This window comes from Grampus griseus, assembly GCF_964374135.1.
Source record: "Grampus griseus genome assembly, chromosome: 4".
In the NCBI taxonomy this organism is placed as follows: domain Eukaryota; kingdom Metazoa; phylum Chordata; class Mammalia; order Artiodactyla; family Delphinidae; genus Grampus; species Grampus griseus.
In genome coordinates, this window is record NC_138997.1 from 144,023,923 (window position 1) to 144,306,895 (window position 282,973).

Here is a 282,973-nt window from a genome sequence, read left to right on the forward strand (position 1 = left end):
TGGATCTCCAGGGACCTGGGTTTCCTTGCCAGGAGAGACCTCACCAGACAGGGGGTGGGGGGTGGGGGCACCGCAGCTGCTGATTTTGCAGGAAGCACCTCCTCACCAGACTTGCAGCTGGCCTGGACCCTGGAGGTCCCCACCCATGCAGATGCAGGGGGAGGGGTGGTCTGCCCCCCATTTCATTTGTTCCCGAAGGCTGGGGCCCCTGCAGTTTCTCCCTTCCACCCCAGTCTCTGCTGTGTGCAGGGGGCAGTGGGTGCTGGCTTCTCCCCTGGGTGAAACCTGGTCTCCCAAGACTTCCATCCGAAGCCAAAGGGAGCTCCCACCCAGGTCCCACCCACACTGACCTTTCCCATCCTTTAGATGGGTCTCCGCGCCCATGGCCCAGGGCTCCACCAGGGAGGCAGCAGAGCCAGTCACCTCCAAACGCCCCTGGGCCTGCCCCCACTTCTCAAAGGCAGCTTCTCCTCGGAGCTGCATGCTCCCATCCCTGCAGTAGCAGCCGGACGCCGGCTTCACAAACCCCAGGGGCCCAGAGAGACCACTTTGCAGGGACCTTCCCAGACCCAGGTGCCTGTCCCATGTTGAAGTCCAGCCTCCAGGTGTTGGGGGGACCACGAATGATGCTTTCTCACACCCCAGACCTGCTTCTAGGGGAAGTTGGGAGGGGACAAGGAAGAAGTCCTCCCCCAGCCCCGTTGGTGACCTGTGACCATTTCCTCTCCCCAAGCAGAGAACTCCTGGCCACATTCGCATGTGAGCTGTGACCCTCCGAGGAGCCGCTGAGAACTCAAAGCCATCACCATGGAGTTCGTGATGAAACAGGCCCTGGGAGGTAGGGAGAGGGGGGCACCCTGCACACCCAGCAGCACGCAGACACACGGGGTCTCACGCAGCACGTGATCACCGTTGGACTTCACCACACAGTCCCCGCAATCACACCTACAGGCTCCCTCTGGACCGGGGATGGGGGCTGGGGCGGGGGGACGAACAGGGAGGGGCCAAAGGCGGTGCGTCCTGAATCCCCTGGCCAGCTTTGGGGGTGGGGGAGGATGCATGCCAGTGCACTGTGTCCGGGCGGAGCCCCCCAGGTGGCCCTGAGCAACAGTACCTCTGTCGGCCTTGGGAGGACACCCCAGGGCGCACCAGGGGTCAATCCCACTGGTCAGATCCGGTGGCCCCCCACGGGGACTTTGCTTCTGATGCGCAGGGGTGCAGGAGGCCGCAGAGTGGCCACAGCAGGCAGAGTGGGGGTAAGGAGCAGAGCTGGACCTGTGGCCTCCAGCGAGGACTTTGCAGTGTCACGAGGGAGGGGCCCCAGCGTGCACAGGCAGGTAGCTTGTGTGTACCCACCTGCGTCCCCACCTCCCCGCCCCCGTGAAGGCAGTGCAGCCTCTTTGTGTGTTGGGCGAGGGGACCCCCCTTCCAGCCCTGCTGCTGCTTTTGAAAGGAATCCTGTGCCTCCTTGGGTCAAGGCCATCAGCACAGCCGGAGAGCCTGGCCCAGGAGAGGAAGATGATGTAGGACAGTGAGCTGAGACCCTGGCCCAGGAGGTGGGCGGGGGAGCGGATCGAGGTCCGCACTGGCACAGTTGCATCCTGGTCAGCCTGGCCCACGGGGCCGGCCCTGTGCACCCTGGCTCCCCTGGTGCAGCGCCAGCTCTGGGAGCTCCCTGTGATGGGAGCCGGCGGCCGCTGCCTGATTCTGCCATTAGAGATGTCTTCCTCGTGTGACGGGACCACCCCGGGATCATACGTGGCCTCTGTGGGTCACACCCTGACCTGACGCCTTTCACAGCCGGGCACGTGTCATGTGATGCATGACAGGGCCACCTCTTGGCAGGAGTGATGGGGAGCTTTTCACCAGAGGTGGGGCACCATGGGGGCTCTGGTGCTAGGAACGAGGGGCAGGATAGAGGGGCCAGTGCCACCGTGCCCAGGACAGGAACCCCGCGGGTGGGCTTGTCTCCTGGAGAGTGACTGCATTTCCACTCAACACAGATTAAATGGAAAGACGTCTGGGCCTGGCCCGGGGCCACATTTCCTGAGACTTCATGGTCAAGGGTAGGCTGCGGGTTGCGTCTAATCATAATGGTTACGTCACTGGAACGTGATTCAGGGACAAAAGCAGCAGGAGGCACCAGGAGGGACCCAGGTTCCACGCAGCCGGTCCCAGGCTGTTACAGATAATTAATCAGGTGGCTAATTCGGGCCCCGAGGTGGGCTTGCAAGAAACGGAAATATCTGATTTCGCTGTCTGCGTGGCTGAAATCAGCTGGGTAATTGCCTGCCTGGATTCCCTTTGTTCCGTGTCAGCCCAAAGTTTCTCCTGCGGCAGTGACAGGGCGGCTTCACCAGTGACGTGGGAGCCTGGGCGCCGCCAGCGGAGGCCCCTCGGGCAGCAGCTACTCCCTGGGGCCCCAGACCCGGCGTTCCCCCGAACTCCCACCCCGTTCGCACCCCAGTGCTGCTGGGGGCAGGGGCTGCTCCAGGTGAGGCCTTGCTTTCTGGTGCCGTGTTTTCTCTCCCCCTGGTGGGAGTCATTTTGGTCTCTCGGGATGAGTGTGGGTGAGAGACAGACAGACGGAGACCAGGAGATGATTCCAAGAGGGGCCAGAGCCCCGGACACGGAGGCGGGACGAACCCCGGACGCCGTCCAGAGACAGGCTAACTCAGAGGGGATACGGCCAGAGACAGACCGAGAAAAAGACGAAGGGAAATGCCTCGGACACTGGAGTCACAGAGATGTGGGGAAACGGGACTGGAGGGAGGTGGATGCAGGAGCAGGGCAGCGGGAGCCAGGCTGCGGGGATCAGGCAGGGAAGGCGGCTGGGGGCTTGGAGGCTCAGAACAGGACAGCCGAGGAAAACATGGAAAAGACAGGGTGGCCGAGACGGAGACTGGGGAACCCGGGGAATCAGGTCAGGAAGTATAAATGCAGGACAGAGAGACAGACAGAGGGACAGACAAAGAGATGTAGACAGAGACAGATTGACACAGAGAGACATAGAGGGACAGACAGGGAGAAACAGACAGAGAGGGAGACAGAGAGAGACAGACAAACAGAGAGACAGAGAAACAGACACAGGGAGACAGACAGTGACAGACATAGACATACACAGACAGAGACAAACAGACAGGCAGACAGAGAGGCACACAGAGACAGGGATGTATTAGAAACAAACTGAGAAATAGAGTCAGGGCCAGAAGCAGAGACACATCCACACACACGCACACTCAGAGCAAGGCTCACAGCGGAAATGAGGGGAGAGACAGGCCTGGAGGGAGCCCCGGGCAGGCCTTGCCGCGCTGGGGACGAGACTCCATGTGGCCTAATTAGGCCGGGCCATCTGCCTGGCCCTGCCTCTCAGGCAGGCCCTTTGTTGGGGCAGAGGTTTCCAGGTGACTGCCTGGTGGGGAGAGCAGCTGCAGGACTCAGGATTCCCACATCACACAGACAGACAGACGGGGCGCCCACAGCCCCCCAGACGCATGCCTGTGTCTGCCCAGCCTTGTCCACTCTGGGGCTCTTAGGAGGAGCCCAGTCTGGGACCTGCCTGGGACCTGCAGGGCCGTGGACAGGTGCACGCCCTCCACACCTCTGGCCCCCACCTGTCTGGCCCTGACGTGTTCACCCCCCCTCCAGCACCCTTGAGCGCGGAGCGTTCTGGGGAGGGCTGACGGGGCTTGTCCGGGGCACACACGCCTCTCACTCCCTCAGTCATCTGGCCTCTGCTCTTCCAACAGCCTCTGTCCCGTCCATCCTGCTTGTCTGTACGATCTGGGCACCACGAGGCAGGGCTGGGCCGTGGGCAAGCCGGCTGTGTGCCGGTGCTGCGGGACAAACGGGAACGCGCGGGGTCAGGGAGAGCCAGTTCACACTTGGATGGCCGTGAGTCCCAGGCGAGCCCTGCCCGTGACCCTCTGTAGGCACCTGCCTGCCCCGTGTCTGCAGCTCGGCCCGTACGGGGGCCCCTGCCCTGCCGGCGGGCTTCTGACTCTGCCGCTGTGGCTGCCACGGGGCCCTGCTGAGGGCCCTCTCCTCCACTGGCCTGTCTGGTCGGACACAGAGCCCACCTCTCTGGGGACCACAGGTCACGTGGGAGCCGGCACAGACCTCGGGGCACCTACTGCTGGAGGGAAGGGAAGTGGGGGCTGATGCGGAGGTGTCACGTCGTGGTGACGAGGGGCCGCGGGGGGCAGTGCGGGCAGGCCGGGGAGGGCCGCTGGGAGGGGCCGGCAGGTGGGCTGCAAGCTAAGGGCATGGGGGCGGGGGCTGGCCGCGGCCCGGCTGTGGGTGGTGAACAGGGGGACTCAGGTGCTGACACATCAGCTGTCCTGCCTGTCACGTCTCAGCAAGGCCAGCGGCCCCAAACCCTGACTTCACGCAGACTCCCGGCTTCGAGCTGCTCCTCTGAGGGCAGGTGGGTGGCGTGGGCCACAGAGGAAGGGACGGTGAGATGGCAGGGTCTGCGCGGACGCCCGGCCTCTGGGCCCCTGGAGTGGACACTGGAGGGCTCTGCTCAGGGCCCACCTCTCTCTCTCCCTCTCTCGACGCAGCCCGCGTGGGACCGGGCGGGGCCCCTGGAGTGTCTGCTCTTAGGGCCTGAGTTCTCCGTGGACTGACGGGGCGCCTGGGTTCCTTCAGACTCAGAAGACGTGATCCCTGGGAGGTGGCTCTGTCGGCGCCTGCCCTGAGGCCGGGGAGCTGGGGGCACTCAGGGCTGGCCAGGGAGCATTCTTCTGAGGCCAAGTGGTCGAGGAAAGTGAACAGCTATGGGCAAACTTGTTCTCCCCGAGAGAAACGTCCTGGAGGACTTGACAGGTGTTGGGCCTCCTGAGGTCCATCAACACACCCTGACGTTTAACTGAGCCAGCGTTCCGTCCCCAAGAGAAGAAAACATTGACGCACGGTCACGTGATGCTTGGGAGCTTGTCTGCGGCAAAGTGGCCTTGAGCCAGGGCCAGGCGCTCCGCCGCGTCTGCACAGATCTGGGACTCAGGGTCCTCCAGGGTGTAATTTGAAGAAACTGTCTTCCCCCCAGACCAGGAAGTGGCGATGGCCCCGGAGCTATATTTGCCTCGTGGACAGGAGCGTGGGCAGTTGGCGGGGTGGCATGGTCCCTGTAGACGCTCGCCAGACTAAATCAGGAGCAGTGTGTCTATTTTGGCCCAAGTGACCCGGTTCGTAGCTGTCTGTCCCATTGTTCCGCTCAGTGTGGCGTGTTCTGTGTCTGGAACACGCTTAGGTCCTCCGGGCTGGTGAGGGGGAGGGGAGGGTTTCCTGGAGGAGGGCATGTCCGAGGTGGGCTCCAAGGAGGAGTGGACGGACTGGGACCCAGTACACGCAAAGGTCCAGGGGCTGTAGGGGCTGGGACGGGCTTGGAGGGCAGCCCAGTGCCCAAGCCTAAGCTCAGGTCTGCCTGGCCACACCCAGGGGCTCGGTCAGTGTGGATGGTGTCCTGCGGAGAGTCGGCCCTGGGCCCGTCCTGCGGGCGGGGAGGCTGACCTGGGCGCGGCTGAGAGGCTGCCCTCTCTCCAGAAGCGGGAGGGCAGGGGGCCCGTGCCTGGTGCGTGGGGAGGGCGAGGGAACGACCAGCCGCTGTCCTGAGGCCGGCACGTCTGCGCGTGTGTGGGCGGCAGGAGCTCCAGCACCCAGACCTGCGTGGAGGGAGGGAAGGTGCTCTACTGACACCCCCCGGGGAGAGCCTGGGCCGGGGGCCTCCACACCTTGCTGGTGGTGGGCTGTGCGCTCTTGGCCGGGACACCTAGGGGGTCTCGTGGGGATCAGTTCCCAGATGTTTAGGGGCCACAGGGACCAGATCCAGGAGAAGGGAGGGCAGTGCCCTCTGTGAGCCAGGAGCCCTGGGCAGGGGAGCCCCCCTCGGGGCCAGCACCTCCCCCGCCTCTGGGCTGTTGGGGGCCTCTTTCCTCTTCCCTGCTGCCAACTCTGCAGCGCCCAGCTGAGGCCTGTGTGCAGCTGCGTTTGGGGGGCCCAGAACCGGGGCTCCCGAGGTCTCTGCCGGTCAGACGTGCTTCTGCCCCGACCCTCCCTTGCCTCGCCTCCTAGGACCTCAGGTCAGGGCCGCAGAGGCAGTCCTGTCCCGGCCCCCGGTGTCCGCCCATGGGACTCTACATCGAGGGCGAGGCCGGGCGTCCCCATCCTGTCCCAGACCCAGGTCCTGAGGCCTGAGCTGGCCGCACAGGCTCCCCCGCCCTGTCTGTCTGTTTCAGGGCTCACTCTGCTTATCAGGGGCCTCCCACATGCCCAGGGCTGCTCTGCTGGGACACAGGCCGGGGGAGGCCAGGCTTTCTGGCATCGGGTAGGCTGAGCGTCACAAGGTGAGCTGTACTGCAGGGAAAGGAGCAGATTGGGAGGGAAACTCTAGAATTCTGCACTGGGGAGAATGCTTTTGACTCAGATTACAGAGAACCAGACAGAGAGTGATTTGAATCGGTTTGTTTTTTTCACATGATGAGGTGTCAGGAAGTGGTTCAGCTGCTCAGCGGTACCATCAGGGACCTGGCTCTGGCTCTCATTGTGCTACGGTCATCCTAGTGGAGCGTTCCGCTTGCTCCTCGCCGCCGCAAAGTGGCTGCTGCTGCTCCGGCGTCACGTACAGTCAGGGGAGGACGAAGGAGACAATCCCTTTGTCTGCTTGGCGAGTGTGTCTGTGGAATCTCGTAGATGGTTTCCATTTATGTGTCATGGGCAGGAAGGTCTGGGAAGGTGAGGGCCAAGGAGGCACATCACCCTCCAAACAAGGCAGCTTGCATCAGCTTGGGAAACCTGGGTTTCTAGGTGCAGGAGCCCCGGACCACGAGCTCTCAGAGGGCAGAGGTGCCTCCTCCTTCCCCTGCTCGCTCTTGAGAGCCGGGCTCCTCCTCCACAGGTGGCTGGCAAATACTTGAAGATAAAATACCAATTTTCACTCAGAATGGGCTGCCCAGATGCCATGTTGGATCGAGAAAGTGCTGGCTTACTTCATGGGGCTCAGTGAAGACGCTTCTTACCCCTTGTCTCGTAGAGAAAACTGCCTGTTCTCCCGAAGCCCTGGACAGCCCTTCCCTCGGGAGAGGGCACTCCTGGTGGTTCAGCCGCCACTCAGTTGGAAACGCTTTAGCCCCAACCAGGGAGTAAACTGCATATAACGCGCTTCAGCGCATGAAGTCATTTCTTTTTTGCCTTGGTTGGCGAGGACTTCTGGTTGGGATTAAAGCGCGTGTTTGAATAGTTCCTGCGTGACGAGCTCTCAGGAACCTTGTGCTGACATGGGAGGCTGCCGGGCTGGCTCCGGGTCGCCCTGCATTTGATGCTGGGACATTTTACAGAGTGGGCAGGGACCGAATGAAAACCTCAGAGCCAGCATCAAGTCCAGGCAAATCCCAGTGCTGACAAGTTTCAGAGACCTCAGCCTCGTGAACCCAAACCCAGCTCAAGACGGATCAGGGGAGGGGGCTCCCGGCAGCTGCAAGCGGCCCCTCCCTAAGGCGGCCCCCTCAGGGCTCCTGCCCCTCGTGGCAGAGGAGAGGAGAACGGGGTCCTTCCGAGGCTCCTGCCGTTGGCTGCCGACTGCTCAGAGCCCCGGATCCTGTCTGGGCGGGGGGCGGGGGCTCTGGCTGGGGTCCGTCCGGAGCCTCCTCCTGGCCTCTGCCTGTGCTCTGGGCTCCGTGCAGATCAGCTTTCCAGCTTTGCCCGCACTTTTCTCGTCTCCTGGACAGGGCAGAACGTGGCTTCTCTCGCCCCGCCGGGGTCAGTCAGGACCTCCGGCTGCTTCTTAGGGGGGCGGCCCCGTGGGTCCCTTTTGGTCCCCTGGACTAGACCATGAGCTGTAGTGTCCTTGGGGGCCAGTGGGAGGCTTAGGGTACTGGGTGCCGAGTTCTGAGGGTGCTGCCTGCTGAGTGCTGCGGGTGCTGTGCGTTGGATTCTGACTGCTAGTTCTGGGTGCTGAGTGCTGGGTGCTGGGTGCTGGGTGCCAGTGCAGACTGAGCCTCAGAAGGTCGAGGACTCCTGGGGTCGGGCAGCTGGCCGGAGCAGCCCCAGGGCTGCATCCTTTGGTGCTAATGGCCGCTCCTGACATTCCCCGGGGAAAGCCGTGGCCGTGTCCGAGTGGAAACATCAGAACTGCCTGCTGAGCTCTGCTTCCTCGGCTGGGAGGTGGGCTTCACCAGGAGGGTGCTGGCCACCGCGTGCGCCCCCGGCCGCCTCAGCCCCGGGCGTCTGCCTTTACCCTCTGGGCCCCTGCGGCCCAAGAGCTGGCGGGAAGGCCACAGGTGCAGGGCCTCTTGGGGGAGGAAGAAGTGCAAGGGCCGCGGGCGGGAGGAGGAAGCAGGGAGGACAGAAACAGTTTAACAGAAGCTGAGGGCGGAGCCCCAGCAAGCTGCCAGCCTCGGGCCCCGGAGGGTGTTTGGGGCCGAGGACCACCTTGCACTTAGCGTCCTTCAGAAGGAAGCCTCTGGAAATGGGTCTGCTCTGCGCCTGGCCCACGGGCTGCTGTCTGCCAACACCCTGCTGGCGGGGTCCGCCCTGCACAGGAGCAGACGCGGCCGGGTCCCTGAGGCCCCACACAGTAGCACCCCGATGGCCCCCTGCTTCGCTGTCCCACCGCAGCTGTGCATCGGGCTGTGGTCAAGGGGGTCTGTGCGCCTGGCACCAGGCCTGCGTGGAGGTGGCTAGGAGGGGCTGCTGGGGGGCAGCAGCTCGTGAGCTTCTGCTCCCGCCCCAGGTGGCCTCAGGGCCCAGGCCCTCCCCCGGCAGACTGGGCAGCGGGTGAGCGCAGGGGAGCTGGGGTCCAGGCGCGAGGAAGCCGGAGGCCGCGCCACCTGTCTCAGATCCTGGTTCTGTTTGGACTCGCTAATCGGCATTTTCATCTCGCCTCTGTCTCCACGTGTCCCCTCCTGAAGCCAAGACCAGACGTGCCACCTGGCACCTGGCTCAGCGGGCAGGGACAGCGGCGGCCTGGGGCCTCTCCCCGACGGGTGTGGAACATCTGACCGGTGCCCAAGACCAGCAAAAGAGGTTTTCCAGGCCACAGAAGCAGGAGGAGCATCACAGAAGATGCAGGCAGAGCGGGCAGGGGTCTGATTTAGTCAAGACTAGAGCGGGGGCCTTCCACGTGACCAGCCAGCCGGCCAGCCCCCCGGCCGTGCCCCTGGGCCGGCTTCAGGAGGCGAGGCTGCCAGGCCTGGGGCCAGAGCATGGTGGTCAGCAGGGTGAGACAGGGCCCATGCCTTGGGCCTCCCCTCCCCGAGGGCTGGGCAGAGACGCTCCGGAGGGGGTGGGCTCTGTCTGCCGGCTAGGATGAGGCAGAAAGTCCACTCGCCCGCCTCCGGTCCCTTCGGAGCTTGGCCAGCGGGTGGGAGTGCGGCTGGACAGGCGTTTGGAAGCCGGGCCCCGGGGCGGTGGATGATGGACAGTGGATGGTGGCGAGACAGGTTTGGCTGCCCCTTGGACGCTGGTCTACTCCTTGGCCCGGGGTGTCGAGGAGACTCCGACGCAGGCCAGGCAGGCGGTGCCCGCGGACCCCGGCCACAGGCCCCTCAGGCCAAGCACCTCCACAGGGCAGCGGGGGGGGGGGCGTCTTTGAGGGGCTTCGCTGTGCAAGAACATTAACTGTTGAATGTGTATCATCACAATTAACATCTGATCTAACTTGTGTCACCTTGACTTTCACCTTTTTTAAATGCTTCCTTGCTAGTTCACGTATTTAATCTTAATACATGGACTAAATTTTCTTTTTAAAAACCTTCTGCAGTGTTTTGGAACCCGCACGCCCTTTGAAAACATTATTCAAGCTCTAATTGTTGCCGTCACGGGCGACACTGTGTGTTTCGAGCTCTCGCCAAGTCCTTCCGGCGGTTCTGTGAGCTCCTCTGTCCGGCCTTCACCCACACCCGCCTCTGTTCTTTGTGATTCCGATCTGGAGGCTTGGTATTACCGTCGATGTTTTCTTAATACATAAACTTTTTTTTTTTTGCGGCACGCGGGCCTCTCACTGCTGTGGCCTCTCCCGTTGCGGAGCACAGGCTCCGGACGCGCAGGCTCAGTGGCCGTGGCTCACGGGCCCAGCCGCCCCGCGGCATGTGGGATCTTCCCGGACCGGGGCACGAACCCGCGTCCCCTGCATCGGCAGGCGGACTCTCAACCACTGCGCCACCAGGGAAGCCCCCATAGACATATTTTTATCTTTGCATTCAATTTGATGAGGTATTTATCCACGTTTATTTTTTAACATGAAAGTGGGTTTTTTTTTTCCTACCATGAAACTAATAAATGTTCATTGTAAGGAATTGCAATAATACAGAAAACATAAAGAAGTGATATGGAAAATTGAGACACCACGTTGCTTTCAAACTCATTTGCTAGAATCACTCATTACTTATGTGAAATAATATTATTTTTTTCCAGGAGAAATGCCTTCAGACCTGTTTCTAATTTTAAAAGACTCTGCAAAGTTCTTTACGCTGTCCATTTATTAGAACTGGCTCGGGGCTCAGCTGGCTGTGCCAAAGCTGGGGGCCGAGGATCAGCCTGCCACGGTGACTGTGGCTTAAAACAGCTTTAGACAGAAAACGCGGGACAGCGTCATTTCCTGACAGCAGCCCTTTGAACAGTGCGTGTTTCAGGGAAGTTTCTGTCTGCTGTGTAGACAGGTTTAGACGAAACTCGCCCTTTGGGTGATGAGCTACAGAATCAGTACAGACTTAACTCCAAGTTCCAGGAACAGTTTGTAAATATTTGCCCACCTTCCTCCCATCCTCCTGGCAGAGGTGGGGCTGCAGGTATAACTCGAATCCAGACCCAAGGAGCCCGTTGGAACGGAAAGTACCAGCAAGGAGCGGTCCTTGTGGACGCGTCCCCGCTGTTCCTCAGTAATGCGCTCGTGGATCATCTCAGACACTCCGCTGGTCTCCTGGAATGGGTGGGGGCCCTGAGCTGGGACAGACCTCCTGCCCCTCCCCCCATGTCCCCTCGGCAACAGGCGCCTTGACGACGCTCTTTGCTCCTGAACCTGTGGTTTGCCCTGAGTTAACGTGTCTGGACGCGGGCACATTCCACCCCATCAGCACTGTGCGCTGTCCCCGCCTGACGGAAGAGGCCCCTCTCCTCTCTCCTCTCCTGCTGGGCCTTTGGGAACTTTCCAACAGAGGGTGCGCGGGAGGGCCATGGAGTCTATTCTGCCTTGGGGCATAGCTGCCAGTTGGGCTGGGTATAAAGTTGTAGATTTTAAAGAACTTCCTCCTTGGAATTTTGAAGCCTCTTTTCAGTTGTCTTGCAGGTTCTAAAGTTGCTATTAAGTCACATGCTGCTCTCACTTCCAGTACTTTCTACATGACCAGTTTGCTTTTCTCTCTGGAGGCTTTTACAGTTTCCTCTTTGACTTGGCATTTTGAAATTTCAAACTCTCAGGACCTTGCTGTGGGTCTTCTTTCACCCCCTGCGGGTGCACTTCCTCGGCCCGGGGACAGGGCTCTGGCTGCCTGCTTGCTGAGCCCTCACCTGACCCTCTCAGCTCTGGGCCGCTCTGCTCTGATTCTCTGTGTCCTTCTGTTTTCTTTCCCGTTGTTCATCTCCTTATCTTTTGTTCTACTTCCTGGGATATTTCCTTCATTTCATTTTCTAACTCTTCAGCTGAACTTTTCATTTCTGCATTTACATTTTTAACTTCCAAAATCTCTTCCATGCATTCTGAACGCCCTCCCTTTCAAGGGTTCCCCTGGCCCTTGTACTGTCTCCTCTGAGCACCCTTGCCTGTCTGGGTGCCGCCTTCATGCTGGGGGCTCTCCGGGTGAGTTCTGAAAGCCTGGCTGAGGTCCTGCCTGCTGTGGGGGACTTCTGGCTTACCTGTGGGAGAAACACGTGGGAAGCTGGCTTTTATGTTTGGAGAGCCCCAGATGGTAGCATCTTTCGGTCTTGTTGGGAGGCGTGGCTCCATTTCTCCAGAAACAGATTCTGCGTGGCTGGATGGTGGGTTTCGTGAGCAGGGCAGTGGGTGGGGGCTTGGCGAGGTCCCCAGTTTCGGGAAACAGAGAGCCCCTTGACCCCTGTCTGTAGGTGGATGCGTCACCTCTGCCCCCACAGTGCCTGAGACTGGTCTGAGCCTGGAGGGGCTCTGGTTCAGTTTCTCCAGCGAAATGGGTTTTTGATTCCCCCTTGCCCCTTGGGTGGTGGGTCCCCAGGGCGTGGAGCGCAGGTGCCCCTCGTGCAGACCTCAGCCCCTCCCCCAGGACCTAGCGCCTCTGATACCAGAGTCGGCCTGGGTTCTGCCTGCACGTGAGCTGTGCAGCGGTCTCTCCCCCTGTTCTTGCTTGGGTGCCCCCTGCACGTCTACTCTCCATTTCCCCAAATTGGATACCTCGGCCACCTTGTTCTCTCCTCTCCTGTCTGTTTGTCCTCGTGGAATTATACTTTCACATTTCCTCGCTCCAGTTTTAGCGGGGCTGTGGAAAGCGGTTTAGATAAGCACGTGCGTTCGATCCAGCATGTTTCACTAGAGCTCGGTACCATCAGCTGTTAGACCTCCTGGAATTAGGACATGGAGCACAGGGTTAGCTGGAGTGAGCCCGCCGGGTGTCGAGAAGACCAGTGCAGGCAGACCTCAGAGATATTGCGGGTTTGGTGGCAGACCACCGCAATAAAGAGTGTCGTAATAAAGTGAGCCGTGGGAATGTTTTGGTCTCCCAGTACAAATAAAAGATGTGTTTACACTACAGTGTCGTCTGTTAAGTGTGCAATAGCATTATGTCTAAAGAAAGATACATCAAGTGTACATATCTTGATTAAAAAATTTTACTGCTAAAAAATGCTAACCATCATCTGAGCCTTCAGTGAGTCATAATCTTTTTTGCTGGTAGAGGGTGTGAAACATTGTGAGAATTACCAGAATGTGACAAGAGACATGAAGTGAGTACATGCTATCGAAAACATGGCGCCAACAGTCTTGCTTGACGCGGGGTTGCCACAGACCTTCAGTCTGTGAAAAACACAGTATCTGTAAAGGACCACAAAGCAAATCGCAGAAAAACGAGGTACGGTGACATTAGGACAAGTGGTATTACGGCATCTGGTATTAGGACAGCTGGTTAGGATGCTCGGTATTAGGGTAAGTAGTATTGCAGCGTCTAGTGTTGGGCTGCCTGGAGTTAGGATGTCTGGTATTATTAGGATGCCTGGGGTTAGGACGCCTGGTGTTAGGACGCCTGACATCGGGACATCTGGTATTAAGATGCCTGTCATTGCACTTGAATGAATTCACTACCATTGACTTAACCAGTACCGAATGTTGTGCATCACACATCCAGCCTGTTTACACTCATAAACAGTGTTGCACTGGGCATTCCTGCACTTACATCCTGTCAATCAATATATATTTATTGAGTTCTTAACCATAAGCCAGACACACAGACGGAGAGTCTGCATCTGATGAAGCATACATTCTAGTGTCGGAAACAGAGAAACAAAACCCAGGTCCATAAACAGTAAACGTGAGGCCTCAAGAGGTGGCGCATGGGACAGAAGTCAAGCAGGAGCCTTGTCTTTCAGGCGTGTCCTTGTGCTCAGGCGGCAGTGCTGTGGCCGCAGAGGGTGGCCTTCAGGAAACCACGATATCCTCGTGTTTTGGGTTTTTTTAATTAATTTTTATTGGAGTGTAGTTGCTTTACAGTGTTGCATTAGTTTCTGCCGTACAGCAAAGTGAATCAGCCATACGTATACATATATCCCCTCTTTTTAAAAAAATTTCTTTATTTTATGTCTTTATTTTTGGCTGCGTTGGGTCTTTGTTGCTGCGCGCGGGCTTTCTCTAGTTGTGGCGAGAGGGGGCTACTCTTCCTTGCGGTGCGTGGGCTTCTCGTTGCGGTGGCTTCTCTTGTTGTGGAGCACAGGCTCTAGGCGCGCGGACTTCAGTAGTTGTGGCGCACAGGGTCAGTAGTTGTGGTGCACGGGCTTAGCTGCTCCGCAGAGTGTGGGATCTTCCCGGACCAGGGATCGAACCCATGTCCCCTGCTGGCAGGCGGATTCTTAGTCACTGCGCCAGCAGGGAAGTCCTTATCCCCTCTTTTTTGGATTTCCTTCCCATTTAGGTCAGCGCAGAGCACTGCGTAGAGCTCGCTGAGCTATACAGTAGGTCCTCATTGGTTATCTATTTTATACATGGTATTAATAGCGCGCGATGTCTTTGTTGACGTGAATACGATACGGCAGAAGGATGTGCACGGCTAATCTGCCACACGTTTCCAAACTGCCCTCTAAGTAGATCTCGCTAAAATATGCCGCGGCCAGGCTCCATCGTGCAGATCGCACACACGCTCCCCAACATGGGTTTTGTCAAACTGTTGCCGATGGGTGGAGAAAGTTGGTCTCAGTTTTAATTACATTTTGGGGACAACAGTGTGATTTAGCATCTTCCATTCACTCAGCAAAATTTTTGAACACCCAGTATTTGCCATTATCATGATTTCTACGTTTTAGGTGAATGTTCTGTTATTTACCGTTCCACGCTTGCCGTTTGCCATTTAACTCTGTGATGTTCTAGATACTCTCGCCGTGCGTGTGTATGTAGTCAGCGCTGTCGGTCCTTCCTCGTTACGCTGTGTTTTCCCGCTTCTCTGCACGCCTGGAACATTTGCACTGGACGCCACACATTGTGAGTTCGTTCGCCCGGTCGCTGCTGGCATTTCTGTTTTCCTAAATATACGCACTTTGCTCAGTATGCGATCAGCTTATTTAGGGACAGTTTGATTCTTTCCTTTCTTGTCTTTAAGCTTTGTTAGGTGGGAGCAGAGCCATGTTTAGTCAGGATACTTTTCCCCACAACCGAGGTCGTCCCTTCTTCTTATTCTCAGGGATGCCTGGTGATCTGTGGCTTCTTCTGCTCTTCCTCTTGGGAGCCTTCTCGTAAAAGGCGGAGATGCTGGATTGGGTAGAAAATCAAGACCCAACTCTATGAGGCCTATAGGGAACCCCCCTGAAATATGAAGGCACAAATAAGGGAAAAATAAAAAGATGGAAAAAGAGAAGCCATGTTAATATTAATCAAAAGAAGCCTGGAGGGGCCACATCAGTGTCAGACAGAGATTTCAGAGCAAAGGTTGTGACCAAGGGTGAAGACGGCCCTATCCCCGTGAGAAAGGAGCCGTTAATCAAGAGGACACCACAGTCCCGACCATTTCTACGAGTAATAACTGAGCTTCAAGACGTGTGAGGCAGGACCGGCAGAACTTAGAAGAGAAACAGACAACCTGCAGGTTCGGGTGGCGACGCTCAGGACGCACAGACCTGAGCAGACTGCCAACCGGCCTGGCCGACTGACTCTACAGACACTTCAGATGACACTCACAGCTCACAGAGCATCCACCCAGATAGACCTTCTTCTTGCAGACACTTCAGATGACACTCACAGCTCACAGAGCATCCACCCAGATAGACCTTCTTCTTGCAGACACTTCAGATGACTGACACTCACAGCTCACAGAGCATCCACCCAGATAGACCTTCTTCTTGCAGACACTTCAGATGACACTCACAGAGCACTTACCCACATAGACCTTCTTCTTGGCCACAAAACCAGTCTCAATAAACGTAGATGATTCCAGCCATGCAGAATGTGTTTTCTGTCCACACTGGGACGAAACAAGAAGCACACAACAGAAAGATATCTGGGAAATCCCCCCAATATTTGGAAACTAAACAACCCATGGGGCCAAGAAGGGATTAAGACGGAAATTAGAAATTATTGTAAACTGAATGGAAATTAAAAAACGGTAATTTGTGGGATTCAGGAAAGTCATGTTTAGAGGGAAATTTATATCACTAAACACCTCAATAGAAATGAAGAAAAGTCTCAAATGATGAACTTCAACTTCTTTTCTTAAAAATATTTATTTATTTATATTTTATTTGGCTGTGTCGGGTCTTAGTTGTGGCGTGTGGGATCTAGTTCCCCGACCAAGGATTGAACCCAGGCCCCCTGCACTAGGAGTGCGGAGTCCCAGCCACTGGACCACCAGGAAAGTCCCTTAACTTCAACTTCTAACATCTGAAACTAGGAAAAGAAAATCAAACAAAACCCAAAATAAGTAGAAGAAAGGAAATAAAGATCAAAATAGAAATTAATGAAATGGGGGTGGGGATGAACAAAGTTAGTTAAGAAGATTAATAAAATTGGACTTGTATCCAGAATACCAATTACCATTCAATAATAAGATCAACAACCCAATCAAGAAATGGGCAGAAGGGGCTTCCCTAGTGGTGCAGTGGTTAACAATCCGCCTGCCAATGTGGGGGACACGGGTTCAAGCCCCGGTCCGGGAAGATCCCACATGCCACGGAGCAACTAAGCCCGTGTGCCACAACTACTGAGCCTGTGCTCTAGAGCCCTCGAGCCACAACTACTGAGCCCGCATGCCACAACTACTGAAGCCTGCGCACCTAGAGCCCGTGCTCTGCAACGAGAGAAGCCACCGCAATGAGAAGCCCGTGCACCGCAACGAAGGGTAGCCCCTGCTGACCGCAGCTAGAGGAAGCCCACGTGCAGCAACGAAGACCCAATGCAGCCAATAAATAAATGAATAAAATCTATTAAATATATATATATATATATCTCATGCACATGACTTTAAAGAAAAAAAGAGAAAGAAAGAAATGGGCAGGAGCTCAAGGAGGTGGACCATAGCCCTCAGCTCAAATTGGGAGATCGAGGTGGCAGGTCACAACGAGAGCATGACCTAGATGGGATGGGAAGGGATGGGAAGGGCACTGCCTCCCCTGGGGTCCTCCTCCCCAAACCCATCACCCAGTCGAATCAAGAGAAAAACATCAGACAAATCCTAATTGAGAGACAAACAAAATTCCCGCAAAGCGCTCGTCAAAGCTGGCCAGGTCATCAAACAAGGAAAGTCTGAGAAATTGTCGCATCCCAGAGGCGCCTAAGGAGATGTGACGACTGATGTATACGGTCCCTGGATGGGATCCCGGAACAGAGAGGGAACCGCAGGCAGACACTGTGGAAATCGGTTAGTAACAACGTTCTTGACGTGGGCTCCTCGACTGTGACAGTTGCGCTACTCTAACGTTACGTGTTTGCGGGGCACGTGGGAACTCTCTGTACTGCCTCTCTTCATAATTGTTCTGTAAATCTAAGATTGTTCTAAAATAAAAAGTGCATTTTTGAAAGTGTGCAAACGATTTGAATAGGGATTCTGTCAAAAAAGATATAAAAATAGCTACTAAGCACATAAAAAGATGCTTCACATCCCTGTTAGGAGAGAAAGGCAGCGGCTGCCTCGCCCTGCCGTGGCGGTTAGAACTTCAGGGGCACCTGGGAGCACGTGCTGGCGGGAACGCGGAGCAATGGGGCCCCGTACGCGCTGCTGGGAGTTTAAAACGGCACAACTACTTTGGAGAACAGTTGGCAGTTCCTGAAAAGTGGAACCTCGGTTTGCCACACAACTCGGTGCCCACTCGTGGGTATCCCCGCACGACAAATGAGGCAGGCGCACACACAAGACTGTCTGCGCGGCCTTATCCACAAAGACCAAACTGGAAGCAACCCCGCGTCCGTTACCGGTGACCGGACACACCCTCGGTGCCCACCCTCTCAGCCCTGAAGGGGAAGGAACGGTGGGCACTCAGCAAAGCACCACCTCGGTGAACAGCCAGCCCCGTCCCGCGATGGCCGCCTGTGCTGTGACTGTGTTTATATAAGATTCTGGGGAGTGACCTGCAGGCACAGAAAGGAGGTCAGCGGTCGTCTGCACGTGGTTTGGTGGGAGGAATTACACGGGGCCACCAGGAACCTCGGGGGGACGGATGTGCCCAGTGTCCTGACTGCGGTGGTGGCTTCACGGACGTGCACGTTTGTCTAATTGCGTGATTTATACCATGGCCGCTACGCCTCCATTAAGCGGCTTTAAGATGGGTTGTGTTACCGAGGACGCCTGCCGTTGGGATGGTCAAGTGTGTGGACCACGGTGCCTGAGGCCGGTTTCCAGGCGGGCCGGGGCCAGCTAGAGCTTCAGCCCCTGCCCTCGTGCCTGCGGGGCGGCCCCCTCAGCTCAACACCCTCCACAGGAGAGGAAGGGAGAGGCCGTGCGGGACCCTGGGCGGGGGCTGGGAACAGGCACACGGTCCCTGCCGCACCAGGCGGGCTGGGGGCCCCCAACAGCGTCGGCACATAACTGCTTTCTGATCGGGCCACCTTTGCATCCCTAAAATGAACCTTTTCTGTAGAATTCTGTAAGAAATGCCAACCTTCAGTCCCATCTCTGGCTTAGCATTTGGCACTGCTGTTTCCGTGGGAGCCTGGCCCGCCCCAGCCGAGTTTTGGCATCTTCTTGTGCTGATTTCACAGAAATAACCGGGAGGATTTCCTTCTTTTCCTCCCTTCCAAGAACATTCTAAATATCGTAAGAATTATCTGTTTCTTGACTGTTTGAAAGAATGCATCTGCGAATTCTTAGGCTCAGTTCTGAGTTTTTGACAACATTTTTTAGAAAATCTACTTCACGCAGGTTTTCAAGTGTATGGATAGAGTGTAAAGATGTTACTTGATCATTCTAACATCTAACGTCTAATGCAGATGTTTCTCCCTCACTTTTTCCTGAATTCGCATATCTTTGTGCCCTTTTCCGTCCCCTCGACCCGAGCAGGTGCCTGTCCACGTCCACGGAGTTTGAAGCTTTGGGGCGGTGCCCTTGCTGTCGGCTGAGCTCGCCTCCCCCTGCCCCCCCACCACAGGCCGGAGCCCAGGTGTGAGGCCCGGGCCCCAGGGGTTTTGCAGGCTGGCTGCCCCGAAGATCTCACTAGATCTTGCATCGCATGGTACTCAAGCTCCCAGAAATGCAGCGACTGTAGTTTCACTCGTGTTTTCTAACGCATAAGAGAAACTTCACGTCTGTAGGGTTGGGAGGAGGGCTTTTGTTCCCAGTTTCCCTGTTTGTCGTGCTGTCTGCTTTCCTGACGCCATCAGACACTCGGTCTCATTCCTACTTTGAAAACATGTTGAGGTTGTCTCTGCAGCCTGACATGTTTTTTTTGAGACATGGGATTATAAATTGATTTAAATTTTCTCTTTTCTTATTGTGATAAAACGTACATGACATAAAACTTGCCGTTTTAACTATTTTAGCTATTTTTGGGGGGAGTGGGGCTGCATTGGGCTTCGTTGCTGTGCGTGGGCTTCCTCTAGTTGCGGCGAGCAGGGGCGACTCTTCGTTGCCATGCGCGGGCTTCTCATTGTGGTGGCTTCTCTTGTTGCAGAGCATGGGCTCTAGAGCGCAGGCTCGGTAGTCGTGGTGCACAGGCTTAGTTGCTCCACGGCATGTGGGATCTTCCCGGACCAGGGCTCGAACCCATGTCCCCTGCACTGGCAGGCGGATTCTTAACCACTGCGCCACCAGGGAAGTCCCTTAACTATTCTTAAGTGTACAGTTCAGTGGCATTAAGTACATTCACGTTGCTGTGCAGCCGTCAACATCCGTTTCCAGAACTTTTCAGTCTTCGCAAACTGAGGCTCTGTCCCCGTGAAGCACTGACCGCCCCCGGCTCCCACCATCCACTTTCTGTCTCTCTGATTTTGCCTACTTTAGGGACCTCATGTAAGTGGAATCGTACAGTATTTGTCCTGTTGTGTCTGGCTTGTTTCATTTCGCATGATATTTTTAAAGTTCACCGCATTGTAGCGTGTGTCAGAATTGCGTTCCTTTTAAAGGCTGCATGGTATTCCATCGTATGGATGGACCACATTTTGTTTATCCGTCATCTGTCGGTGGGCATTTGGGTTATTGTGATGCTGCTGCTGTGAGCACGGGGTACATACATCTCCTTTCAATTCTCTCAGTGTTCCTGCTTTCAGTTCTTTTGAGTTTATACCCCAAAGTGGATTTGCTGGATCCTATAGTAATTCTATATTTAATTTTTTGAGGAACCTCCATACTGCTTTCCACGCAGCTGCACCATTTTAAGTTCCCACCAGCAGTGCACAGGCCTCCAGTTTCTCCACATCCTGGCCGACACTTGTTCCCTGGGTTGGTTTTGGTTTGTTTGGGTTTTAAGTGATGGCCATGATGATGACTGTGAGGGGAGCCTCTTCAGGCTGTGGACGAACATTCGATTGCTCTTTGTGAACGTTCCATGAGTCTGAAAAAAACACGGGCTGTGGTTTTTAGGATCTAGGTTTGGCATGAACCTGGTTTGTAACCTGCCAATCTGTTTTCTGTCTTTAGATAATCATAAAAACGTACACAGGGATTTTTTCTCCTTGTCTGCACTTGGCCCTCGTAGCGTATGGTGGAACCTCCCGCCCGCGGCCGCCTGGGACTCCCGGACATGGGGGCATCGTGGCCACGTGGTCCTGTGCCCTAGAGGTCAGCTCGTCTCCAGCCATTTGCAGGGGCTGCAACCGAAACAAACAGGCCAAGTCAGCGGCCTCAGCACCGGCTCCTCCAGGGACGGGTGTGGTTCATTGGGATGGATGTAGGGAGGGGCCGGCAGGGTGGGTGGGTGAGTGGATTCTGAATGCGCTTGAGTGTGACTGCGGCCCAGCCCACTGGGAGCACACCCCCGCCAGACTCCGGGGGCACCTTCCTGGGCTCCCCAGCAATAGACATGGTCGCATTTAAAACATCTCCAGGGCTTCCCCGGTGGCGCAGTGGTTAAGAATCCACCTGCCAGTGCACAGGACACGGGTTCAAGCCCTGGTCTGGGAAGATCCCACATGCCGTGGAGCAGCTAAGCCCATGTGCCACAGCTACTGAGCCTGTGCTCTAGAGCCCGCGGGCCACAACTACTGAGCCCATGTGCCACAACTACTGAAGCCCACGCACCTAGAGCCCGTGCTCCGCAACAAGAGAAGCCACCGCAATGAGAAGCCCGCACACAGCAACAAAGAGTAACTCCCGCTCGCCGCAAATAGAGAAAGCCTGTGCACAGCAATGAAGACCCAACACAGCCAAAAATAAATAAATAAAATAATTTAAAAAAAAATTTAAAAGAAACAACATCTCCAGTCAATGATCTTCTCACTGTTACTCTCCAGGTGTTTCCAGGACCCACAGCAGGGATGCCATTTCCCATCCGTAAGGCACCTGGATCAGATCTCCTCTGGCATTTATTCTGCCACGTGAACCCTAACTTTATCTAAACCCCCAAAAAAGAAAAAAGAAAGAATCATTGGAGTTTCCGTTGGAAGCGTAACCCAGGTTGTGTACAATCGTATATTAACTTTGGAGGGACTGGCATCTTCATGACACTGAGCCAGCCCGTCAGGAAGCTCAAGAGTCTGTGCAAAGCCATCACATTTAAGGAGATATTTTCTACGTGCAGGTGCCATAGGTCTCTTTGTTAAACGTATTCCAATTTTCTACATTTATAATTATCGTAAATGGACCATTGTTTCCATTTATGTTTCTAGCTTGTTATTGGTAGTATGAGGCAAATTTTAAAAATTATTTATCTATAAATATTGCACTTAGTCATTCTGCCACATTCCATCATTGGTTCTGTTTGGTTTTCACTGGAGTGTCATGAGTTTTTTAGGTATATGGTCATGTCACCAGCAAAAGAGGTGGGTGCGGAGAGAGAATTTGATATCTCCTTTTATAGTGTAATACCCCTTAATTTTTCTCCTTATGAAATTCAGTAGACCCTCCAAAACAATTTTTTAAAGGTAATAATGAAGTTCCTAAACTTTCTCTTTTTCTTCTTTAAAATTAAAGGCTATAACTTTTCCTCCAGAAACAGTTTTAGCCGCGGATCCCAGCTTAGCCGTGGATCCCAGCTTAGCCGCGGATCCCAGCTTAGCCGTGGATCCCAGTTTAGCCACATGGATCCCAGCTTAGCCGTGGATCCCAGTTTAGCCACATGGATCCCAGTTTAGCCGTGGATCCCAGTTTAGACAGAAAGTGCTTATTTTTCTTTGCTTTCTAGAGTTTTTACAATTTCAGTTTTATTTCCCCTTCAACTTAAGGGTTAATCAGGGACATGTTTCTAAAACTCAAACTTGTAAAGTTACGGGTTTGGTCATCTTTTCATTACTTGGATCTGGCCGGGTGACGACCGGGGAAGACGGCCTGTATCACACGTCTCATTGCCCGTTTGTTAGGGCTTTAGATCAGTTTGGGTGTGATGTGATTGACGCCGGGTGAGCACTGCCTGGGTAAAGTGCGTTTCCCTGGGTTCTGACTGTTGCACGGCCTCTTGGCCACCCGCAGCCCCCCACCTGCCCTGGGCCCCGGGCAACGCTGGCGTGTTTGCGGTCGCCATACACGGATTTGTACTTCTGCCGACATAAGTGAAGTCATAGGATTTGTGCCTGGCGTTTTCACTCAGCGTAAAGGTTTTGCGATTCCTCCACACTGCCGAGAGCATCAGTGCCCTCGGGTGGGCGGACCAGCCTTCGTGTGTCCGTTCACCTCCTGACGGGCGTTGAGGGGCCTCTCTTTTGGGGCTGTTACAGATTGGGCTGCACATGCCATTCCCACTGCGTCTCCATTTCTCTGGGTAGGTGCCGAGGAGTGGGACTGCGGTGGAGGTGCACGTTTAATTATAGGAAACTGTCCAACTGCCGTCCCAAGCGGCTACACCCCCGCCGTCCTGCCGGCCACGGGCGAGGGTCCTGGGTCCCCCCCAGCTTCCGAGCACATGCTTGGTCTTTCTCATCGTAGACATCGTGTGGGCGCCTGGTGGTCCCGCTTTGTGAGCTCAGTCTGCACCCTAACGGCCGAGCGTGTTGATCGCTCTTTGTAAGAGCAGGCACGTCTTTTCAGGTCCTTACTTGCCACCTATGTCTCTTCTCTGGTAAAATGTCTATTCAGAGCTTCTGTTTTTAAAATCAGGTGGTTTGTGTTCTTGTCCTTGAGTTCATTATGTATTCCGGTTATAAGAGCTTATCAGACGTATCGTCTGCAAATATATTCTCACAGTCTTGCCTTTTCTTTCTTTTTTCTTTAACAGTGTCTTTTGAAGAACAAGTTTTTTGTTGATGAAGTCCAGTGTATCAGTTTTTCTTTTAAGGCTCATGCTTTTTGTCACCTGTGTAAGGAATCTTTGCCTAGGTCAAGGTCACCAAGATTTTCTTTTCTGCTTTCTTCTAGAAGTTGTATAATGTTAGCTTTTCCATTAGGTCTGTTACTGAGCTTTGTATAAGGTGTGAGGTTAGGGAAGACATTTATGAGTTTGTTTGTGCATTTGCGTAGCAATATCTCATTGTTTTAGTACCGCTTGTGAAAAGGCTATCCTTTCTTCACTGAATAATCTTTGCAACTTTGTCAAAAACTCACTTGACCATATATGGGTCTATTTCTGGACTGTCTATTCCATTCCATGGGTCCACATGTCACTTCTCCTGTCAGTACCGTACTGTCTGGATTATATAGACCTTGGAAGCAAGCAGGGTGAGTCCTCTAAAGTTGTTCTCCTTTTGCAGAATTGTTTTGTCTGTTCCAGGCCTTTTGCCATTTCCATATAAACTTTAGAGTGAGCCGGTAAATTCGTTCAAAAAAGCCTATTTGCATTTTGTTTGGGATTGCACCGAATCCAGTGTTCGGGAAAACTGATCTCATAGCAGTGCTGAGCCCATGAACGTGGTGTATCTCTGTTTGTTTAGGCCGTTTCAGGTTTCTCTCAACAATTCTATAGTCTTAGGTAAAACAGACTTGCACATCTATTAACAATATAGTCATAGATTTTTATGTTTTTGTCAGCATTGCTAATGGAATTGTTTTTATTACTTTTCTTTTTAATAAATTTATTTACTTATTTTGGGCTGCGTTGGGTCTTCGCTGCTGTGTGCGGGCCCCCTCTAGTTGTGGTGAGCAGGGCCCGCTTTATTTTGGGGTCATATTCAGATTGATAATCAATAAAAATTTGTGGTGTTACGTGAGAGTCTAGTTTCATGCTTCTCACAAGGAGCTCAGTCACCCCAGGGAAATATGGCTCTCGTCTCCAGGGTTCTGAGGCCCCTCCTGTCACTGGCCACGTGTCCGAGCCCCGTGTCTGTGTGTCTGTGGGTCTACAGGCAGTCTGTCCACTCGGTCACTCTGCCTCCCTCCCCTGCAGAACTGCGCGCTGTGCCCCACGCATGGCGGCCCCTCCTGGCAGGAGGCTCGCCTCGTCTGCTTCTCCCTGCGGTGTCTCCTGACCAGGGGCCTTTGCATTTCTTTATGCAGCACTCTTCACTTGCCAATTGTCACAGAATTTCCTTTCTAGCTCTTTTTTTTTTCTTTTAAATTTATTTCTGGCTGTGTTGGGTCTTCGTTTCTGTGCGAGGGCTTTCTCCAGTTGTGGCAAGCGGGGGCCACTCTTCACCGTGGTGCACGGGCCTCTCACTGTTGCGGCCCTCTTGTTGCGGAGCACAGGCTCCAGACGCGGAGGCTCAGTAGTTGTGGCTCACGGGCCCAGCCGCTCCGCGGCATGTGGGATCCTCCCAGACCAGGGCTCGAACCCGTGTCCCCTGCATTGGCAGGCGGATTCTCAACCACTGCGCCACCAGGGAAGCCCCCCTTTCTAGCTCTTGAGAGTCTGAGTGCGACTGCACAGATCTGTGACTCAGTTTGTGGAGAACAGACATTACATTACGGAGTCTCCCCATCCGTAAGCCTGACAATTATCTTTCTTTCTTTAGGTGTTTTTTAGTTTTTCATTAAATTTCATAATTTTTCCCATAGTTTTATTTCAAGTTTAAAAAGTAGTTTTCTCTTTTAAAAAGTTGACTTTAGTCTAAACGCAACATGGTGCCCTGGATTGGATCCTGGAACAGAAAAGGACATTAGTGGAGAAGGTGGCGGCGTCTGAATACGGCCTGTGGTTTGGCCGATGGCAGAGTGTAGGTCATTTTCGCTTTGATGAACGTACCAGGGTCAACACGGGGTGATGGTGGCCACTGGCGCTCAGGAGCCCTTGGACTACCTGCGTGACTCTTCTGTAAACCTAAAATTATTTCCAAATGAAGTTTTAGGGATCAGCTTTAATTTACGTACTGTTTAAATAGACATCGTTTCCATCACGTATGAGGCAGCATAATCGGATGCAGCGAAGGTGGTGAACGCTGAGAAGGGTTTTGACCACAGGGGCCACCAGTGCACACACGGAGTCCCAGGAAAACCTGTCTAGAAAGACCCTGGGTTGGGAGCAAGTAGGAGGAGGTTCGGGAATTCAGCACAAGGAAGAACGGCAGGTGCGAAGGCCCTGAGGTAGGAACATCGCAGCCCCTCACTCCACGTCGCCCCCCAGCAGGCCTGCAGAGAAATCTTAGCATCTTCATCTCCTACAGAGTCGGGGTGGGTATTACGTCAGGGAGGGAGGAGAACCTGGGGGCCGTGGACTGAGGGACGGCGCAGAGCTGCGGCAGGCGGAGGCCAGGGCAGGCCCGGGCCAGCTCCTGTCCACCATCCACAGGCCGGTGTGTGGGCAGACCCCATCTCCTCCTGTGCGGGCACCCCGCGAACGCTGTTCTAGAAAGTTCTCCCTAGCTGTTGGGTTTCTGCGTAACACGCACCCAAGTGTGGGACCTGCTCCAGGGTTAGAGAGGTGCCGCCACCTCATCCTGCACTGAGGTCGTCCCCGGGGCTTTGACCGTCAAGGAGGGCTGGGACCCGCCGCCCCTGCCCCGGCGCCCCCCTCCCCACTAGTCACCAGCAAGGTGAGGCTCCGAGAAGAGCTAGGGCAGGGGTGGGGTCGGCCCCTGTGCCCACACCTCTACGTGGCCGGCACGGCCGGCTGCGGGACCCCCGCCTGGGATTCGGGAGGCTTGGGCTGCGGCTCTCGGTCCAGCCTTGGGCACCGCGTGGGGACGGTGCGGGGGCCGCGTGCGGAGGCGGGGTCGGGCGAAGGGCGGGGCCACGGGGGAGGGCCCGCAGCGTCGGTGCCGATCTTGGTGCCTGGCGTCCACACCGCGGTCGAGTGAGCGTTGGTGCCCCGCCCTGGCCGTGGAGAGACCATCGGCCTCCAGAGTCCCCTCCGTGTGCTGGGGTAGCTCTCAGCCTCCGGGGGTCAGCCCGGCGCTCCAGTGGGGGCAGGGCCAGACCCCTGGTCTGGGGTGGGGCTCCTGGTGTGCAGAGCTCAGCACACAGCGGGTGCTCAGTAAACGCCTGTTGGACCACTAGGCCCAGAGCCACACAGCACGTTGGAGGAGCAGGTCTGGGGCCCCAGACCACCCAGGCAGGGAGGCCCCTCCAGCCCCCACCCCAGCCTCCACCCACTTTCCCTCTTGGGAGAGAGATGTAGACGAGACTGGTTCACCCACCTCTGCCTTAAGATGCCAGTACTCTCCAGGGGGCAGAAGGAGCTATCGGTCACTCTCACTTTAGTGTGAACGAGCTTGTTCAGGGGGGATTTGTGTAGAAGCTGGGCCGCCGGACAGGGAGGCTGGGAAGGTTGCAGCTGCTCGCGGACTGGGGCTTGTCCCTGCTTGCCCCACAGCCCGCCGGGGACGGCGGCCCCAGAGGTGGGGAGATGCCAGCCCCTCATCCAGGGAGCGATGAGACGGTGTATCAGCAGCCCTGCTCATGACCAGTTTCTTGAGCCACTGGCTTGAAATCTCCTTTGCAGAATTCTGCAGACGTGGGTGGAAACTGACGCGAGGCTCTTGGTTTTCTGTTAGCATCTGTATCTGTGCCATCGGCCGAGCCCCATCCAGGCGGGCTCCCCGTCCCTGCAGTGACTGTGGTGGCAACTACCCTGCGACGCTGTAGTAGTTTCAGCAGCTAGGAAGGCCCACGTGGTGCAGGTGTGGCCCGGCCCGACGGGGAGGTCTAGTTTTCAGCCCAGAGCACTCAACCAGAAGTTGCCCCCTTCCCACCAAGTGGTTCCCTCTGCCCACACGGGGCAGGGGTGTCACTCCCGAGGAACGGGCAGATGCGTCATTGGTGCAGGTGTCTCAGGGCAGGGAGTCTCTCCAGGTTCCGTGCTGCACGGACCTGTGCAGCCTCAGAACAGAACAGGAGTCCCCGCAGCGCTGAGGACAGCGCAGTGGAGACTCCGAGAGAAGCGGGCAGGACAGAGCCGGGCCTCGAAGCCAGGGCGGGGAAGGGGGCACCCCTGGGTATGGGCGTAGAGGGCTGGTGGCGTCAGCAGCCACACACCCACCTCGCGGCTCGTTCCCGAGGCGCAGACTCAGCTAGCCTTGGGCCGCGCTTGGGAGGGACCATCACAGGATGAGAGGGCAGAGGCAGGACCTGCAGAGACCGGTGGCTGGAGAGGCGGGGGACAGGACGGCGGTCACAGGGCAGCAACCTGGCCCGGGGTCCACTCAGGAGCGTGGCTGGTTCCCAGGGGGTGTGCAGGGGTGACGGGGCGCTGGCCTCACACCTATTGGCCATGTGTGGGTATGTGCTGGGCGCTTCTGGGGGACTGGCCGCAGGGGCTGAGGTCGGCTGACCCGCAGCGCTAACCCCTGCGCTCCCCTCCCCATGACGCCCGTGCATCCGGGTGCAGTGGGGCTGGGGCCACCGCGGGCCAGGACCACGCTCTGAGGCAGTAATTACGCATCTCTGTCCCGGGGGCCGAGCCAGAGAGGCATCCGAGGAGGTGTTTGTTGTCGCCTGTGAGTCAGGAGCTCGCGAGGAAAGTGCAGCTGGCGAGGCAGAGAAGTTATGGCCTTGGGGCTGCCACATGCAGCCGCCAGCAGCCCTGCACAGTGACCGAGAGCCCGCCAGACGCCTGTCGCCTGTCCCCGGCGCCTCAGCTCACACAGCCGTGCACTCAGCCACGCTGCCACGTTGGGGAGGCTGAGCCTCTGCTGCACTCGGGCCCGGAGAAGACGCACGCGCGCGCACACACACACACACACGCACAGCTGCCCTCAGACACTGGCAGACACACACGCTCCACCCCAGGAGCTCACGCACACGCAGCCGCGGCCCAGAGGCCTGAGGCTGCCGCCCTGCTGGACGGGAGCCAGGCAGGGAGAGGGCGGGCCCTGCCTGACTGCCGCCTCCCTGTGCCCAGGGGCCACCAAGGACATGGGCAAGATGCTCGGGGGCGACGAGGAGAAGGACCCTGACGCCGCCAAGAAGGAGGAGGAGCGGCAGGAAGCGCTGCGGCAGGAGGAGGAGGAGCGCAAGGCCAAGTATGCCAAGATGGAGGCCGAGCGCGAGGTCATGCGCCAGGGCATCCGCGACAAGGTGCGCGCGCGGGGGGGTGCGGTGCTGCCGCCGGGGGCCCCCTCGCCCCCTCCTCTGCAGCTCTAGAGCAGACCCTGGGGTGGTCCGGCGGGAGGGGCACAGGCCGCCGGGGTCACCGCACCCCAGGGTGCACGCCAGCCACACGGGCTCACCGGGACGGGGCTCACTCTGCGCGGCCCCGAGTCCTTCCTGGGCCTGATGGCAGGGACCCGGTCCCATGCTCCCGGGCTCCTCACACGGGGTCAACCCTAGCCCAGCTCTTCCTGTTGCCGACCCCGGGGCTGCCCCAGAGGACCCGGCGGGGGTCCGCCCGGAGGCGGGGGCAGCGCAGCGCAGTCAGGGGCTGGCCCACAGGCAGGCCCTGGGTCGGTGGGTCGTCATGGGCGGGGGAGGCACCTCACCACCCCTGGGTGGGCCTCAAGCAGGGAGTTGGGGGAGCGGACCTGCGAGCTGTGAGGTCTGGTTGGGGGCTGGCTGCAAGCTGGAGGCCACGACCTTTTCCAGAACCATCTGGGCGACCTTCCCCTGTGCGTGAGGGCAGTGAGAGCATCGTTCCAGGTGCGGAAACCGAGGCCCAGAGCAGGGGTGGGTGTATGAGGCTGAGTCGGCAGCTAGGCCACAGGTGGGCTGTGCCCCAGGGGCGTGTCCACCGCCCAGCCTCAGTTGCCCATCCAGCGCCTGGGTCAGAAGGGCTGGAGAGGCCGGGAGAGGGCAAGTGTGGGGCAGCAGCTCTGGCCTTGTCCGGAGTGGGCTGGGCTGGGCGCCAGGTGGAGGACAGGAGCCCTCCCTAGGAGCCCAGGGCGTCCCTGAGCCACGTGGCGTCCCAAGGTCCACACCATCTCGGGGCTCGCCCGCCGCCCTTGGCCCCGCACAGGCCAGGCCCCTCCGTCGAAGGCGCTCGGTTCCAGTCACTGGGTCCTGGGGCCCAGGTGGGGAGCTCAGTTTGGGGGATGCTGCTTCGCTTGCTTCTGTCCTGGCCCCTCACCCCGACACCCCCGTCTCTGGGCCCGAGGGAAGCGCTCCCAGACATTGGGCATGAAATCTGTGGGTAGGGGGCCAGGTGGGGGCGGTGGGGGCCTCCTGAGGGCATCTCCACAGTCCCCAGCCCTAGGGGGACCAGCCAAGGTGCCCGGGCTTCGGGGCGGGACGGCTCAGACCGCAGAGCCCTCCCACCTACTTGGTGTCTCAGCACCTCAGCCTGACGCAGAAGCTGAGGTGGGGGCACAGGCGGGGCGCCTGCAGGTCTCTGAGCCCACAAGGGGTCCCCCACATTGATGGGGGCCACTCACCGTGATGTTCCCCCCACTGGTCACTGGGCACCTTTCCTGGGACCTGCAGAAAGTTCGAGTTGATTTTGCTGGGATGGCAGCTCGTGAGCCCCCCACCCCCAGGACCAACCCTGCTGCCGTCCTGACTTGAGGACTCAAGGCTTTTTGAGCTGTTTGCGGAAGAGCCAGGAAGTGGATCAGACAGCAGAGCCGGCCAGACCCCACTCGGGCTGTGCTGGGGGACATCAGCGTAGCCATCGGGAAATGGAGGACAGGGCTGGGGGGAGTCAGAGGATAGAGAGACAGAGATACAGACAGAAACAGAGAGACAGAGACAGAGTGAGAGCCGCCCAGGCAGAGTATCTTCTGAGACGGGAGTAATGGGGGGTAGCCCCGAGGGTGGGACAGAGACCGAGAGATGGCGGGGAAGGATGGGGAGGTCCGTCTGTCCACTGTCCATCTGTGTTCAGCCAGCCTGCCAGCCATGGCTTGGCCCCAGGTGGACACCTAGTGGGGAATCCTGGGGGGTGAACTTATTCATCCCAGCCCTCGAGCCCCCAAAACAGGTCCCAGTGTGTGGCCAGGTCGGAGCCCCCTGGGGGTGTGGCGCTGTGGGCACGGCTTCCCCAGCCTCCCCCCTTGTGAGCCAGCTGCCCGGTGAGCCCTGCCCCAAGCCTCGGGAGCTGTCCAGGAGCTCAGGTATGCATGTAGGTTGGGGCCACGGCTCAGCCAGGGTGGGGGTGGGGGCAGGCGCTGACAGTGTGGGTTTCTGTGCATAACACACTCCGCTCGTTTTGCCTTTAATAGGAAAGGCCCTTCTGTCCCTCCTCTCTCCACACCCGCCAGTGGCCCCCATTTCTCCCAGGGCCCCAGCCCTACGTGTGCGGTGACCTCTCCCCGCCCCCAACGGGGCTCCCACTGCCCCAGGGCCTTTGCATGGCTGACTGCTCCTCTCTGGAGCCCCCTGAGGCTCCTCCCCCCGCCCCCACTCCTTGCCTGTTTCATTTTGCTCTGCACCTGCCTTCGCCTGTGGCGCTCATGCTTTTTACGTGTGAGCTGTTCATTGTCCTGCCCTCACGGGGAGGACGGGAGCTTTGCCGGCCTGCACCTGCGCTGGGATGCTGAGCTAGCAGTGAGTGAATGAGTGTGTGAGTGTGTGAGTGTGTGAGTGAGTGAATGAGTGTGTGAGTGAGTGATGAGTGAGTGAATAGGCATCAGCTCCAGGGTCCTCTTCGTCCTCTGGGACATCTAGTGGGACTTAAAGGTCACAGAGTGAGTCCCAGTGGAAGTGGGGATGTGCCCCGCCCTGAGGGCAGCTGAGGTCCTGCGGCTCCATGTGAGGCCAGGGGGCAGGGTGACCCTCACCCACCCCCACCCCCAGCCAGGGACGGGCGATGGATCATGTGCTCCCCGTCCTCAGGACCCCAGCTTCCGGGGCGGCCACATGGAAGGCTGCACCCCTTGGCAGAGCCCCAGGGCCCTCCAGCCTGTGCCCCGTGGGTCCCCTGGGCAGGGGTCCTGCTTCCCCAGACGAGCACCCCGCCATCTGGGGCCCGCGTTGGGCGGGTGAGCGCCTTCGCTTCTGAACCGCCTGCACGGGCCCCGGGCTGCTTCTATAGCCCCCGCCAACCCCCAGACCCGCCGTGGCTCCACCAGCCGCAGCGGCAGGCGTCATCCCACCGGGCCCGGGCCTGCTTCCTGCGCACATCCGGGGTCTGATCTGGGCCGCCCAGGGGCCGGGGTGGTGTCCACCGAGTCCAGTGGCCAGGGCAGGGGTCAGAGCCGGCCCCCGCCCCGCGCACTGGCTGGGCCCAGGTTTCCTCACCGTCCCTGCCAGAGCAGCTCTCCTGCTGTCGGGGGTTTAGGCGGGACTAGTGCGCCAGGGCCCGTTCCTGGAGGGCGGCCTGCAGGGACGGTGTGGGGTGTGTTGGGGAGCACACAGACGCCTGCTGGGGCCCCCCGACCAGCACAGAGCTGAGTCCGCCGGGTGGGGGCCTTTCCTGGGTGACTGCAGAGCTAACCAAGGCGGTGGCCACTGGGCCAGGCCTGGGAGTGTGCAGGGAAGAGGGCGATGGTGAGCTGCCCCCACTCGTGGGTCAGAGGCAGCTCAGGACAGGCCTGCCACATTCTGGATGCTGGAGCCCCAGGAGCCCCAGGTGCCCCCTGGCGATGCAGGGTGCAGGCCAGAGCACACCCCTAGCCCCGGCTGTCCTGACTCTGACGGGAGCTCAGCGCCTGGCGCCCCTGCCCACCGACCCCTCCCCCTCCCCACGCCCCCAGGCCCTGCCCCCGCGAAGTCCGCGGGACACCCGTGTCCTCAGAGACCTTCTCCACCCGGTGTGCTTAGGCAGCTCTCTGCTGCCCTCCTGCTCCCCACAGGTGGGAACCCTGGCCTTCAGGTGTGGCTCGCCCAGTGGCCCTCGCTGGCCCCGGGGCTCCTGGTGCCGTGTCTGCCTACCCACTCCCAGACCTCAAGGCTGGTCAGAGAAGAGGGTACAGAGCTGCATGGCACGGGATCCCATCGAGCTGCGCCGTACAGGGCCCCATCGGGTCGGGGCGGGGGCTCCATCAGATGGGGGCCGAGGGGCCAGGCCGGGGTCACGCGTCGTCCGGGCGCCCGGCTCCCCAGGCGACCTCGTCTGCATTCCGGACTTACCATCTCAGGCGCCGGCAGGCGCTGAGCTGCGCGGGTCCAGGTTGGAGGGGAGGCTGGCCCACCTGCGTCATTTGCATACGCTCTTCCTGATTTGCATACCCACCTTCTGGTTTGCGCACGCACTGCCAGGTTTGGTGCTTCCTGCTGCCCACGTTCCGCAGCCTCGAGCCACAACCACCCTCAAGCCAGCGCCGAGCTGGTGGGTCCGAGTCGGTCCGGCCCCCACATCCCAGGTTTATGCTGAGAGTAACAGGTGTGGGCACATACGGATTCCCACCGGTAAGGAGTACGGCATTGCCCAGGGTGCCGGCCGCCCTGGGCTCCCTCCCGGCCACGGGGTGTGTGGTGGGGCCCTGCCGTCTCAGTGGCTGGGGAGGATGGGGGGTGTCCAAACCGGCTCGCAGCCAGACCACATCAGAGTCAGGCTCTGGCGGCACCCCAGAGAGTAAGGTGGCCCTCAGGTGTGCCCAGAGTGGCGTTAGCCTCGGAATGAGCCTCTGGAGCAGCTGGGTTGGGGCCTGGAGTCTCCTTCCTGGACCCTAGAGGGGAGGACCTGACACAGGTCCCTTCCCAACCCCGAGTCAGGGACGCCCCTCTGCTCGACCACATACCGCATGTTCCCGCTCTTACGTGTGTGCCACTGTCACCCGCCCGTTCCGCCAGCACCGTGTGTTCCCCTGAGCATGTGCACCTTTGCTGTGAGTGTGTGTGGGCTTTGGCCACCACAGCCCCCCGTGGTGAGGAGGTCGCGGCAGGTGTGGTGACCCGGGAGGAGGGCTGTGCTCCTAGGGCCAGTCCACCCGAGTGGCTGCAGTCTGGTCGGCTTGTCGCACTCTCCATCCTGAGCTGACCTGACGGTGCTCAGTGCGGAGGCCCTCTGGGTAGCGTGCCGCTGCTCAGAATATACCCTGGTGCCCTACGCCCCCCACCCCGCACGGAGACCCTCTCCCCGCTCCTGGCTCTTGTTCACGGTGCACAGGGGCCTTCAGGCTGCCTGGAGCCCCTGCTGAAGAAGGGTAGACAGACCCGTCATCCCTGCCGCCTCTGGCTGAGGGGACCCAGGCTGCGCTCTGGTCACCGGTGGGCCGAGAGCATGGCCTCCCTCTTCAGACTCTGCTGAACGTGGGCCTTGCCTCCGCCATGCCTGAAGCCATCCGCAGCCTCGAGGGAGGAGGTGGGTGCAGAGGTTTCCCTCAGTAAGCTGGGGAGTGGGACACAGCCAGCCCCCACCCCCCAACCTGGAAACAGAGGGAAGGGTCTTCTTGGAGGGCCAGGGTGCCCTTCCCCCACACACACCCCCACACCTGCCACAAGCACCAGAAGCAGAGCCCACCGCTTCTTCCAGGAGGGGCTGGTGAGGAGAGATGGCCGGGCATGGGGGATCCTCCCCAGGGCCAGCAGTCCTGCACTGTGTGCTCCCCAGGAGGGTTCTGTCTGTCAGTAACGGATAATCCACCATCGCTGACACCCACACGTGCTCCCCAATGCTTCCTCTTTACCTCATCAGTGCTTCTGCTCCCAGACATTCCCTAATGTGTGAGCCAGGACCGCAGACCTGGCCAAGGGGCACCCCTCTCCCCAGCCTGGGAGGGTCCTGAGCTCTGCCCCCCAGATGGGCGACCTGCCCCCCAACACACCAGGCCAGCTTGGTCCCACCAGGTTCCCAGCAGCCCTAGGGCAGGAGGCGTTTCCCTGGTCTCATGGCCGCATGGCCGCAGGCGCACGCGCATCAGTGCTCTGTTCATCCGGGAGGGCTGGTGAGGACGCTGATGGGCCTGGCGGAGTAGGGGTTCGTCTCCTAGAAACTTACTTCCTCAGTTCTGGAGGCTAGAAGCCCAAAATCAAGGTGTCAGCAGGGCTGTGCTCCCTCTGAAACCTGAGGGGGAGAATTCTTCTCTCTTCCGGTTTCTGGGGGCTTCCGGCAATGCATGTGTCCTTGGCTTGTGACAACGTCGTTCCGAACCCTTTCTCCGTTTTCACCTTCTACTCTGCGCATCCTTTTCTTTCTCTTATAGGGAAACTCTCTTTGGATTTAGGGCCCAGGAAGAGCTCATCTCTATTCTTACCTAAGTATATCTGCAAAGACCCTATTTCCAAATAAGGTCACATTCTGAGGTTCCAGGTGACATGAATTTTGGGGGGACACCATTCAATCCACTGATGAGAGGAGATGTGGGAGAGGGCTCAGGGCAGAGACACACGCAGGAAACCAGAATTGGGGGCGCTCAGCAGTGCCCAGGGGTGTTGCTGAGGTCACACCTAGATGGGGTTCCAGGACATCCACCTGGAAGTGACCGCCGGACACGGAGCATGCAGTGACCCCCCAGGGACTGGGGTCTTGGTGGCATCCGGGGGTACTTGGCCAGGCAGGAGGGTGTGGCCACATGTCGCTGGACCGAGGATCTGGGCTGCGTGGGGCCCGCCACCCACAGAACACCGGCTTCTCCACCGCTGTGGGCAGGCGTTCTGCCCCGGCTCCCTCCGCTCCGGGACCGCAGCCCAAGGCGGGCTGAGGACTGCGGCCGCTTCCCCGGAAGGCGGGACCGCGGGGGGCGGGGCCAGGGTGGGGCGGGGCCACGGCCAGCGCCCCGCCCCCACGGAGAACCGCGACTTTCGTCGTCCCCCTCCCCCGCTCCCTCTCCCGCGGTTCCACCCTCAGCGGGGTCCCCCGTCCAGGCTCCCGCCGTCGCCCCCGCCCCTCCCGGCAGCCTCCGGGGTGGGGACCGCCCCTGCCGGGGCTCTTGGTGGTCGTCCGCTCCCGCACACGCCTTTCTCAGCCGCAGGTGCTGCCTCCAGAGGCCCCTCGGCCGATCCCGCCAGCGCAGGGTGGGTCTAGCCCGCCCGGGTCCCGAGAGCGCCCCTCCCGGGGCTGGGACCCGGGGCCGGGACCTGCCCGCCTGAGCCCGCCCGCCCTGTCCCCCGCAGTACGGCATCAAGAAGAAGGAGGAACGCGAGGCCGAGGCCCAGGCCGCCATGGAGGCCAGCGCGGAGGGCAGCCTGACGCGGCCCAAGAAGGCCATCCCGCCGGGCTGCGGGGACGAGCCGGAGGCAGAGGAGGAGAGCATCCTGGACACGGTCATCAAGTACCTGCCCGGGCCGCTGCAGGACATATTCAAGAAGTAACGCCCCTGGAGCTGGACAGGAGCCCGGAGCCCCGCCCCCTCGCCCACCCCCGTCCTGCCCTCCGCGGAGGCGCCTGAAGGGATGTCGGGAGCAGAGTGCAGCCCCCCAACGCCAATATAAGCCATAGCCCTAGGTCTATCCGCCTGCCTGGCCCCCTCAAGCCTGGGGAGCCTCCGCCCGCCTCTCACCCCATCCCCGCACCGCGATCGCCACCGCCTCCGAGGGAGGGGCGCCCGGCCCCCCCACGGCCCCCGCGGTCCGGGCTGCAGGCCCCGGGGACTAGCCCACGGGCTCCTCCGGCAGCGGGTGGATTGGACCTGCCCCAGAGCCTGGGAAGCCCCTTCTCGCTCCTCCCTTCACCGCCCACCCAGCAGGGCCCGTTGCCAGGGACACCAAAAGGGCCGGCCCTGCGTTGGTGGGCGCCTGTCGGGCTCACACTCGGAAGCACAGCCATAGTACGGGGCGCGGTCGTGAGGCCGGGGTGGGGGCTGGGAGGGGCGAGCAGCTGGCGCCTGGGGCTCAACCCCCGCGGTCAGCCTGGACCCCAAGCCCTACCCCGCACCGACGCCCGGGTTGCTGAATCTGCCGTCCACCGCTCCCCATCTGCACCCCTTCCCTTCTTCGTCCACCTGTGTCTGTCCTCCGGCCCCCTCCTCGGGAAGGCTTTGCTTCTTAGGACTGCTGTGGCCCGTTCTCCTCTCCACGAAGGGAGAGAAAGCGATAGGCTTAGGGGGACACTCTCAGACCCCCGTCCTTCACACACCCCTGTCGCTCAAGCTCTTCGGCGTCCGTGAGCAGCCCAGCTGAGCCCGGCACACTCCCCTCCCTGGTTGGCACCTCCTGTACCCTCCGAGGCTGCTCGGGGGACACCCTGCCCTCACCCTCCGAACACCCACACCTTCACCCAGAACCGGGGAGGAGGCCCAGAGCCCTGTGGGCCGAGCGCTGTGCACCGGCAGGAGGGTGTGGCGCGGAAGGCCGGCCCCGCTCCCTGCAGGCCCTCGAGGGGGTCGTCCCAGCCGCAGAGCCCGCCCGGTTGGACGGAAACGACCGCGGACCTCCCAGCTCCCCCGTGGCCTCTGCCCTTGTGTAATTTGCATCACAATATGTCGAATCTCAGGTAAATGAGGTCTTCTGTGTTTGAGGAGTTTTATCTCGACAGAAAGCCCATCACCTCGGTCCCTGGGGCCCTTTCTGTCCACATCTAAAGTTCATCGTGTCCAGTGTTGCGGGCCCGGGGCGCGGCCCTCCCCAGCTCCTTAGAGAAGCCATAACGACTAGACGGCAATACCGACCCCTGGCGCCCACCCCCACCATCCCCCGCCGTCCGCGCTGCGCCCCGACACCTCCCGGTTCCTCGTCTTTTTTAAACGCCTGTTTTCACACTTTAAAAAGCCAGCTCTGAGCAGACAGGGCGTCGTCTCGTAGAAACCCCGCATCCTGTCCCCAGCGCGTGGGGCGCCCAAGCCGCCGAGCTTAGTGTAGACCGTGGATGTCCTCTGTCCGTCTGTCCCGGCGCCTGCGCTTCCTCCTGCATGTCGGGGGCAGCTGCGTGTGTTCTCTCTGGATGGAATCACAGCCAATAAACACCACAGTGATTTAATGTGTGTGGCCATTCCCTCCGGAGCCCTGATTTCCCTGGGAGGCGATGGGGATGGAGGGTGCAGCCGGGGTCATGGCGGGAGGGCCGGGATGCACACCCTTTGGGCCCTGTTGGACGACCCCCACTAACCCCTGCACCCGGCCAGATGGGAACACCTTCCCCTTTTGCTGGGGCCGCTGCAGGGGCTCCCCGCCGCCCTTTCTCCCTAAGGAAGTCCCGGCCAGAGCCATCTCCCCTTGAAATGCAGCCCGGCCCCTTCCTCAGCGCCCCCTCCCCCCAAGTCTCCCACCTGCAGCACAGGCCCCATCCCTGGCCTTTCCTGCCCCACAGCTATACCGGGCCCTGGGGCCCAGGTCCCACTGTGCTGGCCACACCTTGGGCCCAGCGGGGAGCTGAGGCTCAGCCCTGGGGTCCTGCCCATCGTTGGTCTGGTGGTACCATCCCTCCTCCCTGTGCCCTCAGGGAGGCATCTGTGTCCCACACCTGCCTGTCGAGGCTGAGGCCTAACGAGGTGCCCGTGGGACCTGCTGGCTCTGAAGCCTGGCCCGGGGTACCCCGACCCCACCCCGAGATGCCACGGCCACGTGTGTCCCCAGAAAGGCCTTGTTTGACCTCCATTTCTGGGGGCCTCTCTCCAGGAAAGTGGTATCTGTGACCTTCCTCACACTGCTGGCTGAGAACGCCCGGGAGCCTTCCAGCAGAACCTGCCCAGTCTCAGCAAACAGAAAGGACACCCCTGTCCCCTTCCCCACCCCCATTCCTCTTCCCCTCCCCACCGAGCTGTGCCCAGAATACTGCCCTGGACCCATTGCCCCTTTGCCTCTGCCTCGGAACTCGGACAGAAGCCTGTGTAGCCAACTCTGGCTTTGGGATCTGTGAGCCACCGCCCCCAGCATAGCTCCTCTCAGGAGGGCACCCCAAGCAGGCCCCATCATCAGTCCCCACCCCCAGCCTGGCCTGGACTCATCTCAGTCTTGAGCAATGAGCCAGGTGTGCCGGTGACCTGGATCGCCTTCCCTTGGGACCCCAGCCAGCCCTTCCTCAGTGCCTGTTGGGGCAGACCCCTTGGGTGCCAGGTCCCAGGACTCCAGGGAGAGGCACTCGCTCACTTCAGGCTTGCTGAGCCCCCGTGCTGTGCAGAGCTTTGTTCTAGGCACCGGGGGTAATTGAGGTCCCTTCCTCCCGGGACTGATTGCTCCAGTGGCCAGATGATAAACACATAATAAGTCAGGTGGTGGTTTCTTCCGTGTAGGAAACTGAGCAGGATAAGGTGGCAGAGAGGATGGTAGGGTAGCTGTTTCACCCCCGAGGAGGTGACATGCGCAGACAGGCCCCAACGAAGAAAGGAGGGAGCCCCGTGGGCCTCTGGTGGGAGCGCATTCCAGGCAGGGAACAGCAGCGCCAGGGCCCTGAGGCAGGAGCCAGCTGGGCACTTCAGAGTGGCACTAGGGCTCCGCCGACCGTGCCCTTGCCCCTGGGCTGGCTTTAGGACCACACTGCCTCTTCACAGGGTCTCCTTCCTTTCAGAAGTTAACTCTATTTTGACAAAGCAGAGCCCGCTTTGATACTCGGCCCCCCAGAGACGTCCTGCACTGCGCAGCAGGCGGGTCCTCGCCCTGGTCCCTGTGGGCAGCCAGCCCGGGGCAGCACTCTGCCTGGGTTTGTTGTCTCTCCTCTCAGGCGCCCTGCACTCGCCCAGCTGTACGATCACCAGCCACTTAACCATCAAGGCTGTCACGACACATTTTTAAAGATCTGGCAATAAAGGGCCATCTTGTCTAGTTGTGCTAATCTGCAGCTAGACAATCCTGCCGTCCACAATCGCAGCCAGCGGGGCTCGGTGAACCCTGGGTCTGGGCCACCTGTCCACACAACTGAGAATCTGCTCCACTCCTGCCTCAGCCGGTTCCCGTCAGGTCCGAAGGGAGGGGTAGCGTCTCGGGTGAAGGGTGGGTCTCTTGGAGCCGGGCTCGCGCTCGGGCCGAGGGGCGGGGTTGAGGAAGTCGAACTGGGGAGCTTGGCTTGGACAGGACTGGGGCGGGGGTGGGAGTCAGGCTGGGGGGCGGGACCTGGGGCGGGATCGGAGACGGGATTGGGGGGGCGGGCTGGGCCGGGACTGGAGGCGGGGTTTGAGGGGGAGCTCAAGCCGGGGGGCTCGGCTGGGGGCGGGATCGGAGGCGGGATGCGGGAAGCCAGGATGAGAGGCCGAGCTGGAGGCGGGACTGGGGATTGGCTCGGGCTGCTGCAATGCCTGCCAGTGTCGGTCAACATCTACGTGGCCCGGAGGATGGAAGGGCCTCAAGGCAGGACCCAGCCCAGTGCCACTAGACCTGGGCGCTGAGTCGAGGCGTCGGGGCCACGCGCGGACCCCTGGCGTCCCCCGCCCCCGTCCCGGCCCCGCCCCCGCCCTGGACGGCCTGAGCCAATCAGCGCGTGCCGGATCAGGCCGCTGCGATTGGCTCCGAGAGGGTCACGTGGCAGAAGCCTGTTTAATCGGAGCCCGGGAGACGCCAAAGCAGGAGGGGTGGTTCGCGGCAGGTCTGGGACTGTCCTCGGGCTCGATACCCGAGTGTCGTCCCTGTTGCCCCCCCACCCCACCCCGCGCGTCCTCCGAGCCCTCCCCGGGCCAGGCTGAGCTGCGGCAAAAAGGGGAACGCCCGTGTCCCAGAGGACCGCCAGCTGGGGTGGAGGGCAGCGAGGTCCAGGCGGGGCACTGACCCAGTGCTTACGAGGCCCCGCGCTGGAGAGGAGACGCGCCCAGCCTGGTGCGCACAGCTTGTGTTGGGACAGACAGCAGAGGGTCGCCACCCTCGCCCGGGGAGCTGAAGCCAGCTCCCGGTGGGGTCATCCCTCCCGCCCAGCGGCCCTGCCCCCAGACTGGCCCCCCGAGGTGAGGCGGTGAGGGTGTGAGGCCCGGGTGGTCCCAAGCTGGCTCAGCAGAGGTTTCTGCCTGTCTAAGGACAGAGCTGGGGGAACCACATAGTGGTCCCTGCGGCACCGTGGGAGCTGGAGCTGAGGAGGGGGCTCGGGGGTGGAGGAGGCTCCAGCGGCAGTGCTGGCCGGTAGTGGGTCTTCACTCTGCTGCCTGAGGCTTGGGGAAGAACCAGAGTCCTGGGCACCCAGAATCCTTCACTATCACATCGCTTGTCCCTGAGGGTGGGGCCTGGCTGTGCCCCAGGGTCTCCACTCAGGGCCGAGCACCAGCCCCCAGGCCCCAGTGGTGCCCAGGGTGACTTCTCAGCTCCGAAGATGAGGCATATGGGAGGTGACGTTTAATTTGATTTCTACAAAATAAACAATGTTTCTTGGACCCTTGAGTGAGTGCATTGAGATTTATGCTGCGGAGAGGGCAAAGGACGATGCCGGGAAGGAGAGGAGGGCCCGGCCTGGCTGGGGAAAGGCCTGAGGCTGGGAGGGGACAGGGTGAGGCCCCGGCAGAAGCTCCTGGCTGCCGCCCTGCTGCAGCAGGAGACCCAGGGGCTGGGGGGATCCTGCGCATGGCTCCTGCCGTTCCCTCTCCCTGGCTCTCTCCCAAGTGCCCAGTGCAAAGATGGCTTCTTGGAAAGGCAAATGTTAATGGGTTGTTGACTGGCTTTCGAGCCCCGCCCAAGTGCTGACCTTTAATTTGCTTCAATCTGTGGGTTCCACCGGCAGCTGAGCAGAGCTGCTGCAGAGAGAGCTTGCCCACAGGAGGGCCCTGGGCTCTGTGTCCAGGAGGCCAAACCCCTGATTCTCTCAAAGGAGTCCTAGATTCTAGGGTCTGTCAGCCAGAAGTCAGCCTCTGTCCACACATGTCCACCAGGCACGGGCCGTGGGGCCCTGGGGTGGGGGGGCAGGCACTCCCCATCACACCTCCTGGCCCCCTCCCTCACCCGCCCAGAACTGGGGCCAGACAGTAGGGGCTGTACCTGGCCAGAACTCCCAGGCTTAGATGGGAGGTTGACGGTCTGCACAGGTTCTCTCTCCTGCAGTTAATTCCTCATACAGTGAGCGGAAATAAAGTTCAGTAAGTAAGCAAAATTCACCAATCAGGAGGAATTCACCCATGGCTGCGGCAGGAAATATACAAGATGAGCCTGGAAACAAGGAAATGCTAAATCACAAACCGGACCCACAATGATGGGGCATGAGAAAGGGGCGTAGCAGCCACTGACTGAGCTCCCAAACCTGGCCCAACGTGAGCAATGTCGTGCTGGAGAATAACCCATGAGTCCACGCTAGGGTACATGGTTTAAACACATAAGTAAGTGGGGGGGAAGAGACAAATCTGCCACGCAGAGGGGTCCACGTACGGAGATGGAGCAAACGCCCCGCCCCTTCAGCGTGGGCTCCACTTGCTGACTTCCTGTCGAAGCACACAGTGTGGTACAGGAGTTAACAGGGTAAAAGCGAGTGGGGAAGGCTGACTGATGCCACCCCCGTCCCCAGGGGATTGAGGTTACTTTCAGCAGCGACTGGTTGAGTTGGTAGCAGGTGCCCATGATGTGATGAGATGAGAGAGGAAGCCTACCTCTGGGGTCCCCAAACTCGTAACCCCAGTCTAACCCTGAGGAGAACATCAGACCCCATTTGAGGGCCATTACACACCTGATCAGCGCTCCTCAAAACTGTCAAGGTCATCAAAAACAAAGAATGTCTGAGAAACTGTCACAGCCCAGGGGAACCTGAGGGGGCATGACGACTGATGTGATGTGACATTGTAACGAGCAGGACCCTGTGGGGCCTTCCTGGGACAGACACCTTCCCCGCACATGTCCTCCACCTGCCTCTTGTTTGTAGAAAAACTTTAGCCTCCTAGGCCTTCCCTAAGTTCCAAAGAATACATTTAATCAGAGAAGTGAGAAAATGCAGAGACAAACAGAAATAGTCAAGCAAGGCAAAGTGATAATAGTTTAGCCATTAAACACAGTCAGGCACCTGTAGCTCCTCCCCAAGGGCTACCGATAATACTCTGAGCACGTCCTTGAGCTGCTTCGCTGACACTGAAGCCTCCACCAGGTGGGAGAAGCTATGCATGCCACCCACAAGCACGCAGACTCCAGGTCAGTTAGAACCAGAGGCTGATGGTGTTGCCTCCCAGTTACCTCACCACCAACCAATCAGAGGAATGTCCACCCGCTGAGCAGGAACCCGACAACGCCCCCTCGATCACCCTGTCTTCAAAAACCCTTCCCTGAAAGCCATCAGCGAGTTTGAGTCTTCCGAGCACCAGCTGCCCTGGACTCCTCGCCTGGCGCCTGCAGCGAGCGCTGCGCGTTCCTTCACCACGGCCTGCTGTCGGTAGACGGGCTTTACTGTGTGCAGGCGAGTGGACCCAGTTTGGCTCCTTAATAACACCCTGGAGCAGAAAAAGGACATCAAGTAAAACAACTAAAGGCATCTGAGCACAGAATGGACGTTAGTTAATGCAAATGTGTCAGTGTTGGTTCATTCATTGTGACAAGACGTTAAGAGGACGGGAGACTGGGGGCGGCGTGTGGGGAACACGCCACACTATCTTCATAATTTTCCTGGAAATCTAAAACTGTTCTAAAAGTTTACTGAAAAAGGCATAATGCAATTCAGTTAACATTAAAACCAGCCCCTGAATGAAAGACCGACCCAGGAGAGGGAAGCGCGGGTTCAGCCCCGAGCCAGCTCATGCGCCCACACAGCCTGAACCCACAGCGCAGTCCTGGCTCCTTCCCGGCTCTGGATGACGCCCCCCGGCCCCGCCCCGTGGGGTGAACCAGGCCGGGTGGCCTGACACCGTCCTGGTCCAGCACAGGTTCGCCTGATTGGCCTGGCCCCTGCCAACCTCTCAGGCCACTGAGGTGTGCAGGGTCCTGGAAAGCCCAGCAGCCCTCCTTCCCAACGCAGATGGAAAAGCAAACCGGCCTCAGAGATGGGGAGAGAGCAGAACCTCGCCTGCGTCTAAGCTGGAACCCAATTCCCGACAGAGCTGGCCCAGCAGGAGCAAAACGGGGGGAGCCCGCAGGGCCAGGAGCTGCCAGGCTACAAACAAGTGGCCACCCGGGCCCCCCCTGGAAGAAAAATAACTCAGGAAACACAACGTAAGAACATGAATTCAATCACCATCAAGTTCTGTGGGAAAGCATCTCACACATCCCTTCAGTAACAAACAGAACACAGAGCGAGCAGCTGAAATCAGGAAGAGATACAGAGATTCAGAGCGCAATTAGCAAACCTGGCCTACTGAACATACGTAGAACTTCGCACTCAACTGAAAAGGACAGAAAATTACATATTCTTTTCAAGTTCCATGAATATTTACAAAAATTAACTGCTGACCGGGCCATGAAGCTATAGTCCCAACAAATCATGGAACTGGCAAAAAGCACAACACATGGGGGACTTCCCTGGCGGTCCAGTGGTTAGGACTCCACGCTGTCACTGCCGGCGGCCCGGGTTCGATCTCTGGTCGGGCAATTAAGATCCCACAAGCCGCTCAGCATGGCAAAATGAAAAACAAAATACCCCAAAAACCAAACACGCGGTCTAGCCTCAGGGCAGCTAGTCTAGAGATTAACAACAAAGAAAGGTTCAGAAACCCCCATGTTTGGAAATTAAACTTCTAAATTATCCATAGGACAGAGAAGACATAAAAATAGATTGCTGTGTTTTTAGTATGTCATCATAAATTGGTTAAAGGACTGAAATAATAGAATATAAATATGTATATTTAACTCACCAACTTGTGGAAGAATAAATGGAAAAAACCTTGATTTGATCAATAGGGGGAGAAACGAGGGGGGAGAAAAGCAAGTAGAAAGTACAAAAAGGGGGCAAATCCAAGTCCCAATATGTCCAGTTACATCAGCCGTCAGAGCAGCTGACGGGGTGGCCGCCTGTGTCCCGGGACTCTCTGCTGGTCACTCTGGTCACCTCCCGGCTGCCCGCATCCGCTGCTTCGTCTGACACCTTTTTCCAGACGGCAGCTCTGCCTTTGTGTCCAGCCGCAAGTCCCAGGGAGCTGACACTGTAGCACCGGCGGGGGGGTGGGGGTGGCGGGGGGATGCGGGTGAGCTACCCCAGCTCCTTCCACCTGGAACCAGACAGGGAACATCTCCAAGGCACGTGTCCCCCAAGTCCCAAGCTCCCCCACAGGAGTAACCTTTGGTCACCATGAGGCTGGCTCAGGAAGGGGCCTCTTCTGTGCCAATGTCCTGCAGCTGAAATCCTCCAGCAGTGCCCTGCAGCAGAGCAAGTTAGGGAGCGAACACACACGATGGGCGTCTCGGTGGGAAGGGACCTCTAGGATTTGGGGGACGGCGGGTGATTTGGGTGGAGAGTTTGAGGAAGCGGGCTTCGTCCTGGCTCAGGTGCCATCAGGAACTGGGGGACCTTCTGTGATGGGGCTTCTCAGTACATCTTATCTGGAGGGGAGAGGGCTAGCGGGTAACACTGTGATCGCTAAACACGGCCAGGGCGGGGATGCTGGATCACTTCTGTGGTCAGAGTTTACGTTCTGTCTGTGCTCGGATGCAGTTACTACGCGCTCTTGTTTATGTCTGGATCCATCAGGGCGGCTCTGCCTGGTGGTGCGTCGTGCGAAACTGCTTCTGTTCGAAGGGGGACGCCAGCACCTGGTGGGGGGGTGGGGCCGGCTCCCGGGGGTGGTGGTGGTGAGGGCTCAGCTCCTGGATGTCAGGGCTGCTTTGCTCTTTCACACTGGCTGCCTTCCATCCCCGAATCTCACCCCTGCTTCTCACGTGGTAATTCTGCACCTCCAGGTGAAGGAGTTGGACACCAGCCTTTGTCTTTGGGGTGAATTCTGGGTGACTGTCCACACCAAAAGTGGACTGAGAAAGCAGGCCCTCAGGATGAGATCGGAGGGGTGGCTTTTGGCCAGTGGGGAGGGTTACACCCAGTGACCACACCTGTCCCCTGGTGACGTGCCCAGCACCAAGGCCATAACAGCCACGGCAAGGCTGCAAGGCAGCTAGCTGGTCACTGTTGGTGCCACCAGGATCCTAAAGGGCGTCGACACCCTGACTCAAGGGGCCTCGGGCAGCCTATCCAGAGACCCTGTTTGTCCCGCTACAGCTGCCCAGGACAGGGCTGTGACGGCGGCAGGCCACCACGTCTCCTGCGCTGAGCTGGGCCTTGCTGGGGACGAAGCTCACGGGGTGGAAGTGCCCGGAGGGAGCCCGGGGCCATCTTGAACCCCTTTCCCTTGGAGGCCTGAGCGTGAAGGGCGGCCTCCCCGCAAGCTGTCGCCCTCCTCTTGCAGCTGCTGCCCAGAGAGTAGGGTCCTGCCTCAGCCAGACTGGGCTGGGTCGGAGGGGCAGGGCCACAGGACCCTGAGCTCCGCCATCTGGGTCCGAGGGTGCCGGGCAGTGGGCAGGGCACAAGGCGGGTGCTCTCCTGCGGCTCTGAGATTTGAGTCCCGGCAAGGACTCTGGAGCTGGTCCTAAAGTGGAGAAAACCAGTGCCCTTCCGTGGACGGGCTGGAATGGAGATGCTGTACCCAGCAAACACCGCGAGGGCCCCTCCCAACCCCAAGCTGCAGGGTGCGGATTCCAGAACAGATTCCAGAATGATGCGGCCGGTGGTCCCCAACGCCCCTTTACTTCACCAGACCCTCACCAAGCCTGTGACCTCACAGGTGCCGGAGGACGCCTCCTCCCCAGGGGTCAGCGAGGCCCCCGCACCTGGTGCGCAGCCGCTGGTCACTGTGTCTCGGGGTGGGCAGCCTGCACTCCCTACAACAGCCAGCAGTGTGCGCTCAGCGCGGACCTCCTCCTGGTGGCCATGTCGTCTGAAGAGTGCCCAGGTCCCCTGGACACCCTGCAGGACATCCCACTGGCCCGTGGCATCAAGGCGGGCAGAATGGGGCACGGAAGCTTGAGAGGGTGGAGAAAACCCCAGAGATCCAGGGGCCGCCGACACCAAAGTCTCCTTTTGTGTTCTTCCTTTAAATCGTGGAAGAATTTACATACAGAAATGTGCACAGACCTTAAGTGCACAGTTCGATGATTTTTGACAAACTCTAGGTTACCTGTTCCTCTGGTCAAGATGCAGGATCTGCCCGTCACCCCAGAAAGCTCCCCCATGCCCCTTCCCGCGCAGCCGCAATCCTCCCCGACAGAAGCAACTGCTGGGCTTCTTCCCACCTCCAGCTCCTGGTCTGTCTGCTCCTCTCCTGGGCGTGAGCGGGGTCGTGTGGTAGGTTCCCTTTTGTGCCCAGCACTTCCGCGTGTCTTGGAGGTGGCTGTGCCCACCTGGCGGAGCCGGGCGTGCGGAGGCCCCACGCTCGCTGTGTCCCCACAGATGACCATGGGGTCGTGTGCACTTCAGTCGTAAAGAGCTGCAGCAGAGTCCCTTTAAGGACGTCCGCCTCTGCTTCTCTTTGGTAAATTCCCACGAGTGGCAGTGCTGGGCTGTGGGCAGGTCCGGCCCAACTGAGAAGAAACACAAGAGCTGTTCTGGGGGCGTCAGCGGAGCCAGCGATGCCTGGAGAACCAGTCCCACGTCTTCGTCAACTGGCCTGTCAGCCTCTCAATCCGTTTGGGCTGCTTTCAAAAAGCACTGCAGACCGGGAGCTTTGACAGCACAGTTACTTCTCACGGTTCTGGAGGCTGGAATCCCGAGATCAAGGTGCCAGCAGATTCGGTGTCTGGTGAGGGCAGCTTCTCGCTGTGTCCTCACGTGACAGAAGGGTGGACGAAGCCCTCGGGGGCTCTTCCAGAAGGACAGTAATCCGTCCACAATTGAATCGCCTCCGAAAGGCCCCACCTCCTAACACCATCACACCGGTGTTTAGGATTTCAACTCATGAATCTGGGGGGGGGACACACAAACAGTCTGTAACAGTCTCAAGTTTTAGTCGTTTTGGTGGGTTTGTAATGGTGTCTCATCTTGGCTTTAACTTGCTTGCCTGAAGCTCACGGTGAACACTTCTTCATGTGCCTGTTGGCCATTGTCTATCTTCCTTTGAGAAGTCTCTGATCAAATCTTTTGTCCATTAAAAAAAATTCGGTCATATGGTAGTTCTATTTTTAGTTTTTTGTAAGGAACCTCCATACTGTTCTCCATAGTGACTGTACCAATTCACATTCCCACCAACAGTGCAAGAGGGTTCCCTTTTCTCCACACCCTCTCCAGCATTTATTCTTTCTAGATTTTTTGACAATAGCCATTCTGACTGGCATGAGGTGATACCTCATTGTAGTTTTGATTTGCGTTTCTCTACTAATTAGTGATGTTGAGCATCTTTTCATGTGCCTCTCTAAAAAAAATGGTACTGATGAACCTAGTTGCAGGGCAGGAATAAAGCAGACATAGAGAATGGACTGGAGGACACAGGGTGGGAGGGGGAAGCTGGGGCAAAGTGAGAGAGTGGCATGGACATATATACACTACCAAACGTAAAATAGCTAGCTAGTGGGAAGCAGCCGCATAGCACAGGGAGATCAGCTCGGTGCTCTGCGACCACCTAGAGGGGTGGGATAGGGAGGGCGGGAGGAAGGCTATAGAGGGAGCAGATATGGGGACATATGTAGGCACATGGATGAGTCACTTTGGTGTACAACAGAAACTAACACAGTGAAGTTTGTGAAGCAAACTTATAATTGTGAAGCAATTATACTCCAATAAAGATTAAAAAAAATTGGAAAGGTTCATGCACCCTAATGTTCACTGCAGCACTATTTACAATAGCCAAGGCATGGAAGCAACCTAAGTGTCCATCAACAGATGAATGGATAAAGAAGATGTGATACACACACACACACACACACACACACACACACACACACACACACACACACACTATAATGTACTCAGCCATAAAATAAAATAAAATAATGTCATTTTCAGAAACACGGATAGACCTAGAGATTATCATACTAGATGAGGTAAGTCAGACAGAGAGAGACAAATATCCTATGATATCACTTATATGTGGAATCTAAAAAATTGATACAAATGAACTTATTTACAAAACAGACTCTCAGACATAGAAAACAAACTTATGCTTACCAAAGGGGAAAGGAGGGCAGGGATACATGAGGAGTTTAGGATTAACAGATGCACACACTACATATAAAATAGACAACCAACAAGGACCTACTGTATAGCACAGGGAACTATATTCAATATCTTGTAATAATCTGTAATGGAAAATAATCTGAAAAAGGATATACCTGTATATCTGAATCACTTTGCTATACACTTGAAACTAACACAACATTGTAAATTAACTATATTTCAATAAAAATTCAGTTGCTGTCTATTTAAAAACTTAATAGACTTTATTTTTTGGAGCAGTTTTAGAGTTACAAAAAACTTGAGTGTCAAGTACAGAGAATGTACATACACCCCCTCCCGTCCCCTCCAGTTTCCCCTGTTATTTTTATCTTGCATTAGTTGGTACATTTGTTACAACAGTGAACCTATGTGGATACACTGTTATTAACTAAAGTCCATAGTTTACGTTAGGGTTCATTCTTTGTGTTGTACATTCTACAGGTTTTGACAAACGCATAATGACATATATGCACTATTATCATATAAAATAGTTTCACTGCCCTAAAATTCCTCTGTGCCCCCCCATTCATCCCTCCTTCCAAATCCTTCCAGTCACTGATCTCTTTTACTGCATCCATAGTGTCGCCTTTTCTAGAGTTTCATATAGCTGGAATCACACGGTAGGTAGCATTTTCAGATTGGCTTCTTTCACTCAGTCATATGCATTTAAGGTTCCTCTGTCTTTTCATGGGTTGAAAGCTCATTTCTTTATAGCACTGAATAATATCCCACTGTCTGGATGGACCACACTTTATTTATCCATTCACCTTCTGAAGGACACCTTGGTTGTTTCCGTGTTTTGGTACCTATGAATAAAGCTGCTATAAACGTTTGTGAAGAGTTTGTGTGGATGAGTTTTCAGCTCATCTGGGTAAATACCAAGGAGCACGACTGCTGGGTTGTATGGTGAGAGTATGTTTAGTTTTGTGAGAAACCACCAAACTATCTTCCAACGTGGCTGCACCATTCGGCGTTCCCACCGGCAGTGATGAGACTTCCTGTTGCTCCACAACCTCGCCAGCATTCGGTGTTGTCAGTGTCCTGGATTTTGGACATTCTAATAGGTGTCTCATTATTATTTTAATTTGCAATTCTCAAATGACAAGATTTTGAGTGTCTATTCATATGCTTATTTGCCATTTGTATATCTTTTTTGTGATGTGTCTGTTAGGACTTTTGCCAATTTTTTGAGTTGTTTTCTTATTGTTGAGTTTTAAGAGTTCCTGGTATATTTTAGATAACAGTCCTTTATCAGATGTGTTGTGTTTTGTGCTTTGCGAAGATTTTCTGCCAGTCTGAGGCTCCTCTTTTTATTCTCTTAATGGTATCTTTCACAGAGCATAAGTTGTTAATTTTAATGAAGACCAACTGACGAGTTTTTTCTTTCATGCTTTTTGGTGGTGTATCTAAGCAGCTGCTGCTAACCCAGGATTATCTAGATCTTCTCCTGTTATTTTTTAGGAATTTTATAGTTTTTAACTTTACATGTAGGGTTATGATGCATTTCAAGTTAATTACTGTGAAGGGCTTAAATTCTGTGTTTAGTTTCTTTTTTCTTTCTCTCGCTTTTTTTTTTTTTTTTTTTTTGGCATATCAGTGTCCAGTTGCTCCAGCACCATTTGTTGGAAAGACTACCTTTCCTCCATTGAATAGCCTTTGCTCCTTTGTCAACAGTTGGCTATATTTGCATGGGTCTGTTTCTGGTCTCTCTATTCTGTTTCACTGATCTGTTTGTCTCTTTTTTCAGTGATACCACACTGTCTTGGTTATTGTAGCTTTATAGTAAGTCTTGAAGTAGGGTAGTGTGAATCCTCCAACTTTGTTCTTTTCTTTCAATATTGTGTTGACTTTTGTGGGTCTTTGCCTCTCCATATAAACCCCAGAATGAGTTTGTCAATATCAGCAAGATAACCTGCTGGGATTTTAACTGGGACTACATGGAACCTATACATCCATTTGGGAAGAACTGACATTTTGACAGTATTAAGTCTTCCTACCCATGAACATGGACTCTGTCTCCACCTATTTAGATCTTTGATTTCTTACATCAGAACTTTATAGTTCCTCATGCAGATCTTATACATATTTAGTTAGATTTACACCTATGTATTTCTTTTTGGTACTAATGTAAATGGTATTGTGTTTTTAATTTCAAATTCCAATTGTTTACTGACGGTAGTTGCTGTTTTTTAAATTTATTTTTTAAATTATGATACACTAAGACCTTTTTCCTTTAGTGTACAATTCTATGAATTGTGATGTATAGAATTGTGTAATTGTGTAACACTAAACGGTGAAATACTGAATGATTTCCCCCTAAGATAAGAAATAAGGTAAAGATGTCCTCTCTCACCACTCCTACTCAGTGTTGGAGGATCCAGCCAGTGCAATAAGGCAAGAAAAGGAAATAAAGGTAATAGAGATTGGAAAAGGAGATACAAAACTTTTCCTATTCACAGACTACATGACTGTCTATGTAGAAAATCCCAGACTAATCTAAAACAATATGGTCATAGGGTAACACACAAAAATCAATCCTATTACTATGTACAAGCAATAAAAAGCAATAAAATATTGAAAATTGCAATTGAAAACAACAGCAGCCTTGAAAGAATGCATGTGTGAGGGAGAGAGAGAAAGAGACAGAAAGAGAGAGAGAGAGAGAAAAGCAGACAGAGAGACTTAGGTATAAATCTAACCAAACATGCACAGGATCTGTATGCACAAAATCCTGACTAAAGACACGAAAGAAGACCTACATAAATGAAGAGACATAACATGCTCATAGACTGAAAGACTCAACATGTTATTGAACCAAACTTGGGTCCACTCACCAGCACGCAGTAAAGCCAATCTGCTGACACTGGTTGTGGTGAAGGAAAGGGCAGCATTCATTGCAGGAGCCAAGCAAGGAGTCCAGGGCAGCTAGTGCTCAGAAGACCCAAACTCCCCGATGGCTTTCAGGGAAAGGGTTTTAAAGACAGGGTGAGGGAGCGGGGTCGTGGGGTGTGTGATCAGCTTGTGGACGTTCTTCTGATTGGTTGGTGGTGAGGTAATTAGGAGTCAGCATCATCAACCTTCTGGTTTCAGCCAGTCTCGAGTCTATGTGTTTGTGGGCATCATACAGTTAACTTCTTCCACCTGGTGGGGGTTTCAGAATCTGCAAAACAGCTCAGGAATATGGCTCAGAATAGTATCTATAGCCCTCGAGGTCCTTGACTATTTAATGGCTAAACTATTATGATTTTGTCTTGCTTGGCTGTTTTCCTTTGTTTCTGCATTTTCTCACTTCTCTGATTAAATGTATTCTTTGGAACTCAGGGAAGGCCTAGGAGGCTAAAGGTTTTCTATAAACAAGAGGCAGGCAGAGGACATGGTGGGGAATGTTTGTCCCGGGAAGGCTGCCCAGGGTCCTGCTCGGTTACCAACATAGTCGAGATGTCAATCTCCCCCAAAGTGATCTATAGAATTAACACAATTCCAAAACTCCCAGCAGAACATTTTTTAGATATAGATAAGAAGAGTGTAAAATTTATATGGCAGGGTAAATGAGCCAGGGTAGCTAAAATAATTTTTACAAAGAAGAACAAAGTTGGATAAATCACTCTACCCAATTTGAATGCTTTCCATAAAGCAACAACTATCCAAACAGTATGGTACCAGCAAAGGACAAATACACAGTCAGTGATCAGAAATTAATGATAAGGAGTCCAGAAACAGATCCACATACATATGGCCATTTGACCTCTGACAACAGTGCAAGTGAATCCAGTGGAGAAAGGACAGCCTTTTCAACAGTGCTGAAAAGTTGATCGGTTGATCGTCCACATGCAAATAATCGAACCTCAACCGAAGCCTCACATCTCACAATTAATTCAAAATGAATCACACATCAGTGTAAAACACAAAGCTGTGAAATGTTTGGAAGAAAACAGAAAAATACCTTCATGACCTGGCCTTTGTCAAAGAGTTCTTAGACATGATATCAAAAGCGTAATCCATAAACGAATTCATAAACGAAGAAATCAATTGGACTTCATCAAAATTAAAAGCATTTGCTCTGCCAAAGACAGTGTAAAGAAAATGAAAACACAAGATAAATACTGGGAGAAATATTTGCAAATCACATATCAAACTTAGGACTTGTATCCAGAATATATAAAAACTCTCAAAACTCAGTAAGAAAATAACTCAGTTAAAAAGTAGGCAAAAGACATGAATAGACAGTGCACCAAAGATGATGTAATGACAGATAAGCACATGAAAAGAGGATCAACATGAAAGCCATTAGGGTAATGCAAATTCCAACCACAGTGACACACCACTACACACCACCAAAAGCGTCTAAACTCGAAGAGAACACTGGCACTTTGGGATGCGGGGCGCTGCAATGGCTCAGGCCTCGCAGGTGGAGATGCAAAGTCGGGCGGCCGGTCTGGAAACTGTCCCTCGAGGCTTCTTTTCTCTTTTTCTGTTCTTTGGCCACAACACACGGCATGTGGGATCTTAGTTCTCCAATCAGGGATAGAACCCGCGCCCGCTGCATTGGAAGGCGGATTCTAACCACTGGACCACCAGGGAAATCCTGTTCAGCAGTTTCTTAAACATACACTCACCATACGACCCAGAAATCCTACTTTGTAGAGAAACAAAGCTTACGTCCACATGCAAACCTGTACATGAGGTTCACAATCATCAAAAATTGAAAATGCAAAAGTCTTTCATCAGGTGAACCGGCAAACTGTGGTCCATCCACGTCACAGGACATATGAGCCATTTGGCCACTCGGATGGATCTCAAAGGCAGTACGCTGAGTCCAGGAGTCCAGTCTCAAAGGTGACGCGTACAATTCTATTTACACGACATTTTTTTTTGACAGGTCCTGCCTCAGGTTTATTTATACAAATAGCACAGGACACCAGCCCCATGCAGACAGCAGCCCAGGGGTCACACTAGTCCTTCTGTCCTCACATGGGCAGATAAAGGTCTCTACTTGGGAGCCTTTGTGGGGACCTGAGCGGGAGCTGGAGCCGCCTTGGCCTTGGTAAAGGCAAGATTACAATGCCGGAGATCAGTGGCTGCCAGGAATTATGGGGGGTGGGGGTGGCAGAGGAGGACCGGCACTCAGGAGGTCTTTGGGATGATGGAGCTGTTGTGTCCTGACTGTAGTGGTGGTTGCATGAATCTGTGTATGTGTTAAAAATCCAAAAACAAAACAGAAAGGTTACTTAAAATTTTTTTTTTTACTTAAAATTTGTAATTTAAAAAATGGAAATTACACATTCTAGACTAAAATGTCTAGTGAGCTTTAACAGAAGGAAATTTCTCGACTTAGTCAACAGTATTTATCAAAACTCCACAACTGTGCTTAAATGGAGACGTCAAGAGTCTTCCCACTCAAGTCTGAACGCACAGCAAGCTTCCTTCGCCGCCAACATTCTTCGAGATGCAGCCGTGCACACGCAGCCCGCAGAGGAGCACAGGGGTCCGTGTGTTTGCTGTGACACTGCTGCCTGTGGGCGTCCAGGACACCCACCCCGCCACTCCCGGAACCAGCAGATTGGGTACAAACACCAGTGTCTTCTCCATTCCATATACGCAGGTGCCCCGCCTCCCTGAGGAAACACAAGAAATAAGCCAAACTAGAAATACGTGAGCCCTGTGGGAGGAAAACCCGGAAGCCCCTCTGCAAGACCCTGAAGGGGGTCTGAGCGCACGAGCGTCATGGGTGAAAAGGCGACACTGACACAGTGCGAGGAAGCGCTTTCCACGCTGGACGACAAACAGAACACACACCCTGCGATTCTGGCAGGCCCCCGGGGGCCCCACTTCACCCTTGGGAGCGTCACTAAGCAAGCCCTCAAAAGGAACCGTCACAGGCCAACCTGGGCGTTGAGGGAGCAGGCGGCCCAGACCAGCCGCAGCTCCATCAGGCAGTATTTCGATCCGTGTTGGCTGCGTTCGCGGGAGATGGGGCTCCGGGCCCCTCCCGCCGCCCTGGGTGTGGGGTCAGAGACAGCCGAGGGGCAGGGGGAGTAACACCTGTAACACCTGCACAGCCAAAGCACCACGCGGGGCCAGGAAGAGAAGTGTGGATCCCGGGGACCCCTGGCTGTCCTGGGACCATTCCCCATATCTCTCCAGAGCCCTGGGGTCGCAGGACCTCCCCGCCCAAGCCCTGGGGTCCTACAGACAACAGCCTGTAAGCAGTAGAATCACCAGAAACACCTCCCAGGACTGAGCTGGGATTAATGCCTGCTTTGTGCTTCCTGAGGTGTTAGTGGAAAAAGCCATTTCCCACCAACAAGAATACGTACTTAGCCGGTGCATTTTCATACTTGGTCTGTTTGTTATAAGGGCCAGATCTGTTTATGCCTCAAAAGGTTTTTGACTAAAAATGTTCCTAAAGAAGCAACTTTGTTATCATAGTACCCAACACACGTTAAAAAAAAACAAACAAAAAGCCCCACAGGATTCATTGTCAAATGGTTTATATTTTCACATTCAAATAAAATCCAGAGACAATCAGGCTGCAACAAGAGTCTGACGGATACGTCAGCCTGCTGGTGGTTGAGACTGACAGGCCTCCCACGGCCACCTGCCACGTAAAGGCAAAACACACCAAATGATGGGGTGTTGCCTGCCACCTGGACGGAGGGGCTGCCTGCGCACCCTGCAGGGGCCTGTTACCTACAGGAGCACGGCTGCACTCCAGCGCAACTGGGAGTGGGCGCCGCGAGGTTACCGACCTAGCAAGAGGGCCCCATGCCCCGGGCCTGGCCACAGCTGCCGCAACGAGGACTGCTGGCCCCACTGGGGGTTTTATCCGTAAGAACCAAAAGTCAAAGGGAGACATTTATCCTCAGCCAGGCAGCAGGTGTGGCTGAGGCCCCTGGCTGTGCGTGCTGCGTGCTCCTTTCCTGCGGCCTCCAAAGCCTCTGTCTCACGGCAGGGGATGCAGGATCACGCCTGTAACAGCGCTGCCGGTTAAAGCGGGACTTGCATGTTTCATGCAAATGGAGTCTCGCTGGAGAAGCAAATCTCCTGTGTGAGCTACAGGCGGGCGCAGCCTCCCCTCAGTCCCTCGCAGCCCCTCCTCCCAGGCTCAGGGGCGGGGGGCAGGGGAGACCTGGGCCTGGCTGATCTCCTTCTCACTCTTTCCTGGAGTCGTGGGCCCTGCTGAAGCCTGCTTCCTGCCGTCCCTGCAGCCCACCCAGCGCCCCGGTGAACGTGGACATTTACACGTGGCTTCGGCACCCTGACATTCGTTAGGTGGAGTAAACGATTTACCAAAAATAAGTAAAATAGGTAAAATTAGTTTCTTAAGACTAAATTTATCTTTCAAGTTTAATGATCTGAAACCCACGAGAGCATAATTTTGGTCAACATATTCTCCCTTTTTTTCAGTTCTGGTTTCCTCAGATTTTCAAGATTGCTGTAAATTACTTAACCTTTAAAAATTAAAAGTTATGGATATAGTAAATTGTCTGCGATAGCTGATCGCATGTGTCAACCTGACGGGGCCCAGTGCCGAGATTAAAATTATTCTGGTGTGTGTGTGAGGGTGTTCCCGGAAGAGATGAGTCTTAGAACCTCCCGCGTGGGAGGGCATCACTCACCGCCCCCACCAAGGCCTGGACAGAACAAAAGGGAGGCAGAGGGCACCCTCACGAGAACTGTGTATGCACACGTGTCCCAACACGCCAAGAGAGGGCGCAACTCCAACCGGCGGCCCACCGCTCAGGGGAATCAGAGGTTTTCTTTCACACAGGTTCCCTGGCACACACAGCTACCAACCAAAGACAGTTCTCTCTCCATGCACACAGATGCGTGTGGGCTCCCAGAGTTCCCATCGAGCCTCTGGCGCCAACACTGGACCAGCTTCATGAAGTCAGTCACAAACGCCATGTGGGGCAGAGTCGTTAACCTGTGAGGGTCCAGGCTGGGGTGGGAGGGGAGGGCCCAGTGTGGCGTGTGTGCGCCCTCACCAATACCCACGGCACTCTTCGTTACACCGTATCACCCTAACAGGGCACCTATCTCACGCTCTTACAAACATCTTAGGTAACAAACGTCCAGCCTCAGAGAACTAGGTAGGTTTTCCTTTTGCTTTTATTACAAGCATATAATATCAATTGGCAAAACACTGAATACAAGCTTCACTATCATAAAATCAAAACAGTTAAGCAATATTCCAAAAAAGATTTTAGATAAAACCTAGCCACCAAGAGTACAAAAAATTACACACCAACACGAAGCATAAAAAATGTAAACTTCCAAACTAAACAGTCAAAAACATGTGTCTGCAGCGCCACCTCCACAATCCCCCAGAGCGCCCGATCTCCACGCGGGATGCCAGGGTCGGCAAGGGCTCTCGCCCCTGAACGCTGCATCATACGGGAAAAATGGTTTTCTTGCACCCAATGAAGCTGTTGAACTAGACATTTACGCTAATGCTACACACGTTCTAGGGGACACGTAAACTTCAGGCCCCCTTCAGATGCACCCACGGACACAGAGACCACGTGAGCTGGTGAGGGGCCCGGCGGTCCCCAGGAAGGGACAGGATCTCAGTGATGATTGTGGTGTCGCTTGAATTGTTTTCTAACCGACTTATCCCAACCTACGTAGTTTGTTTAAATACCAAGGCAGAGAAACACATTGGTTTATCACGCTAAGGTCACATGTGATGTGCTGGAGTGTAAATGATTTCCTGAGGAAACAGAGAAACTGAACTTCTTGTGATCTATCTGCACTAAATGTGTCTTCAATGTTTTGAGAGCACATCAAATATTCACGTGCAAGGTAGAAATCAGCTGGCTTGTTCCTATGATATTCAATCCAATGACACACTTCAAAATCACTGTAAAATCCATCCTGCGGGCTTTGAAGAAAAAACAAATGAATTTCTAAAGACCTCAAATGCCACGAGGAGGCATCAAGGCCGCACGCGCCGGCGGGCTCAGGAGCCTGGGAAAGTAGCACCGTCACATCTGTGGTCGACACGGGGGCGCGTCCTGGGCCACCAGCGCACGGGGTCTGAGGCACGAGGCCAGCCGAGGCCACACGTCAACTTGCGGCCGCTGGCCGGTCACTCACTCTTACCGATGGCCGAGCCCCTTGCACAGGCCCACGCACATTCCCAGCAACAGTGTTTTCATGAGAACGACGACGGAAAAGGAAAACCAAAGGGCTGGACGTACACGTTCTGAGAGTCCGCCTACACTGCCTCCATTCAGTGGAGCAGATGCCACGGACGCTCCACGTACGCGTGGCGCCGCCCGCTGGAGCCTATCGCGCAGAAGCACCAAGCGCTTCTCATCCGGGTAACACAAAGCACACGAGTCGGAAGCTACTCAAAGCAAAAGGAAGAAGCTTGCAGAACGCCTCCCAATTTCATCTTATATGCCTGTAAATAAAGCTGGACCACTGAAACCAAACAACTGGATGGGAAAATATGACAGAAGGCTTAAAATAGAATAAATAATTTTATAAAGTTAAGTTTTCTTCTTTTTAACCCCCCAAATCTTAAATTCAATATTATATATTCTATCTGAATCTTCTATTTTCATGACACCTGTACCTAGTGAGACCCTGTGCTGCTGACGAGCCCACGCTGCTGACGAGGGTGCCGTTCGGTAACTGACAGCGTTTGTTTTACCAGCATGAAGAGTTGTGAAAACTACTTCACAGTAACTCCATCTGTTAAAAACAAAAAACAAACTTAATAGGATCCAATCACTAACTGATCCTGGCTTTTATGCTGGAAAAGATAAAATTCTGCCGTTGATGTTAAACGGACACGAGAGAAAAGTGAAAGTTTTCCTCTGACGGCGAGGCCCCCAGCTCCGTCCCCGTAAGGCTGCGGTCAGACCGGAGGTGGCGGGAACAGGGATCTCCTGCAGTGAAGACGGTCTGCACGAGGACATCTTAGAAAAATGGGTACTTCTGCTGCTGAGGTTTCATCAGGGTAACACGGACACAAACGCGGGATCAGCAGGTGGCCAGGGCCCAGTGGGGATGGTGACGCCAGCTCTGACTCATCTCCACCTCTCTGTGTATTAAGTACGTCGACTTAGCACCATAGCAAATTCAAGTGATTGCAAAGATAGCTGCAAAGTTACAAATATATACTATGAGATTATACAGCCAGGTTCATTTTAATCTGACCTGTGAATTAATTTTATTTGAATTTGGACGCTCACACTGTTTAATCCTTCCTTCCTTTCATCACACAGGAAAATACCTAAATTCTAACGGTACACTTCAACTGCATTGAGAACACACGGTTTTACAGAATGCTTCAGCAGAAATGTGTATTTGAGGTAGACAGGTAATACTTAGTCATACACATCTACTCACTGAACCCTTGAATAGTGACCCTAACAAACGATCGGGATGAACAGCAGGCGCAGGGAACTGAATCATTCAAACGGTCCCGGGAGTAACGGGCTTAAAGAGAGAGATGAACTCTGACCAATTCCTACGAAAAACTTGGTTTTATGTTTCTGAAAGGCCTTATATTAAAACCACTTGGACTGAGTTAATTTGTTTTTCCCATCACTAAGGGAGCTGCTTCTGACATCTGTAAGTATGAAACAGGAAGCAGAAAACAAACAAACAAACTTGAATGTCGATGAGCCCAACCACCACTTCCAAAGCAAGTTCGAGAAAAACTCTAGTCACCAAGGTGAAGTTCTTCATGGAAAACCCGGCTCTCAAGCCACCGTCAGGACCACCTACCAAGTGAGGCGGCCCCAGGACCCCAGCGCCCCGGTGATGCAGGAGGTGACAGAGGGGGAGGAGCCCAAAGGTCAGGCAGAAGCCACCGGACGCGGACAGGGACGGCCACGGAGCGGGGACCAGCTTACCACCCGGAGAAGGCCCGTCTCCTTGCTCCTGTCGTTACACATTCCAAGTTACTATCTTAAAGGAACAAAAATGGATGTGCTGGCAAAGAGTTTATTCTCCAATTCCACAAAAATATTAACATTTGGGAGGAGAAAGGGCTAACAGAGGGTGTGCTGCGTCTGCCCGCGCTGTAGGTCATTAAGTCACTGGAAAAGCCGCTTCAGCCGCACAGGGGCCCGCCCGCCCGCCCGCCCTCTGTGGCTCTAGCGTGCCCGCCAACAGCGGCCAGAGCGCGCCAGCTGCTCCACGAGAGCACGGGGACGTGCCCACCTCTGAAGGCGGGCGTGGTGGGACCCGGGGTCTGCACACGTGGGGCTTTGGTGGAGACACGCCCCCTGGGCACCAGCCCCGCCGCGGACGGGGGCGCCGTCTCGGGAAAGGCCCCCCGCCACCACCATCAATCTCTTCAGCAAAACAAAAATGGGAAAGAATAAGCGGGAAGTTAAACGACGGCACTGAACAACTTGTGCCCTATTTAAGAGAAACAATTTTTGAGAACAAGAATCGTTCTGCGAACTGTCGTCTTCCGGTCCGCCCTGCTGACCGGGCGGGGCAGCCGCGTCGGGGTCAGGGTGCAGCCCCCCAGCTGGGCTGCGGGCCCCCCGGAGTCAGGGCGGCCCTCGGCTTCACGTTCCCTGACGTGGAAAATGAAATACCATGGTTAACTCACGATACTCATGGAAGCCTCTTTTGGTATGCTTTTAAATTAAATTTTTATATATCTTCTAAGTCTTCAGGAAGCTAAAGGCCACATAAATATCGTCATTCACGTGAAAAGACATTTTGTCAATAACTTAGGAAGGATTCGGTAAACGTACAAGTATTTTGGGGGCTTATCGTGAAACCTAATTCATAAACTGAACGGAAGTGACCGAGATTTTCAAGACCTGGAAAGCAAGCAAAGGTCACGGGTCGGCGAAGGCCGTCGCCACACCCTCCCGCTGGGGCAGAGGCGCCCCGGCCGCGAGGCGAGGCGAGGCGCGTCCGTAACCCTGTGCCGCAGCGCCTCGTGAGTGTGATTCTCATACAAAAGTGATAAATATTCTCTGTTCGGGACCCAGTCCAAACGGTGCCCAGGGCAGCATCCTACGCGGTGGCGGCCCCGCCTGGCTGCGTACTCGCGGGGTGCCCGGCGGCTGAGTCTCTGCTGTGCCGCGGCTCACAGCAGGTCCATCTTGGGTCTGTAGTGCAGCAGGAGCGGTGCTTTCTGCAAGACAAGGGGGCGAGGGAACGGCACCGGTGACCCCAAGGGGACAGGCTGGCGATGGTCCCACACTCGTCAGCTCCGAGGGTGAGTCCCACGCCCGGTCCCCACACCTGCTCCTGCCTTTTCTCTCTGTGCCCCACTCGCCCTCAGACCTCGGCTCCAGCTGGGGGTGTCGGCCAGGCTGTCTCTACCCTGCTCCCAGGCAGCCCCCGAAGATGGGGTCCCACTCATCTGCCTCCTGTTCCAGAGAGAGGCGCTGCGGCTCGAGGGGACGTGTCCTCTGACTGCAGCGGCCACTCCCTCCCAGGACGCCGGTCACCTCAACCAGGAGGGGTGGGGCGAGTCAGGGCCTGGAGACCACGCCTTCCCCGACCACACAACTCTGAGGCCGATGCAGCTTCAGAACGGCCGCATTCCTGACAACCCCGTGCCTGGTCTGCTCGTTATGCCTAAACTCCAGGAAACAGATGTGCCCACAAAGCAGCTGCTGTCCTGAGCAGACCCTGAAAATCACACACAACGCGTCATGCCAAAGTCTCACCTTGAATCTCCACCTCGTGACGACGACGAATTTGAGCGTGTGGTCCTTGCCAAGGATCTCCTCGTTGCATAAAATGTCCAGCTGACGGGAGAACAAGACCTCGGTCAGCGGGGCCAAGGGCTCGGCGCTCAGGACACATGGTCTCTGGGGCCGCAGCGGTCACGCCAGTCGCTGAAGGGCCACCTGCCCTCCTTCTGGGGCAGCACAGGTGGGAAGCGGCGCCTGGAAGGCCCAACCCCCCCAGCGGGCCCAGAGCACCGGGGGGCCTCCGTCCGCACACAACAAGGCAGCGCCCCCGTCACGGGGCTCTGGCGCCCAGACTGCCTTCACTAGAGAGCACGCTGTCCCCCGACATCAGTCCCCTCTTGGCCAGGTTTGTCCCCTTCACCTCAGTGGAAGAAGGTAATGGGCTCCACAGACAGCTTCTCCCTTTTTAGTTTTAAAAGACTTTTTAGAGCGGTTTTAGGTTTGCGCAAAATTTCACAGAAGGTAGAGTTCTCGTGTATCTCCTGCCCCCACCTCACAGCCTCCTCCACCATCAACAGCCCCGATGAAAACGTTCGTTACAACCGATGACCGCCCTCACCACCCGCAGCCTGTGGTTCACATGAGGGTTCACGCTCCGTGTTGTGCCTTCTGGGGGTCTGGACAAACGTATGACGACGTGTGTCCTCCATGACAGCGTCACACAGAGTCGTTTCCCTGCCTGTTTATCCCTCCCCGTCAGCCCCCAGCAACCAGTGACCCTTTCACTGTCTCCACAGTTTTACCTTTTCCAGAATGTCATAGAACTGGAGCACACAGTGGGCAGCCTTCTAGGCTGGCTTCTTTCTCTCAGTTGTACGCACTGAAGGCTCCTCCGTGTCTTTTCATGGTTTGATAGCTCCTTTCTTTTTAGTGCTGAGTAATATTTGTCTGGATGGGCCACCGTTTACGTATCCATTCACTTTCTGAAGGACACCTTAGCTGTCTCCAAGTTTTGACAACTACGATTAAAGCTGCTATAAACATCTGCGTGCAGGTTTCTGTGTGGACATAAGTTTTCAGCTCCTCTGGGTAAGTACCAAGGGGCTTGACGGCTGAATCGTATGGTGAGAGTGGGTTTAGTTTTGTGAGAAACCACGCAGCTGCCTTCGGAGCGGCTGCACCGTCCTGCGTTCCCAGCGGTGGGGATGAGGGTCCCTGCTGCTCAGCACCCAGCGTCGCCAGCGCTCTGGATTCCGGCCGCTCTGACAGGTGTGGAGTGGATCTTGCTGTTGTAATTTGCAGTTCCCTGATGACAAATGCTGTTGACCCAGATGGTCTTTTATTTTTATATTTTCTAGTTTTTTTTGGCAGCACCGCATGGCTTGCAGGATCTTAGTTCCCGACCAGGGACTGAACCCGGGCCACCTCAGTGAAACTGCTGAGTCCTAACCACCAGACCGCCAGGGAAGCCCCCAGACGGTCTTCTAAACTTCTCTCTCAGGGCAAGGGAAGATGGGTCCGGCACCTGTGACTCCTGTGGCTGCCATGGAAACACCATAACTTTGGGACGTGTAACTCCAGAAACGCAGCCTCAGAGTTCAGTCTGGGAGTCCACGGGCTCGCAACCTCTGGAGTCTCCAGGGTTCCCTGACCTGTGGCTGCATCCCTCCAACCTCTGCTTCCATCCTCAGGTGGCCCTTCCACTCTGTGTCTCAAAACTCTCTCTACTCTTTTCTCTGTGGGTATCAATAGTTCATTCCTTTATATTGTTAAAAAAATTGTGGTAAAATACACATAAAATTTACCATCTTAACCATTTTTAAGTGCACAGCTCAGTGGTATTAAATACATTCGTAACGTGCACCTGTCACCACATCCATCCACAGACTTTTCATCTTATAAAACTGTAACTCTGTCCCCATTATAACTTCCCATCCCCCTGTCCCCAGCCCCTGGAAACCCTGATTCTACCTTCTGTCTTTATGATTCTAGGGACCTTGTATAGTGGAATCAGACAGTACTTGCCCCTTTGTGCCCAGCCCATTTCATTTGGCATCGTGTCCTCAAGGTTCACCCACGTTATAGCGGGTGTAGAATTTCCCTCCTGTCTGGGGCTGAATATTCATTGTATGGACGGACCACATTTTGTTCATGTATAACCTTTTGCCTACTGCCAATAATGCTGCTACGAACATGGGGGTACAAATATCTCCTTGGGATCCTGTTTTCAATTCTTTTGGGTATCTTTACCCAGAGGTGGAATTGTTGGTGTTCATGGTAGCTCTATGTTTAGTTTTTTGAGAAACCCCCGTACCGTTTTCCGGAGTGGCTGCACCATTTTGCATCCACCAGCAGTGCACAGGGTGACGTCTCCATTTCCTCACCAGCACTTGCGACGTATTTTTTACGGTAGCCATCCTACTGGGTATGGGCTGGGTCTCATTACAGTTCTGATTTGCATTTCCCCTATGATTAGTGATGTTGAGCATGTTTTTTTGTTTTTTTTTTTTTGCGGTTCGCGGGCCTCTCACTGCTGTGGCCTCTCCCGTTGCGGAGCACAGGCTCCGGATGCGCAGGCTCAGCGGCCATGGCTCACGGGCCCAGCCGCTCCACGGCATGTGGGATCTTCCCGGACCGGGGCACGAACCGTGTCCCCTGCATCGGCAGGCGGACTCTCAACCACTGCGCCACCAGGGAAGCCGAGCATGTTTTCATGTGCTTGTCAGCCACTCATATATCTTCTTTGGAGAAATGTCTACTCAAGTTGTTTGAGTTTGTGTTGAATTTTAGGAACTGTCTATATATTCTGGATAGTAATTCCTTGTCAGAAATATGACTTGCAAATACTTTCTTCCATTGTGTACAATTTTTTTTAAAATTTCAAGGAAGTCCCAACTGTCTATTTTTCCTTTTGTTGCCTGTGCCCTTGGGTATTCTATCCAACCAATCACTGACAACTCCAACGTCATTAAGCTTTTGTCCTGTGTTTTCTTTTAAGAGTTTTATTGTTTTACATTTATATTCCTGATACATTTTTTAAAAAAAATATTTATTTACTTATTTGGCTGCGCTGGGTCTTAGTTGAGGCATGTGGGATCTTCGCTGCGGCACACAAGGATCTTTAGTTGTGGCATGTGAGATCTAGTTCCCTGACGAGGGATTGAACCTGGACCCCCTGCATTGGGAGCACGGAGTCTTAACCACTGGACCACCAGAGAAGTCCCTTGAATTAATTTTTGTATATCGTATTAGGTAAGGGTCAAACTCCATTATTTTGCATGTGGATATCCAGTTTTCTCAGCACCATTTGTTGAAAAGACTATTGAAGGGTCCTGGCACCCTTGTCAAAAGTCAGTTGACCACATATGTGAGGATTTACTTTTGAGCTCTCTATTCTGCTCCATTAGTCTGTCTGTCTTTATGCCAACACCACAGTTTTGATTCGTGTTATCTTTAGAGTAAGTTCAAGTCCTCCAGTTTGGCTCTTTTTCAAGACTGTTTTGGCTATTTGGGTCTCTTGAGAGTCCATAAAAAAGTTAGGATGGATTTCTTTTTTTTTTCCCGCAAGAAACATCTTTGGGATTTTGATAGGAATTGCACTGAATCTGTAGATTACTTGGGTAATACTGACATTTTAACAATATTAAGTCTTCCAATCCATGAATGTGGGATGTGTTTCCACGTGCTTGTCTTTCTTTCAGCAATTTTCGTAACTTTCATTGTACAAGTCTTTCACCTCCTTGGTTAATTCCTAAGTATTTTATTCTTTATGATGCTACTATAAATGAAATGAGTTCTGTAATTTCCTTTTCAGATTGTTCATTGCTCATGTACAAAAATGCATCTGATTTTTTTAACATCTTTATTGGAGTACAATTGCTTTACAATGGTGTGTTAGTTTCTGCTTTATAACAAAGTGAATCAGCTATACATATACATATATCCCCATATCTCCTCCCTCTTGTGTCTCCCTCCCACCCTCCCTACCCCACCCCCAGGTGGTCACAAAGCACCGAGCTGATCTCCCTGTGCTATGCGGCTGCTTCCCACTAGCTATCTATTCTACATTTGGTAATGTATATACATCCATGCCACTCTCTCACTTTGTGCCAGCTTAACCCTTCCCCCTCCCCGTGTCCTCCAGTCCATTCACTACGTCTGTGTCTTTATTCCTGTCCGGCCCTTAGGTTCATCAGAATCATTTTTTCCCTAAGATTCCATACATATGTGTTAGCATATGGTATTTGTTTTTCTCTTTCTGACTTACTTCACTCTGTATGACAGACTTTAGGTCCATCCACCTCACTGCAAATAACTCAATTTCGTTTCTTTTTATGGCTGAGTAATATTCCATTGTATATATGTGCCAATCATCTTTATCCATTCATCTGTTGATGGACCCTTAGGTTGCTTCCATGTCCTGGCTATCGTAAACAGCGCTGCAATGAACATTGGGGTGCATGTCTCTTTTTGAATTATGGTTTTCTCAGGGTATATGCCCAGTAGGGGGACTGCTGGGTCATATGGTAGTTCTATTTTTAGTTTTATAAGGAACCTCCATACTGTTCTCCGTAGTGGTTGTATCAATTTACATTCCCATCAACAGCGCAGGAGGATTCCCTTTTCTCCACATCCTCTCCAGCATTTATTGTTTCTAGATTTTTTGATGATGGCCATTCTGACCGGTGAGAGGTGATACCTCATTGTAGTTTTGATTTGCATTTCTCTAATGATTAATGATGTTGAGCATTCTTTCATGTGTCTGTTGGCAGTCTGTATATCTTCTCTGGAGAAATATCTATTTAGGTCTTCTGCCCATTTCTGGATTGGGTTGTTTGTTTTTTTGATACTGAGCTAATGCATATGATTTTTCTGTTGACTTTCTATTCTGCTACCTTGCTGAATTAATTTATTAGTTCTGACAGGTTCTTTTTCATGTCTGTGTGTGTGGAATTTTTAGGGTTTTCTACATATAAAATCATATCATCTGCAAACAGAGATGATGTTTTAAATTCTTCTTTTCCAATTTGGATGTGTTTTATTTCTTTTTCTTGTCTAATTTTTCTGGCTAGGATTCCCAGTATTATGTTGACTAGAAAGGGTAAAAGTGGACCTCCCTGGCTTGTTCCTTATCTTAGAGAAAAAGCTTTTACTTTTTCACCACTGAGTGTGATATTCAGAACTGTTTTTTCATGTATGGATTTTATTTTACTTTCATATATGGCTACTCTTTCTAGTTTGTTCAGTGTGTTTATCATGAAAGGGTATTCAATTTTGTCAAATGCTTTTTCTGCATCAACTGAGATGATCGTGTGGTTTTTCCTGCACTCTGTTGATGTGGCATAATTATATTAATCAATTTTCATATGCTGAACCATCCTTGCACTCCGGAAATAAGTCCCGCCTGCGCATGGTGTGTAAAACCTTCTAACATATACTGAATTCTGTTTGTCAGCATTTTGTTGGGATATTTGCATCAATGTGCATATGGGATATTGGTCTGTAGTTTTCTTTTCTTGTAGTGTCTTTATTTGGCTTTGTCATCAGGGTTGTGCTGGCCTCATGAAATGAGTTGGGAAGCACTCCCTCCTCTTCGACCTTTTGGAAAAGTTTGAGAAGGACGGGTATTAATTCTTTCAATGTCTGGTAGAATTCAGTGAAGCTGTCAGGTCCAGGGCTTTCCTTTGTCAGGAGACTTTGATTAGTGATTCAACCTCCTTATGAGCTATAGGTCTATTCAGATTTTCCACGTCGTTGTGGCTTAGTCTTGATAGCTTCGTGTTTCTAGGAATTTGTCCATTTCGTTTGGTTATCCAATTTGTTGGCATACAATTGTGCATAGTGATCTCTTACAACCTATTTCTGAAGAATCAGTAGTGACGTCCCTACTTCCATTTCAGATTACAGAATTTGAGTCTTCTCTTAGCTCATCCAGCTACAAGTCTGTCAACATTGCTGACCTTTCTGAAGAACCATTGATTTTCTCTATCGTTTTCCTGTTCCCTATTTTGTCTATTTCTGCTCTAATCTTTACTATTCTCTTCCTTCCGCTAGCTTTGGGTTTAGCTTACCCTTCTTTTTCTAGTTCCTTAAGTTGTAAATTTAGGTTGTTGATTTGAGATCTTCCTTGTCTTTAAGGTAAGTGTTTATAGCTATGAATCTCCCCTTAGCACTGCTTTCACTGTATCCCGTTAGTTTTGGGACGTGGTGTTTTTGTTCTCATTCTTCTCTAAGTATTATCTAACCTTTGATCCGTTGGCTGTTTAAAGCTGCGTTGTTTCATTTCCACAATTCTGTGCATTTTCCAGTTTTCCCTTAGTTATTGATTTCTAACTTCATGCCACTGTGGTCTGAGAAGATACTTTGTATAATTAAATCTATTGAGACAATTTGTGTCTGCCTTCTCTCATAAGGACACTTGTTATTGAATGTAGGGCCCACCTGGATAATACACGATGGTCTCTTCATCCCAAGACTCTTTACATGTCTGCAGAAATCTTTTTTTTCAAATAAAGGCATATTCACGTGTTCTGGGGGTTAGAAGTAGACATATCTTTTGGCTGTGTCACCACATAACATACTACAGTCTGCCTTCTGACCCAGCAAAATCCACATCCATCCCACGTGCAAAACACACTCACCGAACCCCAACATCTCCAAGGGACCCAATCTACTCCAGCATCAACTCCAAATCCCCAAATCTCATCTACACACCATCAGCTCCAAGTCCCAGATCTTATCTTCTAAATCACAGGAGTCAGGTATAGGTGAGACTCTGGGTACGATGCCTCCTGGGGCAAATGCCTTTCCAGCTGTGGACCTGCGAAGCTAGAAAACACATTATCTGCTTTCCAAATACAAGGCTGGGGCAGGATAGATATTCCTAGTCCAAAAGGGAGACACATTAGAAGGCGTAAGGGATCACTGGTCTCAATAAAGTTTGAAATCCAGTAGGGAAAATTCCATGAGGTTTCAAGACCTGAGAACAGCTCACTGTGGGTCAAGGTTCTGCTCTCTGGGCCCTGATGGCCTCACCCTCTGGGCCCCGGGCTCTGCCTTGGAGCCGTTCCTCCTGCTCTCTGGGCCCTGATGGCCTCACCCTCTGGGCCCCGGGCTCTGCCTTGGAGCCGTTCCTCCTTTTCCTTTAGCGGTAGCTCACCTTGGCAGCTCCACCAGCCTACTCCCCGCGCGCAGAATTTTGGAAGTCTGATAGCCTCTCATTTCTTCCTGTCTCTGTCCCCTTCAGTACGAGTTGGTGGTGTTTCTGCTGACAGCACATTCTTAGAAACCTTGTGCGTCTCCCATGTGTGTCAGAGGTCCAGGCTCTGCAGATCTTTCCTGGATAACTCCTCTCTGTTCCGCCATGAGATGCTGAGCCGCCGTGAGTCAAACAACTAATCCCTTCAGCAAAAGGCTGAACAGCTGCACACTTGGCCTTCTCTCCAGAGCATGTTTTTCTAACGGTCAAACTCCTAATATTACCGTCTTTTTGCAATCTGGATAGGCTGTGACTTTTCAAAATCATCAAGTGCTGGTTCCTTTTCGTTGAGCAGTTCCTTCCTGAATTCATCTCTGACATTTTATTACAGGCAGCAAGAAGAAACCAGACCACGTCTTCAGCACTTTGCTTGAAAATGTCCTCAGCTAAATATCCGTGTTCACCACTTCCAAGTTCTGTTTTCCACACACCGCAGAACACAACTCAGCCAGTTTTCTGCCACTGTGTAGCTAGAATCACTTTTCTCCCCCATTTCCAATACTATGCTCCTTTTTCCCTTCTGAGCTCTCACCAGTAGCATCTTTAATACTCCTATTTCCACCAACACTCTGTTTGTGCAACACGCACCTTCAAAGGTGACGGGCGCTTTCTCCACCACGCTCCGTGCTTCCCTCTCGGCCGTCCCCAGAGTCACCTTTAATGGACACGTTCATATCGACAGTCTCTTCAAGGCAATTCGGGTTTTTAAAAATCGTGTTTCTCAAAATTCTTCCAACCTGTACCTCTTACCCAAATCTGAAGGCACCGCCACATTTTTAGGTATTTGTTACAGCAGCACTCCACTTCCTGGTATTGAAATCTGTTTTGGTTTCCCATGGCAGGTATGACAACGTACCACAAACCTGGTGGCTTAAAACAACAGGTACTCATTTTCTCACAGATGTGGAGGCCAGAAGTTCAAAATCAAGGTGCCGGCCGGGCTGTGCTCAGTCTGGAGGCTCCAGGGGAAGATCCTTCCTGCCTCTTCCAGCTTCTGGGGGCTCCAGGCATCCACTGGCTTGTGGCCGCATCACCCCAGCCTCTCGTCTCTGTCCTCACACCATCTTCTCCTCTGTGCGTGTCTCGAATTTCCCTCTGCCTCACTTTTGTGAGGGCACATGTCACTGAATTTAGGGGCAGCCCAGATAATCCAGGATTATCTCATCTCAAGATCCTGAACTTCAGTATATCTGAAAACACCCTTTTTCTGGCAAAGACCACGCTTACAGGTTGCGGGGTTGGCTGTGGACACACGTCTTTGCAGGGCCACGTCCTACCCACTGTTCTCTACAGCCCACCTGAGAAGTCGGCCTCAGTTTTCCATCCTTACCGCACTACCCTGGCCTGTCTCTCCTGGGACTTCTGCCACAGACTCCCCTCAACCGGTCGCTCCTGCTTCCGTCTCGGAACCCCAGCAGCCCACCTGCCTCACAGCCTCAGGGCTGTTCTCACCACAAGCCCCCGGCTTAAGGCCCCCCAGTGCCTCCTCTTGACACCTGCGGGTACACAGCCAGCTCCTGCTGACAGTTTATGTCTGAGCAGAAGTGAACGCCCTCGGGAGGGTTCCCCAACGACCCCTAAGCTGATGTGCTCTCACCCCTCTGTGCACCGCCCTGCTCTGCACCACTAGGGGACACGTTTTACTTTATTCTCAGCATTTATCGGAACTGGGAAGTATCTCCTCTATCTACCCACCCGTCCTATCCATCCCCATCCACCCATCCATCCGTTTGCAAAACTGAAGAACAGAACTTCTCTTTGTGGTGAAAATATTTAACATATCCTGGGCTTCCCTGGTGGCGCAGTGGTTAAGAATCCGCCTGCCAATGCAGGAAACACGGGTTTGAGCCCTGGTCCGGGAAGATCCCACATGCCGCAGAGCAACTAAGCCCGTGCGCCACAACTACTGAAGCCCGCGCGCCTAGAGCCCGTGTTCCGCAACAAGAGAAGCCACCGCGGTGAGAAGCCCGCGCGCCGCAACGAAGACCCAACACAGCCAAAAATAAACAAATTAATTAATTAATTAAAAAAAAAAAAGAAAATATTTAACATATCTTGTTGCAGCCCCCTTGGCATTTCCTCTTCTCTCAACAGTGGCTTCCCGTGTTTGTGGGCTCTGGGCCTCCACTGTCTTCACCGCTATTTACTACCACACTATCTGGGGGTAGGCAAAACAAATGCAGATTTTTTTTTCTGATTGAAAATGTCCAAACAGGACTGTAAAAAGCAAACAAACCCGAAGAACTTCAGAAGCATCACTTTTACAAACAAGAAGTGACTGGTTATAGCTTCTATTTACCTCGTTGAAAGACGAGAGGTTGAGTTTTTTGGCAATGAACTTCTTTAGGTGCAGGACTGTGGCCTGGGCTGAGCAGCGGATCCACTTCCGTTTCAGGCCCCGCAGTTTGCTGCTGTTGCATTCCAGACAGATGCTCACCTGCAAGAGAAAGGACACAGCTGGGCAGGCTCATCAAGGGGGCCGTACCGGGCTACTCACTGGAGGCTTTCTTAGGTATCTACGGATTCCATTAAATCTAAGAACGCTGACTTTTTTGAAATCGTAAATCTGTTTTGACCTAACACCGTAGAAAAAGAATTTCACTTTAATCTTTTTACACTGTCTTAAAAATCTGTTTACTATTTGCCATTTTGTGAAATAAAAATCTAACACTATTTATTCTGTCTTATTAGCATAGTACTTTAAAGTAAACCCGAGAATTATTTATTTATTGTGGCAGTATGTGCTGGCCTCAGAGTTAAACCGACAAAGACTGGAATCCTGTTCTAAAAGCTTCTGGCCGGTGGGACACACATGCATCTCCCCAGAGGCTGTGCTAAGTGCTCAGGAAAGACACAAGGAAAGACACGCCACACACACGGCAGGCACCACGGACCCTTCATCGAGGAAGGTCTCCAAAGGAGGTTGAAGGAGACAGCAAACTCACTAGAGAACAGCGTACTCTGAGCAAAGGCGCAAAGTCTGAAGCTCACAGCTCTATCCTGGAAGATCGCGTTCAGTGGGATTAGAGTACTCGGTGTGTGGCACGAACTTCAAGACGACAAACTAAGGAAAAGTGACTCTAGGATCAGGTGGTGCCTGGCAGACGCAGAAGGGAATGTGCTGAGGAGGGACAGCCCCGGCCACAGTTGAGAAAGTCCCACCTTAGATACCTCACCTCACCTCACTCACAGGCAAGTAATTCTCTCACAACAGCCACAAAAAATGGCACAAGCAGACCCCCAAAGTTCAGGCAAAAGAATTAACAAAGGAATTAACTGAAATATGTATGTCTAAAACTACCAGAGGCATGAAAGTAGGAATTAAAAACATAACACACTAAGAATAAAGAACAGGCAGGTACAAAAGATAACCAAATGTAACTTCTAAAAATAAAAAACCTATTCACGTAAATTAAAAACTCAATGGATGGTCAAATCGCAGATTAGTCTCAGCTGAAGGCAGATCAATTTTCTGAAAGATCAATTTGAGCAAAGGTATCAATTAAAATAAGAAAACAAAAGAAAGGTAAGAGACGTGCAGACAGATCAAAGAGTCTAACAAACACATCACAAGAGTTCCAGAGGAAAGAAGAGAAAATAAGGGAAAGGCAAAATTTGAGAAATAATGACTAAGGATCCCCCCAAACGATCAAAGACATAAGGCCTCAAATTCAGGAAGCAAAAGAACCCAAAACAAAGGAAGTAAGAGGAAACCTGCACCCAGACAGACATGGCGACCCCTCAACACAGGGGGCCAAGGCCCAGGGCAGCCACAGAGGTGGGCCCACAGGCAGGGCTGGCGCTCAGGCCACCGAGCCCAGACCCTCAGCCGACAAGAAGGAAGAGCGAAATTATCATTCAGGGTGGAAATGAATAAAGTCATCTGCAAACGAAAACAGAACGTAAGCAGGAGAAGATGTAGCTCAGGAAGAAAAGGCCTGAAGTGGATGGACTGGCTGGGGTTTAGGAGGCGCCCAGGCAGCAGGCAAGCTCTGTTGTTTAGGAGGGACAGAAAGAGACTCATGTTAATTCTGGACTTTTAAAAAATGCATTCATTTTAGAATTTCATTAGCACTAAAATAATAAAAATAGGACATACAGCCTGCTAGTCAGAGGCAAAAAAGAGATTAAATAAAATGTATTAATTCTACAGAAGGAACTCAAGGGAGGGGGCATAAAAAATACAAATGGAAAGCACAAGCTACAGCAGAAACGAACCCAACTTTACTAGCAACCGTGGTAAATGTAAAATAACCTGCCAGTTAAATAAATTCTGATTCAATTTTTAAAAAACCCCAGCTCTCTGCTGTAGAAAGTGTCACATTTAAGAAAGATGTTAAAAAAACTGCAATACCAAATACCAGGCGAAAATAAAACAGACAGAGCTGTGTTATTACATAAAACAGATTTCTTAATAAGAAGAAACTCCCTAAGGATGGGAAGCATTTCTGAAGCCGAATGCACCGAGCAGCAAACTTAAGTTGACAGAACGATGAGAAGGAGAAGTCTCCGGCGCAGTGGGGCTTTCAGAGTCTCTGTCAGCCGGCCGCAGGCACACGGGCCAGACGGGCGTCTGTGTCCAGGGCCAAAGCAACAGGCCCAAGACCCCGGCAGGAACCAGCCGCACACGGAACCCTCAACCCAGCACCGGTAGCCGCGTGGGCACGGGCAGGGCCGCCGGCTGCACTCCTGTACCCCAGCCGGAGAGGCCTCGTGCCCGTCAGAGGTGCTGACCAGGTAGAGAGGGCACAGGCTCCCCAACTACGGGCGTGTCACCCGACGAGGAGGCTCAGTTTGTGTGAACGCAGGGGTGACCACGGAGTATGACCTACGTGGAGGAACTCAGGACGGCAACACGTTTAAACCTTTCACACAATGTTAACCTCTGGACTGTATGAATGTATTACCTATTTAAACGCACCAAGATAAAGCATGTTTGTAACTTTTTAACCGCTTCATTGTGGTATAATGCACATGTATCTGTTTTAAGTATACCACTCAGGAATTTTTAGTACATTTAAAGAGGTGGGCGGCCATCACCACCATCCAGTCTGAGGTCGGTCCCGTCAGCCCATAAAGACTCTCGGAGCCTCGGTGGTCAACCCCGCCCCACCCCAGGCGGCCACCCCTCGGCCTGTGTCTGTGGACCGGCCTCTCCTGGACAGGCTATAGATGGGATCATACAAGACGCAGTCTTCCCATCGGACTTCTGTCGCACAGTAAAGCGGTGTGAGACTCAGGTGCACGGCAGCACCTTGCACCGCTGACCAGTTCCCATTTGTCAACATCCCCGTCAACGCCTGTCAGCGGCTGCCCTTTGGATTGTAGCCATCCTGGTGAGTGTAAAATGCTACTTCATTATGGTTTTAATCGGCATTTCCCTAATGACTAAAGTTGTTGAACATCATTTCACGTGACTATTAACCATTTGTAATTCTTTGGTGAAACGTCTACTGAAACCTTTTGCCAATTTCTTAATTGGACTGTTTATCTTCTTATTGAGTTTAAGAGTTATATATTATAGATACAAGTCCTTTCCAGAAATGTGATTTGCCAGTATTTTCTCCCAGTCTGTGGCCTTTTAAAATTTTCTTAATAGAGTCCTTTGAAGAGCAGCAATTTTTTTTTTTTTTTTTGGCTGCACTGTCGTTAGGCCCCTGACCAGGGACTGAACATGGGCCCTCGGCAGTGAGAGACCAGAGTCCGATCCGTCGGACCAGCAGAGAGGTCCCAAAGAGCAGCAGTTCTTTCATTTCTTTTCTCAAAGTGCTGCTTGCTTTATGTTTAATTTGTCTTAGTTTCTGGCCCCACCATGCGGCACGCAGGATGTTAGCTCCCCGATCAGGGATCAAACCCACAACCCCTGCAGTGGAAGTGTGGAGTCCTAACCACTGGACCGCCAGGCAAGTCCCACGAGCAGCAGTTCTTAATTTCATGAAGTCAGTTTATCAATTTTATTTCCTGAGTTGTGTTCTTGGTTTTGGATCTGAGAACTACAGGCCTAACCCAAGGCCCTAAACAGTTTCTCTCATGTTTTCCTATAAAGGTTTTCAACTTTTAGCTCTTATATATATATTTTAATCAATTTATTTATTTTATTTATTTCATCTTTGGCTGCACTGGGTCCTTGCTGCAGTGCACGGGCTTCTCATTGCGGCGGCTTCCCCTGTTGCAGAGCATGGGCTCCAGGCGCGCGGGCTTCAGCAGCCATGGCACGGGGCCTCAGCAGCTGTGGCTCGCAGGCTCTAGAGCGCAAGCTCAGTAGTCGTGGCGCACGGGCCCAGCTGCTCCGTGGCATCCGGGATTCTCCCGGACTAGGGCTCGAACCTGTGTGTCCTGCATTGGCAGGCAGATTTCTAACCACTGTGCCACCAGGGAAGCCCTAGCTCTTATATTTTGAGCTAACTTTCGTATGTGGTGTGAGGCAAGGCACAAATGAACCTTTCTGCACGTGGATGTCCGTCCAACTGTCCCAGCACCACTCGAAGAAGACACTATCCTTTCCCCAGTGAAGGGCCGTGGCACCCGTGCTGAAAACCAAATGACCCTAAATCTAAGGGCTTATTTCTAGACTCCAGAATTGGTTCCATTGACTTAAAAGTCTACCTTAACACCTAAAACAAACGTCTTGATTACTGTAGCTTTTTAGTAAGATTTGATGTTCAAAATTTTCAATGCATACTTTAAAAAATAAGTAGTGGGTCAAAAAGAAATCAAAATGAACATTTCAAAATATTTAGAACCAAACAGTATAATGGCAACTATATGAAAATTCAACTCAAGAAATTAAGAGAAAAGTACAAGAGGGAATGTAGGAAGAGCAGAAGGAAGGAGAGACTGGCAGAAAACAAAGTGGTTCAGCCTCTGGCAACAACAACCAAGAAAGCGGGAGGCATGCTGTGACGCCAGGAAGAGAGACGGAGAAATAGGTGCACAGGTGGCAAGGCCCGAAGACAAGCAAAGAATTCTAGGGACCGTTTCATGCCCCAAGCGTTGAAAACCTAAGTCCAAACAGAAAGTTTCCTAGAAAAAATATAACTGATCAAATGAACTAAAAAAGAAACAGAAGATTTGAGTAGGACTGAAATCATTAAGGAAATTTAATTTGTATTGATGGTTAAAAATCTTCCTACCCCTCTCCAAAAGAATTAACCAAGATCTGATGGCTTTATACAGGAAGTTTAACCAAAACAGTCAACAAAACTGATGCTCTTAATCTCATACAAACTCTCCTAGAAAATAAAAATGGGAAAAGAGAGCCTATCCCCAGCTCTGAGACTTACTACCTTGATACCAAAACTAAACAAATGCCTATGAAAAAGGTGTAGGCCAACTCCTGCAGAATGACTGAGAAAACGCCAAAAGACCCAACACACAGGCCCACGAACACAGAATGCGATCTGCATGTAAAGGAACCGAGAGAGCCACACCCCCCTCCCCGGGAGCTGGAGATGGAAAGGAAACGACCTTTCCATCCAGCGCGTGGAGGACGTGCCCGGGGAGGCTGGGGCCAGCACCCAGGAGTCCGTGAGGGCTGGAATAATCAGAGCATCAGACAGAAGACAGTGAAATCCTCACCCCGCGGCGTGTGCTATGTACGTGACACGGGACACACTGCCGGTCCTATAGCTGTTCCGTGTCACACGGCACCTACAGGAAGCGGCTACGTGACGCACCTCAAAAAAACTCAAAAGTATAATTTTACCTGAGAAAAGGGAGCTGCACAAAGACACCTGTTCCCTGGGCTCTGTGGTTTGTGGCTACATCATACCACCCAGCTGGGATACCCGCTCAGTAAACAGTCTCTGGAGAGCCCAGCAAGTCCCGCGGCTGCTTTCTAACCCTTCCCGGGCTGAGCGCTTGACGCCCTGTGCCGCGCGCTGCCCACGCTCCGGGGCCCTTCCCCGCCTGGCAGGCCCTGCTCCGGGCCGGGCCCACCCTCTCCCCTTCTCCCACGCCCCACGCCTGGAGCCCCTGGTGCGTCCCCACCCCGTGGCTCCGAGCGCCCCGACCCCAGGGCGCCTCAGCCCCACAGGGCGGGGGTCCTCGCGGGCAGCGCGTGGCACGTCCTGGGGAAGGGCAGGCCAGGTGCCGACCAACCGGGCGCCCCGCTCCCGGCGGCAGGACACCTGATTCCCAAGGGAGCCACGGTGCGGGCGGCAGGGACACTGCCAAACAGGCGGCTGAACAGACTCCCAAGCACAGACCCTTTGAGCCCCACCGTGGACGAAGCCACCGGAAGGACAGAGTGTCCTGCAAGGAACAGGCCCGGGACAGCCAGGAGCAGATAGGCCGCCAGGGTCCCGGTGCCGGAGAGGAGGCGGGGGGACGGCAGCAGGTGGGGGGTCAACCCCACGCTCGAAACCGCCTGTGTAATCAACAGCAGCCCGCCCCCGGCACAGGCTGAGGAGGAAGGAGCTGGCCCTGCCCGGTGGGCCTGCAGCTGCCCTGGAGGATGGAGGGGGCAGGCTCTCGGGAGGAGTGGCCTGGAACTAAAGTAACAACAGAACAACTTATTTGAAAAAGGGAAGAACAGCTGTGAAGGGGTCCGAAGTTGAAGCCCAGGGGCTCAGGGTCCCAGGAGGCAGCGTGGAGAGCAGGGTCCCCGAGTGGGAGGAGAAGGTGGGACACCAGACACAGGATGGTAGCAGAGACGGGCTCCCAAAGCCCTGACCTCCCCAGGACAGGGATCCTGCCAAGTTCCGAACGGGGGAAACAGCGCGCTCCTGAGGAAGGGGAACGTCTGAGGAAACGAACGTCCTGGTTACTGGAAGCCATCTGGTGAGAGCACGCGGCTCAGAGCAGTGACAGACCAGGTGCGCGGCGCTCAGCCTGGCACTGACTCTGGCCCCACAGGGATGCAGCGGGGCCCACCCCCCGGGCAGGCTGCTGGCTCTTGAAAGCAACCGCTCAAATAGACAAATCTTCGGCACGTTTGGGGTAAAAAAGAAAAGGGAAATATTAGTAACGATAAACACGAACATTGGAGATTGAACACTGACGGAGCAGGGGTTAAGCGAGAGGGCCCACCCTGTGCCTGGAAGGGCCGGGCCGGCAGCTCCGACCCCAGATCCCGCGGGGCCTCCAAGTCCAACAAGAGGTAACTCATCAGAGCCCAGGAGAGGGGACACGCGGGCCCCAGAGGGGCGTCCTTCACCCCAATGTTTATTCTTCTCTCCATTCACGTGAAACGCATCTGAGCACACCCAGCATTCCACACAGACGCGCTTCTACTCCTGTGATGCTTGTGGAAATGTTTTAGCAACACAAGCATATAAACTGGAAAATTAAGGTTCCGTTATTCTGTTCTTATACCTAAACCACACTATTTAATTATGTCTTTAATAAATATAAGTGTACACATCCTCATGTTTTACTTATTAAATATATATGCACTGATTAGAATATGTATGTATATATAGAAAGGTGGATATAAGCAGACCTTGCTTTATTGTGCTTTGCAGATACTGTGTTTTTTATGAACTGAAGATTTGTGGCAGCCCTGTGTTGCCAGATGATGACCAAGTTTTAGCAATAAAATATCTTTTAATTAAGCAATGTACGTTGTTCTTTAGACATGACGAAACTACACACTAAACATACTACTGCACGGTGGAAACATAACTTTTATACGCACTGGGAAACCCCCAAAATTCACAACTTGTGTTATATAGCGGTCTGGCCCCGAACCGCAGTGTCTCCCGAGGTGTCCGTCTGCGTAAGTGTGTGTGGGTGGCTGTGCTACACGTATACCCTGACACAGCCAATGGCCCTAAGTTTTCGTGGCTATTCCCGAGCTTTTCCTCTCCCAGATGAGGCTCAGAAGCCACTGGTTAAATTCCTATTCATAATAAACGGTTAAAGTCACAACCACGGAGATTAATTTGGGGAGAACCCGACACCAACTTTCCATCCAGAAACATCCAACCATTCGGTTTTCTCTTACGTTCCCCCATAAGAAGAGCGTGTCTTTGTTTCAGCCTCACACATTTCTCGTTAGGCGGCCTCAGCGTTTTTATTAGTTATGTGAACAAGGCCGCCCACAGCGTCTGACTATGACACACTGGTCCCATCACCCGAACGAACAGTTTCCCTGCGCTGTCCGAGGTGCCACATCACAAGACGTGTAATCTGAGAGCCACGGCGCGCCCGGCTCCCGTTCTCCCGTCTCCTATTTGGGCTGGATCCCCCAACTCATGCTGAGTGACAGCTGAGAAGGGACATTTTCTTGCTCTGACACTCACGAGACACCTCTGTTCCATCATGAAGTGTGACGACTGCCGTAGCTGTCGAGTCAAGGTACCCTAATAAAAAGACCCACAGACGTGGATACGGGATTTTATCAAACTCTTTTGTAGCATCACTGTGATGACTTAGTTTTCCTTTTTTCATCTGATAATGTAGTAAGTGACATACGAATAGCGCCCTCAAGGTTACATTCTCACCTTACTTTGCATGGAAGATGCCTGCCCCACATTCTCCACAGGACAACCTGGGGTTGGGGTCGGGGGGAGCTGAAGATACCCACGGGGGGTGGAGGCTGAACTTTAAACTTTTTATACCTAAAATGTTCCACAGTGAGTATGCATTACTTTGGCAATTAAAAAAAGAAGGGAATGGGAATTCCCTGGTAGTCCAGTGGTTAGGATTTGGTGCTCTCCCTGCCAAAGGCCCCGGTTCGATCCCTGGCCTGGTCGGGGAACTAAGATCCCACAAGCCACGCGGCACGGCCAAAAAAAAGGAAAGAAAGGTAAGTAAAGGAAGGAATTGGAAGGAAAAACTAAGAAAGTTGCTGACGTTTTAACGTCTGTACTGCCTGTCGCCCTCGGCCTCCTTCTTTGTTAAACGAGAAGCGGCCCTGGGAGGGCGGGGGCCGAGGCAGCGCCCACCTGCTCGTCGCTCCTGTGGTAGTCGCCGTCCTCCTCCTGCTTCTCTTCTGCCGCTTCTTTGTTCGAACTGTCATCCGCTTTGGTTTCTCCTTTTAGCAAAAACAGAAAATACTGGGTCTTGAATCCAACGTGTTAAACCGTTGTTTTTTAACTCTACCGTACACTTGAACGCTATAAAAACCCACTGTATTAAGAGTTTGCACACGTGAGAGCTGAGGGAGCGCTGCTCTCCACGGTGCTTTACGTGCTGCGCCCTCGGGGCCAGTGGCACGTGTCCGGGCAGAGGCGCCCCACCAGCCCAGCACCACCGACGCCTCGCGCCTCAACTACGCCAGGCAGCGAGCCATCCCCGAACTCTGTTCCGGCACAGCTTTAAATGTTAAGACCCTACCTAGGGAAAGGCGGGATTCCTGGCTCCCTAGCTGCCTCTTGGCCTCGCCTCCCCGGGGGCCCCGAGCTCGCACAGTCTGCAGCCCCCGCTTCCCAGGCCGACAGCCAAGCCTCTCCCTGCTGCTCACGATGTTAGAAAAGCACACGGCGGACTAAAGGGGTTTCGGAATCTGTGTGGTCCACGGCGTCAAAGATTCAAATAAGTTGTTATGATACGTACAGATTCTAAAGCACCATTAATTTTACGTCATAGCCAAAGTGGAGTTTGGCCATTCTGTGAGAAAACAGACAAAGCCGGGAGAAGAGCCCTGGGAGGCCCGCCGTCGGCATGCCCGTGCTCCCTCCACACCCCACCTCCAGGCACCTTCGGGTACCCCCTCAGGCTTCCTCTCACTGGCCCACCACGTAACCCCTTGGTCGGAGACGCCATTTCTCAGCACCACCTAAGTGACACTGACGCCTGCCCACACCTCTGTCAAGGACTTGTGTGGGGAGTGGAGGGACACAAGGGGCTCTTAGCAAAAGGTCTAGCAAATAAAACCCAGCTCACTCACCATTTCGATGGGAATCTAGGTGCTGTTTCGCAGAACAGGTCTCCCCCTTGATGTCTCCAGGCACTTCCAGGCCTAATTTGTGGTAGAATTCCCTCTGTTTTCTCATTTCCGCTATTAAAAATTAATATATAATCCTTAATCTTAAGTAGGCAATGGATCACATTAAAATTCTGCTCACAAATATCACATGAAGAAAACTGAAGGCTTGGATTAAAAGTCCGAAGGCTTTTACTCGTGAGAAGATAACAGCTTTGGACCGTGCCCCCTCAAATTTTGGAGCAGCTACCAGCTGTGGGCCGTGGGGCGCGTCCCGGGTCGGGGCCTGAGCCCCCCAAGTGGGGGCACGGCCGGTTCTCCGGATGCGCGTTCACAGCCCCGCGGGCCCCTCCCAGGCAGGGCTGCCGTCCCCACCGCTGCTGTGGCCGCCCCTAGGTGTGCCCGACGGGGGGAACCAGTACTCCCTGGCGTCTCTGGCTGGCGGTCACAGCTCGCTGAGTCCTGGAGGCACGGAGCCGCCCACCACAGGGGAAGGGTCCCTACTGAACGGGGACGACGGGCACCACGCGGCCTCCTGCCCTGGCCGTCGGTCTCCAACCACTGAGTGGGGACTGGGCCGGGCGGCGAGAGGACAGCTGGTCCAGGCTGGACCCTCGCACATTCCTGGGAAGGGCCGACTCCGTGACACAAGGTGGCTACTGATGTACAGTTCACATGCACGTAACGAAGCAACGGTCACCGCCCAGGGCCACACGGGAGGTAGCAAAGGAAATTTAAACCTAAGCTGCTCAAACCAATAACGTGTAAGTCACGCTGTGAAAAAGATTTATGTGCAGGTGACCAAGGAAAGCTCGGTGGTACCTCCCCCCTGCACGTCTGTCTCGCCTAAACACCACGAGCTCCGCAAGGGCCAGGAACATGCCTTGGTCGCTTCCTGGACCCACACAGACACTCCAAAATATCTGATTGTGCAGGAAAAACTAAAAGTGTGAGGCAGCGGACTCGGACGGAAAGAGGGAGGCCTCTCAGAACTGAACTGATGAGCGCAGGCCAGCCCAGAGCCGGGGGCGTTGGAACCAAAGACGGCGAAACCACGAGTCTGTAAATCTGGGATCAGCTTGAAAGGAAACATTTCCCTTAAACAGTCACAGAAATGCCGGCAGAGGAATGAAGCCCTGAAACGCACTGCTGGTGGTGGGAGCCCGTTCCTGTCTGTCCTTCAGGGAGGGCGGGGTCTGCAGGTAACAGCCCCCCTGATGAACGCGAAGAGGGACTCCTCACCTGACAGGTGGACAGGATGCCGCTTCACACACGGGCAGACACTGCACTCGGGACGCAGTGAGGGTCTGTGGCCGCCCTGCGTCAAGCGAGTCTGTCGGCACCTTTTTCCAACAGCATCTGCTCACTTTGGGTCCCGTTTTGGTAATTCTCGAAGTACGTCAAACTTTTCCATTATTGTTCTATTTGTTATGGTCTCTGTGATCAGTGATCTTTGATGTTACTATTTTAATTGTTTTTTTTGTTTTGTATTTTTAATTAAAAGATGTATATTGCTCTTTAGGCATAATGCTATTGCACATTTAATAGACCACAGTATAGTGTAAACATAACTTTTTTACATGCACTTGTGTATGATCTGTGTGATTCACTTTATTGCGACATTCGCTTTACTGCGACGGTCTGAAACCGAACCTGTGGTATTTCCGAGGTCTGCCTGTACCTGGTTTTAATTTCCATTTCTTTAATTTTCACCTACAAGAATGAAAAAGGATTGAAAAATAACAATACTCAATTTCAGATATACACAGGTGTAGAAATGTCAACTGGGATAACTTTTCAGGAAAGTACCTCAGCATATACATAAAAAATATTTTAAAACTTAACTGCTGACCCAAAAGTCCCTACTGCTAGTGATGTATCCCAAGGAAATAACCCGGTAAGGGCATAAGAAGATAAAACCTTATTTGCAACAGTGAAGTATCAGAAACAACCTAAATGCTAAGTGTCTGACAACGTGGACTGGGCCAATCAGAAGAGCTGACTCCCGGGGCTTCACTGGTGGCGCAGTGGTTAAGAATCCGCCTGCTAATGCAGGGGACGTGGGTTCGAGCCCTGGTCCAGGAGGATCCCACATGCCGCGGAGCAACTAAGCCCGTGTGCCACAACTACTGAGCCTGCACTCTAGAGCTCGCAAGCCACAACTACGGAGCCCGCGTGCCACAACTACTGAAGCCCGCACGCCTAGAGCCCGTGCTCCACAACAAGAGAAGCCACTGCAATGAGAAGCCCGCGCACTGCAACGAAGAGTAGCCCCCGCTCACCACAACTAGAGAAAGCCCGCACGCAGCAGCGAAGACCCAATGCAGCCAAAAATTAAATAAATAAAATGAAATTTATTAAAAAAAAAAAGAAGAGTTGACTCCCCGCCAGACTCATTCTGTCCCAGAAGACATTTCCAGACAGGGCCACAGAGCCTCAGAACCCTTCTCAACACCACACTGGAGATACCACTATCATCCACTACTGACAGCTGCCACGCAAGATAAATCTAACTTATCTGCTACGCTGGGGTAAGAGAGTGGGCCATTTATTCAGTGGATACTTTGCAGCCAACAGAAAAGATGACACAGATCATATTTACGGATGCGGGGCAGCTCTACAACAAACTGTTATGAGAACATTATAGACAGAACATGACCTCATCTTGGGGTGAAAGTTATGATAGTGGTAAGACTAGGATGCTGTGAGTTCGGGGAGGGAGGAAAGGCTTATAAAAAGTAACACCGCCCTGGGCACATGTACTCCACTGCACCACAAACCTCGGGATCATCACAACAGGTGCAGAAGCAGCATCTGATGGAATCCAACATCCACCCCTGACAAACAGCAGCCGCGCCTGATGAAGGGCACGCGGGAGCCTGCAGCCGACCTCAGGCTTGCGGGCCAGAGACTGAGCACCTCCCCGGGGTCAGGAACAGGACGGGTCCCACATCACAGAGTTCTAGCCCGGGGCTGGCAGACGCTGCTGTGAAGCACAGACAGCGAATATCTGGGGCTCTGTAAGCTGAACATCAAAACCGAGACATTTCATCAGTACTTACGTAACAGAAGAGAGAACAGAATTTTTATAGAGGAAACTGAAATAGATACATGTTCAATACAATATGTACACAGGCGTACATATCGGTGCATTGCTGCCATTATTATCTTGAACAAACTGTTATCTGTTAGATAAATGAGGAATAAGAAAGTTAAGCGTCTTTATTTTACCTTCACTTATTTCTTCTTTGATGCTCTTCCTTTCCTTAGTAGATCTGAGTTTCCGACCTTTATCATTTTCCTTCTTTCTAAAGAACTTCTTCTAACAACATCTCTAGAAGGCAAGTTTACTGGCAACAAATTCCCCCAATTTCTCTTTGTCTGAGAAAGTATTTCTCCTCACTTCTGGAGGATAATTTCTCAGGGTACAGAATCCTGGGCTGCTGGTTTTTCTCTCAACACTGTAAATATCTCACTTCACTCTTTGCTTGCAAGGTTTCTAAGGAGAGGTCAGATGTAATTCTTATCTCAGTTCCCCTGTAGGTAAAGTGTACCCCTCCCCTCCAGCTCCTTTCGGGACTTTTTTCTTTATCTTTGACTTTCTGTACGTTGAAACCGACATGCCCAGGTGTAATTACTCTGGCATTTGTCCTGCTGGGTGTTCTCTGGGCTTCCTGGATCTGTGGTTTGGTGTCTGACATTGATTTGGGGAAACTCTCAGTTAAAATGTTTCAGTATTTCTTCTGTTCTTCTCTCTCTTCTCCTTCCGGATTTCCCATTATGTCACACCTTCACCCCACAGTCCTTAGATGTTCTGTTCTTTCAGCCTTTTCCCTTTGCTTTTGGGTTTTCAGGGACTCTGTCGAGATGTCCTTTCGCTCAGAGGTTCCTTCCTCAGCCGTGTCCACTCTAATCAGCCCGTCAAAGGCAACCTTCATTTCTGCTGCAGGGCTCTGATCTCTGGCGTTTCTTTTCGGTTCTTCCTTAGGATTTCCACCTCTCTGCTCACATTCCCCTTATGTCCTGCATGCTGTCTACTTTATCCATTAGAGCCCTCAGCACGTTGACCACAGTTGTCTTAAGTCCCGGTCTGATAATTCCAACATCCCTGCCATGTCTGGTTCTGATGTGTGTTCCATCTCTTCAGATTCTGTTTTTTGCCTTTTAGCATGACTCGTCGTTTTTTTCTTGTTAGCTGGACGTGACACTGGGTAAAAGGCACTGCTGTGAACAGGCCTCAGTGCTGTCGTGGTGAGGTGGCGGGGACGGGACACCCCACAGCCTTGACCACGGTTGTCCTCGGCGAGCCTGAGCCTCTGGACTGTGAACCTCGCTCGTGCTTCTCAGGTGTTCCTCCCCACTCGGGCGGGACAAGGTGGCTGAAGTTGGGTCTTTCCTGCCCCCAGGCCAGTTTTGCTCTGATAATAGCCCAGCAGGCACGGTTGTGGTTAACTGGGTCCCCAGAGGTCAGGTCTTCTTCAGATGTGCCCAGGGCTTGGGGCATTTCTTTCCCCTCCCCTGCTGGGGGAACCTGGTCGAGTTCCCAGAGACGAACCTCACAGCATCGCGAGGCCCGCTGTGACAGCCCCCGGGCAGGTCTCAACTCTTGGACTTGTCCACCAGGAGCCTCAGTGACCCCTGAGTCACAGACCAGTCTCTCCTGCCCAGGCTCTGGTTCCTGGGCGTTTCCAGTCCTGAGTCTGTGGCAGGCAGCCGTGTGCCCCCGCGTCTGCGGTCAGTCCCCCATCTCGGGGGCAGCGGCTGGCCCTGCACCCTCCTCTCTTACAATCTAAGAACGGCTGATTGTTCAGTGCGTTCTGCCTTTTACTTGTCGTTGGGACGAGTGGAGACTCCTAAGCTCCTTAGGTGAGGCACCAGAAACCTGAAGTCACGAAGTTAAAGACACAGTAGTAATACCCGAGCACGAACTTTACAGTGCGGCCACTAACGAGAAGAATGCACGCCTGTCGGGCGGCGGATGACGTTTGTTTAGTGGGGTAAAAAGTGCGCGCTGCTTGGCGCCAAAACTGAGCGCTCGTGTTCATCTGTAAGGAGATCTTACATACTTCACCTTGAAAATGCCTTTGCACACAGAAATACTGACTTCAGTCCAGAGCAGTCGTCACTCAGAAGGCGCTGAAGGAATTCTATTAGATTCTTCTCTTGGGATTTGCCTTTGTTCCACAGACTGATCACTTCCCAGTGGAGGTCAGGCGGATGCCCCTCGACTGCACAGCTATATGGATTCTGAAACACGGAAGCTGCTTCACCTGCACCAGGCCCCGGACTCCACCAGAGCTGTTTGCTGGGGCTCTGCAAACAGGTCTGCTGTGAGTCTAGGGGGTGGCCTCCGCTCCCCTTGAGCTGCCGACAGCCCGGGGCGTCTGCACGGCAGCTGGATGGGGCTTGCGATTCAAGAGACGTTAGTTGTTGAAAACTTCCCACATTGCAGGTTTTGCATTTCAGTATTGCTCTCCTTATGACATTAGGCTGGATTCATCAAGGAACATTATCAGGTCTTTAACAAAAGCAAACTTCCAAAGCCATTCGGTGTGACGTTGTTAAAGGTGTTTCTTTTCATTCAGAAAAACTTCAATCTGCCCTTAGCTCAAAAAACCTCAAAAAACAAAAAAACACACACGCAACAAAAAACTTACCACCGCCAAGGCATCAAAATATTGTGCGGCTGTGATAAGGGAAGTCGGGGTACTCAGCTTTTAACTCTGACAAAAATTCACACAAATGATTACGTCCCAAAGCGTGAATGGATTCCACCGTGGACACCACTGGTTCAGGACATACGAAAGATCCAAGTATCTTCTGCAAAGTACCTGCTGGTTGATGAGTATCGTGATGAGCTTTCACTGAAAACCTAACGTTTTCACAGTTCAGTTAATTTGTTCAACCAAGTATTTCCCTGACCCCACACACGTTCACCAACACGGCTGTGACACGTCTCAACAGAGCCCACTTCAGGTTGTACTGAATTAGCGTCTTCTCAACTTCCCGGAAAACCCTCTCTCCTGCGGCTGTGCCCCGTGGACTCTGCTCAGAGGCTCATTCGCCCGTCACGTCAAACGCACCCAATAAACACTGCGCAGATCGGAGACTCCGGAGCCGAGGAAAACCACTCAAACTGCCCGCCTCGCTTCCGAGGGCTGGCGTTGCCCCTAACTGTCAGCTCCCTGAGCGATGGTTCCCGTCACGGCTCCTGTTCTCAAACAGGCTCACTTTCTCTGGACAGACTTCCTCAGCCGCTGCAATCAAACAACATTTAACCAACTTATCACTAGTAAGTGATTTTCCTTCCGTGACCAACAAATGAGCCAACCAGAAACCTACTCTAATTGCAGCCTTATAGGTTATTCTTATTTTTGTGAAGAAATCCTGCTGTGATGAGACATTCCATTGTAAATTTTCAATTCTTTCTAAAAGTTGCTTTCCTCTGAGTGTTTAGTCTGATGCCAACACATCTTATAACTTTCTATTTTAACACAGATGTAGTGTCACCGCAAGATAAACAGGACGCTTCCCCGGCTGACAATGACAATCCAAGGACAAATCCACCCACCCGTCACCATGGCTGAAACGCTGGACGCTTCTCCCCTTGTCTCGATGCGGTGGGTGCTGGTAATACAGCCTCCACAGCGTTTGTGCCGACGGGGCTGGTCCACCTGCTGCAGATGCTCCAGCCGCCGTCGAGTGTGAGACAAACGTGCGTCCCTGAATGAGCGGGGCCGCGTTCCAGCAAACCATCCGTGGACGGAGACATCTCAACGCAAAACTCTCATGTCACAAAATATTCTCTTTCTTTTGATTTTTTCCAACTATTTAAAAACGTGGGGACTTCCCTGGTGGTCCGGTAGTTAAGAATCCACCTTCCAATGCAGGGGACACGGGTTCGATCCCTGATCCAGGAACTAAGCTCCCACGTGCGCAGGGAAACTAAGAGCCCGTGCACGGTCAAACACAGCGAGGACCCAGCGCAGTGAAAAAAAAAGAAAAAAGTGAAACACACCCTTGGCTCAGGGGCTGCACGCAACAGGCAGGGCCGGGTCTGGTCGGCAAGGGGTTTGCCGGCTCCTGCCTCAGCCAGCGCGAAGAGGCAAGAGAAAGAGATGCAGATGCAGAGCAGCCCTGCTCCAGAATAAAGCCCACAGACGCACTCACCCACGTCCACAAAGTTCGTAACAGAACATTCACCGCGCCCCTCCCCCAGGTGAAAGCAAAAGACGACACACGTGAAGTGTCGGTCAGGAGAGGAGCCTGGATGAACGGGAGGGGCCCCAGCAGACCCCGGAGAGGAGCAGCTGCAGCTGCGCGAGGGCATGTCACACAAAATAGGTCACGATAAAGCGTACAGGTACAGACGCTGCCTCGGGGAAAACAGGCTTTTCTAAATTATAAAAACAAAAAGAAACAAGAGACAACTAAAAACTCATCTTCCACCTAAAAGGCTTCATCTACAAGGGGACAGAAGAGCAGCCTCCCGGCCACAGGCTGGGTCCAGAAAGCCAAGCCACTTTTGATTTCCCAAAACTCGCGAGAGGACGCACGCGGGAAGTGAAGCGCCTGCCGCGGGGTGGGCAGCTCGAAGGGGCTGCAGAGCAGGAGGGCATCCTCCAGACACCGCGGGCCCCCAGGGTCACTGCTCGGTCTCGGGTGAGACGTGCTCCGGACTCTCTGCGGGACCCGGGAGAGGGCCCAGCTCAGAAACCAGCTTTGCAAGCTGGCCCCAACCAGAGAAACTGCAGACAGCCCACGTTCAGAAAACAGCCCGCTGCTACGGACCTGGACACTACAGCGACCTTTTGAAGAGCGACAAAGGACCGAAAGTTTGAGAAAACAGAGGAGTGGATTATTTGCCTACCCAGAAAGCACCCTGGACTGGGGGCAGAGCTCAGGCTGCCTTGGGCATTAGTGTGAACTTGGGGAATTCTGGAATCCCTCCGGTTCTTCCACGTCAGGGTGGCGATCACGGCTACAGGCTGCCTGTGGAGAGGACGAGGGGACGCGTGCACAGGACAGGCTCGGCAGAAGTCGGCAGAGTCTTACACCCGCCCTCTTCCCTCACAAGCCAAAGCTCCGCTGAGAACGCGTCACTGTGCTCCCCACGCGCCGACTGCTGGCCTGAGACACCACCGCCCGCAGGGGTGAGCCCAGACCCTGCAGACCGGCTCCAGGGAGCCAAGCAGGCAGAGCCCGCCAGCCACAGATCGAGGAGGCTTTGAACTTCAAAAAGGACAGTAACTGCAATAACCTGAGAACAGTAAATGCTCAAAGCCATCTGATCGGGGCTGGAGCGGCTGGGAAACCAGCTCATTTTCTGTAAACAAATAAAGGAAAACTTCACACATTTGTTCTGCTGTTCTGTACAGAGTGGATCTTGGGAAACCAAGCCGGGGAGCGTGTCTTTATGGAGGCCTCCCTGCCATCAGTGGAGGCGGGTGACGGAACAGGGGGCGCGGCCTGGCTGCCCCCAGGCCTCACGGGCTCTGCGGGACCTGGCTGCCAGGACCACATCTGCGAGGGCCCCGTCTGGGTGGAGTGACACTGGAAGGCGCCAGAGTCCAACAGGGCCTCTTGATCCCACACACACACAGGAACGTGGAGACAGGAGGGGCCAGGGGGGGAGCCGCGTTGCCCTTGACTGAGACCAACTAAACCCCGAGAGACGGGAACGCCTCACCCACTAGGACCTGATGCAACAAGGAATCAGTACTGTCATCTCGGTTTACAAAGGTGCTGTAGCTCCGAGTTTGAAGAAAAATCCTTCTCCTTGGGGAACGAACGGCAACGTTTCCAGATGAAACAACAGGAAGGGCGGGGGAAGGAGGTGAACAGGTTTCACCACAAGCTGACAACTCCTGACCCTGGATCATAAACACATCGAGTTCTTTACGGATCTTGCCTGTTGCACGCTGCAAGTATCCTGCAACGATTCTGAACGGTGTCAGCACTTTATTTTCCTGCAGTCTTTGCCTTCCCCCAGTACTAGAAAACCCTTCAAATGTCCGAATATGATTGTTTTTATCTACATTTACTCAAGAAATTTAAACTCTTCTTTTATGAATGAATTCTACGAACAATGAAAGAAGACTTTAACGATATCACTCCCTAGGTTGTGTCTTAAAGATCAGATGTGACATCCACTGACCTAACTGAATAAGCCTGTACTTGAAATTATAACCCTCTTCTGAAACACGGCAGTGAGAAAACACTGCCCAAATGAATTGCTAACGTATCTTATCTTTGAAAGAAAGTTGTGCCTAGCTTTTATCAGCTGGCAGTGCTTCACCAGCCACTGCTCACACTGAACAGATTTCTGAGGCCTGTGTCCCCGCCCGCCCCCCCAGTCACTGCCCCTCAACAAGGGCAGGACAGTCTCAGTGTTCAGAACCGCAGAAAAGTTTTAAAAAGAACAGCCGCTTCCACTTGCAGGATATTTGTACCACAGAGTACTTCTTCTCAACTCTCACAGATTTGACTTTAACTCCAGTTAAACTTTACTGACACAGGGTTCCCGGCCTCACCTCCAGGCGGCACAAGTGAGAGGCTACCCTGCGCCTCCTGAGCGAGGTGGGAGGTGTGAGTGATGATGGATGAAACCGGCCAGCACATGGCCCCCATCTGCCCCGGGCCCCAGGCCAGCGGCTCGGTGGAAACTGCACCGACTGGCCGGCCGGCTGAGCGAGACGTCCAAAGCCAGGACCCCGGAGAGAAAAGCCCCTCAGAGGCCGTGCTGCGGACGCAGAAGTCCAGGTGGATGCTCTGACACTTACCTTCTTGGAGGCCTGGGACCAATTTGTAAACAATATCTTGCATGGTTCTGTCATGACTGGCAAAAAGAACAGAACAGGTGGGTTAGCCAGAAGCGTCAATTGTCTAATTCTCGAACGTTTTCCATTTAACAATAATAAACTCCACAATCACAAATTTGGAGTTTTGGTTGAATTTTGCTTCCAGTTTGCACTTCAGAACAAGTCTGTGCTAGCAGAAGCGACACATGGCCGGAAGGAACCCGTTGTTCAATTTGGGCTCTATATGCTTGTGAACATTTCAAATGAGGAGGAGGACACAGGCAAGATCCTTCGGTGACCAGCTCCCTCTGCCCGCTGGGCTTCTCAAGTCCTAACAGGTATCAGGCAGCCTGGGCTGTGCCAGGCCAAAGGGAGTTTCTCACACTTTCCTGACCAGGGTCCGCGCCAAGAAATACCTTTCACACTCCCGTGTACCTGAACGCGTGGCGCGTGCGCACACACAGAAGCATAAAACACAGCTGGCCTCCAGCAGACACGACACCCTCCGAATTTGCTACTAAAGCTACCAGCTTCTCAGAAAGCTCGTCCGACCCACAAGAACAGGACGCTGGGCAGAACCGCTGCCACATGGCTTGACATCGGGCTGGCTGGTTCCTAGGTCTTGACCTGGGAGCGGCCTCTCCCTCCCACGACACACCTCAACTCGGGGGTCAAAGTGCAGCCGGCCCCCTCCTTCAGCCCCGCCCCTCCTGGCAGGGCGGCCCCCATCTGCCCCGGGCCTCAGGCCAGCGCCTCGGCGGAAACTGCACCGACTGGGCGGCCGGCCGAGCAGGGCGGCGCGAGGCTCGGGGTGAGGCCCGGGCCGCTTACCCGATGTACTGCAGGGGGTGGCTCTGGTGGATGACGATCCTGCACGTGGGGCACGTGTTGTTCTCCTCCAGGTACTTCACCAGGCAGCTCCGGCAGACTGCAGGGAGCGCGCACGTCAGGGCGATGCGTGCGCACGCCAGAGGGGCGGGGCGCGCATCAGAGGGAACGGGAGCGCGCACGTCAGGGAGCGCGTCGGCGGGGTCTCCGCTCCTCCCGGCAGGGCTCCCCGAGGCCACAACGGGACACTGGTGACAGGCCCGCCGCCCGGGTCCACCACCACGGAGGAGCATCAGCTGCCCCTGGACAGAGCTGAGGCCCAGAAACAGGAGGGGAAACTGGAGGAGCAGCTGAGGGGGCCGCAGATGCGCCTTCACGTCCTGTCACAGGGGCTCCGCCACAGGGGCTCCGCCACAGGGGCGAATAGTTACATTCTAGAAGTTAGCCTGAAAGATCACCGGATTTCTTTGTAGGACAAAATGAGATAAAATTTGCTGAATATAACATAAAATACTGCCAGCCAATATCTTAAAATACAATTAACTTTAAAATAAAAATTCTGTCAAAACTGGCAAATATTTTATTTTCTAAACTGAAAAATACAGGATCAAAACTCATCAGTGTTAGAGGATTCGTTTTCCTTTAGGAAGTGCCTGCCCCTCGGCCTCCTGGGCCGGCCGCACAAGAGGACCCAGCCTCCAGGTGAAGGCTGCAGCCTGCTCGGCAGGGGCAGGGGCGGCGGGGCTTAAAGGAAGGCGCGCCCAAGGTCAGCGCCAGCTCGAAGTCCAGACCTCCAAACACCCACTGGCCTGAGCGGCAGACGAGCAGACTCCTCTGTCTACGGAGTTTAAGGAAGTCATTTGCAAACGGCAAAAATAAGCATTTCTGCCCACTAGAAACGAATATTCTGTCGTACCACACGTAACGGTTTAGTTGTTATATCGAAATACCTAATTTTTCCTTTTTATTCAGCTTTCTTAAGTGACATGTCTACTGAAATTACCCACAGTGTTTTAACTTCAGACAATTTTTCTCATTTATCTTCAAGATCTCCTGTACTCCTGCTGCTGTGTCCTGCTGTGTACTTGAGCTAAAAGCTTTTGGTAAAAAAAGCCAAAGTATCAAGAGCACACAGAACATTCCGCACATACATGTGTGCACTCAGTCACTGCTCCCCCCCACGGCTGTCTAAGGCCACGTTCTAGAACATTCCGCACATACATGTGTGCACTCAGTCACTGCTCCCCCCCATGGCTGTCTAAGGCCACGTTCTAGAACATTCCGCACATACATGTGTGCACTCAGTCACTGCTCCCCCCCCACAGCTGTCTAAGGCCACGTTCTAGAATATTCTGCACATACATGTGTGCAGTCACCGTGCCCCCCCACCCCCAGCTAAGGCCACATTCTAGAATTTTCCGCACATACACGTGTGCAGACACTCGGTCACCGTGGTCGCGTCGATGAGATACCCGCTGCACAGGCGGCAGGTGATGTGGGCGTTTATGTCCCAGAGTTTAATCTTTCTGGTCAACATCTTTGGCTTCTGCAAGAAAAAAACACGTATTAACTAATACATGAAACGGTGTGATGTTTCATCAAAGGTTTGGGTTCAGCGGAAATCGAGCTACAGTCTGTGTGTCCAGGAGGAGCTCAGAGTGAGCAGGGCTGAGGCCAGGTCCCCGCCCTGCGGCCCTGCTTCCACCATGAGACAGGCAACCACCCAGCCGCCCCTGGAGGACTGGGTCATCCTGGCCCCAGGGCAGCGCTGGGCCGCGGACACGCTGCCGCTTCTCACTTCTCCCCCTTCCGGGCCCCCGGGCCCTCTCTTCCTGCTCAGAACCCCGGAGGCCAGCTGGTGAGATGACGCGAAGCAGGGGAGGTTTGTGGAGCAGTGGGCGGAGAGGCCAGGGAGCAGGTGGGCCGAGCTGAGGCTGGGTCTAGGCAGAAGGAAACGTGGTCTCTCTGGAGCTCTGGTTCCTCCGTAAAGCCGACCACATGGGAGCAGCTAAGGCCCCCCCACCCTGGGAAGCACAGCCCACAACACGGCATCGTAAAAGTCCAAACGTCTGTGCACTGAAGTGTGGACGCGTCGTCTCTGCGCCGGTGGGCGGGTGCCCTCCAGAGCTGGGGTGGCTCTGACTGGCTCTCCTGCCAGACCACAGGCTCACGAGGGCAGGGTCTTGTCATCTGACCCAATACAATGCTGTGCAGCAGGGGAAACAGTCCCAAAGACACCACATCCTACCCCAAACCTGTGTGTCACCTCACATGGCAAAAGGCCCCTGAGGCGGGAGACGGCCCTGGAAGCCCCAGCGGGACCTCGTGTCACCACAGGGCCCGTACGAGGGCACGAGGCTCGGAGGAGACAGGAGAAGCTGCCTGTGGGCTGTGAACAGGGAGGGGGCTTCTAGGAGCTGGAAGGAGCCTCTCTGGGAGGAGCAGCCCTGCCCACACCTGGATTTTAGCCCCGTGAGACCCGTTCTGGACTCTGGCCTGCATGGCTGGCAGGTCAGACACCCATGTGGCCGCAGCCACTAGATTCCTGGGGGTTCCCTGCAGTACAAGTAGGAGACTCGCCGGATGCTGACGCCGTGCAGGATGCAGGGAATTTTCAAGACAAGCATCACCAAGAGAACTCCGCAGGGAGAGACAGGACCACGCTCCAGGAGACGGAGGGCCTCTGCATCCGCGTGGGCGGCAGGCTGGACAGTGCCGCCTCGCCCAGCAGCCACAGCGCACATGGCGCACGGGCTCCCGCGGCTCAACGCTGTTGCCCGAAGGCAGAGGGAAGGAAACGGCTGGGCGGGCGGGGCCCCCTGGAGACTAAATCGTCACCTGCACTGAAACCCAGCGGAAAAGCCTATCAGCGCAGACTGACGCAACCAGCAAGGCTGCCAGGCTCAGTTCACCCATAAAGCGAGAGAGCCTGTAAACCAGCAAGAACGCCCTACGACTTTATTCACGGAGAGTAAGACGTGCGGCAACACTCGCGGTTCTCACCCGAGTCTCTCCTCTCCCCTCGATCACAGGCGCGAGCCGACGCGTGTCCCCGCTAGAGACACCTCTCCCTTGGCCCCTGCAGTGGGCTCTGAGCTGTCAGGAGAGACTAAAAGGGGTGCTTCTCACAGGCGCCCCACGGGCCGACCCACGGGAAACGAGCCCACATCTGCGAGGCCCACTCGCTCTGGTGTCATGGTCACCACGTGCTGTGCCAGGCCCGGCCTGACCACTCGCACCCACTAGGACCGGCTCCGTGGAGAAGGGCCCACACGCCTCGTGGAGCAGGAAGTAATGGGAAATAATCTAAAAGAGAGAAACCCTAGTCACTCCCAAGGGAAGCAAAGCAGAGACGGGAGAGCACTGACTGGGCAACGTCCCCGCTGGACGCCGAGGCCCAGGGTGCGCCGTCCACCACCGGCACGACCGAGCCCGGCGCTGTGCCCTCGGCTCGCTGGGCGCTGTTCACACACGTCACCAACCCACAGCCAGATCACAACCAAAACCAGCTCCAAAGTCACACAGACGGGGGTTGGGGTCAGTGCGAACTCGTGCTTAGTGGCAACCAGGCAGACAGGTACACATGTGTATGCACACGAGTGTGGACTCACCCACTCACTCCCAGCTCTGTCTGCTGGGAGGGCCCGGGAGTGACCACTCCTGGGCAGCCCTAGGACCTGGCGTGTCCACACCACGTCTGCCGCAAGGGGCCAGCGCTGCCTGGATACGCAACCAACTCCGGGCTGGGCAAGGAGCATAGCAGGACCTGGGGCCCCACTGTGCTCAGATAGGGAACAACTACTATCACTGCTTACCACGGCAGGATAACACAGAGGCCCATGAGGCTACACAGACAGACAGACAGACAAGGGACACCCTTCCTCGCAGAATGGGAGCTGATAAGTGGAAGGAGGGCTGCAAGGTCACCGCCCCAGGACAACTGCAGTGACCACTCGCTTAGGAATCCTCAGGGGGTGGTCAGCAGCAGCGAGACTTCGCCAAGGAAGTGAAGGTTCCTAAAGGCTCCAAGCGTCTCCCCACCAAACACTCATCAGCCCCAAGGGAGGGCGGGACCCTCAGAGGAGAAACCCCTAGAGGTCCCCGACTGGGTGACCAGGTGACACCCAGGTGAGGACCGGCCAACCATCACACGGAGAAGGACACAGCACCCCTGGCAGGACTTCTGCCAGAGGGTCCCCCACCCCGAGTCCCCAGGGGAGAGGTCACTCTGCAATGCCATCAGGGTCGTAAAAGCTAAGGCCAGACAGGGGGCCAGGCTGTCCAGGCGCAGTGCCTGCCAAGGGGCCTGGGCAGCCAGCTCTGCCCACACGGGGCCTCCATGCCGGCCCCAGGCACACAAGTAGCTGCCGTCGTGAGGGGCCAACGCTCACGGTCACCACCGCCGCGGTACGGTCCCCAGGCCGCCCTGCACAGCATCTGACACCCAACACCAGACACCAGGTGGGCGCCCATCCAGACAGAGAAGGATGGCGGCTCGAGGCTCTGGGTCCCGTGCTCCCCTGCCAACTGCGGGGCCCAGGCAGTAGCTCGGACACTTCCTGGGACAGCAGGCCCGCCCGGAGAAGGCCGCATCTCCCACCTCCTTGCGAGGCCGTCTGTCCCCTCCTGCTGCCTCTGCATCGGACGCTTCCGGCTACGGGTGCAACGCGGTCACTCCTCGTCCGCCGTGTCCTCCGCGCTCTGGCTCGTCACGTCTGTGCCTGCCTTGTGTCTCTCGCTGTCTTTCCATTTTCTAGCACAGAAACGGGACCTGCTATTCAATTTCGTGTCATTTATGTGACGCACACAGCCCTGTAATTACAGTCTTGCTAGAAGTTTTAGATGAGTCCCACGTAGCAAACAGTGGGACAGAGTCGATCAGAAACGTTAATCAAGAGGAAACTTGAATATGTGTAAATAACCGTGCCCTGATCCGCTCTGGAGCTGCCCCACGTTAAATTTTAAAGGCGTTACAAGGCACTGACCTTTTCTGTGGCTACAACAGACTCGTAAGGTGTAATTCAAGGTAAATGTAATCAGTTCACATGCACTGAAAGGAGAGGAAGATGGAAGTTTACGCCGCATTTACCTGTACACACAGCCGGATCCCCCGCTACATTCTGAAGCCTGTGGAGACACACGGGACGAGGCGTCACCCACACGTGCCGTCCACACAGAGCCTGGCTCCCCGGACCCGCAGCTTCGGCGGCTCAGGTAAACAGGTCTCTTCCTTTACCTGCTTAAAACAACCAAAAGAAAAACAAGCCTGGCTGACAGTAAAGGCACGGGCCACGGAGACAGGGGCAGGTCTGGGTGGCAGCCTGGTGGCACCGAGGCCCAGGGCTGCTGGGAGCTGGGGGCATGCAGGGGCTGCACCACGTGCTCTGGGGACCACGACAGCAGGACAAGGGCCCTGGAAAGCTCCTGGGGAGGCGGTGGGCTTCAGGGTGACCTAGTGGGAGGCTGGGCCTCAGGGACGCCGGCGAGAGCGAACCGTGCTATTTAATTTCTGTGATGCTGTTCGCATCTCACGCCCTGTGAAGGAGTCCCCCGGGCCGCTCACTCAGTGACCCGGAACGAGGACGCCCACAGGCTCGAGCCGGGCTCTGGGCCAGCACGGACAACAGACAAACCAGCGCGTGGGGATGGAGCGGGCCCGTGCAGGCTCGCGTGGGGCCTTGGGGCCTCAGCCAGGTGAGCACAGGCAAGCACAGGTGAGGGGCTAGGACGAGTGGCAGGCCAACCAAGGGGCAGCGGAAGGGCGGCACTGAATCGGTAGCACAAGGCCCCTGGAAGGACCTGGCCTCAACTCGGGGCAACGGGAGCTGCGGGACCAGAGAGCCGCCAGTTGCTCTCGGGGGTCTGAGGGGTGGGGTGGCTGGGCGTCCAGAACCTCGGTGGACCCCCCCTCGTCTGCCCATGCCCCCCCTCCTCATGGAAGCCCGAGGTCTCCCCACCCATCGGGGGGAAGGGGGCAGGGCCCGGGGGCTGCTCCCTTCTGAAAAGCAGGGGTGGAAAGCACCAGGGCCCCGAAACCACGAGAGACACCTGGGACAAGAGGCCTGATACTCAAGTGATTCGTATCACACCCAACTTATAGCACTTTTACTCTCCAAGTTTTCCCATAACTGCATGCTTTAGTAACTAGTCTTTAAAGCTCAATTAACTTTTACAAGAAAAAGGAAGAAAGGGAGGAAGTGGGTCAGTTACTCAGGGAGATTAAAAGGCACTTACAAGAGAACACAGAGGAGACCCGAACGTGGGTGCAGAGCAGGACCCCTGTGGGGTGCAGAGCAGGACCCCTGTGGGGTGAGACCAGAGCCCCTGTGGGGTGAGACCAGAACCCCTGTGGGGTGAGACCAGAGCCCCTGTGGGGTGCAGAGCAGAGCCCCTGTGGGGTGAGACCAGAGCCCCTGTGGGGTGAGACCAGGAACCCTGTGGGGTGCAGACCAGGACCCCTGTGGGGTGAGACCAGAGCCCCTGTGGGGTGAGACCAGAACCCCTGTGGGGTGAGACCAGAGCCCCTGTGGGGTGAGACCAGAGCCCCTGTGGGGTGCAGAGCAGAGCCCCTGTGGGGTGAGACCAGAGCCCCTGTGGGGTGCAGAGCAGAGCCCCTGTGGGGTGAGACCAGAGCCCCTGTGGGGTGAGACCAGAGCCCCTGTGGGGTGCAGAGCAGAGCCCGTGAGGCTGGAAACTGCTCCACCTGCCATCCACACGGCGGCCACCGAGCCCTTGAACTCTGGCCAAGTGTGAGCGCAGCACCTCAGTGTACTCAGTTTGATTTAATCTCGGTGTGGCCAGCTACACAGTTATAGACGCTTGACATGAGTTCTTAGACAGCAGCGAACAAAAAAGACACAAATCCCTAGAGCCCACATTCTCATGGAGGAAGACAGACAATAAATAATAAATGCCACGAGCAGGTCCATTATTTAGATGTCAAAGGTGACAAACACGACCAACCAGAGCGGGGAAAGGGGGTCGGGAGAACAGGGTGGCTGGGAATATTTCACTGAGAAGGTGACATCTGAGTAATAATATAACATCATGAACAACTTCATGCCAATCGAGTTGAAAGTTCATAAGAAATGGATAAATTCCTAGAAAAATAACTCAGCAGAATTGAGGCAAGCAGAAACAGAACCTGCAGAGTTAGTTCTAAGGAAGCTGGCCCAGGCCGGTTTTACCAAACCTGTGGGAGCCCCCCTCCCACGCAGACCCGCCCAGAGAATCCTTGAGACAGATTCCCGACTCTTGCGTGAGGCCTACACAACACACACCGGAGTGGAACGGGGGACAGACCAAGTGACAATCGTGACACGTCCTCCGGGGTGTGCAGGAGGGCCACCCCAGAATACGAGGGACTCGTGTAAGAAGCGGATGGAATTCATGACAAAAGCTAAAAGGAGGGAAACGATAAGATCCTCCCATAGACGCACAGAAATCACTTGATGAAACTCATTATCCATTCATGATTTTCAAACAACTCTCAGCAACTAAGAATAGAGGTAACTGTCCACACCTGGTAAAAGCTCTCCATTTAAGAGCCACTAACACACACACCCACTAGATGTGCCTGACGTTCACAGCTCTTCCCAGCAGCCGCCCGTGGGGAGCAGCGCGGCTGAGCGTCCCGAGTCCTCTGGACGCGGCCTACGGCAGAAAGTCAGCACCCCTGGGGGCTCGTGACTGGCCAGGCGCTCCAGGACACCAACGCTCCAGGAGGCCTGGCCTCCCCCGAGGGGCCCCAACACTGCCAGGTGGCCTCTTCCCACCTCCCCACCCCCCCTGCACCCCCGCAGCACCCGCTTTCCAAGGGGACCCTTCTCCCTCCTACCTGGGGATAGAATATCAGCTTCCACACCCCGTTCTCTGGTCTCCAGGCTGATCCAGTCCCCACTCTGCTTCTCGAGGGCTCTGACGGTCCCAGCAAGCCCTTCTCATTCCAGAAACTTCCATACCTCCCTCCCGACAGGACCCCCTCGACAGGACCCACCCACCTGCTCAGACCTCTCCCTCCCGTCTTCCGTCCCCTACCCCACAGATGTGCTCTCGACAAGTTTCCGGTGACGAGGACAGCGCCAACGCCCCCAATCTCCAAGGCCACTGCCCACCCTGCAGCCCAGCTGACCCCTCTCATGTGGCCCCTGACACGGGGGAAGCAGCAGGTCATGGAGACCAACCCCAGCCCGACACTGCAGAAGGGCCAGGCCGCGCTCCCCACACCCTCAGGCTCACCCCGGGTGCCGGGGGCATTTGCGCCTGCGAGAAGAGGCCCTGCCTTCCTGTCCACTCACCTCGGATCACTGCCCACCCCGTCTGCCCTGCTCCCGCCCCCGCCCCTGACTCCACAGCATGTTTGAGGGGTCTTCCCTGCACCGCTGCCCTTGTATTACACCTACGTTATCCCTTTCGTCCTCTAGGGAAATGCACTGGGTTTGTTTTGCAGCATAAATGCATTTACTAATCACAATCTGGAATTCTTTACTGAATGTAATTAAGGAGAAAGCCCTACAACCCTAACCACCCAACATTTACTGCTGTTCCTAGTGTAACAGTGCACTTCCCTCCAATACTTTTAACACACACACACCCTCATTCTCACTCAAATGCATCCTCAGACCCTCGTGACGCACGAATAAAATGCGAGCACGCGCTGGCACTCAGCACGGGGCAGGGTCCGGGGTCTCCAACTGCGGCCATGCCACATGTGACCGGAGGGCCCCTCGGCCCCTCCCAGAGGCGCTGGCCTCAGCCAGTCCCATCCCCTTCCCCTCAGGACCCCCGGAGAAAGAACTGCCTCCCCACACAAGCCCACCTCGGTCATGCTTCCCGCCATTCACATATCTTATGAGAACCTTAACATTTTCTATTTATTTGGGGGTTAGTGTTGCTAAGTTATACTTTCCTAGGAAACGGGTCATCAAATTTATTGGCAAAGAATTGCTCACAGTAGCCTGTAAACTCATTAAACAGCTGCACTGCGGAACGTCTGACAAATAACAACAGCACGTACTTTAAAGGACCGCCTGGGCCCTGACTCTGGAAGCTGTGTGAACGGGGCAAGCCGCCGTCCTGAGACTCGCCGAGCGGCCGCATGGACGGCGCATGGACGGTGGCTCACTCCTTCTGTCTGAGCGGCGCCTGCCCTGACGCCCGGCCCCTCGCCCACAGCGGCAACCTGCCTGCATCCCTCGGGGCTGTGGGGACGAGGCTGCCGCGAGCGCTGTGACCGCGGCTCTGTGCAGGCGGCCGTTCCGGGGACACGCCCACTGTGGAGGCCACCTGCGCCCGGAGGGCCGTTCTCCCCGCCTCGCCCCAACACCACAGCCTCCGCGGCCTTCTGCGCCCGGGGCCCCGCCCTGGATGATGCCGCGGCTCCTGGCCGGACGGCCCCCTCAACCACGGCGCCGCCGATCCCTTCTCCACAGAGAAGCCTGAGCAGCCTTAGAAACACAAACCAGACACACACCCCTGAATAAACCAACCGAAGGAACCCGACTGCTGACAAGGGGTGCCCTCCCTCCACGTTCCGCCCTGACCACGTCGGTGTCCGCGACGGCGCCTGTCCAAGTCGGCTCCATTCCCCTTGGCCTTGCCCACCCCTCAGCTGTGTACGTGCTGCTCCCTGGCAGCCTGACACTGCATCCTCAGGGCGGCCACCAGAGACCCCAAGACTCCCGGAGAGGCCACCCAAGCCCCAGTCCTAACCCGCTCGCTGTCCTGTCCCCACGCTGTCACCACCCTCGGTGTCTGTGCCGGCGCCCCCGGCAGGGCCGAGGCCGTGTCCTCAGCACGGGGCACCACGTCCAGCAGGGCGCCCGCCCCAGAGCCGGTGCCCAGGAAGTAAGACCTGTCCAGTCAGCCGGCACCCAAGCACTCTGGGAAACCTTCTCCTCCTCCTTTCACCAAACTGCCGGCCTCTGCTCCCCGCCGACACCCTCTTCTCAAGACCAGCCGCTCCGCGCGGACACTGTGCTCAGCTCTGCCCCCGACTGCACCCAGGCGAGCTGGACAGGCCACCCCGGTGCCCCGGGCGGGTGCACGAGAGGAGCCCCGCTCTGTCGGGCCCCCCGAGGCCCTTTGCCTGGCCGACCCGGCCCCACGGCCTCACTGCTCCCTGCGGCCCCGGCGGCCTCGCTCACCAGGCGAGCCCACACCCATGACGGTGCCTGGCACACAGTGGGTTGCGGGACTCACACTCTGGTAGCAGCGCTGGGTCTGAGCAAGGCCTGAAAGGTGGACGGCCCCGCAGGGCTCTGTGCTCACACCTGCCCCGCTCCCGTGCCGTCCATGCCGGGCCACGCTGACCCCAACACGGCTCGAGGGGTCCCCGGTGAGAAATCCTGCAAAGGCTCGGGGAAAGCTTCAGTCTCCGGTGGCCCGCGAGGCCCCAAGGCCACCTTCCTCCACGACGGCCACGGTGGACCCCCTTGGGGGTCTAGAACATTCTAAGTGCAGTCCCTCCTCGGGGTCCTCGCATTACTGTACTCTCTGCTGGGACGTTCTCTCTCCGACGGTCACCCCCAATAAGCCTCTGCTCCAGTGCCACCTCCCTAGCGAGCTTTCTGAGGCCACCCCGTTTAAGGTCCATGCCCACCGGCACAGGACTCTGAGCTACCACCCGCCACACCTGTAACTTACTGATTCTGTATCACCCACCTCCCTAGACTACAGAGTCAGCCATGTGACCAGCAACACTGAAAATTCAACAGGACTGTATGATAACGTTGAGAAAATCCTGGGACCTCCCTGGTGGTCCAGCGGGTACGACTCCGCACTCCCAATGCAGGGGGCCCGGGTTCGATTCCTGGTCAGGGAACTAGATCCCGCGTGCCACAACTACGAGTTCGCGTGCTGCAACGAAAAAGACCTGGCACAGCCAAATAAATAAATAAATATATTTTTTTAAGTTGAGAAAATCTTTCCAAAGGGTAGAAAAGACAGGAAAGAGAAGGGATGCAACATCCAACCAACAGGTGTTTCAGAAAAAGAAAACAGAAGGGCCTTGACGTCCAGTCTCACGCTTACTCCTCAGGCTGGGTGATGAGTACCCGTGTATTCCTGTGTCATCCACCATGCTCGTTTACAGGCAGCATTTCATGACTTGGAAAAAGTGATTCGAGTATTTCCCCAGCTGGAAGAATCAGACGGCAAGGGACCAAGTGCCGACCCATATCCAAACAGGTCCCCGCGTCTGAAGCCGTCAAGGGCGCCAGGAAGGATCCTAAAGGTTCCGGGGAAAGGAGGTGCCCCACGCAGGGCAGGAGTCAGCCAGCACCAGACTCTTCACCTGCAACACCGAACTCTACGGGGCAAAGCGGTGACTCTTTCCAAGGTCCAAAGACAGACAACTTTAAGGTAGATTCTACATCCAGCCGAACTACCGACCAGGTGCAAACTTTCAGAGGTCTCAGGAAACGCGCTCAAACACTGCTTCAAAACACGCCCTTGAGCACGTGTTACGTGCCAACAGGCGCTCGCATGTCAGCACAGGTGCAGTGATGAGCAGGCTGGGCCGCTCTGACTGGGACCGAGTGCAACCACGTGGACGGACGTCCCAACTTTGACCCCGGGGGGCAGGGCACCGTGCAGACAGGGCGAGGGACCCCGCACGCCCAGCACCAGCCCTCTAGACAGGACGGGGGTGAAGACAGGGGGCCAAGGAGGGTGCGGGGATCAGGCCCAGCCCTCGAGAACCTGGGCCAGGACAGTAACGTCAGACAAAGTGAGGCCAAAGGGAAGGTGCAGTTAGAACGTAGCCTGAAACAGACTGTATTTGCATAATCACATCGATTTCCCACTCAGATCCAAGCTTTGGAGAACCACGAAAAATGCCACGAAAGGACTGGGGGACCCCAAGTTTCCACTGGCAGGCAGCTGGCTGCAGACGCTACTCCACAGCAGACACGGGGCCCCTTCATGAAAAAACCACGGTTGGAACCACAGACCTGGGCCGGGATCCCCACAGGGTCTCAGAACTGCGCGGCAACTCGACTCCTTGTCACCCCCCCACTTCCCGCGTCTGAACTAGGACAGTTGCACCTGCTGGCATGTCTGCCCTGTGGTGCTATGGGGCGGGCACAGCGCCCACCTCGCTGGTTCACAGCTGCACCAGACAGGTGGTCCAGGGGATGAGAGTCTGCGGAACCTTGGAAGGGAGGGGCAAGTGTGGTTTGCACTTGGGGGATATGAAATTTAGGGGGGCCAGAGGGGAGACTATGGTAGGCAGAATTCTGAGAGGCCCCAGGATTCTGGGCCCCGGTGTACACACACCTCTGGCCTTACTATCCCACATACTGCTGTAAAGGGGTTTTTGAAGATGTAATCGAGGTCTCAAATCAGCTGACCTTAACACAGGGCGGGTATCCAGTGGCCTGACCAAATTGCATGGTCTTTCAAAGCAGAGTTTTCTCCAGCTGGTGGCAGAAGAGAAGGTCAGAGGGATGAGCCCTGCTGACCTGGCAGAAAGCAACATGGTCTGTCAACTGCCCATGGCCCCCCGGGCAAAAAACGGGGGTGCCTCTAGGAGCTGAGGGCAGTCCCCAGAGGTGAGTCCCAGACAAGAGCTGCAGCTTGGCCCACACACTGACTTCAGCCTCTGAGGCCCTGAGCAGAAGAGTCAGCCACACCCGGCTGCACTCCTGACCGTGGAACTGTGACTAATAACTGGGTGTCCTCTTAAGCCACTAAGTTTGTGGCAATTTGCTTTCCAGCAATAGAAAACGAAGACAATAGCGTTTAGAGAAATGGACGATGCTGGCAGAAGTCCCAAGCATGTAAAATACAGAGTCACCACCAACTCTGGAAATATTCTCACTAGGCAAGTGTTCTCCCAATTCTAGAGACCAGAATCAGGTTAACAAACACATGGAAGCAGCGGGAGTCCCCTGGTATGGACTGAATTGTGCCCCCAAAATTCACGTGTTGAAGCCCTAACCCCCATCTCCAAACATGGGGCCTTTGGGAGGTTGAGATTCAGGACAGTGGGGCCAGGATGGGATTGGTGCCCTGAGAGGAAGGGCTCAGCAGGCTCCCTGTGTGCCTGTGAGGACACAGCAAGAAGGTGCGTCTGCAGGCCAGGATGCGGGTCCTCACCAGGAACCAAACCCACTTGGTAGTACCCTGAGCTTGGACCCCAGCCTCCAGGACTGTGAGAAATAAATGCCTGCTGTTTAAACCACCCTGTGAAGGACTTCCCTGGTGGCCCAGTGGTTAAGAATCCGTCTGCCAATGCAGGGGACATGGGTTTGAGCCCTGGTCTGAGAAGATCCCACATTCCGCGGAGCAACTAAGCCCGTGCGCCGCCAACTACTGAGCCTGCGCTCTAGAGCCCACAAGCCATGACTACGGAGCCTGCACTCTAGAGCCCACGTGCCACAACTACTGAGCCCATGTGCCGCAACTACTGAGCCCGTGCGCCACAACTACTGAGCCCGCGAGCCACAACTACTGAGCCCACGAGCCACAACTACTGAGCCCGTGCACCACAACTACTGAGCCTGCGCTCTAGAGCCCGTGAGCCACAACTACTGAGCCCATGCACCACAACTACTGAAGCCCGCGCATAGCAACGAAGAGCCAATGCAGCCAAAAATAAATAAATAAATAAATTAAAACAACAGAAACCAGCCCGCGACGCTCTGTCCCGCAGCCACGCTGAGGCACGCTCTCCGGGCCCCTTCAGTGAAACGCCAGGGAAACCCGTCTGCCTCCAGCAGCTCCCAGCTCCAGCGTGCAGAAGGCAGTTTCTCTGCGATAGCAGAAGCCCTATTTCCTGTAACAAGTTCAAAAAATTTCTACCCACTAAACCTTTTACATATATATATATATATTTTTAAATAAATTTATTTATTTATGTTTGGCTGTGCTGGGTCTTCATTGCTGTGCGCGGGCTTTCTCTAGTTGTGGTGAGTGGGGGCTACTCTTTGTTGTGGTGCGCAGGCTTCTCATTGCAGTGGCTTCTCTTGTTGCGGAACATGGGCTCTAGGCACGCGGGCTTCAGTAGTTGTGGCACGCGGGCTCTTGAGCACAGGCTCAGTAGTTGTGGTGCACAGTCACAGAAGATGTGGTGCACAGGCTCAGTAGTTGTGGCACGCGGGCTCTAGAGCGCAGGCTCTGTAGTTGTGGCACATGGGCTTAGTTGCTCCGTGGCATGTGGGACTTTCCCGAACCAGGGCTCGAATGCGTGTCCCCTGCATTGGCAGGCAGATTCTTAACCACTGAGCCACCAGGGAAGCCCTAAACCTTTTATAAAGTCTGCTAAGAGCAACAAAGCGGACTGGAGTGGGACTCACCACCATGTGCCCGCAAGAAGTGATGCAGCGGCTCCAGGACGCCTCCCCGTCAGACACACGTGGAGGCGGCTGATGGATTCACCCTCTTGCAAGAGCGAGGGCAGCTCTCCAGCACGAAGGCACGACTCCCCTGGGCTCCCCAACAGTCTCTGCTCCCTGGGGACTCAGCCCAGCCCACAGGGCCCTGGGAACCGAGGCAGCGCTGGCCGAGCGGTGCCACAACCTGGCGGCACGGCACGAAGCACAACAGTGCCTGAGAAGCCAGCTCAACCCAGAGCCTGGCCCAGCCTCCGGCTCACCCCCTGTAGTCCACGGAGTCAACAGGACAACAGACGAAGGTGGACGACACCGTAAGTGAAGAATCAGAAAAACTCAGATGTGACAGATGGCCTGGGAAAGTCGATGCTGTATGGGGAAAGTGGGGAGCCTGAAATGAAAGACACTACAGGGGGCGTGAGCCCCAGTGCCCCACGGGGAACTGCGGCTGGTTCAGGGAAAACGCCCTGGGAGACACTGTTGAGACACCGGGGAGGGTTGAAAGTAGACCCGAAATTAGCCCGTATGTGGATAAGCGTCTACTTCTCAGGTGTGGCCGTGACATTACAGCCGTGCGCAGACCATCCTCTTACTAGGACCTCCGCGCTCTGAATTACCTACGGAACGTGGCAGCTGGTTTGCAGCTCCTTTCAGATGATTCAACGATAAATATGTATTTAAAAAAAGAGATAAGCAAAACATAAGTAACTGCTGGATCTAGGGGAAGGCAGAAGAGTGCTCATTGGCTAATTCTTCTGGTTTTTCTCCACTGTGTTTTTTTTCTCAAACACTTCAGTAAAAAAGAGAAAATTACTTGAGAAGAAAAGAGGCTAACCCTCCTCTGCTCCTCACTACCTGTGACCGTGCCCTGTGCCTGCCTGTCCGCGCCAGGCACGTGCGGGTGAGCAGAGAGCAGCCTGGGGTGACTTTAAGGTCGAAGGTGTTGGGATTTCCCTGATGGCCCAGTGGGTAAGACCCCGCGCTCCCAATGCAGAGGTCCCAGGTTCAACCCCTGGTCAGGAAACTAGATCCCACAACTAGAAGATCCCACATGCCGCAATTAAGACTCGGCACAGCCAAATAAATATTAAAAAAAAAAAAGACTGAAGGTGTTAATACACAGAACACCTTCAGAACAGGGCCACAAAAGGGAACAACAAGGTCAGCTTTTAGTTATTCTTCATTGAGCACCTATTACAGGCCAGGCCCTGCTAAGAATCAGCAAATATAGCAGCTGACACGACCCACACAGGTCAAGAGGTCTGTGGACAGCTTTCCACTGTTCGCTTATTTTGTGTTAAACAACTGGAATTTGCTGTTAGTGTTGCAAAGTCCAGCAAATATTGATGCATTTGCCCCCCCAAAAAAATTCCAGTTAACCTCAACTCTCTAAATTCACCTAAGCATTGTAAGTTCTCTTAAAAAAAAAACCCAGTGAACCTAACAATTGGTTTTTAAGGACAATATTTTCTAGTGAGTTTTAGTTCTTCTCAATGGAGGGTTTTGCTTAATTTAATGGACAATTCTGAAGCAATGCTCCCGCCTTAACCCTCTCATCACATGTTAAGTGTTTCATTATTGTCGCCTGGGCCTTCATATAATTCAGTGCTGTAGGGAGAAACATGCAGATTAGAAAAGACAGTCTATGTTTATTTTTTAAATAAATAAATAAATTTATTTATTTATTCATTTTTGGCTGTGTTGGGTTTCTGTTGCTGCACGCAGGCTTTCTCTAGTTGCGGCGAGCAGGGGTTACTCTTCATTGATGTGCGCGGGCTTCTCGTTGCGGTGGCTTCTCTTGTTGCAGAGCACGGGCTCTAGGCATGCAGGCTTCAGTAGTTGTGGCCTGCGGGCTCCGTAGTTGTGGCTCGTGGGCTCTAGAGCACAGCCTCAGTAGTTGTGGCGCACGGGCTTAGCTGCTCCACAGCATGTGGGATCTTTCCGGACCAGGGCTCGAACCCGTATCCCCTGCATTGGCAGGCAGATTCTTAACCACTGTGCCACCAGGGAAGTCCCTCTAGTTATTTTTAAAAAGTCACTTTTTAAAATTCAATGAAAAACTATCAACTTGTAGAGCTGAAGAACAGTTCCATTTTTTGACACACAATGAATTGTGCAGCATTTTTGCAATAGTGATGGCAAATATCAGAAAGGTAGTAAGAAACCGTCCCCAAACCTCAACATATTTCAATAGAGAAGAAAATTACATTTTCAAATTCGATTCTGACCATTAACCAAATAAAGCTCCAATGAAGTAACAAATCCTGCCACTTAGTAGATTAAAGAGTAACAGTACAGACCAAAACAAACCTCGCTTTATAATCCAAAGCAAACAACCCAAATAAATAATTCCAATCACTGGCAAAGGGCCCTGCCTCACCCCAGCAGGGTGCAAACCTGGCAGGTCCACAGAGCAGGGTGGCAGGGGGGGACAGCTCCCTCCATGTGGTGACAAGTTCTCGAGGGAGCCTCCCATGCGGGCCCTGCACGGGTGCCCTTCACAGCCCTGTGCTGCAGCGCCACCCCAAGCGCCACAAAGTCCAAGCACCGGGGAGGAGAAGCCACAGGGCTGAGCACAAGAGGCCCTTGCACACAGGTTCCTGGAGCATCCTTCCCTACAAAGGTCAAATAAAAACATTTTGGGATCTCACATCTTAAAAACGTCTTACAAATGTCAGTTGATCATTTCTGGAGGAAAATAATTAGCAGGAATAAAATGAAGCTCTAGAAACAACTAAAATCGCTGTACTTGAAGCTTCCAAGAACTCTATATCACCGACACGTACACACCTACAATTTAATCGTATGTGGGAAGCGGGGGAGCTTATGGCTTGCTACAGCTGTTCTAAGTTAATTCCTCAAAAGCTTTCTTATTTGTAATTTCTCTCCTGTCATGCGTAAGCTCCGGCGTCATCCCATCATCACAATGGTGACATCAGAGCAACCTGTGTAACTAAAGAGACAGCTGAGCTGCTGCAACCTTGGGCTGAGCACACAGCTCTACACAATTCTGTTCATTCACCTGCAGGGCACTTCTCAGGCACAGGCCCTTCAGGAGCTAACACCACCTGATCAATGCCAGGCATTAGGATGGCCCAGACCCACCCCGCCCAGGAAGCACACCCTTGTGGAGTTCCTCCTCCTTAAGCGTGGGCTGGGCCTGATGACTAGGTTCTAACAAAGGATATGGCAAAAGGCATGGGATATCACTGCCAAGATTAGGTCATGAAGACTGTGGCCTCCTGCTTGCTCCCTTGTCCTGTCGCTGGCCCTTGAGCTGCCCCACAGACGTCTCCAGCCAGCAGCCTGGAAGCAAATCCTCCCCAGATGAACCTCCAGACAAGACCACAGCGCCGGTGGGCACCCTGACGGCAGCCTTGTGAGACCCTGGGCCCAAGGAGCCTTGTGAGACCCTGGGCCCAGCTAAGCTGTGCCTGGACTCCTGACCCACAGACACTGTGACATAATAACTGGTACTGTTTTAAGGCACTACACTTTGGGGTAATTTGCGGGACAGTAATATATAAATAATACAACCATCCAGCACTATCACACCTTCAGAAATCCAAAAATGGGAAAATAAAGAGCCTAACCAAACCTGAATGCCCAGTTTTACAAGTCTTTCCCAAAGCTTCACAAAGCAAATTAAGTTTTTTAAAAAGCAAAGTACATGTTAAAAAAAAAAAAAAAACCCACAGGGACTTCCCTGGTGGTCCAGTAGTTAAGAATCCGCCTTCCAATGCAGGGGACGCTGGTTCGATCCCTGTTGGGGAACTAAGATCCCACATGCTGCGGGGCAACTAAGCCCACACGAGCCCAAGAGCCCGCGGGCCACAACTAGGCAGAAGCCCGCGCACCGCAACGAAAGATCCCGCGTGCCGCAACTAAGACATGCCGCGACTAAGACATGCCGCAACTAAGACCCGAGGCAGCCAAATAAATTAAAAAAACAAACAAACAAAAAAACACACACACACAGAAAAAGCAAGCACTGAGTAACAAGGTCGCAAGTGTGGTTACATTTGACAAATCAAAATAGGCTGGACTATTCAGGGGCTCCATGCGCTTAAGCTTAGTTACAGTGAAATGTTACACTGAAAATGCAAAGGGGTTTCTCCTAAGTAATCAACAAGTGAAGTTATGGCACAAAATGAAATACTGAACTGACCACTTCAAGCATCTCCCTTGGGAAGTTTAGAGTCGTGCCTCACCCTAACACAGGTCGACCTTTCTGAAAGCACTCCCGCCTTTCGTCCACGCAATGAATGTGCTGCACGCCCACCCCATGCCAGGGAACCAGTGCCTGCCTGGGCTTTCCATCCTCTCAAACTCCTCCAACATTATCCTACTGGACACACTCTGGAGCCCTTCCCCAGCCAAAGGGCAGCACTTCTCCATCCCCACTTCCAAATTAAAGGACAACACAGGCAAGATCTAAATGAAGTCTGCTTCGAAGGTTTCAGAGAAGCAAAGCTCCCATCCCAAGGTCCTTTCCTGGAGTGCAGGAGGTGCCTGATGGCTCACCTGACACGCACTGGGCCGTCTGGCTCCAAACCCTTCCCGCAGCCCACACTCCCAGCTTGGACCCCACCCCTCCTGGAAATTCCTGGACACAGAAAACACCTCCAGACCTTGAGAATGGGACTCTTTTGGTAACACCACTGGAGGGAGGGGAGGACAGGAGTGGTTGAAGGTGCCTGACACTGACCACAGGGCCCAAGTAAGGAAAGGATGGAAGCCCTGGAGCAGGGACTGGGAGAACAGGGTAGGGGACAGCTTTCTGGGTCTGGGGAGGGGCAAAGCACTGGCCTGGGGCACGGAGCCAGTGGGGACTATGAGCCCCCACCCCCACCCCCACTTGAGTCCCCAGAGCTGGGAGGATGGGCCTCAACCCTGCCTACCCCCAGGGCCCAGCCCAGGCAGCATCTGCTGAAGGTCAGAAGGTTTGTGAGGCCCAGGTGCTCAGGGGCCTCACGGAGAGGGCTGGTTTGCACCTGTGGGGCTCATCAGGATCCCTGATGCTCCAGAGCCTTTATAGAAGCCAGGTCCAGCTGAGTGGGCTGGGTAGATTCTGGGCACCTCTGGAACCTGCCCCAGGGCCCAATCCCCTGGGGGTCCAGCCTGAGGTCCCGGCGCCCCTTACATACCACCCTTGGGGTCTGAGTGCTTCTCAGGGACTCATTCAAGAGCCTTGGCCTCCCTGGGGACCTGACTCCAAGTTCCAGCTCTTATCACGGCTGTGGCCCTCTCTGAGCGCCAGCCTTCTTCACGGCTGCCCCAACGTCCGACTCTCCTACGTGACCTACCTGGGTCATCCCTGGAGCCTGTCACAAGGCAAGAGCCCTTCACATGGCACAGTCCCAGGGTCATGGCCTCCTGGGAAAGAGGGGCTGTCCCAGGGTCCCAGAGGTGCTCACAGGATGCTTCCAGAATTCTGGTCCTACTGGGGGTCAGTCCAGGGGTCCAGACCTCCCCAGGTGACCCATCCTAACGTCCAGGCCTCCTCAGTGACTTGTCCCAGTGTCCCAGCTGTTCCTGGGTCCTGGCCCTGCTCGGTGACCTGTCTCGGGTCCAGCTCTCTCTGATTCCTGCTTAGTCTTAAGGTTCCAGCCCTCCTCCGTGACCCATAGTGAGGCTGGACCCTCCTCCATGACCCATATCAGGGTTGGGCTCTCCTAGGTGATCTGTCTCAGGGTACAGTGAGTGCTTCCTAGTCCTTTTCTTGTTGGGTCCCGGGGTCCAGCCCTCCCCGGTGACCCGTCCTGGGGTCTGGTCCTCCATGGTCCCTCCGCGGTGGCCATTCCTGGGGTCCGGTTCTCCCTGGTCACTCCGCGGTGGCCCGTCCTGGGGTCCGGTCCTCCCTGGTCACTCCGCGGTGACCCGTCCTGAAGTCCGGTCCTCCCTGGTCCCTCCCCGTCCTGGGGTCCGGTCCTCTCTGGTCCCTCCCCGGTGACCCGTCCTGGGGTCCAGTCCTCCCTGGTCCCTCCCCGAAGACCGGTCCCGAGGTCGGGCCCTGCCCGGGGTCCCGGCCCCGCCGAACGGAGTCGGGGATCCGCAGGCCGGGCCGACGAGGGCGCAGGGGCGCGGGCCGGGGTTCGGAGCCTTCCGGGCCCGGACACGGACCGAGGCCGCGGCCTGTGTAGCGAGCGCCGCGGGCCAGGCCGGGCGGGGCGCGGACTCACTGACCTGCCGTCTCAGCTGCGGGCGAGCGGGGCGCACGCGGGGGCCGCGCCGGGAGAGGGAGGGGGCGCCGCTCCCTCCGGGTCCCCCCCAAGAGCAGGAGAAAAAAATCCGTCCGGAGTTTAAAACAAAGAGGCGGAAATGCCCGAGCAGAGCCGAGCGCAGAGTCGGGGGCGCCGCTCTTGGAGCATGCGCGTTGCGCGGACCGGCTCCCACCCGGCAGCCGGGGCAGGGGCGGGGCCTGGAGTCGGTGGGTCCCGGGGCGGGGACCAGGGCGTGGTCAGAGGGCGCAGGCGCGTCCGGGCTGGGCTGGGCCCTGGGACCTGGAGAGGCGAGGGGGCCAGCGGCGGGACCTAGGAGGGGGCGTGGTCAGAAGGTGTGGGTGGGGACAGGGGGCGGGGTCAGAGGGAGAGGGACCTAGAGAGCCCCGGGGCCGGGCTCTGCGCGGAGGCCCGTGAGGGGTCGGGGAGGCGGGGCCAGAGGTGGGGCGGGGCCTCGAGGAGGTGTAGGGCGATCCCTGGCCTGGGGGCGGGGCCGAGGCGGGGACGGGGCGTGGTCGGCTGGCGCTGCGCCAGGAGGGGGAGCGGCTTGCGGAACCCTGGAACCTGCAGGCAGCTGGCGCTCCGGGACCAGGGGTTTCCTCCGAGGGAGGCGGTCTTGCTCTTGCATTCCTGTTCTTCCTGGGAGCTAGCACCAGGCAAGAGCGGGGGCGCCTCAGACAGGGAACCTGCCTCCCGGGCTCCCGGACAGTAGACAACAAGGCTGACCCCTCAACTCGTCCCTGTTTCCGGCTTTCCGCAGGCCCCGCCCTGGAGCTGTAAGCAGTGACCGTGACGTCCACGCCCTCGTGGGGTCCGCACTGCGAGGGGGGGCGGGAATAACAGAGGAGAACGTAAATGCGGTGTCCTGTGGGAAACAAGCCGGGTGGGGGAGGCAGTGGGTGTCCGGAGTTGGTTACATAGAGTGAATGGGCACGGAAGGGACGCAGGGAGCGAGCCCTGCAAGTGTCTGGGGATGGGGCCGGTTCACAGGCAGTAAGTCCAGCCAGCCTCAGGCCCCGAAGTAGGAGGGGGTTGTGGAGGATGCTTTCCAGAGACCAGCCCCAAAGCTAGAGGGCACAGAGAGGCTGGAGATGAGGTCAGATGCGAGGTGCCTGGGCTGTCTGAGCAGAGGACTGTGGGTACGGGACTGGCGTCCCTCTGCCTTGTGTCTGCGGGGGCGAGGCTGGAGCAGGAGGCAGCGCAGGGGTGCCAGGGCGCTACACCTGGTGGTGCCCTGGAGGGTGGGAAGGGTGGGACTGCTGAGAGGAGGCAGGGGTGGGCAGCTGCTGACCACCTGGGGAGGTGATGTCGCTAGACCCCCAACTGGGACTGCTGTGAGGCTGGGGGCTGCAGGAGTGCAGTGTGAGCTTGCAGTGTCTGGAGATGATGAGATGGTCAAGGGAGCGAGTGAGGGATGGGGGACCAAGCCCCCTGCAGCCCTCCCGGTGGAGAAACCCGGGAGTCCAGGAGGAGCCAGTGAGAAAGACCCAGATGGAGCAGACTGGGGAAGAGGACCCCAGGGGTGAGTGATGTACATTTGGCTGCTGGAGGGATGAGGGTAGTGAGGCCCCTCCGGGGCCATGGCCAGTGCAGTGTGGAGGCATTGTTGGGGTGAAAACAGATTGCTCAAAGGAGGAGGGCAAATATAAGACAACTTTTCAAGGTTGTAGATGGAAGCCACAAATGGGGCTCGGAGGCCAGGAGGAGAAGACAGTTTGCTATTTGGGCTGGAGCCCTGGTGACCTCAGTGGTGCTGACTGGGTACAGGGGGAGAATGACCACGCTGCATGAGCTGAGGTCCCCACCTAGGACTGGGGACTGGATGCAGGGGGCAGTTGGTAGCCCTTCACGTTGGGGGGGAGGGGAAGACCCTGATGCATGGTCTCTTCTAGCTGCTTCTGTTTTCCAGTACAATGGGAGCTCAGGTGACCCAGGTCGGAAGTGGAGGCCCAGGGGACAGCAGAGTGGGAGCAGCCCTAGGCTGAGGGCAAAGTGGCCCCAGGAAGTCACCTGACAACCCTGTGACACCGTGGCCACCGGTCTGCAAATGGGGCAGAGCCAGGAGCCGGCGTGTGAGGCGTGGCAACGGTTCCAGATTCGTTCCAGGCCTAGGGCCTCTTGCTGGGGATGCACACCAGACATCTGTGCTGCCCGCCTGTTTCCCTAGGTGACCTCATCAGTGACAACACCCCAGACCTTGACCCTGAACTCTGGGCTCCGGTGTCCAGCTGCCTGGCCACATCTCTGCTGGGATATCTCTAGGGAACTCAGGCTCTGATGTCAGAAGGTCAACCCCTGGCCTTCCCACAGCCCCATGGCAGGGCTCCTTCCTGCCTGCTGAGCCGAGGCACCGGGGTCCTTGCCTCCAAGCTCTACTGACGTGGGCTGTCAGTAGACCCCTCAGAATCTGCCACGGCACCCCCACCCCCACCCCCCCGGCCCAAGGCCAAGCACCTCCCCCAGCTGGAGAATCAGCTCAGCACTGGCCTTCTGCTTCTGTCCTTGGGCCCCAAATCTATTCTTAACGTGAAAGAGTAACTCTCATAACACATTAGCCAAGGAATGTCCCTCCTCTGCCCGAAACCGTCCAGGGGCCTCGCTCAGAGCAAAAGCGTAAGAGTGGAGGTGACGGGGGCCCAAGGACACCTGGGATGATGGAAATGTGTGTTGTGTTGGTGGTGGTGACAAGCTCCTGACTGTGTACATGCGTCAGAACTCACTGAAGTCTACAGGTGACCTTGTGTGGATATACCCCATAGGGCGGAACGAAAAGAAGGAGCCAGAAACCAGGACAGAAGCAGTGAGAGGTGACCCCACCCCACCACGCCCACGCCTCCCCTTTCCCCAGAGGGCGAGCGGTCCTCGCTCCTCTGCCTCCTAGCCACCCCCGGGGGCCTCCTCCCTGCCCCTCTCCGATGGACCTGTGTCTCCTTCCCCTCTGGTGGGCCATTCCGGGGAGGCTGCCCATCTGAACAACAGAACAGAACAAACAGGCTCTCTCTTGACCTAGAGCTGCTCTGCTCGTCTTTGCATATAGCACGACTCCTCAGAAGTGCTGTCTACACTCGCCCGCCCCAATTTCCCTCCCTGTTTCATCTCTTAACCCTGCAGCCTTCTGCCTTCCCCCAGGAAAATGCTCTGGTCCAGGTCTCCCCAGGTTTTGTGGACTGCCTCCATCGTCATCTCTGCCCCTCCGCGCTGCTCTCTTCTCCTGGAAACACGTTCCCCTTGGCCCACTGCCCCGTGTTCTGCCCCCGAGCCGGCCTTCCCTCCTCTCCCTGCAGCCGCTCCTGGCCAGCGCTCTCACTGGCGTCTGTGCACCGCTGTGTCCCTCAGTGGACTGCACATGGTGAACTTGCCCGTCTCAGCCCACGGCGTGCCATCTTTTCTGCTGCTGGGCCACAAACATTTGGACTCATGCCTGATTTCTCTCTTTCTGTTTTCCCACAGCCAGTTCATGGGGAAGTCCTCTCAGCTCTATCTTCAAACCTGCCTAATGCAGCCGTGGCGCTCAGCCTCTGCAGCGGCTGCTGCCCCGGCCCGAGCCCACCTGTCCCGTCTGGGTTGGTGTCACAGCCTCCGCCCCCGACCCCCGGTCTCTCGCGGACAGGGCAGCCAGTGGGCCACCCCCTCAACGCCTGGGTCAGCATGCAGCACGCCTCTGCTCAGCAGCCCAGCAGCTGCTCCACGTCCCGAGGTCCTGCCTCGGGCCTGGGCCCTGCCCCCGCTCTGGCCTGGCGTCCACGGCCCTCCTGGACATGCCGGGCCCTCGCACCTCACGGCCACGGCTGAGCTGCTCCCAGGCCTGGGTGGCGCTCCCTGGCCGCCCACATGGCTCCTCCCGCACTCAGGCCTGTGCTCAGATATCTCCTGAGGCCTCTCTTGACCAATCTGGCAACAAACCCCAGCGCTTGACTGCCTCCCTTGTTGGCAAGACTCTCATCTCATGTATTGTTGGTGGGAACAGAGGGGAGATGGACAATATCCAGCAAAATGATGTGGGCATTTATCCTTTGCCCAGCAATCACCAAGTAGGAATTTATCCCAAAGATACACTGGCAAAAATGCAGAAGATTCATGAATGAGGCTACTAATTGCAACATAATTTGTAATAGAAAAAACTGGAACGGTCCACGTGGCATCAGGTGCAAGTCCTTAATAAACCACTGACCCTCCACACAGGGGCTTGCAGCTGTAAAAGGAGTGCCAGACGCCTGTACATGCCGTCATGGGGTCTCCTCCAGGACGGTGTCCAGGGCACACCACTAAGATGGGCAAGATGGAGAAAAGGGTATTCAGCCTCTGCCACCGCATACCCAGAATGCGGGGTTCCTACTATGCATTCCACGTACCTGCCTGTGTTAGAAATCCACGTGGCTTCCATGAAGGTGGTGCCAGGAGCAGGACTTACGTCTCCCCGGACCCCTCATAAAGCACAGAGGGGGACGCAGCAGCGCAGCAAGGCAGGTGGCCAACACTGACCCCAAAGCTCCACGACAAGCAGGTGGCTACGGCCTCCGGCCTCCACTGCCTGAGGTCAGCCTGTGTGTGGAGGGTCTGAGCTCACCCTCCCACCGGAAGCAGCTAAACGCTGGACCGCATCAGGCAGTGCAGGCCGTGACTCCCGACAGAGAGGGACAAATGGAGCGAGCCAACGACCAGAGGCCAAAGTGCTGGAGGCTGCAGGGCGGGGGGCCAGAGGGGAGGGCCTGTCCGGAGGGCGCTCCAGAGCTGGGCAGAGGGTGCCAAGTCCAGGCCGAGCCCTGATAGGGATGTGCGTGGAGGAAGCTGCCCGGGGCTACGTAGAACCCCTGAGAGGCGCCAGGAGAGACGCTCTGGGAGGTCACAGAGGGCTGGGCGTGTCCTGCCAGCCCAGGAGCCGTGGGGGCCAGGCACCAGGCCGGAAGATCACCGCCTCAGCAGAAAGACAGCCCCCGTCAGCCTGCTGAGGAAACGCATGGAAGGGACCAAGTGTGTCCAGGAACCCCACCTCAGCCAGGACAAAGCGTGAGGGGGAGGCACTCGACAAGGACGGTGCCCCGCGTCTGGGGTCCAGTCCCACTCACCGGGCGAGCAGAGGAGGGACCTGCGACTCACAGTGGGGGCGGAAGTCAGTCACTGAGGCAGACGCACTGCTGACGCTAATGCCAGAACCGGTCGAACAGGCGTTAAAACGGTTCCTGTAACTCTATCCCACGTGTTCAAAGGCCGGGAAGATGGCTGGGCACGCCTGGACGTGGGTCAAGACACGAACAAGGCCACAGGAAGCAAAGGCGCTGCACAAGCTGCCGTGGCCAGGAGCCAGGAGCCAAATGCGGGCCACTAAGCATCAAAGAGAATAAGAGCGGCAGCAGGTTAAAATACACCAGATGTGTTTAAACCACAAATACATATGCTGCTTAAAAACCCAACATGGTGTTGCTGTAGGGCTCTGAGGAACCAACTTGTCATTTTCAAACCTGGTAGATGATGGGAGAAAACCCATCATCCACCTGGCCTTGTATACAGACCGCATCGCAGGGTAACCAAAGACGTGATGAGGGATCCGTTTTCTTTGTGAATATTCCAGCTAATACATGAAGAAGAAATATAGAGTTAATGGGCTTCCCTGGTGGTGCAGTGGTTAAGAATCCACCTGCCAGTGCAGGGGACATGGTTCGAGCCCTGGTCCAGGAAGATCCCACATGCCACGGAGCAACTAAGCCCATGCGCCACAACTACTGAGCCCGTGTGCTGCAGCTAGTGAGCCCACGTGCTGCAACTACTGAAGCCCGTGCACCTAGATCCCATGCTCCGCAACAAGAGAAGCCACCGCAATGAGAAACCCACACACAGCAAGGAAGAGTAGTCCCCGCTCGCCGCAACTAGAGAGAGCCCACACACAGCAACAAAGACCCAATGCAGCCAAAAATAAAATAAATAAAAAATTTAAAATACTGCCATTTCACAGTCCTAATGGTAATGCCAACCCAAAAGGGAGATGGTCAGACATGCATGCCTTCTGGTCAAAGGCCGCACCAAAAAGCCGAACCTGAATCCAAGTACAGCCAATGCTCTGTGCTTCACCCCACACCATTCCCCGTGAGCGCCCTCAAGTGGCCAGCACAGTCTGTTCAGTCTCTGTCGCAGGTCTTCTCCAGCAAGTGGCGGGGAGAAGCCCCCGTGACCACACAGGCGAGGAAGAGGCGCTGCCTGGGTCAGCCCCCGACAGTGGGCTGGCAGCGGGGGTGCACCTCTGGGGCCACGTTTTGCACCCCTCCAGCACCGGGAGGAATCAAGTCCCCTTCCTGCAAGCTGCCCTGTTGATGTGCCTCTGTGTCTGGTGTTTCCTCCCTGCCTGTGTCTCACTTCTCACTCTCTCCTGCTTCCTAAAATCATCTCCTGAGAGCAGCTCCTGACCCAGGTCTTTATTTGAGAGCAGCTTCTGACCCAGGCACCCCGGCAGGAGGGAGGCAGCTCGGGAAGCTCGGAAGCTGCCGCGTGAGAGGCTCCGCTTCTTCCAAGAACAACTTGCGAGGGACTGAAAAGATACAGCCAGGGAAACTAGAGGTGGAGAAGGAGGTGAGCGCAGACCAGTGACTGGTTTGTATCCTGAATCAAACAAACTGAACTAAATTAAACTAAACACACGTGCATCAGTTGGAGCGACTGGACGCTGCAGCGATACTTGATGGTCAGTGTTCCAGATGTAATCATGGAATTATGGTTATCTTTATCTTATCCTTATCTTTCAGAGATAGACACTAAAATATCTAGGGATGGAAATGATATGGTGTCTGAGTAATTTCTCAGAATAATTCGGAGGAGTAGAGGTGGGGAGGAATCCGGAGAAAGCAAGATTGGCCACAAGCTGACGTAACTGGAGCTGAGTGATATATTCACGTGTGTTTATTATACAATTCTCTCTCCCTTTGTGTTTGTTTCCATTATAAAAACTTTAAGAGTTGCAAGCACATTCACTGCTGGCCCTCTCTGCTCTTTTTCTGAAGTGCTCACCACCTTTGGGCGCAGTACAGACTCTGTCTTCTTCACTCTCCTCTCTGGAAATCAGGCTCCCCTGGGAGGCGGGGGTGCCTTTGTCAGTTTCTTCAGAGCTGTAGACTCTGCACCTGGAGTGGAGCCTGGTCCCGAGGCCACGTCCACGTGCAAATGACAGCCAGAGGCTGAGGCTGGGGCAGCGGAGCAGGAAGGCGGGTGAACACTGAAGGGTGGTCAAGGGCTGGCCCGGCAGACAGATTTAACAGAAGAAAGGTGGGAGGACACAGAGGCAACAGTTGATTAGAGAGTAGCTGAAGTTTCAGATTTAAAGACTAACCGCAGATCCAGACACTAACGTAAAGATAAGAGCATGCTGAAACCCCTGAAGCTGGGGAAACACAGGGGAGGTCAGCCACCCGCCAGCCTCCTCTGGCCAGAGAAGGCACACGCTGATGGGAGAACAGCGCCTAGACCGTCAGAAGACACCACGTTGGCAATAGCTGAAGCCTGATTCTGACCAGGTATTCAATCACAAAGAAAGTCTCAGACAATTTGAAAAAAAATTATTTCATACAAACGACACTTTCTGACATCTCTGCAAGTAATATGGAATTAAACAATAAGACAGTTTTCTAAAAATTCTTCTTTGGAAAATTAGAAATACATTTCAAACTAACTTGTGAATTACGTACAGAAACTAATGTGGAAAACTACAAGTCACTGATGAAAGAAATCAAGAAGATCCCAACAAATGGAGAAATATTCCATGTACATGGATAGGGTGACTCAATACTGTCGAGATCTCAGCTCCTCCCAGCTGGATCTATCGATTCAATGCAATCTCAATCAAAATCCCAGCAAATTATTTTGTGGATATGGACAAACTGAATCTAAAGTTTATATGGAGAGGACTTCCCTGGTGGCACAGTGGTTAAGAATCTGCCTGCCAATGCAGGGGACACAGGTTCGAGCCCTGGTCCGGGAAGATCCCACGTACCACGGAGCAACTAAGCCCGTGCGCCACAACTACTGGGCCTGCACTCTAGAGCCCGCGAGCCACAACTACTGAGCCCACGCACCACAACTACTGAGCCTACATGCCTAGAGCCTGTGCTCTGCAACAAGAGAAGCCACCGCAATGAGAAGCACGCACACTGCAACGAAGAGTAGCCCCTGCTCGCCGCAACTAGAGAAAGCCTGCACACGGCAACGAAGACCCTACATTGCAAAAAATGAATAAAAAAAAAATCATCTTAAAAAAAAAAAAGTTTATATGGAGAGACAAAAGGTCCAGAACAGCCAACCTAATATTGAAGGAGAAGAAAAATTTGGAGGACTGAGGTTACCCCACTTCCAGACTCACCATAAAGTTACAGTGATCAAGTTAGTACGGTACTGGTGAAAACAGATAAATAGATCAATGGGAGAGAATAGAGAGCCTAGAAATAGAATCACACAGATTTGGTCAACTGATCTTCAACAAAGGAACAAAGGCAATTCTATGGAGAAAAGACAGTCTTTTCAACAAATGTTACTGGATCAAGTAGACACCCACATGCCAAAACATGTAACACATGTAAAGACACAGATTTTACAACTTTCACAAAAATTATACACCTAAGTGTAAGACACAAAACTATAAAACCCGTAGAAGATAACATAGAAGAAAATACAAGTGACTGTGGGTTCGGTGGTGACTTCTTAGATAACACTGAAAATGTAAAAGCCCTGAAGGAAAAAAGTGGATAAATTGGACTTCGTTCAAACTAAAAACTTCTGCTCTGCGAAAGACACTGCTAAGAGAATGAAACGAAAAGCCACAGACTGGGGGGAAATTTGCAAAACACGTCTGTTATGCAAAACATGCAAAGAACCATTAAATCTCAACAATAAGAAAATAACCGAAGTTTAAAATGGGCAAAAGACCTCACCAAAGATGATTTACAGATGGCAAACACATGAAAAGATGGTCCACATCATATGTAATCAGGGAAATGCAAATCAAAGCAACATTTTGATACCGCGACATGCCTAATGGAGTGGCCCAAATCCAGAACACTGACAGCACCAAATGTGGCGCGACAGCAACTCTCATCATTTCTGGCGGGAACGCAAAATGGTGCAGCCACATTGGAAGATAGTGTGGCAATTTCCTAGAAAACTAAACGTTCTCTTACCATTAGATCCAACAGCTGTGCTCCTTGGTATTTACCCAAAGGAGCTGAAAATGTATGTCCACACAGAAAGTCACACATGAATGTTCATAGCAGTTTTACTCATAATTGTCAAAACTTGGAAGCAACCAAAATGTCCCTCAATAGGTGAATGGACAAACTGTGGTCTATCCAGACAATGGAATACTATTCAGCACTAAAAAGAAATGAGCTATCAAGCCATGAAAAGACACGGAGGAACTTTAAATGCATATTTCTAAGTGAAAGAAGCCAGTGGGAAAGGCTGCACACTGTATGATTCCAACTTTATGACATTCTGGAAAAGGCAAAACAATGGAGATAAAGGAAGGATGAGTGGTTACTAGGGGTCTGGGCGGGAAGGGATGGGCAGGTGGAGCACAGAGGACTTTTAGGGCCAGGAAACTGCTCTGTGTCACACTGTAATGGTGATACGTGTCATCATACAGTTCTCAGACCCATGGAATGTACAACACCAAGGGTGATCCCAATGTCAACCACAGACTTTAGTTAGTAACAGTGTGTTGATACTGGTTCACAATTACAACAAATATACTGATGTTAATAGGGGAGGTGGTATGCGGGGGCTGGGGGAGAGGGGACATGTGGGAACTCTCTGTATTTTGTGACAACTTTTTCTGTAAACCTAAAACTGCTCTAAAAAGTACAGCGTTATTAATTAAAAATCAAATTACTAATAAATGTAATGAAAGAGTACAATACTTATATTCTGAAAACTATGAAACATTTTTGAAGAAAATTAAAGAAGACCTAAATGAATGGAAACACATCCATGTTCATGGATTGGAGACAATATTGTTAAAATATCAATTTTCCAGGACTTCCCTGGTGGTCCAGTGGTTAAGAATCCTCCTCCCAATGCAGGGGATGAGGGTTCAATCCCTGGTAGGGGAACTAAGATCCCACATGTCACGGGGCAACTATGCCTGTGCGCTCTAGAGCCCGCGCTACAACTAGAGAGCCTGTGCACTGCAACTACTGAGCCTGTGTGCTCTGGGGCCTGCGAGCCACAACTAGAGACAAGCCCTTGCGTCACAACGAAAGATCCTGCATGCCCTAATGAAGATCCCGCGTGACGCAGCTAAGATCCGATGCAGCCACCCCAAAATAAAAAGATATCAATGTTCACCCATCTGATCTACAATCCATATCAAAACCCAGCTGGCTTCTTTGCAGAAACTGATGATGTGACCCCAAAATGTGTATGGAAATTCATGGGACTCAGAATAGCCAGAACAATCTAGGAAAAGAACAGGGGCTTCCCTGGTGGCTCAGCGGTTAAGAATCCGCCTGCCAATGCAGGGGACACGGGTTCGAGCCCTGGTCCGGGAAGATCCCACATGCCGCGGAGCAGCTAAGCCTGTGAGGCACAACTACTGAGTGCGCGTGCTGCAAGACTGAAGCCCGTGCGCCTAGAGCCCGTGCTCTGCAACAAGAGAAGACACAGCAATGAGAAGCCCGCGCACCGCAACGAAGAGTAGCCCCCGCTCGCCGCAACTAGAGAAAACAACAAAGACCCAACGCAGCCAATATATATACACGTGTGTATATATATATATATATATATGTGTGTGTATATATATATATATATATGTATGTATAACTCCCATTTCCTGATTTCAAAATTTACTATAAAGCGACAGTGAACAAGACAGTGTGGTACTGGCATAAGGACAGACATACAGATCAATGGATTAGAGTTGAGAGTCCAGAAATAAGCCCTCACATTTTTTTTTAATTTTTTTTTTTTTTTTTTGCGGTATGCAGGCCTCTCCCTGTTGTGGCCTCTCCCCTTGCGGAGCACAGGCTCCGGACGCGCAGGCTCAGCGGCCATGGCTCATGGGCCCAGCCGCTCCACGGCATGTGGGATCTTCCCGGACCGGGGCACGAACCTGTGTCCCCTGCATCGGCAGGCGGACTCTCAACCACTGCGCCACCAGGGAAGCCCAAGCCCTCACATTTATGATCAACTGATTTTCAAGAACGATGCCAAGACAAGTCAATGGAGAAAGCATAGTCTTTTCAAGAAATGGAAAACTGAATATTCATATGCAAAAGAATGAAATTGGACTCCTACCACACACCGTATACGAAAATTAACTCAAATGCACCAAAGGCCTAAATGTAAGAGCTCAAACTTTTAAACTCTTAGAAGAAAACATAGGTATAAATCTTGGATTAGGCATTGTTTCTTAGACATGATACCATAGGTACAAGCAACAAAAGGAAAAATGGATAAATTGAATATCATCAAAACAAAAAACATACGTATTCAAAGGACACCATCAAGAAAGTGAAGAGACAGCTCGAGGAATGGGAGGAAACTTTTGCAAATCATATATCTGATAAGAGTTTCATACCTAGAACACATAAAATATGTAAGAATACAAACAACACATAAACCCTTATAACTCAACAAAAGAAAGACAAACACTCAAAAAATGAACAAATTGGGACTTCCCTGGTGGCGCAGTGGTTAAGAATCCGCCTGCCAATGCAGGGGACACGGGTTCAAGCCCTGGTCCGGGAAGATCCCACATTCCGCGGAACAACTAAGCCCGTGTGCCACAACTACTGAGCCTGCGCTCTAGAGCCCGCGCGCCACAGCTGCTGAGCCCGTGTGCCACAGCTACTGAAGCCCGTGCGCCTAGAGCCCATGCTCCGCAACAAGAGAAGCCACCACAATGAGAAGCCCGTGCATCGTAAGGAAGAGTAGCCCCCACTCGCCGCAACTAGAGAAAGCCCACACGCAGCAACGAAGACCTAACACAGCCAAAAGTAAATAAATTAAATAAATAAAATTTTTAAATGAACAAATTATCTGAATAGATATTTCTCTAACGAAGATGCACAAATGGCCAATAAGCACATGAAAAGATGCTCAACATCATTAGCCATCAGGGAAGCGCAAATCAAAACCACAAGATACCACTTCACACCCACTAGGATGGCTAGAATCAAAAAGACAGGCAAAAACAAACGTTGCCAAGGACGGAGATGAATTGGACTCCTCAGGCATTGTTGGTGGGAATGTAAAATGGTGCAGCTGCTCTGGAAGGGTCTGGCAGTTCCTCAGAAAAAATTAAATGTGAAGTTAGCATATAACCCAGCAGTTCCACACCTACAGACCCAAGAGAAACGAAAGCAAATGTCTGCCCCAAACTGGCACATAACTGTCCCTAGCAGCATCATTGATAACAGCCTCAAGACGGAAATAACCCAACGTCCATCAGCTGATGCATGGATAAACAAAATGTGGTCCATCCATACGATGAAACATTATTTGGCAACAAAAAGAAAGGAAGTACTAACACATGCATAAACATGGACGAACCTTGAAAACGTTACACTCAGTGAAAGAAGACAGTCACAAAAGACCACATGTTATGATTCTACTTAAATGAATTATCTAGAATCGGCCAGTTGAAGAGACAGAAGGCAGATTAGTGACTGCCAGGGGCTGGAATGCTGGGGGGACTGGGGAGAGCCTGCTAATGAGGACAGGGCTCCTTTGGGGGTGAGAAAATGCTGTAGAGTTGGTCATGGTGATAGCTGCATATATATGCAGATATATATGCAGATATATATGCAGATATACTCAAATCGACTTAATTTACACATCAAATGGGTGAACTACATGACATGAGGATTGCATCTCAATAAAGCTGTTATTTAAAAAAGAGAATTACAAAGGAAAGTACAAAATATTTACAACTGATGAAAATGAAAGTGCTACATGTTTATCTCCATGGAAAAATTAAAATTAGATAACTCACACCATAAATACACACAAAGATATACATAAATGACCATCTCACGCAATACACAAAACAGATATCCATCTCAAAAACACATATATGGGGCTTCCCTGGTGGCACAGTGGTTGAGAGTCCGCCTGCCGATGCAGGGCACATGGGTTCGTGCCCCGGTCCGGGAAGATCCCACATGCCGCGGAGCGGCTGGGCCTGTGAGCCATGGCCGCTGAGCCTGCGCGTCCGGAGCCTGAGCTCCGCAACGGGAGAGGCCATAACAGCGAGAGGACCGTGTACCGCAAAAAAAAACAAAAAAACAAAAAAACACATATATGAAAAATTAGATACCCTCTCTCACCATACATACAAAAAATGAGATATCAACTTCATATCATATACAAAATATTAGATATTCAACTTACAGCACACACACAAATAGATACCTGTTCCCAATGTATACCAGAAAATTTGGTAACTGTCTCATACCATACACAAAATATCATGCCACACAGTAGACAGAAAAATGAGATACTAATTTCAGCCATATAGAGAAAAAGCTAGACACCCACCTCACATTTTAAACAAATAAATTAGTCACTCATGTCACACACACACACACACACACACACACCATACTTTTCCAGCTCAGAACACAATGCTAAAAGATTTATCGCGCCATATCCACACATAGAAAATTTGACACCCATCTTGAAGTATTTTTAAACAATAGATGCTGTTGGGAAGCAGTTCTCCGTGAACATCTCACGCCTCTGCTTCTGCGAGGTCCAGGCTCTCAGAGCAAGGTCGTTTACAGCCAAGTCAAGAAGGTTTGTCTCAGAGACATTCCGGGGCAGACAGGAATGTCCCCACTGGGAGAAGATTTGCTTACATTTCAGAGTAAAGAGAAGGTTTCTCTCTCTGGAAGGCGGGATGGGGAGGTCCCCAGCAGTCCTGTATAAGATCAGAGTTTCCTAATTTCAGGATTCTTCTGAAACACACCCCTCTGCGGGCGCGGGTGCCACCTGCATGCCCGTGGAGACGACGGGGAGGAGCTGCTCCGGGGCATCGCTGCGGCTGCCGGGAACCAACACTCTTTGCCTCTGACCCGGGGGTCGCGATCCCGCAGATGCACACGTGGGAGACTGTGCTGGGTCACCTTGTTAGCTGCAGAGAGAGCAGTCTCAGACCCTTCACGGTTTCTGACCTAACACACGCATCTTACACCAAAGAACAAGATGCCCATTTTTTCCATTCAGGCAGAAAAATTAGGTAAACTTTCTACTCCATATATACACACAAAAGACAAAACCCATCTCACACCACACATACCTTACTAACCACTAGCCACACAGCCTTACATAAAACACCGTGACCACACACTGGATACCATCTAATAACACACACACGAAATAGATGGACATCAGGCCACGCACGACATTACATACCCACCTCCCTCTCCCCCTTCCTCTCTCTCCCTCCCTCTCCCCCTTCCTCTCTCTCCCTCCCTCTCTTTCCCTCCCTCTCTCCCCCTCCCTCTCTCCCCCTCCCTCTCTCCCCCTCCCTCTCTCCCCCTCCCTCTCTCCCCCTCCCTCTCTCCCCCTCCCTCTCTCCCTTTATCTTTCTCCCTCCCTCCCTCTCTCTCCCTCCCTCTCTCTCCCTCCCTCTCCCTCCCTCTCCCATCCCTCTCTCTCCCCCTCCCTCTCCCCCTCCCTCTCCCCTTCCTCTCCCCCTTCCTCTCCCCCCTTCCTCTCCCCCTCCCTCTCCCCTCCCTCTCCCCCTCCCTCTCTCCCCCTCCCTCTCCCCTCCCTCTCCCCTCCCTCTCCCCCTCCCTCTCCCCCTCCCTCTCTCTCCCTCCCTCCCTCTCTCTCCCTCTCTCTCCCTCCCTCCCTCTCTCTCCCTCCCTCCCTCTCCTCCCTCTCCCCCTCCCTCTCCCCCTCCCTCTCGCTCCCTCCCTCTCTCTCTTTCTCCCCGCCCCAACAATACGACCTCACATCTTGCACATACAAAAAGTTGTCCATCTTCTTTATACACACACACACACACACACACACACACACACACACAAGAAGCCCCTGCTTCTTCAAAGGCTGAATGGTTCTGGAAAGTGTGGGTGGATGGGGTCACAGGCTCCCCAGTGCGAAGGGGCAGCAAGTTGGGTCGCGGATACTTGTTGCCAGGACCTTGGGGTGTATGTAAGCCCGTGCTGACCTTCCCCAGCTATGCTGGGGGAAGACAGAGGGGCAGACGTGGGTAGTGGGGAGCCGCCACCCTAAGGGCTTCTCTCGGGGAGAGCCGACTGCACACAGGCCACGGTGGCCAGAGCGCTCCTTTGTTTGAGTAGATAGGCTCATGGTCCGGTGCAGGTTTGTCAAGTGTGTTCAGTGGACAGATTCCCTGCTCGGCCTCCCACACGGATAAGGCTGAAGTCACGTCATTTTGATGCGGTGGAGAATCCAGATGCTGATTTGCTTACTCACCTCCCTGTCAGGTGGTGCTGGGGTGTGTGGCCTTCAGCAGCTGGGGACCGGGGAAGCAGTAAAGGCTTAGACTCTGGGAGGGACGCTGTGCTTCGGGACCAGACGGTCTGGCCGGCTCCGCCTCAGGGGTGCGCTCTGGAGAAGTGGGCCCCGTCCGAGAACCTGCCAGGCTGGCCGGGGCCTGGAGACGCAGGGGCTACGGAGGGGGGCACAAGGCAGAAAGCGCGCCCACCCCACACAGTCCACTCTCAGCCACAACTGCATGCCGGCCCCGCCCTGCCCCAGGGATTCGGGTGTGGACAGACTGATTCCTGCCCCCGAGTAGCTGGTCTTCTCCTGAGGGGAGAAGATAAAAACCAGGTAAACACCAAACAAACGGATGAGGCAGCGCCTCTTGGAAGGTGAGCTTTCTTCTCCAATATCATCCTCAGCAAAGACGTGCTGCCTTTGCTGCAATCTTGGCAAAGAGACGCCCCTCAGCTGCCTAATCACGAGCAGGAGGCAGTTCAAGGAGGACACATCAGCCTGAAAAAGCTTCAGTTAATGGCAGAGTGGGATGCTGATCGGAGCCTATATTTGGTTAAGAAAAAAGGAAAAAAAGAAATTGAAACAGATTTAGTCATAATTGTGTGCGTTGTATGTTATTTTAAACAAGCCTTTAAAGATGATTTTCGGCAGTAAGATGCAAGGTGGGTTTTGTGCGGAGATCACTAAAGGGTATGTACCTCCAAGCTGTGATGGTTCCGGAGATGTGCACGTGGGTTCCAGGTGCAGAAGGACACTTGTGTGGGTGCCGGTACAGCTTGAGTCAAAACCTGAACAGTGTAGATGCTTACGGTAAAGATAGTTGTCCAGAATTTAAACAAAACTCTTTCATTAAATGTGAGTAGAAAAAGTCATTGTTTCCAAATGGATGTACTTTCCACATTATGTAAGTTTTAAAAGTTAAGCATCTTATTTTGAGATAATCATAGGTTCAAATGCAGTTGTAAGAAATAATACCAAGATTCCTTGTACACTTTGCCCAGTTTCCCCCAAAAGTAACACCTTGCAAGACACAGATGTGCTCTATCACAGCCCTAACACAGCTGCTGATGTAATCCATGATCTTTTTAAGATTCCTCGTTTCACTTGCATTCGCTGTACGTGTATGTGTGTGTGTACCTGACACGAGTGTATTGCGTGTGCGGGTCCGTGTATCCACGCCACAGTCACGATACAGACACAGGCCCCTTGACCGCTTTTGCCCACTTTCTAATTGGACGTGTGTTTTGTTGTTGAGTTTGGAGCGCTCTTTATATACTCCGGATACCAGTCCTTCGTGGGGTACATGGTTTGCAAATATTTTCTCCCAGTCTACGTCTACAATAACCCTTTGATAAGAATTGTTACACCTACAGGTCACTCTGAGAAGGCTTGACATCTTCACTGTGCTGAGTTCTCTGATCCATGAAAATGGTGTCTGTCTCCATTTTTTTTGCGTCTTTATTGGTTTCTTTCGTTACCGTTGCATAATTTTTAGCATACAAGTCCTGTGTACAATTTGCTGTTTACACCCAAGTATTTAAATTTCTTTGACATGATTGTAAATGGTATGTGTCTTTAATTTTGGTTTCCACACGTTCCAAATTGGTGTATAGAAATGTGACTGATTGTTCTGTGCTGCCTCCGCATAAGAGCCCTCTGGGTGGGGAGGGGAGTCCCACAGCAGAGCTGGAGCATCACAGAGGCGGAGAGCACAAGGCAGCATCACGTCCATTTATGTCAGCCCCACACAGGGGGCTACACAGGTGCCCTCAGGAGGAGTAATACTAGGGGAGCCATGGAGAGGTGTCCAAGGTGGACCTCGGGGGAGGGAGGAAGCTGGACAAGAGACTTCCTGCGCCCACAGGGGAGCTCTTGTGGAAGAGGGACAAGGTGGTACCTCCCTCCTCCCTCCCTTCCAGCGCACAGAAACCTACATCTCCTAGCTCGGCCCCAGCTGTTTTCTCAGCTGTAAACTGCAGATAATAACCAGGCGGGAGAGGCTGCCTGCCCCCGCCCTGGGCGAAGGCCCGTGCTCTGGCACAGACCTTCCCCTGTCGGGGGACAGGTGGCCCCGCCCTCCTTCCTCTGCCGGGACCACCTCTGCCCTACGGGGCTGACTCTAATGACTAGTGCGGATTCGAGGCGCTTTGCAAACTGACCCCAGCCTCCTCTTCCAGGCCCGCCTTCTGCTACTCCTTGTGACTTGTTTGGACCTCAGGCATTGGCGGCGGGGGGCGGGGGGGGGGGGTAAGGATCTTTCCACAACACCTTCCAGGAAGTGTGGCCCCCCCCTCGGGGCGGTGACTTCCCGGCGCCCTGTCCTGCACCCGCCGCGTGGGCGCCTTCACCGCGGGGAGCACACAGAGGCCGCGGCCCTGCTTGGCCCCTGCCAGGGGACCCTGTTCTTGTTTCTGCGGCCGCCTTCTGTCCCGGCCGACGGGGGAAGATCCAGCTTCTGAATCGTCCCTCTTCCGCCTGGCGGGGTGGTGACCCCTGCCCGACCGCGCCTCCGAGGGCGGTCCCAGCCCACGCGCGGCTCCAAAAGCCGGCAGCCAGGGCGCGGCGGCGACGGCGAGGCGGGCGGTGGCCTGGCCCAGGGGCGCCGCGACTCCGCCCGGGGCGTGCTGGCGGGCAACCGGCCCTGCGCGCACCGCCGCGCCTTCCTGCTGCTGATCAGGGAGGCGGGGAGGCAGGCCTGGCGAGGCCGCTGCTCCAACGCCACGGTACGGGGCTCGGGGCTCGGGGCGGGGCTGCGAGCCGAGGCCGGGACCCCGCTGAGCCCCGACTGCCGCGCCCAAGGGCTCGCGCTCCTCGCACCCGCCAGCGTCCCGGTGCTCGCCGGCCGCCGGCTCTCCGGAGAATCGGACAGTGAGAACCCGGTTGCGGCCGGTCTGGGACCGGCCCTCCACCTCTCGGGACCTGCGGGACGGCGGGAGCGCGGGGGCGGGGCCGCCGGCCACCTCAGGGTGGGACAGGCGCGGAGAAGCCCTTCCCTGGCCGCGGCTGAGCAGGGAGAAGGGGGCTTGTGTCTGCCCTCGCGGGGGCTGCGTCTGGGTCCTGCGACCCTCGCTGGTTTGGAAAGGATCCCTCTCCTGCCACAGGAGGGGGTCACCGTCCACAGCCAAGAAGGTCTCCTCCAGCGGTGCCCCCCCCTTCTGCAGAGCAAAACCCCTGGCACAGGCCTTGGCATCTGGCTCTGGCCCTTGCCCTCCCCACCCCCTTACCTGTGCCCTGGATGCCCTCCTTGGGTTTCTGACTCAGTTCCAAGGTCCCTCACAGGAGGCCTTCCTTACCTACCCAACCGTTCTCTTCATAGCTACCCAGCTGGGGTCTGCAGTGACCCGTCACCTGTTCTAGAACTGTCCCCACTGTTGTCTGGGACTGTGTTCATCATCACAGCCCCTGAGACCAGAGAAGCAGGCAGTGAGAACCGGGTCTGCCAGTTCCAGGGACCCAGCTCTCCTTATCTGCTTCTCCCCCAGACTCACCCCTGAGGCCCCAGTCGCTCTGCCCAGCCCATCACACGCTGCCTGCCGGGCTCAGCCGGTGGACCTCTCTCCTCCCTTCCAGCCTTGGACGGGGCCCTGGGCAGGCATCTATCTGCACGCGCTTCCCAAAGCTGACCCCAGTGGCTGCCTTCCCCAGGGACCAGGCTGCAGTGCTGCCCGCACCGGCTCCCTGGGCTCCCCTCTCCTGTGCTGCCGCGTCTGCCTGAAGGAACATCGCTTGGCCTCCCTCAGGATCCCAGGGACTGGTTGGGCAGCCTTGGGTGGCCACAATCACGTAGTGCAGAGCTGCAGGTGGCAGCGGGACCCACAGCTCAGGGAGGCGCCAAGCGGCCGAGGGACAGTCAGAAGCAGAGACCGAGAGGAGGAGAGGTGTCAGGCGAGGCAGGAGGACCCCGCCTCGGAGAGCTTCTCGGGTGGCAGCCCCTCTTGGATGTCATTCCAGACTTCTTGGGGCCTTTTCCCTCCTCTCCTTGCTGGCTGGCCCCATGCTGGGACAGGTGGCCTCTGCAGCCTGGGCCTGGGGTCTGCCGGGACTCCAGAAGCCTCTTTTCTCTGCAGGACTCACCACGTCCCTGTGTCTAGACGCTGTAAAGCCAGAACTGGTTGGGGTGCATTGGTCTGAGAATGCAGAGCAGCGGTCTCCCCCAGCCCCCTGAGCTGCTCTGATGAGTCTGGGTGTGGACAGGCATCGGGCGGCCCTGAGAAGGCCCTTGGACACCGCGGCTGTCCCACTGAACTTCTCTCGTTCACAAGTCATTATGGAACAAACAAGAATCTCACCGGGAATTGTCATGATCTCTGCGTGGTCACAACAGGGAGGGAGCAGGGACCACCAGGTGTGCCCTGGCCAAGTCCGCGTGGCCCCTTGCTTACTCCCTTTGCGGCCAGATGAGCAGGGCCCTCGGGTTCTGAGGGGCAGTGTGAAGGGCCGGTGGGGCTGTGCTTGCAGTGAGGTCTGGGTGAGAGCCAGTGTGTGGGGCGGCCGCCAGCGTTCTCAAAGGACGTGCGGGGGCACCTGGCAGGCTGGGAACAGGTGGAAGGGAAATGCGTCACTGGGGGCAAACAGTTGTCCCCACGTCGCTGTCTCTGCCCCTCCGGCCACAAGCTCGGGGAGGAAGGAGGATGGGGCGAGGCTGGCGAGGGAGGATGAGCTTGGCTGCTCAGCAGGACAGGTGTGGCTTTCTCGCCGCTGGATCAGGCCGGGCGGGAAGCAGCTGGGCCTGCGCGGAGCTCTTCCTAAACCTGGGAGATCTGCGCCTGGCTCTGTCCTGAAGAAAGGGAAGGAAAGGCAGCTGTTGCCTAAGCTCGGTGTCGCGTGAGGCCTTGTGGTCAGAGCTCCCTCTGGGTTAGGAAGCCTGGATCTCGGAGCCTCCACTGTGGGGAACCTGGCCCGGGGCGAGCTCCTGCGTTGCTGGGTCCGCCGAGCTGGAGCGCTCACGGGCTTGTTTTGCGACACCTTCATCTCTGGGCCAAGCCGGGCCTGCCTCCCCCTCCCTCCTGCATAAGCCCTTGTCCACCTGGGTGTCCCCCACAGGCACTGCGTGTCCGCTGAGTGGCCCCCAGTGTGCTCCTCTGCCTGGCCCATCTGGGCAAACTACGCATGCACGTGGCTGGGGGCGGGGGCCCTCTCCTGTGCTCTAGCTCTGGCCGCACCCAGTCTAGGTGCCCCCTCCCGCTCCCGCACGGTGGCCACCTCTCTTCTGCTGACAGCCCTCGGGCCTTCTCCTTGGAGGGTCAGTCCTGGGGCGGACTTGCTGTCCTGCAGGCTCCAGCCAGGTGTGGCCTCTGTCTGCCCCTGGGACCACGCCTGCAGAGAGGCTGCTGGTCTGCGGCCCGGCCGTGCTGGCTGAGCCCCCGCTCCGTGCCTTCCCTCTGGCATGACCGGGAGAAAACCTGGCCCTGACAGGACCACTGGGCCTTTTCCTCCCACAGACCAGCCAGCCATGCGCAGGACAGCAGGCAGTCGTGGTGTCTGTAGTGCCTCCTGGGCTGGTGCCGGCCTGTGTCTGCAGCTGTGGCCCAGCCTCGCACCCGTGGCCGACACGGTCAGCCAGCACTTCCTCCTCTCCACCGAGCAGATCAGCTGGCTCTCACTGGCCTACCTGGTGGTGTCCATCCCATTCGGCGTGGTGGCCATCTGGGTTCTGGACTCTGCTGGGCTCCGCTGGGTGGTGAGTCGGACCCCACACCGGGGCCCGCTCTGGGATGGGCGGGGTCCCCGAGTGTGGGCTCGAGAGCCGTCGCCTCCTCCCTAGATCCGGGTCCCCAGCCATTGCATGGTGGGTGGAGGTTGCGGTGCTGGAGGGGGGAGTCTGGGCTGGTGGGCAGCTCTTCTGACCCCAGCCCTGCAGACCGTCCTGTGTGCGCGGCTGAACTTTGCGGGGAGAGGGATCCGCTCCCAGCCCTGCATGATCACTAGCCGCCAGAACCCATTTGCTCTCCTCACGGGTGGGCAGAGCCTCTGTGCCCTCGCCCAGACCCTGGTCATCTCTCCAGCCAAGCGGGCCGCCTGTGGTTTCCCGAGCACCAGAGAGCCACAGCCAACATGATCGGCACTGTGTGTGAGTCCCGGGGGTGAGGCCGACGTCCCCGCTGGCTTAGCGCGTGGCCCGGCACCTCTGCGCTCCCCGCTCCTGGAGGATGGGGACTCCTCCTGGGGGCTGGGGACCAGCCTGCCACTCTGAGCTGACACATGTCCCCGTCCATTCAGCAAACCCCCCGGGCATCCTGGTGGCCAGCCCGCTGTCTCCCACCCTGGTGAAGAAGGAGGAGGACATCCCCTTGATGGTGAGGGAGCTCAGGAGTGTGCGCATGTGAGTGTGTGTGTGCATGCATGCACATGTGTTTGTGTGCATGTGTGTGTACCCGTGTGTATGGTGTAGAGTGTGTCGGTGTGCATGAATGGCTACGTGTTTGCATGTGTGTGTACGTTTATGGGATGAGTGTGCTAGTGCGTGTGTGCACATGAGTGCCGTAGTGGCGGGCTCGTGCGTCCACACCTGTCTGTGTGAGTGTGCACTTGCCACCTTCTGCGGTCACACATGGGTTGCACTCCATGCATGTGGGGTTTCCTCATGTGCAAGTATGCAAGTACTGGGCACCTTCCCAGCATCAGGCACAGCTCCAGGGACCGGGATGTTCGGTGGTTTCCTTGGCGGGGAGACAGCTCCGGAGAGGCGAGAGGCCGGCTGGCGCAGAAGGAAGCGTTTGTGGGGGGCGAGGGAGGGAGATGAGGGGGGCGAGGGAGGGAGATGTGGGGGGCGAGGGAGGGAGATGAGGGGGGCGAGGGAGGGAGATGAGGGGGGCGAGGGAGATGGGGGCGAGGGAGGGAGATGAGGGGGGCGAGGGAGGGAGATGGGGGGCGAGGGAGGGAGATGTGGGGGGCGAGGGAGGGAGATGAGGGGGGCGAGGGAGGGAGATGAGGGGGGCGAGGGAGGGAGATGGGGGGCGAGGGAGGGAGATGAGGGGGGCGAGGGAGGGAGATGTGGGGGGCGAGGGAGGGAGATGAGGGGGGTGAGGGAGGGAGATGTGGGGGGCGAGGGAGGGAGATGAGGGGGGCGAGGGAGGGAGATGGGGGGCGAGGGAGGGAGATGAGGGGGGCGAGGGAGGGAGATGAGGGGGGCGAGGGAGGGAGATGTGGGGGGCGAGGGAGGGAGATGAGGGGGGCGAGGGAGGGAGATGAGGGGGGCGAGGGAGGGAGATGTGGGGGGCGAGGGAGGGAGATGAGGGGGGCGAGGGAGGGAGATGAGGGGGGCGAGGGAGGGAGATGTGGGGGGCGAGGGAGGGAGATGAGGGACCAGCAGGCTCTGAGGTGGATGTGAGGCTGACGGGTGGGGCCTGCAGCCAGAGGCCAGTGTGTCCGCTGAGCAAGGGGAGGGTGGCGGGAAGGGTCAGCCCAGGTGGCAAAACACTGGCGTGGACACCTTGGGGGCGTCTGAGGGGAGAGTGACTCCATTTGGTCCAGAATGACTCGGAGAGCCAAGGGTGTGCCGAGTGCCCAGGGAGAGAGCCAGGGCTTTGATCGGGTGGGGCAGTGGGGCAGGCTCAGGGCTGGGGGTTTGGAGGTGTGCCGAGGTGAGAGGGGCTTCCAGCTGGGCGAGTGTTGGGGTCATTCACAGAGGTGGGAGGGGGTTCCAGGTGGCCGCTGGGTGGAGCTCCCGGAGAGGGCTGAGCTGAGGCTGTCGGTGTTGCAGTCATCTTTGGGTGGTATTTTGAAAGCTGGGTTTCCAAATGCAGCAAAGCAGAGCAGCCCCAGCACAGCCCTGGGGCTTGCCGACGTCCACCTGGGGATGACCTGTGGGGGTAGCCGGCAAGGAGCCTGGAGCAGCGGGCGTGAGGCAGCCTCACGCGTGTGCATTCGTGCGTACCCTCCCGGCAGCTGGGCGTCTACATCACCCCTGCTGGCCCCGCTTGCGTCTGGGAGAGCACGCCCCCCGCCCCGCCCCGCCCTCCGCGGGGGCTGTCCATCCACCGCACAGAAGTTCCTAGCGGGGCTGGAGTGGTCAGTGCCGCGCGTGTGCTGGGGGATCCCGGGGCGGGGGAGGGGAAGGGGGCGGGGCTGCCCCGGGAGCCTCTGGCTGTGCTGCTGGAGCTCCTGGGCTGAGCAGCCCCTCCCCTTTAGCTCGCAGGGAACAGGCCTACATCATCCTGGCCCCTAGCCGCGTGCTTTGGGGGCAGCATCGGCATCTGCTCCAGCTTCTCGTCCCTCCTGGAGCAGATCCTCTGCGTGAACGGACACTCCAGCACGGGTGCCGGCCCTGCCCTGGGGGCCCCGCGGCAGGACGGAGCTTTGGGGGCCTGTCACCCCACAGGCTCTCTTCTGCCGCTGCTCTCCCGCTGGTGGCTGTGGAATGGCCCACGACCTCCCCAGGCGCTGGGTTTCCACACTTGGACGGGGTGATGTGGGCGCTACTGAGATGCTGTGTGAAAATTTGTGTCTGCAGACAGCGGGGTGGTGGCCGTGGGGAGGGGGTGCTGGCAGAGCCCAAGTGTGTTCCACTGGGATTTCGTGTGGCGCTTTCCGCCATGCCCCAGCCACCCCAGCCCTGGGGGACCCGCTGATATTGGAGATGCAGAGGAGGGGGCCTTGCTCTGCTCATAGCACCTCTGGCCGCGCCCTCCACTGTCTGCATCAGCCCTGGGTGTGGGGTTCGGGCCTCTCGTGTTCCCAGCTTTTCAGGGGTGGCCGGCACTGAGGGGTGTCTGCAGTAGGCAGGCCCTTTCTCTAGCAATTGTTGAGCTCCTGGCTGGGGGTAGCGCAGGGAAATGGCGCCTCCGGGGAGGACACCTCTTCCCCCAGCCAGCGGTGCAGCCATGCCTTCCGTGCCATCCTGCCTGGGCCTCAGGCTCCGTTCAGTGACCCTGCCGTGGGCTCCCCGGTGACGGCGTACATCCTAAGGGTGAGGGCCTCCTCCTGGCCCCAGATGACAGGGTGCCCCCGCCTCCTCTCCTCCTCCAGGAATTTGCAGGCCTCTGCGGGGCTCTCTTCATTGCGTTTGGGGTCTTGGGGGCGCGGCCTCTTGGCCTGTACGTGGACCGGACCAAGCATTTCACTGGAGCTGTCAGGATCGGCCTCTGCCTGACATCTCTGGTCTGCATGGCCTTTGCCCTGGTGAGAGTCCTCTGAGCCGAGACCACCTTGCACGAGTCAAAGTGTGGTGCCCCGGGGTGGGGGAGTTGGCAGGTCGGCCGTAACGGACATCCAGACCCACTCTGACCCTGGGCACTGCCCCGCCCCTCAGGTGCAGGGCCTGGCAGGGTCTGGGCGTCTAGGGCTGTGGCACGTCTGACTCCTGCCGCATCCGTCTGTGCGGCTCGCTGCCCCCAGGGGTCCCAGCTGTCCGCCACCTGCTCGCCGCTTGGGCTCTTTGCTTCTCAGCGGTGCCTGTCGCCGTGTAGCTGGCTGTCGAGCACTCCTTCCTTGTGGGTGAGGGTGGGCCACGGGCCTGGTCCTCGTGCTGGGGTGAGTGCCCATCCCCCAACACTTCCCTGGGGACCCAGAGAGCCTCCCCTCACCCCACCCCAGGCCACACAGCAGGTGACCTGAGCGCCTGCCGTGTGCTGGCCTGGGCTGGCCGCAGGGCCCACGGTGACCAGAGCAGCGCCCTGCCCTCGGGATGACTACGGGTGCCGGGGCAGTGCCCCGGGCAGGGCTGTGGGCCTCGTGGCTGTGCAGGCAGCCCGAGGGTGTGCTCAGCATGGCGCTGCTGGCCTCCTTGACCGTGCGCCGCGTGGAGCTATCCTTCTCCACCTGCCGGGACGGCCAGGACCCGCTGGCCTGAAGGGTGAGGGCCGCAGCCTGTGGGGCCCCGAGGGCGCAGACCAGCAGGTCGGCCCCCACCTAGCCCTGGAAATCTCCCCTCCGTGCGCCTCTTGGCGACTTCCGCTGCCCTTGGTGGGTGGGTGCAGGGCACCCACGGCGGGGGTTGGGGGGGTCGGGTGGGGTCAGAGGGCAACAGGCCGAACCTCAGGCTCAGCCTGGTGGGAGCAGCCCTGAGGCCCTTACGAGAGCTCAACCTCTAACCCCTATGTGACTGGTTTTGAAATGAGATAAAAGAGAGACAGGGAGAGTCAGACAGTGAGAATGACAAAGACGGAGACAGAGAGTGTGAGAGACAGGAGTGGGGTCGCCACCAGAGAGATGGTTGCATGCCCTCGTCCCCAGACCCGGTGCGGTGACCTCGGGGCTCATGACTGTGAACCCACCTTTGGGGCCCCTTGGGGCTGGGACAGGATCTGTCCCCGGGGTCACTCTGAGGTCATGGTTAGTGGGGTTCGGGGTCCCCTGCACCCGGGGGGGGCACTCTGGCACTTGGGGAGCCTTGGCAGAGCTGGGCCACGGCCCCCCGGAGTCCACGTTGCTGGTGGCCGGCCTGTGCGTCCTTTTCAGCTGCTTTGGGGTGCTCTTCCTGCACACCCCATACCGGTGCCTGCAGGCCGAGGCTGACGCAGCCCCTCCGTCCAGGAAGAGGTGCGCCCGGCAAGCTCGGCGGCCACCCCCGAGGCCCCGCCGCGGCCCCCCCACCCCCACGGGCCCCAGCAGCCCCTCCTGGAGCCGGTGATCCTGGCTCCGCCTCCCTCCCCCTGGGAGTCCTCTGAGACGTCATGGGGCCCCTGCAGCGGACCAGAGGCCGGGGAGCAGCTGGTGTGATGAGAAGCGGGCCTGGGGCCGTGAAGGGGCAGCCAGGAGAGGCAGGCCCTGGTCCCCTCGGCTACACCAGTCACGCCTGAGGCTGGGATGGTACCAGCATCCGGGGGGCCCGGGGTCCTCGAACACCGGCAGGCCGGCCCAGGGGACTCCCTGTGGCTGTAGCAAGGAGAGCTGCCGCTGTGGAGGCAAGAGGCTGCTGACCAGGCGGGGCGCTCCAGCGGCCAGGCCAGACCCAGGGTGGCTGGGGCAGGGGCTGCGTATGGGCAGGCCGGCCTGGTCCGGGGGCACGGCTGAGGGGCGCTGAGTGGGCTGGGGATCCTGAGGGCCCCAGCATGGCTGAGTCTGGAGTGGACAGGTGTGGGGAAGGCCTTCCTTGAAGGAGCCTATCCCAGAGCCATGCTCAACCTCTGCTGAGCCCTGAATGAGCAGCCCCCCAGCCCGGCGCTAGCACAGGTGGGGAGAGCAGGTGGGGCCCGGCTGGGCCGGAAGCAGAGGGTGGGCCCCACGCAGATGCTCCCACCCCCTGAAGACCCTTCTGCCCCCACGGACACTCCCACCCCCAGGGGGGCAACTTCTCCCCCCGAAAGAGACACTTGCAGGCCGGTTTGTGGGTTCGCGTTTATTGAACTGGCCGCGGCCCAGTGGGGGAGGGGTGGCCCTCACTCCGCCTCCCCGTGGGTGAGCACGTAGCTCAGGGCCTTGTAGTCCAAGTTGCCTGCAGTGTCGATGGTGGAGAACTGGAACATCTGGTCAACCTGCGAGTTTGGTGGGGGTCGTGAGGCCCAGGCAGGGGTGGGAGGGAGTGGGAGGGTCCCCGAGGCCGCAGCCAGCAGGTGAATTAATCACAGGAACTGGACTCCAGGCTCTGTCTTGTTTCTGTGCTTGGGGGGAAGGAAGTGGGGGGAGACCCTGCAGAGCAAGGGTTGGGGCCGGGGCGGGTGTCTCCCTTCCTGGACACCGGACATCCCACCCTCCCCAAGGCTGCAGCCTCTGGGGGCTGAGGCACATCCCCCTCCTGAGCCCCCAGAGCCCCGAGAGCCATGCTTGGGCTTCACAGAGGGCCTTGGGGGTGGGGTGGGGGTGGGGGCCTTGGAGGGGGGGTGGGGTGAGGGGACAGACCTCCTCAGCCGTCATCTTGTCGGCCTGGGACACGAGCAGCCGCCGGATGCTGAGGACAGGAGGGAGGGGCCAGATTAGGCTGCTCCGGAGCAGGCATGGCCCTGACTGGAGGGGTGGCCCCGGGGGAGCCCCGTGACGGGTCCACATGGGGGGGCAGGGCTGCTCCGAGGTGGGTGTGCCCCCCCTTCAATCCCACCCGCTCACAGGGCAGGTGCCTCTTGGGAGCCTGGCTCCGGGTGAGTCCTGGGCACTGGGGTGGGGTGGGGGGTGCCCACAGGGAGCCTTCCCTGACCCCCACGCCCCTGGGGGCCAGTGCCTGGCGCACCGAATAGGTCCGTTCACGGTGCCTGGCTGAAGTAGCCCCCAGAGGGGCTAAAGACCCAGCGATGGTCTGAATGGCAGTGACCACTGGCCCCGTGTGGGTAGGGCTGATCCGGCCCTCGGGTACCCTGAAAGCGGGGTGGGGCGGTTGGCACCCCTCCTACCCTGGTGGCGCCCGGGCGCCTGCGGCCACACTCACTAGTCCTTGTTGATGCTGCCTTTGCCGTCGGGGTCCAGCATCTTGAATGCGTTGAGGATGGTCTCCTCGGCATCCGTGCCTGCCCACAGGAGGCCTTGAGTCCTGGGCAACTTGGGGTCCACGCCCTCGCCCACTCAGTGCCCTGAATGGCCTTCCCACTCTGAGCACCTGGGAGACCCTCAGCTCCCACCCCAGCGGTACTGCTCTCGGGGTCCCTTGGGTCCCGCTAGGCCCAGAGCTGGGCGAGTTCTCAATGAGGGACAGAGGCCCCCATCAGTGGGCGAAGCGTTGGGTCTGGGCTGTCAGCTCACCCACCCTGGGGGCCTGACAGGCCCCACAGATGTGGGTCCCGGAACGCCAGGTCCTGGGGCTTTTCAAGGGAGCTGCAGATTTGGGTTTCTATGTGAGACGTGTGGCTCTCTAAGCGCTTGGGGCCACGTAAGCGCACACGCCGCGCTGGCAGACCTGCGGGCTGGCCCACTCACCGCTCAGCTTCTCCCCAAACATGTTCAGGAACAGGGTGAAATTGACGGGCCCCGAGGCCTCCCTGAGCATGGCGTCCAGCTCCTCATCCTTGACGTTGGTTTTGCCTGTTGCAGACGTCGGGGGGGGGGGTCACAGGGCAGGAGTGTCGCCTGCCCTGGCTGCCTTGTGGTCCGAATAGGTGCCCCACGGGGCCCCCCCCCATCATTCTCCAGGCAACCCCAGAACAAAGATGGGACGACCGGAGAGAGGGAGGTGAGCCAGTGCAGGCACCCTTGGCCCAGGCGTGGTGGATGGATACAGGTTCTGAGGGTCAGCAGAGCCCCAAACCCCAGCCCTGGGAGGTGGACTGAGTGGGGGAGAGAAGCCGGAAGGCCTGTGATCTGTTACCTGGGTGTGAGGGGGCACCCCCCAGGTAGAAACCAGCCTGCCCCCCCAGCTCCAAGGGCAGGGCCGCCTCAGGCTGACGACAGCTGTCCCCAGGTGGGGAGGGAGGCAGGGCCGCGGGCTGGGCCGTGCCGCCTGCGAAGGACGAGCCTCTGGTGGGTCTCTGTGTCCTCTCCCAGCTGCACTCCTGGGCCTCCTGACCGTGCCGGGGGTGGGAGTGCCAGCCTGCCCCGCGCAGGGGCAGCAGCGCCTTCCTCGAGCTCTTTACCATCTCCCGCTCTGGGATGCCCATGCTTGGGTTGTGCCACCCACCCCGTGATGCCCTCTGCCCGCCCTGGTCAAACTAGAGGGGAATTTCTCCCCAGGAGAGGCCCCCTCCTCCCCAGAGCCCACGGGAAGTCAGGTCAGGCTTTAAGGCCCAGGAGCGGAACGAGGCTCTGGGACTGGAGCCGGAGGGCGGGGGAGTCGGGGTGCTGTGCTCGAGTTCTGCCCCCGGGGCACATACCCAGGGAGGCGTAGGTGTCCTTCAGGTCCTCCTTGTCAATGAAGCCGTCTCGGTTCTGGTCCATGAGTGTGAACGCCTGGAACCGAGGCCAGGTTCACTGGGCTGCACCCCCTTTCCTGGCTCTGGATCGAGGGTCTTGTCACCTGCATTACACTTCCCAGGGGACCCCTCAGGTACGAGCTTCTGGGTGGAGGGGTTCCCGGTACAAGAGCAGGGCCTCACCTCCTTGAACTCCTGGATTTGGGTCTGCTCAAAGTTGGAGAAGACATTCGATGACGCCCTCTGGGCCCGCAGGGCCCCCCCCTCCTTCTTCTTGGCCTTCCTGCTGGCCTGAGATGAGAACACCAAGGCTCAGGGTCCCCCAGCCTGACCGAGGGTCTCCTTGGGGGCAGCCAGGCATTTGGGGAGACTCAATGCAGAGGACGGGTGCACCGTGGCATTTGGGGCTCCAGGGGGCCCCAAGCCCGTGTCCCTGGGCTGGGGCAGCTGCAGGTGCTTGGCATGGTCAGAGGGACCCATGCGGGGTTCACCCTGAACTATGCCCTGCTCAGTCTGCAGTCCAGCCAGGAGGAAGAGGGAGCAAGTGAACCGTGCCGGCGGCCAGAAGGTGGAAGGGCTTGTTCTGGGGACCCCACTAGGGTGAAGGCCAGGACCCCCACCTTCCAGCCCCAGGCTGTCACCAGGGCTTTCACAAGGCACAGATCTCCCCCAAACCCCAGCACACAGACCCTCACACATGTGCACAAACTCAACTTGTGTGCACACGTAATCAGGCAAAACACACTCATGCATGTGACACGTGCACACACACCCATCCACACGGTCCCACACGCACATCAGGTACAGACACACTCGTGTGTGTACACGCAGCACGCTCACCATGCCTGGGTCTGCCTGATGCGATGGTCTGTGCCCTCCCTGCTGAGGTCGTCCGTCTTAAGCTCTTACCCAGTCCCCCAGGACAGCTCAGACTCCGGCTGCCACTCCCTACAAGGACAGGCTCAGGGCTACCCGGGGGACTGGACAACTGCAGAGTGAGCTTTGGCAGCCAGCAGTGGGTCAGATGCCCCCATCCTGCTGGCCCAATAAGCCCCCGGCCTTCAGGCACCTCCCCACCTGCCCCCTACCCTGCAGTCTGTGTTCTGTGCATCTCTGGGGTGACCTGCACATGGGTCAAGGGCCTGGGGACTGCGGGAACCAGAGGAAGGGGCACCTTTCCCAGACTTGCACACAGTTACTGTGAATGACCCTGGTGGCCAGTCAGCAAGCGTTCCCCGAGTATGTCTGTCTGCCCTTGCCTCCCCGCCTTGGTGGCAGAGACGTCCCAGGCCCTGACCCCAGCCCTGGGGCCAGCCCTCTTGTCCCCACGGCAGGGAGCTCCTTGCCTGGACCTCAGAGGGGGATGACATTTCTTGGATGGAGGATGGCCCATGTGGGCTGGGCTGGGCCCAGCACTCAGCCAGATCTTCCTGCTACAGCATGGCCCCAGGGGCAGAGTCTGGGGAGGGGACCTGGCCCAGGTGCCCGTTGGTGGTACCAGATGTTGGGGGCCACCACAAAGTCAGGGAGAAGATGCCCTGGTCCTCGATGGTGGGGAAGTGCAGAGTTAGTGGCGGGAAGGGGTGGGGGTGGTGGGTCTGCAGGCCGAACAGGAGGAGGAGGCCAGTGGGCGGATGAAGTGGGCAGATGGGATTCCACGGTGGTTTCATACCTGGAGAACAAGTTTTCTGAGCCTCCGGGGCCAGGTCTGGGTGGGGTTGGGATGAGCTGCAGTCACTGGGTGGGGGTCCTCAGGGGCACATCTCCGAGCCACACAGCACCTGCTGCGGCTGGAAGGCGAGGGGCACACACCCTCCGCCACGTAGTGCTGCTGAGGTGCTGCCATCCGCGATCCCAGGGCCAGCTCACCATTTGAGGAAACTGGCTGGGGACGCGTGACCCGCCTGGAGGGACCTGGGGGCTCCTGGGGGCTCTGTCTGGAGGACCCCTGGAGGGCTAACGTGTGACCGATGTGGGACACCTGGGCCTGGGCTGCGCGGTGACCCCATCACTCCCAGCCAGGCGGGTCTGGGTGCGACGCCGGGACGGACCTTGGCCGGGCTGCGGGAGTGGGGAACAGCACACCGAGAGAGGGGTAGGCCCACGGGGTCTGTGCTCAGGAGGCCCAGGCTTGGGGAGGGCCGGAGGAGGCTAGCTGAGCCCCTGGGGAGGTGTCCTGTGGCCGGCCTGTCTGAGCACAGCTCTAAAGATAGCCGCAGAGCCTGACTCCTGGGAGCATATCGGGACTCAGCACGGACAGCTGCCCTGACAGGTGCAGGAGTGTCAGCAGGCGGCCCCTGCGTCCTGAGCCAGGTTAGATGCCCCCGCCCCGACCCCACCCCACAGTCCCCAGGAAGGACTCTGGGCCAATGTGGGTCTCCCCGGCTTCAGGGGTCTTCCCTGGGCGGTTTCCGTAAGCGTGTGTTCCTGGGCCTGTGCGTGCCCTCCGCTGGCCGCCACTCCCCCCGGCACCGTGGAAGCTACTGGTATGTGGTCCCCCCACCAGCACTCTGGCCCCACCTTCAGCCCCAGAGAAATTTATTTTTGATTCTGGAAAAAGGAGTTGCTGAGGAATCTGGTTTATTTTAAAATCCAGGGAAGGGAAAACACATTTGCCACCTGAGGTCATCTGCCCGGCTGCTCCAGGGCCAGATGCAGGTGGAGGGGTGGTGCTCAGCATTGACACAGCATGTGGGCGGTGGAGGAGGGTTACTTTGTGCCTTGTGGAGTCAATGTGTGCCTACAGCTTCCTTGGGAAGGAATGAGTGGGGAGGGGGCGGGTCAAGAGGCCCTCCCCCCACCCCAGGCCCCGCAGAGGCCACAGAGGACGGGTGTCAGGCAGCAGTCCTCAGAGGGTTCAGAAAAGAGCCCAGCTGCCCTGTAGGATCCGCCTTGGCGTTCCCACTCCCAGCCCAGGAAACAGCACAGGTGATTTACTAGCTTCCCAGTGGAAGGCCCAGAGCCAGGACTCCCCAGCAACTGGAGACGGAGCAGGGTCTGCTCAGGCCCCGGTGGCTGCCGAGGGGCTTCCCCTTGGGGCAGATTTACCGAGCACATTCTGTGTGCCCTGGAATTTTTGTCCCTGCATTCTATTCTTTTTAGAATCGGAAGTGATCTTCCTAGCAGTGGAGCAGGGATGCTTGTGAGCCCCGAGCCCTGGTTCTCCGGGAGTTTATGCCTGGAGCAGCACAGGGCCCAAGGCATGGGTGGTCCTACCGCCAGACCCCCAAGCCCCGTTGCCATGGGAACTGTGTGTCAGCACAGCAGGCTCAGTTGGGAGGCTGTCCGGCCACCACTGCCCATCTCTGGGCAGCCTCTTTGCACACCTGGTCTTGGTCAGCTGTGTCTTCGCTGGGGCTGACCACAGATCTGGGGGAGACAGTCTTCTCCTCTGAGGGGGCCAGAGTACCCCACCAGTGCAACCCCTGCCTCCCCAACAGAGGGCAGCAGAAGTGAGCGAGGACCTGTCTGATGTGAACCTTGAAGCTTGGGGCTCCATGATCCTGAGGGCTGGAGTCGGGGAGACCCAGGGAGCAGGTTCTGCTAGGGTGGCCTTCTCAGGAAGACCTGAGCCCCCTTCTGCTGGAGAGGCTCCTAGGGTGAGGAAACTCTAGCTCTGCCGGGGGGCTGGGTCTGGGACCGGGGGTGGGGGTGGCAGGAGGGGGCACCCCAGGCAGTGCGGTCCTGGGAAGCGACTCGGAGGCCACATGGTCGGCCTGGCCTGTCTGTGAGCCCAGAGGGGCCGGCCATGGCCACCCCTCTCTGCTGGGAGCCAGCCTGCACTCAGGTTACATTTTGTACCCGGACCCCGGATTCCCTGCCCAGAGCCTCGAGCCCCTTCCTGGGCTGTCCTCTGGGCTGGCCTGGGGCTGCTGCGGGCCTGGACTAGCCTCGGCTGGGGCCGCACTGCAGCAGTGGGCGGGGCGGGACAGCCCAGGGAAGGAGGATAGCGAGAACTCTATTTCGCACTTTGTAATGTGGACTTATACTTTTCAAATATTTGTACCTGTGCTGTGCGGGCCTCGATGTGTGCTCAACCTGGTCCGAAAACGTCAGTGCCTGGAGGGGTCGCACCCGCTCTGGGGAACCAGCACGTGCCGCCTGGGCCACTGCGCATGCGGAGCCAGTCGCGAGCCGCGCGCCTGGTGACGTCACCCCTCCGCGAACGGGTGCGCGCGCCGTTCTCCCTCCGGCCGCCAGGGGGAGGCTCCGGCGCCTTCTCGCTGCTGACGGCGCATGCGCCCAGCCGGGTGAGCGTCTGCGTCTCCAATGTTTTCCGGGCCCTTGGAGCGTCCTCCTCGGTCCGCGTTGTGCTTCCGGCGCGAAGGTCACGGGCAAGATGGTGCCGCCAGTGCAGGTCTCTCCGCTCATCAAGGTGAACCAGGTTTCGCGGGCGCGGCCGGGTGCTCGGCTCCGCGTAGGCCCGCGCGTGAGCGACTCCGCGGAGCTCGAGACCTCCGGCCCGGCCTCCGCTCGGCGGGACAACCAACCCTCTCTCACCCCGCCCCGCGCCCCGACCCGGAGGCTGCGATTTTCCCCCGCCCCCCGCATCGGCCCCAGACGCCGCGGGTGCGAGCCCCCCCTTCCCCGCACGCGTCCCCCGCGCCCGGGACCCCCCGCGGGCTGAGAAAGCCCCCGGACCCCGGTTCCGCTCCGCCGGTCCTGACCGCCCTTTCCCCGCAGCTCGGCCGTTACTCCGCCTTGTTCCTCGGCGTGGTTTACGGAGCCAAGCGCTACGGTGAGTGACCACGGGCGTATAAAGCCGTCCCAGCCCACGGGGCGCTCACGGGGCTTCTCGACGACGGTGCGGGGTCCCGGGTGCCGGGCAGGAGAGGGGGCAGGGCGGGAGGCGCCAGACCCAGAAACCCGAGCGGGCTGGACCCTTGAGCGGCGCCGCGGCAGGCGTGTAGTTTGGTCGGGCAGCCCCTTGCAGCACAGAGACCTGAGCGAGGGGCGGCAAGACGCCCGGGGTGGCAGCGGGGACCCTGTACCTGCCCTCCGGGTGGGGCTCTCTGTTGAGGAGTGTCAGGCCTTTACGCATATCTAGGTAAAACAGGTACCTCTGGCGTTCACGGTGCACCTGAAGATGACTTTGCTTGTGCACTGAATTCCTTTTACTCAGTGCGTCGGTGAAAACGTTCACTGATATCATCCCTCCCTTTCCCTTTCCTTTAACAGATTACCTGAAACCCCGGGCAGAGGAGGAGAGGAGGATAGCAGCTGAGGAGAAGAAGAAGCAGGATGAGCAGAGGCGCATTGAGAGAGAACTGGCAGAAGGTACTCGTGTTGCCGAACCTCATGGATTTGTTCTCCACCCGCATTTCCAGAAACAGCTGCTGGTCCAGATGAGCCCCACAGTGGAGGGGAAGGGCCGCTGTCTTGGTCCCTGCTGGCCCCTGGGTCCTCTTCTGGGGAAGTGGGAGGGAGAGCAGGTGTGGGTGTTGGGGGTGCATGGTGCTAACTCCCTTTAGTGAGGCCTTGGGCGTGAACTGTCGGCCACCCTCAGCGAGGCCCCAGGACCAGAACCAGGCTCGCCTCTCCCTGCCTGCGGCGGCAGCTTGCAGTCAGGACGGGCAGGGGTAAGGAAGGCCCAGGATGGGAGTGGCAGCAGAGCATAGCCAGGCCCACCACAGAGTGAGATACTGGGTGGTTTAACACCAAACGTCGAAAGTGGGCCCTTTGGATGGCCCGAGTGTGTAATGATGCGTCTGTTTTCCTTCCAATCTTTCAGCCCAAGAGGACAGCATATTAAAGTGAGCCCGCCTTTCCCCGGAGCAGTGTGGATGAATAAAGCCTGCTGTACTGTGTGATTCTCTGATTTCTCTTTACTGTCCCCGGTTGTTTGGTTTCTGGACTCAGACTCAGCAGTTGTGTTCCTACCTTCTCAGGTCATGTGGGGTGCGGGTGGGGAGGGATTCCAGAAGAACCAGTCAGTGACCAGTGCATAAACCGGGCGGGATGCACAGAACCTCCGTCGCCTGTGCCGGGGTATCTGTGGCGGAGGCCAAAGGATGCATCTGTAGCGGAGACCCAGCTGGCCAGGCGTTGTGAGCACTGCTCCGTCTTCTGCGCTCCGAGCCTGGCCCAGACCCTTGGATGGGCAGGGGAGGGGCAGGCTTTGCAGATGGTGGGGGTGGAGATGGCCTGATGCCTCTACGGTTGGGACCTGGATCTCCATCGCCCTCCTGCACGTTCTCCCCTTGACCCCAGGGAGGGGATGTGGCCTCCTGAGGACCAGGCTGGGGTGCAGCTAGGTGTTCAGGGGCCTCAGGCCTTTGTGCCTGAGCAGACGGCAGACTCCACCCCTGGTGGCTGTGGCCTTTCACCCCCAGGCCTGGTGTCAGAAGGGGGCTTAGGCCTGTGCCTGAGCAGACGGCAGACTCCACCCCTGGTGGCTGTGGCCTTTCACCCCCAGGCCTGGTGTCAAGTCGCTGTTCCCAGTTTTGTGCCAGGAGCACATTGCCTATGCTTAGAGCCCCAGTTTATTTGTCAAATGAGTTCATCTGCAAACGTGAGAAGGTGAGAAGCAGCGTACAGCCGTTTTCAGTTAAGGTGAGGCTGGAGTGCGTGGTGGTGCACACCCCCTGGGGTATCCTGAGGTTGGTGGGTAGCTGGCACTGGGTCCCCCTGGGAACCTGGAGGAGCCCCCAGTCGCAGGCCCTTGTCACCACCAGGTGCCACTGTGAGCTGAAGGTTTTGTGGGCGTGTCCTTCGCCCCCCACCCCCCACCCCCGCCGGGAGTGCTGGCAGAGGGCAGCATCTTGAACCGGCTTTAGAACAACTCATTTGGCCTTGCAGTTCTGGCCAAGGCTGCAGCCAGGAAGAGTTTCCGGTATCTGGAAACATTGGCTTTGGAGCTCACGTTATGAGCTAAAGGTCCTTAATTTCTATCAGGTAACTTAGGACCCATTTCAAGCGTGAGTCTTGCATTGTCCCATTTGGGTCTGACTCGCTTTTCTTCCCGGCTCAGAACCATTAATTAGGTCCTTGGAGGCATGTGGTTGCTCCCATGAAGGAAACCTCAGTGGCGCAGGAGGACTTGGGCAGACCACAGGCGCTGGTCCGTCAGCGCGGTTCAGAGCAGCTCCCGGGCAGCGTTCATTACAGATTATTTTTGCACAGATCGCTCACGTCTGATCACTGCTGTTCTCACAGCCTGGACCTTTCTGGCAGGATTTTGTGGTTGGTCACAAATGAGCGTCCTCCACCAAGTAAAAAAAGGGCAGTGTGTTTTCTTTTGATTTTATTCTCAATTTTTGTGCATGTATTTTTTCCTAGACCAGATGGGAATTGGCATCTGTGTATCCATTTCTCCACCCATATATACATAGATACACGTGCAGTGTGAATATATTCACCCGGTGCTTTTAGACACACAGTTTACAGACCCTTTTTGAAGATCTTGGTGGCATTACTGTGCATCCAAAATGTGGATGAGTGTAAGGTAGGCTGTACTGTTCAGACCGTTCATAGTTGGCTTTGGTTCGTAAACACACAAACCTTAAATTGAAAATATCCAAAATGGTCTTCAGTTATTTTCTCAGGCTTCTTAACCTCTTGTACCAGTGGTTAGAGGCACAGCCCCAGTGGGGTGAGGGGGCAGGGGGCCCGCTGACCGGCTTACAGGATGCAGCAGGTGGAAGACTGGGGTGCCGGGCCGCCGTTGCAAACTTCTGTGCCGGCTGCAAGAGAAGACAGGACGGTGAGCGGTGAGTGAGAAACGGGCGCGCCAAGCTCCTCCCCTCCACACACCCTGCAGGAGGAAGGGCAGAGACGGGCTGGTTGGCCTAAGCCGATTAGCCCAGCAGTTACTAGTTTAGCCCTTGGTGACACTCCAGCCTGGGCCTCTCTGAAGCTGGCTTGTTTCTATTGGTTCCCTCCCCTGCGGGACGTTTCAGGGAATGGCGATAAAAGTCCCAGAGCGCAAGCGAAAACCAAGGCAGCAGCTCACAGGTTCTGGTTTGGGGGGCGTGCTGAGTGGTTCCAATAGAGCCACGTTCCCGCACTGCAGGGTGAAGGTGAACAGGTGCAGCAGCGCAGGGAAAGACACCGCGCACGCTGACTCCTAGCTCGCTTCCTGTCATTTTCTATGCGTCTGCTGTTATCTCGGGCTGGCGTGGGAGCTGAGGTAGAGTTTCTGAGCTCCCTAAGAGGGCACTGCTGATTGATTATGGAACAGAGGAGCTGTTAAGAGTTCACGCTATTTCAGCGGGGCTTTCCTTCCTTTTATAGAGGAGGTAACACTCAGTTACTTCCTTCCTGAGTCCCCGGCTAGGACCCCAAGCGCGCCCCCATGCTCTCCAGCTACGCTGAATCAGCAGGGCTGTTCCTGTGGGGTGGGCCTCCCCACGTGGCCACCTGTGCCCTGTGCAGCCAGGAGCCCTGGTGCGCCGACCACAGGGCCTCCTGAAGGCTGGCTTTTCCCCGAGTTGAACTCTGTTGCCTCGTGCCCGGCCCTGCAGGCCGAGGCCCGGCTGTGTGGTCTTGGCGGCGGCAGGTGTGGAGCGCAGACCTTTTTTGGCCGCCGTCCTCTCCGCCTCCTTCCTCTGCTCCTCCTCCAGGGCCTTCACCTTCACCTCGTACTCGTCAGCCAGGGTCTTCCACTCCTTCCTGTTGTTCTGCAGCCGGTCGAACATGGGCAGGATCTCCTCGTGGAAGCGGGAGAACTCCTGGAAAGGGAACCGAGAAGTCAGGCCACAGCCCCAGTGGCTCCTGGGCGGGCTGGGCTGGGGGGGGGCATGGGGGTGCCACGTGCCCAGCAGAGGCCTGAAAAGGGAGAAGGACGTGGGGGGTTGTGTCCTTGAGGTTAGAACAGGAGCTGTGGGGCGAGGTCCCCAAGAATAGAGTAGAAAGCATCAAAGCAGAAGGGACGTTCCCCCGGCAGGGGGGGCTGGGAAGGCGGCCCAGACGTGCAGGTGTTGGGGCTCCTTTGCCCTCTCTCATACGCACATCGCACGTCACACAGAGCCCACGCTCGCCCAGGAACACGTGTGAACGCCCGCAGGCTGTGTGGGTGGACGCAGGTGGGGAAGGCAGTGGGAGGGGAGTGCCTGGTGGTCCCCGGCAGTGACCACCTCAGGACCAGCATGTGCACCCTGGTCCCGCCTCCCTCCCCAGCACTGACAGCCCCCCCTTGGCGGGGGCAGAAAAGGGAGCTGGTGTTTCGGTAAAGGGAAGCGTGAGACCTCGGGGGCTGGGGTGGGGAGTGGAGCAGGAGGGACGTCACTCAACTCAACCTGAAAACCTCCTCGGAGTGTGGGGTCTGCCCCCCCCAAGATGGGCGGGGCCTGTGACGTCATGGTGTGTGTCACTCGGGCGGGCTCTGCCCCCTCACTCCCTTGCCAGTCCCTGGAGCTGATGTCACAGCACCTGTCCCAGCTCCTTGGCATGCGTCCCACTGTCACTGGGCTGTGCCCGGGTGTTTGCTGGGCTGCGTGCACCCAGCTGGCGACAGTGGACGACCCCCCTCCTCCCAGGGTGCAGACACTGAACAAATGCACTGCACGTATACTGCAGTCAGTGCCCTGAAAACAGCGCGCAGCCCTGGGCAGGGGCGCCTTAGACGGGGTTTGGGAAGGGACATTTGAGGTACGACCTCGAGGTGAACAGGAGGACGTTCTGGGAGGGAGAAACTGGGGGGGCTGATGGGGAGGGGACCCCTTGGGGTGACGCTGAGGATTTCGATTCCGAGTGCAGACTCAAGGGGGATGGGAGCCACCGTCCCCCACGCACCCACCCCCGCCCATTCCCCGCCCCTCCCCTGCAAACCCAGCCAGGCCCTGGGCCACCCCGCTCACCTTGTACACGAACGTGCACACAAAGTCAATGAAGCCGACCTGCAGTTTGGGGAGCTCGGCCGCCTTGTTCCGGTCCATCATCGGCTTGTGGGGGAGCAGGGACACCGTGAGGCACCTGGTGGCAGGCGTGCCTGACACCTCCCCAAGCCCCCAGGACTCAGCCCCACCCCGGCTCGGTGAAATTGTCCACGGAGACAAGAGAGCAGCGCCCTGGGGATGAGCTGGCCTTGGAAGGGAAAGCCAGGACGCCCCTTCCCTTCCGACCCACAGCCCCGTTCTGGGGAGCTGCCCTAGGCAGCGCTGGGCTCAGGCCACGTCAGCCAGGCGTGGAGCGCAGAGCCCCTTCCTCCAGCTTCCCCCCCCCCTTGAGCTATCCATGGTGCTGACCCAAGGCCTGGCTCGTGACTCCCAAGGGGGCAAACCCCCATGCTCTTGAAGGAGCTGTCCTTGGTGTCCAGACTCTGGACCCCCCCTCCCCCACCCCCACCCTCGGTTGCCTGCTGGCAGGCCCTTCCTCGGAGTTGCCCTCTGTCTGGAGCTCGGTGTGCTGGAGTGAGCCATGCAGGACCCTAGAGGCCTGGCCCGGAGGAGACTGACAGGCTGCCTGCCCTTCCCCCAAGAGACTTTGCTAGTTGGTCAGGGCACCCTTTCCTGCAGCCTGCGCCTGGCCCCAGAGCCTTCCCAGCCCGGTGCTCAGAGAGCTCTTCAGTGGCTGGAGTTGGCTTGTGAGACAAAATCTCTCTCCATCTCTTCTGCCCATTGTTGGGTAATGCTCGTGTCCTTGTCCCCATGCAGGTGCCACTTCGGTCTAGCAACAGGTTCCTGACCCCCACATTGCTGAGCTGAAGGTCCCGGCATCGTTATAGCCCTGAAGGCAGACTGAGCTCCAGTCACGCCCAGACGGGCCTCCCTCCCTTCCCTCCGCCCCTGTGACCTGGCGACCGTGCGCACAGATCCAAGCCCCAGGGTCCTTCCAGTACTGGACAGCCCTGCCCCCCGGTCCCCGCCTCCTCTCCCCCTCCTCCCTGCAGAGCTGCCTGGGCCCGTGGAGGCCTTGGGTCCTGAGCCCCAGTCGGGCTCTGCAGCTTCGGCAACGGCTTTCCATCACTGCAGGCATCACAGTTTTACCCAACCCCTGCCTTTTCCGCAATTTACCCAGATTCGGTCCCAGCTAAATTCTCACCAGATTCATGTCACATGACCCCACAAAGTGAGAGTTAGGTCCCAGGACCCCAGACCCCCGGGGTCCCCTGTCCGAGGCTCCCAAGCACCGTGATGGGTATGTGGAGGATTCTGGAAGCAACACTCACGATGGGCTGCTGATCCAGAACTGTCCTCTCCAGGTCCCCTTGTTCCCAGAACTCAGCTGCCACCAGCAGAGCGACCTGAAAGGCACACGGAAGGCAGGCGTGCTGTGGATTCGGTGATGGTCAGATATTGTCCTGAGATCCTGTCAGGTTGGCCGGTGCCCTTGGTCTTCTGCACCCCAGACTCTGGTGTCCCTACTATTCAGGTTGGGAGTGCGGCAGCCCATTCCACCGTGGCGGCACTGGCTGGGCCCCAGAGCTGGGCAGCAGCCCTCGGCACTAGTTGCAGATGAATGGCTCTGTTCCCGCATCCCAGGCTGCACCTGGATGCAACCCCGTGAGGACTGGCAAGACGTCTGGGGCCCCTCATGACTCTGACCTTGCTCTGGACTTCCCAGGGCTTGGTGATGGCAGACAGGTCACACGCCGTCATCATCATGGCCCTGTGGGCAGACGGAGCTCCAGGCACATCCACACTGGCCTCCCCCCTTCCCCTCCACCTCTGCAAGGCCCGGTGACCGTGGAGGCACAGGTCCAAGTCCCAGTGTCCTTCCGGCAGTGGACGGTGCTACCCTGCACCCCACTCCACGCCTCCCCCACGCTCCCCGTCTCTTCGCCCCTCTCCCTAGGCAGCCAGGGACAGGAAGGTCAGCAAGTGCTTCTGGGGGACCAGTGATTTACACATACTTCCTAATTGGACCTCTGGGACAGGCCTGGGGCTGGACGTAGTTCTGAATCTGCACTTTGCAGGTGAAGGGACGGAGGCTCATGAAGCGAGCACGGTATGTAATTGTGGACAAGGCCGTCCACCCCCAAGTCCTGCTGCTGCTCCCCTGAAAGGAGAGCGGGCGAGGCGAAGCGTTGGTAGGAGGCGCTGAAGCTGTGAGAAGTGGGCTGTTCTTGCTGTGGAGCGTCTGGGCCCTGGGGCTCGCGGTCCTGCGGGGGAGGCGTCGCCCTGCACTCACATGACTATCTCCTTCCGCGTCGTCTCCAGGGAGAGGTACTCCACCCAGCTGTTCCTGTCCTCGTAGTTCTGGGACTCATCCACAATCTTCTGGAACATCGTCCTCTTCCTGAACCCCAAGGACAAAGGGAGGGAGTTGACCCCCGCCCCCTCACGCCACGCAGGACCACACGTCCTCCTTGATCTCAACCCCACACGCCCTTCCAGGAGAGGAACCGAGGTGGGGAGTGCAGCCTTTGTGGGGCCCCGGGGCGGGTTGTCTGCCTGGAGCCCCAGGTGCCCCCCAGCCAGGCTCCCTCCCCATGGGGCCTCCTGGTGGTCTCCACGAGGCGGGTGGGCGGTGGTACCCACTTGAAGTAGAGCGCCAGGTCTGTGGCGATGATGGCGATGTCCATGAGGTGGATCACGTGCTCATGCTGCCGCCGGTTCAGGTTCTGATAGATGTTCAGGGTCTGCAGGCGGGGCTCTGGTCACAGGTGCGTCCCCCCCGCTCCCCGTCCTTTCCCCTCCCCCACCCCTCCTGGAGGTCATCCGTCTGTCCCTCTTGGCGTTGCTGGCCAGCTTCTACCCAAGGGTCATGGGCCCCAGGCCCAGGTGGCCGCACATTGCACCGGGAGGCCCCCACCCCCCCTCCCCCCCAACACTCCAGGGACCTGAGCCCACCTCACCCCCCGTGAGGGCATTTCCAAACTGGAATCACCAGGCCCATCCCATCACCCCCATCGCCACCACCACAAAGCCTGCCTCCCTTCTCCAGCGCCAGAGCTGTGTGGTGTGGACGCTGGCAGTGGAGTTCCAGGGGTGCAAGCGAAGGTCAGTCGGCCAGGAAATACAGCAAGAGAGCAAAGGGAGGGCACGCACCTCCTCGGAGAGCAGGAACTTCCCGAACTCCAGGTGATGTCGTTCCAAAATCGAGGAGCCGTGGAGCTTGGCTAAAGGGTTCTGGGATCTGTCACGGAGGTTAAATGAAAAGCAAGCAGTGGTCAGGAGCCCCAGAGCAGCCTGTTTGCCCCCAGCTCCCCCCATGAGGAACGGGCACCCCTGTGGGTGCGGCAGGCCCTCAGAGGCGAGCGCTCTCCCCAGCCGCTCTGCTGGGAGGCAAGCTCTCCGCAGGCCCCTCCCCGGGGACGCTGTGGCTGCCTCCAGCGCACAGCCACGTGGGCGCCCCAGGAGCGCGCCTACTTCATCTGGTACAGGTTGTTGGTGCCCCGGTGGTCGATGTCGTGGCACAGGCCGGCGGTCACCATGGCGAAGGCCTCCAGGTCCGTGTAGTAGCTCTTCAGTTTGCCCGTCTGCAGAGACAGGAGCCCACGATCCTGCAGCCCGTCAGCACCCTCGCCTGCCCTTGCTTCCCTGCTCTGCCGGGTGGGGGCAGGGGTGTGGGAGGCGGGGAGCTGGGCCCGACCCCACTGCCCCTTCCCAGCTCACGTGCTCTCCATCCACTTCCCCGGCTGGGGGTGTGCGCCAGTCAGAGGGGCCTCTGCCCTTGAAGGCCCCCACCTCCCACGTGGAGGGGCCGCCACCTAGGGTGCTGCCCTTGGAAGTGGGAGGGTCTTCACCACCCTGATCAGACGGGTGAGCCCTCTCCCCACCCCCGCCACACCCACGCACCATGAGAAGCGTGAACATCGTCTGGGCCACGTTGAAGCCGTGGCGCCAGTTGTGGTAGGTGATTCTCCGGTACCCCTTGCTCACGGAGAACAGGAACCGCACCAAGACCTGAGGGAGGTGGAGACGTGGGCTCCAGGCACCGAGCGCCTGGTCCCACCGTCGCTCTCCCAGCTGACAGCTGTGGGAAAGGCCCACGTCCCGTCCCCGCCCCACCACTGGCCTTTCGTGGGTGGCACCTGCCGGGTGCACCCGGGGTGGCAGGCAGCCAGAGGGGTGGAGCCAAAGCCAAGAGCAGGGCATCTGGGCCTCCGTCCTATTGCGAAGCCCCAGATTGAGACACGGACCCCAGGAGAGGGGGCTGGGATATTTCAGAAGACGAGGTCCATTTCAGCCATGGGTATCTGAATGCGGCAGGATGTGTGGGCACCTGGCCCAGTGACGGGGGAAAGGGGATGGTGGCTGAAGGTCCAGAGGCCGAGGGGTGGCAGAAGGGTGAGCAGTTATCTGTGGACAATAGAACATGGGCCCAAGGGAGCCTCTCATTGCTTCCACTGTGGTTTTTAGGGCCAGAAATTATTTGGAAATTTTTTATTCTGTTAATACTTTCTACAGTTTATTTCTTTTGTGTTTTCCCTTTGTTTTTTGTACAATGTCTATAGAAAATGCCAGCCTGCTGCACTTGTTCTCCAGGGCACAGAGAAAGACGGTTCCCTCACTTGGCCTTGGGGAAGCAGATGCTCCCTGAGGTGTGAAGGTGGAGGCAGGGCAGAAGCTGGAAAACCACAGGGAAGCAGCACAACTGGGAAGGCTGTGCCCCTCTCCCTGGGACAGTCTCTGAGGGGCCCTCACCTAGAGGGGCCCTCACCCCTCTAGGGGCTCACACCTAGAGGGTGCTGTGTGCTTTCTGCACAGGTGCTGGGCTGCTTCTGTCTCCTCTTCCTCCAAAACCAAACACCCACTGCTGCCCAGTGATGCACTTGATGATCAGACTGCCTGGAGTACCTGTGTAACAAACTTCCCATCCATCCGTCCGTCCGTCCGTCCGTCCGTCCATCCATCCATCCATCCAGCCAGCCATCCATCCAGTCAGCCATCCATCCATCCATCCATCCATCCAGCCAGCCAGCCAGCCAGCCAGCCATCCATCCATCCGTCCGTCCGTCCATCCATCCATCCATCCATCCATCCACCCACCCACCCACCCATCCACCCATCCATCCATCCATCCATCCAGCCAGCCAGCCAGCCAGCCAGCCAACCACCCACCCATCCACCCATCCATCCATCCATCCACCCATCCATCCATCCAGCCATCCAGCCAGCCAGCCACCCACCCATCCATCCATCCATCCAGCCACCCACCCATCCATCCATCCATCCATCCATCCACCCATCCATCCATCCACCCATCCATCCATCCATCCACCCATCCATCCATCCACTCATCCATCCATCCATCCATCCATCCATCCATCCATCCATCCATCCACCCATCCATCCATCCAGCCACCCACCCATCCATCCATCCATCCAGCCAGCCAGCCAGCCATCCAGCCAGCCACCCATCCATCCATCCACCCACCCACCCATCCATCCATCCACCCATCCATCCATCCACCCATCCATCCATCCACCCATCCACCCATCCATCCATCCATCCAGCCAGCCAGCCAGCCAGCCAGCCAGCCAGCCACCCATCCACCCATCCATCCATCCACCCATCCATCCATCCATCCATCCATTCATCCATCCATCCAGCCAGCCAGCCAGCCAGCCACCCACCCACCCATCCACCCATCCATCCATCCACCCACCCATCCATCCATCCATCCACCCATCCATCCATCCATCCATCCATTCATCCACCCATCCACCCATCCATCCATCCATCCAGCCAGCCAGCCAGCCAGCCAGCCAGCCAGCCAGTCATGTATTCTAGGCACACTTGCCCTGAATATTTTGCTGGCCTGCACTGTCCATTCTGTAATGAACATGTTTGCCCCCAGACTTCCTGCGGGACCTGGGACTCCTGACCACCTCTCCCTGAACTGAGACCCTGATCATGAATGACCCCTCACCTCCTGGGGGATCTGGAACTTTCGAACCACTCCCAGCTCGTAGTACATCTGGATGCCACATTTGACCAGCTCCAGCTCCGTGCACTCCAGATCAGAGAAGTGGAACTCATAGATATCAAACTTGGTGGGCCCCGGCAGCTCTTGCTTCTGTGGGAAGGATTGTGGGGCTGAAGCGGGCAGGCCCACCGAAGCCCCGCCTGTTTCTTGTCTCTTCTCCTCTCAGGACACTCTGTCCAGCATCAGACACCCCAGGTGTCCGGTAACATCAAGCCAGTAGCCTGGGGCACTCACATCCCCTCCCAGCTCAGCCCCCTTCCTCTCCCCTTCTCCCACCTGTGGCCCAACAACGAGAACTTGCCAGCTGGGCAGACACGGTGATGTTGTCAGGGAAACAAACACAAAGATACGCACATACACAGGCACACGCAGAGAGAGACAAGGACACGTGAATATACAGGCACACGGAAGGACACACAGACACATGCACTGACACGGGCACACACGATGCGCAGGAACGTGGACGCGTATCAGCGGCAAACATCACAAGCTCACGCTCTGTGCCCAAGCTCACTCCGGCCTCCTGGGAATGGAGGCGTTCCCCCCCCCCCCCCCCCCCCCCCGCCTCAGGCCCGCCCAGTCTCCACCTGGGGGCGGGAGTCAGGTTCTGACCAAGATTCTCCCCAGCTCATCTTCCTCGCATTCCGCAGGCTCCTTCCCGAGACGCTCTCTTGTTGGCTAGGAGAGAGACCGTGTGCTAAGAGACAGAGCGACAGTGTCAGCTACACCCCTCCTGACTGTGGGACAAAGTGACATTGGGCACGAAAGAACAGCGGGAGCCTCCAGGAGCCCCAGCTGAGGCCTCTGGCTTCAGAGACGGCGACGATGAGAGCCCAGCCGGCTCGCGGTTCCTACGCGTCCCTGCCTCTCCACGCCTGTCGAAGCTCTCCACTAGGGCGATGACGGTGGAGGCCTTGCACTGCACGACCAGAAGGGCCGTGATCGCTGCCTGCCCACAGCTGAGGGCCTGGGGCCCAGGGAAGGGCTGCCCAGCCGTGCGGCGCGGCGAGTGGGCTGCAGGTGGTGCCTCTGCTGCTGGGATGCCCCGCCTCCCCGCGGGGCACCGACATACCAGGATCAACTGGATTTCGTCCCTGTCGCATCTCACGTGGTACAGAACCATGTCCTGGGCGATGTCCTTGCGGTTCTCCAGCCTGTTCATCTTGTCGTAGGTGTCGGCGTTCAGCGCCGACCAGCCCAGGAACTGCGTGAGAGACTGCAGGAGCGCGTCACCCACCACGGGCCCCCCCGGTGCGCAGGGGGCTCCCAGGGGGCCGGCCTCCAGCCCCTGGGATGGGGCCTCACAGCTCCTCCCGGGCTCTCGCGCCGGGTCAGGGCCCGGAGCAGGCGGTGTCCCCACCACACAGGCGTCGCCTCTGGGGCCCACTGGACAGGCGCTTACCTCCATCAGGAGTTCGTCCTGCTCATCGAAGGGCTTCCCGTCTTTCCTGTTGTAAAACGTCGCGACCCCCACAATCTCCTCCTTCTTGTTGACGATGGGCATGGAGAGGACGTTCTTAATGACCCACCCAGAGTCGTCCAGAGGCCCTTCCTGCGAGGAGAGGCGTCTGGAGCTGACCGCTGCCCTGGGTCTGGCCCTGGCCCGGGCCTGGCTTGTCAGCCAGGGAGTGTGAACCTCGCTTCTTCTGCCCTCAGACTGTGAAGACTGGGTCACTGTTCCTGTCTGTTGGCCCCCAAGGGTGTGTGCTGTGACCTCTCCCCAGAGGAGAAGGGAGGCCTTGTCCACAGGGGCAGCCTCGCTGTGTGAGTGCTGTGGTCGCACAGGGTCCCACCCTTGGAAGGCCCCCCGCTTGACTGAGTGCCCTGCTGCCAGGTTCCTAATAATTGTTGACCAAGGGGCCTAGCACCCCCGTCCCAGTGGGCCTTACAGTGGGTCCTAGCTCACATCCCACTGATGCCTGGCCGGTGAAATAGGGACCCTGGCCAGTTCCTGGAGGAGGCCCCGAGACACAAAGCCCGTCTCCACTGGTCCACTTGACCTAGGCCTACTTCAGAAAAGAGCCCGCCCTGGTCATGTGTCCCCACATGGAGCAGACGTGAACCCTCGCCAGGCACAGGCGTGCCCAGCCAACACGCAGACCTGTGTGTACGGAACACGTGTTTGCTGCCGTTAGCCTGTGAGACGTGAGGTTGTTCCCTAAACAGTCCCTCCTTTCTGAGTCACAATGTCTTCTTTCCTAAGTACCACACGCTTTCTATGAATGAATAGACGGGTACCTGAAATTTGAACATTTCATCAGCCTGGGCGTTCATAATGTTACAGATCTGAAAAAGGACCAGAAACACAGTTTCACTTGAAGCGGCCAGATGTACAGTATGACACTAACATAGACTCTGTCCAAGCTGAGGAGCTTCCAAGTGAGCAAAGCCGGGGCACACGGGCCGGTGGGAAGGGCTCCGGGGGACTCACAAAGCCACTTTCTGCCACGTAGGTTGGAAGGCCACTGGCGAGGGCCCAGTGGTCGGCGGGGGGTGAGCTGTGGGAGAGAAGCAGAGGTCAGAGGACCAGATGCTCAGCTGTGTGTTCGTGCTGATTCCCGTCTCTGACCCCAGGTGGGCTGTGGGGAGCTGGCAAGGACTGGAAGAAGACGGGGGAGGCCAGGGGTGAGGTCTGGGGGCGCCTGAGTGGCCTCACTCCTCCTCTGCCCACGCTGAGGCCCCTTGCCCTACAGGGGGCCGCACGCGTCACCCCTGAGGGCCTGGCCCTGGATCCCAGTCCCTGCATGGGACCTGCGGGCTGGGGTCCTGACAGGCTAGTGGGGCCACGGAGGCCACACGGCCATGCGGCTGTAGGGCTGGTAATGGCCAGCTGCCGCCTGCCAGTCTCTCTGGGCTGCCCCGAGCTCCACGCGACTCTGCTACCCGCTGGGCTGGGTCCCCTCCTGTCCCGCCCCATTGGGTGTGCAGTGTTGGGCCTCCCCTGCCGGGGGCTCTACCTGCTGGGCTGTCTGGGTCAACCAAAACGAGACCCTGAGGGCCTCAAGGGCCAGTCGCTGCTGACAGGGCCGCCTGGACAGCTCATCTGACCCCCTGGGCACCCGCACCAACAGCCGTGAGGCTTCGGGCCTCCTCAGGCCCCCACTCATTTCCTCCCAGACCAGTAAGTGGGCCTCCCTCCCCACCGCATCCTGCCGCGCCCCCCAGCTCAGGGAGCACTAAGGTGTGCGGGGCCGAAGCCGGGGCCGCTGACTCCGCTGCGACAGGTCCTCAGGCCAATCCAGCCGGGGTCCGGGGTGGTCCTGCCCTTGGGCAGTGCTCCTCATAAAACCCCGACACTTACGGGATGACCTTGATGTCTTCCTTGCCATGGAGGATGTAGTCGATGACTTTGTAGAAGACGATTTCCTGAGAAACAGACCCAGCAAGCGTGAGGGGCTTCCCGACGGGAACCCGTCAAGACATATGCCCACATAACTGCACATAGGCACACAGGTGCACACGATGTACACGCGCGCCAACCGTCATGGGACACACATTACACACTCTGGTTTACATCTGTCTTCCCTCCGTCTGTGTCCCACTCAAGCCCATGCAAAAACTGGGCCCTGTGCTCCTTCACACATATGCACGCAGCTGACCCAGGCCTGTACGTCTGTGACACGCACACACACACACACACACACTCACACAGTCACTCACACTCACATAACTATGAGAAGCCGTGGTCACAGCCAGCCTTTGCGCAGAGAATCCTGCATGCACTTGGCATGGAATCCTCTGATGCCCTGTTATTATCCCCATTTGACAGGAGGGGAGACTGAGGCATGGCCACGCTCTGAAGTATGACCCGGGTTGGACGCACAATAAGTGACAGAGATACCTGCCCATGTCCCTACCCTGCTCACACACACCCACGAAGCCCCACTCAGGCAGATGTTACAATGATTTAAGAATAGGGCAGCGGGAGGTTAGGGTCAACCAGAACCGATGTTGGTCTTTACAACCAGGCTGACAACACTTGTCAGGAGACCAGGCCTGGCCCTCGGCCCCAAAGCACTGCAGGGCTGGAGTCAGGGGAGATGGCCCCGGGGGCCTGACCTCTGCAGCGGTCAGATAGCCAGCCGGCCCACAGCCTCGTCCTCGGCGCCCACACCCTTCCCCTAGCCTTCCTTCCCTCTCCCACCCTGGGTCGGGCCGGGACAGGCCCCTTCCCACCCTGGGGTTGGAGCCAGGAAATCCAGGGTGCACGGGCAGGGCCTGTCCCTCCCCCCAACCCCATGACTCACACGGCCGTCAGGTGTGCGTGGGCCTGAGTACGGCGGGGCTTCCCCCATCAGCACAGGCCACACGTCAAAGAATTCCTGGGTGGAGGAGAGAAGGGAGTGAGTCACTGAGTCAGCGGCGGAGCTGGGCGAGGCTGACCGGGAGGTCCTTGGGGCGCTGAGGCCTCACCTTCTCCTTGGTCATGTCCAGGAGGCCCACTGAGTATCGGTCACAGTTCAGATAGGCCCGCACAGTGTAGAAGGCCTTGTGGAACTGCCTCTCGATGTCCGTCAGCTCCTCAAACACCTTGTTGGCTGACCACAGCAGCACCTGGGGAGTGACATACCTGTGGGTCGTGGCCACACCTGCCCACACCCGTCTGACCACAGCGGCACCTGGGTGTGAGCTGTCACGCCTGAGACACACACATTCACACGCGCTCTGACCTCGGAGCCCTGGGGGACACTGGTGACGGTGCCTCTCCCAACAGGGTGCCGGCACCAGGCTGAGATCCAAGCACGTGACTCCCTGCTCCCTGCCTCGGGCCCTGCAAACCTTCTGGAAGGTAAAGTCTCCAGTCTTTGGCCACATCCCTGCCGCTCACTGCCTGGTGCTGGCCTCAGGCTGGGTTGGTGAGGGAATGAGTGAAAACTGAAATCGATTGCCATGAGCTTGAAGGGCAAAGATCTGACCAGCCAGCCCTCCATAATTAGCCTGTGAGAAGCTGGGGCTTGAGAACAGGAATTCATTGTTTCCTGGAGGTCAAGTGCTTTTGTGGTCTCTGCAAAGTGAGTTGAGAGTGGCCCTGGCCAGACCCTGCCCCAGACATTGACGCCCAACTGGGCCCCAGGCTGCTGTCCAGGGCCACCCATCGGGCTCTCCTCCCCCCTCCTCAGCCACGGCCCACAGGCAGGTCCCTCTAGACCCCACCCTTTCACACTCACTCACCACCTCCGTGCCCTCTGACCTTTAATAAGGGCGGCCTGGTGCCCAGCCCCTCCGCCTCCACTGCAATTCTTCCTTGCCTGGCTCCCTCCCTGCTGGCCACCCTCGGGGCCCTCTGCAGCACCTGCACCCTTTGTTGTTACAGGTAGGGATGGGCACTGGAGACCCCACTTGCCCTAGAGTCCTTTCACCAGGAGGCAGCCCACTGCCCATCTCGCTCTATTGGTAAGGGAGGCGTTCTCAGCAGCCCGGCCCCACACTCTCTGTGCCCACTTCTCCCCATTGGTGGAGGAGGCTTTCCCAGCAGCCCGGCCCCGCCCCCTCTGCACCCACTTCCCCCCATTGGTGGAGGAGGCTTTCCCAGCAGCCCGGCCACGCCCCCTCCGTGCCCACCTCTCCCCACTGGTGGAGGAGGCTTTCCCGGCGGTCTGCCCCCGTCACCTCTCTGCCCCGTGTGTCTGAATCGCACTCCCACTGTGACCTCAAAGCTCACTCTGATCAACCACAGGGCCTTTGCACAAGCTCTGTTCTCTGCTTTCACAGCCCTCAGCCCAGAACTTTCTCATCCTTGAGTCTCAGCCTAAAGTGGCTCAGGGAAGGCCCTCCTTGAGCACCTGTGGCACCAGATGCCCTGCGGCACCCCATCTCGTCCCCGGCCTCTCAGATGTACAGTCTCATTGTCTCCGGACTCGACCGCAAACTCCATGAGGTTGGGAGGCACAGCTTTTTCATGGCTAGAGCAGCACCTGGCCCCTGAGTGCTCAGCCTGCATTTGCAGAGTGCGTGGGAGGCGGCGAGATTCGCTGTTCTAAGGATCTTTAATCCTCCCAGCATTCAGAGGGCAGAACCTCACTATCCCATTTTACAGGTGGGGAACCTGAGGTCTCGAAGTTACTTGACTTTCCCGAGGTCACAGAGCTGGGGAGCCGCAGATCGGCATCCTTACCCAATGCGCGTGGGGGGAAGGTAGAGTTCCGTGCCGGGTGCATTCATTTCCAGGCCGTTAGCGGCAGGGGACTGAGGTGCTTAGTCACCAGCTGACAGAGGAAGGACATGCAGGGCAGTGGGTGTGGGTGACCATGGAGCCCCCCCTCCCCCGACACATGTGCGAGACTCCCAGGTGGCAGACTCTCTAAGAGACCCGCGTGCCAGTGAGAGCAAGTCTGTGAGTGTGGGTGTGTGCGAATGTGTGCATCTGAGTGTGAGTGTGTGTGAGTGCTAGTCTCCTGTGTATCTATCCCACAGGTAGTCGCTGAGCTATCCCTGGGTACCAGTCCTGGTTGGGACCAGAACCCATGTCACAGATGTCAGGGTGGGGGAGGTCAGGCGCTCAGGGATGTCCTGGACAGCTGAGCTCAGGGGTGAGGGTATCTGGGCCACACACCTAATTTCTGAGCCATCTGAGTAATTCAGTCCCCAAACTCATCCCCTAGGAGGGGGACAGAGTGAGAAGGTGTCCCCGCACAGCCTCTAGGCGAGACCTTCCTCCACTCTCCACCCTGTCCCCTCCTTCTGTCCCAGCAGAGAGTGTCCTGTCTCCCCTGCCCTTCCAGTGCGCCAGTCGGACCAAGGACCAGTCCCCACGTTGGACCCTGCTCTGAAGCAGGTACTAATATAGCCCCAAGGAAACGGGGGCTCAGCGGGCCAGGCAGCGTGTCCACGGTGGTCTGAAGCCAGGAGCGCGGGCCACCCCAGGCCTCTGCCCTTCCCTTCTTCCTGTTTCCATTTTTAACTCTGTGAGTTGAGTCCAGGGTGCACCCTGAGTGAGGTGCAGGCATCTTCGGAGGCACCTGTAGCCACTGCCAGGTCAGGGTTTAGAGTTTTCCAGCCCCCAAGAAGGGGGCTTTCACTGCCAAGGGAGTGGGTTCAATCCCTGTTTGGGGAACTAAGATCTCACAACCCATGCGACCAAAAAATAAATTAAATTAAATTAAAAATTAAGAAAATTACATTAAGGCAAAGGTAATAAATATGGAAATGCATTGCTTCCTCATTATTTCGCTACAGTTCACTGTTATTCATACTCCTGAGGTTTCTGATGGTGGAAAGAAGGTCCACACTGTGGCCCGTCTCTTCCCAACCTCACGTCCAGTGACATCGCGGTGGGAGCTGCGATGACAGAACCAGCCTGCACCGCCCGGGGTGGAGGAGAGCCAGCCCCTCCTTGCTGCTTCAGACTCACATATCCTGACCTCTGAACGCTTCCACTTGTTCGCAGGTCAGGGCTGCGCGACAGCATTTGAGCCTGTATGCTCTCTCTGTAGCTCCTGCATCGGGACGTCTCCCACCCCATCCTGGGAGGGGCAGCACACATGCTCCAGTCTTCACACCAGCCAGTGGGTCGTGGACAAAAGCACAGCCTGGGGGGCAGCACGGAGGCCAAGGCCCTGCACCCCTGGGGACTTTCATCCAGCTGTGGTGCAACATGGACCGTTGGGCAGGGGGAACCACAGCTAAAGCTGGCCAGTCAGCTTGACGCAGCAGGTCTGAGATAAATTCCAACATCCCAGGGCCAAACCTATGATTTCTTTGTTGCTTCTATGGCCTCTGACCAAAGTGGCTGAGACACTCTCAAAAAGGGATTAACGGGAGCCCCTGAGCCAGAGTCCATGGAGATAGTGATCAGGAAGGACTGACAGTGGTTCTTGACTTGGGGAGGGGGGCCTAGGACCCTGGAGGGCTGCTAAGGTCTGGGGGAGGGAAGGGTGGGCACTGTGCTGAGAACTGCTTTAATTGGAGGTCGGGGCTCCCCTACAGCACGAGGAAGAAGCGGGCACCAGGCTGAACCACAGGCAACGTGGCAGCCAGGCTTGGTTCATTTTAGACTTTTTTCAAAAAGAGCTGTGAGGTAGAGCTGTGAAGTAATTAGGTTTCTTTAAAATGCCATTCAGAGTGTAAGGTCTCAGAAACGGCTTTCTACTGGGATCAGGCAATGTCTGAGTGGAAATCAAAGTACTTAATTGAGACGTGTATGCCCATTGTTGGAAGTCCCCGTTAGAACTCCCACCGAAAGCACGTCTGTACATGCACGCGGTCTGAAGAGCTGGAAACGAGTCTCCAGATAGTCGTGTTTCCTAAGTGTCAGAAATTCATTTGCTGGAATGATATTTATTGCCTGCTTTAGGACTGGTATAACTGGACAACAGAACAGACAAAAATCCCCAACTCTTAGAATTCACTTTCTAAAGCGGGGAGGGGGTGGCAGCTAGAACGTGAACAAACCAACCAACCAGATGGCTTGGCACAGGGAGATGAGTAAATGCAGGAGATACGGCAGGTGGAGTTGGGTAGGGAATACAGGGCCAGAGTGTGGGGATGCTCAGGTCGGGGGAGATCTCTCCACGGAGGAGCCATGGGGTGTGTGGGACAGTATTCTTGGCAGAGGGACCTGCAAATACAGAGGCCCCTGAGGGGAGCATGGCTGGGGCGGAATGGTGGAATGGGGTGAGCCAGAAAGGTGCAGGGGAGTCCCTGAAGACCACCAAGTGACAGGACCTAAGTTTTCAAAGTATGGCTCTGACTGCTGAGTTGGGGTGGCTGATGAGAGGTGCAGAAGGACAGGGACCCTGAGACAGTCTGCATGAGAGGGAGCAGAAAAGTGGGGTATCCAGAGAGGGAGGTGGGGACTCAGGACATGACAGGCAGAGAATCAAAACCCTGGCTTCTCCTGAGACCTATCTTTCTTACAGAGGGAACACAATCCCCTGGGGGAGATCCACTGGGGGAAAGTGTGTGTGGTGGGGTAAGACCCAGAAAATGCTCCAGACGTGCCTCACTAGGCCCGCACCTGGGGTATGTGGGGCTGGATTTGAATCTTGCCTTGAGGCAACTGTTATGGAGCTGCTGATACGAATTTGGGGAGATGTCTTCACAGCAGTTAGGTTAAGGGGCTTGGCCGAGAGGAAGCTGGGAGAAAGCAAGCCTCAAAGCAAGGGCAGAATGAGAGCCACTCAGAACACCTCCTCCAAGGGAGATGGGCTAGACCTCACCTAGGGCAGATGGACACACAGCGAGAATATTTGGAGAAATAAAGCCTGGAAACCCCTGGAATTTGATGAAAGACATGCATATTTCCACCCAAGAAGTTCAAAACACACCAAGTAGGATGAACTCAAAGACACCCACACCAAGACACATTATAATCAAGCTGTCGGAAGACAGAATCTTGAGAGCAGCGAGAGAAGTGACTTATCGCATACAAGGGATCCTCAGTAAGTTTATCAGCAGATTTCTCATCAGGAACTTTGGGCCCAGAAGGCAGTGGCCTGATGTATTCAAAGTGCCTAAAAGAAGAAGAAAAAATAACGGCAAAGCTGTCCTTCAGAAGCGAGGGAGAAATTGACGTCCCCAGAAAAACAAAAGCTGAGGGGGTTCATGACCACTAGACCTGCCCTGCAAGAGCTGTCCTGCAGGTGAAATGAAAGGACCTCAAAGCTGTATGGAGAAATAAAGATCCCAGCAAAGGTAAATACATGAGCAATTACAACAATTGCTGGAATTATTGTAACGATGAAAACTATAAAACATCGCTGAAATAGATTAAAGGAGACACAAATACTTAGAAAGGCATCCTTTGCTCATGAATTGGAAGACTTAATATTGTTACAGTGTCAATACTACCCAAAGTGACCTACAAATTGAATGTAATCCGTATCAAAATCTCAATGATGTTTTTGCAGAAGTAGAAAAACCCATCCTAAAGCTCATATAGACGCTCAAGGGACCCTGAATAGTGAAAACAATCTTGAGAAAGAACAAAACCGGAGGCCTCATATCTTCTGATTTCAAAGCATAGTACAAACCTGTATTAATCAAAACATGTGATACTGGCATAAAGACAGACCTACAGACCAAAAGAATAGCTTATAGAGTCCAAAAATAAACCCTAGCATATATGGCCAAATGATTTCTGACAAGAATGCCAAGACCATTGAGTGGGGAAAGGGCAGTCTTTTCAACAAATGGTACCAGGAAAGCTAGATATCCACATGCAAAACTATGAACTTAGAAGAAAACACAGGAAAAAAGCTTCATGACATTGGATTTGTCAATGATTGCTTGGATATGACTTGAAAGACACTAACAACAAAAGAAAGAAATAGCAAACTGGACTTTCTGAAAATTAAAAATCTTTGTGCATCAAAAGACACCATCAACAGAGTAAAAAGGCAATGCCCATGGGAGAAAATATTTGCAAATCACACTTCTGATAAGGGATTAATACCCAGATTATGTAGAGAACTCCTAAAATTCAACAACAAGAACAAAAACAAACAACCAGATTTAAAAATGGGCAAAGAACTTGAATAGACATTTCTCCAAAGAAAAAATACAAATGACCAATAAGCATATGAAAAGATGACCAATATCATTAATCATTAGGGGAATGCAAATCAGAACTACAGTCAGAACTAACTAACAGCCGTTAGGATGACTAGTGTTAAAAACAAAACAAAACAGAAAACAAGTATTGGCAGGGATGTGGAAAAATCGGGACTGCCTTGCACTGTTGGTGGGAATGTAAAATGGTGTAGACACTTTGGAAAACAGTATGGAAGTTCTTTAAAAAATTAAACAGAATTACCATATGATCCATCGTTTCCACTTCTGGGCATACACTCAAAAGAATTGAAAGCAGGGTTTCAAAGAGGTATTTGTACACCCATGTTCACAGCGGCATTATTCATAATGGCTAAAATGTGGAAGCAACAAAAGTGTCCAGCAACAGATGAATAGATAAGCAAAATGTGGCCTATACATACAATGGAATACTATTCAGCCTTAAAAAGGAAGAAAACTCTGTAATATGATACAACAGGGATGAACCTTGAGGACATTCTGCTCAGTGCAATAAACCAGTCACAGAAAGATGAATACTGTAGGGTTGCACCTGTATGAGCTAAACTCATAGAAACAGAAAGTAGAATGTGGTTTCCAGGGGCTGGGATGGGGGTACCGGGGAGTTAGTGCTTAATGAGGATAGAGTTCCAATTTGGGAAGCTGTGTAGAGTTCTGGAGATGGACGGTGGAGATGGTTGTGCAACATGAATGTAGTTAATACCACTGAACTGTAGATTAAAAATGATTAAGATAGTAAATTTTTTGTTATGTGTATTTTACCACAATGAAAATAATTGGGAAAAATTAAAGGGATGCAGAAATATATACCATGCTGACACCAATCAAAAGAAAGCTAAATAGTTATATTAATTTTATACAAAGCAGACTTCAGAAGAAGAAAAATGATCAGGAGTAAAGAGGGCTATTACATAACGATAAAGGGGTCATTTCTCCAAGAAGACATAACAGCCCTTACTGTGTATGCACCTAACAATGGAGCATCAAATTCCATAAAGAAAAACTACTAGAACTGCAAGAAGCAATGGATAAATCCACTACTATAGCTGGAGACGTCAATGTTCTTCTTTCAGTGAATTGATAGATCCAGCAGGCAGAAAATCAGTAAGAAAATAGTTGAACTAAACAGCAATGGATATAATGAATATCTACAGACTACTTCATCCAACAACAGCAGAATACACATTCTTCTCAGGGTCACATGGGACATTCGCCAAGAGAGACCATACTCTGGGCCACAAAACACATCTTAACACATTTGAAAGAATTAAAAATCATAAAGAATACATTTTCATACCACAGGGCAATAAGCTAGAAGTCATTAACAGAAAGATGTTGGAAAATTCCAAAATAGATTAAAGCATACACTTCTAATTAATACATTTCTCTTGAGAAGAAGTCTCAAGAGAAATTTAGAAAGATGTCGAACTAAATGAAAATGGAAATACATACATGTCAAACTTTGTGGGATGCAGTGAAAGCAGTGCTTGTAGGGAAATTTACAGCATTGAATGTACATATCAGAAAAGAAGAGAGATCTAAAATCAATAATCTAATCCTAGGAAACTAGAAAAAGAAGGCTAATTTAAGCCTAAAGGAGGCAGAAGAAAATAAGTAATAAATTGTAAAACTCTCTGCCCCCCAATTTAATAATCTAGATTAAATAGCTTAGATTAAATAAATGTTTCAACGCCTTGAAAGACACAAACTACCAACACCCACAGAAGGAGAAATAGAATAATCCTAACAGAGCTATAAGTATTAAAGACATTGGATCAATAATTAATAACCTTCCAAAAAGAAACCACCAATCCCTGATGGATTCACTGGCGAATTCTACAAAACATTTAGGGAAGAAACTACACCAATTCAGTACAATCTTTTCCAGAAAATAGAAGCAGAGGAAGACATTTTAACCCATTCCCTGAGGCCAGCATTACCCTAATACAAAAACCAAATAAAGCCATTACAAGAAAGAAAAACTACAGGCCAAAATCTCTCGTGAGCATAGGTACAAAAATTCTTAACAAAATATTAGTGAAACAAATGCAATAGTATATATAAATAATTATGCTCCGTGACCAAGTGAGAGTTATCCCAGGTGCACAAGGCTGGTCCAGCATTTGAAAATCAATTAATGTAATCCACCATATTACCAGGCTAAAGAAGAAAAAAATAACACGATCACATCAATTGATGGAGAAAAATATTTGACAGAATCGAACACTCATTCGGAATAAAAGCTCTCAGCAAAGTGGAAATAGAGGGGAACTTGGTCAACTAGATAAAAATTCTACAAAAACCCTACAGCGAATGTCATACCTGATGGTGAGAAACTGGTTCTTTCCCTAATACTGGGAGCCAGACAAGGATGCCCCTCTTACCGCTCAGTCAGCATCGTACTGAAAGTCCTAGCGAACGCAATAAGGCAAGGAAAGGAAGAACAATGGATAGACATGGGTAGGGAAGGAGAAAAACTGTCTTTGCTTGCAGATGACATGATCATCTATGTGAAAATACCAAGGGATCAATCTTTAAAACCTCTTGGAACTAGTTATTGTCTTAAGGTCACAGGATAACAAGGTTGACATACAAAAGTCAGCTGCTTCCCTTTATACCAGCAATGAACAATTGGAACTTGAAATTAAGAACACAATACCACTTACATTAGTATATACAGGATGGGTAAACAATAAGGTCCTACTGTACAGCACAGGGAACTATATTCAATATCCTGTGATAAACCATAATGGAAAAGAATATTCAAGAAGAATGTATGCATATGTACAATTGAATCACTTTGCTGTACAGCAGAAATTAACACAACATTGTAAATCAACTACACTCGATTTAAAAAAAAGAGAATGTACAACTTCTGTTTTCCCAAATGCACTGGTAAGAGAATGAAAAGACAAGCTATACTTCTGGAGAAAATATTTGTAAAATACATATCTGATAAAGGACGTAAACCCCAGTTTTACAAAAAAACTCTTAAAACTAACCAGTAAGAAAACAGACAACGTAATTTTAAATTGGGCAAAAGATCTGAACAGACACCTCACCAAAGAGTAGGATATACAGTTGGCAAATGAGTATATGAAAAGATCCTCCACATCATTTGTCATTAGAGAGTTGTAATTTAAAACAATAATACGAAACTCCTATTAGAATGACTAAAATCTAAATAACTGACAATACCAAAAGCTGACAGGGATGCAGAGTGACAGGAATTTTCATTCATTGTTGGTGGGAATGTGAAACGGCACAGCCACTTCTGCACAGTTTCTAACAGAGTTAAACACAATTACACCATATTATCCAGCAATCACATACCTTGGTATTAACTCAACTGAACTGAAAACTTGTACCCACACAAAAACCTGTCTACAAACGTTTATAGCAGTTTTATTCATAATTGCCCCAAGCTGGAAGCAGTCAAGATGTCCTTCCATGGGTGAATGGCTAAATAAATTGTAATGCATCCAGACATTGGAATACTATTCAGCAACAAAAAGAGATGGGCTGGGAGGAGATATGGGGATGTATGTATATGCATAGCTGATTCACCTTATTATAAAGCAGAAACTAACACACCATTGTAAAGCAATTATACTCCAATAAAGATGCTTAAAAAAAAAAAGAAATGGGCTACTAAGCCATGAAAAGACACGGAGGAACCCTAAATGCATATTACTAAGTGAAAAAAGCCAGTCCTAAGAGGTTCCATACCATATAATTCCAAGTGCATGACATTCTACAAAAGGCAAAACTATGGAGACAGTGACAATATCAGTAGTTGTCAGGGCTTTGGTGGAGGTGGGGGTCTTTAGGGTGGTGAAATGATTCTTTATGACACTGTAATGGTGGGTACATGTCATGATGTATTTGTCAAGACCTGTAGAAATTTACGGCACAAAGAATGAACCATAGTGTTTGCAAATTTAAAAATCATTTGGGGGGCTTCCCTGGTGGTGCAGTGGTTGAGATATCCGCCTGCCAGTGCAGGGGACGCGGGTTCGGGCCCTGGTCTGGGAGGGTCCCACGTGCCGCGGAGCGGCTGGGCCCGTGCGCCACAACTGCTGAGCCTGCGCTCTGGAGTCCATGAGCCACAGCTGCTGAAGCCCGCGCGCCTGGAGCCCTTTCTCCATGGCAGGAGAGGCCACCGCAGTGAGGGGCCCATGCACCGCAGCGAAGAGAAGCCCCTGCTTACTGCAGCTAGAGAAAAGCCCGCGCGCGGCAGCGATGACCCAACACAGCCAATAAATAAATTAATTAAAAAAAAAAATCATTTGGTAGGTTGGGGGATTCCAGGAAAGAATGCAGACTGTGACAAGAGAATGCAAGAGACCTCCTCACGGAAGCGGGTGGGGAAAAGGTGCTGACCTCAGCGTTTTTGGAGATGCATGGCGTCTGCAAGAGTAAAGGCAAAGGAACTGCACACATCTCTGTGCTCCAGCGATGAGCTTGTTTCTCATGGGTCACAGGTACCCTGCTGTACGCGTGCAAGGGGGCTGGACAACGACGTTAAGTGGACGGCAGAGGACGGGAGCCAGGGGTCTCCGTGTAGCGTGGGGGGGGGGGCGGAGGCCAGAACGATCCACGTGGGGGGGGGGGGCGGAGGCCAGAACGATCCACGTGGGGATGATGGGGGTTGGTGGCATCAGCAAGAACTCAGGCTTAACTTGGTACAGATGCAGATGGTTACACGCAGAAGTATTTACAGACGTGCACCTGCATGGGCTTGTAGACACACACCTATCTCCTCGCTCCGTCAGCTGAGAGGACCTAGAAGCTATGACACGCCAAGCCAAGATCACACCTGGTGCCCAGGTCGTTGTTTCTAAGACCGTCTCCAGCAAAAAGAACCAGTACTCCTTGAGGAATGGCTAATTCCAGGACTGGGCCGGAAAATACAAATGAGATGGAAGCATTTTGTAGTGCCAGAGAATAAGGAGGTGCAGAACCCCCAAACCAAAAAAATCCACCCACCAAACAACCAAACAGATGGGGTCGATGGGCATGTCAGAGGGCGCAGGAGCTGCTGAGAAAACAGGCTGAGCAAAGAAATCAGTCGGGTCGCGCCGGAAACACCCGAGAGTCCCGACTCACAGACAAATGTCGGCAGAAGGAAAGAAGCGGGCCGAACAAATCCCCCGTGCAACCCCGTCCCCACAGCGTGGGGCTGAGTCCACCTGGTGGCCTTCTGACGTGCCCTCCGGAGCCCCACGCTGCAGTCCCGCTGGCCGCAGGCTTCCAGCTCCTCTGCGGCCTCAGGCCCTGCCCAGTGCCCTCTCTCACGTCCTGCCCGCCCCACCGTGTCCGCGCCCCCTACCGCCTTCTGCACGGGCCACAGAGGGTGGAGCGCCGTGTCCCCCCGGGGCCCCCGGGCCTCCTCGCTCAGGGGGAAGCCGACTGCAGTCCTGGAAGCCATTGCTCTCCTGTGTGGCCAGAGGCAGAACCCACCGGGAGGCTCGGCCGCGGACTGTGGGACCCTCAGCCCCTGCTCTACGGTCATAATCCGCCCCTGCTCCTTCCACAGAAGGCTTGAGGCAGCTTCTAGGGAGGAATGCTGACGCCCGTGTTTGCAGGTGGTCACAGCCCTGGGGCCCGAGGGCGAGGCACCCGGCCTCGCTGCCCTCAGCTCGGCATACTCACAGCTCCGCGTCCGCAGCCACGAAAGCCCCGGGCCCTCTCCCTCGGCTGCCCAGGTGCCCACAGAACCATGTGCCTCTGTCCAGAGACCAGGGTGGGGGGACCTGGCCACACTCAGGCAGCCCGGAGGGCCTGGAGCCGGCGGGGGTGCCCCGGCTGGCAGCACGTGCGGGTACCTGGCCTCGGCGTGTCTCGCAGTTGTGCAGGTAGCTCAAGTGGTAGATCTTCAGGTTTAACGTCCCGAAGTTCAGATACTTCAGGAAAACCTGAAACGGGAGTTGTGGCGACAGCAGGTCAGAACCCTGGTTTTCAGATGTGTGCCCAGGTGTGCGTTTGTGGAGGAGGCACCCAGCTGCCTGGAGGCGGGGCCGCACGCGCAGCATGGACCTCAGCCTGCGGGCCGTGGACTTGTACACAAATGTGTAGATGAGCCCTCGGAGCCGAGCCTAGGAGAGGTGCCTACACAGACGTCACCTGCCAGGCGTGGGCCCCGCCAGGCACTGGACCGTGAAGACCCGGGGACAGACGCGTGTGCGCGTCCAGAGGGCTCCCGGGGACAGACGCGTGTGCGCGTCCAGAGGGCTCCCGGACACTCACGTCTTCATCTTCACTTGTGAAACACGGGCCGTCCAGCTTGTTCACAGCCATGATCACAGCCACAACATCTTTGCCGTTCATGATGGGCGTGGCCAGGATGTTCCTTGTCACATATCCGGTCAGCTCATCAGCAAAGGAGCTGAAGTGGGGACACTGCAAGGCAAGAGGAGAGAAGGGAGAGGCCGTCGCTCTGCGGACCTGGAGTCTTGGTCTCCCTGGCCCCTGGGGGTCAGGGCTAAGCTGCCCAGGCCAGGGCTGAGACCCAGGTGGCCATGCCCCGGGTATCAGGAGCCTGGGAAGCACACGAGGACACAGCCAATGGCCTGCCCTCGGGGCTCCAGCCTGCCTTAGTCTCTATCACCCCATCTCAGAGCGAGCGACCCCCAGCTCTCGATCCACGGGCTCTGCAGAGGCCTTGCAGGCTCTGCACGCCCCCTGGGCTGCGGGCAGACCTAGCTCCTCCCACGTCTGCTGCCATCTGGCCGACTGGCCTTCTAGATGTCTCCTGAGTCTGTCTAGTCTGCCTGTCCCCAAGCCCCTCCTTGTCTAGGCTGCCATCTTCTGCTGCCCTCAGCCACCCTGGGCCACCTCCCATACCCAGGACCTATCTGCCACGCCCCGGGGGGCGTCTCCTGGGCCCACGCTCCAGCGGGCTTCCTGCCCCAAGATGAGACCTTTGCCCAACTCTGGCCCCCAGGGCAGGTTCCTCCAGCCTTAGAGTTGCTCTTTGGGGCCTCTCCCTAGTCAGGGGCCAGTGGAAGGGCTCTCAGGTCTGTCTCCACAGGGAACAGCTCATCTGAGCTTTGTCCTGGCCCAGTTGATTGAGTGCGACCAGCCTCAGGCCCATTGCCCCTGATCTCACTGCCAGAAACACCTGCCCGCCCCTGTCCCCATTCCGAGGATCGGCATCCACCCTCCGCCTCACAGAGAGGACCTGGGCCTTGGTGTTTCCCTGCCCCTCCGGCCCAACCCACTTCTTTAAAGTGCCCCCAGCTCTCTGCTTCCACTGCCCAGACCCAGCCATCGGTCACCACAGCATCCTGGGCCCCCCGCCTCCTGACCCAGCTGTGCTCCGCACGGCTTGTGCAGTCCTGCCCCCTCCTCCCTCCTCTGAGCCACCCCGGCTCCTGGGAATTTCCTCCCACGGCCAGCCGCCCACCTCGACAGGGTCTAGATGCCTTGGCGACATGCCGGACCCTCTGGGACCTCCTGCCCGGCTGCCTCCCCATGAGCCCTGGGGTCTCAGGGGCCACAGAGGGGTGGCGGGGTGACATCACAGCCCTGCGGCGCCCCCTCTGGCCACCGCTGTCCACACCCCCCCGCCACGGTGGGACACAGGCTCTGCCTCAGTTTCCCCTCATAAAGTGACATCTGGGCTTCATGATACACTTATTGGAGACTCGACTTTTTGCTGATTTTGACCCTGATCTCTGCTCCACTGCAGCATAGCCCTGAGTATTAAGGTGAATGCCATGCCCCTGCCCCATGAAGGAGGCATCTAGCGTGCTGGGCAGTTGTGGAAACATCAGAGGGAGCTGAGCCCCAGGGAGAGACAGCCCCACCCCGGGGCAGGCACAGGCAGTTTGAACCAGACCCTCAGAGACACCAAGAGCACAGGTGGGGGGTGCAGCTGGAGGCTCACAGAAGGGAGGGGGCAAGATGTAGTGGGAGAGGCGGGGGTGGCAGGGGAGGCACTCATTGTAGCCCCCCATTCCCCCCATTCCTGCCGCACTTCTGTTCCTGGTAATTTATGCTCCTGACATCCCAATTCACGGGTGACCCGTTTCCTAAAAAGGAAGTGAAGATGAAGCTAATCTGAGAGATTACTATATTCAGGTCGCTGGGCCGAGGCTTGTTTGAGCAGATAAGTTTAAGAGGATTGCAGCCGAGGAGCCAGGGGTCTGGGGGTCCGTCCACACGTCCGTTTGTCTCCAGGAACGAGGGGACATTGGCTGCTTTGGCAGAGGCCTGTCCCGCTGGGTAACGCCCTCTGGATTCCTTCACAGAAAGTGGAGGAGGTGAGCCAGCCCGAGGCTCCTGCTTCCCGCTCCCAGGCCATAGCAGCAGCCCTCTCTGGGGTGGGACGGAGGGGACGGGAGAAGGCGGCCAGCTCTCCCTGCGCCCCCTCGGGGCCTTGTCCCTCACACGTGTCCAACAGGCGTGGTTCCCCCCAGTCCCAGCCGCCCTCTCCCCTGGGGCATCTGTCCTCCTGGCACCCCGCCCCACCCCCAGAAGTGTCATTGGCCTCCCCCTCCCTCCCGTCCAACCAGAACCTGTCCTCCCAGACTTCTCCGCTCCAGGCATTCACTGCGTCCACCCCTCCTGCCCCCTCCTGGACCAGCTGCTGCTGCTGCTGCTTCTTTTTTGGCTGTGATGCCTGCAGATCTCAGTTCCAGGATTGAACCCAGGCCGTGGCAGTGAAGCTGGCAAGTCCTAACCATTGGACGACCGGGGAACCTGGACCAGCTTCTCCTGAACCCCCAAACTTGCTTGCCCCAGTGAGCAGTATGGTTAGGGCTCTGGGGTCCACTGGCCCCTCCATTCTGGGCCTCTGCGCCAGCCCCTGCTCAGACGCCATCCTCCCAAACCCCCATCCAGGGAATCATAGGTCAAGGGGGCAGCAGGGCCTGCCCAAGCTGCCCTCCCAGCCACCCCAGGGCCTCCTTCCTTCCCGCGAGCTCTGGCCTGGACCTGTTCCACTTGCCTCTCTGGCCGCCTTCCTAAAAGCCGAGGCCCCCTCACAGCCAGTGGGCTGACCCATCCTTCGGGGACTGTGGGAACACTTCGCCAACTCCCGTGAGGCCCAGGACCCACCTCCGTCACATCCTTGACATTCACCACCTTCTTGGTCTGAGCCACGTGGCCCACGACCCCAATGTCCAGTGGGAAGAAGATCTCGGAGTCAGGAGGCACCAGGCAGTCCTCCAGGGCGCTGCCGGGCTGCACGCTGAAGAGGCGCGTGGCGAGCTCGGCCGTGCCATTGCGCTGGCGGTACATGAAGAGGCTGCAGCGGTCGGCGTGCAGGATGGAGCAGAGACGCCGCAGGATCTTGAAGACCACGCGCTCCATGTTCACGCTCTCCTGCATGTCCTGCACCAGCTCGAACAGGGCCGTGCTCTCCTCCACCTGGCACAGCTCTTGGAAACTGGTGCAGCCCGCCGGGCACCCATCCTCGCAGGCGCTGGCCACATCCTCAGGGCTCAGCTTCTTTCCAAAGTACTGGTCCGCAAAGCCAGGGTTCTGGTCCAGGAACGTCTGCACCTGCTCCTCGCTGAGGCTCATGGTGTCCGGCTGCCCGTCTGACAGAAGCGGCAGCCCCCAGCGCACAAGGCCCTCCCGCAAACACTGTCATCAGCAAAGCCTTTCTTAGCGCTGATTACCGTACCAGCTGGCGCGCCCACGCCTGCTCTCCCTCCCTCCCCTTAGGTCCCGGACTGCCCGCTTCCTTCCTGGAAAATCAGACCCCCTGGACTGGGGGCTGCAGAGGGACAGCTCAGGGCCTTCTGCCTGAGGCAGGGATCCTGGGCGCTGGGATAAGCCCTCACACCCAACCCCTGGAGAGGGGTAACCCCTGGAGAGGGGTAACCCCTGGAGTGCCATGACCCCTTCTGCCTGAGCGGCCGCCCGAGGACTTGGGATGGTCCGACAGGTAGCTCCAAGTCTCTTGGGCCCCAGACCCGGGCTGAGGTGTGGTGGGGTGGCAGGGCACCAGCTCTGCCTTGGGGAGGTGGAGGGACTCCCGACAGGGCTGCCCACGTCCACGGAGGGAAGTGGGGAGAAGGGAGGAAGGTGTGGAGGTGCGACCGTAAGGGGGGCCTTTCCCTTCTCTTCTGTGGCGAGAAGGCGGCTCTTGTCTGTTAAGAGGCAGCAGGCTTAGTTAGAAATGGTCCTGGCGAATGCCCAGCACGCATCTCCCTTTTGGCCTAATTCCTACTTATTGGGACCCTTATTCATGCTGCTGGACCCTCTCCTTGCATAGCGCCCACAGCTGCAGTGCCGGCACTGCCATATTTACCGACGGGATCATTCCTGAGCGTCCGTGCCTCAATCAGGGGTCCCTGGGCCCAGACGGCAGCCAGCTCTCCCGCTGAGGGCACGGCCGTCCTCCCCCGAGTCAGACAGTCATTAGCCTCCCTGTGAGCCAGGATGCGATAAGAGAGGTTGGGGGTTACGACTGGAGGACTCATCCCAGGTCAGTCTGACTCTCTGGTTGCAGGAGTGCCCTTCACGCCACACAGAAACCATGTGCAGATGTGTGTGCATACGTGAGTGTGTGTGCTTACATGTGCGTGGGTGCTGGGTGCACACGAGGACGAGGGTGTGTGCGTGCGTGAGTGCGCACGTGTGCCCGGGGACTGCTGGACAGCTGGGGGTGGGAGCTCTGTCCACGGTGTGACACATCACACCGCGATGTGTGTGTGACCAGCCGCACACATCAGTCACGAAGGTTGGGTGGGCGCCTGGCGTTCTGGGCTCACCTTCTGCAGCAGCCAGAGGGATGCTAACCACCCTGTGCAGAGACGGGAGCAGAGCAGCTCAGCTGGAACCAGGAGTCACCGAGGGCCAGGAGGGCCAGAGCCTGAAGTGTCTCTGTCTTTCTCATGCTGCCTGTGTCTATATTGTTATCATGCTCCGAACTGGGAGGCACGCTTTGCGTGCACTGAGCTGGTAGAAACGTGCACGCGCGCGTTTGCGTGTGGCGCCTGCGCCCCTTGTGCTTGCACGAGTCCGTTCCAGGGAGCCTTCCACGTGCGCCCCGGGCGGGCTCCCGGCAGCTGTACCGGCCACAGTGGGCCCAGCGGGCCAAGCGCGGGCACTGGCCTCGGGCCGCGACGTTCCTGCCTCCGCTCAGTCACCAATAGATTCTTTTCACGGGTCGGCTCTGAGGTCCCCCACTTCCCTGAAAATAGTGAGTGTGACTGGGGCCGAGGGACAGCCACACGCGTGGGAAGTGCTGTGGGCGGGCGCTGGTGCTTGGCTTTGCGGCCAGGGCTGTGGTCACCGCGCTTGAATTCAGCCCCAGACGGCTTCCAGAGCCCCCCAGACCTGGAGTCCAGGTCACGCCTGGATGTGAGGCCAGTGCCCACGAGGCAGCCATCTGGCCGAGCGGGTCTCTGGGGGATGCTTCCCGGACTCTCCGCTCACGCCACCCGGGCCCACCCTGCCTGCTTGTGCCTCTCTCCTCTCCGCTTCCCGCAGGGCTGAAGAGGGCGGGACGTAGGCGTGGCGCTCAGCTGTGCGAGGCGCGCCCGCTTCTGGCGGGGCTGGGGGCACGGCCCTGGGCCCAGAGGCACCCCCGCTGGAGGGGCTCGGCGGGGCTGCAGCGCAGGGTCGGTGCGGAGCGCTCTCGCGGGACACCGGGGGCAGTGAGTGATCTACTGGTGGGTCTTGCTGCCCCCAGCTCTAACGTGCTTGCAGGTGTGGGAGCAGAGGTGCGGCTCCCGGGGTGGAGGTGCCCAGCCGCCTCACCCGTAGCGCTCCTCCCCTCTCACTTCGCAGTGTGCCCACTCGTGGTGCCTGGGCCCCTGAGCAGTCCCCAGGGGTGGGCTCGATGCAGTTAGATGCACCACTTAGGGAGTGCCTGCAAGGTGTGCAGAAGGGCGCGTCTGGAGGGGCTCCTGTAGGGCGCGCCTGTGAGACACACCTTTGAGATGCACCTGGGAGGTGCTGCACCTGGGAGGTGCTGCACCTGGGAGGTGCTGCACCTGGGAGGTGCACACGTGACGTACACCTGTGTTCAAGGGTCCATCGGATACAACAGGTAACTTCTCCACAGGTGAACCTGGAGGGCGTTTGAGGAGAAATGGGATTGCTCCTTCACCAGGGTCCTGCTAATTTTCCCTCATTATCATGTGGGATTTTATCGGCAAGCCCATCCTGGGAGCCATTTACAACAAGGCGCGTCTCAATAGCTATTACGTGGAGAGAGTTCTAGGTTCCTGTCCCAAACTGTGGAGAGGATGCAATTTCACCAGGAGCAAATGCCCTGAAATTAAAATTAACCAGTCAAGAGGAATGGCAAGAGGTGGAAAGGGTGAGAAAATCGGAGTTCCCATTCAGAAATCTCATGAACTTTGTGGTGCAGAAAATGGACACATCCATTAAGACCTTTTACAGGGTGGCTTTGCTGGAGAGACGATGAGGAGGCGGTAGCGGTCCCGCCGTGAAAGGATGGGTGCTAACGGGGCCTGGGGTGAGGGGAGCCGCTCAGACTCTGACCCATGCACCCCTGCCCCCCACCCCCACCCCGCTGCCTGACTCCGGGGCAGACTGTAGCCAACCAGCACCTTGCCGTGTGTTGTTGTGAGCAGTGGCGACATGAAGTGCGTGGCGAGGACGCACTAAACAGGCCGCGGAGGTCCAGGCGGGCAGGCTGGGACTGGGGAGAGAGCAGAGGTCAACCTCGAGGGGGCCTGGGGGGAGGGGGCGCAGAGCTGGGAGCAGTGGGACGAGGTGGCGACATGACCACCCATCTGGGGTCTGTGTCGGTCTGGGGGTGCCAAAACATGGGTAAGAAACAACGTCAGACCGAGAAGAGAAAGCAGGGCGGCGCCTGGCGTTTGGGCGGTGGCGTCCAGGGGAAGCTGGAACGTCCTCACCCATGTTTTGTCATCATCTTCAGTGTGGCACGGAGGTGGGACCACACACCTAGCGGGGGTGCGGCTCTGGAGCCGCCCAGAGCACAAAGGGCAGGGGCAGGAGGGAGAACACGTGCCCCCCGAAGGTTGGGACATCCCTGGTCCCATCCCAGCAGGCTCTGTGGTGCCCCCAGGGAGGCTCAGGGTGACTGAGGTCCCTGTGAGCCGGTCCCCTGCGGCAGGCAGGAGCGGGGGCGTGCGGAGGGGCCCCGACCCCCAGCCAGGGGCCAGCCCCACTGCCAGACGTATGAGTGTGGCCATCGTAGACCGTCCCGCCTCAGGCCAGCTGCCAGCTGACCACGGCCCCAGTGTGACCTCAGGCGAGACTGGCAGAACTGCCCAGCTGAACCCCACCCAAATGGGTGACCCACAGATCATGAGACAGGAAGTTGCTTAAGCCATTAAGACTTGGGGCGTCTTGTCCTGTCGTGTGTGGCTGATTCCCTGAAAGCAGAGCCGGGGGCAAATACTTCACAAGAGAGGTATGATCCCGGGGGTAGTGGGGGTGGACGGAGAGTGAACCCTGGTTCCCAAGGAGCCACAGACACAGTTGGCCAAGCAGCAGGTGTGACCATTCGGTCACGTGCCCCAGGACAGCTGAGGAAGCAGGAAGGAGGGGACCTGATCTCCTCTTTTCCTCCGGTCTCCCGCTTCCCACTGGCTAAGGCTTGCCCATGCGGAGTGAGGTTCCACACCCTCAGGGGCACCCCAGCTCTGTGGGCAGCCCTGCCATGGGGTGGCGGTCCACCCTCGGCCAGAAGTGGCAGAAGAGGCAGCCAAGGGGGACTGTGCCTTCCCCGAGCCCCAGGCGGGAGGTCAGAGGGGGTGAGGTGGACCAGAGGGACGGCCTGGGGCACTGTGACAACCCCAGGGGTCACAGCGGGAGTCTCACGCAATGTTCCCTGTGGGTCACCACCCAACAGGAGGCAGTTCTCCAACCGAAATCGGACATGTTAGAAGTAACATGAGAAAACACGTGTCGTCGGAGAGCTAGCAATGCAGAGAATCACCCTGCCAACTCCCACGAAGGGGCTGTGTCGGGTCCAGGGGGCAGATGCGGCCACGCTTACTGGCGCCGTTTCCCGGCCAGGAGCTTTGCTGGCGATGTTGGTCCCTCCTCTCTGCACACAAGTCCAAGCCAGCGATTCTGTACTGGGACCCAGGGCACCGGCCTTTTCTGGCCTGCCCATCACCATTTTTAGTGGCTGCACAGAATTCCATCTGGGGGAGCTTCCACACTTATTTCATTAGTCTCCTGTTCATGGACATTTACGATGTTCCTGTGTGAGTTTTGATGGGAATTAAATGCTGTCTTGTTCTCCGCCCACTTCTGGAACAGCTGAGATAGCGGATGGAGGGGACCGGCACCTGTTGCTGCCAGCCCTCCGGAGAAGGCGTGGCCTCGGGTGCTGCCAGGTGGCCTTGCTAAAGCTGCCTGCCTCCAGGTAAGGGCCTCCCAGGCCATTACCGACATGGATCCAGGGGCAGAAGAGATGGAATCCCTCAAGCTTACAGAATTTTAATAGCTTCGCTTAGCTCAACCAGAAAAGGACCTATGGCTGTGACTGCCAACCAAGTAGCATTCCGCCTCCACGGGGTGGGTTGAGAGGGGCACATAGAGCGCTCGGGGGCAGGGGCGTAGGAGCAGGCATCCCCTTGGTGCCACGGGGCTTTGTCTTTTCTGTTTAACTCTGTAAAGAAGGCCTTGGTGAATTAACTTCTGCCTTTTGGTTTTTTGTGTTTTTGGTTTTTTGGGGGTTTTTTTGTGGTACGCGGGCCTCTCACCGCTGTGGCCTCTCCCGTTGCGGAGCACAGGCTCCGGACGCGCAGGCTCAGCGGCCATGGCTCACGGGCCCAGCCGCTCCGCGGCATGTGGGATCTTCCCGCACCGGAGCACGAACCCGTGTCCCCTGCATCGGCAGGCGGACTCTCAACCATTGCACCACCAGGGAAGCCCCTGCCTTTTGTTTTTTTAACCTGGAATCTGTGAATGGGAATCTATTTGGAAATAAAGTCTTTGCTGGTGTAACCCATTTAAGATGAGCCCTACTGGACTAGGGTGGGTGGTGCGTCTATAAGAAAAGGCACAGAGGAGAAGGCCACTCGTGGACGGAGACAGAGACTGCAGTGCTGTGTCTGCAAACCAAGGGACGCAAGGACAGGCAGCCCACACCAGAGCTGGAGAGAGGCCTGGCCTTCTGGCCTCCAGAACTGAGAGATAATAAACTGTTCAAGCCCCACGTGGTGTACTCGGTTAGGGCAGCCCCAGGAGGCTGACACAGGTGGTGGGCCAGGTTTGGCTGTGGACTGTAGTTTGCCTGGTCTAAGCCAGCCTCATCTTGGGGCCAGAGACTGGCTGCGGGCCAGCTTGCAGCTGCCTCGAATGTTTCCTGACAACTGCCACCGGTGCAGAGGGAAGCACCCGGGCCATGCTGGCCAGTCATGATTCTTTGCTCTGGGACATGCACAGTGGTTGCCCAGTTGTGGCTGTACTGGGAAGGCAAGTCTGAGGGCAGGGCCGAGACCAGAGGAGGGAAGCGCCGAGAACTTGAGGGGACGGGCCTGGAGCCCACCCTCCTCAGTGGGTGTTCATTCACCCTGCGAGCAGCTCTTCTCAACCTGTGGGGGAAATTCAGCGGTCATCTGTGAGCCCGGGCTCCCCAGAGAAACAGACCAGTAGGCTCTGTGGCCTGAGCGTGAATCTCAGTGAGACTCACCGTGGGAAGCGTCTGAACGCACAGAAAACAAGCTGAAAGGGGTGGGCCCTCACCTCAGACGGGGTGTGTGCTTGACTGAGACAGAAAACTCAGGCGATGACCTCAGGCCAAGAGGAACGTTGCAAAGCCCCGAGACAGAACATTCTGGTTCAAAGGATCAGTCTGCTCAGAAGAAGCCGTGGCTGCACGTAAGGTGACAAGTAAGGAGTCGGGATAAGATACTACCGCCCAGCGGGATCGCAAAAGCAGCGGCCGACAGTCCGGTAAGAGGATTAAGCTCCACCCCCCATCCCTGCAACTGACCTCAGGCAACTGACCTGTGGCTTTGGCTAATGGCATGTGGAAGGAAGCAAGAATGGCCCTTCTCAGCAGCCGTGGGGGCCTCCAGGGCCCTTTAGCCCTCTTCTATGAACGCGTCACATCCCCGAAGGGGCTATTTGGGGTCCTAGAACGAAGAAGACAGACCACAGCCTCCTGCAACCATGAAGTATGAGTGAGGGATACTCTGATGGCTGTAAGCCACGCTCACCTGAGGCTGATTACTACCCCAGCACAGCACAGGAAGTTAACTTCCTCTTTAACCGCAGATCGGGGTTGAGTTGAGTTGACCCTGTGCTCGTGACACACTGTCACCACTGGTCCTATAGTCCATCTTGCATCTTATTTTATCCACTTATCCTATTTATTTATTTATTTGGCTGTGTCGGGATCTTCGCTGCAGCGCGTGGGCTTCTCTCTAGTTGTGGTTCATGGGCTCGGTAGTTGCGGTGCACGGGCTTAGCTGCCCCGCGGCATGTGGGATCTTAGTTCCCCAACCAGGGATCGAACCCGTGTCCCCTGCACTGGAAGGCGGATTCTTAACCACTGGACCACCAGGGAAGTCCCCCACCTACCCTATTTATCCATCTATCCCTCCACCCACCATCCATCCGTTCTCCCAGCTCCTGTCTTTCAGTTTGAGTACTACCTTCTAGTATCTTCCATCAGGTACCACCTTAAAAAGTTATGGGGGCATGTAAAGAAAAAGTGAATTTTCTTTTATGAATTCAAGTTCAAACTAAGGGATTCAATTCACTCAGTGTTGATGTAAGCCACTAAGCAATGTTTAAAGGGAAATTTATAGCATTAAAGGACCACCTAAGAAAAGAAGAAAGGTCTCAAATCAGAACCAGAAAAAAAAAAAAAAGAGCAAACTAAAGCCAAAGTAAGCAGAAAAAAAGGGGGGAAATAAAACAGCAGAATCAATGAAATATAAAACAAAAAATAAAGAAAATACTGAAACCGGAAGCTAGTTTTTGCAAACGGTCAAAAACTGACAAACCTCTAGCCAAACTGATCAAGCGAAAAGCACACAGATTATCAATATCAGGAATGAAAGAGGGAATTTCACTACAGACCCTACAGACATAAAGGTTTTTTTAAATTTTTAAACATTTTATTCTTTCAGCTTTATTGAGATATATTTTACATATAATAAAAATCACAACTTAAAAGGGAATATTGTGGACAACTTTATGCCAACAAATCTGAAAACTTAAATGTAATAGACAAATTCTTCAAAAGACACAAACTACTAACGCTTATTCAAGACAAACATACAACCTCAGTAGCCCTATAACTGATTTAAAAAATTCAATGTACAGTTAAAGTCATCCCAGAAAGAAAAATTTAACCCCAGATGGTTTCACAAGTGAATTCTACCGAACAATTAAGGAAGAAATAATACCAATTCTACACAGATTCTTCAGAAAAGAGAAAATAAGGGAGTACTTCGCAACTCATTTATGACGTTAGCATCACTGTGACACTAGAACAAGACAGAAGCATTACAAGAAAACTAAAAATAGTGACCCTCGTTAGCCTAGACACAAAAATCCTCAGCATCACTTTGTTACAAAGCAGAAACGAACACACCATTGTAAAGCAGTTACACCCCAATAAAGATGTTAAAAAACAAATCCTCCACGAAATAATAGCAAATCGCATCCGCCCCAGGATAAAAAGGACAACACATTATGACTGTTGAGAAGGGCAATCCTGTGCACACAGTCTTTTAATCCCCCACTTGGCCCATAACAATGGGCCTTGGGCCTGGAGCAATTCCTCACCAAGAGGTAAAGGGTCCTCAAGCCTGCACTGGGCTTGCCACCTTGTGTGGGAATATTTTCCCGTTTTAGGCTCGATATGTGTTCCTTTGTGCTGCTTAAGAGTGTGTGCCGTAGGGCACCTGACCAACCCCACATCTACTCCTTGTAGGGAGGAGACGGGGTCCTGCTGCCGCAGCACAAGCAGGGTGCGTGCAGGCTAATGGCCACATGTCAGCTGCTGGGAAGGACCCGCCGGCCTCGGGAGACCAGCACTCACTTGGGAAGCTGCTATTTGGCTCTGTCCCTTCTCTGCGTAAAGCTTGTTCCGTGAGTGCTTGACTGTATCGTGTTTTCTTGGTGACTCCTAAAGCAAGATGTAGTGGGCAGAAGTGTCTGTACGTCTCTTCCTGATAATAGGCAATAGATGCTGCTTGCTTGAGAATGACCAAGTGGGATTTAGATTAGGAATGCCATAAATGTAATTCACCGTACTAACAGACTGAAAAAGGAAAGCCATATAATAATCTCAACAAATACAACAGCAACAACAACAAATTGACAAAACTCATCACCTGTTCATGATTGAACAAACTCTCAGAAAACTCGAAGTAGATTTCAACCTGATGAAAATTTTCTCCAGAAAAGCATCATACTTGAGGATGAAAAATCAAATGATTTCCCACTGAAATCAGAAACAATGGGGAATTTCCTGGTGGTCCAGTGATTAGGACCCTGTGCTTCCCTGGTCAGGGAGCTAAGATCCCGCATGCTGCGGGGAAGCCAAAATAAATAAATAAACAAATGAATAAAAAATAAAAGGCATGCAGGTAGGAAAGAAGCATTAAAACTGGTTCTACTTACCTGTGATATGATTGTCTATACAGAAAATGCTGAGGAATCTACAAAAATAGCTGCTAGCATAAGTCAGCCTAGCAAGGATGCAGAATTAAAAGGCAGCTTAACAAGTTAACTGTAGGGCTTCTTCCCTGGCGGCGCAGTGGTTGGGAGTCCGCCTGCCGATGCAGCGGACACGGGTTCGTGCCCCGGTCCGGGAGGATCCCACATGCCGCGGAGCGGCTGGGCCCGTGAGCCATGGCCGCTGAGCCTGCGCGTCCGAAGCCTGTTGCTCCGCAACGGGAGAGGCCACAACAGTGAGAGGCCCATGTACTGCAAAAAAACAAACAAACAAATAAATAAAAATCAAAGGTATCTCCATATACTAGTAACAAACAATTGGACAAGAAAGTATTATTTAAAGTAGTATTTACAGAAGGATTAAATATACAAAATACTTAAAGGTAAACTTAACAAAATGTGTGCAAGGCCTGTATACTGAAAACTATAAAAGGTTGAGAGAAATTAATGAAGACCTAAATAAATGTAGAGATAAACCTTGTTCATGGATCAGAAGATTCAACATTGCTAACATATCAGTTATGCTCAAATTAATCTATAGGTTCATATAATTCCAATCAAAACCATCTGGTCAGCATTACTAAGAAGACCGCTGATAACACCGAGGTTTGGTGAGGGGATGCAGTACTGGGAACTTTCATTCTGCTGAGGGGAGTGCAGAATGGTACAGCCACTCTGGAAAACAATTAGTCCGTTTCTTACAAAGTTAAATGTAAAAGTAAGACACAACCTAGCAATTCCACTCCTAAGTATATACCCAAGAAAAATTAACACATACGTTCTCAAAAGACTTGCACGTGAATGTTAACTCATAGCAACTCCACATGGACAAACTATGTCCGTCATCTTGTGACTGGATAGTCAAATTTTGGTGGAATTCTACTCAACAATAAAAACAAAGCATTGTCAAGTGAAAGAAGCCAAACATGAAAGACTACCTACTTTATGATTGTAGGAGCATGAAAGTTTTTACTAAAACTACAGCAACAGAAATCAGATGAGCAGTTCTGTAGGGCCTGGGGTGGAGGAGAGCATGACCGAAAAGGGGAACTTTGGTGGAGGGTTTGGACTAGTCCTGTATTGTGACTGTGGTGGTGACTCATACCAATGTGTACAGTTGTCCAAACTCATCAAATCGAACACTTAAAATCAGTGATTGTTATTGCACATAAATTGTGTCTCAATAAAAACGCACACAAAAATCTGAACATGTACATTACTCGTGATCCAACAAAATGCAGGCTCAAGTGCGTCAGTGCACAAGCATAGGAAAGTTCAAAACAGCTTTCTTCATAATATCCCCAAACTACAAACAGTCAAGGCTCATCATCAGTAAAATGGGTAAATAAATTGCAGCGCATTCACACAGTGGCTTAGTACCAACAGTAAAAGGGATAAACTAGACACGACAACAGGCATTCAGGTGGATGAAAGAAACCAGATGTGCAACAATCATGCTCTATGATTCCATTTGTACAAAGTTCAGAAAACAGGCAAAGCCAAACTGAAATGTTTAGGGGTGCATGCTTAGGTGATCAAAGTACAAATAAACACAAAGAAGTGGTTTCAGTGAAGTCAGCAGAACCTTCGGGGGAGGGCAGGGCGAGCTGCAGCTTTGGATCTGCAGTGTTCTGTTTGCTGATGTGGTGGCAAGGACGCAGATGCTCATATCTAAGTCATTAAACTGTTACATGCATATTTTATGGAGTGGCTCTGTTATATTGCACAAGACAAAAGCTTATAAAATAGTAAAGTGCCTGCTGTGTCTCCGTTAATTCACTGGCTCTGGTTTTGTGAGACTGAGTGCTTTACACTTACCATCACTTCTGCAGTGCTGGCACAGAGATGCACACACTGCACCTATACGTGAAGATCAATACTGATTGTTCCTGGGAAAAAAAGGGGCTTAGAATTAATAATAAAAGAAAAATTGAGCATTTAACCAGTTAAAAAGATAAAGGATAAAAATGCTGGAAAGTTAAATGAAAAACTAATTAGAAAAACTAATTAGAATCAGACAAATTAATTGAAGTGAACACAGCAGGAGGTTGGACTTTAAATGCTAATAAATATGTGAGATTAAAATGCAAGTTAAAGTTAATGGGGAAAATATTCTTCACTTGACACATGGTTGCTTCTGTAATCAGAAAAAAACACAAGACGGTTTAAAAACATTGTCATCTCTGCTCTCTGGGCCCTGTTTTTACCTTTTTTTTTTTTTTTTTTTTTTTGCAGTACGCGGGCCTCTCACTGTTGTGGCCTCTCCCGTTGCGGAGCACAGGCTCCGGACGCGCAGGCTCAGCGGCCATGGCTCACGGGCCCAGCCGCTCCGCGGCATGTGGGATCTTCCCGGACCGGGGCACGAACCCGTGTCCCCTGCATCGGCAGGCGGATTCCCAACCACTGCGCCACCAGGGAAGCCCTCTGGGCCCTGTTTTTAAAATGTGGCAGTGATGTGTCCCACGCACTGGCGACTCAAGGGTCCCTGTGAATTTGCTTGGCATGTGGTAGGGTCTGTGATTTTAAAACTTACTCCTTCCCACCTGCCCCTCACCACCTAGAGACGCATTTCTCACGAGGGCGGTGCTTCTTTCCAGAGTGAGCTCCCTGCCTCAGAGTTCACTGTGGGGGCCCCCAAGTCACTCCCTGGACCGCAGCTGTGCCAGGGTCCCCTCTGGCCGCTGCCGGGTGGCTGGGAGGGGAGGAGCTGCACAGGTGAGCCCGTCAGGGGTTGGGGAAAAGGATTCTGTCAAAAAGCAATGGAATTAGCTTTCAAAATGTGCATGGGTTGTTTTAATTTACATCCCTGGCCATAGGTGTCAGAAAGCAGCTCAGGTGCAGAGGCGCTCACTGTGAAAGTGGGCGGTTACGGGCCCTGTGAGCTGTGTATGGCAGGGACCCCAGACTTCTGACCCTCCCTCCCGCGGACACAGAGGGGAGACAGACACACACTCGGCAAGATAGCTGACCATCTGCTGAGTGCCAGGCGGTGGGAGGCTGGGCAGTGGGGAAAACCCGAGATGAACACCGTGATGGGGGCAGGACTGTCCACCTGCATGAGACCCCCCACATGCCGCCATTTCCGCAGCCCAGCCTTCTCGCAGCAGTGCTTCTAAAACACAGCACAGCATCCTTTGGCCCTTCTAGGGTCTCCCCATCCTCAGGATGAAGTCCGAACTTGCACAGCTCAAGACCCTTTACGACAGGACACCCGCTGGTCGCTCTCTGCCCGCAGAGCTCCACAAGCTCTCCGCAACAGGGAGGTGGGTCCTCTCCCGCCTGCTGGCCTGGCCTGTGTCACCTGGCCCTGTTCTCCTTGTGAGCAAAACTGGACTGATGTTAGATGCTGTCACGGGACACAGCAACCCCAGGTTGGCTGCCATCAACCCATTCATCCATCTGCTTGCTCGTCCATTCCGCTCGGCTAGGGCAGCGCCGGGTCCTGACGGGGAGAAGGTGGGGACAAGTCGGATATAGACCCTGCCTGCACCGAGCTCCCAGTCTGGTCGGGAAGACAGACGTTGAGACCACTGGGAGATCCTGCTTGTTATGGGAGACTCTTTGTTAGGAGCTGGAGGGCAGGGAGGTGGGGTGCAGGGAGGTGGGGTGAAGGGAGGTGGGGGGCAGGGAGGTGGGGTGAAGGGAGGTGGGGGGCAGGGAGGTGGGGTGCAGGGTGGTGGGGTGCAGGGAGGTGGGGTGCCGGGTAGTGGGGTGCAGGGTGGCGGGGTGCAGGGAGGTGGGGTGCAGGGTGGTGGGGTGCAGGGAGGTGGGGTGCCGGGTGGTGGGGTGCAGGGTGGTGGGGTGCAGGGAGGTGGGGTGCAGGGAGGTGGGGTGCAGGGTGGTGGGGTGAAGGGAGGTGGGGTACAGGGAGGTGGGGTGCAGGGTGGTGGGGTGCAGGGAGGTGGGGGGCTGGGGGAGGGCACAGAGTCTGGGTTTGAGTTCTGTCTCCACAGGTCACCCGATTTTGGGTGGGAAGCCTCTGTTAGGATCACAGTGCCAGGTGCCTCAGGGTTTGTTGCAAGGACTGAACAAAAGCCCTGGGGAGCACTCTTTACATTGCGGCAGGACAGAGGGCACCCAACAAAAGTTAGGTCCGATTAAGGGAGCTGAAGCTAAGGTCTAAGAAATGAAAAGGCTGAGGATGTGGCATGGGGGACATAAAGCAGAAAAGCACGTGTCAAGGCCCTGCTTGTGGAAGAGGCACGGCTCACTTAAGGAACACAGAGGTGGTCCAGGGGAGGGAAGTGTCTAGTGGGGGGGCGGGGGGCGGGCTCGCGAGGAGAGAGGAGGCCAGATCCCGGAGAAATACTAAACCACAGACCTGCCTAGCTCAGGTCTTCCGATTTGAGAGGCTGCTGCACGATCCCGCCCCCCAGCCCGCCCAGGCCCGGCGCAGGACCAGGCGACGTCAGCTCCCTTCTCCCCGCAGAGCCTAATCAATCGGGCTGCTGTGGCACTGCACTGGGAATGGAGAAGCGGCTCCGTCCTTCACGGAGGTGGCTGCAAACCTCGTCTCCCTGGAAACCGAAATAATCATTGGAAGTCAGCTCATGGCAACTCCGCTTACGCGCGTGGGTGCCACGATTATTATACAAGCTGATTTACACACTGTCCTTTTAAAACCTATACACCATAAATGTGAAAGAAGGCTCACTACCCCTACTTTTCTGGCAAGTCGTCATGCATGCGGAGCAGGACGGAATCAGGAGGCTCAGCCGATGTGCTAAAATCTGCGTTCCCCGCTAAAAATACAGCGAAACCCGCTCCTTCTCTGCGCAGCTACTGACGTTCAAGTCGATCCCACGCAAATGTCCAGAGAGCCGCATGAAGGGCGCTCACATATATTCACTGGGCAGATGGCTTCCGTGAAACGTGGGCGAGGGACCCCTGCGCGCGGGCTGCCTGGCGAATGCGGGAGGCTTTCTCCGGAGGCAAGGGGCCTCTGGGGGCTTGTGCCCCTGCTCGCCGGGCACCGTGGACACTCTATGAAGGAAGGGGCACGACGCTGTGAGTTCTGGGGGACGTCTTCACAGGCCTGAACTTGCCGAACGGGCGGCAGGAACGCGGGTGTGTTCTCAAAGCACCCCTGCACTTCCCCCGTCCCCTCCTCCCCCAGCGCGTTCCCTAGCCGCTGCCACTCCCGCCTCCCCTGGATCCAGCGCAAAGTTATTTAACGCAGCAATTAGCCGGCAGGGTGAGTCATCGGCTCCCCGTGCCTCGCTGCAGCAGCCGCAGCGACGGTGTGGAAAGAGCCGAGGGCGCGGGCCCAGCCGCTCGGCCCGGTGGGACCTCAGAGGGCTTTCCAGAGACGCCCCTCTCAGGCCTGGTTCCGGGAGGAGGATGGGGGCCCAGAGAGGCCTGGGGGAAGGCCATCTCCACGCCCCACGTTTCCCCAAGCCTTCCTCTCCCTCATCGGGAGTTCTTCTCGGCCCGCGTCGGTCGGAAGGAGGCGATTTACCTTCCCCCGCGCTGCACCCCCCTTCTCCACGTTGCTCTCAGGCCATGAACCGCCTTCTGATGAGTTAACTCACTCGCACCCGCATCTGGGGTAAATTCCTGCATGATCCCTGAGAAGGGCTTTTGAGACTAAAGCGCAACGAGACTCCTCCGAGGTTCTGCCTGAGGCTTCACCTCCAGTTCCGCAGCACTTCCACCGCCTCCCCCGCGCACTCGAGCCAGAACTACCCGGGCGGCGCCGGAGGGTCGCAGCACCTGAGCTCCTCCTCCAAGCCCTCCCCCCCACCCCGCATCCAGACTCCCGCCCTCATCCCGCCAGCAGCCCGGATCACCCCTCCCCCGAGCTCCCCTCTCCCCGTCCCTTCCCGCCCCACCCCCGGCTCAAACCTCCTTCCCACCCGGGCTCTCCCTCCTTCCGCTCTCCCCCAGACTCGCCTCTTCCCCTGTCCTGCAGTCAGGCTCTCCCCCGTAGCCCCTCAGCGCCGGGGCTCCCCTATTCCTGCCCCCAAGCTGACTTCCCAGGCTTCCTGATTTCTAGCGGGCCAGTGGGCACGGAGTGAGACCCCAGCCCTGTGACCAGGGGAACGCAAACGCAGGGTCTCGAGAGGTGGGAGGTGCCGGAGGTGGGGCCTGGGGGCATCAGGGGAGGGAGGCAGGAGTGGGGGGGGTGTTCCCAGAGAGGGCAGGGGCGCCGATAGGGGGAGGAAGGCGGAGAGACGCGGCGAGCGGGCACCTCTCCTTGGGGAGGCGGCAGAGGGGTGTCCTAGGGGCTACGGGGGTTGGGGGGAAGGGGGGAGGGCGGCGCCTGGGCCTGGCGCGCCGGGCCGCGGGTGGTGGTGGGGGAGCTGAACGTCCTGGGAGGGGCGCCGCGGGCTGGGGAGTGGGCGCGCGCGTCCTGCGGTCCTCCGCGTCGCATCGGTTCCCTGCGCGGGGCCGCGGCGGCGGCGGGAGGCGGAGGATGCGGGCTCCGGCGGCGGCGGCGGCGGCGGCGGCGGCGCGGGCCCGGGAGGACGCGGGAGGATGAGGAGGAGGCCGGCGGTCCGGCCGCGCGGCGCCGGGAGGAGGCGCAGGCGGCGGGGGCGGCGGCGGGCGGCGGCGGGCGCGCGGGGTGCGGGCCGGCTCGGGCGCGGAGGATGAAGTGGAGCATCCGCGGGGCCTGCGCCGCGCTCTCCTCCTGCCTCCTGCTCGCCTGCGCGCTCAGTGCCGCCGCCGTCGGCCTCAAGTGCTTCTCGCTGGGCTCGGAGCTGCGCGGGGAGCCGTTCAGGCTGGGGGCGGCCGCCGGCGCCTTCTACTCGGGGCTGCTGCTGGCCGCCGGCCTCTCGCTGCTCGGCGCCGCCCTGCTCTGCTGCGGGCCCCGGGACGCCGCCCTCGCGGGGCCGGGGCCGGGCCCGGCGCTCGGGGGCCCCGCGGCCCCAGCAGGGGCTCCGGAGGCTGCGCCGGGCGAGCCGGGGAGCGCAGCCGGGCCCTCGGGGCGGGTGAACAGCCAGAACCTGCTCCTGCTGGGCGTTCTCGTCTTCATGCTCGGGGTCCTCAGCGCCTTCGCGGGCGCCGTGATCGACGGCGACACCGTGTCCCTAGTGGAACGCAAGTACTCCCACTACTGCCTGCCCCCGCGCGCGCCGGCCGCGGCCCCCGGCCCGGCCCCCGGCGCGCCGCGCGGCCGCAGCACCCTGGACAGCGCCACGTCCGCCAAGTGCCGCCAGCTGAAGGACTACCAGCGCGGCCTGGTGCTTTCCACCGTCTTCAACTCGCTCGAGTGCCTCCTGGGCCTGCTCAGCCTCCTGCTGGTCAAGAACTACAAGTCCTCGCAGGCCCGGCGCGGCCGGCGCGGCCGGCGGAAGGGAGGCCGGGCCCTGGCGCGGCCCCGCGGCGGCCCGGGGTTCCGTGCGCAGCCGCCAGCCTCCCGGGCGCGGCGGGGCCGACGGGGTCGGCGGGGGCGGAGGCTGCAGCAGCGGCCGAGCGAGGCTTCCATCCTGTCCCCGGAGGAGTCGGACTTCGCCGCCCCGGGGGACTGCGCGGGCTTCGCGGCGCACCACGCGGTCTCCTACATCAACGTGGGCGTCTTCCACGCGTTTGACGAGGCGGGCGTGGAGGTGTGCTGCGGGGGGCACCCGTCTGTGGAGCTGCCGGGGTACGCGCCCTCGGACCCCGACCTCAACGCCTCTTACCCCTACTGCTGCCGGCCGCCCTGCGAGGCGGCGCGCCCCTGGGAGCCGAGCCGGGCCTCCTGAGACCCCGGGCCGATCCGGATGTACTGCGGCCGCCTCCCTACCCGCCACCGCAGCGAGGGAGGTCGGGGGCTGGCGGGGCGCAAAGCCAGGCCTCTCCGTGGCGACGCATCTTCAGGGGCGGTCTGGCCCAGCGCCTCTTGGGGCCCCCCCGCCACGAGACTGGCCCTCCAGTATGATTATTTGTGTCTGGGAGGTTTCTCTTCTTTTCTGTGTCTGTTCGTATCCGGACTCCATTTTAAAGTTTACAATAAATGTTTTGGGGTTGGCTCGCCCCACCGCACTTCTCTTTGGCAAGTCCGTTCCCTGGGCGCGTTCCCTGGGCGCGTTCCCTGGGCGCCCTCCGAGACCCGAGTGAGAGCTCACCCAGAGGGTGATTTCGCGGCCGGAAGAACGCTCGCTGAGAGGACAGAAAGGCAGAGCAGCTGGTCCTTCAGGAATGGAAGTGAAGAAGCACCAACAGCAACACTTTGTACACGGATGTGCCTGCTTTTGTTGACACTTTCTTACTGTAAAGCTCTCCATAAACAGTGAAAATGTTTGGTAAATTTATTGCAATTTAAAATTGGTGAGTTCCTTTATTAAATTATTGCCATGTTATTGGAGATATTCATCAAATTGGGGTTAGAGGATGTCGACACAAATCCGTTTTGGGGGGAAATGATTGAATTTGGTCAGACGAATGTTGAGTTTGAACAGTTGTATTATGCTAGTTGGTTGACTAAATCCAGCCTCTTTCTGAGGCTAAATTTCTGTGTGTGTATCAGGTCCCATACATTTCTTTTTCTGGAAACTGGCGATGGGGTTTTTACAGCAAAGCTGACCTTATTTTGGTTAATACATATGAACAATCCGATCCTATTCTGGAAAATCACAGTCATAGTTTTACTGGCAAAGATTATTATCCTGTTGATTAACTCATTAATCTGGTGATTTTGAATATTATAGCATTTCATTTTAAATATACCCCTTAAATAGCCTTAATTGATGTGAAGGTCATACTTTCAAATCATTAGGGTATGCATGTGTGTGCGTGTTTACACATGCAATATGAAATGCGTTCCAAATGATGGTGAAGTGTGTTTCCACCCAGTCTTGCAGGCTGACTGGGAGCCAGGCAGGCTCTGAATCTTGGGAAAAGGTGACCCGACTCCCATGTGCTGGAACTGTGGTGGCAGGCAGGTGTGCCGCTAATTCTGAACGTGCTCTAAGCAGAGCCCCACCTTGACCCAAATGGTGTATGCCTCCTGCAGGAGGAGTTGAGGACACACTGTGCGCTGCTAGGGTGAGCACAGCACAAGACGCCTGAGGTGACGAAAGCTACGGAAATAACGCGTGATCTCTCTAGAGTGCACAGGGGTCCACTTCTAACTGTGAAAAAGTAGCCACATTTCGCGTTAGTGTAGCTTCCAGGTGCGGGCTCTGGGGTGAGACCTCTCCTAAGCTCCCAGGTGCACTGCCTGCAGCTCGAGTTCCCATGCACCCAGGTGACCGAGGCCCACGTCCAGCCGGGACCTGGCCAGACTGCCCAGCGGCAAAGGAAACTGCTAGAGAGAGGAGGCCCTCTTTCTACCCAGAGAAGCACAGACCTGTCACCATTCAGTGGAGGTGGCAAAGCCGTCGTGCTGATGCTTGGACAATTACTTTGAAACCTGGGGATTCTGATCGGAGAGGCCATGGGCAGTGTCTTCTCCTTGTTATGCTGATGCCACCCGAGGAAAAAGAATCATTCAAAGCCAATCTACTAGGTCCTCATCCACAGACCTCTTCAGATAATGGTCCATATTGGGCCTCGTTCAGCCAGGCTGAGGGCCCGGCCCAACTAGTCCCACTGCCGGTCCTTAAGGCCTGGGGCCCCCTGCCCCCCCACCCCCGGCCCACTGGCCATCAACGTAAGTAGAAAAAGCGATAAGTGGCAGCAAAAGTGACTTGTAAAATACTTAGCCCATCTACCTAAGCCAGATCAATACGGCACCAGGCGTTCCCTGCCCCCTGAGCGAGGCTGCTGCTCCGTCCTGGAGCAGAGCCCTCACTGGCAGCTGCAAGGCTTACCTTCCAGAACTGCACAAGGGGGCAGCCTGGCCAGAGTGTGCCCATTGGCGGGGCACACGGTGGGCTCTTGCGGAAGGCAGCTGGGCAGGGACCCCCGGCACGGAGCAAATACGTGTGCAGCACAGACATCAGATGTCAGACCCTCCCGCATCTTTCCTGTTTTCTGAGGTTCTGTCTTACACGGTCTGTGCAGCTGAAAATGTTAGATGCCTTATGAATCTTTCAAATTTGCAAGCAAAACCAAGTATCAAACTTTCCTTGGGATAGAGCAGAAGGCAGAACGGGGCGGGACAGCAGAGAGCATCTGGGGGTGCAGACAGCGGCTTCTCCCCTGTCAAATGTACGTTTGACCAAGAAGCCAGATGGAATTTTTAAAGATGTGTTTCTAACTCCATGAATATGGTTAAGTCCACGTTATAGAAGCTGATATAATGATGTGGGATACCAGGGTTTTAATTTTTAAAGTTTACTAGAGGAAAGAAAATCTCAAATGTCCCTACACTCAAATTGTTCCAAAGACCAGTACTCGGGGAAACGAGTGGAGAATCGTGAAGTTGCCCAGCTCCTTCTAATTGGGACAAACTTCCCGTGATGGCTCCAGCGCCCTGGAATATTACCACCGCGCAAGCCCGTCTCATTCACGCTTGTTCTCCTTTTAGAGAGTTTAAGTTAGTCGTTTAGAGTTGATTCTTTATGCTCCTTGGAAAATAGTGCCAGTCCTTGGAGCTTTCTTGAAATATGGGTCTTATTCTATTTCTCAGAATTATAATAAACTCTTGGCCTGCTGGAGGCCAGACCAAGAGTTTATTAGCATGGTGAAATACCAAAATTAAACTAAACACATTTTAGTGTTTTTACATCACTTAATGCTGAGTTTGTAAGTTACTATTTTAAACATAAAGGTTGTTTACATTTAAAAGAATAATTTAATTAACACACACATGACACAGTCACCAAACAAGCCGTGTTTTCTTGAGACTGATGAACCAGTGATCCCGGAGTGCCTGGGTTTACTGCCTCCTCAGGCAGAGGATGTGCTCTCGGCAACACAAATCGCAACCACAAAACTGAAGTTTTGACTGATATTCAATTAAACAATCATTTAATTAAAAAAATCAGGCAGATGGTGTTTGTGGTGAAGATGAAACTGCTGGTGAGCAATGTTTTTACTCTTGGCTGGTGTCGTGACACCGAGCAGGTGGGAACCTCCGACGTGCACAGAGGCACACACATACGTGTGTACGCGCACATACGAATGCACACACATGCACACAGTTATGTGCGATGCATGCATGCACATAGCGTGTACACACGTCACGTGAGTGCACACACACATAGGAAAGCCCACAATTGCACACGTGTGCACATGCATGCATGTGTTCATACTCCTGCACATACACTGGTTTGCAAGCACATGCACCAGTGTATGAACACACACACACACACACACACACACACACACACACACACACACACACACAGCCTCCCCGGCGAGGTCTGAGGGCCAGGCCAGTGGCCCTGCCTGGGGCACCCAGGAGGCCAGGTGCAACGTGGCGGGTGGAGTGGCCTGGCCGTGGGCTGCTGCTTCCCTTGACAAGGCATCATGGGAGCAGTGCTTGGAGGGCACCTGTGGGTGCTGAGTGGCACGACATAGACCTGCACGCTCCGTCACATCCAGGAGTGGCAAGCTGGTGGGACGGCTCCTCACCCAGAAGCCAGCACAGCACAGCCAGCCACAGCAGGGCTACGCCGGGGTCAGGGAGGCTGGGGGCAGGCTGAGTTCCCAGGCTCCCAGGCGGCAGTGTTGCAGAGACACTGCTGGGCTTGGTGGGCACTGACCTCTGGGTGACCTCCGGGCCGGGGGAGGGCTGCACGCAAGCCCTCAGTGTTGTTATTGCCCCAAAGCACTGTTTTCTCACCGAGATATGCATGAAAATTAATAAATGAGAGACGAAGAAAAATGAATTCTGGCATATGAATAAGTAGAAACTCTTTATATGCCTGTGTACCTGTTTCTATAGGAGACAGAGGCAGCAGCCTAATGTCCATTGCTTTATTTTCTAGATGATCCAATATCTTTGCTTAATTTGCTACTTTTCAGCCTAGTGATTGACAGGAAAAAACCCACCAAAATGGAAAGAAAATGTAACTTTTGAAAACAGTGTCCGTACATCATTATGTCCCCAGTTTGAATTCTAAGGACTCACTGGGGAGGTGGGAGAAAGCCTGGTGGTTCCTGTTGCTGTTTCATCTAGAGAAGCTGCATGTGAGTTTCATGTAGAGAAGCCAAGATCTCCACTTTACCTTTTTATCTAGTATTGATCCTCAACAGAATGTCAATAGAAATCCCATTACTTTAGGATCAGTGAGGTCTGTGTTAAAGCACAACACATTCCACAAAATGATCATTTCCTTCCTGTCTCTGTGCGGCGCTTGTCCTGAACGAGCAGACTGCGTGGTCACGACCACTTGGGCTGTACCGAGGGCAGGAGCTCCCGGGGGGTGCGGGGAATGGGGACGGCTCTGGCACCTGGAGGGGTGCCTTTCTCCCTGACCCCAGGCTGGCTTTGGCCATGCCCTTCCACTATTCCTACACTGCCAGCCTGAGCCCTTTCTCAGCTCCACTCCTGATACAACTTTCTCCTAAAACGTGTGTCAGATCGTGCTGTCCTACCCAGAAACTTTCAAGAACTGCCTTTTCTGAAGAAAAGTAAACCCTCGTGGACCTGGCCCAGCCTGACCCTTCAACCTTCTCTGTGGGCCACAGGGGGCTCCTGTCTAGTGGGGCCGAAGTAGATGTGGCGACCGAGGCTGGTGCGCTTCCTTGGGGGAGCTAACGGAGAGGCGTCGCTGAGTCAGAGAGGAGAGAAAGGGGCGCGAGGAAGGTCCAGGGGCCTGGACCTTCGCAGGGGTCTGTGCTGCCTTGGGCGCCTGGACGTTTTAGGAGCTTATCTTAGTTTCCTGGGGCTGCTGTCACAAGGCTTCATAAACTACGTGGATTAAAACAGCAAGTATTTATTCTCTCACAGTCTGGAGGCCATAAGTCTGGGGTCAGGGGGTCGGCAGGGTTGGCTCCTTCTGGAAGCTCTGAGGAAGAATCCATTCTGTGCCCCCCTCCAGGCTCCTGGGGGCTGGCAGTCCTAGGCGTGCCTGGGCCTGTGGACTCACCGCTATCTCTGCCCGCCTTTGGTGGCCTCCACCTCTGTGTGTCCTTCTCTGCCTCTTAGAAGGACACCGTTGGCTTTAGGTCCCGCAGACCCTATTTCCAGGTAAGGCCATGTTCTGGGTGAACAAGAATTTGGGGAGGACAGTGTTGAACTATATTGAATCCAGTAGAGAACTCCGTCGAGGCTGAGTGGTTTGCCCCTTCCTTCCTACCTGGGGCCAGCTCTGAGGGCCCCTGGGGACAGGCACCCCTCCCCTGAACCGGGGCACAGGCATGAAGCTGGTGGAGCCCTCGTCAGCCCTCAGATGAACATTCTAAAAGAAGCTGAAAGAGTAAAATTAACCCCCCGACGCGAAAACTTCCTGAAAATAAGTTCCATTTGCTGTATTTGCAAACATTTTCAGATACGAGCCCCGGAGACCGTGATATTTGGTGAATCCAGCCTGGAATGGATCACCCTCCTCTTCTTGGCAGGTCGGGGGGCGGGTGGCCTTGGTGTCAGAGGCTCTCCTCCTGCTGGGATACTCCACTCGTGTTGAGGTGAAAGGCCACGGACTGTGTGCTCCCGGCCCCAGGCTGCTCTGAAAGGGGGCCTCTCTGCCTGGGGCAGCGTGGGACCCTGCTGCGGCCTCGGTGTTGCTCATTTTAAGGGCTTTCTCCCCACTTGCTCTTTCACCTGCCAGCCTTGGTTCCCACAGTCCCCTCAGCGCCTCTGCCGATTCCTGGACCCTTGTCCCCGCCCCATGTCATGGCCCCGCTGGGACGTAGCCTTTGCTGGGAGCGCCCCTCAGGTGCACCTGCGGGACCACCTGCTCCACCGGCCCTTGAGGCAGTGCCCCCTGCCCCTGCCCAGTGGAGCCGCCCACAGCTGTGAGCTCTGCCCCCCTCCCACCTCCCTCACCTCTTGCCATCCCCATCCCTTCCTGGAGGCTGGGAAAAGCTCCAGGGGCTGCCGGAGACCTGGCCCTCACCTGCCCACGCAACTAGCCTTGACGGAGCCTGCGTGCCAGCCCCCGGGGGCCCACACCCGCCGCCATCTCTGTCAGCACAGGCAGCCCCTGATCAAGGGCTAACTGTCTTGAGGGCTCGTCATGGGCCAGGCCCCCTGTGGCAAGCACTTTGCAGCCACTGCCTCCCCTAATCCTGGAAATGGCACTTTACGGGTGGGAAAACCGAAGCTTAGGGAACGTGCTGTGTGCCCGGGATGGAGCTGGTGTAAGAGCAGCGGTCTGAGCCCAGTGCTGCCTGGGCCCGGGCCCCTTGCCGGCTGCAGCCACAAGCAGGGCCAACGTTCTGTTCCCAAGTGGTGTTTGTGGGCGTTTGTGGACCCAGGCGTGGGGCGGGCGGTGTGACAATCTCCAGCTCCCTCCAGACCTCTGTGCCTTCAGCCACCGGCCTTCTCACTGCCCCCTTCAGGGTCTGCCGCGGACCAGCCAGACGAAGAAGACCAAACCGCCCAGAGCCAGAAGGGAAGGGCTCAGGAACGGAAGCAGCGCCGACGAATGGGGTCAGAGGACCAAGACAACTGCTGGCTGCAGGCAGATTTGATTGCACTACAGCTGCAGATTACACAGACTAGAAAAGGGGAGGTTGCCAGATGGTGCCTTACATCATCTAATGGCTGTCTCGGCTCAGGGTTAACTTCCCTGGGAGAAAACCCATAAACCCAGAATCATCAAAAATAACCTGCACGTGCCGGGGGGGAGACAGCTTTGCTTGTCTCAGTTTACACTCTTTCTGATCTCTGGGCCCTGGTGATTTATCTCCCATGGAATGGAACAAGGAGGGGAACAAGCAGGGACAGTCCCCTCGGGCAGTGGCGGCATGCCTGGCACGTCCGCAGCCTGCTCTCATGGTTGACTGCTTCCCACAAGGGTACCTCAGGACCCTAAACTCAGCCTTTTGCCAAAACTCAGCATCTCCCTCTTCCTGGTTGAGGGACTCCATCCCTACGCCCGTCACCAAGCCCTCAGCTCAGCCTCTGCTAATTCATCCCAGTGTTCATTCAACAGCTACCCACTGGGCCAGATGCCGGAAATTCCGGAGGGAGCTGCGCGCTCCCGCCCTGCCGCTTGCCCTGGTGCAAGTGCATGTGCTCACTCTTGGGGGTAAAGAGACTTTAATATTCTTTTTTTCCCATACTAAGTGCACAAATCTGGTTGTACTTTACACATAAGGCACATCTCAATTTGGACCGGCCACGTTTCAAAGACTCAAGAACTTCCGTGGCTAGTGGCTGCTGACCAGCCTAACTTCGGACAGTCTCCTCCCCACACGCTTCCTTTATTTTGATCAGTAAAAATGTTAAATACAACGTACCTCATGTAATATAATACACGCATATCCACTGCTTAGATTCAGTTTACATTGCATCAAAAATAAAACAGAAGGGCTTCCCTGGTGGCGCAGTGGTTGAGAGTCCGCCTGCCGATGCAGGGGACACGGGTTCGTGCCCCGGTCCGGGAAGATCCCACATGCCGCGGAGCGGCTGGGCCCGTGAGCCACGGCCTCTGAGCCTGCGCGTCCGGAGCCTGTGCTCCGCAACGGGAGAGGCCACAACAGTGAGAGGCCCGCGTATCACAAAAAAAAAAAAATAAATAAAAATAAATAAAACAGAAAACTCTTAACAGTCTAAAATGTCATTCCCCATACTTGGTCCCCATTTCTCTTCTATTTCTAAAGATGTAAAGTGGTACATGGGCAGCCAGGGTGTCCCCCTTATCCTCTGGGTCACCACTCACCTCTCGTTGGTTGTGGGTCATGCCCGGGGTGTTTTCGTGCTTCCACAACAAAAGTGTATGTCTGTGCATATTATATAGTGTGGCTTTGAATTTTTTTTTAATTGAACTCTAGTTGATTTACAATGTTGTGCTAATTTCTGCTGTACAGCAAAGTGATTCAGTTATACATATATATACATTTTTTGATATTCTTTTCCATTATGGTTTATCACAGGATATTGAATATAGTTCCCTGTGCTCTACAGTGGGACCTTGTTGCTTACCCATCCTGTATATACTAGTTTGCATCTGCTCATCCCAAACTCCCACTCCCTCCCCCTTGGCAACCACAAGTCTGTTCTCTATGTCTGTGAGTATGTTTCTGTTTTGTAAATGAGTTCATTTGTGTCATATTTTAGATTCCACATATAAGTGATATCATAGAGTATTTGTCTTTCTCTTTCTGACGTACTTCACTTAGTATGAGAATCTCTAGGTCCAACCGTGTTGCTGCAGATGGCATTATTTCGTTCTATTTTATGGCTGAGTAGTATTCCATTGTATATAGTACTACATCTTCTTTACCCATTCCTCTGTCGATGGACATTTAGGTTGCTTCCGTGTCTTGGCTACTGTAAATAGTGCTGCAGTGAACACTGAGGTGCACGTTTTTAAACTTTACATAATGGTGTCATACTGAGAAGAGTTCCTGGACCCAATTTCAAAGACTGTGTGTGGAGGCTTCTTCACACCAAGCAGTTCTTGATGCCAGCGTGGGATCTGAGAATTCCACTCAATTCTGACACTATCAACCCCGAGGTAGAGTCTGATTTTGCCCTCCACTTCAGACACCAAACACAAGTCCAGGTTGTACCTCTGACCGACTGACTATCAATCAGAGGTTCCCATGAGTCCCTCCTCTGGTCGTTCCATTAATTTGCTAGAATGGCTCAGAGAACTCAGGAAAACCTTATGTTTACTCAGTAGTTTAACGATTTATTATTAAAGGATATTAAAGGATATGAATCAACAACCAGATGAAGAGACACACAGGGCCAGGTCCTGAACAGAGGCGCTTCTGTCTTTGTGGAGCTGGGGGCCCAGCACGGTGCCACCAGGAACCTTCCAGGTTCCCTGACATGGAAACTCTCCAAAAAGGGTCAAAAAGAACTCCTTTTTTTTGGTTTTTATGGAGGCTTCATTAAACATAGTCATGATTGACTAAGTCATTGGCCAAGAGTGATTGACTCAACCTCAGCCCCTCCCCTCCCCTCCCCAGAAATGAGGGGGTGGGACTGAAAGTTCCAGCCCCCTAATCACCTGGCTGGTTCTCCTGGCAACCAGCCCCCATCCTGGGCTGGGATACAAAAGTCACCTCATTAACATAAACCCAATTGTGATAGAAAGGGCTTGTTACAGATAACAGGACAGCCGCTTCACCTTCATGGCCGTGAAACACTTTCAGAAACTGAAGACAAGAGGCCAAATATTGTAACAAAGGATACTCCCGTTGCTCTCATCGATATGAAAATTCCAAGGGTTTTGGGAACTGGAAGCCAGGAACTGTGGGTGAAGAGCAAATATATCTGAGAAACACATTTTCATCACATGCACATTTTGTAAATGATAATATCGCAGGACACGTAGTGTGTTAACCTCAACATCATGTCTTTGAGATTTGTTTGTGGTCTTACTGGAATTCTTGTTCCCGTATTCTAACTGCTGTGCTGTGTCCGATCGTGTAGCCAACCCTGAGCTCATTTGCCATTTCCCCACTGAGTCACTCCTAGGGGATTTCCTTTTTCCCCTTACAATCCGTGCTGCACAAAACCCCTCACCTGTCTCATTCCCAGGGAAGGCTTCTCTAAGCCCCACACTCAGGTGTGTTCCTGGGGCCTGTGCCTTCCTGCCCTCCCAGGAGCTGCACCATGGGGGCTCTGGGTAGGCGTGTGTAGGGCCTGCCCGCCCTGCAGCTCAGGGTCGTCTCCTGAACCTCCCTCAGAGACCCTCGTGTTTCCTCTTGTTAGTTGCTGTGAAATGGTATCTCACAGTTTTCACCTGCATTTCCACAGTTACTAGTGAGGTATTGACTGCTCTGTAACTCCTACATTCTTATTCTCTAGCATGAAAAAAATTGCTTGTCTTTTTACTGATTGATTTCTAGACACATACGCTGGGTACACTACTCCTTATCCCAGAGCTGAGTTGCCTTTTCGTTTGTTCGGGGTGTCATTTGTCAAAAAGTAAATCACACTTATTAATCCTTTCCTATATGGCTTGTGATAAATAAAGAAAACGCAGATTAAGTCATCAGCCGCTGCAGTGCTGACCGACATGCACCCTGAGAGGAATTTAGGAAGAAAGCAGGATGGGCGATCTGTGCTTTGGACAAGCAGTCTCCTTAGATCATTAGGTGCATGTCTCAGGAAGAATTTTAATGAAGCCAGGCTCTTGCATCTTCCCCTACATAGAAAAGCACTGAAACCTTTAACTTGAGATGCCTGTTCTTTGTGAATAGCAGTAGTCTTTTACCAGGATGTAAGCTTTACTGCGCGTGTTCCCAGGCCAAAGATGATATATAAACTAGGCTTCTCCCCTGACCCCTTCAGAGCAGTCTCTCAGAGCTACTGAGTGGCTGTCTCCCAGGCCGCTGTCCTCCGTAAGGTCCCTGAATAAAACTTAAGCTCACAACACATATGTTGTGCACTTTTCTGTAAGTCGACGCTTGTCTTCTCGTTTCTCGCTTAAGAAATTCTCCCTATCCTGGTGGCTTGTTGTTTTTGTTTTTTTTGGCCCCCCAGACTCTTCGTTGCAGGGCTCAGGCTTCTCTCTAGTTGTAGTGTGCGGGCGTAGTTGCGGTGCGCTGTCTCAGTTGCCCCGCGGCATGTGGGATCTCAGTTCCCTGACCAGGGATCAACCCGTGGCCCCTGCATTGGAAAGCAGATTCTTAACCACTGGACCACCAGGGAAGTCCCTATCCTGATGTTTTAAAGATATTTTTCCTTTTCTTGTAAAAGTTTTACAGTTTTGCTTTTACATTTAAGTTGTTGGGGCCCAGGGTAGGCTGCCCCAAAATGTGCCTTAATGGCATGTGGATTATTTAGAATTAAAGTTACTTAAGAAATGGCCAGTGCAAAAGGGACACTCTGAACGTCCTCTCTGTGCCCTGAAAGCAGGAAATAAGTCTCCCATGTGAAGGTGCCCTCCCTGCATCTGGACATAGAAGGACACCCTTATCTCCAGGGACAGGGAATTAGGACTGAGAAGCCTGTCTAAACAAACCTTGTTACTTTTAAAATTTATTCCCCAAGCCCAGACTCTGCTTAAAGCAGATTCTTCACTAATTGAGCACTAAAGCCTAAGTTTTTTTGTCCTCTCAATCCTTCACAAAATTTATAGTTTCTTTGTCTAAAAAGTATAAAACCTGCCTCCTTTGGCCACTTCTTAGGTACTATTTCTATGAGACCTCTGTGCACATGTATTAAATTTTGTTTCTTTTTCTCCTGTTAATCTGTCTTGAGTCAGTTTTATTACTAGTCCAGCCACAAGAACTCATGAGGGATAGAGTGAGAAAGTTCCCTCTCCCCAATAAGGCCTTTAATCCATCTGGGAAGTTATCTTTGTTTATAATTTAAGGTAGAGATCTCACTTTCTCCTTTATTATTAGATATAAATGTACGTGTTAACCAACATTTTAGAATCTGAGGTGAGACCTGATTAAAATAAAAAGGTGTTTATTTGGGGTTTGTTAGGTGTTAGGAGACACAAATTCAAGATTACTTGCATTGTGTTCTGCGGGACTACAAAACGGGGGATGCGTATGAAGGCAAAATCAGCAAGGTTACAGTTAGTTAAATGAGTTTTTTTATCAAGAATATAACTGGAGCTGGCAAGAAGTAAGGATGCTAGTTAAGCAAGGATTGGTTGGAGTCCGAAATGTTTGCATAGTTAGAAGGGGAGACCTTGAGATCATAAGGTTACAGCTGGCAGTGGCCAGCAGACACCGTCTTGAGAACGGCTGGTGGTGTCCTTGAGTTTAATACGGTTCAGAAAGTTCACGTTCTCAGTGGTGCAGGTAGTGTCTGAGACCAGGTCCTCAGTGGTTGCCTGACTCCATTTTCGTATGCCTTGAGGCAGGAGATAGATGGGCCCCAGGCTGAGCAGCTGGAGTCTGTCCCCCGTGGGCAGATCCTGCCGGATGCAGAGGCGGACGAGCTGAGCCCCGCCCAGATAAGAGGCCACGTATTTCTCATTCTTGAGGTCAAGGAGACCTTCCCGACTACACACGCACAGAAAGACTCCTTGGAGGTCAAAAAGGGAGTGATGTCAACCTACCCATAGGCCTCCTCACTAGAATCCATCTTGGCTAAGAGATGCACATACATGGGAGGATCCTGAGATAAAACAAATACGGACTCCAAATGAGGCAAAGGAAACCTGGAAGAAATGCCCCATAAAAGTGATTCAAACTACCACGAAGGGGCTTCCCTGGTGGCGCAGTGGTTGAGAGTCCGCCTGCCGATGCAGGGGACGCGGGTTCGTGCCCCGGTCCGGGAAGATCCCACATGCCGCAGAGCGGCTGGGCCTGTGAGCCATGGCCGCTGAGCCTGCGCGTCCAGAGCCTGTGCTCCACAACAGGAGAGGCCGCAACAGTGAGAGGCCCGCGTACCGCAAAAAAAAACCCCAAAAAACCCCCCAGAAAACAAAAAAAACTACCACGAAGGCCACTCTCTCTCTGAGCCTCCCCGTGTGCCTATTCACACGTACTCTTTTTCCTCCTAATAAACACTTCACTTATTTCACTACTTTCTGTTTCTTTGTGGAAATTCATTTTCTGCAAAGCCGTAAGGGCCAGGGCCTTGTCACTGGCCACTGGTCTAGTGGCTAGGATTCAGCGTTCTCACTGCCGCAGCCTGACTTCAGTCTCTGGCCAGGAATCGAAATCCTGCTTCAAGTCGCTGCAGGCCAAGGCCGCCCAAGATCATAGCCTGAGCTATTGTTGCCGAAAACTTGGCCTCTGTGCACTGGTGCCGAATCAAATCTCAGAGACAGAGTTTTGTGTGAAGTAGAAAAGAAGAGCTTTATTGCTTTGTCAGGCAAAGGGGGCCACAGTGAGCTCATGCCCCTCAAAAACTGTGTGTCCCCACCCGGGAGGATTTGGTGAGGAGTTTTATAATGGTTCAAAGGCAGGTTGCTGGTAAGGATCAGGGTGTGTGCAGGGCCTGCGCTCCTTTAATCTGGCCTCAGGTGGTCTTCTCTGGAATGAAGAATGCTGAAGTCTTCCATTTGTTGGGGGTTTTAGTTCTGTAAGAAGCTCAAAGATATTGGTGTTTTAAAAAAAGTATTATTTATTTTATTTTTGGCTGCATTGGGTCTTTGTTGCTGCACATGGGCTTTCTCAGGTTGCAGCAAGCGGGGGCTACTCTTCGCTGCGGTGCACAGGCTTCTAATTGCGGTGGCTTCTTGTGTTGCAGAGCGTGTGCTCTAGGCGCTTGGGCTTTAGTAGTTGTGGCACGAGGGCTCAGTAGTTGTGGTGCACAGGCTTGTTGCTCTGCAGCATGTGGGATCTTCCCGGACCAGGGCTCGAACTCATGTCCCTTGCATCGGCAGGCGGATTTTTAACCACTGTGCCACCAGGGAGGCCTAAAGATATTGTTATGTGTATCCCTTGAGGGGAACCAGGATCCTCCCCCAAGGCTGCGCTATTGTTTTTTGGCCACTCCTCCCTTGTCTCTGCATCCCCTCCCTTCCCTGATTAGCAACTATTTGGACCTGCCATTTAGGACTCAGGGAAGGTCATGGAGGCTGGAGTCTGTTCCCTATAAACAAGAAATAGGGGACACAGAAAGGCTTCTGTGTCCAGGAGCCCCACAGGGTCCTCTTCAGTTTCACTATGATTACTCTATTATAATTTTAATTTGTCATCAGATGTGTGTGTGTATCTCTCTGTCATCTATCCATGTATCTCCTTTATCATTTTATCTTTATTGTATGGGTAGCTAATTTTTCTCACACCTTTTCTTTTTTATTTCAGTGCCTTTATTAAATCTATTATTTTTAAGCTGTTTGTAACATCATCTCTCACATAGGGGAACAAAATTTGCCACCCTAAAATGTGTCTCACAGCATATTATTTTAAGCTGGTTATTTTCTAAGAAACAGCAGGACATGGGGAAAACTCTGAAAACCAAGCAGGAATTTCCTTCCCTTTTGTAAGAAACATTTACACTTTTAAGGGAAGTCTCCATTTGTGAGGGCGTCTTCACCTCTGTACCAGGAAGAGGAGGGTGACCAAACCTCTAGAAACTCTTAACAGTGGAGAAGGCACTGACTTAAATCTGCACCACAATCTTACCCTTGTTTACTGTGCTTTTCCTGTAACCGCCCGTAATTGATTCATCCCACCCTAAACATCCTCTTCTGTCTTTAGCTGAGGATGGTATTAAAGGTGAGGGCTTTGGCCATTTTGGTCAGTTTTCCTGGGTCTCTCCCTGTATACGTATTAGTAAACTTTTGTGAAATAAAACTCATATTTTATGGCAAGACAAGAAAAAGTTAAACATAAAAAATTTCCTCTGCCCTTTGGCCTCCTCTCTGCCCTCACCGTGCTTTGTGGATACGCATTATGCGTCAAGCAAACCTCCCCATTGGCAGGAACACCTGCTCAACCGTAAAGAGCAACGTTCTCCCAGTGCCAACAAGGCAACTCCTTAAAGATAACATTCCGTCTCGATCTTCTAAGGGGTACATGCCCCATCACGATGCCGCTTAGATCTGGACTATGTGAACTGTCAATAACACATCTTTTGATGTATAGCCCTCTGTCTCAAGAAACGTATGTAACTATGCCTTGACTTCTAACAGGCAGAACGGTTCTCAGTTTTCTGAGATGCTCTTCATGGGTTATAATCCTCAAATTTGGAGCAAATAAAATTTTCCATGTCTTCCTTAGATTGACTAATTAACTTTTCATTGACAGTTTGATTTTCTCCTGTTAATTTGACTCATGTCAATTTAATTGTTAGACCAGCGGGAAGAACCTAGAAGGGGCAGGAAAATTTCCCTCTCCCCGACACTCACATGTATTGATATTCTATATTTACACACATTTTCTTCCACGTCATTCATTTTTCTCCATTGAACTGCATGTCCGATGTCTTTCTTCAGAATGTTGCTCTTGGCACTTTCCATGTGCATTTCAGATAAGACCGTCACGTACCCTGCGTTACCTTGCCAGGGCGCGGGCTAGAATTGCATGGGTTTACACACTACTCTGAGCAGAATGCCATCCTGTAATTTTGAGTCCTTCCATCTTTGAATAGGTCTATCTCTCCACTTATTTGTGTCTTCTTTTATGTTTTTCAATAAAACTTAATACTTTTCTTTGTAACTGCCTTGCCTGATTTTTGTTAGATTTTCCCTGAGATGCATTTTAGTTTTTGTGGCTATTGTAAATGTTGCCTTTTTAAAAACTTCATGTTCTATTTGGTTATTGCTGGTGTAAAGACTGTTACTGACCTGGTGTACTAATTTTGTAACCAACAACATTGCAAAAATTTCTTTTTAGTTCTAATTATTTGTCCATTTCCAATATCATCTGTGGCTAATAATGTTGTCTTCCATCTGGTTCTACAAGGGCCAGGTCATTAACCACTGCAGTTGTTAACCTACTGTTACGGAACACAAGTCCACGTGCCCGACGCACAGTGAGGCCAAACAACCAAAACGTCGGAGTTTGGAGCAGAGAAAGGTTTATTGCGGGGCCACGCGAGGAGACGGGTGGCTCAAACTCCCCGATGGGAGTAGTTCCCAGCCAAAAAATCCACATATACTGACTGCTCCCCTACCTCTTCGGAGCAGTTCCTCAGAGCTACCTGAGAGACTGTCTCCTAGGCTATTGTGATCAGTAATGTCCCTGAATAAAACTGAAACTCACAGCTGTCACGTTGTGCATTTAAAAATTTCAGTTGACGTAAATGATGTCCTTGGTTTCCAAACACTCTGCAAGTGATCCAAGTGTTCTTGCTAAGACCTCTGCTGGGGCCCAAGGTAGGTAGAAAAATGTACCTCAGTGGCATTTTAGTTAGTTTGAATTAAAGTTACTTAGGAAATGGCCAACACACTGAGACACTCTGACATTCCTCTCTGTGCCCTGAAAGCAGGAAATGTCTCCCATGTGAAGGTGCCCTCCCTGCATCTGGACGTAGAAGGACACCCTTATCTCCAGAGACAGGGAATTCAGGGCGAGAAACCTGTCTAAACAAACCTTTACTTCTTTACTACTCAAACCCAAATTTTGCTTACATTCCTTTTTATTTATTTATTTATTTAGCTGTGTTGAGTCTTAGTTGTGGCACACAAACTCTTAGTTGTGGCATGTGGGATCTAGTTCTCTAACCAGGGATCGAACCCGGGCCCCCTGCATGGGGAGCACGGAGTCTTAACCACTGTGCCAGCAGAGAAGTCCCATAAATTCCTTCCTAGTCAAGCACCCAAACCTAAATTTCTTTGTCCTGTCACTTACTCTCAAATTTATTGCTTCTTTGTCTAAAAAGTCTAAAAGCTGCCTGCTTTGGCCACTTCTTAAGTCCTTTCTAAGAGACTTCTGTGCTCATGAATTAAGTTTCTGTCTTTGTCTCCTGTTAATCTGCCCTGTGTCAATGTTATTAGTCCAGCCACAAAAACTCAAGGTGGGTACAAGGGGAAAGTTTTCCCTCCTGGACATCTCCAACACAAAGTTGAGTAGAGGTGGAATGACAGGCCTCCTCTTCTTTTCTCTGAGCTAAGTCATTAAATATGAGGTTTGCCTGGAATTCTGGTAGATAACTTTCTTAACATTAAGGAAGTTTCTTCTCTTTTTAGTTTGCTAAGAGTTTTTTTGGGGGAATGGATTTGCTTTTTTGTGTGTGGGGGGGTTTTTTTCCAATATAAATAAGCATTGAATTTATCTATGTATTTTTCCATCGATTATCATGATCATTTGTTTTGTCAACCAAAGAGGAAAAAAAGCCACAGAAGCTTGCAACTAAGGAAAGAGTTTATCTGGGGTCTTAAGAATTATAATTCAGGAGGCACAGATTCAGGTAAAACCAAAAGCGTGTTCCAGGGAACAGAAGAGGCAGAGGCTGATAAAGCAAAAGCCATGAGGCTGTGCTCTGACGCAAGAAAGAAGCTATTCGTCCTTACGTGACGGCTGTCATCAGGGTGAGGGTCAGATTAGCATCTGGAGTTTCCGGCAGATGCCTTCATTGGGAGCTTAACTGGTCAAAAGGTCAGATTCCATTCAGGTTGGGACCGTATAAGCTCCCGCAGTGGCCCCCAGCTCCATTTCAGAGCTCTCTTAGCAATACTGACTCCATTTTGATTTTCCTTCCACAGTTTTTTCCTGGATTAATCTGTTACTGTGGTAAATTATACTAATCCAGTGTTCAATTTTAAGTCAAGCTAATACTACGTCTAATTTGAAAGTCAATTGTACTATTGTTTTATCTGTCTATTCATATTTCCACCCCTGTAGGCAACCATTTTCTTTGATAATATGCCTCCATATGTATGGAAAAAATGACTACTGTGCTGGTTATTTCCATTTTAGACGATTACTGATTTCTTTTTTTAAAAATTTTTATTGGAGTATAGTTGATTTACAATGCTGTGTTAGTTTCAGGTGTATGACAAAGTGAATCAGTTATACATATAAATATATTCACTCTTTTTTTTAAGATTCTTTCCCTATATAGGTTATTACAGAGTATTGAGTAGAATTCCCTGTGCTATACAGTTGGTTCTTATTAGTTATCTAGTTTATACATAGTAGTGTGTATATGTCAATCCCAATCGCCCAATTTATCCCTTCCCCCGCTGAATTCTTACTATTGAACATTGGGACTAGTTTTTTATACCCTCCACCTGACACACAACCTTCTCTCCCCAGTAGAGTTTCTGGATTTTTAGGGGTCAAATCAGTATTCTCCTTTATTAAGATCATAAACATTGTCCACAGGTGAGGTAAATGGGGTTCTGCGACTACATTCTCTTTCTTGTTTTTGTTGAAATTAACAGCTAACTGATGTTTTCCATGAACCTGTGGCCATGTCATCCCCAACTTTTAATTTTTTTCTTTTTAATAAATGTATTTAATTAATTAATTTTTATTTTTGGCTGCGTTGGGTCTTTGTTGCTGCGCGTGGGCTTTCTCTGGTTGCGGCAAATGGGGGCTACTCTTCGTTGTGGTATGCGGGCTTCTCATTGCAGTGGCTTCTCTTGTTGCAGAGCACAGGCTCTAGGCGCCGGGTTTCAGTAGTTGTGGCACGCGGGCTCAGTAGTTGTGGCTCGCGGGCTCTAGAGCGCAGTCTCAGTAGTTGCGGCGCACGGGCTTAGTTGCTCTGTGGCATGTGGGATCTTCCCAAACCAGGGCTCGAACCCGTGTCCCCTGCATTGGCAGGTGGATTCTTAACCACTGTGCCACCAGGGAAGCCCCACCCCCAACTTCTGACAGAAGTGAAAACATTCTCTCCATGTGTTCAAATGTTCCAAGTAATCCAGGATTTCTTTTCATACAGACCTCCTTCTTGAGCTCTCATCCCTCCTGACATGGGCTCTGGGTGGGGGGGGTCTCTGCACAGTTAATATCCAGGGACCTCCCTCTGCTCTGCTCAGGTCCCTGCATGCAGCTCTACACTGTGTCCCAAGATCTTGGTGTGTGGCAAGTGGGGCTGAAATCCCACTGAGCACACTAGCCAGTCACAGATGTTTACAGCAACTTTATTCATAGTTGTCAAAACTTGGAAGAACCCAAGAAGTCCTTCAGTAGGTGAATGGATAAACTGTGGTCCATCCAAACAGTGGAATATTATTCAGCACTAAAAGGAAATGAGCTATCAGGCCACAAAGAGACATGGAGGAAACTTACATGCATGTGACTGAGTGAAAAAGGCCAACCTGGGAAAGTTACAGACTGTATCATTCCAGCCATGGAGACAATAAAAAGAGCAGGGGCTCCAGGGAGGGTGTGGAGCACGAGGGATTCTTAGGGCAGTGAAATTATTTTATATGATGATATACCAGTAGATATATGTCATTATACATTTCTCAGAACCAGTAGATATATAAGACAAAGAGTGAACACTAATGTCAACTATGGACTTTAGCTAATAATAATGTATCAATATTGGCTCATCAATTGTAACAAGTGTACCACACTAACGCACAATGTTAATAATAGAGCAAACTGTGTGTGTGTGCAGAGAGGAGACTGTAACATGAGAACTCTCTGTACTTTCCACTGAATTTTTCCATACAACAAAAACTATTCTAAAAGATAGTCTGTTAGTTTAATATAAAGACAATGGTGAAGATAAAATGGAACACTAAAAAGTATTAAATTAACCCAAAGAAGACAAGAAAGGAGACACAGAAGAATGATAACAATGACCAAAAATGAAACAAAGAGAAAAATGGCAGCTCTAAATCCAATTGTATCAATAATTACATTAAATGTAAATGGACTAAATATTTCAATTACAAGGCAGAGATTGTCAGACTGGATAAAAAATCAGGATGCAAATTTTGAGCTTACAAGAGCCACTTTAAACAGAGTCACAGTAGGCTGAAATTAAAAGGATGGAAAAAGATATATGCAAACAGTAATCATAAGAAAGTTGGAGTGGCAGTATTAATATCAGACAAAATAGAATTTAAGACAAGGAGTATTACTGGAGATAAATAGGGATATTTCATGATGATACAAAGTAGATATATAAGGAAAATATAACAAACAGTGTATATGTGTCTAATAACAGTTTTAAAATATATGAAGAAAATCTAACAGATCTAAGAAACACATAAATCCACAATCATAGGTGTGTTTTTCTTCATTGTTTGAAGTATTTACAATTAAAAAATGACAAAAAATACTATTTTTCCTTAAAAAGGTGGGGTGGGGCAGGCCCTAGGAAGGTAAAGGAGGAGGGGGAAGAGGGCAGCAAAAAGAGAAATAAGAAGGTTCAAGGTCAAGAAAACAGTGCAGGAAAGCACAGCTCCATAAACCGTACCACACACGACTGGGCACTGCCTTGTGTGCAGAAGGAGCTGGTGCAGGCTGCAGACTAGGGCATCTGCTGAGGTGAGGGCAGGGCGGCACAGGCCAGGACCAGGAGCTTGGGTTTTGTTCTAAATGAATGAGATGAGCCCTAGAAGGGTTTTGACCAGGGCACCGTTGCCTGGTTTTTACTTTCAAAGATGACCGTGGCCTGCTCTATTCAGAACCCAGGCGAGAGACGCCTGTGACTGAGGCCAGGTGACGGGGTGCATCGATGGGTGGCATATGCCACTGAGGGGGGTGTGATGGGCACCTGGGGTGGGGGAATGCTGCCATTTCCAACACAGGGCCAGGAGAGGAGGTCTGGAGACTTCTCCTCTCACACCAGGTCGGGGGTGACCCTGAGCGTTCTCACACACTGCCTGCATCCCCAGGTTGCTCCTCCTCTGCATTCCTGCTGTGTGGCTGCTCTGCCCTCCGCTGGCCACTAAGCCCAGAGGGCCACTGACCCTGGACCAGCTCTCTTGCACTTAACTCTTCATCCCACGTCCTTCACCACAGCAGAGCCTCATAGTGTCTGCTCAGACTGTCCACACATTCACTAGCTTTGTGGCCCCAAACAGAATTTTCGGCCTCTACACCTGTTTTTCATCTGTGGTTAGTTCTGGTAATAATAGTCCAGGATGGTGGGAGGGTCACAGGCAAAGGGCCTTGCAGACAGGGCATTGCCTGCTTTCCTCAGCGGCTCCCCCTGGGGCACGTGCCCCTCCAGTACTCTGGTCAGTCCCCCTTTGTCCTGGCTTTGTGGCACTCTTGCAGCAGCAGCTGGCCAGCCCGCTCCATTCCCTCCCTGTTTGCCCATCTCCCTCAGCTCCTTCCTGCCGCGGGGCTGTGCTGACCTAGGTGTAGCTCGTCCTCGCTTTGTTCAGGGCTCTGCTCAAAGTTGCTTCTTCAGAATAGCTGATTGTGAACACCCTCTCTAAAAACAGCATTTTGGCCACTCTTTACACACTTCCCCTCTTTATTATTTTCTTCTCAGCAGGGAACAACGGATCTGAGTTTTATCTGCCTTCTTCCATTAGAATGTCAGCTCCATGAGGGCAGGGTTTTGCCTGTTTTGTTCAGTAAGGTTCCCCAGAGCTCAGGATGTGCTGGCACCCAGGAAGCAAATACTTGTTCAGGGGCTGAAATCAGGCTCTAATTCCTAGTACCTCAGCAAGAACGATCAGAGGTTCATTCTTTCGAATAAACTCTACAGGCTGCCTGTGATGGGCACCAAGCACATTAAGAACAACAGTGGGTCAAACCGCTATGCCTGTGGTCACGGTGCACCTCCCTGCCGTAGCTCAGCACAGGGGCACCAGGTCCCTTAGGACATGCTGGCAGAAGCGGACCGATCCCTCATGGAAAAGATCCATTCAGGGAGCAAGACAGATCAATGGATTTTAATGAAGCAGAGCATGAAAGTTCAGTGATATGGTTGCAGATTCCACAACGCAACTGATCTGTTCTTTTTTAAAATAACTTTTATTTTGAAAAGTTTAAATCTCACAAGTTATAAAAATATTACTGAGAGGCCCACGTACAATTCACCCAGCTTTCCCCAACAACAGTACCTAACATGGCCACAGTCCTTGTCAAACCTGGCAGCGGACATGGGTGCCAGTCTGTTCACTCAGGTGAGACCTGAGTAGGTCTTCACCTGTTTTACACACGCTCATCTCTTCTTTCTCCAACTAACCTTTAAGAAACTACCACAGGTCCAATTTTAGTGCAGTATCAAGAAAGAACATCCATGATGATCAGAAAAGGATATTAAAGTACTCTTCCCTTTTCCAATGACATATCTGTGCGACTGCTGCAACCACACACACACACCACAACAGACAGATGCAGAATGCAACCACCTTCAATTAAGTCAGACATTAGATTTACAAAAATGTAAAGCAATGCCACTCTCCTCGCTCAATATTTTTGTTTTGGAAAAAATATTTTTCTTTAAAATGTTATATTAACACACAATGGGTTTATAACCTTATTTTCAAATGAATACATATTTTTGAATGCCTTAGTTTTAATTTTAAATGCCATAAATGCTGACAGACGTAGCCCACATAAACCCAAGCAGCTGGGGACCCCGGTAGTTCCTGAGCTCTGCGAGGGGACCCCGGCAGCAGATGAGCCCTGTCCCACAGAGCCCCCAGGCCCTCCGAGGCTCCCGTGCACTGTGACAAACCTGGAAACTTTTTATTCTTCAGTTTAAACAGATATATTTGGGTAACTTATCCAGAGGAAATTAAAAGTTCAGAAGTTTCTGGAGTGATTGTCAACAGGGGAATACAATTCGTATCCAAACTAAGTATTTCAAAATGACCTTTTTAAACCACTTACTATTTAACCTAAATTCAAGTACGGTAGTCAAAGAAATGGAAACTATTATCAACATTATAGAATTCACACCTTGTTTTTTTAAGAATGATCTTGCATTTAAACAGATTTCTTTCATTATACAAATCCATGAAGTAAACAGTAAAGTTTAAAAAATATATTCTTTTTAATAACTTAGTCTAAGACTTTGTGTTGGTTTGGTCCATGGCTGTGAAGAATACACAGACAGCAGCTGCGATGAGTAGATGCATTCCCTCATAGAGAAGTTTTGGAGAAAACACACTCCATATAAATAAATGATAACGCAGGGATGTCACAAAAATGATATATGCAGAAACTGGAATAGAACAAATCAGTGCGTAGCAGAAGCAGGCATGACTCAGCGCCGAACCGCTGTTAATAAAAAGGGAAACGTGCGTTAGTACACGCCACTTCTGGCTCATGTGAGGCGTGAACACACACACATAATCGATATTTGTACTTTGACTACAGTAATTCCTGTTCCTGGGACTTAGTCTGGTGGGCACTGTGGCGCCCGAGGAGAGGACAGCTGCAGACGGGCACCTCCAGTCACTTAGGGCCACCACAATCTGCGAAATAGTTTTGAAAAATGCACCCCCAAATTCTACAGTTATTTATTTTAAAATTATACACGTTATAACATATAAACAATGAAAAGAAAATCACGCAAGGATGAGATACGTGTGGTGTCCAGGGGGTGTCTGGTCTGGTCTGGGGACGTTGGCTCACTCCTGAAATAAGAACAGTCCCCCTCAAGGCACATGCACGCACTGCCTTTGTTTCCAAGCCATCCCCACACATTACATAAATCTAGCCTGTTCTTCAAGGCACCTTCCGGGGACTGTGACCATTTCGGGATGACAAATTCCACCACCCAGGCACCTTTCACTCCTCGTCAACCCACAGATCCTCGGGGGCCAGGCTTTCCAGATTCCGGTCCTGGCGCCTCTCCTCACACCCCGCACGGAGTCTCCGCGACATGCATCGCTGCTGCTAACCCCTCCTGGCGCAGGGGCTCCGCCACGCGTGCAGGTGTCCTTGCCTGGCCCTAGCTGGCTCCCCACTGGGGCTTCAGTGCCCGTCCTTCCTGCTGGGCTCTCCAGCTGCCCGTCACCCTCAGTAGGCAGCACGCTCTGCTTCCTTCTTGACGCATCACGCAGCCTCGACGCCCACCTGCAGGCCCTCTTCTGGGATGCCGTCCTGACCCCTCACAGCAGTGCTGTGACTGGCTCATTTCGCCGCTGCCCCACCAGACCACGCGCTCCTGGAGTGACTCCTCATGCCCACGCCTTGGGTCCCACTTGGGATCCAGTCCATCCCGCAGGGGATCCCTGGAGAGCTGGGCCCCGAAGCATTGCCTCCTCCCTCCCCAGGGCCTTTCCCCCAACACCCAGCAAAGGGCACCCTAGGGAAAGGCCTAGTGGATGACGGGCCTCAGCGCGGGCTCTGCTGCCCTCTCCTGGGGCATCAGGGCGTCTGTGCTCAGCTGGGAGCCTGCTGACCCCACTCCCCTCTTGACCAGACAGTGAGGGAGGGGAGCTCAGGACACTCACTTCCTTGTGTTTCGATTTCACACACTCGGAAGACACTGACTGAGGTCCCTTCCAGAGCGACAGCCAGTGGGGTGACAGTTCCCGTAACCTCAACAAATGACAATTTGCGACCTAGGGGATGAACGAAGGACCTGCAGCTTGGACCACTCGGCTGTCCCTGCTGCTGAGCTCCAGACCGGAGGCCAGCTCCCAAAGCAGAGGGGCACGGGCCACCCAGTGCCCAAATTTTAAGCCATTAGAAATATGTTTTCTTTTTCTACCACTTTAATCTGGTTATAGTTTTCTTATTTTACTAGAAAAAGTAGAAACAATGAGTGAAACTTGAGTGAAAATGAAGAAAAACCTTTTCTAAAATAAAGGAGAAACATTCCTTAATTAGGGAAAACGTCATATAACACTCTCCAACTGATTAAAATGCTTCAACTCACTTTAAAGAAATGCTTTCATCTGTCTTTTTTCTCCCCAGTACAAGTGCAATAGATGAGAAGCGCCAGGAAAATCAAGCTGTGAATTTAGCACCAGGAAGCTGCTCTTCACAGAAGCCCAGGCTCTCACCGTCTGGCCCTCACCCGCCTGGGTCCCCCTGCCCAGCAGACCTGGGGTCTGCAGACGCGGTACACGCAGAGAGCCGTGCTCCAGGGCAGGCAGCCCTCTGGGGCAGCAGTGAGCGCACCTCACCGGCTCACGGCCCCTTGGTCCCCGACATGCAAAGACACCTGTCGGTCAGTTTGGGCCTCTCGACCCCACCAAACCCACCCCCCGGGGCATCTAGGAATCCGCTAATGAAAGAACCCCCAGCTCGGCAGCGATCCTGCGCTGACGTGGGCTCACGTCCAGCACGAAAGCCTGGAAGGGCGTCCTGGGCTCGCCCACAGCGACCCCACGTCCGTCCGCTCCCGCCAGAGGCGCTCGGCTCGCGGGAGACCAGATAGGCAGCGGCTGATCAGAGGGGAGTCTGCCCACAGACACCCCAGAGGCCACACGCAGGCACTCCTCGTCCTCAGGAAGCCTGCAGCTGGGGAAAGAGAGCCTCTCGCTGGGGAAGCCAAGGCTCAGCCATGGCACTTTGGAGAGCAGGTGGAGCCCACCGGGAGCCGCGGCCTCAGAGCAGAAGCCCACCCTCCTCAGGGGGAGCCGTCCCTTGCTTTCTTGCTCCAAAATCTGACGCTCACCTTCGCCCCGTCCACCGATGTGGACGTGAGCTTGGTGCAGAGGCAGAGGGTCCCGGAGGCCTGTGTCTCAGGAGCTGGTCTGGGGGTGACACGTGGGACTGAGAAGAACCCGTGAAGGGGGCCGAGGAAGCGGGGGCGGGTTCAGTGTGGGGTCAGACGTCACCGCAGTGAGGCCTGTGCTGTTAACTCGGGCGGGGAGGTGCGGGCCCCGAGGGGGGCGGGGGCAGAAAGCTCGCCCTCCCCTCAGCTGCAAAGTGTCCTCCTGGGGCCTCCCTGACCCGCCTGACCCCCCGGGGTGCGGAGGGGAGCGTGTTAGGAGTTCAGAGGCACTAAGGGAGCCTCACACCCCGCGGCACCTCACATGGGCCTACAACCCATGGCGGCGACACCATCGCCCGTTTTACAGACCGGGGAGCCAGGGCCCGTGTGGGAAGCGCAGAATCAGGCAGCCACACACCACCTGGGCTGCACTCTGCCAGGTGGGCCCAGGCACCGAGGTCACTGTGTGGGTAGAAGCTGGAGGCCCCTTCCTCACGAAGCCCCCTTTCTGAGGGGAGCGGGTGTAAACAAGGAAGGAAGCACTGCATGCGAGGGGAGGGGAATGCTGTGGAGTAAACAGGCAGGGGAGGGGTGGACGGATGGATGTGCTGGGCAGGACAGAGCAGTGGGCTGCCCCGTCAGTCTGCTGGGAAAGGAGCCTTTGGGGCTGGTGACCGTTGGACTTCATGGGGGCAGGACAGGGCAACACAGAGTCGCACCCTCATGGCCAGCCCCTCAGGACTGTCCAGGCTCCTGTCTCCCTCCAGCAGAGATCCTGGAAGTGAGAAGCAGCATCTCCTGTTCTCTTGTTCCAAAGGGAACCCCCCCTCCCCACCGCCATCCCCTCTGCCATCCCCCCCGCCATCCCCCCCTGCCCCGTGCTCCAACCAGGTCACCGGCAAGCAGAGAAAATGAAAAGAGACCTTCCTTCTTGTCCCTCTGGAGACACACCTTGGTATGAGCTGGAGAAAGCCAGCAGGGGTGTCTGAGCTGCCCCCACACAGACCAGCCCTGCCATGCACTGTGGACTGTTCAAGGTCAAGGAAACGGATGAAAATCGAGACCCTTGAGCCCTTGGGGTTCAGGCACCCTGTCTCTGGAACATGAGTTGATCTGCCATCAGATTAAAGACGAAGGAGCCTCACCTGCTGGCTTCTGAGGTCAGGAAGTTTACCAGGTGGCTGGCCCACAGCACAGGCCCCGTGTATGTCGCAAACGTCGTCAGGAGCATGGCTGGGATCTCCACATAGGCGTCCAGGCCCACGAAGCCTGCTGAGATGTCCACGGTGGCGATGTTGTTGGAGTTTCCCTGGACATGGGGAGAAACAGGCTGAGCCGGCTGGTCTCATACCATGGCCACTAGCAACTGTGAGAGCCGGTCACGGTGACCTGGACACACAGGCGCCCCAGCTGCCCGTTCACTCCTGGTTCCGGGGCTGACCTTAGATGCTGTCCCTCCACCTGCCCGCCTCACACCCAGGCAGGAGGAGCAAGTGGAATGTCTTTTACCTTCGAGAGACTACACAAATGTAAGTCTGATGATGAACTATGGAAAATTCCAAACTTCCCCAGATCTATTTACTTCAGACAGACACACCGACCTCCCTCCTCAGGGACCCAGTCTGGGGGCTGCACGTGGCACGGGGGAGCTGAGGGCGGTGTTGCCACACGGCTCGCTCGAGGGTGGACGCCACTGTTAGGTGGCAGAGGGAGGGCGGGCTGGCTGCCTGGCGTACGGCTCAGGTGTCAGATGCAAGATCTGGGCCAGTAACAGGACAGCTTGCCCCACGCAGGGAGGGTGGGGTGTTGAATCCCAGGGAAGGGTCTCACGAGGTTCAGTCCCTCTCCACTCTCAGTCTTTATTGACGCTGGGGGCCTTTTCTGAGACACTCATGATGTTTACGGGTCTGACGGCACAAATGTCTGTCCCAGCCCAGCGAAGGCCCCTCCCGGGAGCTCCTGACCCGACGGCCTGGGACACAAGTCCGGCTGGGTGAAGCCCACCGCCTTCTCCCTCAGCCGTGTGGCACTCCAGGCAGTCACTGGGTCGTGGTGCAGACCCCACACATCTCAGAGCCGCGCTCTTCCCTCGACAATAACCTCCCTCGTGCAGCTTCCCCTTGACCCCCTGCTCTGCCCACGTCCGCCTGGGCTTTCCCCCAACTGCACGACTCCCTCCCTGGAGAAGGAGGAGACCCTAGAGCTGCGAGAGGAGCAGGGAAGGGAGAACAAGAGTCCCAAACGCCATGCTGAGGGGAGGTGGGCCGAAGATGGAAAAGCGGGTCCCACACCAGGCAGGTCGCTGGAGGTCCCGCTGAAGCCGATTCAGCCGTCAGAGAGGGTCGACCTAAGGCGCGGCCTGCATGCTCTGGGGCTTTCCTTGCGTTAACTCTCTAGATCCTCAACAGTCCTGACACCGTGCAGGTGAGGAACCGAGGCAGGGAGAGACCCAGGGGCCCGCGGAGAGCTGTGGATGCCAGCTGGGCACCACGCTCCTGACCCCATACCACGAGGAGCTGGTGAGCTGAAGGCCGGAAGAAGGAGCGGAGAGCCTGTGATTCTCCTGCCAGGAAACCCGACAGTGAGAAAAGGGAGACGCCCGAGGGAAGGGCTGTGGGAGGGGAGATGAGCACGGCCCCAGGGGCGCTCTGCTCCCAAGGCCACACAACTGCTGCTCGTCTGGCCTGCTGTGGGGCCCGCCGTGCAAGGGCCGACCTGCGCTGCCCCCGAGGACCTCTAGCACGTCTGACGGCGCCACTGCAGGGACGCCCGTGGTCGCTGGACTCATGCACTCTGGCTGCCCACGGGCAGCGCCTGAGACGCGCCAGCAACACATGCCGTCACGGAAGCTTCGTGCTCACCCCCGAGGGACGAGGCCACATGCCCCCCAGAGGAGCACACCGAACGCCAGAGTCTGCCTCCCCGCTCGGGCGCCACCTGTGCTCAGTCTTCCTGACACTGAGGCCTCAGCGCGGAGCCAGGCTGCCTGAGCAGTAGCCGCCTTCTCCGTCTGGGTTCAGAGGGAGACTGTGGGCACCTGCCTGATCAGGCCAGCAGGGTCTGCTGTGCCCCCAGGACACACCTGCAGCTTGCAGACTGTGTGGGCGCTGCCGGGAGGCGTCCCACGCAGAGCTGTGGGGCTGTGCGCCCCCGGGCAGGGGTGTCCTGTGTTCTTCAGACAGGCCCACGGTTCAGCTGGGCCCTGGGGAGCCTGGAGAAGGCAGAGGGACGAGGCGATCTTCCGATGTGACAGCGTTCCCATTCCCCACCAAGCCACTTGTGCTCAGAGACAGAGTGACCATCATTAACTGACCTCCAGACGGGAGGCAACCCCCAGGAACAGGCCTGCAAGTGACGTCCAGATGAAGAGAGGAAACAGACTGACATGGGCCATCTGGACATTTCTTGAAATGTGCAGTGAAACCTACAGTCCTTCCGAGGCCACACGTGAGCTACGCCAACCGGCCGGCAGGACAGCTCTGACGCAGGTGCGCCCGGAAGAGGCACTCGGCCGCTCTCCTCCCTCCTCCCTTGGGGCCCACGTTCACGCTGGTCCCTTCGCTGTCTTCCCACTCCCGGCTGGTACTCCGCAATTCTGGAAATGCAAGCTCTGCACTTCCCCACATCCATGACGCCTGTGACCTTCTGAGAGGTATGAACAGCTGTGTCCTCGGTGGTAACACAGCATGAGGCACACACAGGAACAGAACCCGCGGGCCAGTGCTCGGCTGTCAGAGAGGGCGCCTTCCCGCGACGGGCGGCTCAGACGCCAGGGTGGTGCGGTCCACGCCCTGGGTCCGCAAGGACCCCAGCTGTGGCGTCGCTGCGGGGTCCTGGTGACAACGGTAGGCACTGAAAGTGGGGGTCCTTGGGGCGAGGCTACAGCTGGAGTGAAAGGGAGATGGAAGCAAAGTGGGGCTGGAGGATTGGGGAGGCACAGACAGGGGGAGGGTCAGGTCACATCCCTCCAGGACTTACAGATTTCTAGTACTTTACCCCTGCCCACTTCTGGGCTTCAGGGAACAAAAGGAAAAGCCATGCAACTGTGGTGAGGCTGGAAGCAGCCAGAAACCAGGAGACGAGGAAGAGGCCCCAGGCCAAGCTGCCGGGACACGGGGCACCAGGCAAGCTCCAGGGTCTGGACAGAGGAGGGAGGAAATGCAGATCCTCACTGTACAGACGAGAAAACACACTCAGACGTTCAGTCGGTTTGCAAAGTTCCTTGGCCGGACAGCGCGGAGCGAGATGGGGACTCCGGCGATTGCGCTCCACCCTCAGGGGAGATGTGTGCGGTACAGGTCGAGGGCGGGGCCACCTGACCCAGGGCAGCGATGCGGGAAGGCTGGGGTGGAACTCGGTCCCGTCCCTCCAAGGCCGGGAGCTGGATGCTCTGTTCACCTGTCCAGGTGCTTCCCAAGTACACAGCTGCACACTGAGGTCTACCCTGGAGGCGGCTGGACTTGCCTTTATGGGCCCTTCAACACGGGAGAGGACGTGACAAGCACGGGGCCCAAGAGATTAATAACCAAGTGGGGAGCCCCAGAAATGCCTAGTGCTGACAGCCAAGGGAGCAGGTGAGAGCAGTCATCATCCACATCTGATAAAGCCACGGGAACATGATGCGCTGCCCTAACCGCCCGCTGAGAGCAGATCCAGCGCAGCTACTATACACCCCACCAAGGACGTCTGTCTTAAATAACTAAACGCACTTTACGCTATACGTGCAATTTAAGCGTGATTCACCACGCCATACTGACAGTTCTTTCACTAAACATACAGTATAACTTCCTAGCTTATGGTAAAATTTTCTCAAAGAAAAACTAAAAGATAAACGACATAAAAAGTTAATAGTCTTCTACCCACGATAATGATGAAAACCTACCTGAAAATAGAAGAACGCTTGACCGAACCAGTAATGCATCACGGTGACCTCAGCTGCGTCGTGCCTCAGGGGCCGCCAGACGAACTGAGTCATGATGGTCTGGATGACGAGGCTCAGGGCTAAGACGGGAAGATTGTGAGGTCTGAGGAGCAGCGCCGCCAGCAGAACTAACCCGCTGTATATTTCCCAGAGGCCCATGGTCTTGACTGTGAAGTCATCAGCAGTGATCTGAGATTTAAGCAAGCCTTTGGTGCCCGTGAACAGAATGCCAAGGACAAAGACATAAACAAAACGAGCTTCGGTGATGCCCCTAAAGAAAGCAAAAGAAGTCAGATTCATTAGCACCAGCTAGAAAAATTCAAGCACACGTTATCCCATGAAAACCACGTGTCTACTGAGCTGACAGTACAAGCTTCAGGACCCACCCGCCGGGGGAGCTCTGTGGAAGTGAGGGCGTCTGCCTCTGCACATCAGCCTCCCAGGACGCCCCGCCCAGAGGCCGGCAGGCCTGTCCGCTCTGTGCTCACTTCTCTGATGGAGCCGGCTTACAGGAAAACTTGCTCCTGTGGCCCAAGGATCACCTAGGTGTAGGACCAGAGCCATTACTTGTAGCCGAAAGAACTGTCCACCTACTTTGCATAGTTAGTTTGAAAAAACACTGCAGTAGGATAAGGTCCAGCTCTGTCAGGAAATTCCGTAAGTTCATAAATGCTAAGACACAACCGAGCATGTTCACAACCAAGCAGATTTAAGTACGTGCTTGCATGTGTGTACAGACACACACATACAGTGGTGCGGTCCAGACTGCGGGTCTGGAGGAAGGTGGCGCCAGGTTAGTCTGGGCACTGCCACAGACGAGCTCTGCTGTTGGGGCAAGTTAATTACAACTTCTGATGCTCAGCTTCTTATTCATAAAATGAAGAGAAATGGTACCTACACCTCACAAGGCTGTCCTGACAATTAAACAAGAGAACGCACGTAAAGCGTTTGGCACACGGTAAATGTTAAATACTACTGTGGATTAAGTACTTTAGCACAGTCATCATCTGTAAAGGATACAATTTATGGCACTATACATTCCTAAAACATATTTTAGATCAATTTCATAAATCAAACATTTTATACAGTACTAGAAAAGCTGATTATTTAAAGTGACGCTAAGTAAATCAAATTTTAAATGAAATGTTCACCTTAAGAATGTATCTGGGGACATCCTTGGTGGCGCAGTGGTTAAGAATCCGCCTGCTAATGCAGGGGACACGGGTTCAAGCAAGCCCTGGTCCGGGAAGATCCCACATGCAGCAGAGTCACTAAGCCCATGTGCCGCAACTACTGAGCCTGTGCTCTGGAGCCCGAGTGCCACAACTACTGAAGCCCGCACGCCTAGAGCCCGTGCTCCACAACAAGAGAAGCCACTGCAATGAGAAGCCCGCGCACTGCAACAAAGAGTGGCCCCCGCTCGCCTCAACTAGAGAAAGCTGCACACAGCAATGAAGACCCAATGCAGCCGAAATTAAATAAAGTAAATAAATTAAAAAAAAAAGAATGTATCTGTGTTGAAAACTGAATTTTCCTATATCAGATTTTCTTAGGAAAAGGTTTATACATTTTTTAAAAATAAACTTATTTATCTTATTTATTATTTATTTTTGGCTGCGTTGGGTCTTTGTTGCTGCATGCGGGGCTCCCTCTAGTCGCAGTGATCGGGGGCTACTCTTCGTTGCCGTGCATGGGCTTCTCACTGTGGTGGCTTCTCTTGTTGCAGAGCATGGGCTCTAGGCGTGCGGGCTTCAGTAGTTGTGGCACGTGGGCTCAGTAGTTGTGGCTTGCGGGCTCTAGAGCACAGGCTCGGTAGTTGTGGCACACGGGCTCAGTTGCTCGGCGGCATGTGGGATCTTCCCGGACCGGGGATCAAACCCGTGTCCCCTGCACTGGCAGCTGGATTCTCAACCACTGCGCCACCGGGGAAGCCCAGTTTCTGCGTTTTTAAAAAATGGTTTTTTTTTTTTAGGATGATCAGTTTAGTTTAAAGAGTGGAGCACTATCTACTGGCAACATGGAGACACGAGAGGCTGATATGAGGCCCGCCATGGGGCTCACCCTGGTGGAGGAGCTGGGGTCAGATGCAACCACGCCAAGGTGTGTGCTAAGCTGAGTGCTGATGACGGACCCACAGGGTCAAAGAGGGGGAAATGAGCAAAGGTCCAAGGAATCAGAGAAGTTTCAAAGAAGAAAGGGGCTGGGTTCTGTATCAAGGAGGACTGACTGTGAACAGGAGGGAGAGCGCCACTGGATGCCTTTAATGGATCCACCTCTTGCCCTCACCAGTCAGCTGTGCCTGCACATCCCGAACCACTGAAAATTGGCTTTCTGCTCCAGCCAGGTCTGGGCTTCAGAGTGGAGATGAAAGTCAAGAGTTAAATGTAGAGGATTCTAGAATACTGATGGACAGCAGCACCTGCGGGGATTGAAAGGAGAGAAGCAGCTTTCAGGCAGACCTAGAATTAGGGCAGCTTTAGAACTGGGGCAGATCTGGAACCAAGAGGGGTCTAGAATCAGGACAGATCGGGGTGGAGAATGGAAGCATTCTACGGGACGGATGTGAACCAAGCAGTGCAGGTTAATGAAAGGGTGCACTGGCCTATATTTTGGGCACCAACAAGGTACATGCTGTTCTATCCATGAAAGGTAAGGAAGTCATCGAAGTCTTGAAGTGAAATCAGGTGTATCCGAGAGGAAAGAGGAATTTATTCATGTGTTGCACTTTGAGGTTTAAACAAACACCCCTGGATTGGACGCCCTCACATGTGACATCCAGCCTTGACATCTGCCCAGAGTCTCAGACTTTGAAGTGAACAGTCTTTAAGATGTCTCCCCACCATGCCCTCCCCACCTGACCTCCCTGCCTCAGGTGAAGGCCTGCCACTCTGCCGTCACCTCAGCCAGGCCCTTGGCATCACCTTGACGTCCCACACCAGTTGACAGGTCTTGTTTCCAGGTGTGGCCCTTGTGCCCCTCAGCCACCCAAACAACCGGGCCATAGCCCTCAGAATTCACCTTGACACCTTTTTAGAGAGGATAACACTTGCTTTTCTTTCTCTGATTAGGAAAGCAATACCAAACATCCAGAGAAGAGTTAATACCTATCCTTCTCAAACTATTCCAAAAAACTACAGAGGAAGGAATGCTTCCAAACTCATACTATGAGGCCAGCATCACCCTGATACCAAAACCAGACAAAGATATTGCACACAGAAAAATTATAGGCCAATATCACTGATGAACACAGGTAACAAATCCTCAACAAAATATTAGCAAACCGAATTCAGCAAAACATTAAATGGATCACACACCATGCTGAAGCAGGATTTATCCCAAGGATGCAAAGACGGTTCAATAGCCACAAATCAATCAGAGTGATTCACAACATTAACAAACTGAAGAATGAAGACCATATGGTCATCTCAATAGATGCAGAAAAAGCAGTTCACAAAATTCAACACCATTTACGATAAAAAGAAAAAACAGCTCTCTAGAAAGTGGGTATAGAGGGAACATACCTCAACATAATAAAGGCCACATACGATAAGACCACAGCTAACATCATACTCCGTGGTGAAAAGATCTAGATCAAGAACAAGACAAGGATGCCCACTCTCGCCACTTTTATTCAATATAGTATTGGAAGTCCTAGCCACAGCAATCAGATAAGAGAAAGAAATAAAAGACATCCAAATTGGAAAGGAAGAAATAAAACTGTCACTGTTTGCAGATGCCATGATACTATACATAGAAAATCCTAAAGACAATACCAAAAAACTACTAGAGCTCATCAATGAATTCAGTAAAGTTGCAGGGTACAAAATTAATAAACAGAAATCTGTTGCATTTCTATAACTAACAACAAACTATCATAAAGAGAAATTAAGAAAACAATCCCACTGACAACTGCATCAAAAGAATAAAATACCTAGAAATAAATCTAACTAAGGAGGTAAAAGACCTGTATTTGGAAAACTATAAGACACTGATGAAAGAAACTGAAGACAACACAAACTGATGGAAAGATATCCCATGTTCTTGGATTGGAAGAATTAATACTGTTAAAATGACCATACTATGCAAAGCAATCTACAGATTCAATGTAATCCCTATCAAAATACCAATGGTGTTTTTCACAGAACTAGAACAAAGAATTCTAAAATTTGTAGGGAAACACAAAAGACCCCAAATAGCCAAAACAACCTTGAGAAAGAAGAACAAAGATGGAGGTATCACGTGCCCTAACTTTAAACCATATTACACAGCTACAGTAATCAAAACAGTATGGTAATGCACAAACACACACACACATAGATCAATGGAACAGAAGAGAGAGCCCCGATGAACCTACACTTATATGGGCAATTAATCTACAACAAAAGAGGCAACAATATACAATGGGGGAAAGACAGCCTCTTCAATAAATGGTGTTGGGAAAACTACACAGCTACGTTTAAAAGAATCAAACTGGACAACTCTCTTACATCATGCACAAAAATAAATTCAAAATGGATTAAAGACTTAAATGTAAGACCTGAAACCATAACTCCGAGGCTTACCCACTACTGTTGGCCAACTACCTTGTTTTTTACTCTGTGCAACTGTAAAGTAATGCTTCAGAGAGCATGCCCATATCCCAGTCTCTCGCCTCACCTCTGGTTGTATTTTTGAGATAAATTCTAGAAAAGGACACCCAAGTCAGAGGGTTGGACAAAGTCAAGGTTCTTAACACGTTTTACGAACAGCCCTCCAGAACAGGCTCTGCCCACCCCAGCCCACATCACCATTAAAAACAAAAAAGCTGCCACTTTGACATGCAAAAAGTGGTCCTGACGATTCAATCACCATGAGCCCCCGCTCCAGGAACTCACGTAAGTTATGGGAAAGTTTGGTTTTCTGGCATGCTTCACCCCCCAACTCCTAGGCAGCATCCACTCGTTATTATCCTCATTACTAGTTACTTCTTGATGGAGCAAAACTGAATCCTTTAAATGCTTTATTTTTAAAGAACTCCTTACTAAAAAAAATAAATAAATCTTAGTGACCTTACTTCCAGGTTATTCGTCTCTCTCCTTTCAAAAAAAGAGGCTAACAGAATTGGTTCACTGAGGCATTGTCAGTAACCGTTGACAAAATCACAATTCACAAAGACCAAACTCCAATGTTCTCAAGATTGCATGGCATTTTTTAGTACATAAAACATTAGAACAGATCTAAAAACAAGTGCTTGTGTCTGCCAGTACACTTACTTTGAAATGTCTTTGTTGTTTTGCTGCCATGGGAACAGCAGATTTCCAATGGCCACCCTGTAGCAATAGATGCCCAGCAGGCCAAACGCCATGGCCACTTTTGATGCCAGGGAGCACCTCTTCTGAACCAACACAAAAATCATGATGAGGGAAACTGCGGCCAGAACAGACAGTTCAGCCTTATGATCAGAGCTGAAATGAAATGTAAAATGCCAAAAATTACTACCAAGGATAACTAGCGATATTACGGATCTACACCAAGTGGCTTTCTCAGAACTGTAGGAAAAAGAGCTCATTTTCCTGAAAAGCAAAAAAGAAAATTTTTTGTTTTTTAAATTCAAACAGAGGTTCTTAAAGTGGAACAAATAAAGGGCCGTTAACCCAATCTCTCATTGCTCATTCACAATTGGTAGCTACCATCAGCTCTGCACTGGCCCGGGCAGCGATATATCCAACACTGCCCGCTGGCTGCCCTGGTGCCCCCTTTCTGGGGCAGCCTCATTTTCCCCAACCACAGGTGAAGAGGTTGTGTGCAAACTGCACATTTACCCGTGTGCGCCCGCTCACGGGAGACGCACTCATCCTGGCACTGTCCTCTTGCATTCACTCGTCAGTGCACACAGACTCACGCAGGAGCGTCTGCCCCCTCCCAGGCGGGGAGACCTGGTGAAGAGGCTGGGCACGTGGCTGTCACAGGCCCTCTCTCTGCCCGGCCCTTGCCCACCGCTCCCTGCCACCTCGGCGAGCTGAGCCCTGGGAAAGCAGGGCTCTTTCCCATGCTAGTCACTGCAGCTCACACTCACAAAGCCCACGTGTTCACGAGCCGTTAACCCGAGGCATGTATACGCCACGCGGAAAGACGAACTTGGGAAGATGCAGAGGAAAGGAGGCCAGTGTCAGGGCACGGGTCCCGGGAATGGCAGACGGTGATGGGGGCCACGCTGGGGCCTCTGTTGTTGCTCTGTAAGCTGCATGTTCCATGCAGATCCTGGATTGTTAATTGTCACAAATGGAAAATGGAGCATAGAGACAGTGATTGGGCGTCTCTCAAAGGCTCTGCCCTGGAGGAGGAATCACCGAAACTGCAGCCTCTTTACAAACTGACAGGGAGAATCGTGCTGCAGGAGGGGAGCGCCCTTGATGGAAAGGGGTGGGGGTTCGGTGTGCTGGAGGAGGGTCTAGACCCAGGAGTGGGCACAGCTGCACCCTGGAGAGTGGGCCAGGGGTGGTGGCAGCATCCCTACACACCATGTTAGTGCATCTGTGGGTGGAAATCAGCAGATCTTCCCGCAGTGCTGCAGCTTCCCAGGAAAATAAGAAGTGAGGTCCTTGTGCTGCCCCAGCACGCTCTCATCCTCACGTGCTCTGGCTCCGCCTGGTGCTGCCTCAGCTCCCCTCTGCTTTCACACCCCAAGCGCAGACAGGCCAGCGCCCTCTCTTCAGGGTTGCTGTGAAAATGAAATGAGTGGGCACACAGCAGGAACCTGAAAAACGCTACCTGTGATTACTATGGTTGCCGAAGGTTTGCTAGTACTGTTAACACTTGGTAGAAATTTATCATGAGGATTATTTGGCCAGAGGAATAAACAAGCTTACGGCCTTTGATGTACAATTCCAGGTATCTTCCAAAAGGACTGTGCCAGTGTGTGGCCCCAGGACTCCCCGGTGCTCGCCAAGCCTGGGTTTTTGTCCCCTCCCTCATCACATATAAAACCGCACATTCTTATCTAACTGAAGTTCCCGAATCACGAGCAGGAGTGAGCACTTCCTGTTCTCTCCTTTGCCACTTCCTCCTTTAGGAACGTGTCTACGACCTTCCTGAGCCCTGCTTCCTGCTGACAATTCTTACAGAAGCTCTTCCCAGCGATCCGACAGTGACCCTTGTCACTCTTGGAAACACTTTTTCATTTCACTGCTCCCATACTTTAGTTTTCTAAGCCTTCACTGACAGAGGGTAAAACTTATGATACGACCAAATGCTGGTCTTTTCTGTCCTAGTTTCTTCTCTGTACTTCAATCTTCTGTATCTGCTATACTTTCTACTACATTTCCCAGCCACTCGTGAGAGGCCTCAGAGGAGGCTGAAGGCTCACCTACAGGCTCCAACCAACGCAGCTGCCCTTCCTGGGGGCGGGGAGAGAAGGGCGGAAGCCCAGAAGGCAAAGCCACTCTCCCAAGGGCTCCTGGGCACAGGCCCTGCCAGCCTGTCACCCCAGCCTCGCACCAGCGGGGCAGGGCAGCGAGTGACAAACTACATCCTGCTGCAGTGATCATTTTAAAATTCACAGGTTCTCAAACATGAACACTTACAGGGATTCAGCGATAAAAAACCAAACTATCAAGCTAGCCTCAAATAAATTCACCTCTCAATGTCAAATCATGGGTTAGCTTTCTATTTCTTCAGATCTCAAATGCCATTTCTATCCTGAATATGAAAAACAGGCCTACGGAGGGTCTGGCCCGAGGCCACGGCTTTTGCCTTCACCTGGTGAGCCAGTGCCCCAGGTCAGGCCGGTGGGCCCACTGCACACCCGTCTGGTTCAGTGACCGAAGCAGCCGGCAGCAGGTCAGAATCAGCCACGGGCTCGCCAGCGCCATCCACCTTTCAGGGCCTCTGAGCGCTCCCAGGGGAGAGGGGTGCCTGGACGCTCTGTCGAGCTCCCACACGTCAGGGCCAGGGCTCTTGCCCTGTGGGGCCGCTGCGACCCCGTCAAAGTCCTCTCCCGCGTGCGGGCAACTCTGAGGCGCACAGTCGTCTCCCAGAAAGCAGTTTCTGTAGATTTCGTGGCACAGAGCTAGACACAGCGTGTTGACGAGGAAGTACCACGTCTGGGGCTCCTCTTCGATGAAGCTGCTTGCGCCCAGACTCAACGTGTGGCCCACGGTCCCCAGCAAGATGAGAAGATCTAACTCCGACCACCTTGAGTTGCACTGAGGTGGATTCTGTAAAAAGGAAAATGTATTTTATATGGGAAAAATCTGAACAGCACATCATCTTCTTGCTGCCCGAGCTTACAGCTTTCGCTCACAGAACCTAACCTGCCGTGACAGACACCTGCTGCCCCTCACGCCCGGCACCCACTACTCCCCGTCCCCCCGAGCACCGCCAGGAGGACGTGGAAACAGCAGGGCGGTCCTCCCCGGACTGCAAGTCCTAAGCTGAGTGACAAGGAGACTGAAGCTGTCTGGACCCAAGCAGTCTCGGCAGTGCCGGAGCCTGCAGCATTGCCCACCAGTCCCAGGCCGGACCCTCCTTGCAGCCTGTCCTTGCCCTCTGAGCCACTGCCTGCTACTGGAAACCAAAGAGCCCCAAGGGTGTATTCCACCGAACCAGACACCTAAGTTCTCCAAGAACTTTCCAGAAATCCAGAGAGTTTCCATTACAGCAGTTGGCATCACAGTACTAGCCCGTAAATACACTAATGTAAAGCATTTAAAGTAAAATGAGGACTCCATGGCCGTCATTCAGTACTCCTCGATATTTGTTCTACTAACTGCGTGCAGCTAGTACATGACAGAGCTTGATACTGTGAGCCTGCTCAGGCCCTGGAGAATCAGACTGCTCTAGGGAAGCCCATGCTCCAGCGGGGACACATATGTGTGGTAAACGACACCACACAGGTTGGGGGGCGCGTCTGTGGCCCTGTGATGAGTCACTGCACTGGGTCCCTCGGGCTCTGGGCACTGTGGACCAACTGGGACTGCCCACCTCTCTCTCACCACCCTGCCACCACAAGCAGCTGATGAATGAAGGTGTCAGAGGCCAAAGGCTGCAAGAATTCTAAAGGAGAACGTCAGTCTAGAAGAGGAAACTGCATTTTATGAGGCAGGATGAGGGCGGGGTCTGTCTCCTCTTGGCCCCCCGTCAGCCAGCTGCCCGTCCCTCTGTGCCAGCCGCTCTGGACAGTCCCCTGGTTACAGCGCCAGGGACCCTGTCTTTCTAACTGAGAAGGAAGGCATGAGACCTCATAGCACAGGTCTGAGCGTGTCAAGTCGGGATGCCCAGGGACCCGGGAGACCAGCCACTGTGAGCACGTCCTGTCGGCTCCCATGAAGGGTGGGCCCTTTCCTCGGCTCCCATCAGCATCATGCCTGGTACGCACCAGGGGCTTAACCCGTGTCTCATCAGCTGGAGGAACAAGAACAGCCTATCTGGAAAGCCGGCCTTACCTTACTCAGACGCTTTCCGCCGGCAAACATCCCGGTGAGAGCAGACAGGACTGCGCAGAGCAGTGTGGAAATCAGCACCATCACTCCGCCTGCCGTCAGCCACGGGAGGCTGCACAGGTAGCACGTTCCGCCTGCGGAGGTGCACACGGTGACGTGGAGCGCTACGAGGCCCAGGGGCAGCAGGTAACAGAGCAGAGAGAACGCGGGCGACGGCAGAGGGACGTCCAGCTCGGCCTTGCTGCTCAGTGCCCGGGGGCCGCTGAGCAGAAGCAGCGCGAGGACCTGCAACAAGAAGCAGCGGTGGCGTCCGCGAGTCCACCACGCAGGGGGCTCTCCCTTCGCTTTTCTAGAAACTTTCTACGTCCTTTAAACTACCCAATCCCGGCCAAGCTAGGTGCCCAGTTTAACAGCGGAGCCGCGACACTGCACAGGCAGCCATACCTCCAGGACCAGGACGGTCCCCACCGCCATGGAGTAGACGTCATACTGGGCTGCTTGTCTGCTCAGGGACAGGCTCAGGGCCCTCAGCGCGTCCAAGTACTGCCTGCGAACCTTGCTTCCCAGGTTGGAAAGGACTTCTGAGCTATTCTCCTCCAAGTACAGTCTGACCCAGTTCCCGTGCAACCTTTCGGACACTTTAAACTGCTCAAACCCAGGCTCTGCCGAGAAGAAAAGGCAACACACACATATCACCGACATGCACGCACATGTGTAATTGTAATCTCAGAGTGCTCAGTTATTCACGGCACATGGCAGAGCCTGACACCTAACCAAGATGAACTCCGGGGGTGGGGGTGGCTGCGGCTGCCAACACCTCCGGTAAAACCCCAACAGCGGATGAAGCCAGCCTGTCCTCTGCCGTCCCTCCTGCCCGCCAGCCCTCGGTGCACGCCACGGACAGCAGCGTCTGCCTGCTGCTCAGCCCCGCCTTCTCCGCCTCCCGCTTGCCGCCTCCTCCCCCTTCTCTCTCTCCACTCTTCTTCCTCAAGGTGCAGTATAAAACGTCCCAGGAATGCACTGCATGAGAGCCCTCAGTTCTACAAAATCCTTCCGACCCTCACGCTCTGGGTGAGGACGGGGCAGGCAGGGGCCTGACACCCGCTCCACCGCGTGCCCCTTCCCGAGGCAGGCCGGCCCCTCCTGCCTCTCACTGCCAGCGGCCCTCTTTCACCTGCTTCCCTTCTTCACCAGTCTTCTTTGGGAAGGGGTGGCAGTCTCCCCGCCCTCCTACCACAACGCTGAGCTATGTCTCCCATGCACCACACCGGCTGAATGGTCCACGGCCGACATAAAGCCAGGGCTGCGTGATGGCTCGTGGATGGAGCCCAGCCCCGGCTGCAGCCGGCTCCCCACTGGGGACGACAGTGGCATGCCGCCCAAGGCCAGGGGTCTTGCCTTCCTTCCTTTCAGGGCTGGACCAGACTCAACTGTAACTCGGCTGGTCGGCTGAGCAAGAACTTCTCTCCCGAGACTCCCTGGTACGTAACATGCTCTTTCAACTTCAAGCAGAGCTGTTCCAAGGTGGTCTGGGCCATGCCTTTCAGGGGCCTTGGCCCAGCCCACCAGCAGTGCCCCCACCCTGCCTTCCCTGATCACAGCCCGGCATCCTCACGGCACAACCCCTGAGCATGGGCCCCGATGCCTGCAGCCCCACCACTGCTGCTGGAGCCAGCTGACCTGTACCAAGTGCTGGTGGCAGGCATGACCCTAAGCCCTCACTCAGGTCCTCTCCCAGTGACCTATGGGACTGGAAAGGTTAGACACCCATTTCAGAGAGGAGGCAACTCAGACACCCGCTCATGGGCAGGCAGGTGAGAGCTGGGGTCTAAGTCTGGATCCAAGCTGGTACCCGTACTTGCTACACCCCAAAGTCAAAGACACGGAGGCACCTGTGTCTGCACCCCACCGCCTAGAGTCCCAGAGACACGGGCGCACCTGTGCATGCGTCCAAAGAAAAATGGGCTGAACACTGACTACATGCTAGATGCGTCAGAATAGGTCCTGACAATGTGGGTCTGTGATCCAGCAGGGTTGTCACACATGCATGAAACTACAAATAGTGAAAAATACTACGGAGGGAAAATATACTATAGACGGAACGGTGAGAGACCCTTGGTAACGGAAAGGGAACTGACTTAAGAATGGGGTTGAGTGTGGGGGACAAGGGAGGTCTGACAGTGAAGCTAAAATGTAAAGGATGCCCAGGAACTAACCTGTGGAACAGGTACAACAGCATCCAATCAGTAGGAAGAGCACACGCAAAGGTCCAAAGGTGATAACAGCCCCCACTACGACCAAAAAGTGGTCAGACGAGCGAGTTGCATCAGACCGGGGTGGATATCATGGCAGGCCTTGACATCCTGGATGGGGGTGTGAAGCCCTGGGGGTGCTTTCTCGTTCCGGGGATTGGCCTCTGTTCATTTCACAGGCTCATTACGGCCACAGCCACTGCAGTGCTCAATCCTCCCTACCCTGCTATCCCTGAAATAAGCAAACGACCCCACCGTTTTCTGGGTTTCATTTTTATTAGTTGTTGGTATAGGAGAAAGGACACACACTACCAACAACAACGGATTTGCAAAAGCTACCAAACTCATACGCTCTTTGCCTCTGGTCTGCACTGAAATGTGCACAGTGGTCGGGCCCCACCTTTGACAGAGCTGCTGGCCGGGCTGTCTCACGATCTAAGAGCTGTGCTCCCCATGCCCTCCTGCCACTCAGGACATCTGGTTCCCAACCACTCCCCGATGGCAGGGTGTGTCTTCCACAACCAACTCAAGGTCAGTTTACATCTCCCCACAAACTCACAGGCGTTCACTCCACTGGGCAGTACCGCACCACTTCAAGTAGGCAGACCTGCCAACATCCCATCAAATGTTGCCTCAAACTGGGAGGTGACCTCCTCTGCATTTCCCAGCGAGCCCCAGCCCCAGCGTCAAACATTAGCCTTGACGTCCGTGGATGGGTCAGAGTAAACTGATTGAAAGTATGGTCCTGGGGAGCTGTCCTACCAAGATATAAACACCCTCAAAAAAAAAAAAAAAAAAAAAAAAAAAGAGATATAAACACCTCTAGTTTCTCGCAGTCCTTAAAACTAAGGACACACCCCGCTCGGGCCCCATCCACCTCAGATGCCAGACCGTTGCCCTGTCCCTGGTCCTCACCTGCACCCACGCCAGCCAGGCTGTCTCCACGTGAACCGCTCTGTCAGCAAAGTTGCTGAGACCTCACCTGCCGTATGAGCGGACGGTTCTCAGTTCCTCATTTTATTTTTGGCCACGCCGCGTGGCTTGCGGGATCTTAGCTCCCGGACCAGGGATTGAACCCATGCCCCTTGCAGTGGAGGTGTGGAGTTTTAACCCCTGGACCGCCAGGGAAGTCCCCTCAATTCCTCATTTTATTTTACCTCAAACCCCATTCAACACACATGCTCACTCTCTCCTTCTTGAAATTCTTTCTTTATTGGCTTCGTGGACACTGACCCCGCCCCAGCCCCCCAGCATACACACAAGCACCCTGCCTTGCAAGCCCGCTCCTCCCACAGCCTTCCCCACCTCAGTGACGCTCACTGCATCCTTTCACCGTTCAGCTGCAAACCCCAAGTTGTTCCTTATGTCACTGGATTGCTTCACCTCACATCCAGTGCATCAGCCAATCCTACCTTCAAAGCAGATCCAGAACCAACCATTTGTCCCGGATCCCACTGCCTGGGCCCTCGCTCCCTCCCCTTGCACTGAAGTAGCGCACCAGCCTCCTGGCTCTGCTGCAGCACAACACAGCCCTCCACACGGGCGCCTGAGAGAGCCTCTGAAAATGCAAGTGGAAGGTTTCAGCTCTGCACAACACCCTGCAGGAGCTCCCCACTTACTCAGAATGGAAGTGAGAACCCCTTCAATGTCCAAAAGGCCCTCAGCCCTCAGCCCTCATCTCCTTCTGCCTTCTGCCAGTTCCAGCCACTCGGGCCCCCGGTCACTCCTTGACTGTGCAGGCACATCCCCACCACAAGACTCTGCGTCTGCCACAAGGCTCCCTCCCAGGCCAACCTGCCCCAGTGGCCCTCGCCCACCTGCATCCTTCCCTGGTTGAGCCTCTTCCTAAGGTGCCCATCACTATCTGACATCTGTCGTTGCTTTCCTCTCTCCCCCGCTCTGGATGATAAGCTCCACGAGGGCAGAGCTCTCCTCCTGCTGTGTCTCTAGTCCTTCCAACAGCCCCTGGCCAAACAGGAACTTAGTGAAAAAAATTCAGCACTTGCTGAATAAGTAAATTTATGAAAGATTTTGACTTACATGGTTGCATCTGTGGGTGTTGCTAATGGTGATAGTCAGGGTTCTAATGAAAAGGAACACACAGTCAAAGACTGCTGTAGTGCACACCACGGGGACATCAGGCGCGATGGAAACACACACACAGCATAAGAGATGTTAGCAGCTGCTAAGCGGCTTACCTTTTTTATATGATGGAACATTCTCCTGCAACAACTTGCTAAGCTGTACTGTATTTAAATGTAAAAATCTCAGTTGTTCCCTCATTGGCTTTCCTTCTACAACTGGGAATATAAGATTGCCGACGCTGCTCTTTGGAATCGGCAGACCAAGCCCTATTGATAGTGTTGCAGCCAAATCAGTCTGTTGAATATACTTTGGACGTCTGACGTCACCTAGAAAAAAGAAGACAGCTTGAGTGACAGGCCCTAGGACACATGTGATGGTGGTCACTCCTCAATTTGACCTTCTACAAGTAAAGTAAGTCAAACCACCCATCTCTTCAAACCGTCCTGTGTAGATTCAGACGGAAACCACATCGTTGTTTTTCACGTCAGTAAAAACACTGAATCCTCATTTTTTGCGGAGCCTGGTGCTTCCCTAAAAAGCAGCACACAATACGCGGGAGAGGCACTAACGCAGGAAACTCAACACCGCGCGTTTCACAGCGTGGGGTGGATGCCGAGGGATGTTCACTTTGGTGAGGTCAACGGTCACCCTGCTGAACGAGGGTGAGGGTGGATCTCTGGCGGCCCTGCTCCGCTGCAGTCAGAGCAGTCCACGCAGCCCCACAGGGAAGCTGATGCAGACTTCTCCACGCATCCTGAGCAGCAGCAGGTGCCTCTACTGGGGAGAGCAGAACAAGGCTGGGTCCAGCCGGGCCAAGTTCCATAACCAACTCTGACAAGCGAGACACCGCCTACCAACAAGTCCAAGGCCAGCAGTGGCTGGCCAGCCTCCGAATTCCTGCCAGGAGAACGGGTGTGACGTCAGGACACTGGGCTCAGGCTCCTGCTGTGCCACCATCCAGTGGGAGGCTTTGGATAAGAAACTCAGAATTTTGTCATCTGTAAAGAGAGCATCTGGCCCACAGACCTCAGAAGCTACAGTGCAGGTCTTGGGGGCTGGGGGGTCACCAGGAGAGTCTACCCGGGACAGGCAGTGCCGGTGCAAGTCTCTTAGACACTCTAGTGTGAGTTTATAAAGCTTTTACTTTGATTGTGGCAATTTCTGGTTGTATACAATTTTTCTTTTTAATTTGATGAGATGTATTAACCTTTTCTTGACCAACCATTTACTGATGGCTTCCGGGTTCACTCAGAAGAACATTTCCACCCAACATATTATTTGTTTCCTTCTAGAATTTTCTTACATTAGGTGCTTTGATCTGAAACAAAACAAAACCCAAAACAAAAACCCCACCTTAAATTGCTTTTGCTCTGATATTAGTGATGGTCTTGTGCTGAGACCACTGAGGGCCTCACACGATACTCCGTCAGATCCGAGGGTACTGACAACCGGGATTCTAAGCTCGGGAGGAAGACAGCACAGGTGAAAGATCTCAGGAGGTAATTTTACAGCAGTGAAGTGAAGGGCAAGTTATCAATACGAACTCAAGATCAATTTTATTTTAAAGAGATTTCCTCACTTTGTACAGAAATGAGTAAGCCAGTATGCATGAGCACTGCTAGTTGTGAGACGGTGGTCCTCAAAGACCCCTTTCCACTGAAAGGAACCAGGGCATCTTGGAGGAGCAGCTGATTTCAGGTCCAGGGAAGGGCTTGTGCACAAGCGGCTGGGACACCTGCTCGGACTAGACAGCAACAGAGCCCTCAGAGATACTAAGGCCTCTGGGACTGTAAGGTCAGAAGGACTCAGGAGGTCATCTGAAGATGTTCCCAGTTCCCAAAGATGGGACAAATGGAATATTAGATAATATTAAATAGTATCTATAGTGAATTGAAACAAGCTTAAATCCATGAGTTCAAAATGTCCCAAAAATAAAAATAAAAACTAATTGGTCATAGTTGAAGCACGCTAGTGAACTCATAGTGAACTAATTCACTGATTTGAAACTGGGAATTAATTGGGAAGAATAAGCCATCAGTGACCTCCTCTCTCTTATATAAATGGTAATGCTGGGTAACCAAAAAGTAGATGGGGGAAGATTCTCTTTACTGAATTATTTTGGCTAATTAGTGAAAAAAAAAAAAAGGACTTACAGAATTAAAACATCACTATTTGTAACCTCTAGTGAATTAGTGGCCCTAGGTGGTCATCAGTGGCTACTGACATCACCACACAGCAGACAAGTCGGACACTCTGTGCCTCCTGCTAGCAAGAGTCTGGTCCAAACCAACCGAACCAACAGGATCTGAATCTGCTCATGACTCCAGGTCAGGTGGGATTTACCGGATGAGCAAAGGACATGTTAGCAGACAATGCAGAGAGAGACTCCACAGGACAACCGACCAGGTTCTTCAACAGATAATCATAATAAAAGAGGATGGGGAGGGAGACATATAAATTAAAAGAGACTTAGAGACGTATCAACAAGAACTGACATTACTTTAAAAAGAATGTGGGGAATTCAAGCCTAAGGATGCTCTTGAAAACTATGAAGGTTTTGGAGGTAAGCAACTAAGAGGAAGCTGGCAGCTTCATGAGAGCAACAGGTTAAACCACAGGCCAGCTGGAAGTTTACCAGAGAGGATCAGGGAGAAAAGACAGCTAAGAAGGGCTCCCCTGGCATCAGAAGAGACTCAAAGACTGGCCTCGAAATGACTTCTGCAAAGTGGCCCAAATAGGATGAGACCAGACCGCAGAGCACATTGATTATAAATTGTCGAAAACGAGACAGCAATCATCCTGCAATGAGGGGAGCCAACAGCTGGGTGGGTGTGGCAGCAAGAGAGGCAACAACTTAGAGCCGCCACAGAAAGTGACCGTCACAGAGCTCCGCTGGCTCCCAGGGCGCGGCGCCCTCACGGGAACGACAGCAGACTTTACAAGTGGGGGTCAAAGCTTCCCTGGAGCAGTCCAGCCAAGGTACTCAACAAACGAACACGCAAACAATGACGACAGGCCCTTGGAGGGGAGGGGAGCAGTAGCTAGAGTTACTGCAATATAGTATTTAACGTTCAGTTTTCATCAAAAACTCCAAGCAATTATGCCAAGAAACAGGAAAGTATAATTCAAAGAGAAGAAAAAGCAGACAACAGACCCTTCCTGGGAAGGGCCCAGATGTCAGAGTTAACAGACAAAGTCTTCCAAGCAGTCATCGTAAATGTGTTCAAAGGACTAAAGGAAACTATGCGTAAAGAAGTAAAGGAAGGTGTGATGGCAGTGTGCCATCCAATAGAGATTATCAACGGAGGGGCAGGGATTATAAAGAAGAACCAGAGGGAAACTCTGAAGTTGAGAAATATAGTAACTAAAATGAAATATTCACTGTAAAGGCTCAACAGGAGATTTTCAACCGGCAGAAGAATCAGCAAATTTAAAGACAGACTGATAAAAATTATGCAACCTGAGAAACAGACAAAAAATCTTCCAAATTTGATGGGAAACATCAAATTGACACATCTAAGAAGCTCGATGAACTCCAAGTTGGACAAACACAAACTAACGGACATAATAAAAATGTTGAAAGACAAGGAGGGAAAGAAGGGAACCTAATTAGATTAATGATTGATTTCTCATCAGAAACCACAGAGGCCAGAAGGCAGTAGGACAGCACATACAAAGAGCTGAAAGAAAAAGACCAGTCAACCAAGAATCCTACATCCAGCAAAATGACCTTTCAAAAAGTCAAGGTGAAATGAAGACATCCACAGACTAAAAAAGCAAAAACGACAGTTCATCGCTAGCAAACCTGCCTTACGAGAAACCCTGAAGGAAGCTCTTCAGGCTGAAAGCTAGTGACTCCAGATGGTAATCTGGATCCAGTTTAAAAAAAAAAAAAAGCAAAGAGTACCAGAAATTGTAATATAGTTATAAAAGACAGCATAAATACATTTTTTCTCTTAAATTTCAAAGCAATTATATAGAACCATATATATGTATATATAAAACCATACGTGTGTGTGTGTGTGTATATATATATATATATGTTGTCAGCCTACAACATATAGAAATGGAATGTATCTGACAACAACAGCACAGGTGAAGAGAAGCGAAGCTGTACTAGAGAAAGGAAATGACACCATAAGAAAATACATGTCCTCACAGAAACTTGTTCATAAATGTTATCTACAGCATCATTCATAATAGCCAAAAAGTAGCAACAACCCAAATATCCATCACCTGATGGACGGATGGATGGACAAATGTGGTGCATCTGTACAATGGAATATTATTCAGCAACAGAAAGGAATGAGGTCCTGACACCTGCTACAATGTGGATGAACCTTGAAAACATTACCCTAGTGAAAGAAGTTGGTCACACAGACCATTTACTACATGGTCCATTTATTAAAAGACCATTTAGACACTACATTTATTACATGGAATGCCCAGAAGAGGCAACTCTGTAGAGACAGGTGGATGAGTGATTGCCGGTGGCTGGGGTGGGTGTGTTACTGGGTTGGGGGAAGTGGTGGTGACCACTAAAGAGGTGATATGTCCCAAAATTGACAATGACGATGGCTAACCAACTCTGAATGAACTAAAAGGCTCAAAAAATAAGCGTGATGACAAGACAATATAACTACCCTTAAAGCAAACAAACAAGTAAACAAAATAAGAAAGAGCTCAGACTCACTGTTGGCACTGAGGTCAGCCGCGTGAGCAGCCCATGCAGGCAGTTCCTACGCACAGCTGCCCTGGCCCTTCCTATCTGAAGATGTGTCAGGCCTCCCAGGGAGGAGATCCTTAAATACCCATCTGAGCAATGAAACATCAGCACTTTAGTTAAAAATAACCCTAACATTCCTGTAATAAAAGCATGTCAGCTTAGTTGTCTCTTCTCCCCCCAGACTATAAGCTCCCTGTCTGTAGTGCCAGCACAGCGCCTAGCCTACCGTGGGCGCTCAGTACCCCTCTGCTGCATGGGTGGACAGATGGATGTGTTTCTGGCCTGGGGCTCTCACTGAGGTAGAGGAGCCCCATGGGACCCTGCTTTGGGCGTGCAGAGCGGGAAAGCTGGGTGTATGGAGGCCAGTGCTCTGATGGGCACTGCGTGCACTCACTGGAAGGCAGGCTCCAGCTGGGCACCCAGGAAAGGCTCAGGTTACAAGGTACAAAAGGTACAAAAGGTACAAAAACTTATACCTTATACCTTAGGAGGTCAGACACCCAAGAGGCAGTGCTGTAAAAAGACAAAAGGAAACAGGTGGAGCTTCTTCCCCAACCAATCCCTACTCAAGTGGAAGACTCATTCACTCCATAAATATTTTCAGCGTCCACCAAATGCCAGGCAATGTTGAGACCCAAGGCATACAGTGATGAATAAAACAGACTCTGCTCTGCCCAAGTGTAGCGCACAGCAAGGAGAGAGATGGACGCAACCACACGATTCAGGCTGTGATTACAAACCACGCGAAGGATGACGGCAGAATACACGAGCACTGTGAGACGACCGGAAGGAAGGTGGTTTGGATTTTTGGCTGAGACCAAGGACGAGCGTATGAGCAGGCTGAGGGGCTGAGGAGCACGGGGTCGGGCGCGTGAGGAAGAGTTATCACTTGGAGGACCTGCGGGAGAGGTCAGGATTCAGCGAGTAGAGAAGGATGTGGCTCAAGACAAAGCTGTGAGGGAGGCGAGAAGTCTCACGCGGGAGTTTTACTGTATCCGAGGTTCAGCTACTGAAAGGTGGCACGTGTGGGCGCTGGGAGCCAGGCGGCTGGGCTCATGCGAGGAGCAGGGAGGGCAGATCGAGGTGGACGCCCACGTTTCCAACTTGAAGAGCCGCGTGAATGGCGCCATCTGTTGACGGGGAAACAGGGAGGGCAGATTGCAGGTGAAGTCACGTTTGCTCTGCCTGTGGAAGATCCAGGCGGAGGCATCAGCAGGCAGTGGAGTAGACAGTCTGGAGGTTGGAAAAGGGGAGACAGCTGGAGGGACAAATCTGACACGTGTGAGCCTATTCATGGCATTTAAAACCATGGGAGTGGATGAGATCATCTCAGGAGTGAACGCAGAATGAAACAAAGGCAGTCCAGAACAAAGGCCAGGGCAAGGAGGCTAAGCCAGCAAAGAAGACTGGACAGCAGAGGGAGAGGGAGAGGGAGACCAGAAACGTGGAGGTCCCAGGACTAGGGGTCAGCACTGCCGAGCGGTGCTGAAGGGTCACCCGAGAGAAGCCAGAGCCTCCAGTGTGGAAACAGCTGGTGAGCTGGCTGCCTGCGTGTGACGACGTGAGGGGGCAGAGGCTGTGCACACGTGTGTGCTGGTCGAGGGCACCGGCGCGTCTGGGCTGGAGAGCTGCGCTGTGTCTGAGCGCTGAACGCGGGCCCTCAGTCCTACTCAGTCCTGCTCCTGTGGTTCTCGCTGACGTTGCTGTTCAACATATAGTCTCAGATAACGGATACTGCTTCTTAACTTAAAATTTTTATGTTTCTCTCAATTCATACATGCACTTCAGATGTCTCTAAGCCACTGGCACTTTTTACTAACAGTTCCAGATATCGAGGCGGTGACATTCATAGCACACAATTCCCAAAAAGAACATTTGTATTTTAAGAATCGGCAAGAAACGTAAACTCCAAATCCTGACTGGCCCTTGTCCCATTACTTTTCATTCTCACATCGTTCAGGGTTTTTTCCCAAACTTACACAGCTTCCAAAAATGGTTAAATGGTTTTTAAAATTAAAATCAAACTACAGAAAGCAAAGAAATAAAGTACAGTTTTAAAGTGTTAAACATTCCCAAATTCTCACCAGGTTTCCTTTCAAATGCAGCGCTGATTAAGATCATAGCGGTGTTTACTTCCTCCACAGAAGAGGCTCCGTGACCTCCAGCTTCAGACATGCCATGATCACCACAAAGAACCAGCAGATTGGGTAACAGAGTCTCTCTCTCCTAGAAGGTAAAGGAAATACATTTCAGCTGAACCCAGCCTGGGGAGAAGATCATGTGTTCTCAGATTTCAGCTTTACTTTGTAAATAGTAGCTCTTCCTAAATTTTTCTTTTCTTTTCTTTTTAACCTATGAGCTTATAGTCAGATCGCAGGGTCAACGTCGAGTAATGTCATAAATAAAACAAACGGAATCACATGGAGGTCACGGAGCACAGGAGGGTTGTGTTAGGCCTCTCGGGGCAGAGAATCAGGGTTTGGTTTCTGCCTTTGCCGTTTCCAAGCTATGGGCGCCTGGGCACATTGCTCTTCATGCCCTGGTCTCCTTATCTGTCAAACAGAGCTGCCCCTGGCCCCTGGGGCTCTGGCCAGTGGCTTTTGCTGCCCCTGCATGTACCTGACAGGCTCTGACTTGCCCTTGCTGCTTTTGCACCTGGAATACACCTTCACAGATGGCGCGGCGGCACCCCTGCCCTTCAAGTCTCGGCTCACGTCTCCCACGTCCTTAAGGACGACTGCTCTGACCACGCAGTTTAAAATTACAGCCTTTCTCTCAGATGTTGTGCCCTCCTCCTGCCCTACGTTCTGCTACGGCACCGATCACTGTCTAGAATACTTATGTGCTCATTGATTATGCTTCCTGTTCTTCCCTCCTGGCTAGAGATTAAGCTCCACAAATGCCCAGACAACAGCGACAGAGAAGGCCTCCAGGAAACATGAGCTGGATGAACAGGTAGAGATATTAAGAGCCGCTATTCCGCAGGGCTGCTGGGTACGGTGCCCGGCACACGGCACGTGCTCTGTAGGCGAAGGCTGCTTGAGTGATGGTAGGTATGAAGCTCACACAAGGTCACCCCAGTTCACTGTAGAAGCTACATTTCTTCTAGGAAACACTGGCACCTTGACATTCTAGGCCCACCTCTGAGAGCAGCGAGGTGTGGATCTTCATCAGGACGCTGTCCATCTCACTGAGCTTGCGCCCGATCAGCGGGCTGTTGGGCCCAGAAATGTGGCCGATGTGGTCCAGCCCAAGGTAGTGGAGGATTAACACATCCCAATCCCGCCTTTTTAATACTTTATCCAAATGTCTTGTAACATTATCATCCACCTTTAAAGGGAAAAAGAGTGCATATGAATAGCCTCCCTGATTTCCCTGGTGTTCACTCTTCAAGGAAAAGTGATATGGTCATTTAAAACCTACGGGCTTATTTCAGGTACTAGGACTCATGGGAGTTTGAAAAGACCAAAACCAAAACCAAAACACCAAACAAAGCAGCCCCCAAAATAAAAACTGTCTTAAAAAATATTTGCATTAGATTAAGCTTTCACTAATATTGTTTTTATGTCTCTAAGTTATGGATAGAACATATTATAACTTAAACAAACAAAGGCTGTTCTCACAAAACAATTCTTCAGGATCACTACCGGAGCTGAAACTAAAGCTGACCAGATAACCAAGTTAAATGGGTGTCACGCTGTTATGAGGCAAGTGAGGGCTAAGGCAGTTAGCTAAGACAGGACAGTGCCCAGAGTTCAAGAAACCAGCGGGGTGAAGCTGGGGACGTCTGCCTGTGTCCTACGAGAAGGCTGTTTGGGGAAGAAAGAGGCACACACTCAGCAGTTCCCAGCCACACAGCCCCTGACAGAGCCACTAGCCAGGTCAGCCCTGACCCCTCCCTCCCCCTGGAGAGTCTACTACAAAGACAAGTGCTTCTGAGCCGTCACACACAGGGTGGTCAGCGACTGCTGTGTCTATACGGTCAGCTTTGGCAAAGGGTGTCGGTGTAACAGGACGGCAGGCGCTCCCCCGGGCCAAGCAAACGGGTCCATCCAACTCCAGCTCAGACGGTGCCTTTGCCCTGCGGGCCTCCCTCTGGCCCAGGGCCAACACGGAGCGGGGTGGGGGGGTGTCTAACCTCCTTGCCAGAGGCTGCACACGCAGCACAGGGCCGATGCCCTCCGCAGCAGGTAGGCTCGCCCAGCTCATGTCTGCCCTCATGCTGCTGCCCTCGCAGGAGAACAGCAGCAAGGCAGGATCCCAGGCAGACCGTGGGGACCTCAGGCTCTGACTCGCAGACTCTGCCACCCCATTCTGTCCACTTGCGAAGGCCCCACTCACCTGTCAAAACTCCGGCTGAGCGGCTCCTCCTGGGAAGCCCTTCCCGACCCCCGGTACCCGTCAGTGGGTGCTCACCCGGTCTGGGCTTTGGGCTCAGAGAACTATGCTCACACTTGCATTAGGGTTTATGGTCCTGGCTTGTAGCTGATTATGGGAGGAACAATTTTTTCAATCTCTCCATACTATTCTCAGTATATTGATAAAAGCCACATACAAAACAACGTTGCCTCTCACTGTTAGAGGGTACCAGGCTCTGTCTCATAGAATATATTTTTCTTAAAAACTGACCTCTGTATAATCTGATACAAAAAAAGAGGTTGTTCCGTCATATTCCACAAAATGCTTTGGGAATAACTTCACCCATGTTTCATCTCCGTAAAAGATGATTCTTTTCCCCGCTGCTTTTGCTCGTGTGATCACGTTGTCTTCCAGCAGTGTGGGAGAATTGAGGTTCCTGACGACATCGATGAAGCCGGGGAGGCTCCCTGTCATCAACGCCTGCAGAAAGAAGCATTCAGGGGTCAGACCACAGAATCCAAGCACAGCGTGGGAACAGGCACAGAAGGTGATTCCAACGAATGGAAGAGGCAAGCATAGAGCTAAAGCAACACCAGTGCTGAAGGCTGGGCCAGTATTAGGACAAAGGGGGAAAAGCTACACAGATTCTTGGCAAAACCAGCAAACTCAGTAAGTGAAGAACTGATCATATTTCAGCCGATGAGAGGACAAAGGAGAAGGCCGTGGGGTAGCTAGAGGGCTGTGGTCAAAAAAGCAGTGACGGATGATAAGAAATGAAACAAATGGCAAAGGGTGGTATGCACTCTGTATACCCAAACCCACCATCAGGTCCTCATCTAAGCTTCAGATCTGCTTCATGTGACAAGCAAACTCCGCACACTGATCCTGAAACCCAGTCATTCTACTGTCCACCCCCCGCCCGAGAGAAAGAGCAGCCTCCCACACACCCAGGGAGGAAAGTGGTCCCTAAACAGGAACTCTGAGGAATCCTCACAGTAAACTCGCCCAGGGATGCTGGTGGGGCCACCTCCTCGCCCCACCCAGCACCGTAATTTCTTGGAGGAGCAGGTGGGTGCGACATGTCTTCACACCTTTCTGCTATAGAACTAAGTCAACCACCTCCCTCATTTTAGCAGAATCTAAATGGGTCGTGGGTCTCCATGATCTGGAGTTTGCTGACAACCTACAACACTGGCATCCAGGGACCTGTGCAATGAAAATAGAGGAATCTGGACAATGCTAACAAGTGTAATAATTTTGCCAAGACTTCTTTAACAGCAAAGTAACGCAAAAATGAGTTAATCTTGGACTTTGAAGAATGAGGAGCTTGGCAAACCCTCTCCCTGAAGAGCAACGATAAAACTGGATAAAACTGTCAAAAACAACCCCTTCAAGACTTTGAACTCAACGAAGATATACACAAATTGAAATGTTCTTATCCAAAACACGTCTGCATTTCGGTAAGAACTGATAGTACCTGTGGTGTTTTAACCTGGGCTGCTCCCCTCCCGCACACCCAGTTCTGTGATGTCGCAGCCATGAGGACCCGGAGGGGCCTGCCCAATCCAGCACTCCACGGAGAAGCCCCATGCCAGGGACAAAGCGAAAACAGGGAAGGCCAACGTCACAGCTACCTGAGGCTTCAATGCTGGTTGTAGTAAGACACAGCAAAAAGTCTGCAAAGGGGGTCTGGGGAATGGGACAGATGCAGTAGGCTTCTGTGAGCTCCCACATGGTCCTGGAATCTGGAAGGCTGTGTGCACACACAGGGTGAGTGTACACTCAGGGGAGAACAGAGAGGGCCTAGTTGCCTGGTCCTTCCAGCTGAACACAGGCCCTGCTCAAACAAAGTGAGAGTCAGGGAAGACTCATAAACTGCCTGAAGAGTGGCTGACGGCTGGAGCCACACACAAAGACCCCCTGTAGAGAGTGGAGGCCACACCACAATGTGTTTAAGCACAACCTGTGACCAGTCATTGGCTCACTGCTCAGCCATCCCGACCTGGCTGCCCCTCAGGAAGAGTGGCTTAAAAAAAACCAGGAATTAAAAAAACACAACAAGCAGAGACATCAGTGAGCGTATATTTCAGGACTTCAGGAGAGACACTCTCTAGAAGTAGCCTCAGCAAGTCAGCAAAGCAGCGACAGCCACCAGCACTCCCGGGTGGGGATCAGGGCCCAGAGCCGAGGTGGGAGTCGCATGCATGTATATACTCGGTCAATCTCATCAAACTGGACTATACTGTGCTGTGTGAAAATCCTACCTCAATGAAGTGATTTTTTAAATGTGAGCCTTTCACCCCAAATTCTGCTTCCTAAAGGTAACCAGTTACTTTGGGTGAGTATCCTTTCATCCGTATATGTACAATCAGAAATACATAAAGTACGTATTTTTTTTTTTTTTTACCAAAATGGCAACAAACTATATAGATAGTTCTGCAACTTGCTTTTTTCACTTAATAACATATCATGAACCCCTTTCCACAGAAAACATACAGGTATTTCACCTTCTTTTTTAAAAACAGCTACAAAGTACTCCAGTGTTTGGATATACAATGTATATATCCAAGACGAATTTAATGACAATTGTTTTATTTTTATTTTTGAAAGCAGAAAAGAGAATTTATTTTATGGATACTGAGTACCCACGAGCAGAGAGGAGAGATTTAACTTTTGGAAAGCTAACAGGAACTAAGGCTAGCCGCTCTCTCAGTCACTCAAAGGACACAGTCTCGCATGTGTCCCTTTTATTTCTCTGTATGTCTGTTTTCTTTTTGTCACTCTTCCTCTTTTTTTTTTTTACATCTTTATTGGAGTATAATTGCTTTACAATGTTGTGTTAGTTTCTGATGTATAACAAAGTGAATCAGCTCTATGCATACGTGTATCCCCATATCCCCTCCCTCTTGCGTCTCCCTCCCACCCTCTTTAATCCCACCCATGTAGATGGTTGCAAAGCACCGAGCTGATCTCCCTGTGCTATGCAGCTGCTTCCCACTAGCCATCTGTTTTACATTTCGTAGTGTACATATGTCAATGCTACTGTCCACTTCATCCCAGCTTACCCTTCCCCCTCCCCATGTCCTCAAGTCCATTCTCTATGTTTGTGTCTTTATTCCTGTCCTACCCCTAGGTTCATCAGAACCATTTTTTTTTTTTAGATTTTTTAGACGTGCTACCATATGGTATTTGTTTTTCTCTTTCTGACTTACTTCACTCTGTATGACAGACTCTAGATCCATCCACCTCATTACAAATAGCTCAATTTCGTTTCTTTTTATGGCTGAGTAATATTCCATTGTATATCTGTGCCACATCTTCTTTATCCATTCCTCTGTCGATGGACACTTAGGTTGCTTCCATGTCCTGGCTATTGTAAATAGTGCTGCAATGAACATTGTGGTACATGACTCTTTTTGAATTATGGTTTTCTCAGGGTATATGCCCAGTAGTGGGATTGCTGGGTCACATGGTAGTTCTACTTTTAGTTTTTTAAGGAACCTCCATACTGTTCTCCATAGTGGCTGTACCAATGTACATTCCCACCAACAGTGCAGGAGGGTTCCCTTTTCTCCACACCCTCTCCAGCATTTACTGTTTGTAGATTTTTTGATGATGGCCATTCTGACCAGTGTGAGGTGATACCTCATTGTAGTTTTGACTTGCATTTCTCTAATGATTAGTGATGTTGGGCATCTTTTCATGTGTTTTTTGGCAATCTGTGTGTCTTCTTTGGAGAAATGTCTATTTAGGTCTTCTGCCCATTTTTTGGATTGGGTTGTTTGTTTTTTTGATATTGAGCTGCATGAGCTGCTTGTAAAATTTGGAGATTAATCCTTTGTCAGTTGCTTTGTTTGTAAATATTTTCTCCCATTCTGAGGGTTGTCTTTTGGTCTTGTTTATGGTTTCCTTTGCAGTGCAAAAGCTTTTAAGTTTCATTAGGTCTCATTTGTTTATTTTTGTTTTTATTTCCATTTCTCTAGGAGGTGGGTCAAAAAGGATCTTGCTGTGATTTATGTCATTGAGTGTTCTGCCTCCATTTTCCTCTACGAGTTTTATAGTGTCTGGCCTTACATTTAGGTCTTTAATCCATTTAGAGTTTATTTTTGTGTATGGTATTAGAAAATGTTCTAACTTTATTCTTTCACATGTAGCTGTCCATTTTTCCCAGCACCACTTATTGAAGAGGCTTTCTTTTCTCCTTTGTATACTCTTGCCTCCTTTATCAAAGATAAGGTGACCTCATGTGCGTGGGTTTACCTCTGGACTTTCTATCCTGTTCCATTAATCTACATTTCTGTTTTTGTGCCAGTACCATACTGTCTTGATTACGGTAGCTTTGTAGTATAGTAGTCTGGGAGCCTGATTCCTCCAGCTCCGTTTTTCGTTCTCAAGATTGCTTTGGCTGTTCGGGGTCTTTTGTGTTTCCATACAAATTGTGCAATTTTTGTTCTAGTTCTGTGAAAAATGTAACGGCAATTGCTTTTAAAAAGCCTCCAGTGGAAGTGCCATTTGAGCTGAGGCGTGAAGGTGGAGTTTTGTCTAGGTGAGGTGAGGTGAGGCTTTCCAGGGCAAAACACAGCAAACTGCAAAAACCCCAAGGTGAAAGGGGGCAGCACACTTGGGGAACGGAGCTAGGTGTGATCTGCGTGGATAAACACACAGGAAGAGGGAAATCGGCTCAGATGAGGGTGAAGGGCAAACGGGGGAAGACCACGCACCCTGAGGCCTGGGTTAGGAGGCAGAGTGTAAGCCACTGGAGGACTGTTGGGACTAGAGCAGAGCAACGTGATCTGTTTGGACAGGTTCTGGGTGAGAAGTGCTGGGATAGTTTTACAGTCCAGGCTCACACCATAGCAGACTGGCCTACAGTGGGGGTAGTGGAGGTGCTGGCTGAGTCCAGTTAGTCACATAAACAGTATACAGAGATCTGTTCACCTCATTTCTTGTGAGGAGTGTTATCATCAACCTTTCAATTTTTACCATGTGATAAGACTCTTTAGTTGCCTTTAATCTGATTACTGGTACAGTTAAGAATCTTTTCCTATGCTTACTGGCATATTTTAATTTCTTTCTATGTGGATTTCTTTATATCCTTTGTCCAGTTGCTCCTGGATTGTTGCCCTTGATTGGATCCTCTTTACATATCGTGGGGTTCACATCTTGTTAACTGTGAATAATTTTTCCATTTATTGTCTGTCAGTTGACTGTTTATAATGTCTCCCACCACTTGGGGTTGAGTCTACCCATCCTTTCCTCTGGGCTTTTATAAGGTACTTCCCTCCTCTTCACACTAGTTTGGGTTCACACGGACATTTTTAAGAAGGGCAGGGACTACCTGGTGTCCCCTTCACCCCAGGAAACATGTAGGCAGCAAAAAAGTTGCAGCTGAGAGCCCAGGAATTTTGAGCGCTTGTCTGTCATCTCCTTGGAGGTTTCCCTGGGGTTGCTGTGGTCTTGGGAACAGCAGTTTCCTGACTTCTGAGAATTAAGGAGGGCTCTGCAGAGACTATTAAAAGAGAATTTGATCTGGTCACCTTATTCTGTGTAACACAGTGTTGCTGTATAACACAGTGTGACCAACCAACGCCCTGGAACTAGGCAAACATAAGGTTATGCTCGGTTTCTGACGCCAGCTGTGAGATTTCACACTTCAAGCCTGTTTCCTCATCTGGGAAATGGAGAAGAGAGTGGCACCAACATCATGGAGCTTCCATGGGGCTGTGGTAAGAGTGTACAAGACAGTGCCTGCACCACGGGTGCACCACAGCCAGTGGTAACTGCCGCTGTTACAACTATAAATTCCCAGGAAAAGGAAAGGCATTCAAAAATCAGTTACAACGTTTTAGAAGGAAGCTACTGCAGCATCTTAACATGTGAACATGCTACTAGAGACATTAGTCTTGAAATTTTAAAACTGGTGTCTCGTGGCAATTGTATCAGCACCTCCAGATGAACTAAGTCCCTTCCTAGGTGGAGGCAGGGCAGGGGACACACTCCTTAGCCAACACTACCTGATCCTATCAAATTCCAGAGCAAGGTAACCCTAACTCCAGGATGGACTTCCTGTATACTAGCTCCTCCCTGATAGAGAATGAGGAGCAAGAACCTGCAAAGGATCCAAAACAAAACACTGGTTTGGTAAAATGAAACCAAAGGGAGGGCCACACCGGCCAATGTGCAAGACTGAACAGAACCTGGAGCCACCAGGCTCACTTACATTTTTTCTTACAAATCTGCCCAGATTCCTAACAACTCTTTTCTTATCAGAACAAAGGAGGAATGGGTTCCTCCCACACTTCTGACAGGACAGGTAAAGAAAGCAGTGATCCTGGTGGTCAGGAGCCTGGATGCCTTGCTTCCAGCTTCCACAGGACTTGTTTCAGCAGAACGACTGCACCCCTAAAGGCTGTTCCCAAGCATCCTGACTACAGGTGGCCTCCCCGACTCCCCATCACTCTCCATCACATTCTCCTCCTCAATTTCTTCCGTAGCATTTATCACCTCCTGAAACAATTTTGATTATTTATTTGTATACTTACATATTTTCTGTCCCCTCAATTAGAAAGTAAGCTTCATGAGGACAGGACAGTTGCTGTCTTGTTTTTTCACTGAATCCCTCTTATCTAGAACAGCACACAGTACATATAGATCCTCAATAAATATTGAATGAAGGCCAAACCACATCCAAAAGAGGCAGCGAGAATGGGAAACTCAAGAAAAAAAGTCAGTAAAAGATGCGGCATGAACCCCTTCAATCCCAGACTGCTTTACTCACCCAGTAAACATGTGCTGAGTAACTACCAATGCTGCCCCCAAGCTTTAAATCAAGAAGTGACACCTTCTCACCAACTAACAAGGTGTCACACGATCATCCACAGATGTAAGGTTCAGCCAGAGACTTCCACACCATACCGGCCCGCAGTATATTCACAAACTTTTAAGGTCCTCTGTCCTTTTCTGATCCCACTTCTTTACTCAACCTTCGGGTCTAAGTGTGAATGCAATTTCCTCAGACAGGCTTTTCTGAACCACCCCAATCTAAATTGAGGCCCCAACCAGCACTGCACATCACGCTCTGTTCTTTTTCATTATGCATTAATCACACTTTGTAACTGCACATTTACTTGTACGTTCATTTGTTTAATGGCTACGTCTCTCATTAGAGACTGAAAGTTCCATGAAGGCAGAGATGTTATTTTCAAAAAAAAACTTGTTTTTGAGCAAATCAATAAAGCTTTACTCTCTTCTTTCCCCACAGTTCTTAAGTAAAGCAGTAAAGCGTATGTACTTCAAAGGCACGCCCACTAGGCTGAACACCTGAAGGCGGTTTATAGAGTAAAAACAGGTATCTGTGAGGCCAGATCATGTTGGTTTGGTCACTGTGTATACTAAAATTTTGTACAAGTTATTTAACTTATCTGAATTTGCTTCCTCATCCATAAAGTCAAGTGACTGAACTAGATAACCCTAGAGGCTCCTCCCAGAATTCTAACTGACCCCCTGATGATTAAAGAAGATAGCAGGTTAGCAAGGAGCATGGTATCTCTTGGATTAGATTGGCCTAGATGATCTGGCTCTAAATGTTATGCTTCCCATGAAGCATGAGCTGTTGGCTACCTTTACAGAGGGCATAAATCATGGGTCTTAGTTCCATCCTATCTGGGAGGCTTTTTCAGCATTCTATTGCCCCAGCCAGGTTGAGAGCACCAAACTAATTTCCACTTAGTTAAAACTGGGACTCCAAGTAACAGACTACAGAGAGCCCCTCTAAACCTCTGAAAGAGCCAAACCATGATCTATAATACGTTCAGTCAAACTCTTTACCTTGATTCGAGGCATAGTAACTGTAGGTGGCTTTGCTTCAGCCACAAAACTGTGAGACGATCCTTTTTCCACAAGATAAGTTGTGTAGGGCATAAATTTCACACCCTTTGACCCAAACACAAAGTCATCTCTCAAGGCGTCTATCAGCATAATAACAACTTTACTGAAGAGAGGTGGTGGGAGCTTGGTCCAGTTGGAAATGGCTCCTAAGAGTGTTTGAAAAAGAAAAAGAAAATTGAATTTAACCTTTATTTAGCATTCAAGCACCTTATAATCTAGTTTCTGCTTACTTCTCCAGCACGTACTCTGTTACACCTACATATCCTGAGCCAAAGAAAAAGGCCTGTTCTTGGGAAACAACGCTGGGATCAGGGGGTGGGCAACAAGTAAGCTCAGGGAGCCCTAATATTATGTAGTGAATTCCCCTTAGCATGATGGGGAGTACTGGCACAGAGGAGTCCCTCTGTGAGTATCCTGGAATGGGACATTAGGGAGATTGCCCTAAAACACAGTGTTGCAGGTAGGGGATGCGCGAGCATTTACAAACTGTCTTTCCATGGTTAGTAGCTGGTATTGTGTGGATTTGATCCAAAACGTGAGTTCCTTTACTTAAGATATACTGTTGGGTAGGTGAAGGCCAGGGAGGGGCCTAGGCAGGGAGGTCTTAGCTACTGGAAAAAACGGGGTCTTAGAGGAATGCCATAGAAGAAAACACGAGAGGTCGGCAGCAATCTTATCTGTTGTGTCTTCCTGAGCAAAAAGGGTGCCTGGAACAGGCAGTGACCCAAACATCTGCTCAGGGAAGGGGGTTGGGGTGTCACTGGATGAGTAGAGCTGGGGAGACGCTTACTCTTTACGGGTATGGAGATCTTACTTTGCGGTGACCAGGGAGGAGGATCTTAGTAGGGCTGGTAGTAGTGCTTGCCACAAACTTGTAGGATACATAAAAGGAGGCTGGAACGGTAAGAAGGGGACCCTAGAGGGTGGGGACCAGAATGGAAGAGACCACCCGGGAGCCGCGGGAAGAAGTCCAAGAGGCGAGGCTCATAAGGAGGGTCCTCCGGGAAGAGTGGGGCCCGGGGAGCAGAGACGCCCGGGGAGCGGTCCATACCAGCCGAGGGTTCGGGCGCTGGGGACTCTGTTTGGTGCTCCGTCCCGGAAAAGGAACAAACAGGAGCCGGGAAGAATCCTCGGAGGAAGAGCGCGACCCCGAGCACCTCGATCACTACGCAGCAGGCGGCGAAGGTCCCGGAGCCCAGCCGCATCGTGCCCACCCGCCCGGCCGGGATCCGGGTTCCCGGACTCCAAGTCACGTCTCGCCCAAAAGCACCGGCTTCCGCCTCCAGGGAGCCGCCTCCGAGCAAGCGCGAGCGGGAGGTCAGGACAGGTGCCCGGCGTCCCCGCGTCTGCCGTCGCGCCGGAAATACGCGCCAGCGTCCGGGCGCTTCCGGGGCGGGGCGGCCCTGAGCTCACGGGCGTCTCGTGTATTTCTGGGGCGTCAGCCAGCCAGGCACCGCCAGCCACGTGTTAAGGTCTGAGCCCCTCCGGCTGTCTCGGGTTTATGGAGTCTATGCTGTGTGCCGTGCCTCCTGCCAGGAGCTGTCGCGCATTTTGCCGCGTTTGCTCTTCGGCAGCCTGCTGAGTCAGGTGCCGTCGCCCTGAGAGCCCTCGTGTGTCTTGGGCAGGTCTGTGCAGAGGACGCCGTCTCCGACCACGGCTTCGAGTTGGGCTGCCGTTACCTCGCTAAGTGACCTCCAGAAGGCAAGCAGAGTTCCTGGGTCTGGGTGTCCCTGTGCGGGATTGGACCCCGGGACTTTATTGGGGCCGCATCCACACCCCTTTACTGCCTGGTGCCTCCATCTCCGGCTTCTGGGTGTGCTGGGGGCCAACAGCTCACAGCCGCCCCCTTCTCTGAATAGTTAATTGTCCTTGGGGAACTGCTGCGCCCTGGAAGTTACCACTCCCCAAACGCCTGGAGCTCATGGCTGACTGGGGTTGCAGTATAAAGGCCCAGCTCCTTTGCCTCCAAGAGAGTTGACTCGTGCTATTCGTGCTCCGAGCTCCTCTGGAATGAAGTTGAAGGTAGTCTTAAGCTAAGACCACATCTCTGCTGCTTTCTCCTGTTTTCTTCACATCCTCCTCCCCAGAGCCTTCCCTTGTTAAGGCTTATGCACCCGACCTCCCTTCTAAGGCTCTCCTTTAAGGAGACTAGGCCCAAGGCAGACTCCAAGGTGTGTCTCCGAGCCTTAAATGTGATGAGTCTATAACGAGTCAGTTTTCCCAAGCTCTGACGATGACAGTCTAAGCTTCTACCACCTTCTCACCAGTACACAGTAACCATGCGTGTTGATAATAACCATTTAATGACAGCTGAGGTTTACCTAGTTTATCACCTGCCGGGCACTAGATCAAGCCCTTTAAATGGATTATTTTATTTGGTTAACACAACAACACTTTGAAGTAGGTAGTTTTATTATTTTTTATTGAAGACGAAGAAATGATGTCAGAATGTAAAGTAGCATATCCAAAGTAACACAGCTAAACAGCCACAGAGCCAAGATTCAGAGCTATCAGTCTGACTCTGAGCCTGAGCTTTGAATCTCCACACTTTGCTAACATCTCAGAAAAACAAAAAACATCTTCTCCCTTCCAGTGGTTCTTGTTATGGGCTCAATTGGGTGCTCCCCAAAATTCATATATTGAAGGCCTAACCCTCAGTAGGTCATAACGTGATTTTATTTGGAGACAGTGCTTTTAAAGATATAATTAAGTCAAAATGAGGTCATTTGGGTGGGCTCTAATCCGATGTGACTGGTGTCCTTAGAAAAGAGATTGGGACACACAGGCACGGAGGGAAGACCATGTGCACACATGGTGAGAAGGTGGCCATCTGGAGCCAAGGAGAAAGGCCTGAGGAGAAACAAACACTGCCAACACCTTAATCTTGGACTTCTGGCCTTTGGAACTGTCAGAAAGTAAATTTCTGTTGCTTAAACCACCCAATCTGTGGTACTTTATTATGGCAGCCCTAGCAAATAATACAGTCTGTATTAGATTTATATCTTTTCATAACAAATACCACAAACTTAGTAACTTAAAACTAAGTTTTACGATTTATGATCTCAGTGTCTGTGGGTGAGGAGCCTGGGCATAGCTTGGTGGGTCCTCTGCAAGGTTGCATTCGAGGTATTGGCTAGGGCTGTGTTTGCATCTGGAGTCTCGACTGGGGAAGGATCCAGTTCCACTCTCACTCAGGTTGTTGACAGAATTCATTTCCTTGCAGCAGTAGGACTGAGGCCCTGGCTTCCTGCTAGCCGCTAGCCAGAGGCCACCCTTGACTCCTAGACACATAGACCTCCCTAAATAGCCTTTGACGTTTCTGTGAATTAAAACTATGATGTTCTAGGTTTATGTATAAAATAGATAACTAGTGAGAACCGACTGTATAGCACAGAGAACTCTACTTGGTGTTCTGTGGTGACCTGGATGGGAAGGATGTCCAGGAGGGAGGGGATGTATGTGTACGTAAGGCTGATTCACTTTTCTGTACAGCAGGAACTAACACAACGTTGTAAAGCAACTATACTCCAGAAACAAACAAACAAACAAAACTCCTAGGTGACACAGAATCAGTGATCCCTGGGAATCCCTCTGGCAGTGTGTCGTTATTCAGCTGGGCATGGCTGGGGGAGATGCAGACACTGGGTGGGGGTCAGACCTTACAGGGGCTGCTGAACATCTCTGTTCCTTTTCCTTTCCTGTCCAGGAGTGAGAATCCAGAATAATGAGAGGACAGCCAGCAGGGGAAGGAAGTCCCCGGGAGGCGAGTTGGTCTGTTTGTATTTTCCTTATTTTAACATGCATTTTGTTATTGTGTGCTTTTGCTAGGAAATCACCAATTTCCTGTGGATTTCCAGTTTGATGCAATAGGTTTCTCTTATTTGAGTTTTAATTTTTCCTCTTTCTCTAGTTTTCAACAGAATTGTCACAATTACGAACAAATATGGGTACCTTATTGTTAACTAAAATCCATATTTTATTTGGATTCCCTTCGTTCTTCCATTTTGTGTCCTAGGATCCCATCCAGGGTATCCCATGGCATTGAGTCATAATGTCACTTTAGTATGTTTTCGGCTTTGACATTTTCTCACACTGTCCTTCACTCTATGACCTCAGCAGTGTTGAGGTGGACTAGTCAGGTATTTCGTAGATTGTCCCGCATTGGGATTTACTTGGTGTTTTTCTTGTGATTAAAATGGGGTCACGGGTTTTGAGGAAGCAGATCACAGGGGTAAAGTGCTTTCTTGTGACTTTATATCGTGGGAACATACATCAGGGCAACTTATCACTGTTCATGTTAGCTTTATCTTCTGGCTCAGGTAGTGTTTGTCAGATTTTCCCCACTGTGAAGTTACTTTTTCCCTAAGTCTGTACTGTGTGTCTTCTTTAGGGTGAAGCCACTGTGTGGCACCCACACTTCAGGAGAGGGGAGTATTTTATTTACCGCTGCTGTGTACTAACATTTGAAATTGGGCAGTGTGACCCTCCAACTTTGAATTTCTTTTGAGAAACTGCTTTAGCTCTTTGGGGTCTCTAGAAATTCCGCATTTTGGCGTCTCACATTTTGCGCCCTTTCACATGGATGTACCCCAGTTTGCTTACGCATTCATCTGCTGAAGACATCCTGATTCCGTTTAGGTTTAGACATTATGAGTAGAGCTTCCGTGCACAATAGCATCCTTGTTTTTGTTTGGGTAGAGTTTTACGAAGCAGTTGTGTAATTATTGAAGGTGTGAGAAGTTGTGTAATTATCTCAAGGTGTGAGACTTGTTTGGCTTTGGAAAATCCTGCCAAACTGTATCTCAAGGCCGTCTACGCGTTCCATCGGCGATGAAGGAGAGCTGTTGTTCCCCACCCTCCAGTGATCAGGGTCGTCCTTGTGGGAGGAGGTTAGTAGTTCTCATAGGTCCGTATCACTGTCCTGCTTTACTTTGTGATTCCCTAATGGTATATGATGTTGATCATGTTTTTGTCCACTTATTATCTGTTTATCTTCTTTGGCCAGACATCTATTCAGATCTTCACCCATTTTTAATGCAGTTGTTTGTTTTACAGTTCTTTGTATAATTTGAGTACAAATTCTTTATCAGATATGTGTTTTGCAAATATTTTTCTCCCAGTTTATTGCTTGTTTTTCAGTTTTCTGGAAAAGGCATTTCACCGAGTAGAAATTTTTAATTTTATAAAGAACACGTTACTGGGATAAACCATAATGGAAAAGAATGTATATATGTGTATAATAACTGAGTCACTTTGCTGTACAGCAGATGTGGCCTCTCCCGTTGCGGAGCAACAGGCTTCGGACGCGCAGGCTCAGCGGCCATGGCTCACGGGCACAGCCGCTCCGCGGCATGTGGGATCTTCGCAGACCGGGGCACGAACCCGCGTCCCCTGCATCGGCAGGCGGGCTCTCAACCACTGCGCCACCAGGGAAGCCCTAACACAACATTGTAAATCAACTGTACTTCAATAAAAAAAATTAATTTACAAAGAACATGTTACTTTTTTCCTTTTGTGCATTGGCTTTTTGTGTTGTGTGTTAAAAGTCAAACCTCATGATCTATGTGCCCAAACCCATGGTCATGTAGATTTTCTTCTATGTTTTCTTTTATAGTTTTTATAGTTTTATATTTTAAATTTGTCTGTGGACACTTTGGAATGACTTTTGGTGTAAGTTGCAAAGTCTGTGTCTACATTCATTTCATTGCATATGGTTTCTGATTGTTCTATACCTATTTTTCAAGAAGTCATGGCATATTTGCTGCCATATGTTTGAATTTCCAAACATTAGTGGATTCAGCAGGACGGCCAGCAGGGAACTCGGTCTCCTCTGAACTGGGAGTGGGTGCAGCCTGCATTACCCACTTTGCCAGCACAGGGCTGGTCCTGTGCACAGCTGACAGGAGCCTGGCCTCCTCAGGAACCTCCAAGGATTTGGCTTCGGGACAGTGCAGGGCTGCATCCACGTTGAGACGAGCTCGGTTTCCTCAGGACTGGCTGGGAGGTGCCTCCCTGGGAGAAAAGGGTGAGGAAAAAGTGGGGAGAAGCTTGCTGTGCTGACTGCCTGGCTGACTGCCTGGGGTGGGTGTCTGTTTCCAGAGGACCCAGCAGAGGAGGGGCTTGATGTGGAAAACTGTGGGTTTTAGTGAGTTTTGTGTGTGCTGCAGTGTCCCGTGTCCTCCTTTGGCTTGTGATGTTCCATTTTCCAGGCAGTTTATTGAGGGGACTGTCCTTTCCCTGGGGTATGTCCTTGGCAGCTTTGGCATAAATCAACTGACCACATGTGTGTGGGCTTATTCTTGGGCTCTCTATTCTATTCTTATGGCCCCTTTGTCTCTTTCTGTGTCATTTCTACACTGTTTGGTTACTGTAGCTTCGTAATATGGTTTGAAGTCAGGGAGTGAGTTTCCTCCAGCTGCTGCTCTCGTTTCTTAGGATCCCCTTGGCTGTTCGGGGTCCTTTGTGTTTCCATACAAATGTCAGGACTGTTAGTTCAGTTTCTGTGAAAAATGCCTTTGGCATTTTTGTAGGAATTGCATTGAATGTGTATATTTGGGTAGAATGAACATTTTAGCACTACTAATTCTTTCTGTCCATGAGCACAGGGTATCTTTCCATTTATTTACGTCTTCAATTTCTTCATCAATGTCATAACATTTTCAGTGGGCAGGTCTTTCACATCTTTGGGTAAGTTTAATCCTAGGTATTTTGTTCTTCTGATGTTACGGTAAATGGGGTTGTTTTCTTAATTTCTCTAATAGATTTTTGGTGGGTTGATGTGGAAAACTGGAATTAGAAATCCCACTGTTTCTACCACATCCAGGTCATCCAGAACACCCAAGATGGGACTTCCCTGGTGGTGCAGTGGTTAAGAGTCCACCTGCCAATGCACGGGACGTGGGTTCGATCCCTGGTCCAGGAAGATCCCACATGCCGCGGGGCAACTAAGCCCGTGAGCCACAACTACTGAGCCCACGTGCGGCAACTACTGAAGCCCGTGCACCTAGAGCCCGTGCTCCTCAACAAGAGAAGCCACCGCAATGAGAAGCCCGCGCACGGCAACGAAGAGTAGGCAACGAAGAGTAGCCCCCGCTTTCCGCAACTAGAGAAAGCCTGCGTGCAGCAACGAAGACCCAACGCAACCATAAATAAATAAATAAATTAATTAATTAAAAAAAATAACTAGACTGTCTTTTCTAATCTGCATGTGTTCAGTGTACAATTCTTGTACACCTTTTCCCTCACCTCTATTGGAGGCTGATTCAGAACACATACAACCTCCTGGAGAAACTTGCCCCGACCCTGCTATGTACTGCCACCTAGCTGGCCTGGTACTGAGTCACCAAAAACTTTTGTTCTTTACTTGATTCTTAATTCCTTTAGAATTCATTACTTTACTGTTATAAATGTTTATTGTTCTTGTAATAAATCTTTTAATAAATCATTTTTATTTTAAAAATAAAATATTGTACTTTAATTACTCCATAGATGAGTGATGAATGGATCACACTTGACATGATTGTAATCTTTTTATAATTATTAAAGTAATACACACATGTTATAAAAAATTGAAATATTACCTAAAGAAAAGAGGTTTGCCAACCCGCCCCCAGAGGTGGCCATCTTGAACGGTGTGGTGCATCTCTCAGGGTCTGTCTCTGTCTGTCTCTGTCTCTGTCTCACACACAAGCAGATTTGTTTCCATTTCTGTTGATTTCACATCTGTGTGGTCTTACAGGTGGCATCCTGATGCAGATGGTTGGTCCTCGTGCTTCCCACCTAAGAGGACCCTGAAGTCTCCCCTGGAATCAGGGGAGTGGGGGCATTTGAGGGCATTTCCCTCAAAGTATGCCTTAGTGACATTGATTATTTTGAATAAATGTTACTTAAGAAAAGAGCCATGCAAGAGAGACACTATTTACCTCTTTTTTCTTTTTAGGAAGAAAGAAATCTCTCCTGGGAAAGGTACCCCACCTGGGGGCTGAGACCTGAGGGCAGACGGCTGCAGGCGTGCTGGCCCCTGCAAATCAATTCATTTTGGGAACCTTCTGTCGAGACTACTGAGGTGCCAGTTAGCTTTGTGGTGACCAAAGCCAACTCCTGTCTCTGCCTGTTTCTGAGAAAAGGCCTGAGTCTGAGCCATTATAGATTCTCTGGATTTCTTGGCATATGGACTGACCTGCACCCTCTCATCCTGACAGACCCCTTGTAGAAACACCTTCACTTTAAGAGTTCTTTCACCTCATCCAGAAAATAAACAAATTCCCCATCCCCATACCCAAGAAACAAGGAGACAGATATCCATCTGCTTTCCTACCTCAGTCACTTCAGAGAGTCACTCTCTTAGAAATACCATAAGCTCAATGACATACCGCTGTCTCCCTTTCTCTGGCACCATGCCAACCCCGGGTGAGCCCCGTCTTATGTGGGCACAACGGCACCACTCAGGTTAGCCGGAGACAGTACCCCAAAGTGGCCTGATGGTACCACCGTACATTGAAAATGACCTACACACCAAATCGGCCTTAAACATGGTGGTCCAGAGACCAGGGATGTGCATGTGCCTCTGATGAAATCACTGCTCAGGAAACCCCAGCATCTATCATCCGTCTTCTCCACGTTCTTCTGACCTTTGCTCTTCCTCTTTTCAGCTGATATCTTGCTAGATTGTTCATGGACAAATTAGATCCCATCTGGCAAAAGCAGAATCATCTTCCCAACACATGAGAACAGGCACGGGCCCGCACCTATCTTATCCCTCCTTGCCTGCCCAGCCCGTCATGTCAGAAATGTGTCCCTCCTCCTGTCAGAAGCCAGACGCCAGGTAAAGGACTTAGATGTAAAGGAAACCAGAATATTGTCTTGAGCTACTGACACTTCAAAAAACAAAGCAAAAACAACTCCCCCCCCCCCCCCCACAATACAGCAGGTGCAGAAGGGCGTTCTGAACCTTCTCCTCTTCCTTCCTGGAAGCAGCAGATAACATGTCCCCGCCCCCCCTGCCACTGCACCCCCACCCCCCAGAGGAAGACGCCTTCCCTCTGCTGGAAGGAGAGTGACATTGCGATCGTTAAGGGCAGAGAGTGGAGAGTGAGAGAATTCTGTACAAACAGACCTTGTTCAACCTAATTCTCAACCTCCTTAGCCTCCCCACATAGTGTAGGTCCTTTTCCACAATCGCCTCTCTGTGTTCAACACAACAGAAAAGAATTTAGGTTTCGCCACTTCTCTGGGTCTTTCTTCATTTCCTTAGGAGGGCGCCCTGGGTCAGGTAAAACTTGTGGGAAATAAATGTGTATGGTTCCCTCCTGTGAGTCTGTTTCACGCCCATTTAATTCTCAGGACCAGCCGTCAGCTCTAAGAGGGTGGAGGTCAGGTTCGGTCTCGGCCACATCTTCCCCGCCGGCACCTTTGAATTCTACCTCCTTCCTTGGCTTGACTCCTCAGCATGCTGACAAGCTCTCAGCGACCATCTTCAGAAGCTCTGTGAACGTGGGCTGGGTCTTTCGAAATGAAACGCATTCATCCTCTACGATCCAGCCCTCAAACTCCTTGGTACTGATGGACCTAAACGAGTCGAATGCTTCCGTCTACACAGAAACTTGCCTCTGGACATTTACGGCAGCTTTATTCATAACTGCCAGAACTTGGAAGCAACCAAGATGTCCTTCGGGAGGTGAATGGACAGATAGACGGGGCTCCATCCATGCAGCAGAATGTTCTTCGCACTGAAAAGAAAAATGAGAGAGAGAGGGAGCCACGGGGTGACAGGTGGGGCACCTTAACTGCATGTCACTCACTGAAAGAAGCCAATCTGGAAAGGTGCCACATCTTAGGGTACCAACTACCTATGACATTCGGGAAAAGGCGAACCACGGAAAGGGTGGGTTGCTAGGGGTTTGTGGCGGGGTTAAGGGGTGGGGTATGATAAACAGCTCAAGCACAGAGGACTTTCAAGGCAGTGAAACTATTCATTGTGATACATTCGTGGCGAGATACATTTGTCAAAACCCATAGAATGTACAACACGAGGAGTGAACCCTAGTGTAAACTCTGGACTCTGATGACCATGATGTGTCCATGTAGATTCAGCGATAATGACCAACACACAGAATGTTGATAGGCTAGTTGGGGAGAGGGAAACTCTGAGCACCTGTGTGGGTGGCAGGGAGGGGGTGGATGGAGAGAGCAGTAACAGCAGAGCAGGGGGCACGTGGCACCTCTCTGTACTCTGCCCAATTTTGCCGTGAATTCAAAACTTCTTTAAAAAAATAATAAACCCCATTTAAACAAAGAAACAAATGAACATTCCAGTAGCATCACATGACTCCTCCTCTTCAAGTCCTCAGTTTGCCTGGGCCACTTGAGAGTCAAACTTCAGGAGGCACTTGGCCTTTCAATCAGCATCCTTTCAAAGTTTCATCTGATGCCCGCTCTTTATCTCACTACACTCTTTTTTACACATTTTTAATTAAAAAAATTTTTTTTGCCTGCAGCGTGCAGCTTGCCGGATCTTAGTTCCCTGACCAGGGATTGAACCTGCGCCCTCAGCAGTGAAAGCACAGAGTCCTAACCACTGGACCACCAGGGAATTCCCCAACACTTTTTAAAAAATATATTTACTTATATATTTGGTTGCATTGGGTCTTAGTTGCAGCATGTGGCCTTCTTAGTTGTGGCATGCGAACTCTTAGTTGTGGCATGCATGTGGGTTCTAGTTCCCTGACCAGGGATCAAGCCCTGGCCCCCTGCATTGGGAGCACAGAGTCTTATCCACTGCGCCACCAGGGAAGTTCCCCCTCCTCTTTTTAAGATAGTATTTTTTCTTCTTTTTTAAAATTGGTGTATACTTGACAGGCAATATTATATATTAGTTTTCTGGAACACAACATAGTGACTTGATATTTTTATACTCTACAAAATGATCACCAAGATAAGTCTAGTTACAATTTGTCACCATACAATGTTATTACAGGATTATGGACGCTATTCCCTATGCTGTAAACCACACCCCAGGACATTTGTTTTATAACTGGGATTTGGAACTTCTCAATCTTTCTCAACTAGTGCACTCATCCCTCCACTCCCTCCCATCTGGCAGCCACCAGCGTGTTCTTGGCATCTATGAGTCCATTTCTGTTTTGTGGTGTTTGTTCATTTGTTTTGTTTTGTAGATTCTACATATAAGTGATATCGTAAGGTAATTGTCTTTCTCTGTCTGCTACATCTCACTTAGCATAATGCCCTCTAGGTCCATTCATGTTGTCATATGATTTCATTCTTTTTCATGGCTGAGTAATATTCCACTGTGTGTGTGTGTGTGTGTGTGTGTGTGTGTGTGTGTGTCCAGTTTTCATACATATACATGAAAACTTCTTTATCCAATTGTCTATTGATGGACACTTTGGTGGCTTCCACATCTTGACTATTGCCAATAAAGCTGCCATGAACATAAGGGTGCATATATCTTTCTGAATTTGTGTTTTGGTTTCCTTCAGAAAGATACCCCCAAGTGTAATTCCTGCATCATATGGTAGGTCTATTTTTAATTACTTGAGGAACCTCCATACTGTTTTCCATAGTGGTTGTACCAATGAACATTCCCAACAAAAGTGCATGAGGGTTCCCTTTTCTCCACATCCTGAGCAAGACTTGTTATTTGTTGTCTTTTAGATGGTAGCCATTCTTTGAGGTGTGAGCTGATAATCTCACTGTGGTTTGGATGTGCATTTCCCTGATGATGAGTGATGCTGACCATCGTTTCGTGTGTCTTTTGGTCAACTGTATATATTCTTTGGAAACATGTTTGGTCTTCTGCCAGTTTTTTATTTGGGTTTTTGTTTTTTGGGAGGCTAACTTGTGTAAGTGAGTTCTTGGTCTATTTTGTGTATGAACCACTTACCAGATATATTGTTTGTAAATATTTCTCACATTCAGTAGGCTGCCCTTTTTGTTTTGTGGATGGTTTCCTTTGCCATTGAAAAACTTTTCAGTTTGATGGAGTCCCATTGCTTTATTTTGCCTTTGTATCCCTTGCTGAGGAGACAGGTCCAAAAAGTATTGCTAAGACTGATGTCAAAGAGTGTAGTGCCTATGTTTTCTTCTAGGAGTTTTATGGCTTCATGTCTTTGTTCTAGTTCTCCTAAAAATTCCATTGGTATTTTTCTAGAAATGGCATTGAATCTCTAGATAGCCTTGGGGTGTGGAATCCTTTTAACAATACGAATTCTTCTAATCCATGAGCATGGTATGTCTTTCCATTTGTGTCGTCTTCAGTTTCTTTCATCAATGCCTTCCAGTTTTCTGAGTATAGGTCTTTTACCTCCTCGGTTAGATGTATTCCCAGGCATTTTATCTTTGTTAATGTCATTGTCTATGGGGTTGTTTTCTTAATTTCTCATTCTGACATTTTATTGTGAGTGTATAGAGATGCAACCGATTTCTGTAGATTAATTTTGTATGCTGCAACTTAACTGTGTTTCCTGATGAGTTCTATTTGGTTTTGGGTGTCATCTTCAAGGTTTTCTGTATAGAGTACCCTGTCATCTGCAAACAGTGACAGTTTTACTTTTTCTTCTGCCATGAGATTCCTTTTATTTTTATTTTTTAAAATCTCATTACTATGACTAGGACTTCTTAGACCATGTTAAATGAAAGTGGCTGGAATGGTCAGGGTTAGAGTTAGGTTTAAGCATAACTGGCCCTCTTCCCCTTCCTCTCTCTCCATGTCTCTGACACCTCCATGAAGGACAGGACTAGTCCACAGTCACAAATGGCTCAGGGAGTTGAGCTGGACCATTGTTTTTCTGCCCCGTAGTCCTGGGCATAGTTTTGTGTACTGTCTGTGTATCTTCTTTGGCCAGGTGTCCATTCAGATCTTTCCCTATTTTAATTGGGTTGTTTGTGTTAGAGTTATTTGTGTTTTGAGACAAAACCTTTATGAGATATGTGTTTGCAAATATTTTTCTCCTGGTTTGTGACTTGCCTTTTGATTTTCTGAGTAAGGTCATTCACAGAGTACAAATCTTTAATTAAGTCCATGTTATTGCTTGTTTTCATTTTTAGATTGCCTTTTTGTGTTGTGTGTTAGAACTCCAAAGCTCATGATTTACATGGGCAAACCCAAGCTCATGTCAATTTTCTTCTATAATTTGAATAGTTTTGTATTTAAAATTTGTCTGTGGGGACTCCCCTGGTGGTGCAGTGGTTAAGAGTCTGCCTGCCAATGCAGGGGACATGGGCTCGAGCCCTGGTCCGGGAAGATCCTACATCCCGCAGAGCAACTAAGCCTGCGCTGCGCAACTACTGAAGCCTGCGCGCCTAGAGCCTGTGCTCCCCAGCAAGAGAAGCCACTGCAATGAGAAACCCGTGCACTACAACGAAGAGTAGCCCCGCTCGATGCAACTAGAGAAAGCCCACGTGCAGCAACGAAGACCCAACGCAGCCAAAAATAAATTATAAAATAAAATAAAATTTGCCTCTGAATAACTTTGAGTGAATTTGGTATAAGTTGTAAAGTTTGCATCTACATTCATTTCATTCCAAATGGTTTCCAATTAATTGTTCCTCAACTAATTTTAGAAAACTTTTGGGATAGAGACTCCACTTCAGTTTGAATTTCCAGTTTAATGGATTCCGTAGTTCTGTCAGTAGGGGGCGCTGTCTCCAGTGACCTGTGAGGGAGGCGCTGCCTGCACTTCCTGCACTGACCACATGGTGGCGCCAAGCTCCCCTCTCTGACCCACAGCGCATGCTCGTTCCCTGCGAACTCGATTCCGAGCGCAGCGGAGAGGCGTTGTGCCTCCTCCGGCGCGGGGGCGGGGGCTTCGGGTGGGACGCCCGGCTCAGCGTCTCTGCTGACAGGAGCTCGGTCTCCTTAGGACTCGCTGGGGTTTCGGCTTCAGGACAAAGTGGGGCTGCGTCCACGCTGACTAGGGAACAGGTTTCCTGAGGACCCAGGTGATGCCTGAGGGAAAGGTGAGGAGACAGTGAGGAAAAGTGGGGAGAAGCTTCCTGTGGGCGACTGACGGCCGAGAGGGTCCGTCTTCATGTGACCGAGGAAGGGCTCGGTGTGCAAAGCTGGGCTTTTGGTCAGGTTTGTGTGCAGGGTAGCCAGCATGAGCTATGGGGTGTCCAGTTTTCCCAGCACCATTTATTGTGGGGAGTGTCGTGCTCCGTGGTGTGTCCTTGGTCCCTGTGTCATGAATTAACTGACCCCGTCCGTGTGGGCTGAATTCTGGCTCTCCGTCCTGTTCCTCTGGTCCCTGCGCCTGTTTTGAGCCAGTTCCGCGCTGGTTTGGGGACTGTAGCTCGTGACGAAGTGTGAAGTCAGGGAGGGAGATGCCTGCGGCCCGTTCTCCTTTCTCAGGGTCGCCTTGGCTCTTCGGGGTCCTTTGTGGCTCCACGCAGATATTAGGAGGATTTGCTCTATTTTGGGGGAAAATACCGTGGAATTTTGGGAGGGGTTGCATTCACTGTGTCCATTGCTTTGGGTAGAATGGGTATTTTAACAATATTAATTGTTCCGTCCCCTGAGAACAGAGTGTCTTTCCATTTATTGGTGTGTTTTTCAATTTCTCCATCAATGTCTTAAACTTTTCAGTGTGCAGGTCTTTCACATCCTTGGTTAACTTTATTCTCAGGTATTTTGTTCTTTTTGATGCAGTTGTAAATAGGGTTGCCTTCTTTCTCTTTCTGATGGTTCATTATTAGTGTTTAGAAATGCAACTGATTTCTGTGTATTGATTTTGCAACTTTACTGAATTCATTTATTAGTTCTAATAGCTTTTTTGTGGAATGAAATGGAAAATTGGAATTCAAAAATCCCACTGTTTCTACCGTATCCAGGTCGTCCACAACACGGAGGACAGTGGCTCCTAATATAACCTTCCCCCAGTGCCTCTAAATGACATGTGGACTTTGGGTGAACTGGATCTGGGTAAAGCTTGGCTTCTATATGGAAGTTTGATGTTTTCTCTGCTTTTCTGGCGTGCTATTGACATACATGATGTTTTGAAAAGTAATTTACTTTCCAGTAATTTCAAACATACTTTACATACATAAAACAAGTCTTGTACCTTGATTAAATATACTCCTAAATATTGATGTTGACATTATTTAAAACGGAATTGTTTTCATAAATTCTTTTTCAGATTATTTTTTGCTAGTGTATACATATAAGACAGATTTTCATGAATTGATATTTTGTTCTATAACTTTGCTTAATTAGTTGATTAGCTCAAATAATTTCTTTGCTGATTATAGGTAGTTTTATATTTAAGATGATGTGACCTATGTTCTGTGAAGAGACACAGTTGTAATTTTTCCATTCACCCACGGATGCCTTTCAGTTTTTCCTCAAGAGTCTGGGTAGAACTTCCAGTCACCACTGAGTAACGGTGATGGAGGCCAGCTTCCTGGCCTTGCTCCTGATTTCAGGAGTAAGTCTTTCAGTCTTCAGCATTGAGCATGATGTTTGCGGTGGCTTTTTGTACCACGCTTTTCCATATTGAACAAATTTCCTTTCAGTCCTGCTTTCTTGAGGGTCTGTCATGAAATAACACTGGATTCTCACTGTAGTTTTTCTGCATTAATTGATACGATATTATTGTGATTTATTACATTGCTTACTTTTAATATGTTGAGCAACCTGAAACTTCTGGTGTAGATACTTGCTTATGGCATTATCCACTTAAAGTTCTGTTGGTTTCATGTTGCTATTATTTTGTGATAGATTTTTACATTCATATTTATAAGTTATATTGGGGTAGTTTTTTTCTTTCTTTCTTTTTTATTTTATTTTGTTTTTACGGTGTGCAGGCCTCTCACTGTTGTGGCCTCTCCCGTTGCGGAGCACAGGCTCCGGATGCGCAGGCCCAGCGGCCATGGCTCACGGGCCCAGCCGCTCCGCGGCATGTGGGACCTTCCCGGACCGGGGCACGAACCCGTGTCTCCTGCATCGGCAGGCGGACTCTCAACCACTGCGCCACCAGGAGAGTCCCTCAGTGTTCTTTTTACTCATGAGCACAGGGTATCTTTCCATTTATTTTTGTCTGTTCAGTTTCCTTTACCAGTGTCTTCCAGTTTTCAGTGTGCAGGTCCTTCACGTCCTTGGTTAAATTTACTCCTAGTTATCTTTTTGGATGCAATTGTAAGTGGGATTTTTTTTTTTTTTTGCGGTACGCGGGCCTCTCACTCTTGTGGCCTCTCCTGTTGCGGAGCACAGGCTCCGGATGCACAGGCTCAGTGACCATGGCTCAGTGGCCATGGCTCACGGGCCCAGCTGCTCCACGGCATGCGGGATCTTCCCGGACCAGGACAAGAACCCATGTCCCCTGCATTGGAAGGTGGACTCTCAACCACTGTGCCACCAGGGAAGCCCAGGATTTTTTTTTTTTTAATTCTTTTTCTGATGGTTCATTATCAGTGTATAGAATCACAAATGATTTTTGTGCATTGATTTTTCTTTTTATTTTGGTATCCTGCAGCTTTACTGAATTCATTTTTTAGATGTAACAGTTATTTGGTGGTTGAATGTGGAAAACTAGAATTCAGAAATCCCACTGTTTCATCTACATCCATGTCATCCACAGCACCCAAGACATCGTGGCTCCCAATATAATCTTCCCATGGTGCCTCTTGTAGTATGTGGACTCCTACAAGGGTGATTAGCGTCCCCACTGTGGGTGAACTGGATATGGGTAGGGCTCGGCCTCTATAACTGAGTGTGATGTCTGTATTTCTGACATGGTATGACATGGTTGTTTTGATAAGTACTTTATTTTCTAGTAAATTTCAAGTGTATAAAAGACTTTAAATAGCAGTATAAAGTTTTCCACCTTCACAAAATACTCCAGTTAGTTTTACCCTGTGAGACTGGGAGGGCCACTCTCCCAGGGAACCAGCACATAACCCCAAAATGAGGAATAATTAAGGTTTCCACATTATAATCCTATCCACAGACCCGCTTCAACTTTCACCAGCTGCCCCAGCTTTGTGGAAATGTATGTTTCCATTCGAATCCAGTTTTCTCTTTTTGGAACCATCAGTGGGGCTTTTCCTCACTTTAAAAACCTTGCTGGATTGAAAGTGTACAAGATGAGCATGATCTGGGTGGTTTTCTGTATGGCTTCTTGCACTTGGGATGTTTTCACTATCTGCATTGTAGCATTGATCATTATTTCATTCATTTTTTCCATTGGGATTAAAAACACATAACATTTACCATTTAAACCATTTTTAAAAAGCTTTTTAAAAAATATTTTATTTTATTTTCTATTTTTTGGCTGTGTCAGGTCTTTGTTGCTGCACGCAGGCTTTCTCTAGTTGCGGTGAGCAGGGGCTACTCTTCGTTGCCGTGTGCAGGCTTCTCATTGCGGTGGCTTCTCTCGTTACGGAGCACGGGCTCTAGGCGCACGGGTTTCAGTAGTTGTGGCACGAGGGCTCAGTAGCTGTGGCTCACGAGCTTAGTTGCTCTGCGGCATGCAGGATGTTCCAGGACCAGCGCTTGAACCTGTGTCCCCTGCAATTGGCAGGCGGATTCTTAACCACTGTGCCATGAGGAAAGCCCCATTTCAACCATTTGTAAGTATCCAGTTCTGTGGCCTTAAGTACATTCGCATTGTTGTAAAAATATCCTCACCATCCATCTCCAGAACTTTATTTTCCCCATGTGAAACCGTAGCCATTAAACACTAACTCCCCTCAACCCCTGGCAACCTTATTCTACTTTGTCTTTGGATTTGACTTATCTGGATACCTCATACTAGTGGAATCATAGAACGTTTGTCCTTTTTGTGTCTGGCTGGTTTCACTTAGCATAATGACTTCAAGGTTCATCCACATTGTAGCATGTGTGGGAATTACCTTAGTTTTAAAGGTTGAATCATATTCCATTGCGTATATACTACACTGTACTTATCCATTCATCTGTTGAAGGATGTGTTGTGTTGCCTCCACCTTTTGGCTATTGTGAATAATGTTGCTATGAATATGGGGTACAGATATCTGTTCCAGTCCTTGCTTTCTAATATTCTGGGTGTACACCCTGGAGTGGAATCAAGGGATCATACGTTTTCCATGTTTCTGAGGAGCCACCACACAGTTTTCCACAGCGGCTGTATAATTTTACTTTATTCCTTTATATGACAGAATAATGCAGCTTATGGATCTACCTTATTTTGCTTATCCGTTTACCTGCTGATGGACATTTAAATCTTTCCTACCCTGGGCTATTGTGAACAGTGCTGCTATGAATAATTGGTGTACAAGTTTTTGTTTGAACGCCTGTTTTCCATTTTTTTGGTATATATCTAGGAGTGGGGTTGTTGAACCACATGGTAATTACATTTTATATTTTTGAGTAAATGCTAAAGGTTTGTACACATAGACTGCACCATTGTACATATCCACAAGTAACTTTTAAGGGTTCCAATTTCTCTGCATTGTTGCCAACATTTGTTATTTTTATTTACATACTTTAAAATTTATTTAAAAATTTATTTTTATTCTAGTGTGTGTGAAGGGGCATCACACTGTGGCTTTAATTTGCATTTTCGTCATGACTCCTGACGTTTGACATCTTTTCATGTCCTTGTTGACCATTTGTATGTCTTGCCTGGAGAGCAGTCCATGCAAGTTATTTGTCTATTTCAAAAATTGTATTGTTTGTCTTTTGTTGATGAGTTGGAAAAGTCCCGGGTATATTCTAGGTAAAGAGTCTTATCAGATATATAATATGCCAATATTGTCTTCCATTCTGTGGGCTCTCGTTTTACTTTCTGGATAGCCTCTTTTGATGCACAAAGGTTTGTAATTTTGAGGAAATCCAATGCATCTATTTTTTCTTTCATTTCCTATGCTTTACTGTCAAATCTAAGAAACCATTGCTAAATTCGTGGTCGGGAAGATGTAGTTCCTCGGTTTATTTGAGAGTTCATTCAGTCATCCCTCGGCGCCCACTAGGCCAGGCTTTAGGCCTGGGGCTGAGTCAGTGTCAGGGTTCAGCGGTCATGGTTTAGGGTTATGGGTCATTGTTGGAGAGTATGGTAGAGGGTTGTGGTTAAAGGGTCAGGGATTAGAGTTTAGGGGTCAGTGGCGAGGGTCTAGGGGTCTGGGGCTAGGGTTGTTAGGGGGTTATGGTTAGAGGTTAGGGTTCTTAGGGTAAAGGTTAGAGTTAGGTTTAAGCACAAATTGGCCCTCATTGTCCTCCCCTCTCCTCTCTGAAGCCTCCAGAATGGATAGGACTTGCCCAGGGTCAAACAGGAGTCAGGGAGCTGAGGTCAACAACTGTTTTTCTGGCCTCCCTTCGCCCAGTCCTAGGCTCTGAGAGAAGAATGAAATGTCTGTTCTTGTCTCGGACTGTTTCTTATCCACCTCAACCTCTGTCAAGCATTGGGGAGGGTGTCAGAAGTCACGCATCGTTTCCTTCTGCCCTCCTACCTGGGAAGGGTGATGCTGGCCCTACTCTGCCTGGGCAGCCCCAGGTTCCAGCACAGCCCAGACTGGAGGGCACTCAGTGGACATGTGTGGATTTATAAAGGACTGGGTGCAGTGACCTGCCAGCCCCCAGATGCTGCCTTATTAAGGGCTGGTGGGGCCCTCCGGGCACTGGAGGCATCCTTTGTCCCATCTGAGTGGGCATGAATAGATGATCAAGTCTCAGGCAGGACAGCCCTCGACCTCTGACTATCCAGGCAGGCATCTGTGGTCCTCTAGCTCAGTCCAGCCTGGGCATTGTCAGGCCCTCATGTACAGTGACGGAGCTGACCATGATGCCGGGCAATTCAAGAGCTACCTGGGCAGTGTAGACATTCCTTTGAGAAGTTTCAACTACCAACATGCATGTGGCTGAGAAGAAGGCCTCCCGCTCACCACCTCATAGGCTGCCAAGAGAGGTAATAATCCTCTAGACATTGGAGTGTGGCCCTGACACAACACCCATACAGCAGACCATGGCCCTGCAATCCTCTGTCCTTTCAGTCGTTAGAAACTTTTGACATGCATATTCATTAAGAATCAAAGATATGGGAGCAACTGGACCTCCCAGTGTGAGGTTTACACTGCCACTGCCATTGTCTTGGAGAGCCATATGCATCCATGTGGCCTCTGGAAAGCCTGCCGATTATGGGTTCCATGGCATGGAAGAATTCTCGAGCCTCCCGTTACTTCATTGCACAAGAGTTTCCTTACCACCCTAGCATTTGGCTTCTTCCTCTTAGTAAAGGAGAGAGAAGAAACTGGAAAAGGAGCAGTATTGTTTTTCAGGGATGGGCAATTAATATGGCCAGGGAGATGGCATAACTCAAGGACTCTCACCTCTCAGGGGCAGGAATGAGGTCTGTGTGTCTTCTGACGGCACATGGGCTGTTCTGGGCCAGCCTCTGAGATGTGAGGACCTGATGCCCAAGGAAAGAGACTAGAGTTTACCACCACCAATGATCCTGACTTTTCAGCAAGTGAAAGAACTTGCAGTCTTGGGAGGGACAGTAAGAGCACTGGATGAGTTGCTGCAGCCCCTGACCCTAAGTGAACCCCTTTCTTTCTTTTGTGTCAGATTCTGTGCTGTGCAGTGAGCTGTCATTGACATAGAATCTGTTGCTTTATCCCAGCCAGCATCTGTTCTCAGGCCCAAGGGCCTCAGATTTCCTTTGGGAATTATATCTCACCTGCTTCCAGTCCAAACAGTTGCAGAAGGATGACCCCATGTTCCACCCAGCCCGAAGATGGGTTTACAACCCACATCTAGCCAGTCCCATTTTCCATCTTCTGGTGATGGGTCAAGGATGAGAATGCAACCCAAGCCAGATCAAAGGCATTTAAAACCATGACTTTCTTGGAATCCAAGAAAAGGAGAAACTCTTTCTCAGAAAATGGATGGTGAGTGGTTGTCAGCGTAGAACTGCTGTTGGCCCAAGGGCAGTGAGAGAGCCTGTGCCTGTGAATGGGGTCCCCCAAAGGCACTGAGCGGGACAAAGTTTTGGAGAGAAGCAAGGTCACACTGAGACAGTGTGAGCCCCTGGACCTGCCAGGTCCAAACCCAGTCTTCAACCTGCCACTTGCAAGTATTAATGTATTTCTACCCTTACAATAAATACTAATTTATTTTACTTCCGTAAGTGTGTCCAGTCGCTGGGAAAAGAAAAAGTCCTGGTTGATACATCTGAGTCAATAATCCCTGACCCTTCCTCAGGTGTCCTCACTGGGTAGGCATGGCTGTGGGAGGTGAAGACACTGGGTGGGGTCATATACTAGGGGAGCTGCCAAACAGCTCTGTCCCTGCTCCTTCCCTGTCCCGGGAGAGGGAAAGCCTGGAACAGTGATAGGATAGCCAGTAGGGGAAGAGGTTCCTCAGTGGTTAATTGGCCTTTTTGTGTTTTCCTTAATTTAGGGTCCATTTGGGTAATGTGTTTTTACAAAGAAATCCCCCTTTTCCTCTAGATTTCCAGTTTGTTACAGTAGGTTTCTCTTATTTGACGTTTAATTTTTCCTGTCTAATTTTCTACAGAATCATGACAAATAATGAACAAATACTCATACTTTACTATTAACTGAAGTCCCTATTCACGTTCCCTTTGTTATACCTTTCCTTGTTCCAGGATCTGAGAGGACATGCGGTCATCATGTCTGTTTAGATTCTTCTGGGCTCTGACAGTTGCTCAGACTCTTCTTGTTTCCATGACCTTGACAGCGTGGAGGAGGGCTGCTCAGGTATTGTATAGACTGCCGGGCGCTGGGATTTGCTTGGTGGTTTTGTCGTGGTTAGACGTGGCTTTGAAAAAGCAGACCACAGAGGTGAAGTGCTTCCTCTTCACTCTATATCAAGAGGACAGGCTCTTAAGGGAACTTCTCACTTATATTCTTAATTTTGGTCACCTAGCTGAAGTAGTGTTTGTCAAGTTTTCCCACAGTGAGGTTAATTTTTTCCCATGTCCATCCTGTGTGTCTTATGTAGGAGGCAGTCATAATGCAGAAGCCACACGAGGAGAGAGGGGTTAGCTTCACATCCTGATGGACAGCTGAGTGGCTATATACATTGTTTAGAAGCTTTCTGCATAGGAGATTTCTATTTAACACCATTCATCAAAAACTATGTAATTTATTTTTACCAGTTTGGACACATGAATATTTATTGTAAACTTTTGGTTATAATCCAGCACTACATTATTAGACTGGTTAGTTAATTCTTGCTTTGGCTGTTGAGAGCTTTTTCCATTTGCTCTTGTTTTCATTTTACATAATTTTTTTTTTTGTGGGTTTTAAAAATTTTTGGTACTTCCTTACTTTCTGATTTTTTTTTTTTTTTTTTTTTTTTTTTTGCTGTATGCGGGCCTCTCACTATTGTGGCCTCTCCCGTTGTGGAGCACAGGCTCCGGATGCGCAGGCTCAGCGGCCATGGCTCACGGGCCCAGCCGCTCCGCGGCATGTGGGATCTTCCCAGACCGGGGCACGAACCCGTGTCTCCTGCATCGGCAGGCGGACTCTCAACCACTGCGCCACCAGGGAAGCCCAACTTTCTGATATTTTAAGATTATCCTGCTTCATATATTTACTGTCTCAGTCCTAGCATCAGCCCTTTCTTCAAAGAGCCCTTGTTCCTTTTATTAGAGAATGGTATTAAGAACTTACATGTGGGAGCTAAATGTGCTCAGCTGACAGTACATCAAAATATATGCATGTATCCCAGCCTATGCACATACACATAATTATAAAGATTTCCATGTGGAACTATGTGCAGGCTAAAGATAGTTTATACTGATATCTCCAAGCGGATCTGTTATGACATGGATATTGTAACCTTCTCCCTTTGTTTGACTGTAACATCCAACTCCAGTGGTAAGAAACCTGGCTTCCACCCTTTGTCATTTATGAAATTCAGTGCTTGTTCCATTTGACGACTGATATCGTAGTTTCAGTACTGTTAGCTGCTGCCCCTCCTGGGAAAGAACATAGAGTCCCCTGTGTACGTATGGCACATCTTGTCTTTGGCCTACAGATTCTGTACATTTCCAAAGTTAACTTAGGTCAGCCCATTTGTCCCACTACCAACAGCGAGTTTTTTCATACATTTCTGAATCAGTTAGCTTCTTTGTTACCTTCTGTATTGCAGTCTTTGACACTCCCATATCCTAAGTAGCTAGGTTTGGATAGATTGTAACTTACTTGTTGGGTTGTAAAGATCTGTGGGTGTAGCCAAATGCAGTGACAGGTATTCACCACTGAAGTATCATATGGACTATTTCAGCCACATATTCCGTAAACTGTTTACCGTGTCAGTTTTGCCTTTTCTAGAATGTCATATAAAGGAGGTCATACAGTGTGTAGCTGTTCAGACTGGATTCTTTCACTTAGCAATGTAAGTGTTAGATGCATCTATTGTTTTTTTTTTGCACGGGTTGATGGTCGTCCATTCCTTTATATCTCTGAATACTATCGCACTGCATGTATATGAGAGGAAAAATAATTTTCCCTCTACACTTCTATGTTCTTTATTGAGATCCCCCTTGTAATGAAAAAGAGACGAACTGGAGAAAAAAACCAGAAGTTTAATATATACCATGCGTACCTCCTGTATACTTGAAAGATACCCAGGAAAACTGAGTCACTCCCTGAAATGGCCCAAGCCATTACCTTAAATGCTTCTGCTGAGAACAAAAAAAGATGTTAGGGAATGGAGGCAGCCACTTAAGGGAGGTTATTAGGCAAAGCACAGTAAACAAGGGTATGGTTGTTACACAGATTTATATCCAGGCCTGTTTCATTGACACGCTTTTTTTTTTTCAAACATTTATTTACTTAGCTGCGCTGGGTCTTAGTTGAGGCCTGTGGAATCTTTAGTTGCGGCATGCGGGCTCTTACTTGCAGCATGCGGGATCTAGTTCCCTGACCAGGGATTGAACCCTGGTCCCCTGCATTGGGAGCATGGAGTCTTAACCACTGGACCAGCAGGGGAGTCCCAACAAACTTTTCTTGATATTTAGTCATCATTCAATTCCTGGTCCAGAGAGGGATATACTCTTACAAATGGAGATATCCTTAATAAATGTAAATGTACCTCCTAAAAGGGCATTTTCTACTTGGTTTTGAAAGATTCTCCTGGGTCTGCTGTTTCTTAAATTAATCAGTCCAAAATAATCCTTTTGTCAAATGGGCATATTTTGGGGTGGTGTATTCTGCACCCCTTGACATGTATGTGCCCTAATTTGCTTATGAATACATCTACAGAAGGACATCCTGATATCTTTAAGTTTTTAGCCATTATGAATAGAGCTGCTGTGCATTATTTGATGCTAGTTTTGGTTTGAACACAGTTTTTCAAAGCAGTTGTCTAAATACAAGAGGTACACTTCTTGGATCCTAAGGTGAGACTTTTTAGATTTGGAAAAAACTGCCAAAGTGTCTTCCAAAGCTGGTTGTACGTGCATCCACCAGCATCTTGAGTTTATTCTTGTATGCTTATTTACTGCCTGTTTATCTTCTTGGGGCAGGTGTGTGTTTCTACCTTTACCAAATTTTAATGGCGTTGTTGGCATAATTTGAGTGCAAATCCTTTACCAGACATGTGTTTTGGAAATAGTTTCTTGCAGTTTGTGGTTTGTCTTCCGGTTTTCTGAATAAGGTCACCAGACCCAAAGTCATGTAGATTATCTTTCTTTTCCCTAGGATTTTTATAGTTTGGTAATTTAAATTTGTCTATGGGCATTTTGAGTGAATTTTGGTTTAAGTTGTAAAGTTTGTGTCTACATTCATTTCATTACATATGGTTTGTAATTAATTGCTCCTTAACCCTCTTTTGTGAAGATACAGTGAGATACTTGGCTCCATTTCAGTTTCGATTTCCAAACTTAGTATATACAGCAGAACTGCCTTCCAGATGAGGCCTCTGGGTTTGTGGATGCAGCACTCCCGGCACTTTTCTCACATCCCACAGGTGGCGCCGAACCCACCTGTCTGACCCTGGGGGCACAGGTGCACCCTGCCCACAGACTTTGCTCTGTGAAAAGCAGACAGGAGCTTTGTCTCCTGTCAGGGCTTAGGTTTCTGGACCATGAGGCATTCTCCACACTGACGAGCTGGGTTTTCTCAGGAACCACTGGTGAGGAGACTCCACAAGAGGAAAAAATGAGCAAGTGTGGAGAATCCTCCTGTGCAGCTGACCGCTGGGTGGGCGGGGTGCATCTTCAGGGCACTCAGGAGAGAAAGGGTTTAATGTGGAATACTGTGCGCTTTTAGTTAGTTTTATGTGCAGTGTACATGGTGACCAGTGTCGTTCTTTGGAGACTGGTGTCTAGTTTTCCTGGCACTGTTTGTTGATGGTTTTAGGTAGAATAAACTTTTTTTTTTTTACATCTTTATTGGAGTATAATTGCTTTACAATGGTGTGTTAGTTTCTGCTTTATAAAAAAGTAAATCAGTTATATATATGTTCCCATATCTCTTCCCTCTTGCATCTCCCTCCCTCCCACCCTCCCTATCCCACCCCTCTAGGTGGTCACAAAGCACCGAGCTGATCTCCCTATGCTATGCGGCTGCTTCCCACTAGCTATCTATTTTATGTTTGGTAGTGTATATATGTCCATGCCACTCTCTCACTTTGTCACAGCTTACCCTTCCCCCTCCCCATATCCTCAAGTTCATTCTCTAGTAGGTCTGTGTCTTTATTCCTGTCTTACCCCTAGGTTCTTAACGACATTTTTTTTAAGTTCCATATATATGTGTCAGCATATGGTATTTGTCTTTCTCTTTCTGACTTAATTCACTCTGTATGACAGACTCTAGGTCTATCCACCTCATTACAAATAGCTGAATTTCGTTTCTTTTTATGGCTGAGTAGTATTCCATTGTATATATGTGCCACATCTTCTTTATCCATTCATCTGATGATGGGCACTTAGGTTGTTTCCATCTCCTGGCTATTGTAAATAGAGCTGCAATGAACATTTTGGTACATGACTCTTTTTGAATTATGGTTTTCTCAGGGTATATGCCCAGTAGTGGGGTTGCTGGGTCATATGGTAGTTCTATTTGTAGTTTTTTAAGGAACCTCCATACTGTTCTCCATAGAGGCTGTACCAATTCACATTCCCAGCAGCAGTGCAAGAGTGTTCCCTTCTCTCCACACCCTCTCCAGCATTTATTGTTTCTAGATTTTTTGATGATGGCCATTCTGACCGGTGTGAGATGATATCTCATTGTAGTTTTGATTTGCATTTCTCTAATGATTAGTGATGTTGAGCATTCTTTCATGTGTTTGTTGGCAGTCTGTATATCTTCTTTGGAGAAATGTCTCTTTAGGTCTTCTGCCCATTTTTGGATTGGGTTGTTTGTTTTTTTTGATATTGAGCTGCATGTGTTGCTTGTATATTTTGGAGATTAATCCTTTGTCAGTTGCTTCGTTTGCAAATATTTTCTCCCATTCTGAGGGTTGTCTTTTCATCTTTTTTATGGTTTCCTTTTCTGTGCAAAAGCTTTTAAGTTTCATTAGGTTCCATTTGTTTATTTTTGTTTTTATTTCCATTTCTCTAGAAGGTGGGTCAAAAAGGATCTTGCTGTGATTTATGTCACAGAGTGTCCTGCCTATGTTTTCCTCTAAGACTTTGATAGTTTCTGGCCTTATATTTAGGTCTTTAATCGTTTTGAGCTTATTTTTGTGTATGGTGTTAGGGAGTGATGTAATCTCATACTTTTACATGTACCCTTCCAGTTTTCCCAGCACCACTTATTGAAGAGGCTGTCCTTTCTCTTCTGTACATTCCTGCCTCCTTTATCAAAGATAAGGTGACCATATGTGCGTGGGTTTATCTCTGGGCTTTCTATCCTGTTCCATTGATCTATATTTCTGTTTTTGTGCCAGTACCATACTGTCTTGATTACTGTAGCTTTGTAGTATAGTCTGAAGTCAGGGAGCCTGATTCCTCCAGCTCCGTTTTTCGTTCTCAAGATTGCTTTGGCTGTTCGGGGTCTTTTGTGTTTCCATACAAATTGTGAAATTTTTTGATCTAGTTCTGTGAAAAATGCCAGTGGTAGTTTGATAGGGATTGCATTGAATATGTAGCTTGATTTGGGTAGTAGAATCATTTTCACAATGTTGATTCTTCCAATCCAAGAACATGGCATACCTCTCCATCTGTTTGTATCATCCTTAATTTCTTTCATCAGTGTCTTATAATTTTCTGCATACAGGTCGTTTGTCTCCTTAGGTAGGTTTATTCCTAGATATTTTATTCTTTTTGTTGCAATGGTAAATGGAAGTGTTTGCTTGATTTCACTTTCAGATCTTTCATCATTAGTGTATAGGAATGGCAGAGATTTCTGTGCATTAATTTTGTAACCTGCTAATTTACCAAATTCATTGATTAGCTCTTGTAGTTTTCTGGTAGCATCTTTAGGATTCTCTATGTATAGTATCATGTCATCTGCAAACAGTGACAGCTTTACTTCTTCTTTTCCGATTTGGATTCGTTTTATTTCCTTTTCTTCTCTGATTGCTGTGGCTAAAACTTCCAAAACTATGTTGAATAGGAGTGGTGAGAGTGGGCAGCCTTGTCTTGTTCCTGATCTTAGTGGAAATGCTTTCAGTTTTTCACCATTGAGGACGATGTTGGCTGTGGGTTTGTCATATATGGCCTTTATTATGTTGAGGAAAGTTCCCTCTATGGCTACTTTCTGGAGGGTTTTTATCATAAATGGGTGTTGAATTTTGTCAAAAGCTTTGTCTGCATCTATTGAGATGACCATATGGTTTTTCTCCTTCAATTTGTTAATATGGTGTATCACATTGATTGATTTGTGTATATTGAAGAATCCTTGCATTCCTGGAATAAACCCCACTTGATCATGGTGTATGATCCTTTTAATGTGCTGTTGGATTCTGTTTGCTAGTATTTTGTTGAGGATTTTTGCATCTATGTTCATCAGTGATATTGGCCTGTAGTTTTCTTTCTTTGTGACATCCTTGTGTGTTTTTGGTTTCAGGGTGATGGTGGCTTCGTAGAATGAGTTTGGAAGTGTTCCTCCCTCTGCTATATTTTGGAAGAGTTTGAGAAGGATAAGTGTTAGCTCTTCTCTAAATGTCTGATGGAATTCGCCTGTGAAGCCATCTGGTCCTGGGCTTTTGTTTGTTGGAAGATTTTTAATCACAGTTTCAATTTCAGTGCTTGTGATTGGTCTGTTCATAGTTTCTATTTCTTCCTGATTCAGCCTTGGCAGGTTGTGCATTTCTAAGAATTTGTCCATTTCTTCCAGGTTGTCCATTTTATTGGCATAGAGTTGTTTGTAGTAATCTCTCATGATCTTTTGTATTTCTGCAGTGTCAGTTGTTACTTCTCCTTTTTCATTTCTAATTTCTAATTCTGTTGATTTGAGTCTTCTCCCTTTTTTCCTTGAATGAATCTGGCTAACGGTTTATCAATTTTGTTTATCTTCTCAAAGAACCAGCTTTTAGTTTTATTGATCTTTGCTATCGTTTCCTTCATTTCTTTTTCATTTATTTCTGATCTGATCTTTATGATTTCTTTCCTTCTGCTAACTTTGTGGGTTTTTTGTTCTTCTTTCTCTAATTTCTTTAGATGCAAGGTTAGGTTGTTTATTCGAGATGTTTCCTGTTTCTTAAGGTAGGATTGTATTTCTATAAACTTCCCTCTTAGAACGGCTTTTGCTGCATCCCATAGGTTTTGGGTCGTCGTGTCTCCATTGTCATTTGTTTCTAAGTATTTTTTGATTTCCTCTTTGATTTCTTCAGTGATCACTTCGTTATTAAGTCGTGTATTGTTTAGCCTCCATGTGTTTGTATTTTTTAACAGATCTTTTCCTGTAATTGATGTCTAGTCTCATAGCGTTGTGGTCAGAAAAAGATACTTGATACAATTTCAATTTTCTTAAATTTACCGAGCCTTGATTTGTGACCCAAGATATGATCTATCCTGGAGCATGTTCCATGAGCACTTGAGAAAAATGTATATTCTGTTGTTTTTGGATGGAATGTCCTATAAATATCAATTAAGTCCATCTTGTTTAATGTATCATTTAAAGCTTGTGTTTCCTTATTTATTTTCATTTTGGATGATCTGTCCATTGGTGAAAGTGGAGTGTTAAAGTCCCCTACTATGAGTGTGTTACTGTTGATTTCCCCTTTTATGGCTGTTAGTATTTGCCTTATGTATTGAGGTGCTCTTATGTTGGGTGCATAAATATTTACAATTGTTATATTTTCTTCTTGGATCAATCCCTTGATCATTATGTAGTGTCCTTATTTGTCTCTAGTAATAGTATTTATTTTAAAGTCTATTTTGTCTGATATGAGAATTGCTACTCCAGCTTTCTTTTGGTTTCCATTTGCATGGAATATCTTTTTCCATACCCTCACTTTCAGTCTGTATGTGTCTCTAGGTCTGAAGTGGGTGTCTAGTAGACAGCATATATATGGGTCTTGTTTTTGTATCCATTCAGCCAGTTTGTGTCTTTTGGTGGGAGCATTTAATCCATTTACATTTAAGGTAATTATTGATATGTATGTTCCTATTCCCATTTTCTTAATTGTTTTGGGTTTGTTATTATAGGTCTTTTCCTTCTCTTGTGTTTCTTGCCTAGAGAAGATTCTTTAGCATTTGTTGTAAAGCTGGTTTGGTGGTGCTGAACTCTCTCAGCTCTTG

General features: G+C 53.2%; 8 protein-coding genes and 1 long non-coding RNA gene across 20 annotated transcripts; 5 read left to right on the forward strand and 4 right to left on the reverse strand.

The window, feature by feature from the left end:
- Positions 1-807: 807 nt before the first annotated feature.
- Positions 808-35,168, forward strand: CPLX1 (complexin 1; the record flags this gene model as incomplete). Its single annotated transcript, XM_082653147.1, has 3 exons — positions 808-838; positions 27,946-28,121; positions 34,971-35,168. 3 exons carry the CDS (start codon positions 808-810, stop codon positions 35,166-35,168), a joined length of 405 nt encoding a protein of 134 aa, XP_082509273.1.
- Positions 35,169-53,040: 17,872 nt separating this feature from the next.
- On the reverse strand, positions 53,041-110,862 carry PCGF3 (polycomb group ring finger 3). 3 transcript variants are annotated; one of them, XM_082653706.1, is made up of 11 exons: positions 110,703-110,862; positions 95,273-95,419; positions 94,784-94,936; positions 91,612-91,729; positions 90,187-90,283; positions 89,338-89,393; positions 79,520-79,630; positions 78,576-78,664; positions 69,986-70,123; positions 60,462-60,542; positions 58,911-59,920 (listed from the first exon to the last, which is right to left on the reverse strand). In XM_082653706.1, exons 4-11 carry the CDS (start codon positions 91,718-91,720, stop codon positions 59,873-59,875), a joined length of 729 nt encoding a protein of 242 aa, XP_082509832.1. In that variant the 5' UTR covers positions 91,721-91,729; positions 94,784-94,936; positions 95,273-95,419; positions 110,703-110,862; the 3' UTR covers positions 58,911-59,872. The 3 variants fall into 3 exon arrangements, with proteins under 3 accessions (XP_082509831.1, XP_082509830.1, XP_082509832.1); XM_082653705.1 differs by lacking the exons at positions 58,911-59,920; positions 60,462-60,542 and adding an exon at positions 53,041-53,417 and having other exon boundaries at positions 95,273-95,310; XM_082653704.1 differs by lacking the exons at positions 58,911-59,920; positions 60,462-60,542 and adding an exon at positions 53,041-53,417.
- Positions 91,890-136,843, forward strand: SLC49A3 (solute carrier family 49 member 3; the record flags this gene model as incomplete). Its single annotated transcript, XM_082654047.1, is given in 19 exon segments — positions 91,890-92,041; positions 94,536-94,590; positions 95,285-95,397; positions 98,228-98,426; positions 128,710-128,907; positions 131,706-131,864; positions 132,045-132,198; positions 132,201-132,254; positions 132,404-132,480; positions 132,809-132,934; positions 134,315-134,437; positions 135,152-135,304; positions 135,521-135,560; positions 135,563-135,588; positions 135,592-135,625; positions 135,628-135,655; positions 135,869-135,968; positions 136,524-136,638; positions 136,641-136,843. Coding segments are annotated over 19 exon segments (2,109 nt in total).
- A 659-nt stretch (positions 136,844-137,502) lies between these two features.
- Positions 137,503-141,742, reverse strand: MYL5 (myosin light chain 5; the record flags this gene model as incomplete). Its single annotated transcript, XM_082654048.1, has 8 exons — positions 137,503-137,598; positions 137,963-138,011; positions 138,483-138,561; positions 138,968-139,072; positions 139,858-139,933; positions 140,080-140,187; positions 141,369-141,494; positions 141,569-141,742. 8 exons carry the CDS (start codon positions 141,740-141,742, stop codon positions 137,503-137,505), a joined length of 813 nt encoding a protein of 270 aa, XP_082510174.1.
- Positions 141,743-144,133: 2,391 nt separating this feature from the next.
- Positions 144,134-145,703, forward strand: ATP5ME (ATP synthase membrane subunit e). Its single transcript, XM_082652893.1, has 4 exons — positions 144,134-144,271; positions 144,580-144,634; positions 145,075-145,173; positions 145,628-145,703. Exons 1-4 carry the CDS (start codon positions 144,236-144,238, stop codon positions 145,651-145,653), a joined length of 216 nt encoding a protein of 71 aa, XP_082509019.1. The 5' UTR covers positions 144,134-144,235; the 3' UTR covers positions 145,654-145,703.
- A 1,813-nt stretch (positions 145,704-147,516) lies between these two features.
- PDE6B (phosphodiesterase 6B) lies at positions 147,517-175,768 on the reverse strand (the record flags this gene model as incomplete). Its single annotated transcript, XM_082653772.1, has 22 exons — positions 147,517-147,578; positions 148,409-148,565; positions 149,694-149,777; positions 151,004-151,078; positions 151,380-151,443; positions 151,966-152,073; positions 152,316-152,416; positions 152,826-152,913; positions 153,147-153,256; positions 153,576-153,683; positions 155,654-155,800; positions 156,323-156,388; positions 156,783-156,926; positions 157,113-157,262; positions 157,949-157,996; positions 158,142-158,208; positions 159,012-159,076; positions 159,958-160,032; positions 160,124-160,264; positions 172,066-172,155; positions 172,487-172,639; positions 175,301-175,768. 22 exons carry the CDS (start codon positions 175,766-175,768, stop codon positions 147,517-147,519), a joined length of 2,571 nt encoding a protein of 856 aa, XP_082509898.1.
- Positions 175,769-191,433: 15,665 nt separating this feature from the next.
- TMEM271 (transmembrane protein 271) lies at positions 191,434-192,531 on the forward strand (the record flags this gene model as incomplete). Its single annotated transcript, XM_082653289.1, has 1 exon — positions 191,434-192,531. One exon carries the CDS (start codon positions 191,434-191,436, stop codon positions 192,529-192,531), a length of 1,098 nt encoding a protein of 365 aa, XP_082509415.1.
- A 21,528-nt stretch (positions 192,532-214,059) lies between these two features.
- Positions 214,060-254,671, reverse strand: PIGG (phosphatidylinositol glycan anchor biosynthesis class G (EMM blood group)). The gene is made up of 13 exons (XM_082653116.1): positions 254,377-254,671; positions 253,266-253,471; positions 245,709-245,918; positions 244,221-244,409; positions 243,164-243,305; positions 236,467-236,679; positions 232,461-232,678; positions 232,020-232,301; positions 230,335-230,792; positions 227,850-228,041; positions 222,559-222,868; positions 218,822-218,985; positions 214,060-215,284 (listed from the first exon to the last, which is right to left on the reverse strand). Exons 1-13 carry the CDS (start codon positions 254,528-254,530, stop codon positions 215,071-215,073), a joined length of 2,952 nt encoding a protein of 983 aa, XP_082509242.1. The 5' UTR covers positions 254,531-254,671; the 3' UTR covers positions 214,060-215,070.
- Positions 254,672-254,726: 55 nt separating this feature from the next.
- LOC309821998 lies at positions 254,727-260,789 on the forward strand. Of its 10 annotated transcripts, none has more exons than XR_014296670.1 (4): positions 254,727-255,026; positions 255,185-255,347; positions 257,032-257,096; positions 258,590-258,871. It is a non-coding gene; the product is annotated as an uncharacterized lncRNA (long non-coding RNA). The 10 variants fall into 10 exon arrangements; XR_014296671.1 differs by having other exon boundaries at positions 258,593-258,871; XR_014296672.1 differs by having other exon boundaries at positions 257,032-257,088; positions 258,593-258,871.
- The last annotated feature ends 22,184 nt before the right edge of the window (positions 260,790-282,973 follow it).

What these genes read in the sequence shown, in the direction of transcription:
- ATP5ME (XM_082652893.1), top strand. Translation starts at nt 144,236, where the DNA reads ATGGTGCCGCCAGTGCAGGTCTCTCCGCTCATCAAG. An exon ending in TTACGGAGCCAAGCGCTACG is followed by an intron (nt 144,635 to 145,074) that starts GTGAGTGACCAC and finishes TTCCTTTAACAG; the next exon opens with ATTACCTGAAACCCCGGGCA. An exon ending in TGAGAGAGAACTGGCAGAAG is followed by an intron (nt 145,174 to 145,627) that starts GTACTCGTGTTG and finishes CCAATCTTTCAG; the next exon opens with CCCAAGAGGACAGCATATTA.
- PIGG (XM_082653116.1), bottom strand. Translation starts at nt 254,530, where the DNA reads ATGCGGCTGGGCTCCGGGACCTTCGCCGCCTGCTGCGTAGTGATCGAG. An exon ending in ACACCTCGCTGCTCTCAGAG is followed by an intron (nt 243,306 to 244,220) that starts GTGGGCCTAGAA and finishes TTTACCTTCTAG; the next exon opens with GAGAGAGAGACTCTGTTACC. An exon ending in CTGGGGCACTGGCTCACCAG is followed by an intron (nt 228,042 to 230,334) that starts GTGAAGGCAAAA and finishes ATTTCATTTCAG; the next exon opens with CTCTGATCATAAGGCTGAAC.
- PCGF3 (XM_082653705.1), bottom strand. Translation starts at nt 91,720, where the DNA reads ATGTTGACCAGAAAGATTAAACTCTGGGACATAAACGCCCACATCACC. An exon ending in GGTCCCAGGCCTCCAAGAAG is followed by an intron (nt 79,631 to 89,337) that starts GTAAGTGTCAGA and finishes AATTTTTAATAG; the next exon opens with CGGAAATGAGAAAACAGAGG. An exon ending in ACCACAGGAGCGACGAGCAG is followed by an intron (nt 70,124 to 78,575) that starts GTGGGCGCTGCC and finishes TTTCTCTTGCAG; the next exon opens with GTGAGCATCTGTCTGGAATG.